The following is a 272,683-nucleotide window of genomic DNA, read 5'->3' as shown; positions in this document are numbered from 1 at the left end:
CTCTCAACCAGTGCCCTGAACAGACCAAAGCCTGCCCTCTGGAAGTCCATGGTAGTGGTTTTGCCGGCCCCTCTCCTCACTTCGCCAAGAATTGAGAACTCTTATCATATCACGGTCGCTAAGCACAAGACGGCCTCCAACCGCCACATCTCCCACCAGTCCTTCTCTGTTTGGAAACAGCAGGCCAAGCGAGGCACCTCCCCTGGTTGGCTCGCTTACCAGCTGTGTCCGGAAGTTATCTTCCACACACTCCAGGAGCCTCCTAGGCCGTTTCCTCTCTGCTGTGTTGTATTTCCAGCAGACATTCCTCAAAACACTCTCTAACATACAAAGCCATCCCACCACCTCTCTTTCCTTGCCTATCCCATGTGAAGAGCTTATAGCCATCCATTGCAGTACTACAGTCATAAGAGTCATCCCACCATGTCTCTGTGATGGCAACTAAGTCATAGCTATCCTGTTGCACAATGTCTTCCAGCTCCTCCCATTTGTTGCCCATGCTGCGTGCATTGGTGTAGATGTACTTGATATGGGCTATTGATTTCACCCCCAACCTCACATGCCACCCCTAGGCTCCTCTCTAGTGAGCCTGGCTATAACCCCTTCCCCCTTTGAATCTAGTTTAAAGCCCTCTCAATGAGCCCCACCAGCTCATGTGCAAGAATCCTTTTCCCCCTTTGAGACAGCTGAACTCCTTCTGCCGCCAGCTGGCCCGGTGTCATATAAACCTCTCCCTGATCAAAAAAACCCCAAAATTCCACCAATGGCACCAGCCTCTGAGCCATGTGTTGATCAGGTGAGTTTTCCTGTTCCTTTCAGTATTCTTCCTTGCCACTAACAGGATTGAGGAAAATACTACCTGTGCTCCTGATCCTTCAACCATTGCCCCAGTGCCCTGAAGTCCCTTTTGACCGCTCTTGGACTTCTTTCCTCAACTTCATCACTGCCAACCTGCATAACCAACAGCAGGTATTAATCAGAGGGCCAGACCAGACCAGGGAGTTTCCTAATAACATCTCTAACTTGGGGCCCAGGAAGGCAGCAGACTTCCCTGTGGGATGGGTCTGGTCAGCATATTGGGCTGTCTGTCCCCCTCAGAAGGGAATCACCTATGACAATTACCCTCCTTTTCTTCTTAACAGAAGCAGTCATAATGCCTGGGGCTGACTGACTCTTCCTAGGAAAACCCCCAGATGGACCTTCACCTACATCCTCATTTGCCTGGCCCTCAGGTTCCAGAGCCCTGTATCTGTTGTGTAAGGGCAGCTGGGAAGGTGAGGGAGGCCAGGAGGGGATTCACCTGCCGCCCACGAGCAGGGACCTATTTCTCTCCCCCCCCCCCATCTCTTAGGTCCCCTCTGTCCTGGTTTCAGCTGGGATAGAGTCAATTTTCTTCATAGTAGCAAGTATGGGGCTATGGATTGAATTTGTGCTAAAACCAATGCTGATAATGAGGAGATGTTTTAGTTGTTGCTAAGCAGTGCTTACACTACTCAAGGACTTTTTCAGCTTCCCACACTCTGCTGGGTGCACAAGGAGCAGGGAGGGGAGGGGGCACAGCTGGGACAGCTGATCCTAACTGACCAATGGGATATTCTATACTATATGACCTCATGCTCAACATATAAAGTTGGGGAAAGAAGAAGGAAGGGGGAGACATTTGGAGCGATGGTGTTTGTCTTCCCAAAAAACCATTACACGTGATGGAGCCCTGCTTTACTCAGGATGGCTGAACACCTGCCTGCCCATGGGAAGCAGTGAATGAATTCCTTGTTTTGCTTTGCTTGCCTGCGCGGCTTTTGCTTCACCTATTAAACTTTTATCTCAACCCACAAGTTTTCTCACTTTTACTCTTCTGATTCTCTCCCTGATCCCACCGGGGTGGAGTGAGTGAGCAGCTGTGTGGGGCTTAGTTGCTGACTGAGGCTAAACCACGACATCTTCCTTCTGCATGTTGGCAAGAGCACTGGGGATCCTCAGCTTCTTGTGGAGCCTCCATCCGCTGCCTTGGCCCCAGGGATGGCAGGGTGCGGCTCCGCCCATCTATCTCCCTCTCACACTCCCTGATACTCCTTAACCTTTCCACTTCCTCCCTCAGCTCCGCCACCAGGCTGAGCAGATCATTCACCTGGTCACACCTAAAGCAGCTGCTGTCTCTGCTGCCCTCCGGTGTGAGTGACAGGCTCAGGCTCTCCCTGCAGCTGGAGATCTGGGCTGCTGTGTGTTTGTGCGGGGTCTCTGCCTGGGTCGCCACATTCCTTCTGGTGATGGCTTACTGGCAAATGGAGACCATATCTAGGGCCTCTCTGGGGGTGTTACCTCAAACATATACATATATATTCTTCTTGGATGAAATGGAATAGCGCAGGAGTTATTAGTAGTTAAGAAAGAATCATAGTTAGGAGTAGAAAATAACACCTGAGAATTTAAACAAGATAATAAATAATGCTTAGGCCAGACAAGAGGGTATTAGCAACAAATGCCTCATTAACAAGAATCTCCTAAGAGAATGCAACTCAGTAGAACTTCAAGGACCAACAGTGGAAACATCCTGCTACAAATAAAGTTGTGAAGATAAGCGAAGGCCACAAATCAATTAGCAGTGATAAAAGGGAACATCTTGGCTCAGAAGGCACTGAGGCATGGAAACTGGGGGAAACGTAATGCTGGCAGGGGTAGATTGCGACCACTGACTCAATTGAGAGATGAAAGGACTACCCCACCCCCCCCCACCCCCCCACCTCGTCTTGAGCATGCACAGTGAATTAAAATCACACTGTAGCTTTAAACTTAAGTGGAGAAGATACAGATCAATGGAAGAAGGGGATGCCCAGTCAGGTCAATGATTATGTATTAGATAGGCATGGTGTGTTAACTTTCCTGTATAAATGTCAAAAAGTAATTATGGTAGGTGTGCATGTTAGGAGGAAAGATCCCCCATGCACCCAGCGCTGAATAAAGTAATGCCTGCTCTTTAACATGCCCAGTGTTAAGGAGTTTTATTCCCGTCTTTCAGTGGCGGGGGGTGATGACCACTAGTTGAGTTACCCTTTAGAGCCAGGAATGGGACTGCGCCCTGCCCGCACAAACTACCGACATGAGCTGCCATGCAAACTGCCACACAAACTGCTGTGCTGTACCCTGGTTGCCACACTTCTGGCCGGGGGCTGCTCTTGTACGTGAGGGGTTTTGGCCACCATCACTTGTGTCCCGGCCCACGCTGAGTCAGAGCTGCCACCCGTCAGAAGCTCACTCATTCCCACTCTGAGGGGGGCTGGGGTACCCTCTCTCTCCCTGCGCTTTTGCCTTCATGGTTTTGCTGAGGTTTGGCTGCTTTAGGAAGGGTGCAATTTTCTGCTCCGGAGCCCTTCAAGAGCAGCTCCCACGACGCTAGAGGGCAGGGCTGGCCCAACACTCAGCACGCCTGCTTCTTGGGACAGAAGCAGAGCCCATGCCTGGGGAAGGTGATGGCGGGCTGGAGGGGGCACATGGAGTGGGGAACTAGGGCGCTAGGCATGGCAAGCAGTGTATCCTTGTCCTAGATGGATCCCAGTAATCTCACGGTTCCCAGGGTTGCCCATGGCTCCTGGTGTCCTCCCAGCACCCCAAGGAAAAGGAGTGTTGGTTTATACTGGATCTCCAAGACCTTTGAACTCCCACCCTTCGCCCCTCTGGCAGTGGGCTCCTGCAAAGCCAGAGTGTCACCGGCACCCCAAATGGGTGCCGGTGACACTGCACCCTGCCATGGGAACAGGATGCTCAGTTGTCATGGGAATGGGATACAGGGCGGGGAGGGGGACTGCTGCAGTTGCCATGGGAATGGGATGCGGGCGTGGAGGGGGATGCTGTGGTTGCCATGGGAATGGAATGAGGGGATTTGTTTTTCTGTGGGACGGGATGCCATCCATTCTGCGTGGCCAGGGCCCTGCAGCCTGGCCCACCATGGAGCTTCTCATCCCCCTCCATTTCAGCATCCTCATCTAGCTGAGCTCACTGGTCTCCTTCCTGTAAGTCACCCCATAGCTGCAGACCAAGCCCCGAACCTGAGGACATGGAGCAGCAGAGCTGCTGTCTCACACCAGTGTCCTTGAGCTGTTAGAGCCAGGCATCAGCTCAAATGGCCTGGATCTATGTCCTCTTCCCCACCACCACCCAGCTCCAGCAGCCCATGGGGCTAAGCACCCCAAGGCTCTGCCTGTTCTCTACTTCTCCCACAGCAGCCCCAGGGCCTGACCCTGGCCCCATCCTCCCCGTACCCCTGCTTGCAGGTGCAGCTGGCTGGCTCTGCACATCGTGCTGCTGGTCCCCAGCTCCACCACCACCCTCTTCCTCCTGGCTCTCACCAGCTTGGTCCTGCTCAGCGTAGTCAACCCAGGGCTCCTCCAGCTAGGTGGGGTGACAGGGGAGCAGGGTCTGCTCCATGGTGGGATGGCCAGAGACTGACCTTGGGGCTGGGGGGACACAGTCTCCCCATGGGTCTCCTGCAGCAGTGGCCTGGGAGGACAGGCTGAAGCAGGGGCTGCAGCACAGCGAGACAGCACTGCCCATGTGGGTGCCACCATCACAGCTGGCCACACATCCTCCACTGCCCCCACTGCAACTGCTCCGTGGAGGTGAGGGATGCAGGGCGCCCTGGGAATCTGGAGGATCTGCACGTGTCCAAGGTGCCACTTACACCCAGCCCTACGCACCACACCCCTCAGCCTCATTAACCAAGCCCTGTACCCCTGTCCCTACACATTTATACCTCCATGGCCAAGATATCCTGTTTTTAAGCTTAGGTTAAATATTAAAACATCAAACGCTAGATAAGCAATGCTTGATCAAAAAGAAGTTTAGATTCACGCTAATTAAACATAGACTATACCCCTGCAGCCCATGACCCTGATCCCTCCTTGTGCTGACAGGATGGGACATGCCTGCAACTTGCTTGCTCCAACCTGCCCCGGGAGCTGGCAGAGATGGGTGTGGGGAGGGGAAATGCAGCAGAATGGGGTACCCCAGGATCCCCCCACGACTTCTCTTATTCAGCCCCTGTCCACATTTGGGATGGGCAGTCCTGAGGCCACCAGGGTCTGGGGCCACCAGGGTCCATGGCCACCCTTCTCCCCCAGTCCCTTCTCCACACAGGCTGCTACCACGGCCAAAAGCTGGCAGGATGGCCAAGACCCAACAGCAGGTGAACATCCCCTGGCATGGGCAGAATGGAGGGGCCATGCAAGGCTCCAGGCAAGCCCACCAGCTCAAAGTCAGCCCCAGACTCCTGGGATGCTCCAGGAGAGAGCAGCACTGGGCACAGGGAGCCCCTTTCCTGCCAAAAAACACTTCAGTAGAGAAGGAAAATGGAGCACTGAGACAGGACCCATGCACCCACCAGCCCAGGGCAGTGGTGGTTTGAAGGCTCATGGTCCCCTCAGCATCAGGGTGGCTGTTTTCCCCCAAGGAGGTAGTGGAGGGGCCAGTGGCAGCACTGGCGAATCTCCCCATTTGCTCAGTTAGCTTTTTTATTTTAAACAAAACTGTTTGACCACTGAAATCCTGCCCCCAAAAAAACCCCAAGCAGACCCTCTCAGCATACCTGCATCGCCCACGCTGCTGCTTTGTCAGCATTCCCCAATACTTGGAAAAGTGCTCGAAATGCAAATATTTCCACAGGTTTTTGAGACAGTTTTCCACCCATCTCTAATTCCCTGTGGTTATGGCCAGAGGGGCCAACCCTGGTGGGCATGGCGGGCTCCCAGCCAACCATCACCAACTTCTCCATGGCCAGGACATGGGGGGGGAAGGAAAATCCTTGTTCAAAGTCCTGGTAGGACCTGGTAGGAGGCCAAAATGCATTCCTCCCCACTCTCTCGTCTCCCACCCAGAGCCTGGGACTGCGGTGGACGGCAGGGACAGCGAGGAGTGAGAACCTCACAGCCAGCTCAGGCTGTGGTCCAGCTGGACAAGCAGACAGTAAAGACCTTCACCCTGAGCTTTTGGCGATTCATGGCCACTGCTGTCCCAGGAACAGAGGGACAGACCTTGCTCAGCAGGACGGAGGGGCCAGGATGCTCCCTCTCCCAAGGGACATTCCTCACTCTGCCCAGTCCCTGTGACAGGCAGGACAAGCACCTGAAAAGCAATGGGACCCCGTGGCACAGGGTGGGTGCCTGGCACCCATGTCTTAGGGAAACCGCATTCCATGGGAACCTCATCGTAGGGATGCCCATGCTCTGCATGGCCTCTGACAACCCTGGTATCCCCCACCCCAGAGGTTTTGGGTAGAGGCAGCATCCCCACCCCACCACTGTCCCAGCAGCACCCTGCCAGCTGCTGGAAGCAGGAGAGTGGGTGAGACTCAAGAGAAACAAATAAAATATGGAGGTCACACAGACTTGGGAAAGGGACAAGAAAGGTTTTCCCAGGGTACTGGCCTCATCTTCTCCCCTCCCCCCCACCCCGGCACCCGCAAGCATTGCCCCATCGAGGAAACCGCTGGGGGTCACGCAAGGCTGCTGCCACCATCTGCCTTCACACACCCCATCACAACCCACAACCACCCAGCTGTGGGCCTGTTTGCCCAGGTGTGTGAGCCAGGCCTCGGCTGGACCCCTGCAAATCCAGCAGCATCACGCTCACCACCGGGCCCCTCAAGCATCCCCCTGCAACAGTCAGTGCGGGGCCGTGGCAATACCCCCAGCCCTGGCCCCAGCACGGCAGGGATGGGGCTGACTCCCTTTGGCCCTAGGACTGGAGCCACTCTGCTGATAAGGATGGCAGGGAGCCCTGCCCGCATCTGGCCCACAGATAAGGCCCATGTGCTCCCCACTGATTGCCCCAGGAGGCAGCCAGTGGGGTGGGAACCACCATCCCTGGGAGATACAACCAGAGGGAGCAGCGAGCAAGGAGGGCAGGGGGGCTGATGCAGGGGTGTGAGACACCGGGCCCCTGCAGGTCCCCTTCTCTGGGCAGGGGAAGGCTCCCTGGCTCCGCCAAGAGCACTGCTGGGGTGGCACAAGGTGTGGACCCCCTGGCAGAGCAACAGCCCCCATCAAATCCTTCCCTTCCCAGTGGGGAACAGTCCCTCTGCCACTGGAAAACACCTCCCAGTGCCCTGCAAACCCACAGGGCTGCATCATGGGCTCACTGCAAGGCAGGGTCAAGGACCACCTGTGCCTCAGTTCCCCATTTGTAAAATGGAGCAAGAGCCCTGCAGCACAAGGGCAGAGAGGGCTTAGTCACTCGTCACTCCAATGCCCAGAGAGAGACCCATGCCAGGTGTTATTTATAGACAGAGTTGACATTTCAGATGGGAGATGCTGCCCTCGGAGCCAGCTGGCTGCCTCCAGCCTCTGCCTCAGTGTCAGTGGGAGAAACACTGGCCTCAGAGGGGCTTAGTGGTGCAGGAGTCCTGATGGCCTCAGCCCCCCCTCCTGGGCAGGGAAGATTCCCCTTCTCCCAGCATGAGGGAGTAAGGGTCATTCCCACTGGACATACCGGGCAAGCCCCCTCTGCAGCCCTGAGCCCCCTTCCCGGCAATGGGGCAGCGATGGTGGGGCAAGACCACAGGCAAGCAGCATGCTGAGGGTGTCACCCCCAGCAAGAGCTGTGTCACCCATCACCGTCCCCAGGCACAAGTTCAAGGGAGAGGTGGGGATTTTTGCTAACCAGAGCAGCACGCCACTTCACGGAATAGCCAGCCCCCGGATGTCTCATCACCCCCTCCCTCGCTCTCTTGGGAGGCAGAAGTGGTGCAGAAGGTGCGTGGGCAAAATCGTCCTGTGCCCCACTCCCCACCAGCCCCAGCTCTCAGAAACACTGCCCAGCTGTGGCCATAGGGCTGGCTTCTACACACAGCCCTGGTGAAACCCCCAGGGACCCTCCTACCCCCTCCCTAGGCAGGTCTGGGTGCCACTGAAGATGCTGCCACCTGACCAGGCTCCCATGCCACAGGACCAGGCTGGGGAAAGAAGTGGGGCATTGGCATAATCAGGGGCATCACCGCATCCATCCCAGAGCACCTAGAGGGGTCACACCCCCAGGGAACCTGCTTGTGGTAGGCTCTGTGGTCTAACTCTGCAATTCACATCTGCCTCTTCCCAAAACTGCTGACACTGTTTAACCATATATAGGTGTGTATATATATATACACACACATTTTTTCATGGAAAAGCCATACATAATGCATACAATCACATCTATAAATATGTATACAACTTTACATACTATATAGGATCTTATATAGTGTTTATAAATTGCAGGGAGCTGGGGTAGGAGTGCCCCTAAGAGTGGAACAGCTCGTCCTTACAGGCTTGCTTATCACCCAAACCATAGCCTCAATCACACTTCCAAACCAGTGATCCCAGGGGACTGGCACTGCTGCTCCTGCCCAAGGGCTCCCCTGGCCCCAAAGGTGACCGAAGGGGATGCCCAGGGCAGGATGCTGCCCTTCACAATGCCCAGCATCCCATTACTGTCACTCCAAGGGACTGTCTCATATCCAGAGGAGAAGAGGAGGATGGTGGGGCTTGTCCCTAGTGTCGGAGGAAGTGGAGCCCATCATGAGTGGGAAGAATCCCAGCAGAAGCTGGATTCTCCCATCTGGACTGAGGCCATCGGAGCAGCTTTGATGGCTCAAGCCTTCTCCTCCCTTTTGAACAGAGCCTTACAGATGGGGCACCTGATAACACCCCTGTCTTCTACCCAGCCCTTCTGGCCTCCTTTCTGTTTGCTTTTCCTTCCAGCAGCCCCACGTCTGATGGTGCCATGCTCGGCCAGAGCGGAAGCGACCAAGCCACGGGGCTCAGCATGGCGGGGGCTTTGTCTCCTTCAAAGGGGACAAACAAACAGCTAGCAGTCCCCAACCCAGCTGGGGGGATCTTGTGGAAATACCGCAGTCAACGCCCTTGGGCGCCACTTCCTCCCCACTCTGAGGCTTCAGCTGCAAAGAGGCGTTTTGCTGCCGTAAGATGTCTGCATTTCCAGCAGGCGCCCTGGTAAAACACTGCCTGTTTCTTAGAGCCACTGCCAACCTCTGAATGAAAAGACACCTTGTTTGAAAGACAGAGGTGCTTTTTTCTGCCACAGCCACCTAAAATATTGCACATCACTGCTGATGTTTGCTTTTTGAAGATGACAAGTTAAAAAAGCACTCAGCGTGGGCTGCGGGCATTTGCTTTCACTGGGAGTTTTGTTTTCGTACTCGTCTGTCTCCTGCAAGAAACTCGCAGGTGAAAATGCTGAGGCTTTTAAAAAGCCCTGCCTCAGACTGACAAATATTTTCCCAGAGAGCCAGCAGAGACGCGGGTGTTTGTGGAAGGGGGGATGCTGCTCCCCTGATGGCCCCAAGCCCTCCCAGCTCCGCAACACCCACCTACCAGCCTTAGCCACCCCATGGGCACACCTGCAATGGCCATGGGTTGGGCACAAGGAGCACTCCAGCTCACCAGGGGAAAGCCTTCAGCCATTGGTGGGTCTTCTTCAGCAGGTTAAGGCTGTCCCCAAGTGATGCTGCCTCCTGTTGCATGTGGGAGGTGGAAAGCATCCTGAGTGCAGCTCAATGGGAACCAAGAAAAACAGCTCCCTTCCCCTCCTGTTCCCTCCACCAGTGCCAGATCCATGCCAGGATGCTGGACAAGTGCTCCCGCCCCACTGCCTGCTCCCTCTTGTTTTTGCAGGCAAGCAGGCAAGAGGGGCAGGAAGGGGTGGACATGCCTGGAGAGCATGTCGGGTCGCATGTAGACAGGGGCGTACATATGGAGGTACGTGTGTGTGTGCCCATACTTGAGGCACAGACATGTGGGTGCATGTGGTTTTGTCCACCTGGCTGGCATCCATGCCTGCAACCACAGCACCCAACAGCAGCCTACAGGGTGCAGGGAGCCAAGGCAGAGGGTGGCAGGGCTCAGAATCGCCTGCTCTCGCTCACTGAAAGCAAAGCAACACTCAGCCCTGGCCAAGCCTCTCTCCTGGGGCTCACTTTTTCCCCCCAAGTCCCTGCTGAGGGATACAGTGAAGGGGCAAGGTATTTCAGCCCCAGTTTCCAATGGCAAGGAGGAGGCTGGGGCAGCACCATTTCCTCCAGAGAGGCGAGCATCGCCATGTGCCCTTTGCCCCTTTTGCATCACGAGGTAATAAATAAAACCTGTGAATTCACATCTGGAGGAAGCCATAAAAGCCACTGGGACATGCACAGGCAAAGAAAGGCATTTTCTCCAGAGAGGAGTAATTGCACCCAACAAAACCCACAGCTGCACCCAGCTGAGGAGGGAGCTGGGGTGGGTGCCTGCACTGGCACAGCGGGCTCAGCAGCCCCTGGGGCAGTTCTTCTGGACAGGAGCGAGCAGAAAGGGACTCTTGCAGGACTGATACTGCTAGAGAAGTACAGTAGGTACTGCAGGACCCTGTAGGGCAGGTGCATGTCCAGTGTACAAAGCAGACCCCTCTTATCATACCTTCATGTCCTTTCATATCTCCATCCAGACATCACTCAGAGCTCAATTTTCCAACGTTGTTGGGTAGAAGTCACTTTCCTTCTGGCTACATGGGCTTCTTGATTGAAACACCACAAATTGCAGATGGCATCCCTGACTTTCTGGGATTCATATCACCAAGTCTGGAAGGGAAAAACCCCAACAGTCCCTAGCTGTGGCAATTGCTGATTCAAGAAAAGTGCTTGAGAAATTGGACACAACACACTTTGCAAAAATGACCTGAAATGCCTGCCTGGAGGAGGAAAGAAAGGGGCTGTGTGCTGCATTCCAGATACAAATCAGCAAGGGCCAGAACAAAGTGGGACCAAGGAACTCGTGAGAAAACCATGATCTGCAGGCAGAGACCCTCAGGGCTGTGTCCCAGCTCCTGCGTGGGTCCTCTCCCTGATGCCTTCTTTTCCCTTTCCACTTCCCACTGCTCAAACCCTCTGCGCCTTTTGCCGACATGATGCTGGGGCCATCAAACACATGGGCTTTTTCAGCGATGCAGAGCGAGACAGACCTTTGATGTCACCCACGGCAGCTGCACTGTGTACCCCTGTTTTTCAAAGGCCCATCCTTGGCTATTGTGCTCACATCCTGAGCTTGTTTATACACTTGTCTGAGGCCCCCAGCCCTGCAGCCCCCCTGCTGCAGCGACAGGCTCCCTGACCACTAGATAAAAGCAGCCAGGCTCACCAGGCAGAGTTGTTATCAGAGCAATGACAAGCGGCACAGTCCCACGGTGCTGCTGCCAAGATAGCGGGAACTTTGCCGGGCTGACCCCACGCCACTAAAGGCTCCAGGTCAACAACAGCCCCTGCTGGATCTCCACCAGCCCTGGCTGCCTGGGCACTTTTTCTGTTGGGAGGAGCGGTATCAGCCCTGTGCACACCAAGGATTTGTCCTCGTGCTCCTACTCTCCCCCTTGGTTGTACCTGGGGAGGGTCAGCATCTTGCCAAAATATGTAACTGTCAGGCAGGAAGCAACACTAAAGCCTTGCTCTTTGCTAAGTGCCTCATATCCCTGCAGCCTCTGAGCAGGGATAAAGCAGGGATAACCACCCACCCTTCTCCCCATACACAGGCTCAGGTCATGCAAGGAGCACAATGGGGTTCCCAGGACTTTGGGGATTAAAATCCCAGTGAAACACAATCTTTGCAAGCAAGGAAGCCCTGTTAAAAGAGCCACGCTGTTTGAACCCCACTGGCACAGTGTCCAAGCATGAGCCTCTCTGTTGGGCCTCCATGCCAGCATATGGCAAGTAGAGCTGTGGAAATGAGCACCACAACATCCACTTCCCTCCTTGAGCGGTGGGAGAGATGGGGAGATGAGCTTTCTCACTGCAGGGAGGCAAAAAGACCCCCAGAGGTCTCTGAGGAGGGAGTCCATGAGATACCCCAGGTCTGCATGTTCATAGGAACAAGGGACCATACCACCCTTGGCTCCACGCCTCTCCCCCAGCTGTTCTGTCCTTTCAGGTGGGAAAACCAGATCAGCTGTGGACAATGCAGAGGGCTGGGACAGACCCAGGTGCTTTCCTGGGAGGGATGCAAAGATGGGTCTTATTTTGAAGGGATGACGGTGCTGCAGCCAGCTCTCAGTATTACCTGCCGCATTTCCACACTCTCAAGTGCCTTTTCCTGGCTGCATGTGGTCCACCCCTTGCCTCCTCTGCCCCTGTGCTACAGAAGAGTCAGATCCCCCTCCAGATGCTGGTACCTGCTGTGTTCCCCCTCCTTCCTCAAGCTGCACTGCAGCTCCTGCCAGGACTGTGGCCAAAGAGCCAGTGCTCCCAAGCATGGTAATGTGTGCTTGGATTGCTGAGAAGCAGGGCAACAAGTAGGATTACAACCCTGGATTTCAGGAGAGCTAACACTGACCTCTTCAAAGACCTGCTTGGAGAATTCCCACGGGTTGGGGCCTAGAAGCTAGGGGTGTCCAAGAGAGCTGGTCAGTATTTAAGTACCACTTCCCCCAAGCTCAAGATCGGTGCATCCTTATGAGGAAGAATACAAGCAAAGGAGTCAGGAGACCCACATGGATGAGCAAAGAGCGTCTAGAAAAACTCAAATGGAAAAAAAGAGGTTTACAGTATGTGGAAAAAGGGACTGGCCACTTCGGAGAAATATAGGAACGTTGTCAGGGCATGCAGAGATGCAATGAGGAAGGCCAAGGCCCACTTGGAACTAAATCTGGCAATCTGGCAAGTGATGTCAAGGATAACCAGAAGGGCTTGTTCAAATACATCAGCAGTAAAAGGAAGACTGGGGAAACTGTGGGCCTGTTGCTGAAGAAGGTGGGTGCCCTGGTGACCATGCAGAGAAGGCAGAGTTACTGAACGCCTTCTTTGCTTCAGCCTTTACTGCTAAGGCTGGCCTTCAGGCATCCCAGCCCCCAGAGGTGAGACAGACAATCTGGCGAAAGGAAGATTTCCCCTTGGTTGAGGAGGATTGGGTCAGAGATCACCTAGGCAAACTGGTTCCTCACAAATCCATGAGCCCTGATGAGAGTCACCCACAAGAGCTGAGGGAGCTGGCGGGTGCTGTCGCTAAGCTGCTCTCCATCATCTTTGAAAGGTCATGGAGGACAAGGGAGGTGCACAGTGTCACTCCAGTCTTCAAAAAGGACAAGAAGGAGGACAAGGAAAACTATAGACCAGTCAGGGTCACCTCCATCCCGGGGAAGATGATTGAACCGTTCATTCTGGAGGTCATCCCCAGGCATATAGAGGAAAAGAAGGCTATTGGAAGTAGTCAACGTGGATTCACCAAGGGGAGATCATGCTTGACCAACCTGATAGCCCAGACCTGTTTATCTCTGTGCTCTCGTTCTCCCTCTGCTTTTTAACTGCCTTCCCAAAATGGGGTTAGGACACATGGTCACATGAGGGTCAGCCATGCCGCAAAACTGAAGCGAAACTATTCCAACATTTTCACATGTTTTAGCACTAATCTCGTGGGAGGGACACTGTCACATCATGAGGTACTGCACAAAGAAATGCAGAGTCATTTGAGTCCAGGTCAGGGGACTCACAAGCCCCTCAGGAGTCCAGAGGAAACAGACAAACATCTGAAATACAGGGCCAAGCTGCAAGAGGAACTTAATCTTATGTTCCCATCCCCATCTTTGGCCATTTCATAGCTTTGGCTATCTCTGCTCCTTGCAAAAATTTTTGGCTAAGCTGGCCACCCTGAGCGCCTGGGCTCAGCATCACCTGCATTACCAGGCACCACATTGCAAACAGCACAGGTGCCAGGCCCAAGGAGGTGGCACCAACTGCCGATGGCCAGTATCCATCTCCCACTCTCTGCCTGCAGCCAACGCAGGGTAAAGGGCACTCAGCTGCTCTCGGATACCGCATTGCATTTAAAGAACCCTCATTTTAGCGTATTTCACTGCCAATGCTGGCTGCAGTGCAAAAATATCTGAGTTTCTAGAACGTCAGCTTTCTTTTTTTTATAATCCTCTTTGCAGTCATGTGTTCTGCCAAACTGCAAACTTTCTGCTCCTGTCCTTCTTTCCCCGGAGAGGATTTGAGGCAATAATCCAGGCCTACCAATTTATTTCTTTAATGAACAAGGGACAAACGAGCACAACATTGCAGAACACGTGCACACCTAAACCTTGAAGCATTCCCCAGTTCTGGCATGCCTTTGAGGGATGCCCTGGGCTGAAGGACTGAGGCTGGAAGCGGGGACCTCCACTTGTGCTGGAGCTTAGACAGGGCAGAGGAGGCTGTGGCCGCAGCCAAGGCCCACTCGTGACCATGGGCAATTCTGGAGACAGCAATGGAGTGATCCTGTGGTGACCATCAAATGCGCTTTTGCTAGCGCAGCCTGGGTGGCCACAGAAACTGCTCTGCGGACCACAAGCAGCCTGTAGCCTGATATGGGCTGTCCATCCTTCTTGTGTTTATGCACTACTGGGGCTGGCTCTCATAAAGGCCTGCCACACTTCTCATCGTAAAAATAAAACAGCAATTTCTGGTAGCACAACGTGAAGGACAGGCACCCTGGGTGCCTCTGCTCATTCAAATCTAAAAAGGCAGCCCTGAGCATGCATGACTTGCTGGGACCTGAAGATGCTAAGTGCTTCCCATGCCAGAGTGAGTCCTATGTCTGGTTTGCACCACCCAGGGAGGAAAATATTTTTCCTGCCCACTTCCCTCAAAATGCTGAGAGGGTGGGAACGATGAATCTGTGACCTACCCCTTCTTTTGGTGTTAAACTCACCTCCCTGTGTGACAGGCAACTACCCCCTTCCCACGGGGCAAGCTGGAAGAACATCTGTTTTCTCAAAAAGCGGGTTCATTCACCCGGCGTGCAAAATGCCAAACTATGCACAGAGTGGAGGTATTTTATTAATTTCATTTTTGCAGAAAGATGGGTGCTACACAGTAACCCCACAAAGCTAGCACACCGCACCAAGAAACCACAAAGTGTTTATTAAATTAAAGTTACTATAAAATGTGCCGGTCACAGCTAATGTTCAGCTAATCATTTAGTTTCTTTCTCACTTCATTCTAAAGGTACGGTTCCCTTTAAACTTGCCGCGCATGCAACAGAGAGCGAGGGGCTTACTTAAGGTCCGCCACTGCGGCGGCCCGAGGGCGCTAAAGCCGCCTCTCCCCGTCCCGTCCCGTCCCGGCCCGGCCCGTCCCGTCCCGTCCCGTCCCGGCCCGTCCCGGCCCGTCCCGGCCCGCCTGGCCCTGCGGCCGGGCTCCGCCGACACCGCCCACAAGGCCCCCGCGGGTGCGCGGGCAGGCGCAGGAGCGCGCGCCCAGCGCCGGGAGGCGGGAGGCAAGCGCTGAGGCCCCGCCCCGCGGGCGGGGCGGCGCGGCGCGGCAGGACCGGCGCGGCGCGGCGCGGCGCACGCTCCGGGTGCGGCGGCTGCGGGGCTGAGGTGAGCTGCTGGGCGTTGGGTCCGCCGGCCGTTGGGCGGGCGGGAAGCGGGGTCGGGGGGAAGTCGCCGCCGGGGCGGGCGGGAGGCGCAGGGGCCGCGGCGCGGCAGGGACCGCAGCCGCAGTAGTAGCGGCTGCAGCAGCAGCCGTCGCAGCCATGGCTGCCTGACCTTGAGTAGGGCCACGCTGCGCGGGCAGACGTGACCGAGGCGGGCGCCGTATCGCCCGGCTTGCTTATCTGGGGGCCTGCAGCCGGGCCCAGCCCGCGATACCGGCGCCTCGTAGCCCCTTTTTCCTTTTTTTTTTTTTTTTTTTTTTCTCCCCTCTTTACCTTATTTTTGAGGGATCGGGGTTGTCGGCCGCCTCCCGGGCCGCTCGGCGGGAGGAAGGGAAGTCCCTTCCCCATGAGGCGCCCGGAGCGCGGGCTTCCCCCCCCGGGCTGGCGGGGGCGGTTTGGGCCGTGAGGGGCTCGGGGTGGCTTCTGCGGGGTGGTGGGCTGCGGGGCCCGGCGCGCCGGGGAGCATCCTGGGGAGCATCCCTGCCAGGTGCCGTGCCCGCGGGCCCTCTGCGCTTCCCTGGCTCTTCCCCTGGCCTAGCTGGTCTGGCTTTTAGGAGACCCTCCATGCGCGGCTTCAGTTGCATGCTCCCAATCGAAACCCCGGTCCCAAGCCAAGCTGCCTAGTCACTTAACTTACCAAGCTTTCTCAGGAAGAAGTGCTGAAGTGAATCAGTTACGGTTTACCTTTCAGACAAGTTTGCTGTCTAGAGAAATCCAAACTATAAAAATTACTGAAATTCTTTGGGAGAGTTGCTCTTGGCTATTCTGAGAGACTGTTTAAAACTGAAATTGCCTTCATAATGTGGTAAAGAGTATAGCCATCTAGAAGAGACCTTGGAATTGGAAGTGATTTGGCAGGGTAGGAGTTTGTGCTGCTTTTGTCTTACAACATTGTGCCACTTCTGGCTACCAATTCAACACTTGTCTCCATCCTGTCCTTGAGACATTCCCCAGCAAGCTCAGATGTGTGGCGTCTGTTGTCAGAGCTGTGCAAGTGTGTCTTGACAGCACTGAGTGGAGGTGGCCTTACTGTTAGTAAGACACTTGGCTGAAATTAGCCATTTGAGACTGTATTCCTCATTTATACACACCCCACACGCACACCATCCCTGGAGTTCAATAGAAAGTGATGATTTGTCCATCAGAACTTGTATATGTAGTGGGAGTATGTGAACTTCTAGATTGCATTCAGGGTTGATGTAGGTTCACCAACATTGCAACTTACATAGAAGCATGGACATAAAATCCATAGGTAAGCGTTGTACTAGTGGCAGTGACTGACTTTGGACATCTTATGTAGTGGCAGGGGAACAGCCTGACTTGACTTGTTGTGTTTGGAATTTCTAGAGCTTTGGTCAAGTGGTGGGCACTCCTCCAGAAGGCAATGGACCATGCCAGAGCGGCAATCTCGAACTTGGTAAGACACAGTCCCCCTGTGCCATTTGTCTCTTGGTGGGCTGATGATACTGTAGAAGAAAGGTTCAACAACATCCATGTCAGTATCAGAGAAGATGACAAGTCCAAAGCAATGTTAGGTGCTACTGTGTGGGTTGTGAGCCAAAAGTTACTGTAGCTAGCTGGCCACGATAAGGAAGTGGCTGGTGGGATTATCGTTAACTGCTACAATGTCTTGGGTCTCTCAGGAAGCCGATAAGGAGGAGGGGTGAGACTTGAACAATGTTCCAGAAAGTCCTGCTGAGGAAGCTGATTAAACGCCTATCAGGACGATCAGAGTGTGTTCTGTTATGTTACTTTGGGGGTGGGAATTCAACCACAAGTCCAGCCTTTGAATGTGACCTTGCTTTGAAACAAATATGCAGAAGGAGGTAGCTCTGAGCTTGCTCAGCCAAGCCCACTGGTTCTAGAGAGCTTGGACTGTGAAATGACCCTAGGCTAGGACTGTGAATGGTATGGTTTGGTCTCTGAACAAGCATGGAGGATATGTGGGGTTGAGGCATGCCCTCTGCAAAGTGTGAGGGCAGCCAAGCTATCAAGCAGCTGAACAGGGGGACTGCTAGGACAGACTGCAGTGTTGCCCTTTCTGAAATGTCAGCAGCCAGCCATTTCATTGCAGGTAGCATGGGCCAGAATGGAGCCGCAGGTCTGAAATGACATTAGTTTCGTTTTGACCAACCGAGCTGATGTCTGGTATCTTCACCGTCAGCCGCTGACTTGCAGTTTGAGAGTGAGACAAGGACTGTTGGATGAGCTGCTGAAATTGTACCAGGGCTTGGGCTCTTGCCACCAGCTGCTTCTCCAGTACAGTGGAGAGGGCTGCAGGGCTGTTGCTCCCAAAACTATTCCTCTGGCCTTTTAGCCAGTCTTCTGCCTGTCCCCAGCACAACCATGGCTGCAGGCAAGTTCAGCGGCTCTAATTGAAGCTGAGTGGTTCTGCTCAATGCCTGGCTATGCCTGGAATTGAGTTAAACTCTCTGTTAATCTGAGGGAGTGCCTTGCACACAGGCTGCGGTTCTGTGGGGAGTTGGACTGTGCATTGTGGCTCTTTAGAACATTGGGCACCAGACTGGAAGCTGCTCTGCTTGGGCACTGATAAACACCTGTCAAATGGTTCCAGTTGCTAGTGGATACAGGAGGTGTATTCTCAGCTTTCATGTTAGCTGAGGTAGCAGGATTCCCATGGGTCATCTCTCTTCAGCCTAGCTGCTTTATAATACCCATCAATAGGGTAATTTAAGAGTAGCCTGGGGCAGTTTAATACCAGATTATCTAGATACTGGATGAGAGTATTTACGTCAAAGTGGACGTGGCTCAAAGGCACAACCATGGAAGGGTTGCCTTCTCTTCCGCTGTTCTGATCAAAGTTCCCTTCTGTGTGAGTTGCACGTGCTCAGATCAGATCAATGCACTCCTGATTAAGACCAGGAGTTGCAGCTTCAATCAGACATGGGGTCCTTTGGGAAATACCAATGCCATTGGCTGTGTCATATCTGTCACAGACTCCAAGCTAGACTTGACCAGTGTGGCTCTGAACTTGTGCAGGGCAAACAGATGCTAAATAGACTTTGGAGACCCTGAGTGGGTCTGAGTCTAATTGACTGTTCAAAGCAGCTGGCCTGATTTACTGACAGCCAAATGCTTGGGCTGCGCTGGAGCAGTTTCAGATGAACAAGTTTCATTTGATTTGGAGCGTAGGTGCAGCTTGCTGGAAGGACAGTAGGCTGGTGTAGCAAACTTTTCCAACATGACTGTCTTTCAACGCAGTTCAGTGGCGAGCCGATGTTGTACACACGCTTCAGCATTGCCCGGCAAACGGATGGAGACAACAGTCATGTGGAGATGAAGCTGTCATCTGATGATGAGGAAGGAGGGGAACCTGGGAGACCAGAGCAACTGCATGGCAGTATGCCTTCTCCATGGAGGAAAGGCAAGAACCTCTGCCTCCTAGTCGTCACAGCTGTCCTCCTCCTTTTGATTGGTAAGGAAGAGTGGGCAGCAATTGCATGAAGTGGTCCCTCAGCATATCTGAGGCTATTAACATTTGAATCTGTATTGTATCAGGAGCTAACTGAACAGCCTGGATCCAGGCTGCAGGCTGTTGTCTCTAGCTCTAAGTATGTCTAGCTCAGACTTATGGTTCAGAATTGGCACGAAATGTGAAGTTTGACAGTGGAACTGCGACTTAGCTAAAGGGCAGACCGGTCCGTGTGGCAAGTGTAAAGATTTTCCCTTGAATAACTCCTAACGCTTCTCTAGAGATGTGGGTCAACATATTGGTAAAGCCTCCGGTGCTTGTCTCTCAACAGTTTTATCACTGCCACTGACCTAAAGTAAGCATTCTACTTCCCAAGGGGTGCTGGAGGGACACTGCCAAGCACAATATCAGATTTACAGTGTATCTTAAAACATGCCAGCTCAGGCAAAATGCCAGGCCGCATATGCTTGTCTGTCCTGAGGTATGCCACCTTGTCAAAAATAGTGTGACAGCAGAGATGCATCTTAATCCTGAAGATGCTTTGGTAAGCTTAGGAAGTGTGGGTTAGGTGAGAGGACAGTGAGGTGGATAGAGAACTGGCTGAATGGCAGAGCTCAGAGGGTTGTGATCAATGGGGCAGAGTCTGGTTGGAGGCCTGTAACTAGCAGTGTTCCCCAGGGGTCTGTGCTGGGTCCAGTCCTGTTCAATATATTCATCAATGACCTGGACAAAGGGACAGAGTGTACCTTCAGCAAGTTTACTAATGATACCAAACTGGGAGGAGTGGCTGATGCTGATATGCTGCAAGGCTGTGCTGCCATCCAACGAGACCTGGACAGGCTGGAGAGCTGGGCCAATGGGAACCAAATGAAATTCAACAAGAACAAGTGCTCCTGCACCTGGGGAGGAACAACCCCATGCACCAGTACAGGCTGGGGGTTGACCTGCTGGAAAGTAGCACTGCTGAGAAGGACCTAGGAGTGCTGGTGGACAGCAGGTTGATCACAAGCCAGCAACGTGTCCTCGTGGCCAAGAAGGCCAACGACATCCTGAGGGGCAAACAAAGGAGTGTGGCAAGCAGGTTGAGGAAGGTTATCCTCCCCCTCTACTCCGCCCTAGTGAGGCCACATCTGGAGTACTGTGTCCGGTTCTGGGCTCTCCAGTTCAAGGACAGGGAACTGCTGGAGCAAGTCCAGCAGAGAGCTGCCAAGATGATCAGGGGACTGGAACATCTCTCTTATGAGGAAAGGCTGAAAGACCTGGGTTTGTTCAGCCTGGGGAAGAGAAGACTGAGGAGGGATCTTGTCAATACTTATAAGTATCTGAAGGGTGGGTGTCAAGAGGACGGGGCCAGACTCTTTTCGGTGGTGCCCAATGACAGGACAAGGGGCAATGGGCACAAGTTGGAGCACAGGAAGTTCCACCTGAACTTCTTTACTGTGAGGGTGATGGAGCAGTGGAACAGGCTGCCCAGAGAGGTTGTGGATTCTCCTTCCCTGGAGACATTCAAAATGCACCTGGACGCAGTCCTGTGCCCCCTGCTCTGGGTGTGCCTGCTCAAGTAGGGGGGTTGGACGAAATGATCTCAAGAGGTCCCTTCCAACCCCTACCATTCTGTGATTCTGTGAATGCACTTGTATACTGTGGAGCTGGTTTAATCATCTTTCTGCAGCACAAAGAAATACCTCTCCTGTCTGTAGGGTTTCTCATTGGTTACTTAAGTTATCGTGGACGAATGCAGAAGGCTAGCAGGTGTCTGGATGGAAGTGGCAAGTGTGAGACGACTCCTACCACATCTTACTTAGTGGATGATGATGAAACGGAGGAAGAAGTAGTTCCTGGACCACCTGTCTTCTTCTGGCCTGAGCTCAGAGCCCTGTTATCAGCTAAGCTGTCGGCCAGACGTCTTGAGGAAAACTTGAGGTAACAGAAAGCTTAGCTATAGCTATGAGAGAGGCACAGCCTGTTAGCAGAATTCAAGCTCTTTTGGAGTACCAGGGCCTTAAAGATGTTTTGGGGTGGCACGTGGTTAAACATGGGCTTAAATGGCCCATGCAACTTAGGTTTGCAGGGTGGAGCACTGCAGTGCCACCTTGTGCTGTAGCCTAAGCTATACATCTGTTATCTACAGGCATAGAGCAAATAAGTACTCTTTTGAAGCTGGCCAGAGTGAAGATGAGAGCATTGCCAGCTACATTCATGAGCAGTTCACCAGCTTCCTCTTGGATGAAGTATGGAATGATGAGCACTACATTAAGCTGCAGGTCAAAGGCAGGTATGTTAATGAAGAGATGCAGATCTCTTCCTTATGGCATAGATATCTGTAGTCTTGAGCGAACACATGATTTCTGCTGAAAGTGGTGCTAAAACTGTGAGGCAGTTACCCTCTCCAAAGAAAGCCTCAGTGTAGCCAAGCAATAGCTGCTCCTGCCTCTTCTCAGTCTTTCTAAATCTAGAGGGTCTGGTAGCAGCCCTCTGAGTTTTCTCCTGGCACATCTGTTTCCTCAAAACATACTTAGGAAGTGGACAGAAAACAAGCTTGAGTAAAAACTCAGCTGAAGGACAGATTCCCTGTGTCTAAAACTGCTAGAATGGACGACTCTGTGTTGTCACCCAAACAGGTGTTGCAGACCTGGCAGTGGTTCCTAGAGCAGCTCCAGAGGGTATCAACAGGCATTGTGTTGGTTGATGGCTCATACACTCATGCCTTACTTGCCCCTTTACATCAGGGAGAAATTAATTTGGTTAGCTCCTCTTAGGCAGGGACGAAGACTTGGAAGCACAGCTTCTTTCTGTTACTTGTCTTAGAAATTAGCCTTTGTTAATGTCTCTGAACAACCCCAGAGATTCTTGCATGGAAGTACTGGGATGAGTGCCTGTTTTGGGATCTGCATTGACTTGATCAGAATTGCTAGGGCACAAACTAAAATATGGGAGCTAGTTAATTATGGAGTTTATGTATGAAAGAACGTAACACTGTCTCTTTACATTTAACAGTACTGCGAACAAGGTGACTATTCTGGAGGATGATAAAGAAGAACAACTGGAGAGTCCTGATGCATATGTGGCATACAGCAAGAGTGGCTCGGTTGTTGTAAGTAACTAGAAATGTGCTTGCACACTTAGCAGGTGGCAATGGCCAAAATATGTCGCTTCGAGATCTGGAGTGTATAAAGGCCTCCCCCATTAGAGACCTGTGGTGGGGTGGTGAGGACTGGGCCCACATAATAAGATGCAGAAGTAACTGTTTAAACTTCACTGCTGGGATCCAGACAGGAACTTTGACAGAAGTACTACTTCAACAGGCATGTTACATGTGAGCAGTTTACATTAATGAACGTGAACACCCTACTGTTGCTGTGACTGTTTAGGCTGTTTCAAGTATCTTACTGACTGTCGTGGTTTAGCTCCAATCAGCAACTAAGTCCCACACGGCCGCTTGCTCACTCCCCCCACCCCTGTGGGATGGGGGAGAGAATCAGAAGAGCAAAAATAAGAAAACTTGTGGGTTGAGGTAAGAACAATTTAATAATTAAAATAAAGTAGTAGTAGTAGTAGTAATAATAATATCATTAAAATGAAAATAACAAAAGAGAGAGGTGAAACCCAGGGTGAAAAAAACCAAGTGATGCAACCACTCACCACCTACAGACTGACACTGCCAGTCCCTGAGCTGCAATTGTTGCTTCCCCCGGCCAACTCCCCCCGGTTAATATACTGGGCATGACGTCATATGATATGGAATATTCCTTTGGCTAGTTTGGGTCGGCTGTGTTGGCTGTGCCCCCCTCCCCGGCTTCTTCTGCACCTGGCAAAGCATGGGAAGCTGGAAAAGTCCTTGACTAGTGTAAGCACTATTTAGCAACAACTAAAACATCAGTGCGTTACCAACATTATTCTCATACTAAATCCAAAATACGGCAGTATACCAGCTGCAGTGAAGAAAATTGACTCTATCCCACCCAAAACCATGACGATTCTGTAGCATTTATGTCACACTCAGGTTCCACACTATCCAATACAACCTCATTAACCACAACCCCGCTTCCCATCCTTTGATAAAATACACAGATATAATTTCCTTAGTCTATGGGCTGTCCCTGTAAAATGTACTCAAAAAGTCTATTGAACTCATTCAGTCCCTGACTTTGGGCTCCATCTATCGTAACAGTCTTTCAGGGCAGGACAGATGGTCTTTGTGGTGTTGGATTGTTGCATGCTGAAGTCAGTCCTTGTTCCACCACTGTTTTACTTTGCTCCATTTAATGACAGTTCATTCTCCGTTGATTTGGGAGATTCCTACTGTGATACCATTGATACAGCATATAGCAACCACAGAAGTGATGACATACAATATTATATAGCAATGAACAGCATACCATTCAGTTCATTGGCTCTTTTCACCCAAAATGAAATCCCTTTGAGGTACACATCGCAATTCTCCATCTTTCCGCATCACCCACCAAGGTGGTCGACCACCCTGGAGCAAAAGCAATTCCACAAGTGGGTTTCCCTTTGCCCGAGGCAGGAATAACCCAGACAGTTTTCCCCAGCATATTTTTTACGTGCACTACAGGGACTTTATCCCCTTCCGCATTATGTAAGAGCTCTGATTGGGCAGGGCCTGCTGGGTGATCAGTGCAACCCGTTTACTCCATCTCGCATCAGTTGCATGGTGTGTAGAGGGGACATCCCTTTGAACATCCAGCCCAGCACCGGCAGTCGGGGTGCCAGGAGGAGCTGTGCTTCAGTACCAACCTCTTCCAAAGCAGCTCAAACCCCTTCATATGCTGCCAATATCTCTTTTTTTCAGTTGGAGTATAGCAGGCTTTGAACCCTCTGTATTCCTGACTCCAAAACCCTAGGGGTCGACCTTGGGTCTCCCCTGGCGCTTTCTGCCAGAGACTCCAGGTAGAGCCATTCTCCTCAGCTGTGGTGTAGAGCACAGTTTTCACCTCTTGTCCTGCCCGGACTGGCCCAAGGACTGCTGCATGAACTCTCTCCTGTTTAATTTGTTCAAAGGCCTGCTGTTGCTCAGGGCTCTGTTTGAAATCATTCTTCCTCCGGGTCACTTGATAGAGAGGGCTTACCATCAGACTGTAATCTGGAATATGCATTCTCTAAAAATCCACAAAGCCTGAAAAAGCTTGTTTCCTTTTTGCCTGTTGTTGGAGACATGGCTGTTATTTTGTTGATCACCTCCATTGGGATCTGACAGGATCCAAAATCTTGCCATTTTATTCCTAAAAACTGGACCTCCTGTGCGGGTCCCTTGACCTTACTTTGTTTTATGGCAAAACCAGCTTTCAGAAGGATCTGGAGTAATTTCTTCCCTTTCTCAAAAACATCTTCTGCTGTGTTGCCCACACGATGATGTCAACAATGTGTTGCAGAGCCTCCCCCTGTTCCAGGGCGGTCTGGATCAGCGATATCGATTGTGGCGTACCACTTGGCTGCCTTGGACTCCAGTTCACATACAGAAGTTCTAGCACGTCCGGCACGGCAGCGCTCAACGGTGGAGTGACTTCATTCAGGCCACGATAGCCTACTGTTGGTCTCCACTCTCCATTAGACTTCTGCGCTGGCCATATGGGACTGTTAAAGGGTGAGCGGGTCTTGCCGATGACTCCTTGGCTCTCCAGTCGGTGAATGAGCCCATGGATCAGAATCAGGGAGTCTCGGTTGCTGCAATATTGCTGCCGGTGCACTCTTGTGGTGGCGATCGGCACCTGTTCTTCTTTGACCTTCAGCAACCCCATAACAAAAGGGTCCTTTAAGAGACCGGGCAAGGCAGACAGCTGTTTAATTTCCTCCATCTCCAAGGCAGCTACACCAAAAGCCCACCTGTACCCTTCTGGGTCCTTGAAATACCCTCTCCTGAGGTAGTCTAAGCCAATGATGCACGGAGCCTCGGGGCCAGTTGCAATGGGTGCTTTTGCCACTCATTCCCAGTCAGGCTCACTTCAGCCTCCAATACAGTGAGCTCTTGGGATCCCCCTGTCACTCCAGCAATACACGTGGGTTCTGCCCCTGTATAGCTTGACAGCATTAGGGTGCACCGTGCACCGGTGCCCACTAAAGCCTTATGCTCCTGTGGGTCTGATGTGCCAGGCCATCGGGTCCACACAGTCCAGTAAAGCCAGTTGTCCCTTTCTTCCACCTGGCTGGAGCCAGGGCCCCTCTAGTCCTGATCGTAGTATTCGCTCACTTCCTGTAAACGTGAATCAAACGTCCCTCTATGAAGATCAGAAATAAAATCAGTGCTTCTACTCCTCTGCCTGGGGACCTGCTCACTGGGAACTGCAGCAGCAGCTTTTCTGGAAGAACCCCCCTGCGTGATTGTTTTTCCTTGCAACTCACATACCTGTGCCTCTAGGGTCGGGGTCGATTTTCCATCCCATTTCCTCATGTCCTCTCCATGGTCACACAAGTAAAACCAGAGGGTGGCCCTTGGTGTGTATCCCCTCTCTTGAGCAAATGGACGCTTACTCCTAATGGCTGAGATACTGGTCCGTACAGGTGGGGACTAGGACGTATCTTCTTTGAGTTGCTGGAACTCTTGGGACAGTTTCTCAAAAGCAGAGACGAGAAAGGAAGAGACATGTGCTTTGTAATCCTGGAGTCTGACAATCACGTCGCTCACCGTTGGTGCCTCATCATCTTTCCAGGCCGCTACTGCCAGTGAGTTTACATGCAACGATGGTGTGCCCTGAACAAACTTCCACCACATGGGTTGCATGCAGTGGGCTTCCTCTGGATCTTTGGGTGGCTGTTCGTTGTCCAGGTCACCATAAATCACCTCAAGGATGGCTAAGTCCCTCAGGTACTGGATACCTTTCTCTGTGGTGGCCCGTTTTCATGGGCAATATACAACATCTTACTTGAAAGGATGCCTTTCTTTCACACCAGACAGGCGTCGCCTCCAGAGGCCGAGGGCTTGTGCCCCTTCTCCAATCGCTTTGTCAATGCCCCCTTCCCCAGAAGGGGACCCCAGTTGTTTGGCTTCCTTCCCCTCTAAATCCAGGCTACCCGCCCTGTTATCCCAGCATCAGAGCAGCCAGGTGACAACGTGTTCACCTAGACAACGGCCAAAATCTTTTCACGTACCTCGCAGCTCCCTCAAGGGGAGGGATCAGGTGGTTTCTGTCCGGTTTATGAGTTCTTCCTCCTCTCCTCGTGATGACCCTGCTCTGCCATCATCTCTTTCTAAAGGAGTTGACTTTTGCTTCCGAGATTTCTTCTTGTGTATAGGGGTGACTGATACTGGCACGGGTTTGTTCTCTGGTTCAGCTGCAGTGCCTGTTGTGGGGGTTTGAGTGGCTGCAGTGCCTGTCGCTTTCTTCTCCTTTGTCTTTTTAGATCCAGAGGCCTTCTCTTCCCCTTAGGGGTACTGAATAGCGTTGAACAGGGCTCGGTAGGCATGGGCCAGGCTCCCGCACGTTGCAGTGACTTGTATCTCTCTGGAGTTGCCGGGGTGACAACGTAATTCCTCCAAATATTCTACTAGTTTTTCGGGATACTGCACTTGTGCAGGGGTGAGGTCCCAAATCACTGGAGGTGCCCACCGACCTAGGCATTTGCCCATACTACCCCACGTACCCTGCCTCTCATAACTATCAAGCCTTGGGGCGGGTCTCTGGATGATATTCTTAAATTGCTATTAACCTTAGACAAAACAAAAACAATATTCCCAAGAAATACCAACAGATGTATCTTAACTACCCAAGGATCTTCAAGGTGCTGAAAAGTTGTTGTAACAAAGGAGGAGACATCACAGATGAAGGTAGCAAAGGCGCCATTCTGTATTTCCTCCACAAAAAGCCTCTCAGAGAAGGAGGTATAATTTGCTAACTGTCTCCATGAGGTGGCACCCGAAATACAGTAGCAGCTTCAACGCAAAACCCAAATACCAGATAAAGGTCAAGGCCATTGTTTTAATAACAAATCTCCCAAGCAAACATTGCTGCTCACTGCAGAGCACAGGAAACTACAATAGCCAACACCAATCTTCAACATGTGCTGCCAAAACAAGGTCATAGTGCAGATCAGATAAACCAATATTGAGAAGAGATCAGTCAATGCTGTGACCAGCAACTGCTATTACCTCAAACCCTTCAGGCCCCACGTTGGGCACCAAAAAGGACTGTCGTGGTTTAGCCCCACTCAGCAACTAAGCCCCACACAGCCGTTCGCTCGCTCCCCCCACCCCAGTGGGATGGGGGAGAGAATCAGAAGAGCAAAAGTAAGAAAACTCGTGGGCTGAGATAAGCACAAGTTAATAATTAAAATAAAACAGTAATAGTAATAATAATTTAATGAAAAGGAGAATAACGAGAGAGAGAGGTGAAACCCGGGGGGGGAAAAAAACCACCACAAGTGATGCAGCTGCTCACCACCTGCCGACCAACACTGCCAGTCCCTGGGCTGCAATCTCTGCTTCCCCCAGTCCGTATACCGGGCATGACGTCACATGATACAGAATATCCCTTTGGCCAGTTCGGATCAGCTGTCTTGGCTGTGCCCCCTCCCCTCCCGGCTTCTTGTGCACCTGGCAGACCATGGGAAGCTATGACAGTCGTTGCCCAGTGTAAGCACTGCTTAGCAATGACTAAAACAGCAGTGTGTTATCAACATTATTCTCATACTAAGTCCAAAACACAGCACTATACCAGCTGCAGTGAAGAAAATTAACCCTGTCCCAGCCGAAACCCTGATAATGACATAGGACTGCTGCATTTGTAACCGGTGTTTCTGCTCCAGGGCACACCAGTCTATGTGAACTATGGGCTGAAAGCTGATTTTCAGAAGATACAGGCGTATGGTGTTTCATTGAATGAAACTATAATCATCTTCAGAGCTGGAAAAATAACCCTTGCTGAGAAGGTAAGCAGCCTTTACCCCAAAGTCTGGCCAAACTTGGCAGCAGGAAGTTATGCTGCTTCTTGGAGATCCATCTCTGTGCCTCCTTTCTAGAACTCACGTATGCAGGCTTGTCCCTGCAGGTCGGGTCTTGCTTGTTTGCACTAAGCCTTTGCATGCAGGTCTGGACACCAAGTCTGAACAAAGCTGGTTACTGTTCATGGTGGTATTCTTTTCGGCCTCTGGCAGTCTGGCTGGGACAGCCAAGCATCTGGAGTGATGGAGCTGGGAGGCAGAGGGAGGCAGCCTGGGGGCTGCAGGGTGCAGAGCTGGCTGGTGTTGCTAGATGCAGCAATGGGGCTGCTAGAAGCAGAACAGCCTTGCCTCCAGACCACCTCTTGCTGCTGTAGCCAGATATTTTCAAAGCTTGGCTGCAGAGTTTCACTTGGGCCCTTGCGGACTGTTCACATGGATCAAGTGAAGGTGCTGGCACTGCATGCACGCTCAGCTGCCTTGCATGTTGCTGTAACGTTCCCTCTGTAGCAAGTAGAACCAGCCAAGCAGCCTAAAGGATCCAAGTGCTGCTGTACTAGGTCTGACCCAGAGCTGTCCTCAGATGGGTGCTCCTGGGGAAGCTGGGTATAGGACTGTTTCCAATCAGACTCTGCCTGTCTGTATGCATGAGATACAGGCAGAGCTATAAAGTGCTTCAGCAATGGGTGCTCACTGGTTCTCCAGTCCCCTTTCCACTTTTCAAACTGGTGTCTAGCCTTACAGGAGTGTACTGGTGGCATATCAGAGGCAGCTGGGTTGTAGGTGTGTTAAACACAGACCTGACTAGGCCACTCTGCCTCCATTTTCCATGTGAAGATGAGCATCCCATGGCTGCTTATCTTGTCTTGAGACTAATCTAATCTTGGGAAAAACAGATGGAGCATAATCAAAATTAACATCTTTTTTCTAAGCTGCTCTGAGGAGCAAGTTTGAGCTGAAGGAATCATAGGGTGAGATACTAACCATGGAGTGTCCTGACTGTTCAAAAGGGTGTTAGACACACTCTGCCTCGAGTAGGACTGAGCTGCTTCCTTGTGTATCTGCCACTGTCAGGTGGCTGTTAAAATCTGTTGTGGAGTTGGGCATTGAGGAGCACAACCCTTCACACCATTACTCCATGTATTTGCCTTAACTCCCCTTGCTTGCAGTGCAAATGTGCAGTTAATGTTCCTCTTTGCTTTAGGTTGCAAATGCCAGAGAGGCCGGAGCAGTTGGTGCCCTGATGTACCTGGACCCATACGATTACAAGAACACAGACACACTTGTCCCCTTTGGACATGTGAGTATGCAACTGGCTCTCCCGTTTGTTGTTCAGGTGAACCTTTCTCACTGTGGACTGCAGACTGCAGCAGTCCTTCTGCAGGCCTCTGGCTCAGCAGTGCTTTATGCCCTTGTCTAGATGAAAACTGCTGGGCTCCTCTGAGACTTGAGGACTCCTCTTGCTTTTCACAGGCCCATCTTGGAACCGGAGACCCTTTCACCCCAGGCTTCCCGTCGTTCAACCACACCCAGTTCCCACCAGTGGAATCTTCTGGACTACCTCGCATTGCTGTTCAGACTATCTCTAGCCAAGCAGTAGGCAAGCTGTTCAGGTACCTGTTTCTCCTGGCTTGCGGGCTAGGCTGCTGTAGCCTTCTTGCAGGGGTGAGGATGGTGTTGAGGTGCTGTGAGCCCAGGGAGCTCTCTGCTGTGTGTCACAAGGAGCACTTCCTGGAACTGGCTGGAGAAATATCACTTGTGTCCATGCCTGATGTCCTAAAGACTGAACTTAATCTAGTGTTGTATTCCTCTTGGCCTTGTCCTACCTCTCCCTGCATAATTAGTGGCACAGGACTGTAAGTTATTTCCTGAGCAGGCCCTGAATAAGGCTGCACCTGCAGTAGCAGGCTAGCTTTTTTCACAGGATTGCTAAATGAGGTCAGAGCTGGATAATGAGTTCAAAGGATCTCTCTTTTTCCTTTAGAAAAATGGGTGGAATGGAATGCATTTCAGAGTGGAAAGGTGGGGTCATCGGATGTACCGTGATGCCAAGCAGCACGAACAAGATGGCAGTGAAACTGAACGTGAGCAACGTTATGGTAGACAGGAGGGTTCTGAACATATTCGGAGCTATCAAGGGATTTGAAGAACCAGGTAACAGCAACTGCCTTGTGGCTCAGTCTTGAGGGGAACTCTTCCTCTTCCATGATGATCAGAACATGACAGCTGCTCGCAGACAGAGACAGCCACTTCCTCAGCAGAACCAAGACCCTTCCCTAAGGGTCAAGGAAAAAGCTGGGCCATACTGCCAGGGAAAGGCTAAATAAAAGCAAGCAGTGTGCCAGATTCAGGGGTCAGACTCCATATTCTGTTCCTAGTACGGAAGCTTAAAGCTGCTTTTCTGGTAAATGGTGTTTGCAACCTGAAGCTTGCAGCTCAGATCTTGATGTCTCCTTTATAGATAGATATGTTGTGATTGGAGCCCAGAGAGACTCCTGGGGTCCAGGAGCGGCCAAGGCTGGAGTTGGAACTTCCATATTGCTGGAACTTGCCCGTGTGATCGCGGAGATGGTGAAAAAAGGTAAATATTTGTGTACAAAAGCATGGGAGTGGGAGGTGATGCAGGTTTAGCTTCGCAGGTGTTAACATTGGAGAGCCCAGTTGCAGAATAATCCTGTGAGAAGGCATAGGGAATCTGACAGAGCTTCCTGAGAAGCTATTACTTGTCCAACATAGACAACTTGTCTGCAGTGAGCACTTGCTTTCAAGGGACTACCTGCTTGTTTTTGGTATGGCTGGAATGCAAGAATGTCCTTGGATGACACACAATGCAGACCTCAAACTTGAGCTGTCTGTTGGACAGCCAGGCCTGACGGTGGGAAAACACTGAAGTGGCCAACCAGCTGAAGCAGTGGGGGCTGCATGGTGACACTTAGCATGAGTGCTTTTGTCTCCAGGGTTCATTTTGGGCTGAGGCATCTGAACAAAAAAAGGGGAAAATGAGGACAGCATGGTTTTCCTACACAGCTCTGTGGCATGGAGGGGCAGGATACAGCATCCATGCAGCCACTGGTGTGTGGGTTTGTCTGCAGCAGCCAGAATGCTTCAGCTCTGTCTGAGGACCAAGTGATTTATCAGCCCAGGCCCTCAGTGCTAATCTGCATCTCCAGGGCGGAAGGGCAGGCGTCTCAGTCTCTCTCTTTCTGCAGATGGCTACAAACCAAGGCGCAGCATCATCTTTGCTAGCTGGAGTGCAGGAGAGTATGGAGCTGTGGGTGCTACTGAATGGCTGGAGGTACTGTTCCTTTGATAGACTTCTGCGTGATGACTGCGCAGTTGAGATTTCCTGTTCCTGTGGATTAAACATCCTGGTGTTGTACTGCTCATCTTTAAATATTTGTTTTCTTCTAGGGATACTCTGCCACACTGCATGCCAAAGCCTTCACTTACATTAACTTGGATGCTGCAGTCCTAGGTAACCTGCTACTCTTAATTTCTTAAAACTGAGCTGGACCAGAATAGGTTGACAGACATCCCTTAACCTCCAGGAATGGGGGCCATACCAGAGGTTGATGCTGGGTGTTTGGCTGAAGACTGGCATGACTCAATTTATTCTCCTGTTGTCAGGGCAACGAAGCTGGTGAAGGGTCTGGAGAGCAGGTCTTACAAGGAGAGGTTGAGGGAACTGGGGTTGTTTAATCTGGAGAAGAGGAGGCTGAAGGGAGACCTTATTGCTCTCTACAACTGCCTGAAAGGAGGTTGTAGTGAGGTGGGTGTTGGTCTCTTCTCCCAAGTCACAAGTGATAGGATGAGAGGAAATGGCCTCAAGCAGTGTCAGGGGAGGTTCAGGTTGGATATTAGGAAAAATTTCTTGACTGCAAGAGTGGTCAGGCACTGGAACAGGCTGCCCAGAGAGGTGGTGGAGTCACCATCCCTGTAAGTGTTCAAAAAACATGTAGGCGTGGCACTTCAGGGCATGGTTTAAGAGGCATGGGGGTGTTGGGTTGCCAGTTGGACTTGATGATCCTAGAGGTCTTTTCCAGCCTTAATTCTGTGATTCTATGATTGAAGCTGGGAGGTTCCTGCAGCCTGAGCCAGAAGGCGGCAGTTCTGATGGGTCCCAGTAGACTGTCCTGTATCTGTTGAAGATCCTTTGGCACCAAGATGTACATAGATGTTCAGTTCCAGGGCTGAGCAGCTGCAGCAGCAGTGGTTAATTGTGCCAGCATGTCAGTCACCCTTTCTTTTTTACAGGCGTCAACCACATGAAGATTTCTGCTAGCCCATTGCTGTACACGTTGCTGGAGACAACTATGAAGGCGGTGAGTTGAAGAGTCTCGGGCTAATCAAGGTGACTTGTTTTAAGGAGGAGCTGAAAGCAGCCAGAGCTGTGCTGGGTCACTTTTCCCATCTGGCACCTTCTGAGGAGAAAGCCCCATTTAGGAGAAAGTGCTGAGATACTCTGGAGGGCCTTGTCTGAAGTCAGCTGGGCTCTAGGAATTGCAGTTCACGCATGTAGAATCTAAAAGCAGCAGACCTGGTTAACAGAGGAGGTCCTAGATGACTGGAGGCTTGCCAATGTGACGCCCATCTACAAGAAGGGCCGAAAGGAGAATCTGGGGAACTACAGGCCCATCAGCCTGACCTCAGAACTGGGGAATATTATGGAGCGGTTCATCTTGAGTGCGCTCACCAGGCATGTGCAGGACAACCAAGGGATCAGGCCCCACCAGCATGGCTTCATGAAAGTCAGGTCCTGCCTGACCAAATTTTTTGATTCTGTGAAATGCTGTAGTTCATACTGCCCAAGCAGAGGTCAGAACAAGTGCACTGACTGTCATCTCTGTGCAGGTGAAGGACCCAATAAAGGATTCAGGAAGCCTGTATGACAGAGTTGGCCCTGACTGGGTAAAAACAGTGTAAGTATTGTCATCCTGCTGTTTAGGAAAGCAGATGTCCTTAAAGAACAAATTAAATGGCTTCTGCTCTTTGTGCTGGAGTGTCATATGGCTATCAGGGATGGGCTGTGCTGCAATGGGATCAGGGAAGCATGAACAGTACAACACTAGCTGTCCTTAGTGCTGCCCCAAGCTGCCTGTAGGCAGCCCAGACACCTTTTTGTAAGGCAAGAACAGCCTTGTACAAAGACCAGTGTCCAGAAATGGACGGGCAGCCCTTGGCACTTGGCTGGGACTCCTTGCAAAAACCAGTCTTGTCTAGACAGCATAATTCAGTTGGCTCAGATCTTCAACTCTAGGGCTTTTGAGCAGGGCTTTTCTCCTGGGATGTCCAAACCACTTGCTAACTACTCAATACTTGTCTTCTGCAGTGTTCCCCTTGGTCTGGATAATGCAGCATTTCCTTTCCTGGCCTACTCAGGAATCCCAGTGGTTTCCTTTGGTTTCTGCAGTGTAAGTGTTGTCTGCCTGCCTGATGTACTCATTCCATGGAAAGTTGCTGTAAGCATATCTGCTCTCCAGGATGGTGAGCACAAGGTGCTGTCCCAAGCTCATTGTCCATGCAGGAGCCTCTCTGGGCAAGGAAATGCAGCCTCTGGACCCAGTGGCTGTGGCAGTACTTGCTGTGAAGGCTGCTCCTGAGGCATGGTTGGCTTACGGTCTATGTCTACGGGCACTTGCTCTTCTGGAGGCTCAGATGTCAACGATTCAGAAGCTAAAAGCACTAAAAAAATGTCAAGCTGTTGTTGGCTTTAGTGAAAGATGGTACTATATAGCCTGCTGGTCAGCAAGCAGAGCACATTGAGGAAGCAGTAGCGTTGGCCAGAGCAAGTACTTACTTGGACTGTTCACGTCTGCTGCTGCAGCTTGGGGCTGGCAAAAATGGCATCAGCCAAGCAGCCTGCTCTGTTGCTACAGGCATGTGTGGGAAGCCTTTCTGATAACAGCTTCCTCTGCTCATGAATGCTTGGGCTTTGTTAGTGTCAGACTTCTTCCACAAAAAAACTTGAGTTGCCCTGCCAAGAAGGGTTGGAGGGTGCTGCCAGCACTCCCCAAACTGGGTGCTGGGGTTTGCCCACCTGCACTTCTGCAGTGAACTCTGAGGGGGAAAAGGTTCATATGTCTTTGGGTCTAACAAACTAGCAGAGCATCCTGCTGACCACTGGAAACTGAGGGATGAGGTGCATGAGCTCCATTTGCTTCCCTTGAGCTTTGAAGTTTTGCCACTCAAGTGTTGCTACTTAGCAGCACAAGGAGATGGGATGTGGTGGAAGTAGCAAGCAAACTGTAGTGGGAGGTGAAAAATCCTAGCTGGAGAAGCACACTTGCTTCAATGCCTTCTTTCTTGCAGAAAGACGAGGAATATCCCTTCTTGGGCACTACTTGGGATACTGTGGAGAACCTGAGGGCAACTGACAAGTTGTATGCTCTTATGCGCGCTGCTGCGGAAGTTGCTGGACAAATAGCTCTCAGGCTGACCCATGATCATGAGCTCTTCCTGGACTTTGAGAGATACGGTGAAGAACTGCTAGCATTCCAAGAGAAGATTTTGCCCTACTATCATGATGTGAAGGTAAGAAACGCTCAGAGTGCACTGAATCCCTGTAGACTGTTATGGGGCCATGTGCTAATAAGGCTCTGTTGCCATTGGATACAACAGGGTGGACATCTTCCTCCTTTGGGCATGAGACCGTAGCAAGATGTGACCTGAATCAATGTTCATTACAGAGCAGTGCAGACACAGTAGCTGTGGCAGACAGATTTAGCTAATCTGGCTGTGGTGAGCTCTTGAGGAAATAAACGTGGAAGGTTTCTCCTCTGGTTATCATGCACAGTACAGTGCAGCTTTGCATCTCATTTGCACATCTGCTGAAAGCCTATGAGAAACCGTGGGTGGGGAGAGACATCACTGAGCTCAGTGACCTCAGAAGAGCCTGCCAGGAACTTGTTCTGCTACTTGGTTAAACTGGGGGGGGTGGGGGGGTGGTGGTGGAACAAAAACACTTAAGAGAGCAGCAAAAGAAGAAAATCAGGTTTGCTAACAGCTCCTCCCTCACAGATGCTGGGGCTGACCTTGAACTGGCTTTTCTTTGCCCGTGGTGACTTTCAGCGAGCTACAGATGCACTGAGAAGAGACATTGCAAACAGTGACAGGGAGAACAGGGTTGTCCGCAGAGCCCTGAATGACAGGATCATGAAGGTGGGTATCTGCAGCTATTTTTCCTTTCTTCTTGAAGGAAGAGAGTGCTGGCTGAGATGGGCCTCTTTCCTTAGGAGGCATGGGCAACGTGCAGGCCAGTGTCTCATTTGCTTGCTTAGTGTCAGTGTGACTGACTTCTGTGCTTGCCATCAGGAGAGGGTCTGGCCCTTGCAGAGCTGCTGTGGGAAATGGGTGGGTGGGGATCCCAGGTTTGGAGCTCGTGATGGGGCAGGAAAGAAAAACTTAGGAGGTGAGAGCATAACCCTAAATTTACACCTCTACTCCAGGTAGAGTATGACTTCCTCTCCCCGTACCTGTCGCCAAAAGATGCTCCCTTTCGCCATGTCTTCTTTGGCAAAGGCCCCCACACCCTGCAGAGTCTGCTGGAGAACCTGCAGCTGCTGAGAAACAGCAAGGACAGAGTGGACGTGAACATGCTGAAAGAGCAGCTCGCCCTGATTACCTGGACCATTAAAGGGGCTGCCAATGCCTTAGTGGGTGATATCTGGAATACAGACAACGAATTCTAGGCATGGCAAACACCCAGTTAAGGTATGGGATTAGGGAAACCCACTCCCTAACATGACATTATTTTTCTGTAGCTTTTCTGGCAACAAATCTTTTTTTGACCAAAGTTGAGCATCAAATTTAAATCTTACCTTGGCAAATTCACAGGAGACAGTTTTAAAGCAGATACTAAGATTACCATGAAATCTCCTCTGACCAGGCTCCCATCTGACCACGGTCCAAATTGGTGATGTACAGCTCTCCAGTGTACTTGAGAACTAATAGCTCAGGTGACTCCTGAAATGGTACCTTGAGTGGGGAGGTACCTCATCTATTTAGGGTTTTAATTGTTGGCCCCCTAAACCTACTGACAAAATAGGGAATGGATTCCTCTTAATGCTTGTAAATAGGATCCGTTCTCTGGCAGGGAGCTGCAGAGACCAACCTGTAGTTTGGAAATAAAACAACGTAGTAATAGCCCGCAAGTGCTGGATTATCAGCAAGATCTGAAGTGCCCGGCCTGCCTTACTCAACAGCAGACTCCCAACGATGTCTTGGAGGCTTGCTTCTGCCGAGGCAGGTTTCAATTCCCAGGGAAAATGACCCAAAGATATTCTAATGCCCCCTTTATATCCATAGCTGGCACCTCAGCGAGTCCTGTGGTGTTGAGAAATGGCTCTAGACTGGCACTTCAGACCTTGCTGCTCTGGGCCTTCTGTGAAATTGAGTCTCTTGCTGGCCAAACCCTGTTTGACTGATGCCATTTTGCAGGATGGCTCTTGTTTGGCACCGAGATATTTATTTGTTTATTTATCAGTGACAGTGTTCACTATAAATGGTGTGTTTTTTTATAGAAGATAATTATCGGAAGCAGTGCCTTCCATAATTATGACAGTTATACTGTCGTTTTTGAATAAAGCAGCATCTGCTATTACAATCAAACATGATACTGGAACTTTGCATTTAAAATAATCTAAACAGGCCCCTCCAAAAAAAAAGTTTTTGAAAACTAGCAGTTAAGCTTTCTGTGGCAAAAAAAGCCCTTTGGAAGAAACTTGAAGGTGTAAACCTGGTAGCAGTTCTCCAGGTTGCACTCCAAAATGATCCTTGAAATGCTGAAAACCTGGGTGGAAACTCAAATACTAGAGATTTGGCTTCCCTGCGGTGTCCGTGCCCCTCTGTGGGCTTTGGACTGCCTCTTTGACCCCCTTCCTGGATCCCGTGTGCTCACATGGGGAGCACAGCTTCCTTCCTGGCCCCGGTGGAGGGGCCCGCTGTGTAGCCCTAGCTGCACCCATGGCAGCACACCTCAGATTAGACATTGGCCTGATTTTTTTTTTTAAATGGTGGCTTCCTGCAAACTTCCAGTACTTTCTGTGTCATGAAACCTAACTGACATTATCGGAGGCAGTGTCTTCCATAATGTGTAAAGAACAAGGTAGTTTTTGCCTACCACAGTGTTATATCGGAGGCAGTGACCTCCATATGTTGCACTATGGGTGTACGTAATTATCGGGGACAGTGTTTCCCATAATTGTTCTATACTTATCATGCAATGTCATCTGTGAAGCTTGATGGTTAGTATCTAACAGAGATCAGTTTCCTGCAGTCCTATTTTTCCACTCTCCTGTAGTGATGCAAATATAAACTTTGATCTGTTACGTACTTCCCTAGACTCTACCTTCTCTGTAGGCTGAACTGTTTCAAATAGCTGTGCTGTCTTGAAGTGGCTTCCTGCCTCCAGTCGCAGGACTGGTGCTTGAATGTTTAGCGGAAACTAGGCTAGTTAGACTGTGTGCTCTGTGATTTAGTAAACTTCCTTCAAATCAGTTACAAAGACTTAGGGAATTAAAAGTGAATGTAGGGCTTGGGGCTGACTGCTGTCTGGAGGGCTCTGGTCACCGCTCTAGATGGTGCATGTACTAGTCAAGAGGCTGGCCTGCTTTGGCACTGGGGTGTGCTGGCGTGCATGCACAGGAAGCTGCTTGCTCCCCAGGTCTCTCTGGAAACTCCAGGCTCGCCTCCAGGGTGTTGTGTGGAGGGGGGTAAATCAGTAGCACCTTTCTCACGGTGCCCCTCTGCTCTGTGACCTGACGGCTGCTGTGTAACACCTGCTAAACTGTGCTGCCTGTTCCCATAAAGCAGCTGGCTGGCTGTCGCCAGCCTTGTACTCTGCAGTTTGATCTGCCGTTTAAACCTAAACCAAGCGAGTGACCTAAGCCCCAGCAGTAGCCCTTGAGGGAAAGAACATTGTTCAGCTGGAGCAGACACCTGGGCCTCCACAGGGAATGCACCCCCAGCCTAGTTACTGAGCTCAGTGCTCACCAGCTCAGAGGGCTGGATTTTCATCTGTCTCCCTAGAAGCCTGATGCCCAGGCTTGTGCAACTCCTTGGTCTTCCTTAACTGCCCTGCTGTCTCTGAGGCATGTGTACAGCCCTGTGTTGGTGTTTCCTAGTGACACTTCTCTGGATGGCATTTAAGAGTTGCTGTCTGGGACTCCTCACTTAGTGTTTGCATGCATCTTGATGTCAGACTTAATCACGCGCTTTATAGCCAGCAGAGAAAGCCAAAGCCTGTCTCCTGGCTAGACAGCGCAACCGTGACTACTGGGATGTCGGGATGCCTTGCTCAGTGCTGGCATTGGACTGGTGTGGGGTGCTAAACTCTTGTTTCTGGTCTATCTGCTGTTTACCTGCTTGAATAAAGTTTTAAAGCTTGAACACTCAACTCCTCTCGTGGGTTCTTGCAAAGCCACAATGCTGTTGTGGTCATGGGTGAGCTTAGGCAGCTGGAGGGAAGCCGCTCATCAGCCAGTCAGGGCTGGTAACTGGCAGCTCCAGTACCACCTTGTTGATGTGCAATAGCAAGTCCAAACTTCATTGTGCTGCTTGCCTCTGAGTCCTGCCTCGCCACACGTGACTGGGAAGGGGATTCTGGCAATGAGGTGGAGGAGCGATGTATGCGAGCCCCCCGGCTGCCCCTCTCCTTTCGCAGCCATGTCCTGCCTGTTGCGTCCCGTTCACCACGTTGACCCTAAAGAGCCTGCAGTGTTGGGGTGGATGTCATGAGGAGGATGAAATGTCAGACTTCCCACCAGTCATGGCTTTGCAGGTCTCTGCTGGGGAGAAGGTGACTGGGCAGGGCTGTGGGTGGCCATGTCTGTGGCCCAGGCAGCCAGGGCTGTCCCCTGCCTCATCCCTGCCCCTCATCACCACCCTGGAGCTCCCTGGGGACACGGTGCAGGTGGATATTTGGTTAGTGCTTAGAGGCCCAGAGAGCTCTGGCAGAGCAGGAGCTGCATCCCCAGCCCCAGAGGCCTGCTCAGGTGAGACCGCACTGGTCTAGGGCTTTGCATTTTAAACACGCTCAGCTTTTTTTCCACTGTCTTCCGCCATCCCTGGTGCCAGTCTCGCATACTACGTCACAAATGCCGTATCCCGTGAAGATGCACCACTTGGGGTGGGAAGCAGCTTCTCCAGGGCCTTGCTCGCTCCTTTTGGGTTGTCCTGACACTGCTCTGGTCCCTCCTCTTCCAGCAGGGATGATTTACTTGTTGGAAACGCATTGTTTCCCGCACCTCCCTGCCCAAACCTGGCAGGGCTCCTCTCCCTGCAGTGGCTGTGCAAAGCACCCAAGCGGCAGGGCCGGGGCTGCGTGCAGCTCTGCTACAGCCAGGCAGAGCCGGCCCCGCCGGGGCAGCGGGGAAGGGGGTGCAGACCCTCCGCACGCACCTGGGAGCAGGAATTTGGGCTGCCCCCTTAGCAGTGCGGGGCAGCGGGTGCCCTGGGTCCCGCCTCCCCCCCGTTCCTGCAGAGGAGCGGTCCGGGGCCCTGGCGCTGTTCCGCAGTTAGTCTGACCATCCCCGCACCCCACTCCTCACCCATCGCGCCTAGCCCGCTCGTCCGTCCCCACCCCCCTCCTGTTCCCCCCCCCACCCCGCCGTTACGTAAAGCGGCGAGGCGGCGCCTTTAAGAGCGGGGCCGGGGGCCGAGCAGGCGCGCGCCGCCCCGGGAGCTCGCGCCGGCGGCGGGAGGCGGCGGCCGTGAAGGGTAGGGGGTGGGCGGCGGGGCCGGGGATCCGGCAGCGCGGGTCGGGGGGGGGCGGCCCCGGGGGGCTCCCCCAGCGAGCGGGGCCGGGACCGCGTGCACCATCCGGGGGCAGGGGGCGAACGGGGCCCCGGGGGTGCCAGAGGGTGGCGGGCTGAGCCCGGGGGTGCCGGAGGGCGGCGGGGTGGCCCCGGGGGTGCAGGAGGAGGGGGGCTTCTCCCGGGGGGTGCAGGAGGCGGGGCTGGGGGCGCTGCCCCGCGGCCAGGAACTGGTGGCCGGCGGCGGGGAGCCGGGGGGCGGCGGCGGTGGGGGGCCGGGCCGGTGGCACTGGGTGCCGCTGGGCGAGCGGACGGGCCTGCAGGAGTGGGGCGAGCGGCCCGGGCCGGTCACTGCCATCGGCAGCCTCAAACCGGGCGCGGAGCCGCGGCGGCCCCGGGAGCGGGGGGCGGCCCGCGCACGGCGACGGGCGCGGGGCGCGGAGGAAGCGGCGGCGGGGGGAGCGGGGGGCAGCCCCGGGGCGCAGCCCCCGCGGCGTGCGCGGGGTGCCGTGCGGGGGGTGCAGGAGCACGGCCCTAAAGCCGGGCAGGAGCAGGGCCTGAGCCGGCGGGCGCAGCAGGAGCGGGGTGGGGGACGGCGGGAGGCGAGTCCCCCGGCCCGCGCCCGCTGGTGGGTGCGGCGGGGCCGGCAGGAGGAGGGGGAGGCGCGGGGCGGGGTGCAGGAGGAGGGCGAGCTCTACCGGGGGGAGCAGGAGCACCCCGGCAGCACCCCCGGCACGCGGACCCCCGCGCACCGCCAGAGCCGCAGGAGGGCCGCCCGGGTGTGAGGCCGGATCCGGCACCCTGTGCCCGCCGCCCCGCGCGGGGTCCCACCGGGGACCCGGCCGCCGCCGGCGTCGATCGGCGCGCCCCGCCCTGGCAGGCGTGCGGGCGCATCCTGCCCGGCATGCCGGCTGGCCGAAGCGCCGCCATGCCCGTCCTCTCCTCGCGGTGACGCTGCGGACCCAGCTCGGGATGCGGTGGCAGCGGCAGTGAGCAGAGAGGTAAGGGGGGGAGGCACGACCCCTTGCTGGGGGGTGATGCAAGGGAGGGGGGCGGGGTTGGCACTGCAACACTGCCCGGGTCAGCGTCTGCATGTGCCCGCTGCGCTTCGCTGGGCGCTGCTGGCACCGTGCCCTGCGGCACTGCGGGCTGCCGCCGCTGTGCCCGGGCGCTGTAGGGCTGCTGAGCCCCAGCTAGCAGCGTGCCTGGCCCCCCTGCTCCTGCCTGCCAGGGCAGAGCAGGCAGCGGGGCCTGCTGCGAGTGGGTGCCCACTGCCATTGACCCCTCCCGAACTGCAACGGAAGCCGGGGGTAGGCTTTTTCCATGGAGAAAAGGCAGCTTTGCTCTACTCTTCCCCGGGCTCGTGGGAGCTCTGGTGCTGAAACAGAGGGTCCTTGTCCTCCAGGGCCGGCCCCATGCCTCGGGGTGTGGTGCTGCTGCCGAAACCCAGAGGAGCAGCAAGGTGCAGGGAGCCACTGCCCACAGAGTCGGCGGGCAGTGCTGTGGCTGTGTCCAGTCACAGCAGGTTTTCATCTGAACTCTCGGGACTCTAGGTACTTCTGGTCTTTGTTGGGTGGGTTGTGTGGTTGGGGTTTTTCTGTGGTTTGTTTTTTTACTTTTTAATAAAACCTTTAAGTTAAACATGGTAAGGTGGTGCCGACAGCCCAGGTGAGGATCCCACCTCGCTGGGAGTTCCCTGCTTGGCTTCTCCTGGTATGGTCAGAACCCCTGCCCACTCCACAAGCAGCAGCTGTGGAGGGGGTTTGCAGGCGTCTGGAGGAGCCCAGGCAGGGGCTGTGTCTGCCCATGGAGCTGCTGCCAGCCACGGGCTGGAGGCTGTGCCAGGGCTGGGCCGTCTGGGCAGGGCAGGCTGGGGCAGAGCCCTGTGCTGGTGCTTCCACACATGCTCGCCTCTCTGGGGCCACTTTGGTGCCATGTTCCCTGGGGTGTCCTGGTGCCGCTGGGTTCTGGTGTCGGCTTGCCACCCCATGAGGTGGGTGTCCCCCCCTTGGTGGGTGCTGTGGGCTATGGGGGTTGTGCATCCCCCCCTTACTCAGCCCTTTGCTGAGCTTGCTCAGGGCAAAGCCCTTGAACAAAGTTTTTCAGTGCCAGGCTTTGCAAAACTCTCATAAAACCAGGACCTGCCTGAAGGGGTGTCTCTGAGCAGGTCTGCACTGCCAGGCCCCTCTTCAGGGAGAGGGTCCAGGACAGACCCTGGGTGCTGCAGGCCCACCCTCAGCTGCAGCCCTTGTCCTGCTGCCGACCCCGGCCCTGCTGCTGCCTGCAGGGAACGGGACCTAAAGCAGCCTCTGCACCCCATCCCACCACACCGGGGCCCTGGGGGTGGGGGGGGGGCGTGCAGGCTGTGCAACCTGTTACCAACCCCTGGAGCTACCTGGGCCCTGTTAGCCTGGTATTTGTATTCGTTAATGTAGGGCGTGGGCCAGCCCTGCCGGGGTGCTGTGGGTATGGCTGGGGGGGGAGCTGGTGATGCTCCCCTCCTCCTCCTCTGGCAGCTGCCAGCCTGCTGTGCCCACAGTGACTCAGCTTCCCCCCGGGGGGTGGGGGGCCCCCGTGGGACTGGGAACCACTGTGGGCTTGTAGCCAAGCCCTGTTGCAGCCACCCTGTGGACCAGACCTTGCTCTGTGCTTCAGTCTCCCTGGAAAGGAAGCTTGAGGTCCCATTCCGCCCCTGGAGCACCAGGGGTTTGACTCCAGTCATGCCTACAAAGGATGGTAGCCAGCTGGGACAAAGCACCCCAGGGAGTGTCACCCATTCATATGGGTTTGGGGGGCAGGGGGCTCTGCCTCACACACAGTCGTCCCCACTGGGACAGGAAGGCTTTAAGGATAATCTCACTCCAGTGCTCTGCTGGGGTGGGGGGGGGGAGATGTGTGTTGGCTGGGGGGTGGGCACTGTAGCCTGGCTAATTAGGCTCCTGTTAATTAGCACTAATGATCAGGAGGTGCTGAACGGTCTGGCCAGAGTGCTGCTCTGGTGCTGGGGAAGGGTGGTGGTTTAGCCTTCCCCCCCCACCCTTAGCTCTGGGGGTCACAGAATCACAGAATGGTAGGGGTTGGAAGGGACCTCTCGAGATCATCTTGTCCAGCCTCCCTGCTTGAGCAGGCACACCCAGAGCAGGGGGCACAGGAATGTGTCCAGGTGGGTCTTGAATATTTCCAGGGAAGGCAACTCCAGCCTCCCTGGGCAGCCCCTTCCACTGCTCCGTCACCCTCACAGGAAAGAAGTTTTTTCTCATGGTTAGGGGGAACTTCCTGTGCTCCAACTTGTGCTCATTGCCCCTTGTCTTGTCATTGGGCACCACTGAAAAGAGTCAAGACTCATCATTCTGACACCCTCCTTTTAGATATTTATAGGTATTGATGAAATCTCCCCTTCAGTCGTCTCTTCCCCAGGCTGAACAAACCCAGGTCTCTCAGCCTTTCCACATAAGGAAGATGTTCCAGTCCCCTGATCATCTTGGTAGTTCTCTGCTGGACTTGCTCAAGCAGGGTCCCACCTGCCCTTCTCCCAGCACAGAGGAGAGATGCTGTAGCGTGGATGTGGCTTTGCGGCCGTCTGGCTTGAGACCTGGTAACCTCATTTCATGCCAGCTGCAGCCCTCCCTGAGGCCACACCCTGTAGCAGCTTGGGAATGGGGGTACTGGCAGCAGCACCCCTGGGGGAGAAGGGCTGGTTGAACCTGGGACTCTTTCAGCTGCTTGGGCAGGGTGGGGGTCCTTCTGGAGGGCCTGGGGTGGGCAGACAGGGGGTGCCAGGCTGGGGCACCCACCCTGACCTCTCCCTCCCGCTTTGCCCCAGGGGGACCCCGCAGCCCTGCTAGCTCCATGGCTGAGCTGTGATGCCATGCCCCCTGCAACACTGCCCAGCCTCCTGTGACACTGGGGCTGGCACTGCTGAGGGACCCCCACAGTGCTGCCACCATGGCCCAGGTGAGACGAGCGTGCACAAACCAGCCTTGCGCCTGGGTTAGCAGGGTCCCTGCTGTGGCAGCCCACTGCCCTCTTCCCGTGTCTGGCACTGGCTGCAGGCATGGAGCTGAGGGCAAGCAGCATGAGCAGGGCGCTGTGGGCTCTGGCGGGAGGTTGCTTTGCGTGCTTGTCCCCCAAAACACAGCACCGTGTCCCTGCGTTGGTGGGAGAACTCTGGCCGAGGTGGGGATCAGCTATGGGGTATTATTCAGTTTCTGTCTGTCCCTGGCCTGCACCAGGAAGGCAGGAGGTGCAAGTCAGGCTCAGCCCACCCCAGCTTGACCTGCGTAGGGGATTTAGCGGAGTAAAGAGGCTTAGGGAGGGGATTGGGGTTGTGTCGGGCTCTGTTGGGGTGGGGGAGCCCCCACCCAGCTGCATCTCTCCTCCCTGGGTGCTGGCTGCTGCAGGCAAGGGCTCAGAGTTGGGGGTGCTCTGTGCCAGTGGGCAGGATCAGGCTGCGGTGCCAGGCTCTGGGAATCCAGAGATGGCAGCAAGTGGGAACCTGGCACCCCGGCCTCCTCGGCCACCCCCTCCGCAACGGTCACCAGCCCTCTGTGCCGGCCCCACAAGACTTCCTGCTTGCCCAAGCAAGCAACACCAGGTACCAGCACCGAGGGAGGTAAAACACCCCCTGGTACGGGGTCCCGTGGCAGGGGATGTGGGGTGGTGCAGTCCAGCGAAGGGCTGGGGATGCTCCCTGGGGAGCCAGGTGGCAGCAGAATCCTGGGGGCAGGCAGGACGCAGCCGGCAGCCCCGTCTCTGGTGGGAGCAGGGTGCGTTTGTACGTGTGGGTGTGTGCGTGCCCGCACACCTGCACCACGGGCCGCAGAGTGTGTCACCACAATTTGGGGCCGCCCCCAGGGCCCCGCCAGGGCTGAGCGAGCCAGCCAGCCAGCCCAGGGTGCCACCGCGGCCGCCCTGCTGCCGCCGCAGCTGGTGAGATCACTTCCAGGTGACAGGGCCACCAGGAAGGTGGCAGGCGTGCCGTGACAGCGAGCGGGGTGATGTGCTGGAGGTGAGTGTGGGACCCTATCCCCCCCAGGAGCTTGTTTTGGGGACCCGCCGCTTCCTGGGTTCCACTGTGTGGAGTGTTGGGTGCGGGGCATGGGGGATGCTGTGGCTCTGGTCCCCAGGGATGCTGGAAGTGATGCAGGGCCAAGTGTGGTGTCCCAGAGGGCTGGGGAGGTCTGGTCTCCCCCCGAAGGGGAGGGACGCCCTGTAGTCAGTGTGACTGTCACCACCCTGGGGGGCAGGGGACAGCATGGCCCATCCAGTGGCAGCAGTTGTGATGGGAGATCTCCAGGGTGGGAATTGCAGGCAGGTGGGTCAGGGGTGGCATGACGGGATGCCATCCATCCTCTTGCAGGGGACTTTGTCGTTTGGGTTTTAGCTGAGCCTGGGCAGGCCAGGAGGACCCGGCGCATGGGGGGTGACTCAAATCCATGCCGGGGGCTGTGGGGACAAGGGTTGTTCCTTCTCGGCATGGGGACCCCACAGCATCGCTCTGGCTGGGCAGGCTGGTGATGGTTTCAGAGCAGCGTGGGGTGGCCAGGGCTGGAGGGAAGGTGGCATAGCACGTGCATCAGTCACCGGCCTGCGGCGTGCCAGCGCGGTGACGCCGGCGGGCCGTGCGCGGGGGTGGCTCGCTGCTCCCACGCCGCGGGCTCGGCTGCCTCGGCTCCATGGCTGAGCTCACCTCCATGGTATGGCAGGAGGAGCTGCCGAGGGGCTGCCTCTGCCTGGCCCCTCTCAGCCCCCCCGAGCCATGGTGGGTGCCCCTGGGATTGGGGTGTTTCTCCGGGAGGGGGCAGGATGGGCCAGTGTATGCTGCCCTGGCATGGTGACAGTCTGGTGTCGCTCCTCCGGCTATACCAGAGTCTCGGGGGGAGGTATGGGGGGAGCAGCAGGGGGGTCATGGGGGTGCTTCTGGGGGTCAGGATGGGGCATCGTGCCCCATGGCATTGGCATGAGAGGCAAATTGGTCCCTGGGTCTGCGCCATGCCAAAAAGGACAGGCAGATCCCAGGGGAGCTGGGGGTGGGGAGGGGTGGGGAAATGTGCTGCAGCGCACCACCCCACCCCCTGTTTTCAGCCTCTTTGCAGGCTTGCAGCTCTGGCCCAGGGGGCTTGGGGGGGGCTGGAGCTGGGCAGTATTGGGGTACGGGCTGGTCACAATGTGCAGATGGGGTTTCCCAATTCAGGGGGTGGCTTCCCAGTGCCACCTGCCCCTGCTGGTTGCCATGGCTGGTGCAGCACCTGGCAGAGATCTAGGAGACCCCCAGCTACCTGCGATGGGGTGGGGGGAGAGGATTGATCCTGGGAGGAGTCCTCCTGGTGTGCCCCCCTGGCCCCATCCCGGCAGTGCCCGCTGGGGCCTGGCTGCTCTCCCAGCCCTGCTGTGCTTGCGCCAATGCTGCCGGGTCGCTGCAGAGCAGCCATCTTCCCAGCACATCCCATCCCCCTCTGCTGGTGCAGGGGAACGGGAGGGATGCAGGGGATGCTGCCAGCCCCAGAACCTCCCCCACCCCTCCGCAGGTGCCCAGGAGCGGCGTACAGTGCCCTTTCACCCACCCTGCTTGCCACAGAGCCCTGGCTGCAGGACAATGCTTCCCCCTCATCCTCCTCCTCCACCCGGCTGCCTGCACAGCATCCCTGCTGGCTGGCTGCACTGTGCCAGGGTGGGGGGAGAAGGGGGCTGCAAGAGTGGTGCTGGGGCTGGCAGCGATGCCACTGCCTCTCCACTCGGGTGCTGGGGTGGAGGCAGCAGGCAAGCAGTTGGGCTGCTGAGCCAGGAGGAAGACAGCAGTGCCAGGCTGGGATCAGGGTGAGGATGGGTGCCTGAGGGGCTGCTCCCCCTTCTCTTTCCCTGTCTCGTCTGCATCCCTCCATCCATCCCCCCCTCCCCTCCATCACCATCACGGTCACCTTCACCCTCTCGCTGTTTTCCGGAACTGCAGCAACTTTCTGCCATGTGATCCCGAGCCCAGCTCCAGCCCTCGCCACCCCCAGGCAGGCGCGGGCGTCTCCGCAGAGCCCCCCGCTCGCCGCTGCGCCACCACTGCCACAACGGCCATGGGTGAGAGATGCGACTACCAGCGCCTGAGCAGCGCCGAGGAGGAGGAGGAGATGCTCGGCCCCCTGCCCCACAGCTTCTCGGACAGCACAGGGCAGCGGGCCCTGCGGCTGGGCAGTGGGTGCCCTGTGCCATCCCCCCGGCAGGACGTCACCCCGGGCATGCTGTGCCGGCGGGTCAGTGCAGGGGGCACCCATCTGGGCTGGGTGTCCCCAAGAGGGGCAGGGTCCTACTGTGGGGTGCGGGTTGGTGGCTGGCATGGGACTAGGGGGTCCCTGCATGGCATTTCCCTGCTCCAGCATTTACAGTACCCCATGGCATCTGGGTTGGCATGGGGACCACACCCTCCCTGCATGGTTGTGCTCCTGTCCCAGTCCACAAGAGTGGGGCTGCCTGCTGCTCCTTGCTGGGGAAGCTGAGGCACAGGGGAATGGTGTGCGGCAGCGCGGCTCAGCCGGGCCCGGCACAGCTTGGGAATGGGGGACACGGTGCCTGGCACAGGATGGTGTCACCCGGTGGCAGCACCACATCCAGCCGGTTGCCCTGCAGGCTGCCCTCCTCCTGTAGGGGTGTTGCTGTGGGTGGTCGGGCAGTGTGTGAGGGTACTGTGGGGGGTGTAGGGAGCGCATAGGTGCATGTAGAGGATGTAGGGGAGGTGTTGGGGTGTCATCATGGGTAGGAGTAATTTGAGGGGGTTTGACCATGCATGTGCCAGCTCAGGCAGGTGTGCATGATGCTGGGTGAGCACGGATGTCACCTGTGCCCTGCTGGTGGGCAGAGGCAAGGAGTATGCCACGCTGGGGGTGGGCACCCATGGGTGCGCAGGGGTGCAGGCAGCTCCAGGTGTGCGTCAGGCAGAGGCGGGGAGTGGGCCGGTGTGCTGCCGCCGGCTGTGCAGCGCGGGTGTGTTTGTGCACGTGCGGCCGGGCAGGGCGGTAGCTGGGGGGTTGCGCGGAGGTGACGTGTGCGTGGGGGGGCAGCTGTGGTTGTGCAGGTGGGGAGAGGCGTGCAGAGTGCCGGGTGTTGCGCCTGTGTGGTCCCTGGGTGCACGTGAGAGTCATCACCACCCGTGCATGAGCCTGGGTGCACGTAGGGTGCATCCCTGGGGCTGCAAGGGTGGGTGTGCACGGCATGGCGTGTGTGCAGGGCATGGGGGGGCCGAGTGGCACCTGCGCCGGTGGTCCTTGCCTCCTGCCAGGTTGTGGGCGCTGGACAAGCATCTGTGCCCCCCCCAAGGATGGTGGTTTGCTGGCAAGGCTGCTTGCCTGCCTCAGAGCCAAGGTTGCAGTGTTACCCCCCCGTGTCTGTGGGTCTATTGCGGAGAGGGAAACTGAGGCACAGAGCCTCCCCTGGCACAGTGGGCAAGGCTGCGTGCCCTGACTCCCTTTTGGAGACCAGTACTCCGAAGGTGGGCACTAAACTAGGCAGCCTTACCTGGGGTTTGGGGCACAGGAGGTGGTGGGCTGGGGTACAGGAGGCAGCGCACCAGCCCTGGTGGGTGCCTGTCCCAGCTGATAAGGGTGGTGCACTTGTTGCAGGGCAAGGAACCCCCTGCATCCCTGGTGTCCCCTGAGCCAGGGAGGGGGGAGCTGGCATGTGGCAGAGGTTGGTGCCGAGGGCACTGTGCCCGGATGTCCCCAGTCAATGGACTTCTTGTGCCGGGCGCCTGTGCCACCGGGTGCCAGCTGGGATCCCGGCAGTGGAAGCCACAGCAGAGGCTCCTCTGTGCCTGGGGATGCACTTAACCCCCTCCCAGCTGCCCCTGGCACAGTGATGGCTGCAATTTGAGGGGGGCCGGGCAGGTGGGGGCTGCAGCAAGATGTTGCCACAGGTCTTTCCTCTCTCATGCTGTGGCTGCTGGTACAGCCAGCTGTTCTCCCCTGGGAGCCAGTGGGTGGACAACAGCGCTAGGCTTGGGTGCCAGCCCCACCAGGGAAGGGAAGCAAGCCCCAGGGTGCTGGTGGCACCCCACAGCAGAGCCCTGCAGGGGCTGGCAGCTGGTACATTTGCTGAGCCAGAAGCTCCCCCCGCTGTGCCCATGGCCCTGGCATCATGCCTGTGGCCTCGGTTGGGGAGCGGAGAGCCGGATGTCTCCTCTCCCTCCCTCCCTCCCTGCTTCCTGGGGGAAAACTGAGGCCCAGGAGCATTTCCCAAGGCCAGGGCGAGTTTCCATGGAAATGGGAGCGGGGGTCCAGGCTCCCAGCTGCTGGCACGGGCACCCGCCTAACAAGGGAGAAAGGGGCACATTGATGGGAGCCCGGCCCCCTGGGCACGCGTCCCAGCCCCAGCCGAAAATAACCCCTCCTGGGGAGCGCTGCACGGGCAGCCGGCTGGGACTGAACCCCGCTGCCAGCCAGGGGTCCTCAGGAAGAGGTTCCAGCCAGTGGGGTGACCCCCAGCCCTGCCTGCCGCCACCCCCCCGCCCCGGCCCCGTTGCGTTGGGGAAGGGGAGGGCCGGCCGGGAGGATCGAGAGCCGGACGGAAGGAGGGGGAGAGCCACAGCCTGCGTCCGGCCGACAGACGCCCTGAGCCCCCTTGTCCGCTCCGGGGGTATATATGGGGCGGCCGAGGCCGGGGGTCATCTCTGTAGCCCAGATGATGGGGCTGCGGGTGCCCTGGCTGCACTGAACGGGCTCTGCCGTGGGACGTCGGCCCAGGGAAGGGACATCGGCGGTGCCAGGGGCCGGCGGCGGGCAGCCAGGCAGGATGCGACGCTTCCAGGCTTTGCGCCGATCCTTCCCCTTCCTCACCCGCTTCCGCCTCTACCGAGTAAGTGCTGACCCCCCCCACCCCGGGCAGACCCTATGCTGGCCATCACCTCGGCCCTGTCCCCATTGCCTGCGGGCAGGGGACCGGCTGTCCCCAGCCAGCTGCAGACACGCGCCGAAGGCCCGCGGCTGCTTTTGCCCCGCGTGCCCCCGCGTGCCCCCATGCGCCCCCGTGCCCAGCTGCCTGTCCCACCCGCTGTATTTTTAGCCCAGTGCCGAGGGCTGTAATTGCGGTGACATGGTCGAGGGACCTGAGCGTGGTGGGCGAAGATACTGGAGGCCACGTCGTCTCTTGCAGGGGAGGAGAAGATGGAGGGGGCTGCCCCACTGTGGGGCTGGGATTGGGGTCCCACCTCCCCTCCAGCTCTTGGGAGCAGGAGGCAGAGGTGTGTCCCTTCCTGGAAAGGTGGCAATGAAAGAGAGGGGAGAGCCGGGTCAGTGGGGAGGGATGGGGAGTGGCAGGGGATGTGTTTAGGGGGGCCATGAAGAACCATGGGTGAGACCTGGTCCTATTTCCTCCCTCCCTGTGCCCTGGCACCGCTAGGGGGGTGGTGCCAGAAGCACTGGGGTATCCTGTGCCTCAGCCCCAGAGCACCAGGACACCCCCCCAGAACCCCTGCTGTCCATGTCTGCCCCCTTCCTGCGGCTGCCTGGCAAGGTGCCACCACCCATGGCAGAGGAGAGACCTGCTGTGGGTCTGTGCACCAACCCAGCTGACTGTGTGGGGATGCTGGGGGCAGAGGTGGCTGTCACTGCTGGGGACAGCTGTCCCCTCCCAGGTCAGCCCCTCCAGCCAGGCAGAGGGAACCTGGCAGGCACTGTACCAGGTGTGGGGTACCCCCTGTGGAGGCACGGTGCCAGGCTGTGGGGTGCCCCTCGGCTGAGGAGCACTGGGCACATCCATCCCATGCCCTGAGGCTCTGCCCCCTCCTGTGTCGCTGACACCACTGCCTGGAGACAGCCTATGCTGGAGCGGAGGGGACAGGCTGGTGTTTCTATGGGCACGATGGGACAGAACAAGGATCCCTGCCTGTCCCTGGGGATCCTGCTGATGGGGTGCTTCTCCTAACCCCCCTATAGAGCTGGAGATGGGCTCAGGAGATGAACCCTGCTAGCATCCCTCGCACCCTACCCAGGCAGCACCCCAGCCTCAGCTCTCAGCCCCTCCAGGTGACTCTCCCAGGGGGACGGGGCAGGGGGGAGTGGGACAGGGTACCCCCTAACCTGGTGTGGTGTCCTGGCAGAGGCTGAGCTGTAGCATGCAGGCAGAGGAGGGCACAGACTGGCTGCTGGAGCTGCTCACCGAGCTGCAGCTGCAGCAGTACTTCCTGCGCATCCGGGACGAGCTCAATGTCACCCGCCTCTCCCACTTCGAGTACGTCAAAAATGAGGATCTGGAGAAGATCGGCATGGGACGCCCTGGTGCGTACATCCCTCCCAAACTGCCCTATGTACCCCCAGCTGGCTGTGCGTCATCTTCTGGGGACCCCAGAGGAGCATGTGCTCCATGGGGCTGGAGGGGACCCCCACCCTATGCTGGGTTGGTGACGGTCACTGTCCTGCAGGCCAGCGGCGGCTGTGGGAGGCGGTGAAGCGGAGGAAAGCTATGTGCAAGCGGAAATCCTGGATGAGCAAGGTAGGGATGAGAGAGGGGCAGGTGTGGCTGGGAAACTGAGGCAGGCAGGAGGAGCTGGACCTCTCCTCATGCTCTTTACCGGTACCTGGCTCTCCACACAGCTGGTCCCTGGTCCTGGCGGGGAGATGGGCAGAAGCCCCCACCATGCATGCCCTGCCTGCAGCATGACCCTGCCAGCACGTACCCTGGTCCCACGCAGGCTCCTGGGTCACTTCCCAGCAAAGGACAGTCCTGCCGCCCCAGCATTTGGGAAATTCAATCCTCTCACATTATTTGCCTCTTTGCCAGGAAACTCGTTTGCAGCTAACAAGCCACAGAGACTGTGCATCTTGCTTCAGCCAGCACTGTGGGCAGCAGTGCTGCCTGACCCCCTGCCTACCCTCCTGCCTTGCAGTGAGGGGGCGCAGCCTTGTGCCTGCAGGCTGGGGGTGCACCAGGGCAGGGGACCTTGGAATGCTCACGTATGCCCCTGATGCCATCCCATCCAAAGCTGGTGCTGCTGCCACCTTGGCACCCCCCAGCACCTTGCACCCCCTAAAAGAGCAGGACATTTGCCAGCTGGGCGCTAGGTCATGGCCTCTCCCTTGCGTGACTCATCTGGGCCGGGATGAGGATGGGATGGGCTTTTAATAGAAGGCTATCTCAGACTCGCACTGGGCACAGAAATGCCACCTCCCACCCTGGCCACATGCTGGGCCCGGCCCTTGCGCACCCTGCACAGGTCCCATCTGCCAAGGCTGGGGTGGACCCTGGCCTGTGGGGGACATCATTGGTCCTGGTACATTCTAAGTCCCAGCTGGGGGAGAGGCAGGGAGACCCCATCCACATCCCCTCTGGACTGGCAGTGGTGGCAGCGCATATTGCAAGCCCCATGTTGCTTCTGGGATGTGTCACCGCACTCGGCCCAAGCTGGAGGTTTCTCTTGGCTTGGTGCCCAGGCACGTTGTGCAGCCATAGCCTGGCCAAGAAGTGCCCAGAGCTCTCCGGCTACCAGCCTGGTTTGCTAGGGCTGCTGGGGAGCCACTGCGGGGCTGCTGTGAGAGGCACAACCCCTTCCTTCCACAGAAATCTCAGCTCAGTGTTCAGGCAGCTGTAGGAGCAGAGCCTACTTTCGCAGCCAGCCTGCCCTGGGTAATGACCAGTTAGGGGTCATCATTAGGTTCCAGAGTGTACAGCCCAGACAGGGTCCTCCCAGCACTGCTCACTCACAGACCCAAGGACCCAGAGCATTTCCTTGCCTGTGTCTCATCTCCCTCAATGTCCCACAGGTGTTCAGTGGGAAGCGCCCTGAGTCAGAGCTGCCACCCCAGCCCCAGAGCACCTTCCGCAAGCCCCCCACACCACCGCCCCCCGAAGCTGGTGGCCAGCACTCCCTCACCTGCCTCGTGCGGGAGCGGGACCTCTCACTCTTTGAGAAGCTGGGCGACGGCTCCTTTGGCGTCGTGCGTCGTGGCGAGTGGTGCACGCCTGCCGGCAAGACGGTGAGGGGGTCATGGGGGGGAGCTGGGTGCGGGACCACCCCGAGGGGGAAGACACTTCAGGGCTCACCCCTGCTTTGGCTGTAGCTGAACGTGGCAGTGAAGTGCCTCAAGACAGATGTGCTGAGCCAGCCGGAGGCGCTGGACGACTTCATCCGGGAGGTGAATGCCATGCACTCCCTGGACCACAGGAACCTCATCCGCCTCTATGGTGTGGTGCTCTCCCACCCCATGAAGATGGTGAGTGCAGGGGGACGAGGCCATCCCTGATGCTGCCCCATGGGTGTCCCACATGATGGGGTAAGCAGAGCCAGGCTGGGTCCGTACCCCAAGTCTTCTGCTAGCATCCCCGGGGGGGGCACAAGAAGGCTGGAAGCCAGCCCAACTGGGGTGCCCCTGGCCTGACCAACCTGCTGTCCCCTCCCCATGGCCCAGGTGACAGAGCTGGCCCCACTGGGCTCCCTGTTGGACCGCCTGCGGAAGAACCAGGGCCATTTCCTCATCTCCACCCTCTGCCAGTACGCCATCCAGGTGGCAAAGGGCATGGCCTACCTTGAGTCCAAGCGCTTCATCCACCGTGACCTGGCTGCCCGCAACATCCTGCTGGCCTCCAATGAGCTGGTCAAGATCGGGGACTTTGGGCTGATGCGGGCCCTGCCCAAAAATGATGACCACTACGTAATGCAGGAGCATCGCAAAGTCCCCTTTGCCTGGTGAGCCCTGGGGAGGGGGGACCTGGGGTTGCAGCACCCATGACCTCCTGATGCTCATGCCGTTCCATGCGCAGGTGTGCTCCTGAGAGCCTGAAGACACGCACCTTCTCCCATGCCAGTGACACCTGGATGTTCGGGGTGACCCTCTGGGAAATGTTCACATATGGGCAGGAGCCCTGGATCGGCCTCAATGGCAGCCAGGTGGGTGCACAGCAGGGACCTGCCCCCCACTCGCCCCAGCAGCACTGGGGGAGACCTGGAACCCCCTGACGGCACTGCCTGCCCCACAGATCCTGCACAAAATAGACAAGGAGGGCGAGCGGCTGCCGCGGCCTGAGGACTGTCCCCAGGATGTCTACAATGTCATGCTGCAGTGCTGGGCGCACAAGCCTGAGGACCGACCAACCTTTGTGGCCCTGCGGGACTTCTTGGTGGAGGTGGGCAAGTGGGTGGGGAGGGGGAAATAATGGGTCCCTGGTGCCCCCATCCTATCAGCTCTGCTTGAGTGTGGGCAGAGTTAAGGGTATTGCCAAGATGGGAGGTGATGTTGGGGGACTTGGGCCAGGCAGCACTGCAGGCTCGGAGGTGGCAGGCAGTGCCTGCAAGAGGACCCCTGGGTGTCACCTTGCCCTTGTGGAGCATCCAGGTGCTGGTGGTCTCCTTTCCCACCCCAGGGACATGGCTGGGGAGGGGCTGGGTGTGGCGGTGCTGTCTCCTGCCACCCTTTTTTGGGGGCTTCTCTGCCTTGTGTGGGGCTGGGCCTGGCCCTGAAGCTGGGGGAGATGGACATGCTGTGTCCCCTGTCTTTACCCGTCCTCTCCCCCCCAGGCCCAGCCTACTGACATGAGGGCACTGCAGGACTTTGAGGAGCCTGACAAGCTGCACATCCAGATGAACGACATCATCACAGTCATCGAGGGCAGGTATTGCATGGCTGGGGGGGGGCAGGTATTGCACAGGGGATGCAAAGGCCAGCTGCCAGCTTCAGGGCTGCCAGCCTGTGTGGGGATGCAGGACCCCAAGAATGGAGCCATGGGCACTGGCAGAGCTGTGGGGAGCAGGGATGGGGATGAGGGCTCTGTCCTCCCAGCACACCTGGCCGCATACCCTAGAGGCGGGCAGAGCTGCCCCTGCTCCGGAGTGGTGTGCAATTCCCTGGGTGGCTGCGTGGCCACCCCAGCGTGGGGGTACAGCTGTGCCTGTGGGCAGTGCAGCCCTGCCCGCACCATCCGCTCCCGCTGACTCACCCCACTGCACCTGTGGGTTTGCCCAGCTGTGCCCCGAGAAACCGCATGCCCTGGGGCCGCTCCCTGCTGATAGCGGCAGGGAGGGGGGGGTGGTATATGCCACCAGCACCCCGGGGATGTGCCACTGTCACCGGGCTGGGAGAGGCACTGCGGGGCTCTGTACCATGCTAGCATGACCTGTCACCCCCTGTGCTGTGGGCTTTGCTTCTCCTCAGTCCCCACTGGCCACACTGGGGCACGGTCACCCCCTTCCACCACCCCAGGGACCTGTAGGCTTGAAGGGACCTTTGGTCCCCTCATCCCCATCCCAGGACACGCCTGTCCCCCTCCAGCTCGGGGACAGCGGGGACCCCCAAAGGAGCTCAGTGTCTCTTTGCCCCACTGGCACACGGGGGGCTGCCCCCACCCTCATCCCCGGGGGGATGAGGAGGAAGGCTCTGTCCCTCTCCCCCTCCCGGGGCCGGCTCCCCGCGGTTAGTCACGGCCCGGAGGTGAATCAGGCTGGCTTTGTGTGTCTGCAGGGACCGGCTTTCTCCCCGGTCGCCGCCGCCAGGAATGACTCTTGCCCGGGGTCTGGCGGTTTAATTGCAGGGAGGGGAGGGGAGGGGAGGGGAAGGGAAGCGGCGTCGGCGGAGGGAGGGAGGGAAGAAGGGAGGGAAGGAGCGGCGGAGGGCGGCGCGGCCGCGCCAGTGCGCCTGCATCGTCCCCGCCGCCGCATCCCGGCCGGGCTGGGGGACCCGCTCCCGTGCCCGCCGCCCCGCCGCCGGCCCCAGGTGAACGGGGGGGACATACGGAGTGGGCCGGAGGGATGTGACCGCGCTGGGGGTTGCCGATGGGTCGGGGAGGGCCGGGAGTGTGGGGGGGGGGGCGCGCAGCTTCCCCTGCCTCAGTTTCCCCGGGAGGCGCCGGTCCTCGGTGGCCCCCGGTGGGCGCGTTTTGGGGGCGCTGGGTCTGGGCGGGAGGGCTGGGCTCTGCAGCCGGGGGGTGGCAGGAGCCCCAGCAGCTCCGGTGCTCCCGGAGGGGAGCCTCCTCCCTGTGCCTCAGTTTCCCCCCGGGGGGCTGCCGGCGGGGGGTGGGGGGGCTGGCGTGGGGGGGCTCCTCCCGGGGGCCGCATTCGCCGAGGCCGCCTGGGGCACGGTAAACACCCCCCACCCCTTTTCAAGCCCCTGCCTGTCGTTCGGCAGGCGCCGGGCATGCGTACGTGTGTGTGGGCAGGGGCAGGGACCTACCTGAAAGCCCCCCGGGGACCCAGCCGTCCGCGGGAGGGGACTTTGGGGGAAGGCAGGGCAGAGCAAGAGTGGGTTCGTGCTGGGGGTCTGAGCCTGGGCCTAGTGGGACAAGGCTGGCAGAGGGGGAGAGCAGAGGGGCTGGCCTGGCCACAGCATCCCTCTGGCGGGATGCGGTTTTGGGGCGCAGGGAGGGTGAGCAGTGAGGATGTCCCGGGAAGGAGAACCATCTCCCCGGCCCCCTCCCCGGCCCACCGCAGGTGAGGAAGGGTGCCCGGTACCGGGCGCCCGGTACCAGCTGGGCTCTGCCAAGGGGTCCTGGTGCTGAGTAAGGCGGCTGGCTGGCGGCAAGCAGGGAAGGTAAACAGGAAAAGGGTAGAGCTGGTGGCCGGGGGTGACTCACAGGTGACTCCAGGAAACCGTGGGGCCGTGCCAGTCTCGCCGAGCTGGCACTGCACACCACCCACCGGCCCCTGCCTGGTGTGTACCCGGCCCGCAGGGGGAACATGGTGGGAGCAGGGGCGGCAGGGTTAGGGTCAGAGCTCCCCAGTTGATTTGGCACAAGCTGGGTGTGGAGTACACTGCTTGGGGTGCCCTTCCCTGCATCCTACCCGTCCCTGCACCTGGTCCCCCTGGGTTGGGTGACCACCTTGTCCCACCCTGGAGGTGGCCACATCTGGGGGCACACAGGCAGCTCCTGGCCAGCTCCTGGGCACCCTGGCCACCCTACTCACGTGGCCACGGCAGGTTTTGCAGCTTGAGTCCCCCCGCCTGCCTGCCCAACTCCCCCGCCCACACCAGCCTGCATGGGGCTCACCAATAGGAAGGGAGCGTGCAAAACCCCCCAGCTCCCTGTCCCCCACCATGGCCCCCACCGTTTCCCCTGTGGGACTGGGATATTTGAGGGTTCATCAGCAGACATCGTGCACGTCCCTTGTGCTGTCCCTGACTGCATGGGGCGCAGCGGGACCAGCAGTGAGCAGCTCAGTGCAGGCATCGCCCCAAGGGTCCTGCATAATTTGGGGCAGCTGGGAGGAGGAAGGGGCACATCTTTTCAAGTGCAAATGGGGAGCTTTGTTCCCCACCACCCACATCCCCAGCACCTCCAGGTGCAGAGGCCACGCAGGGTGGGAGGCAGAGCTCACTGCTGGTGTAGGGTTGGGATCCTAGGTGCCTGGGTTTCCCTCCTGGTTGTGCCACCGCCTGCCTGTGTGGCCTTGGGCGAGTCACCTCACCTCCTCCACATCACTGGGGCAGGCACATGTCCCTCTCCCATCCCCTCATCAGTAACGAGGTCCTTTTTATTCCTTAGGGCTGAGAATTACTGGTGGCGGGGTCAGAATAAGCGGACCCTAAAAGTGGGCCAGTTCCCCCGAAACACGGTGACTTCAGTGGCGGGGCTGTCGGCCCACGACATCAGCCAGCCGCTTAAAAACAGCTTCATCCACACAGGCCATGGAGACACCAACCCACAGCACTGCTGGGGGTTTCCTGATAAAATTGATGAGTAAGAAACTTTCTGTCTTCTCTGCATCCCCTGCCTGCTCTCTGCCTTCCTCGCTACCTGCCGGGCAGAGGAGTGAGCTGCAGCTTGGCTGCCACCCTGTTCAGTCTCTTTGCACCCCTGGTGTACTGGGGACAGTGGCTCTGGGTAGGGTCCCCACAGCTGAATTAACTCTCTTGCTGCTTCTTACTAACAGGGTCAGGGATGTGGGGGGCTGCTGTGCTTGTGGGGGGCTGTCCCGGGAGGGAGCACCTCCTAGCCCCGCAGCCCCTTGTGGTTGTCTTGGGGCTAGGGAACATCAGTAAGCACCACCCTGGTGGTGGCCGCGTTACCCCAATGCTTCTGGGTTGTCTGTTGGCTGCTAAACCTGTGCCTTTCAGCGTCTGCATGGAGGGAAGCTGTGGTGGGGGTGCAGCCCAGCCCCACACTTCTAACAGCATGAATCTTCTTAAAAAGCAATATATGAAAAAACGCCACCAAAATGCTTTTCCCTCTTCGCTCCATCAAGAGAGACCCTGGCCGGTCTGCACTGAGGGCTTGGGGGGGTGGGTACCTATGCCCCAGGGTACCCTATGCCCCCCTCCCAGGTGGGATTGGCTGTGCCCATCATGGGTGCTGGGGGCGGTGGGGAGGAGTGCCTTGGCTCAGGGCAGTGAGCTTGGGGGTCTCTGCCAGTGCTGGGCTGGGGGTATGTGGGAGGGCTGTGTGTGGGGGCCAGGATGCAGTTTCAAAGTCTGGAAAGCTCCCGGTAGGCAGAGCCAGCTCCTGTGCTGGGCTTGGCGCAGTCCATCCCCTGGAATCATGATTCCCACCACTGTTCGGCATCCCAGCCCCAGGACAGCTCTGCCAGTGCCCTCCGTCCCAGCCTGACCCTCCCATGGTGCCACATGCCATGGGCTGTGCCGGCAGCCCTTGGAGGGCTGAACCAAGGTGCTGCGCATGCGGATCCGGCTCGTGCCCCAGCAGGCCTCCCTGCACCCCACTGCGTGGGCACGGGCACTGGGTACGTGCTGCCCCGGCCGCCGAGAACGCACCGAGCTCGGCACACACCCAGGCCTTCAGGCTGCGCCGGCTCCTGCCGGCTCCCTGCCTTACCGCGCCTGGCTTGCGATGGCTCGCCCGGGCCTCCCGGCACCCCACTGGCATGCTGTACCGGGGCGCCCTGCCCTGGGCACAGCATCACGCCACGGCACCCCGGTGCTGGGTGGTGTCCCAGGCACCGCACCCCGCATGAGCACCCTGGGCACGGCACCCTGTTTGCAGGGTACAGCATATCATGCACATGGAGTTGGAGAGGGGTGGGTGACACCGGGACAGCACCAGGCTCTGTGCCATAGTACTGAAAGCCTCTGGTGTGGGGTGCCCCTGTGGTTGTGAGGATGGTACTTGCTGGGCCATGGTGCGTGGCTGTGGGGTGTTCTGTTCTCCCATCATGTGGGAGCGAGGTGTACCACATTGTCCCCACTGACCCCTCAACACTCTCCTCTCTCCCCACAGGCTGTACCTGGGAAATCCCATGGACCCTCCTGATATTTTAGGCGTGGACCCGAGTGCTGCCAGACCCACTCAGCTTCCAGGCAGGGCTAAAAGTGAGTGGCTTTTTCCCCTTCCCCCTGCCTGTTGGCTGCACAAAGCCCCCATTCCCCTTCCCTGCTGCCAGGGTGATGGGCTGGACTGTCTCCTTTCTGTTTCTCTGCTGCCACTTGCTTTTGCAGACCCAGGGGGGACGTGGGGTGACGGGGCCCATTGTCACCTGGCTATGTGCCACTACCAGCAGCGTGGGTGGCTGGTGGCTCTGCCCAGCTGGACTCTGCCCTGCTGCCCTTCGTCCAGGTCCCTCGTCCCCTCCCAGCCTCCCACAGCTGGGCTCCCTGGTACAGGGGATCTCGGCGAAGCCACCATGAGGAGGGAACTCAGATGCAGTGTGTGTGCTGCAGCCCCCGCCTAGACCTGCACTTTTCCTTTGGGAGTGCTTCCCACCGACATCCTCTCCATGCCCCACCTGTGATGGGGGAGACAACGAAGCATGCACCCCACTAACAGGCATCCCGGCTGCCACTTGCTCCGCGTGCTCACCCCGTGCCTCCCCTCCTCTTGGGCTCTCTCTTCTGCAGGGCAGCCGCCTCCGCGCCCGCCTCAGCCTACCATCCTGCTCACCAGTAAGTCAGGCTTTTTTGGGTGCTGCTCTTCCTCCTTCTTGCCCCCCTTCTTTTCTCTCAGCTCCTTTCTCCCCCTCTGCTCCCCAGGTACTGCCATGCACCTGTGGGTGATGGCATCTGTGGTGGGGACACAGCTGCAGAGCATGGTGTCCAGCCTGGGGCAGGGTGCTGGGGAGCCATGGGGCACCCTGCTCCCACCCAGCACACTGCCCCTTTCCCTGGTGTGCATTGCTGCCCCCAAGGGGGGGAGCAAAGGTGGCTGAAGCTATGGGGAAATTTGTGGGCTTGGGGTTGCAGGTGCCCTACCTTGCACCTCAGGGATGGGTGCCAGGACCCTCACGATCCCTCTCCATCCCCTCCTAGAGCCCTGCTACGACCCAGTCAGTGAGGAGGAGGAGGGTCTGCCGGGGGGTCTCCGGAAGCTCTGCCTAAAGAAGCCAGGCACAGGGAAGGGTCTGCGACCAGTCAAGCCGTCGGCACGGGTACCGGGCACCAAGGTGGGCGAGCGGCAACCCAGCCAGCCAGCAAGTGAGGGGCTGGCAGGCAGCGAGGTGACACTCATTGATTTCGGGGAGGAGGTGCCGCAAGGTAGCCCTTCGCCAGTAGGGGAGGTGACAGCCCCGTCGTTGGCCAAGCTGGCCATGGAGGCCTTCTCCTTGCTGGACAAGACCCCACCGCAGAGCCCCACGCGGGCTCTACCCCGGCCCCTCCACCCCACACCAGTGGTAGACTGGGACACCCGCCCCTTACCCCCACCGCCTGCCTATGATGATGTGGCACAAGATGAGGATGACTTTGAGGTCTGCTCTATCACCAGCCCCCCAAGCCGGCGGGGCAAGACCAACTATGGCTTTGTGGATGAGGGCGAGCGGGGTCTGGTGCTGGAGGACAACCTCTTCCTGCCCCCCAAGGAGACCAAGCAGCCCAGCCTGACGCAGACCACCGAGCTCTTTGAGGAGCTGCAGCAGGAGTGCATGAAGAGGCTCAACGTCCCCCTGGGACCAGCCACCCCCACTGATGACAAGCCCCAAATACCCCCCCGTGTCCCTATCCCGCCACGGCCCCTACGCCGCAATGAGCCCGGGCGCTGGTCAGGGGAGCTTTCCCCAGCTTCAGGGGGTGAGGAAGACCGGCCGCCCCAGATTCCCCCCCGGGACCCACTGTCACAGCCCACCTCCCGGACACCCAGCCCCATGGCCCTGCAGGTGGGCTCCCCCCAGCAACGCGCCGCCCTCTGCTCCTGCCTCTCCACATCACCAGGAAAGCCCATGCCCACCACACAGAGCTTTGCCCTCGACCCCAAGTACGCCACCCCCAAGGTCATCCAAGCACAGGGCAAGGACTGCTCCAAAGGACCCTGCATCCTACCCATCGTGAAAGATGGGCAGAAGGTCAGCAGCACCCACTACTACCTGCTGCCCGAGCGTCCTGCCTACCTGGACAAGTATGAGAAGTTTTTCAAGGAGGCTAAAAGCCCCGAGGAGGTGCCAGCATCCCGCCTGGTCACCACAGCCACCGTCCGTCCCATGGTGCAGCAGCTGCCACCAGATTGCAAAGCCAACTTCTCCTCCAACAACAGCAACCCTGGGCCCAAGTGCCTGGTGAAAGCCTCCTGCAGCCTCCAGAAGATCATCTACGATGGCCCAGATAGCTACCGCCCTGCCGACAAGATCAGATTGGTAAGCAGCATCCCTGGCATCCATGGGCAAGAAGGGATGCGGTGGTCATGGGCTCACTTGAGCATGAGCCGTCCCCACCCTGTGCCTTGGTTTGTTTCCCCATGTTCAGCCCTCAAGGGGTGGCTACTAGGGGTTCCCAGACATGCTGTGGGGCAGAAGTGTCATTGCAATTCTGAAATGGGGACCACAATCCCTTTTAACGCAAATTAGCCCTACCCACAGCCCTAGGGAGGGGGAGGAAGGTGGCTTTCACTGTGGTCCCCTTGGGCTCTCCAGACTGGTGTCTGCACCCAAGCCCAGGAGGGACTGGAGATCCTGAGGATGGTCTCAGCTCTGGACTGACAGTGCTTCTGGGGGTAGAGCTGGGGCTGGGGGCAACCCAAGTCCCCCTTGCTCCAGACATGGACTCCGTGCTGCCCGGGAGTGGCAGCAAATGCTGACCACAAGCCCCCCCCAGGTACAGGACACGGTGCATGGTGTGACCACTGAGGAGTGCCAGGCAGCCCTGCAGAACCATGGCTGGAGCGTCCAGCGGGCTATCCAGTACCTGAAGGTACCACACACCCCCATCCCCCCACCCCTGCTCCCACAAGAGTGGTGGCACCCCATCACTCCCCTCACCATGCCCTGTCCCCTTGCAGGTGGAGCAGCTCTTCTGCCTGGGGCTGAAATCCCGTGTCGAGTGCCACCGGGTGCTGGAGATGTTCGACTGGAATCTAGCCCAGGCCAGCTCCCACCTCCTCGATCCCTACAGCACTGCCCGCCAGAAGTAGGGGCAGAGATGTTTTTGGGGGGGGGGAGGGGAGGTTCTCCATGCAATGCTGCTTTTGGCCAGCTGGCACCATCACCCCTCTCTGTTCATGTCCTCTCCTCCTCTTGCAGGCGGTGACAGTGGGGATGGGGTGAGCTGCATCGGATCCGGCGCAGGCATCTCATCACAGGGCTACCCCCTCAATGCCCACCCCCACCTACACAACCTGCTGCTGGACTCTGGACTGAGCCTCCACTTGGGGGACTGGGACACCCCGAAAAGGAGCCTACCCAGTGCCCCAGACTTGCCAGGGGGCCTGTGCTGTGGCTTCGGCAATGGACTCCGTCCTCTGGCCCCTTGTTGAATTGTTTTTGTAAAGAGAAATGTAATTTTAATATATATTATATATATACACACATTTATATATATATATATATAAAAATAATTCTAGGGAGAGGAGGGGGGTGCCTGTGGCCATCTCCCAGGGACAGGCTCTGTCTCCATGGGTGCCAGTTCCTCCCTGCAGGCAGTCAGGACTGTGACCCGTGGGACCTGCTGCAGGAATGGAGCCTGGGTGCAGGGCGCCTGGGAGGGGATCCGCGGGTGCTGTGGTGCCCAGCAGGTGTTGGCGATCCCCAAGGAGCTTTATCCCCAAGTTTTGTGGGCGATATGGGCACCTGTAAAACCCTGCAGTGGTGGCTCCCAGACTGCTGTGGAGTGCAAAGGTTTCCCCAGCTGGGGCTGCTGGAGTTTGTTGCATGCTGTCCTACCCCCAGGACCAAAGCTTGAAGGCTGGGCACAGTTTTGCCCCCTTCAAGCAGGCAATGCTTGCCCACGGCAATGCCCTTGTGCAGGGGAGCCCCCCATGCCAGGGCCCCCTCTTGCCCCAGCACCCCGCGGCAGTTCGGCTCCCAGCCACAGCCTGACTCATGCCTGGGCAGGGAGTGGCGGGACCTGCGTCGCGCCCCCACCCACGCAAGGGGCGTTGTGCAACCAGATGCCACTGCGCAGCCAGGGCCAGGTGCCGGTGGGGAGGTGGGGGGCTGGCACCCCATGGGGTCCCAGGCCAGGTGGCAGTGTTAAACGCCCCACCAAGTGGGTGTCAGAGCCCCTTACCTGGCTTCCCCGAGGTGCCACCTTGCAGCAGCACGAGGAAGGGGTCTCCATGCAGGCGGAGAGGGACCTTGGTGTCCAGACCCACTGGGTCCATGGGCACTGGTGGTACCTAGTTTCCAGACACCTCTCTGCTCCAGAGCTGGTGGCTTCAGAGGAGAGACCCTGCCATGCACAGTGAGTCACTTGGCAGAAAGGCCTGCCCTGGCATGGCCACAGGTCCATCCCCATGGCAGATAGTACCCAGCTACCTTCTGTGCTATGTGCACCCACAGGTCCTCTCATCTGCAGTCCACCAACCCTTCCTGAGCATGGGGACAGGGACGTTTGCCAGTGCTGCTGTGGGCACAGCCATGCATAGGTTCTTGGGGCTCTCTGTGCCTCAGTTTCCCCACCGAAGGTGCAGCTACCATGGCATGGCAGCCAGGTGGGACAGTTGTCAATGAAGCAAGGAAGGCACAACACATTCACTGACTTATTTCCCTCGCTTAAACGATCACAGAGTGGGACTGGGCCCTGTGAAGAAGCAAATGTGTGTTTGTTGCAGTAGCACTACTGAGTCCCTTTGCACAGCCAGGTGTGCCGGGCCAGTGTCCCTGGTGGAAGGTGACCTGCAACCCAGGGCAAGGCCAGGCCCTGCTGCCCATGTGGGAACAAAACCCTCGGCCAGGCTTGTGTGGGCGTTTGCTGCGATGGCACAGATAACCCCAGCACACAGATCCCTAGCAGTGATGCCAGGAGGGGGCACGGGCCAGGGTTAGCACGTGGGACCCCAAGGCAGCAGCGGGTGGCTGCTCCTTCCTTCTTCCTCCTTGGCGGTGAGCCCGCCCCTGCCAAGGGTTATCAGCTGCTTGACCGAGCATAGCAGGGACCCAGCAGCAAATGGGTGAATGTGGGGGTGCAGGGCCTGGGGCTGACCCACCCCTCCCAGAGCTGCTGGGGACCCCTGTCCCCACTTGCTACCCCAGGACCTTTGGGCCAGGTGACTGCAGCCCATCGTGTGCTCCCCAGGGATTGGGGACCCCAACCTTGGGGTGTCAACCATGGGGTAACCCTGGGAAGGTCCTTAAAACTGCCCATGGCAAAGATGGGTGTCCCCCAGCATCAGCAGGTCCCCAGAACTGCGACACAGCCACCTCCATGGTGGGCTGCGAGGACGTGGAGCCGTCAGTACCCCAGACAGGGCACGTGGTGCCCTTGTTCCCCCACCCAGGGGAGTGCTCACCAACGGAGCCACCCTGTTGCGTTGCTCACCTGGGACAGGGAGAGCCACAGCCCCGTCCCTGCTGCTGAGGAAGTGCTATGGGCTGCTGGGGCCAGTGGCTGCTCTGGAACTGGGGGCTCTGGGGGCTCTCGGTGTTGCCAGGTAAGTGCTGGTGTTGTCCGTACTGCTGCTGGTCTGACTGGGTGGCCAATACCATCTGGGCGATAGGTGATGGGTGATGGGCTGTGAACAACTCTAGCTGCTGAAGCACTGTAAGTTTTGAACCCAAGTGCCTGGCAGGGGTTTGCCCCCATCTCTGCGTGCTGGTGCCACAGCCTCAGCATGGTCCCCTAACCGTGGCAGGGGAAGGTGGAGGGGGACTGTGAGTCAAATGGGGACCCTCGCCCATGGAGAAGGTACTTGTCTTGCTCTCACTATTGGTTCAGCTGCGTGTGCTGGGGTGGGGACTAGCCCTAAGGGGGCACCTTTCCTCCCACAGCAGGGAGAAAGGATGGGAGTGATGGGGACCACGGGCTGTTTATTTTTTCCCCTGCCCGGCCCTCACCAATATGCTCTGCTGCCAGTACAAGCCAGGGAGACAGGGGAGCAGCCCCTTGCCCCTGCACTGGCCCTGGCAGAGGCGGGAAGCATGTCCTCTGGGGCCAACAGCACAAGTGCCGAGCTGCGTCAGGACCTGGGCACGTGCCAGGTGCTCCCCACCACTGTGGCCACTCAGCTGGAGCACCCCTCTCTCACCAGCAGGACCACCTCCATGGGCAGCCGTGGCTCAGGTAAGGCTGGCAGGCAGCTGGCTGTGGGCAGGTTCTTGCCTGCTGGGGCTGCAGCAGGGTTGATCCAGCTGGGGCTGCCTCATCTCTCCCCACAGGCAGCCTGGTGCCGCAGGTGACGGCAAGAGCGCAGGTCCCAGCCAGGGCCAGGGGTGAGCAGGGGGGGCCTCCCAGCGTGGCAGCTGTCCCCGGGGGTCCAGCAACGTAAGGCAGCCTCCAGGCAGGAGCAGGGCCTGGCATGTTCTCTCCAGGCACTGCTAGCCACCCAGCCGGCGTCTTGCCAGTTCCCACCACTGGTCAGCGCAGGCAGCTTCCCTCCCTCGTGCCAATGGGGGATGCGGTGGGTCTTGTCATGGGGGGTGGTGGTGCTGGGCCAGACTCAGGCGCATCGTCCCCAGCTCCAGGTGTCCCTGCTGTAATGGGGACAAGCAAACCATCATCAAACAGCAGCACCACTTCCAAACAGGCTGCGGAAGTGTCTCTGAAGAGCATCCCTGCAGACCCAGTCCTGGAAACAACTGTCCGTGTGCAAGGGGGGACCACGCCAAGCCACCCATGAGTGCTGCTGGTGCACTGAGAGGTGTCCCCCCAGCACCAGGCAGAGGTCTGTCCCTGCCGGTGGCACACATCCCAGCTGCTCAGCCAGTGCCAGGGACAAAAGTATCTTCCTCAGTGACTGGCAAATTGACTGATGCCAATGAGTTGGTGTGGCTGGGTGATGCTGTCACTGCAGAGGGGACACCAGGGACAATGTGGCCCACAGTGCCATCATTACCCCAGAATGAGCACAGTACAGGGATGTCACCCCCCAGCACCAGCAAGACCTCTGCTGAGCCACAGGCAACTGCCATGCTCCCATCCCAGGAGATCATGCCAGGGCTGGACAAGGCCACCTCACCTCCAGACACAGCAGCCACTATCTCTCAGGACATGGGTAGCCCCATGAAGCTGGCCACTGGCCTCCCTGTGAGTCTCCCCCATGCAGCCACAGAGGGAGCCAGGATGGTAGCGCCAGCATCTGCAGACCCCCCAAGTGCAGCCTCTGCAAAGATCACCTTTTCTTCTGCCACCCTTGGCATCAGCGAGGCTACAGAACCAGGGCCACATGCCTTATCCAACGCCACCCACAGCACCTTGTAGGACCACCCTGTGGCCTCTGCTCAGCCACCTCTAGCCTTTTCGCCCCAGCTCCCTGGTGGTGCTGTGCCAGGTGTAGGAGAGTCACCTCCCCACAGCCACAGCGCAGCCCCCAGCATTGCTGGAGATAGGCTGCCTGGAGCCAACACTGTTTCTTACCTCCAGGCCACCACACCAGCTCTGGGTACACCAGCTGTGGCAATGGATGTCACCACTGAAAAGCATGTCCTCACTGCATCGTTCCCAGCTCTGGGAAGCACCATCACTGAGCTGGTGTCCATCAGGAGCGAGTCCAGTGCCAGAGCCATAGCAGGCGCTGCTCCCCCAGAGACCAAGGCCACCCCAGTGGGGCTCAGCATGAGGCTGTCCCTCCAAGCAGCTCCTGATGGTCCTAGTGGTCTCTCTGGGGCCCACTGCAGACTCCATGGGGTCTCTGCTCCCCCGGACCCCCTTAGTAGGTCCTGGGGCCACCACAGCAGATGTGGCTGCAGGTGGATCCTCTTCAGCCAGACTGAGTGTGGCCACATCCTTGTCCTTCATGGGCACTGGTGGTGCAAAGCCAGATGGGGCTCCTCAAGCCACTGCTGCACCAGCATCTTCTCTCGGTGCATATGGCACCAGGACTGGGCCAACTGCCCATCCATCCTCCTTGCTAATGAGCAACGCTCCAGTTAGTGAAGCAGGGATAGGAACAGCATCACTGGCCAGTGGCAATGCCACCACGATGCTGTGGGACACTGCAGCCACCCTGGCTGTGCCTGATGCATCTCCCAGCCTCAGCCAGCCTGGCCCCACTGCAGGCTCAGCACCCCCAGGAGTTGGTGTCACCCCTGGACCTGCACCAGCCTCACCACTCCAGGCTTGATCCCAACACAAGGCAGCCCTGGGGGCAGAGGTGGGGTCACCCAGTGCTGCACCAGGCACAGGCATGGCTCTGCCAGGCACCCCAGGGGTACCCAGAACAGCCAGCGTCCCTGTGGCATCGCAAGCAGGCATCCCCCCTCTCCCGGAAGGCAGTGTTTCTGCAGAGATGGCTCTGGGGGTGTCCCCATCCAGCATCCCCCAAGAGATGGCAGCAGGCATGTCCCAACTCTCCCCAGGCACCCCACTGCCAGCAATGGGTGCTTCTGGTGAACCCCTCCCTGATGGCAGCACCATGGAGCAAGCAGTGGGGATGGCATCCCTGGAGGTGGGCACAGTGGAGAACCCAGGTGCCAGTGCAGTGGGGCCGGCTCCCAGCCACATGCTCACCACCACCAGGCCATCACCAGAGCCAGCTGCCCAAGGGACTGATGTGCCCAAAACCAGGCCCCCAGCAGATCTGCCTACCCTGGCTCCCAGGGGCGGGCAGGCAGCCCTGCCAGCCATGGCTAACCCCAGCCCAGCACTAGCCACTGCCAGCCCCTTCCCCCACACTCCCACTGGCAAGACACCCCAGCCCATGACACCACCACCCCACAAAAACACAGCCATGGAGGGTGACAGGGGCAGGTTCCAGATGGCAGCACCACACAGCCAGCTCTGGGCTCAAACCCAGTTGAAAACACAAGGGTGGGTGCCATGAGAGGTACCCCCCACAATGGTGACACTGGCCTGGGGACAACCCCACTGGCGTCACCCCCTGCACAGCTGCATCAGACCACAGCTATCACTCTGCTGAGCCCACCACAGACATGGACACTGACATGGACTTGGGCATGGACTTGGGCATGGACACAGCTTCTCCCACCATGGGGAGCAGGACTGCAGGACTGCTCCTGGGGTTGCCCATTCCTATAACTGGGCTGGCTGAGCTAGGCACCAGTGATGACACCCTGTCGGCACACTCTTCCCCGGACAGCAAAAGCCCTATAGCAGTGGCCATCATGGCTATGGTGTCACCCACAGCTCTGGAGCCAGTTAGAATACCTTCCACTGGCCTCATTCACAGCACTGCTGAGCCAGATGTCAGGGTGTCTCTTCTTGTCCCCGGGAACATCTATCTGGTGGTGGCCGCAACCTGTCATCCCCAGCATCGCTGTCACTGGTACAGCAGCAGGAACAGGTGATGTCAGTCTCAACAGGGTCACAACATCCCCCTCTGCTGTCCTCAGCAGTGCATCCACTCCACACAGCCCCCATGTCACCCCAAGGCTATCCCCTGAGGCCACCGATAGCACCCACGACCCAGCCTTGAGGGCTTTCAGCCCAGTCACTGACGACAAGCCCATGGCTGTTGCCCACACAAACACATGGGAGACTACAGCCATGTCCTGGTCAGATGCCAGGAGTACCATCCCCCAGGTGGACACCACCCCCTCTGAGAGCAGTGTTGAGTGGGCAGCACCCCCAGCCAGCACCAACAGCACCCATATGCCTATCTCCACCACCACCAGCACCAGCCCAGCAACCACACCAGCTGCCAGTGTGTTCCTCAGCAACACCATCCTGCCAGCCACCTCAGCCAGCAAGGAGACCTTCATGGTGGCTGGGGCCACCACAGCCATGCCACCTGCCACAGTGAAGGCCGCCAGCGCCAGCACCAGCAGTGTCCTGTCCTTTACTGTAACGCACAATGAGGCAGGCAAAGGCGGGCGACCTGTCCTATCCCCATCAGCACATACCCCCTTGATGAAGACAACTGCTGGGTTCTAGGGTATCCTCAGTCCCAGCCCTGCCATTGAGGTCCCTGGTTCACCCCTCCCCAGCCTACACAGCCCAGTGGAGGAGCCAGCAACATCCCCCCTGTCCCTGCTTGGTGCTGGTGCAACTGGGGAGCTGGCACCCAGACAGAACCGCCCCGAGCCAGCAACAGGCACTTCTGTGGCCATCAGCAACTGTGCTGTGGGACAGGCAGCAAGCACAACACCTCCCGCCTTCTGGACACCTGACTGGGGGGAGAAAACAGCCATTGCTGCAGGCAGCACCATGGCTATCACTGCAGGCAGTATCACAGCCATCACTGCAGGCAGCACCACAGCCATCACTGCAGGCAGCACCACAGCCATCACCGCAGGCAGTATCACAGCCATCGTGGCCGGCAGCACCACAGCCATCACTGCAGGCAGTACCATGGCTGATGCACCCACAGCCCCAGTAAGCCCAGCCAAGGAGGCAGGAGATCTCCCAGACCCAGGTATTGTGGCACCAGAGAGACCACCAGCCACCACCAGCCCTGCCACCTCCCCGGCTTCTGCGTTTGGGACACAGAGGGGACCAACCACAGCAGCAAGCACATCTGCCCACACCACCACTGGACACAGAAATCCTGCCCCTGAGCCCCGACCCACCCACGGACTTATCAGTAAGTAGATTTTCTTCTTTCCAAAGCAAAGAGCAGGAAGGGGTTGTCAGCCAACCAAGCACTGTGATGACTGAGGGTATGGCCTGGCCCAGGGTGACTCATCTGTATTGCACATTGGGCTGCCAGATTCATGGGGAACAGTGAAATAGGACATCTGAGAGCATCCTATTCCAAATTAAAAGCTGGGTTAAAAATTGGGTTACAAGTCATCAGAGCGCTGGTCTGGCGGGGGGCGGGGGGGGGAGTGCAGGCACAGCATCTCAGCAGCAAGCAGGTGAGTTTGTCCTGGCTACAGGAAGAATGTAGCAGACTTTAATGATTTTTCACCTTTTTAATTGATCTCCCGCTCATGTCAGTGCTGGCGGCCTTGCTCTCCCCCTTCGGCACAGAGGGAGGGGACCTATAGTGTGTCCAGAGGACAGTGGATTTTAACTCCCCCCTGTTCAAGCCAGAGATTGGATTCCCCTTTGGGAAGTCACTGCAGGATGTTCTCTATGTGAGTTCCTTCCTTGCCAACCACATAAGGGATGTGCAGCTTTTTTGGTAGAAAAAAAATCAACATGAAATGGAGCAGAAACTGAATTTCATCTGAATGTTAAATTTTTGCAATTTAAAATGGCTGGTTTCTTCTCACCCATGGAGGCTAAAAGCCATCCTAGGAGCTGCCTAGGATGTCAGCAAATAATGAGTTATTTTGGTTAGTTTACAGATAACGGACAGATAATTTTTCCACCCACGGACAACTATGTCCCCTCCAACCCCAACCCACCTCCCTGGGGCTTCAGCCCCAGGTTTTGCCAATGGTGGCTGCCTTTTGGGACGACGCAGATTTCTCCCAGGGTGTCGGCACCACCTGGTACCAGGTCAGGGTCACCAAAGATGATGTCCTGCAAGACCCCAGCTCCCAGCTCACACATTTAACCCTCTCTCTTGCCAACCAGCAGGAGTACTCCACCCTCAGCTCTACCCGAGATGCCCTTGTCCATGACGTGGAAGCAAAGATTGAGAAATACCTGGAAAACCCCCTATATAGCAAAATAGACCTTAAAGGTGATGTGGGAGAAGGCTCCGGCGTACCTGTCCCAGCAGGATGACACTCGGGTGAGCAGTGGGGGACCCAGGTGGTAGAGGTGGCTGTCACCAATGATGGCTGGAGCAGGGCTGGACTGCTGGTTTCCTGCAGCTTGATGCAGGCATTTCGGGTCTCACTGCCTCAGTCTGCACTGTGGGAAGAGCAGGGGAGGCTTAGGGCATGCTAAGGGTGTGCCCTGGGTTTTTTCCAGACAAGTACCTACCAGGCAGTCCTCACCACTGATGGGAATCAATCCTTTGACCTGCTGCTCTACCAGGATGGCAGGATGTGGTGGGACCACACCAAGCTGGCTATGAGCAACGTGTTGATTGACTTCTGCAGGTTCTGTGTGCATGTGTGGCTGCGTTTTCGGTCAGCAGGGATTTCTCCCAGGCTATGTTGGTCCCACGGGGGATGTTATCCCCAGGAGAGCTCAGCTCCCACCCTGGGAGCAGCCCTGTCCCATTTAACCCTCTCACCCACTAACTGCAGCAGTTCCCACCCCAGCTGCTCTATGGGGAGCAGAGGAGGGTTGTGCTGGGGGGGTGACACCAAACCTCCTCTCCCCACACAGCGGTGATGGCTATGCCCAAAATAATGAGCTGACTCAAAAGCCACCAGCTGTCAAGTACAGACCCAACCAGACAGCAGCACTGGCACCGGTACAGCACTGGGGAGCCCTCAGGGTGGATGGGGATGGAGGGAGCCGTGTGCTCCACACTAGGAGCATGTCCCCAGTGTGCATCCCTGTGAGGCGATGGGTCAGTGAAGCCACTGGTCAAGGGCTGGCCACCGAGAGCAGAGCATGGGTGTCCTGTGTCCTGCTGTGGCTTGCCACAGCCACGTCAGCTCTAGAGGGAGCCTGGAGACCTTGTGTGAGGTCAATGGCCAGGGACAGTTGTCCCACAGGACCCCCCTCAGCACAAGGTGAGACCCTGGCTGAGCTGTGCTGTTCTCCGGTTGCTCCCCCAGATGTGCGCGGACCGTGGACATACAGGCTGGACAGTATCTCCCGGGTGAACTATAGGCTGCGGTGCCTGGCGTGGTTGGACACTGAACCAGCTCTGGCCACCTGGAACAGCCAGCTGCCACCATGCCCCTGCTCCCAGCCCCAGGCAGAGCTGGACCCCTGCTACCGCCAGAGCAGAGGTGCCAAGCTTGGCCCTTCAAGACCAGCTGTGGGGTTGGGGGACAGCAGGGGGTCCCCTCCTGCTCTGGGGATGGCCATGATTCCTCCACACCATTTCAGGCCCAGCGGACACCTCTGTGAGGATGCTGTATACCGGGTCCCCCAGCCTGGCCAGAGCCAGGGTGTGGTGTCTGTTCCAAGATGGAAGCTTGCTCGAAGGCTGGCAGGAGAGAGCATGTAGCCTCCCCATCCACCCAGCCACTGGTAAGTGGCCACCAGCACTCCCTCGCCTTGAAACACCCTGACCACAGAGCACTCTGGAGGCGCAATGGGGACCCCTACTGCCTTCCTCCACAGACAAGGAGCTGGAGGCTTTCAACTGGTGCCGCCAGTGTGTGGACAAGCCCCTGTTCTGTGCCAGGTTTGCTGAGAAGAGACCAAGGGTCAGCTGCGAGAGGTACATGCCGCCCACGCTTGGTGAGTCCCCAGGGCTCTACCTCCTCCATGCCTAGGTACTGAGTGGGTGGCACGGCTGTATGCAGGCCCCATGCATTAACCACACTTTGCAGCATCCTGGTGGGGATTGCTAAGCACAGCACAGCACCAGGGACTGCTCTCCTCTGTGCAAGAACACCAGCATTTGCTTTTCTTCCTCCCCCCAAAACGGCTCTGTCTCCTTTGGACCCTAGCTGGTACCTTTGGGGTCCCCCACATCACCACCCTGGATGGACTCACCTACACCTTCAATGGGCTCAGAGACTTTGTCCTGCTGCTGGCCAGCAATACCCAGACCAACTTTGTGCTGCATGGGTGCACAGCCCAAACCAGAATGGCCCGGGCCACCAACTTCATGGCCTCTGCTGCTCAGTACATCTCTGCCACCACCATAACAGTGAGTAGGACTGACCTGGGTATCACTTTGAGTTTCTAATGGAAGAGACCCCTCTGGCAGGTTGGTCATTGCCTCTGCATCACCTATAAGTGGCTGGGACCAGAGGAGCATCCTCTCTCCTCTTCCTGCCTTCTCCCATGAACCCAGCAAAGTCCTAATAGTGGTGGATTGGACTAAGACTAGTGAGACACACCTCTAACAGCTCTTACAAGCTGGCCAGCATGGCCTGGAGCTCTGCAGGAACATGGTCTGCTCCATCCTCTTCATTGCACACCCTTCACCCCAACAACCATTCTCCTCCAGACACCTTAGCACAAGCACATATTCTTCCTTGCTTTGCAGAATTGCTCCCCACACCCGTTTCAGTAAGCAAAACCTCTTGGTGTCATGAGAAGTAGCTGCTGAGCAGCATGAGGAGGGGACTCAGAGCCTGGAGCCCACCAGCACAGCTGTCCATGCTGCCATGGTCAGCCAAGTAGTGGTAGTGGCCTGTGTGTGCCCCATGCCAGCAGTGGCAGGGGGTATCTTGCTGTCCTCTTCTGTACAACCATCAAAGCTGCTTTATCGTGTGTTTGCTGGGGTAAAGAACACGCCAGCATGGCCCCTGGGGCTGAACCTCTCTGCCAGGGTTGGAGGAGGACATGGTTTAGCTCGAGTGTCCCCAGCATGGCGGGATGGCAGGAACAGATGAGCAGAGGGACTGACTGGTACATCTGTGATTTGCAGGTTGAGTGAAACTTGGGGAGCCAGGGTGACATCCAAGTCCTCCTGAACAATGAAACCATCCAGTTTTCCTATTCCCAAGGTGAACAGGATGTGCTGTTAAATGCTAAATATATGTGGGGGGGATGAGGGCTGTCCCCGTCCCACAAGGACCAGACCTGCCCAGCACAAGGGCAGCCATCCTAAGCACCATCAAACATCTCCAACCTGCACCCTGTCTCTGACTCGGCCAGGGTGGACGGGGAGTGCTCCCCTCCCCATATTCAAGGGCATTGTTTCAGACCCCAGCCTTGCATGGACTCTCCCTCTGTGCTCTCCTCTTGCAGACACAGGCACCAAGGTGTACTACAACCCTGGTGTCTTGCTGGTCAACACCTCCTCTGTTACGGCTGTCTTTGATGGGCCCATCGCCATCTCCATCTCGGCTGCCTCCAGGATCCTCAGCGTGGTCTGCAACCTGCCCAACTGGTACCACAACAGAACCAAGGGCCTCCTGGGTGAGGATTTCTGGCACTGCTGCACAGCCAGGGTGCAAAGTCCACTTCCCACCCTGAAGCAGGCTGGAAAATGCTGGGGGACCATGCTTGTGAGGGCAGGGACGCCTTATGTCTAAACTAAACACCAGCCAGTGCCAGAGAAGAGGTCAGCCCTGGCATGGGTGACTGTAGTCCTCTGGTGTTGCTCACCAGGTGTGTGGGACCATGACCCTGCAGATGACTTCCACATGCCTAATGGTACCAGCATCCCTGTGAACAGCAGCAAGGAGGAGATATACAGCTACGGGATGACCTGTAAGTTCGGGCTCGGGATCCACCTTGATGATCCCCGTACTCCTGCACCTTCTGACCATACTTTGGCTGTAGACATTTACACTTGCCAGAGCAAAAGTGATGCCAGGGAAGGCCTTTGATCTCCTCATTGCTCCATGAAAATGAGCCCTAAAATATAACAAAACTTAAAAACCCAAGCCCATACTCATGGTGTGCTCTCTTGCAGGGGCTGTTGGAGAGCACAGCCTGTTTGCTCAGCCTCTGGACTCAGTGGTAATGAACTTCACACTCATCTTCTTGGCTCATCTGTGGCAGGAGAGTGAAAGCCAGTACCAGGTGGCAGCCTCGCAGTGCCACGGCAGCAAGGAGTGCATCTACGACTCACTGAGCACAGAGGATGTGGCCCTGAGCCTGGCCACGCAGGGCCTCGCAGCTGACTTCCAGCAGAAGCAGGCAGTACTCAGTAAGTGGAGCAGATCCTCACCTCCAAGAGGGCATGGCTTGGGTAACCAGGCAGTGCTCTGATCCCTCTCTGGGCTCTCCTGCTCCATGTGAGGCAGAAGAGAAGTCACCAGGTTCTCAGAGTTGCATTGCCCAGCTGGCTGATCTCCAAGTCTGGGAGGTGCCACCATGCTGTGCAACGCAAGGGCCTTTTTGGTGGACAGTCATGGCAGCATGTGCCTGGGGTCCCATTTTCACCAGGAGGGACTCAGAGCCAAGGGGTGCCAAGGCCATGTAGCAAACAACCACCTATGTGCTGGGCTGCTCTTTCCTCAGACACCTTCTCTCCCATCATCACTGGTGATGCGTCACTCACTGCCTTCAGGACAGAAAGGGTCAGGAGGCAGTACCATGCCACGGGGGTGGGTGCATGCTTTGTCCCACACTTCTCGCCGGAGCTCAACATATCGGGTAAGGAAGGAGAGATGGGGCAACTGGGATGGGGAACACTGGCCACCCAGCCCCTCTCCTCTGCTACCTCGTCTAACTCCCACCTCTCTCCCTGGCAGAGCGCGGCATGTTGACGTGGGAGCCCCATGGGACAGCCCCGCTCACCATCAGCCTGGAGGCTGTTGGGTCCAACAACCTTTCCACCCTCCTCCAGCTCCACTTCACCCTTTGCAGCTGCAGCAGGAGGGAGGAGTGTGACTAAAGTGACACCATCACTCTTGGGGGGTCGTCCGTGCAGGTAGTATGCCGGAAAGCTCCTCTGGTGCCACATCATGCCTGTCCCCACGCCAGCTGTGCTGGCTGTCTTTTCTGTCCACCCATCCTCATGTCCCTTAAGCCAGTGTCACTGTCCCCTTCCCAGCTGGTAGCCTGCATGTGTGAGGACGGCTACTTGGGTGCCTTCTGCCAGGACCCTCCGGACCCCTGTGCCCAGGGGTGCTTCCCTGGCGTGGGCTGTGACTCACATACCGGCTGTGGCCCCTGCCCAGCCGGCCTGACCAGCAATGGGCGGCACTGCTCAGGTGACAAGGGCTTGTCATGGCCACTGGGAACTCAGGGCACCTGCGGAACCCCAGCTGAGATATTTCTCCCGGCACCATGCTGCATTTCCTCAGCAGATATCAATGAGTGCACGCAGGGGATGGTGTGTCCAGGGAATGACACCTGCACCAACACGGTGGGCAGCTACACCTGCTCCTGCCCAGCCGGTGAAGAGGGTGAGCACAGGCACCCTGGCAGGCAAGGTCCTCATCCCCACCATCCCCAGCCCTTGGTGGAGGAGGGCTCCCATGGCACCCAAACTGGCTGGAGAGGAGAGGAGGGGGGAGCTGGCTGAGGTCTGCACCCAGGCCCTTGCTGTCCTTAACAGAAGGGACCAGAGTCCAGTTGCCCCTTGTGCTCCCATTAATCCGCCAGGAAAGGAAACTTTTCCCATGCAATTTTTCTCTTTGAGAAAGAAAAAAAAATCTCATCCCATCAAAGTTCAAATGCACATGCAGAAGCTGGGGGTCTAAAATCAAATCCTGTTTTCAAATGGCTGTGGTGGGGTTGGGGTGATGGTTTTTGCTCCTGTTCTAATGCAGCAGGCTGGGATTTCACAAGGGCAGAAGGCTTCATCTGGGAGGGCAGGGTGCATGGCCTTTTCTTGAGAATCTGAACTTATACTAAAAGTCCTAACACATAAAAAAACACCCCAAAACTTGGAAGAAAGGCATTACAGAGCTAGTGAGAATAGATCAGTGCACTAGGGGTCTGCTTCTGCACCCAGGCTCATCCCTCCACCTGACCTGGCCTCCCTGTCCTGCAGGTGAGGGGCCAGGCTGTGGCTCAGCCTGTGGCTCCTGCTCCTGCCCCAAGAGCTTCTGCAGCAACAGGGGACGCTGCCACCTGCACCCCATCACCTGCACCCCTGCCTGCACCTGCCCCCCAGCTTTCACTGACCAGCACTGCCTGGTGGCAGAGGGCGATTTTCAGCTGCTGCCTAGTGCAGGTGGGTGCCTGTGCCCTGTGGGGGTGAACACCAATGCTTCTTGCCCTGGTTCTGGGATGTCAGAGCCACTGCTGTGACTTCCCCCAGCAGGTCTCCCCCAGAGAAGGATCCAGCTGCGGGTCAGGACATTGCAAAACGCCACTGCCGGCGAAGTCAACAGCACTGTACGTCACCAGAGGGGATGGGCTTGGGGCAGGGGAAGCACTGGCACACCAGGAAGCAATGGCAGCTTGGGGTGCCCATGCCTCTGCCCACCTCCCTCCCACAGGATCCCCACGGATCCCCAGGGATCCAGAGGATCTGCAGAGCTGGAGAGAGGCAGCGACAACCGCCTGATGCTGGCTGCAGCCATTGCCATGTGCCAGGTCCCCAGCATGTCAACGAAAGGCCAAAGCAGCCCTTGGGGCTCAGCCATGGTGCCCACGTCGCACTTCAGTTTCTCCCTGCGCTGGTGCCGTCCTGTTCTCCCCTAACGCCCTCCCACTCTCCCTGCCACAGGTCTCGGCCATCCTGGGCACCCTGGAGGTAAAGGCTTTCCAGAGCAACAACAACATCACCCAGACGTGAGTCAGCTGCGGTGGGAGCTGGTGGGGCAGGGCTGGGCATAGGGCCACAAGGTTTGGGTCACAAAGGGCATTTTCCCCAACGCCAGAGTCTGTTTTTCCAGGCCTGATGCTGATAAACCCTTGGAGACACAAGCCTCACAGCACCTTCCATATCCTGCCTTATTCCTCCTTTACCACCCCCCAAATGGGGAAACTAAGGCATGGTGAGTCCTGATCACTCTGAGATGCAGCAGTGGCTCTGCCAGCAGTCCCATTGTTTCCCTGCAGGACAGATGGGGGGATGGCTTCACCTTCGTGGTGGTGTCTGTGTTCAGCTATGACAGCCATGGCACTGTCATCCAGTTCCTGAATGAGAAGTTGCTGGGAGCAATCACCAGTGCCTTCAACAGGTGGCAGGGGTGGCAGGAGGCAGATGCATGCCTCCTCTTCCAGCACCTGCACTGGGGCAACATCACTGACCTGGTGAAGTGTGAGTTGCTCCCAGGGCCAAGCCAGGGAGCCCAAGAGGAGGACCCCTCTGTCCCCATTGTCTCCATCACCCTGTGTGCCCTGGGGTTCAGGTAACACCTGTTGGGGAGGCGGTGGGCAGCGTCCCCATCCCAGGTACTGATCCCGCTCAGGGAGACATGGGGAAGTATCAAGGGGTGATGCTGCCACGTGGCCAAACCCGTGCTGTCCATCCCCAGTGACAGTGGCTGAGCAGAGGCTCTATTTCCCCTGCGATCTCTATGGCTACAAAGGCTACCAGCTCCACTACGCAGGGACCATCGGCTTTGCATCTCCCCTTGCAAGATGGGCTACTGCCAGCATGGTGGCCAGTGCCAGCACCTGCCTGAGGGGCCCACGTGCAGGTAGCAGTGGTGCTGGGGATGGATAAGGCCACCAGGCACAGCTGCGTCTCTCCACAGCATCACTGCTCCTCCCTCCCCATCTACAGCTGTCTCCCCTTCTCCATCTTCTCCCCTGCGGGCTCCCAATGCGAACAACTGGCTGTCAGCCTTGCTGCCTTGCTTGGCATTTTGGTGGGAGCCCTGGCTCTGCTCTGCCTCCTGCTCATCACTGCCTGCCTGGCCTCGCACGTCTGCCACCAGTACCAGCACCAGGGGTAAGCCATGGGCTGAACCCACACAGGGATGGATGCTGCGGGTGCAGCAGGGGATGGAGGTTGGACGTCAGAAAGTGCTTTGCTCATGGAAAAATCTATCTCTGGTAAGTCCACCATTAGTGGGACCCATCTGGCCCAGGCAGGGGGAGCTGCCCTGCAGAAAGGGCTAAGCCAGGTGGTCTTTTAGCATCTTCCAGCCCCTTTTCCAACCATCTGCTGCTCATGAGTGCGATAACGTCAGCAGGTTGAACATTACCTTCCCTTTTCCTCCATGTCAAGGAATATTTGCATTTCTTCCTCATCTCACCTAGCGCTTGGTTACAGATGGGCTTTCTATTTAATTTTAATTTGAATACCGTCCAAACGATTTCCACTGCAATTCACATTTCTCTGGAAGGAGCAAGAAAAAGGCAGTTGCAAGATTGGACCTTGCTCTCCTGCAGAGCAGGGGTTAGCAGATGGCTGAAAAGGTGCAAGGCTGGGGTGGAAGCACTGGCATCTCCTTACCTCCCCCCTAGCCCTTGGTCCTGGTGTGGCATCTGTGCTCAGGGAAAGTTCAGCACCCCAAGTCCCCCATGCTTGTCGGAGCTGTGTCCTGCCCTTGCTTCCAGCTCCCTGCTGGCCCTGGAGCCAGGGTTGGCCAGGAAGTGCCTCTGTTCAATCGCACTTGTGGTAAGGCAAGAAATTATGTGTGCACAGCAACTGGGGCTTTTCTTCCTCTCATAGCCTCATCTTGCCCCCACACTCAATCACTGCTCCCCAGTCCCAACCAACCCAGGTGCCATGACCAGGCAGGGGTTTTCCCAGCCCCCTCGACATGTTATCCCCTTTCTGTTCCCCATCTCCTAGGGCCAAGGAGACCTTCTGGAGCCCACAGCCTTTCTCCTGTAAGTACATCCCTGTGAAACTCCCCCATCCCAGCTCTGTTTCACCCTAGACTTCTTCAAGCTCTGCTCATCTTCCCTGCTCCAGTACTGACCGTGGCAGGAGAGTGGGCTGAGTCCACCCCCTCCCAGTCCCCAGAAAGGCATTGGGAACCACAGCTCCAGGCCATCGACCCCTCAGTCCAGGTCTGCCCAGGCGCTATTGTTCCTGTGGGGTATCATGGTAGGGGATCGTGGGCTGGGGACTGATGTTCTAGCCCCGAGCTTCAGAGATGCTCAGGAGCCATGCCTTGTCTGTGCCGCTGTCTGAGCTTGTTGCAAAGAGCAGAGCCCATGCAGTGCCAACAGCATAGCATGGGCTGTCGCTCCTTTACAGATAAGGATCCAAAGACCTCATGTCAGGCCTCCGCGCCTGGACCCCAGCAGCCTTATCCCGCCACCGGTCCTGCCCCAGCGCCTCTTGGCTTGCAGAGGAGCCAGCCGCTGCTGCAGGCCCCACTACACACTCTCAGGGACCCCAGCAATGGGCACCTGTGTGGAGGCAGAGGACAGGCAGCTGCCCTTTGGGTCTGGTCTTTGTGGGAAGATTCACTCTGGAGGAGGTGGGTTTTTTAAATGAAAAATGTGTTTCTATGTTGGGTGGCCAAAGCAAGAGGATTTCACCTTCCCCTGAGGACCTGCAGAGGTAACCAAGATAGTCCCTGAGTGTGTCTGCGCCGGGGTATGCCTTAGTACAATGTAAATGGACCCGGCAGAGCTGCTGATAGCACATTCAGGTGACGCAATGCCATGACTGTAACCCGTTAGGAACAAAATAGAATAAACCAAAAATTATGGCATGCTGCTGAGTAGTAAGTTGCCCGCACCTCATGATGCCTGTGTGCCAGCCTTGCTTCCCTGTTGCTTAGTTCTCGAGTCCCTGCTTTCTGCTGATCCCATTCTCGGGGACAAAAAGAAGATGGATGTAGCTTTTTTGTTGCTCCATCCTCTCATTCCCCCTGCAAAGCGTCGAATCCCCCTCACTGCTCCCCCCAGTGGCTCAGATCGCACAGGCCGGGCTGTGGTCCCTGCAAGCACCCGACAGCCCTTTGTCCCTGCTGAGGGAAGATGCTGCACCCAAGGAGGTGGTTCAGACCCTGGCAGACCCCAGCTCCAGCCCTGCTGTCCCAGAGCCCAGCTCAGCCACAGCCCAGCTGCTCACATTCCCGGCACCAGCTCAGAGGGCAGCAGCATCCTGCAATGCCGCTGTCTCCAGCTGCCCCCATCACTGCCTCCTAACCCAGTTCGGGCGAGGACATGGCTGCCACAGGATCGGTGATGCTCAGACCCCTCAGAGGCTTTATTGAACAAACAAGATTTATGAAGGTTTTTGGTTTTTTTTTAAGAAAGGCAGATGCTTTATTATGCGTGAAAAGAATTTATTTTTCTCCCAACATTTCTGATCACAGGGTTGAATTTTGCTCTTGCACACCCAGCAAAGGCATCAAGCAAACTCTGGCTCGATCAGGAGAATTGCCCATTCTCCTGGGCACAGGGCCTGGGGACCACCTGAGGAGGGATGGTTGGGGGACAGAAGTCGGGACAAGACAGGGCCGGCTCACAGGGCAAGCCTCGTGCACTGCAGCACTTGGGGGCTTGGCCACAGTCGATGCACACAAGGTGAAAAAACCCATTCCCTGGGTGTCAGGGGGCCAACCTCACCCCATAGCGTGGGAGGAAGAGCAGAATGCATGTAGGACAGGGGGTGGTGGACATGGTGGGGTGTACCTGCCTGCCTTCCCACCAGCAAGGAAGTGCCCAAGGACACCCGCTCAGCTGCAGCTGGGGAAGGGCGACTAAAGCAACTGAATTCTTGGGATGTGTCTGGGTTAGAAAAATGAACTTGTGTCAATGAAGGCAACTGCAGGCACCAGCTGAGTGAGCTGGCCTGCGTGGTGGGCAGGGGTGATGTGATGGGTGCTGGGGGGAGTGAGGGGACACAGGAGATGAGCCAGACCAAAGGACTCGGAGGATCAGCTGTGGCCTGGTTTGCAAACGTGCAACCCCCAGTTACTTGTCCTCTCCATCTGCAAAGAAAAGAAACAAGATTTGCCTTTCCACCTTCTCCCTGGGGGCCTGGGGCGAGCTAGGAGCCCCGAGGGAATTTCCACACAGCGGCGGGGATGGGGCAGCAGGAACTAGCCAGTGGAGAGAAGACCCCTAAACCCACTCACCATTCTGCTCCTCCGAGTTGCTCTCTGCCTCCTCTGAGGAACCTGCTGGGGGTTGCAAGAAAACCCATATCAGCTCACACTGACAACTACGTTAGCTGCCATGTTCCTCTTCTGCCGGTGTTATCCCCAGACTATGCTGGTGGTTATGTGCTACGGGAGATGCCTATCCCCAACCCTGTGTAGCCCAGGGCATGGCACAACCTACACAGGAGCATCCCGTCTGCCCTGAGCTCTTGCTGTCTTAACCATGGCGTGGTTGGGATGTTCCCCCGAGCCCTGGGCACCAAGATGGCATCACCCAGTACACACAGGCTGCAAACCCACCTGTGCCAGGCAACCGGTATCCTTCACAGCCGATCTTTGGTCTCTTCTCACTGTAGTGGGCGCAGAGGCGGGCACTGCCCGCCTGGTTACAGCACCAGTCGTACAACTTCAGCTCCTGGTCTGGAGACAAAAATTAAAGTAAGGGGCTGAAGGGGAGAGGAGAGGGAGACGGGCTGCCTCTGGGCGGGAAGGGCGCTTGCCTTGGCTTTTGGCAGGTCCACGCTCCCACTGAGGGTAACAGCGTGTCAGGAAATAGGTTGGCATGGAGATTAAAACTATTTATAGGCTACAGTGATGACAGCCTCAGCCAGGAGATGCCAGGGCTGGCTCTGCTTACCACGGTAGGGGGATGCCTGCCTGGAGGGCCTCCAGTATCTCTCCTGCCGCCCCTCGATGAGCTGGCTGTGGCTGTCGTACAGGCAGCGGACACCGGCACCGTGCTGATTGGGGGAGGTGGAGTGCAGCATGGAGACACGGGCAGCCCACCAGCCTGCAACAGGGTGGCAGTGAGCCTTGGCACAGCTCCCCCCAGCCACCATCCCTGCCCCAGGGCGATGAGTGGGCCCAGGGTTAGCTCCTAGTTATCCATCACTCCCAGCACATCACCCATGGTGCTACAGGCAGTAAAGACTGATGGAGACCATCCATGTGGTCCCCCAAGGTGAGACCCCAGTGCTGGGGAGGGTCCATCCCTGCTGTCCCCATGCAGCTTAGACAGCTCTGTCCAGTCTAACAAGACAGAGACTGGTCAGCCCTCATTCCTCCCCATTTTCCCTGTCTCTGCAGAGAAGGGCAGCCCCCCACTCATTTTCCTTGACATCCCTTGCCCACCCAGCCAGGAGGGACCTCATCCACCCTTGCAGGGGAGATGTGGAGGGACAGCTTGGGGATGAGGAGGGTAGCGAAGCAGTATGTCCACTTGCCTCCCCGGCTGCTCCTGAAGCGCAGGTCCTGCTGCCCTTGCTGCAGGGAGCAGGGGCAGGCAGGCAGGCCCTGGCTCCACACACGCGGCTCCTGCTGCCGCCCTGTCCATGCCAGGCACTTCAGCCGGTAGTTGACCCTCACACGGCTCTCCAGCTTGTAAATCCACAGCCCACGGAGGTCTGAGCGGGGAGAGAAACCATGAGTTGTCACCTCCAGCCAAGGGAACCGCAGGGGCAGTTTTGGCTCAAGGAGAGAGGTGAGTGATGCTAATGTTGGAAGCTAAGCCCACACTGACCCCCAGCCATGGGACCCCACGCTTAACAGCCACCCAATGGCAGGGTAACAGAGGGAGAGGCTCTTGTCAAAGAAGAAAGCCTTGGGACAGAGCCATTGCAACAAAAAGGGTCCGTGGACACATCAAGGATGTTTCAGCTTCAGGGCATAGTTAGTACTCAGGGAAAGCATTTTATTTGTTTGGGGGGAAAACCTGGCCCTGGCTGAACTCAGTGAGAGCCTTGCCACACTGGCAGGAGGATTTTAACCCCTGGGAATGTCCCCCTCCCCTTGCAGCCCTTCCCCAACCCCAAGAGGCTGTGCAAACCCACTCCAGCTGTGCATCACTACCTGTGTTGTAGCCCCTGAACTGGTCAGGGCGATACTTAGCGGCTGGAGGTCTCTGAGTCAGGTCATCATTGTGATAAAAGCCATCCCCACTGCATGCAGAGGAAAGGGGAAAAATCAGAGGTTGCTCTTCCTGTCTGGGGTTATCCCAGCCCCAGCCCCAGCCTGCCCTTCAGCCACCCTGATCCTGAGCTGGCAGGACCCCACAGCACTGAAATCACAGCTCTGGGGACAGGAGGGCAAAGGCACCAGCTCCCCCAGTCCACTGCATCCTCTCTACAGGGTTGGTTAGTATTGGGTGCAAACACGCCTGCTGCATCATGGGCTGAACCTGCGAACAGATCAAGACCACCATGAGCAGCTTCCATGGTTTCCAGCATCTTGCAGGGCAATACAGAGCGGAAACCCATGAGCAGTCATGCACAGGCAAGCACACACACATACTTGTGCTGCCCACGCTTCCCATCCCAGCCAGATTTTCCTTACCCAGATTCAGCAAACGGGACAAGGCGTAATGTGAGGAGGCAGGAAGCAACTGCTCTAGCCCAGCGGCAGAAATCCCTTTGCTTGACTGGTGCAAAGTTCAGCAAACACCCCCTATTCCACAGCCCTTTCACCCAAACCGCCAGGATGCTGCGGCCCCGGGACCCCAGTGGGAGATGTTACAACAAGCACAGCCCAGCAAGTCAGCATGCTGCAGCATGATCCAGCCACTAACAGGGCAAATTCTGTTGTAAGACCCCCATGTTATGCTATATGGGTGTGCAGACCCCATCTGGGCTGCCCTCATCCTTGCAGGGCACTTCATGGGGCATGGGAGGGAAGGGTTAAATTAGCTGGAGAAAAGGGTGGGAAGCAGCCCAGTGCTTGAAGAAGGCAGGGGTAGTGTGCTGAGCCTGCTGTACCTGGTGTAGCCGATGAGCACGTTTGTGGCAGTGAGCCTGGTATAATCCCATTGCATGCCTCCCTCCTGGTACAGCATCAGGACATAGGACCTGAAGCCATCAGTGGTCAGGATGGCCTGGTATGTGATCGTCTGGAGAGAAGCATCGCAGACAGGTAAGAAAGTGAGCAAAGCTGTTGGCTTTAAAATTAGGGGTGTGGGTCAGTGCTTGCTGAGGAATGTCAGGGATGAGGTCCTGATGTGCAAGGCAAACACAGCCTAGGCTGGTTTGCATTTGCATGGAAAATATGATGCTTTTACTTTGATGCTGCTCCATGAGAAACCAAATTCACCCAATTTTATGCTCCTGAAGAACAGTGTTTCTGGTGCACAATAAACTTGCACCACATTAAAGAGAAAGATTTTATGGAGCAGAGGGAGTTCCACTAAAGATGTCCACAAAAAAAAACAAAACTGAAAACCACCAAAACATGGGCACAGACCAGTTCTTTTTGGCAAAAGACTTCAAGACTGACCTTTTTCACAAAAGTGGTTCTTATTTTCAGGCGCAGATAAGGCGGTTGCCCATTGGTCTTGGGTTTGGGTTTTTTTGACAACTCAACAAGCCCTTGAGTTCCATCAGCCCCTTACCCTCTGGGTGTCAGTCCATGCTGAGTAGGCAGGTGCCTTCTCCCAGGTGATCTTCAGGGTCCAGGCTGCAGAGTAGGAGGACCTCAGGTACCGCTGAATCTTTGCTTCCACGTCACGGACGAACGGAGGCTTGGCCGTGTTGAGGGTGGGGAACTCCTGTATGTTGGGTACACCCACGTCTGCATTAGTTCCCAGTAGGGCAAAGACAGGTCTAGATTGGGGTCGTGCATGGAGCACTGCAACTAAGGGTCTGGATGAGATTTGGATGGTTCAAGGGGTGCCTTCACCATAGGACCAACAGCTCTTAGATTTGGCCCAGAAAAGGGAAACACTGCTCATGGGCTCCATCAATTACACATCTCAAGGGGCACCTGCAGAATAGGTGACGAGTTTATCATAAAAAGCTGTTTCATGCAACCATGCACCCAGGTGGCTTCACTCACCTGGTAAAAGGTGGTGCCAACACCTCTGGAGAAGTCGGCGTTGTCCCAGAACACAGCAATCATGGGAACCTTCTCATGACCGTTAAAACCCCTGGGAGGAGGGTTGGGGTACGTGAAGATGCTGTTGTCCGAGGCTGGGAAAATTATTTGTCCATTGTCTGTAAACTGAGCAGAGGGATCCGTCCATCAGGTGAGGTCAGGACCAACTGGACCTCACATGGGTGTGGCAGCCCTCCCATCTCCAAGCCCACTTTAAGCAACACCCAAGGAAGTTCACCATCTGCCACTGCCAAAATGGCTACAAAGTCACCTCCTGCTGCAAACAGTCCCGGCAGCATCCCAACTGATTTACCCCCACAAGGGTCCCATCCTAGGCATCTGGCCTCTGGCACCTCCCCCACGTTTTTGGGGGACGGCCGCTTGCCCAACAACAAGTCAAGCCAAGGCAGACTCACATAGAGAGAGTCGCGCAGGGTTTTCCCAAACGGAAATCCAGTCTCAGGTTTGAAAAGTGGAGAATTAAAGTCCACCCTTCTTTCCACATACTCTTGATCATTTTCCTTTGCTCCGTACCTGTAGAGGGGCACAGCTGCAACTGGAAAAGAAAACAAAAATAAACCACCCCGAAAACACACTTACAGCAAAGCCTTGGTCTGTGCCAAAAATTCAAAGGGCTGAAATGATTTCGCTTCCAAAGGAACACAGCCTGGGCAGCAGTAGGATGGGGGACACTGCCAATAGCTGCCTGGGACACCCTGCATGTCACCTTCCCGTGCAGGAGCTTGCTCCCACCCCTTTCACATACACCGCTGCCTCAAACCCGCTGTGATGGCTTTTGCAGTCACTGTCCCCTCCTGCTCCAGCCCTGTTGGGGCACCACACTGAAGGACTGCCGTTGGGAGTGGAAAAACATTGTACAGGACTGTGGTAGGGGGACAGCAGGGAATAAAACACCCACAGCTCTTTGTAGAAATGTTTACAGCCTCCAGCTCCCTATTTATGTCTGTTAAATAAAACAAAGCATTTGGAGGGGATGGGTTTTCCAGCTGACAGGGCCATACTTGAAGGCAGGCTCAGGCTGCCAAAAATGCAAGCTCATGTGCAGGAGCGCCTCATGGTGCGTCTCCCCCAGGGGTCCTGGCCCCAAATAGCCCCTTCTGTCTCTGGGCACAGTCCGTCGGGAGGCCAGATGTGCTCCTCCTGCCTGGGCTGCTGCACGAGCATCACATACCTGCAGGGCCAGGCAGCAGGGTCCGGGTGGCCACTGGCCCTCCTGGCAGAGCTGGAAACACGGGGGACGATGCATGGGAGGTGACAGTGGCTGCTCCTGGTCTGGGGAGCGACTTCTGGCTCCCAGGGAGGGGGGCTGGTGGAGCCGGGCTGGCAACAGCTGGGCTGCAGGACACGGCTGGGCTCACAGTGGCTGGGGACAGCCTCTGGGCTCCCCCCTGGCCTGGGAAGGCTGTGGAGAGGCCCACCCCAACAGCAGCAGGGGCTCTGTTTGCCAGGCCAGTGGTCAGCTCACCACCCAAGAACGGCTGCAGGGTGGCAGGTGATGAGCCAGCAGTATGTTCTGGCCCCAGGATCTTTAGTCTGGGGCTGCCAGCAGCAATCTCAGTGGGAGGAAGGCCAGGGAGCCCTGGCCTTCCCCCAGGGAGGGAGCGAGCAGGAGTCTCCATGGCTGCCTCGGCTCCAGTCACACCAGGAAGGAGCCGAGTCATGTCCCCTCTCCCTGCCATCACACTGGGGAGCATGGCACTTGGTTCCACTGGAATGGGGCTGTCAGCATCCCTGGAGGGGACCCCGGGGCTTCCCGGCTGGTGAGGTGCCAGGAGTAGGGCAGGCCCCCTCAGCACAGCAGCCCCCAGCGCTCCCCTTTCCCCTGCAGAGGACCCCGCTGCCAACTCACGTGCTGAAAGCAGAGTGGAAAGCCCAGGAGCGACGGACCCCCTCTCTGCAGTGTTTTCTCTCTGTGGAGCAGAAGGCAGCGCCGGGGCAGTGTTGGGGTACACAGGGGCACGGGGGGATGCTTCTCCCAAAGGCACTGGCATTCCTGAGGCCACCTCATCTTCAAGAGACCATGTCTGAGTGGCTCCAGCATCTCCTGTCAGCCCACCCAGTGCCCCTGGTACCAGGGGTCTGCTCCCACTCTGGGTGCCAGGGGCAGAGTGGGGGTCCCCATTGGGTGCCAGCCCCGAGTTCAGTCCATGCCCAGGAAGAGCCAGTGAGGCAGCTGTGCTATCGGAGACACTGCTGCCATCTGGAGCCACAGGGACCAGGGGCTGCGTCTCCTGGGGGGAGGGGAGGGCAGACGGTGCCAGTGCTCCCGATGCAATCTGTACAATGGCTCCTGCGCCCTCTCCCAGGCTGGCACCAGGGGAAGGTCCCCTGTTCGATGAGGCTCCTTCAGGCAGCTCCACCACATTGACTTGGCTCAGTTTTGCATTAGAAAGTCCAAGATCAGCACCACTCTGGACACCAGGGACAGACATGGGGTGTTCCTCCAGGCCAGCAGCCTCCAAGCCTGTGCTCAAGCCACCACCAGCTCCACCAGCTCCAGGAATGCCTGCTCCATTGGTGGCCTCACCAACCATCCCAGGTGATGAAGACTCCTCTGTAGATGCAGAGGAAGATGCAGAGTGCAGGATGGTTCCCATTTCTCCATCAGGGGCTCCTGAACCAGCTGGTCCCCCTCTGGCAGGGGCCTGGGACTGCCCCGGGGAACCCCTGTCACCAGCCATTTCACCTGCCCCTTCTGCTGCAGCAGGAGGGACGCCTGGCCCAGCACCCAGGGAGGGCTGCAGAGCTCCAGGAGCACTACCCGTTCCTCCAAGGGCAATCTGGCTGGCTGGGTCCAAAACAGAGGATGCAGCAACCACACCACTGGGAGAGGCAGTACTAGATGGGAACCCTGCTCTGGGTAGCTGATCCATCCCAGCTGCCATCCCGCTGCCTGCAGCAGAGCTCAAGGATGGTTCTAACCCAGTCTCACTGACTGCTTCTCCCAGCGCCCGCTGTGCCGCACCAGCTCCAAGTCCCTCTTCTCCTGGCAGCTTCAAGTTTGTGTCGAGCTGGTCCCCAAGGACAGATGATGGGAGTCCTGCTGGTCCGTAAGGTGCTGAGCTGGGGGCATCCCATACTGAGTTCAAGCCAGTGCCTGCTCCTTTGTCTCCAGGGAGATCTGCTCCTTGGGGACCACCAGCTGCTGTCCCCCATGGCTGCAACCCACCAAGGGATGGAGGCACTGGTGCTCCCTGGGCAGCACTGAGGTCAGGGCTCGCTGGTGTCTCTGCCACAGACATGGGGAAGGCTGCATCCCCCGGGGACAGGTAAGCAGCAGCCCCAGGAGTGCTGGGGGATTCACTGGGCAAGTCCCTTGGTGCTTCAGCCCCTGAGAGGTCAGGCTCCAGCCCAGCACTTCCAGGATGTGCAGGGCCAGGCAGGGACACTTGTTCCAGTGATGGGGCTGCTCCTACTCCTGCCCCATCCCCAAAAGCTGATGGAGGGGACAGTTCAGCATTCACCAAAGCCCCAGTTCCTTCTGCTGGCAGCTCTCCAGTGTTAGCAGGCTCCTGCTGAGTGCTGATGCTTGAAGGACTCATGTCACTCTTAGTATCTGCATAAGGACTGCCATCCCCTGGACCTCCTGCCTGTGCCCTCTCCCCTGCACCCTCAGCCCCCTGAGCCAGGACCCCAGCATGAGGCCATATCAGTCCATCAGGTACAAAAGATGCTGGGCTGGGGGCATCTGAAGCTGAATGCAATCCAGTGCTGGGTCCATCAGCTCCCTGGGGAGCACCATCTGCTGTCCCCCATGGCTGCAACCCTCTGAGGGATGGAAACACGGGTGGTCCTGTGGCAGCACCAAGGTCAGGGCTCGCTGGTGTCTCTGCCCCATCATCAGCTGCAGGCAGGGTGCCAGCCCCCAGGGGTGGGTAACCAGCCCCTGGAGTGCTGGGGGTGCCTGTGGGGGACAGCAGGGCAGTAGAAAGCAGCTGTGGCTGTTCTCCAGTGGGGCTCTGCCATGGGGCAGACTGCAGGGATGGCTCCGCCAGACCCACAGCCCCCACATTCCCTGCAAGCATTGTGGTGGCTGGGGCTGGGGGATTCATGTCATTCTGTGCACCAGTGGGAACCTTTGGGGCCAGCAGCGAGGTGGCTGTGCCCACTGTCACTGTGGGTGTCTCACTGGCTGTATGCAATGCAGCTGAACCAGGACTGTCCGATGTCACGTCAGGAGCTCCCTGCCCATTCCCACCACCGGCCAGCACCAGTGAAGCAGCTGGGCTCAGTGCAGCCTGGCCAGGGAGAATGGGGTTCTTCCCTGGATTTCCCACTGCTCCTGACACCATTGTGCTCTCCAGAGGCAGGCGGAACGAGGCAGCTGTACTGAATGCACCGTTTACTGCATCTCCTGCATCCCTGGGCACTGAAGGTGAGGGACTTTCCTCAGCAGCTGGGGCCATTTCTCCCACTGGCTCTGGGGTGATGCCTACAGCCCAGCTCATGGCCCCATCCTGCTGGGTTGTGAGCAGTGCCGCGGCACCAGGGCTGGGGCTTGAGGAGTTGGCACTGGCTTTGCTTTGGATATCCGCAGCCAGGGTTACGCCTGCCTCGACTGCTCCCATGGCTGTGGTCAGCCCTTGGTTTGGCAGCACGGTGACACCAGCGCCCATGGGGCTGCCAGTAGTTGGCTGTGCCCCCCAGACGGCTGCTGGTGCAGGAGTGGTGGGGAGGGGCATAGCACCCATGGTGGAGTCTAGATCTTCTGCTCCTCTGGTCACAGCCATGAGAACATCCTCCTTCATGTCTGCCAAGAGAGGGGTGGTCCCCAGGGGCACATCGAGAGCAGCCCCTGTTACATCATGCTCAACTTCTGGGGTGACAGTGGGGTGCTGTGCAGAGATGGCGGCAGTGGTCATGGCTGCAGTGGGAGCAGCTGAACCCCTCTCGTTACCCTGAGTTGCATTAAGAGGCTGGGTCACATTCATCAAAGTTGGTACTGTAGAGCCATATTCGCTCGTCACTGTCACAAAAGTGTCTGGCTCAGCCCCAGGAGGGAAGAATGGGCTTGCCTGGCTCCCTGCAAGGATGCTCTCAGCTATCTCAGCATCGGCCGCCGGAGTGCTTGTCTCTGCAGTGCCCATCACCAGGGCATGGGGCCCCTCACTCTCTGCCATGATGGGAGAAGCTGTCCCCACAGCAAATGGCCCCTCAGTAGTGACAGGGACGGCGGCAGCAGCCCTGAGCCCTGCAGAGAAGCACAAAGTGGAGTGTTACGCTGGGTGCTGGAGCCAGCAGCCTGACAGGCTCAGCCATGCTTCCCCATCAGCTTAGAATCAGGATGCTCCCACCCCTTCTTAAACCCTACAGCCTCCTCCTGCAGCTTTACAAGGTTCTAGCTGAAGTGCCAAGGCTAAGCTGCCTTGGGCACAGCACTGAACAGCAGCTTTTGCATCCCCAGCATCAGCAGCTGCCAGCTGAGACAAGACACAGCTCATCACAGGTCAGGGAGAGATGCTGGTGCAAGCACAGAGGCAAAGGCAGCTGCTGTAACCCAGCCCAGTTACACTGGGGATGGTACTGCCTGGCCACTAGGAAGACCTGGGGCCCAGTAAGTCTAGTTCATAGCCCCATGGGTGTCTGTGGAGCTCTGCTGCCCGAGGACAGCTCTCAGCCCTCTTTGCCTCACTGCAGGAACAGCCCTGAGTGCAATCCCTTCTGCAGAGCCTGGGGGGGTTCTTGCATTTTTTCACCTTCTGGGTGTCTGAGGGACATTTACATACACTTTACACAAAGCCCTTAGGCAGATAGGATAGCCAGGCCTCTAACCTGCTGCAGTTAAAGCAGGTTCATTAAACCTCTCCCAGGGTGGGAATCTGCCTGCTCCTGCCCCCATCCTGCTTGCCCCTAGCTGGGTGCAGGCACCAGGGGGTCCCTGCCCATGTAGGGAATATTCACAGGCTCCCAGGACCAAGGCTTACAGCTCCCTCCTCTGCTGCCAAAATCCTGCCCCACATCCAGGAGCTCACTAAAAGGAGAAGCAGCCACCACCCCACATCCCAGGCATTTCTCCCAGCACCCACTGGCACCCATGGGTGATGTTTCTCCCAGTCTTATATTTAGGACAGGGATGCGGGCTCTGGGGAGACCAAGCTGCCACTGCCATTGGCTCCAGGAGGAGCTGGGTGGATCTGCTGACGCTTGGCTTTAGGCAGCTGCAATTAGGGGAGACAAAGGGCACCCCAAGGGCAAGACCCATCAGGGTTTCACTGCAGCCCAACAGCCCGAGCCTGTTCCCCACCCTGGTGCTCCAGTTCATCAGGTTCCCCCTGCCAGACAGCCAGATCCCCCTGCAGCGGAGGTGCCTGCAACCACACCGCAGTCTCAGCTTGCGGACAGCTTGTGCCAGAGTCATTAATGAACATTATCTCCTATGCCAGACCAGTCCTCAAGGGGTCCATCCTCCTACAGCCCCCTGTTCCCCCTCACAGCAGGCTGCTTCCTTGTCATCTTCTGCCGCCAAAATCAGCTCTTTGCACCATGACCCCCTCAGCCAGAGGACCTCAACTGCTTCCCTCCCCATATCAGGGAAAACAAAGCGCTTCAGTCAAGTCCCCCCAGGTTAGTTTGGCACACTCCACCCCAGTAAATCCATGTTTTATCTTAATTCTTCCACGCGGAACAGGAAACACCATCTACCCCACACCACCCATTCATGGGAAGCTTGTTGAAGAGGGGCCCCAACATGGAACACGAGCATTTGCTCTTCTCCAGGATGTGGGAGGGATGGGAGCATCCCTAGAGTCCTGTGCTGCTGGCTGGCTTCCCTTGGCTCCCTTGCTGGAGGGGTACGCAGCTGCACACAGGCTTCTGGGCTGGGCTTTTGCCTTTCCCATGGGTCCACGCCTGCAACGAGCCCCTCAGGGTGATGCCTGACCCCTAAAACAATTTTCTAGCTCTTTGGCTGCAATGTGTTGCAAGGACTGGCTGTAAGAGGAGTTTCCAGTGCAGCCAGGAGGGAAAAGCATCCCACGAGCATACCTGCTCTGCCCTGCAAGGGCTCGGGTAGCACATGTGCTAGCAGAAAAATATGGAACGTACCGTACAGAATCCATACGCAGCACCCCACGAAGGTGGAAAGTGTCCATCCCCTTGTCCCCATGCCTCAGGCCTCCACACAGGCAGAGCACTGGGAAGCCCAAAGGGAGACAAAAGCAGAGAGGAGCAGCTCCGTCTGTCCGTCTGTCTGTCCCTGCCTGCCTGCCTTCCTGCCTCTCCTATACAGCTGGAGTCCTGCAGGTGCAATCCTGCTCCTGCTCCCTCCTATTTATAGGGACGGCAGAAGGAGGCAGGTTGCAGCCACCGCCCCTCCCGCCACTGGTGCTTTCCCTCCAACATCCCTGTCACCATTCCCTTCCTGCCAAGCCCTCCTCTTTCCAAGGCTGGACGCCCTGTTCAGGTGGGTCATGGTTTGGGGTGTTACCCAAAGGCCACCCTGCAGGGACCTTGTCCCCCCAGGGACCTGGGCACAGCCCAGTGCAGCTCCCTGGGCCACCAGCACCAGCTGGCAAAGCTGAGCCTGGAGCCGTGTGTGGCACTGCCACCAGTGGCATGGTGGCCGCCCCACAGACCCCACAGCACCTGCTGCCCACAGCAGCCTCCTGTGGTCCCCATGGGACTTCCCCACGGCAGCCTCCCCAGAGACCCCACAGGACCTGATCCCCATGCAGGGGAGGGGGCGACAGAGAGGCAGGTGGTGGTGATAGGGCAATGCCAGCTGGTGCCATGTCCATGAGGGCACCATGGGTACTAAAATCACCAGCTAAGCCGTGCCTCATCCTGGGGCAAGGCAGGACGCAAGTCCCCACTTGGCTCAAGGCTTCCCCAGGAGCTGAGGCAGGTTATAAAGCATGGAGGGGTATGGCTGGGGGCAGGCCCTGGGGTGTCAGCCAAGCCCCGCAGCACTCAGCTGCAACTGGGAGTACTGGGGATCCCTGTCCAGAGCCCCAGCATGCCCCAGCAGGGTTTTAAACCTGCACCTCAGGACGGGCACGGCAGTGCCATGGTGCTGGGAGGGGGTGAATGGGCCAGAGAAGCTCCTCTGCAAGGTTGGACCAGCGTCCCCAGAGGCTGGAGCAGGAAAAAGTGCAGCCCCAGACCCCCTCCCCTGCTACGGGATCCTGATCCTGTGGCTCACTTCACCCCTATGTCTCCCCTTCCCCCCTTTCCCCTGGAGCACCAATTCCCATTCCCCCCGCCCTTGAAAACTGCTGCCAGCTCCCCCATGAACAGCATTATGCAAACCCCCACCACCACATGGTTTTGTAATCAATTAAATGCTTCTTAACCAGAAATGTCCCCAGGCAACTCCTGCAAAGTGTTATTAGGGGTGTTCGCAGTACACAGTGTCCTGTCCGAGCCGGCCTCCATCAGGCAGGCGGCAGCAGCAGGGCATGCCAAGCAACACCCCGATCCACCAATTGGGCAGTGTCGATGGGGGAAATGCCAGGGGAGGCCAAGTCATGGCCAATGAAACCCCATCCTGTAAACCCACGCATTACCCCCGGCAGCAGGAACAGGACACGGATGGTAAATCAGGGGAGAGGGCCACTCACCCAGAACGAACATCTGCCTACCGAAAATGCCAGTGCAGGGGCAAAACCGGAGGGGTGAACTGCGTCAGGGGCCCATGCAACCAGCACTGCAGATCATGGGATGATCACCCAGGCAGTGACCACCCGAGCTGCCACCACACCTGGGCCAATGGAGGATTAGAGGGATGCAAACCTGCCAGGGGAGTCGTTCCTGCCTGTGCTGACGATGCTGTATTGCTTTGGAAAGCCACCCCAAAGAGGAATATGTGCTGACGCTGGAGACAGTTGCTCCAGATGGTGTTTGAGGTGCAAAACATCATGGGAACCACAGGGTTTGTTGCAAACGTGCTGCTCAGCATAGGGGAAATAACTCAGTTGAAGCAAGGCGCTTCCAGCCCACCTCACCCTCAGCCCACCTGCAAGCTCATGCCTGTTGTGCACTGGGACTGGCACTGTCCAGAGACCTTTATGCCTGCCCCTCCTGCCCATGCTGTCCCCAAAAAGCCCTGTTTCCCTGATGCTCCTCCAGCAGAGTCACGGGGGTGACAAACTGAGCTCTCCTTCTGCTCTGGCATCGGCACACCCTCCCAGGAAAGGCTCCAGCCACCGTGGGTCATCCCTCATCTTGAAGATGATGCCCTGTTTCCACCCTGGGAAGGGGCTTTTCATAGAACCTTCTGCCATGCCTGAAATCAAGGTCCCGGCAAGCCACCAGTTCCTGCAAGGATAACAGTCATCTGCAGTTTTATCAAGGACCAAAGCATCATATGGGCACCAGAGCCCCTCAGGAGCCTACAGCCAGGGGTCAATGCCATGAATCCCAGTGTCCAGGGACTCTGCATCATCCGGCATGGCACAGCATGGCACAGCATGGCCCAGCACAGTGCCTTATCAGCCTTCCTGGAATTAATGGACTGGTTGTTCCAGACTTGCAGAAATCCCAGCATCTCCTACCAGCACTGCTCCAGCCTCCTGGCAAGGGCATTTGGAGAGGGCTATGGGGTGTTGGGGGGGGAACCAGGTTATCCATCAACCCTGCAGGTTCTGGATGACTTGGCAAACTGGGCATGTTGCAACACACTCCTGCCGGACAGCAGGAGCCGGACTATAGCCACTGGTGGGGGTGAAGAGGAGAGGGATACTGAAAGGGACACCTGAGTCGCAAGGTACTTGAGAGGCCCTCTGTGATGCTGCTGGGCCCTCGAAGGTGACAGTCCTGCTGGGCACAGGATCTGCTCGTCTGGACAATGCTGATAGATAGGAGTGGGTTACAGCGAAGAGGCTGAGAGATGATACATGGGCTGGGAAAGCAGAGGGACCTGGATCCAACCTCCCAAGGCCCCTCTGATCGGGGGTCTGTGGCAGGCAAACAGCTGTGGAATAAAGGCGGTGGCCAGCATCCTCAAGGATGGCAGGAATGGAGGGCATGGGCAGTGTCAGGAACTTATCAGAGTTCTGCATCCCCAGTGCCTGGGCAGTGCCCACCATCCATCGGCCACGTCCCCACCCCGTGCCCCTCTTCTCCCTCCTAGGCTGGGGGCAGAGCGGCTCAGTGGGACCGGAACATCTCCTCCCCCTGCTGCACCCTGACCATGATAACGGTGGAAGGCAGTAAAGCCAGCAGGGCACAGTGAGTGCCCCAGTCACTTTTTCATCCCAGCACTTCAGAACCTTTTCCTCCCTTTGTGACGCAGTTTGGCTCCATTACCCAGCCTTGGCCCCCAGCCATGTCCTGGGGTCTGAAGTTATGGATTCAACAGCCAGAGAAAGCAGCCTGGTGGGACATGGCGTGGGAGGACTCTTGGCCCAGCTCCATGCCGTGGGCAGAGCATAAGGATTTCTTTCCCAGCACCCCACCAGGCGTCCGGCGCAGGGACCCCTTCCGGCAGGCTTTGCCCTGTTCCCTGGCTCTCTGCCTGGGTACACTAAGGGATCTCTTTTGGTGCTGACAGTGTCAACAAGTTCCCAAAAGCCAGGCAGCTTCCTAGAGAGCAAAGGGGCAAGCCTGGGATGCAAAGGGCGTCCCAAATGGGAGCATCCTGACAAGCTGCCTGGGCTCAGCCCCCAGCCCAGCCACGCCAGCCTGTGCGAGCCTGCAGGCAGCCAGGTGATCTCAGGGTGCCTGCCCCATCCTGGCTGGCTGCTGGCTTCTTCCCAGCTGGGTGACAACCCAGGGAGCCCAGGAGCCGTCCCTGGTTTTGGCATCCCACAGCCCCAGGTGCCCCCCTCCAACCCTCCCTATGCTGGAACAGCGCGGGCTGCCAGCGGGAAGCAGAGATCAGCTGAAAATAACCCCTGACAAACAACACAGCTATTTTGCTAAGTATTTCAGTTTTCAATCTCCCAGCGAGGTGACTTGCTTAGGCTAATAATTGCTTCGTCTGGATTTTATCTGGCTAATTAATCAGTTAATAAATGACTTTGCTGCAGGGGGACAGACGCTGTGGCTGTCTCCTTAGCTTGGGTCTGGAAAAAAACAGGGAAGGAGCACAACCCATGGGATTTCCACAGCCCCACAATGCACACAGCTACCCCAGCAGGGTGTCATGGGGCAGAGAGAATCAAAGCAGGGGCCCCCAGCCTGTCGGGGTGCAGAGCCATCCTCAGAAATGTCTGCAGCAGACCCTGCCAAGAGGGGCAGCCCTGAGCCTGTCTGTCCTCTACAAAGCTTTTGGGGTTCAGCTGGGTTTCCTTGCCAGTACCTCTGCTAGATGGTGAAGCTGAAAACTGGGGAAGGCAACCTGGGAAAAAAGAAGTCATTTTTGCCACAGAAAATGTGGGATTTCCTTTTACTGCCTGGCCTTTGTTGGCATGGGTGTGCTCCTCTGTCAGTGCTATTGCAGGCGAGCCGGTGTGCCACTGGCCCCATGACAGGGCTTGAGTGGGAGAGGGGGTTGGTTTCCTCTCCTTCCTCCTTCCCAGAGCCACTCCAAGCTCCACTGTGGGCCACTCTGGATGTGAAGAATCCATGGAGCATCTCTTGAAGGCCTCAGGCACCACAGCCTTCCCAGGTTGCAAACCTCAGAGGTCACCAGCACTGAGCCCCTGAGTGCCCTGGGCACAGCGGTACCAGGGGCTCCAGGTCTCATCTGCTGGTCCTCCGGGTGGCTTTTGTGGCTGAGCCAGCTCAGTCCCTGCTGTAAAAGCCCAGCCTCTGCAGGGTTCCTTCCTCCCAGCTCTCCAACAGCACTGGGGGGGTCCCACTGTGGGAGCCAGGTCTGGTGCAGGGTGGTGGGAGGGCTCAGGCTCTACAGATAGGCTGCAGGAAGGGGCAGGGTCACCCCAGCCCATGTGGGGCACTGGGGGTCCTCTGGAGTTGTGCAGTGAAGGACGGGGGGTCCCAAGTTCATGGGGAGCTGTACAGGATATCCCAAAGGGCTGCACTGCTTGCAGAGTAAGGAGCTGGGAGCAGAAAGCGTTGCCAGTCATACAGGTGACAGCCAGGCAAGAAGCAGCAGTCAGGTCCTCCTCTTCCCTCGCCACTCCACCGCCAGGCCGGCACACGGGAACACTGTCTGCAGGTCCCTGCGGAGCTGGGGGGAGAGGACAGCTGTCAAACTGTGCAGGAGGGAATCTCCTACCCCCACTCCCCACCTAGGAGGGGCCTGATCCCAGACCATGGCAGCCAAAGGAGTGTCTCCCCTGCATCTGAAAGGGCTCCAGGTGACAATCAATGTGAGACCCAGCTGTTCCCCTCCCGCTGGCTGCCTGATCCCCTCCCCAGCTGGCTGTGACCCCCTCCCCGGCTGGCTGTGACCCCCTTCCCACCTGGCTGGACCATGGCTGGCAGATGCAAAGTGGCACCCCCTCCTGTCACACCTCACCTTGGACAACACCAGCTCCTGCACCGTGGTGTTCCCCAGGTCCAGGGGGACGGTTAGCCGTAGTGACAGAAACAGGTGAGATGCACCTAGGGATGAAAAACGTGGCTCTGCTTATTTCCCTTGGACTGCACCAAAGGATCTGGGGGTCTCTCCCCAGGATCACTGGCACAGACACAGGACTCCTCCTATGTTAATCATGTCATAGACACCCTACACTGTCAGAACAACCCTCCACCCGTACATCAAACCCCACATCCCACAGAGCATCAAATCCCCCATGTTGAGAGAACAGAAAAAGCAGTGGGGCTCCAGGACCCCCCCGCACTGGCCCCTAGAAGCCCAAAGCCACCAGTACTGGGATGCGGGTGGCAATGCCCACGGAGCACTGCACTTACTAGTGTTGGACTTGGCAGTGGGGCAGACAGGCAGTGTCGTTGGCAGATCTGCAGGGATGCTGAGGGTAACCTCTGGGGTCAGGGTTGAGTCAGTGGCAGGGGAAGAGGGCTCCATACCTGGGCAAAGCAACATTATGTTAGTGCTGTCTGCAGAGAGTTGCAGGATGCTGATACAGCTGCGGACAGACCAAGCCTAAATGAAGCCACCCACATGAAGCCGCCCAAGTACATCCCCAGCATCCCCATGGGGATTTGTCACCCTGACCATGCCCCTGCCTTCCAGGTGCCCCATGGCTGCACCCACCCATGGCTGCACTGGGGGTCCCAGATACTGTCGGGGTGCCTGAGGTCAGCCACATGGTCGGAGTGGAGATGCCAGGGGTGGTCATGGATGTGGACCCAGCCAGCTGGCTGGGAGCAGGGGTGCTCCCAGGGACCCCTGTGTTGATAACAGTGGTGGCTGTTGTGTCTGCCAGGGTAGTCAAGGGCTCAGTAGAAGCGACTGTCAGTGCTGGTGGGGTGGGAGGAAGTGCAGTGGGAGGTGAGGTGCTGCTGGTCCCTGGGGATGTGCTGGACCTCTCTGTGGTGAAGGCTCCCATTTCAGGGCTGGAGGGAGGGAGGGTGGCTATGGTGGTGGAGTCAGTGGTGAGCAGCAGCGCTGAGGTCCCCATAGGTGTCGAGGAGGTAGGGAGAGTTGGGGACATGGTTGCTGTCACTTCCGTGGTGGTGCTCCCTGCAAAGAGGTTGGAGAATGAGGTGCGCAAGGGCTCAGCAAAGGCTGAGACCATGGCTCTGCTGGAGATGGTGCAGCTTCACCACCAACATAAGATCCCCGATGGACCCAGACATACGCATCAGTTGTTGAGCATTGGGAATGCAGACTCACCGTCCAGCATGGATCAAGCATGTGGATGCCAAAATAGGCATCTGCAAGGCAGGCCATGTAAATCCCCCAGCCTGACAAGGCAGGAACAAGCCATGGACGTTGCTGGTCTCAGGGCAGAAACTCCTGTAGGCACCAGTGTTAAGACCCGTTCCACCACCTTCACCCATCCCCAGGGGAAGTCAGACAAACCCGTCTGACGGGAAGAGCCGTGCAGGAACTGGTGACCATGAGACAGGCTGGAACCACAGCAGCAACAGTTTACACAAACCTCTCTGCTGCAGATAGTCAGGAACTGATAGTGCCGGTTGTAAATAATGGCAACAGGGAACCAGCCCCACAGAGGGGGGCCATAGAGGAACAAATCCAGCTTGCAGCTCTGGGGCGAGTCATTAGAGACGTGCAGCAACCCACGAAAGCTCTGCAGGGGTGTTGAGGGACATGGGAGGGCCATCCGCTCTGCCTGCATGGACCCCGTGCTGAAGCAGCCTGCTGTCCCTGGTCAACCCTGGGCATCTGTAACCTTCTCCAAAAGGATGCACAAAACTGCCTGTCTGCCCTGTCCTCTGTCAAGGGGTGCCTGCAAGGTAGTGGCTTAGAGATGCCAGGCTGGATTTCCCAGTGATGCCAACAGAAACCTGGTGAGTCTCATGTTCTGCTCACATATGAATGGGGAACCAATCCACGAGCCACCAGCTGCTTTCAGCCAACCCCACCAGAAACTCCCAAAGCTCCCAGAAGCTGCTCCCTCCCTGGGCTGCTGCAGGCAGCAGCTGGTTAAATAATAATGTGGAGAAGGGCAAAGGGCTGATCCCAGCCCATGCCTGGGTGGGTGCCTGCACTGAAGGGCCTCATCCTCACACAAAGGAGGACCTGTAAATCCACCTCTGCTTCCCATTTAGCAATCAGCAAACAGCAAACAGCACCCATGGTGTTTTGCCCCCCTCATCCCACAGACGCCTGCTGTGGGCAAAGCACCCCACCACCCCAGGGAACGACGCTCCCCACTCGCCACCCGCCCCATGGAGAGCACTGCATCCCTTTCAGCCCTTACCCAGCACGAGGCACAGCACGGCGAGGCTCAGCAGCAGCAGGGGCAGGGGCAGCACCCCTCTCTGCCCAGCCATGTCTGGGTGGGTGGGGGCTGATGCCTCCCTGAAGGCACTGCTCCGAGCACCCCCCACGGCCCCAGCACTGGGGTTTCCGGGTCTCCTTTGCCCAGCAGAGAAGGAGCATCCAAGTGGGTCCTTTCACTCCCCAGGTGTTGGCAGCGAAGAGGGTCTCTACCCGACACGGACACTCCCAGGGACAGTGCGATGCTGAGCAGATGTCAGCTGCACGGCTGGACCCAGAGCAGCCACAAGCAACAGTCAGGGCAGGCCGGCAGGGCCGTCACTGCAGCAGACCAGGTCCCTGCAGTCGGGGACCGTGCTGACCTCTGCCTGCTGAGGGGACAGAGACAATGGAAAAAAGCCCAGGAAAGCAGCTGGGCTGTCTGGGACCGTCCCTGCGCTCCGCCACAGGGGTGATGTTTGGTTGTGGCTTCCGGCACCAACGCCCTCAGGAGACAACAGCCTGCTCTGTCTGAGTGCAAGGAACTGGCTGAGAGAACAGGCAGTGCTCAGGAAGGGCGTGCTCCAGGCTAAGAGTTTGTCCCCCGGGCTGTCTGTACAGGCATCACTTCCCCATGTCACAGGACATCATGGCTGAAGTGCACCGCTGGCAGCCGGAGCTGCTTCCTTTCTCAGGGTCAGGGACAAGATCAGTCGGAGGTGCCTGCAGGCACTGGGCCAGGGTACTGGCTTTCCGCAGGTGGACAGCCACGTTGGAGAACTGCCAGGGCACAGCCACTCTGCTGCTGTACGGAGACACTGGGGCACTGCCAAGGCACAGGCATTCTGAGGGCATCGCCCGGGGTGCAGGCACTCTGCTGGGGTGGTCTCACAGTGTAGGCATTAGGCCAGAGTATAGGTACTCTGTCAGGATACAGTCACTCTACTAGGGTATAGGGACACCGGGTGCACTTGCACAGCCGGTGCACTAGTGCAGGGTACAGTCTCCCTGACAGGTTCAGGTGCATGGAGCAGGGTCCTTACCAGGGTACAGCTGCAGCCCTAGGGTAAAGGCTCCTTGGGAAAGCCACCAGGATACAGTCACACTGCTGGGACACGGGTGCCCAGGAAGGAGCACTGCCAGGGGACGGCTGCCTAGGGGGGACTGCCGGGGTACAGCCACACCGCTCGGGTAAGTGCGGGTAGCATCACCGCCAGCGCGGGGCTGGAGAAGCCCCGCCCCCTCCCAGAGCCCCGCCCTCTCCCAGCGACTCACGGTAGGCCCCTCCCTCCCACAGGCCCCGCCCCACGCCCCGCCGCGGGCCGAGGCATATCCTTGCCGCCGCCCTCCGCGATCGCGGCGTGCGGTTTGTGGGAGCGCCCGGTCCCAGCTGCGTGACGGGGCGACAGCCTGGCTGGGGCGCGGGGAGCAGCGTGGGACCCGCCCGCCGACTGCAGAGCCTGGAGACGGGGCGGCCGCCCCGTGGCTGGGGGCCAGGTTGCGGTCCTGCCCGGGGCGGGACGGGAGATCCCGCGGGGATTTGTTACCCCGCTTCTCCCCCCACCCGGGGTGACCCGTGGCCTTACTCACCCGCGGCGTCACTGGGGGTCTCGGGTGCTGTCGGGGTGGAGGTACCAGGGGTGGTCCCAGCCGTGGTCCTGGCTGGCTCGCTGGAGGTGGCTGTGCTCCCAGGGACCCCTGTGCTGGTAACAGGGGTGGTTGTGGTGTCCAACAGGGCCGTCGAGGGCTCATCTGAAGTGGCTGTCAGTGCTGGTACGGTGGGAGAAGAGGCGCTGCCGGTCCCCGGGGATGTGCTGCCAGGCGGCACGGTCATGGCCGGCCCTTGGTGGGTGCTGGTGCCCAGTGCAGTGCCCACCCAGGCGGAGGAGAGAAGGGTAGAGGCAGAGGGAGGCTGCGTGCTCATTTCGACTCCAAACGAGCTGACAGCCAGGGCCGGGCTGGTCCCCACAGACGTGACGATGGTCGTCTCAGCACAGTTGGGTGTCATGGCCATGGGGGTTGTAGTTGGGGTGCCAGTGGTGAGCCCCAGCTCTGTTGGGGTGCCAGTGGTGAGCCCCAGCCCTGTTGGGGTGCCAGTGGTGAGCCCCAGCCCTGTTGGGGTGAGGTCAGGCTGCACCATGGTGCCAACAGGTGACCCAGGAATGATGTGGGCTGTGCTGCCCCTCGCCTGCAGTGTGGAGATGCTGGAGGGTGCCGGGCTGCTCCCATGAGGTGTTGTAGCACTGGTTGTGAAGGCATCCGTCAGCATCTCTGGGGTGGAGGTTTCAGGGCTGGAAGGAGGGAGGGTGGCTGCCGTGGTGGAGCTGGTGGTTGGCAGCAGCGCCGTGGTCTCTGTGGGTGTTGAGGAGGTAGGTAGAGTTGGCGACACGGTGGCTGTTCTATCTGTGGTGGTGGCCCCTGCGAAGAGGTGGGAGAGTGAGGCACACAAGAGCTGGTGGTGAAAGGCTGAGGCTATAGCTGTGCTGGGGATGGCGCAGCATCACCACCGACATGAGCTCCCCAAGGTGTGCATCAGCCATGGATCACTAAGAGCAGGGATTCACCGTCCTGCATGAATAAAGCACATGGATGCCCTGGACAGCAATGTGATCATCAGCAAGGCAGGCCATGTAAATCCCCCAGCCTGACAAGGCAGGAATCATGGGCATCGATGGACTTGGCAGAAACTTTTGTAGGCAGCGGCACAATGACCCGTTCCACCACCTTCACCCATCCCCAGGGGAAGTCAGACAAACCTGTCTGACAGGAAGAGCTGTGCAGGAACTGGTCCCATGAGACAGGCTGGAACCACAGCAGCAACAGTTTACACAAACCTCTCTGCTGCAGATAGTCAGGAACTGATAGTGCCGGTTGTAAATAATGGCAACAGGGAACCAGCCCCACAGAGGGGGGCCATAGAGGAACAAATCCAGCTTGCAGCTCTGGGGCGAGTCATTAGAGACGTGCAGTGACCCACAAAAGCTCTTTAGGTGGGGGAGGGGTGTTGAGGGGTGCAGGATGAGGGCAATGATGGGTGTAGCTTGGGGTACACAGGAGGTACAAGCCTCAGTTTTATTCCCTGTGCTCGACTCAACACCGCTCTTGCTTTGTGTCAAGTGCAAACATCAGGATGGCATCTGCAGTTTTCCGGGCCCATGACATCCCAGTGATGCTGCTATCCGGGCAGGGCTGGTTAGCACTGCTGGGCGGGTCGTAGCAAAGGCAATGAGCCCATCGGGGACTAAGGTCTAGTACAGGGGTCCAGCTGGGACCAAGATCTTCTCTGCCCAGATGAAACACACGTGAGGGGCAGAAGAAATAAAGCTAAGCTTGTCACTCCTGTGTTGCAAAGCGCAGCCCTGTTTGCATGCTGGGACAGGGCTGAGATGTCAGAGAGCAAACAGCACCCGTGGTGTTTCACCTCTACGGGTGAAGCCACCCCGGGGCCACCCACCACCCTGGGGAATGATGCTCCCTGCTCACCATCCACCCCACAGATAGGACCGCATCCCTTACCCAGCGTGAGGTCCGGCACAACAAAGCACAGCAGCAGTAGGGGCAGCCCTCCTCTCTGCCCAGCCATGTCCAGAGGTAGCACCCCCACTCCCCGCGTGGGGACAGGTACCTGCACCTGGGGACTCAGTGCAAGGGGATGGTGCCGGTGGTGAACTACGCTGCTGAGAGACGGCTGAAGGTGGCCGGAGCTGCTTCCTCATTCCCGGGGGCAGGGAGGGGAGGCACCGGCGGGCACTGCCACCCCTCCCGGGGCCCAGCACCGGCCCCAGTGTGCGGGCGGGGGCGGTACAAGGTGCTGGAGCCTCGCCCCTTTGCCAAAGGCCACGCCCATCGCCACACCCATTAACCGCGCCTTCAGCTTGTATAACACACGGAGGAACGCGTGGCTACCCGGTAGGGACCGGGGACGGGGACGGGGACGGGGACGGGGACGGGGACGGGGACGGGGACGGGGACGGGGACGGGGACGGGGACCGGGACCGGGACCGGGACCGGGACCAGGAAAGGCAGGAGACCGGGAGCTCAATACGGTCCCGTTTCCCATCGCAGAGGCCTCACGCAACCACGCGGCTCCGGGCACCGGCCCGGGCAATCCTAAGGATGCGGCGGACACAAGGGAAGCGAAAGGCCGAGGCCACGGAGCTGCCACGCATGTCTCGGAGGAGGAAGGAGGAAGAGGAGGCGCTGCAGGAGGCCCGGCGGAGGGCGGCTCCATCCGTGCGGGAGTTCAAATACAACAAAAAGCGGGTTCGCCTCATCTCGCAGGGCTCGGACCTGAAGGATGATGCTCGTTGCATCCTTTACTGGATGTCCCGGGACCAACGGGTGCAAGGTGCGAACCAGCTGGCGGAGGGGGCTGGGAAATGAAGTTCCCATGGGTGGCAAAAGCTTTGGTCACTTCCTACAGCAGCCTTTGGAGCTGATCCCCCCTCTGCAGGGAGGATTCCTCTTACAAAACACCACCTCCATCCTCTCAGCAGAGCACCCCCGACACTGCCCCGTGTGCTTTCTCCTCAGATAACTGGGCTTTCCTCTATGCCCAGCGCCTGGCCCTCAAACAGGAGCTGCCTCTGCACGTCTGCTTCTGTCTGGTGCCCAAATACCTGGATGCCACCATCCGCCATTATGGCTTCATGCTGAGGGGGCTGCAGGAGGTGGCCGAGGTACAGCTGCTGCAGGGATGTCCATGCTGGGTGGGACAAGGCAGGGACAGGGCTCCTGGGGAAAGGGGGAGGCAGATCCATCCCTTCAGCAGGTGGTGGTGGGATGGGGTCTGCAGAGGCATGAACCATCACATAGCCAGCCCTCTCCTCCTTGCTGCAGGAGTGCGCAGAGCTCAACGTCCCCTTCCACTTGCTGCTAGGCTATGCCAAAGACGTGCTGCCCACGTTTGTGGTGGAACACGGTGTGGGTGGGCTGGTGACAGACTTCTGCCCCCTCCGCCTCCGCCGGCAGTGGGTGGAGGACGTCAGTGAACGGTTGCCGGAGGATGTGCCATTTGCACAGGTGGGTTCCCGCACGCTGAGAAGGGAAAAACTCTGGCTGGTGAGATGTGGGAGGAATTTGTCTCCTGCGTTTCATGCCTGCAGAGGTGTGCTGGAGTGACATGTAAGGGGAGTGTGTGTGTCATGTCGTTGGGACTGTTTGCTTCTCCTGCTCATACCCTCCTCCATGGTTTTGCTTCCCAGGTTGATGCCCACAATATCGTGCCTTGCTGGGTCGCCTCCCCCAAGCAGGAATACAGTGCCAGGACCATCCGGGGCAAGATCCATACCCAGCTCCCCGAGTTCCTCACCGAGTTCCCCCCTGTTGTTCGTCACCCATATCCCCCTTCCTGCTCAGTAGAGGTACCAGCAGGAGACACCTCCACACCTGCTCACAGCCAGTCCCAGAGAGTTTCACAGCTGCTTTGTGATCTTGGGAGGGGATGGCAGGGGATGGGGACAGTGACCTGCATGAGGTCACACACAGGTGCTATGGAGATGGGGATGCCCTGGGGAAGGGATGTTCCCACCTCATTCATTCAATTCCCACATCTCTGCCTTGCAGGGCTGGTTAAGAGAAGGCCGGCATGAGCTAGGGACTTGCTGGTTGGGGACATCTAGGGGACATAACACTCAGGGCAGCCCTGGCTGAAGAGCATCTGCAAATGAACTCACACTGCTTGGTCGCTGCCCAGCCCATTGCTTGGGAGGCCTGTTATTCCAGCTTGCAGGTGGACCGCACTGTGAAGGAGGTGGAGTGGGCGACCCCTGGCACAGCTGCAGGGCTGGCTGTGCTGCAGTCCTTCATCACAGAGCGGCTGAAATCCTTTGGCTCCCTCCGGAACGACCCCAACAAGGCGGCGCTCAGCAACCTGTCCCCATGGTTCCACTTTGGTGAGTGTCCCAGGCTTCCCACTCTGCAGCAGGGCTGAGCATGGTGGCTTGGACCAGCAGCCTGACTTGCTCCCTCCCCATGTTCCCAGGCCAGGTTTCCACCCAACGAGCCATCCTGGAGGTGCAGAAGCACCGGGGCAAGTACAAGGAGTCGGTGGATGCATTCGTGGAGGAGGCTGTGGTGAGGCGGGAGCTGGCTGAAAACTTTTGCTACTATAATGAGAACTACGACAGCATACAAGGTAGCATCCCAGGTTGGATGGGCAGCTTGGTGGGCCAGGCTAGTACCCAGCTGATCACCCCGACTTGGCAATCCTATTTCTGCTAGGAGACGTGCTGTAGGGACACTAATATGCCATCATTCGGTACCTTCTGGAGGTAGAACAGGAGCTGGCGGTTGCTCTCTTCAAGGCTGGTGCCTCCAGGGCACGGTGCCCTCAGTAGCTCAATTCCCCATACCTTCCCTGGGGCCCTGCAGGAGCAGGTTGCTCAGCATTGCTTCTCATCTCTCTTGCTCACAGGTGCTTATGACTGGGCACAAACCACCCTGAAGCTCCATGCCAAAGACAAGAGGCCTTTCCTCTACAAGCTGCAGGAGCTGGAACAGGGGACCACGCATGACCCGCTCTGGAATGCTGCCCAGGTAGCGCCCTGTGTCTTCCCCTCTCGAACCGCTGAGCCTTTGCCCAAGGGGCAGAGACAAGCTGGCATGGACTGACATCTGTGGCTGTCCCTTCCCCCCAGCTCCAAATGGTCCGAGAGGGCAAGATGCACGGCTTCCTGCGGATGTACTGGGCAAAGAAGATCTTGGAGTGGACCCGCACACCCGAGGAGGCCCTACAGTTTGCCATTTACCTCAACGACCGCTACGAGCTGGATGGGATGGACCCCAACGGATACGTAGGCAAGCTGCAGGATGAGGGCATGAGGCGGGGGGGGGGGGGTGTCTTATTTCTGATGGCCCAGGCTGTGGTGGAGATGGGGAAGGGCTCTCTGCATAAAACTTAGCCCATGCTCCAGCCCATCCTGCTTTGGAACTGACGCTCCATCCCCATGCCTGGCAGGCTGCCTCTGGTCCATCTGCGGCATACATGACCAGGGCTGGGCAGAGCGGGCCATCTTCGGGAAGATCCGCTACATGAACTATGCCGGCTGCAAGCGGAAGTTTGACGTGGGCCAGTTCGAGCGTCGCTACACCCCACACACGCTCTCCCAGTGATGCGCACAGCATGCCTGGAGATTGCTCATGTCCCTCTATGCTGGGGGCAGATGTGCCTTTGCCAAGGTGCCAGCTCAGACATTACACCTCAGCTGGGGATCGCCCTGGTTGCCCTTGGAGGGCTCACTGTAACAGCAGCAAGCCCCAGGCTTTTGCAGGTGTCTTTTCTCTGCCATCAGCCCCTGCTAGAGCTGCCATGCTAGGGCAGCTGCTGGAGCTCTGCAGGGCCATGCAGGGCCCTCCTGCTGCCACAGGTTTGCTAGCAGCTGTGAAAGCCCATCCTCAGCATGCCCATGCCTGCCAGAAACATTTCCTATAACCACTGTGCTCAGGAGTAAGCCCAAGTCGCTGTTGCTGCTGCTAACCACTGCTTAGATTAGGCTGAGCAGGGCTTTTCTGGGGAAAAGCCCCCAGAAACTGGCTCTTCATGCTGCGCTGCCTGCAGGGAAGCCCTGCTTCACTCCATGCGGAGCCAGCACTGTGCAGGGCTTGCACCTGCATCCTTCAACAGTTACTTTAAACTTTGCAGTTTCTATCTCCTGTGTCTACGGTGTTTATGTGGCAATGCATGACACTGCTGCGAGGGGAGAGCTGGGCTGCATGGGACAGAGATGCAAGCAGGAACAGGGCACCCAAGGCCATGCCCCTGGGCCGCTCTGCCCGCAGCAAAGGCAGGCTCAGGAAAGGGACAGGCGTTACAGAGAGTCCCTTACTCAGTGGCTTGCACCTCCTGCCCCAAGTCCAGTGCGCAGTTTGGGGAGGGTGTGTGTGGCACAAACCAGTTGGATTAATGAAGGGGTGGTGACAATAACCCCTTCCCAGTGCCATCTGGTGATGAATCACCAGTTGCACAAGTTGTCCCCCCACTGGCCGCCCCTCCCCAAGCCCTGCCATCAGCTAGTGCATCCTGCTCCCTCCCTGCCCCAGGGGCCAACAGGAACTGCAGCACTGACCCCAAGGAGGGGATACACACTGTCACCCCACCTGAAATGATGCCATAACACAACCAAGCCCCTTATTAACTTAGTTTATTAGGGACGGCATTTTTGTTGCTACACTGTGCCATAGTCCCATGGGGGCTCCAGTTGATGGCTGGGGCAGCCCCTTGCTCTCTCTTACAAAGAGCTCACTGCCTTGGCCACTTCCAGTGTTGCTCGTAGCAGTCAGTGCTGGGCAGCGGTGTCAGTGCTGGGCACAACCCTGCCCTGGAGACCTCCACCAGGTGTGCAAGTCCTGCTGCTTCCAGGCAAAGTTCATGGCAGAGAGTGGAAATCACAGATAAGCCAAAATCCCTTCCCCCTTCTCTAAATGTACTCAGTGCTTCTAGAAAGGGACACAGCCAGCCTCTCAGCTGCTATCCCATGACATTAAAGTGCTTCAAACAAAACGGGGTGGACGGAGGTGTGCTGCTGAGGCAGTGGCAGGGAAGGGGGTCCCAGCTCCAGGCAGCAGTGGGAGGGTTCGGCTTGGGGTTGGGGACATGCAAGATCAAGGCAGCCAGAGTCTGGCAGCCCCAGGACTTGTGGAGATGGAGAGTGAGCGGAAGAGCAGCTGCTCCCCTGGGGAAAACAGGCAGAAGCAAGACTGGAGGAGGCAAAAACCGTAGGGGAGCGAGTGGGGAGCTGAACACCCTTTCCTGGGCAAGACCTGACTTTGTCAGGATGCTGCAGAGCAGGGGAGATGCTGCTGTGCAGTAGCCTGGCCCCCAGCAGTGAGGCTTGCAGCCACCCTCCCTGACCAAGCCCTGCGGTGACTTCTGGTCCCAGCCTCCACAGCCCCTGTCCCTCGACCCTGCTGCCTCCACTGGGACAGCCCACAAGGGGTCACATCCCAGCCAGGGCACACCTGCAAGAGCTGCTGTCCATAGATGCCTTCTGCCAGTGTATTGCTCCCTGGTCCCTCAACACCCTTATTGCACATACACAGGCCCCACTGTCCTTCCAAACACCCTGCTGCCACCCCACATCCCACCCATGCTAAGGTGGTGCTGGACACTCACCCATGCCATGGGCTAAAGCATCCCTCTGCAATGCAGAGGGACCTCCTCGATTGACCACTAGCCCCACAGTGCAGAGCTCACCTTGTATCACTGGGTCCCACCCCACAGAGCTGTTGGTCATGGCAGAGAGCTCTGCATCGGCAAGGGACCAACCCTTTGCAGCACTCCCCCAGTGCCAAACCTCTCTCCCCTGTGCACCCCCCATTGCAAGCAGGCTGCCTGGCTACCCCACTGCACCGCAGCTAGGAAGCCTTGAGGCTTTGCGTGGCTCAGTGACCCCTCTCCAAGGGGGAGCAGGAGATCTGCTGAGAGAGCGGACACCTGGCAAACACCAGCCCCATCCAGGGGTGAAGACCCAGGAGCAGGACAGCCTTGGAGGTTTTATACCGGTGAGTCCCAAGCAGATTGCATGCCCCCTAAAGAGGCATGTCAAGCAGCACCTCCTTGCGGGGGGAACACACAATTAAAAATACAAACAACTACATTAAAAAAATAAAACCAAATCTAGCAGATTAAAAAACAAAAACCCAACATAAAAAAAACAGAGACAGAGGCTCAGGGGATGCGGCTGGAGGGCTGAGCCTTCACCCACATCCCAACAGGCCTCAGGCTGAAGGCAGCTGCACACAAGGCAGGTCCTGATGCCACCAGAGTGAGGTCCCATGTCATCCTTAGAGGAGGACACAACCCCCTGGGAGGACAGACCGGCAGCACAGTGAGGAAGCCTCGCTTACTGCATCCTCTGGCCACGGCTATCTGCCTCTGCCGAAAGCCCAGCAGCACCAGCCCCCTTGTGTGGCTGCTCCCAGGGGCAGTGCCCCTCTGCAGCACAGGCTGCGGTTGGAGGGCAGGGAAAGCAGCTCAGCACAAACAGCATGGAGAGGTGAGGCAGAAATCTGGCATTTTCACTACCGCCACGTCCTCTGCTCTGATCCTGGAGTGAGAACAACTGCTCTCCAGCAGTGTCCCAAGCCAGATTTGAGAAAGGGAGCTGTTAAGTGTACAACCAACCCCAAACCCCCACCCTCCTTTCATGCACACAACCCCCAGCAGCAGGACAGGATCAGAGGACTTGGAGAGCTGATTCCCCGCTCCAACGATCAGATGTGGCCAGAGCTTCCCAGTATACAGCTGATGAGCAGAAAGTGCTGATCCCCCAGGTGATCCTGCCAGGGAGCAGGGCACAGGGAGTGGCAACACAGCCCTGCCTATTCCAGCACGAACAACTGCTCACAAAAGGCCCCTGTTCTGCCTGCAGGACAGGCAGCAGCAGCTGCCTTTCCTCAAGCAAAGGCATCAGGGAGCATGAGCGGTACCTGGAGACCCAGACAATGGAAGATACCCATTCCCAGCCCAGCACTACTGCATGGGGGAAAACAGATCCCTTCAAGACAGTGCTCCAGGCCCCCTGACAGTCCTCCTCATCTCCAGTCAGTGTGGCTCAGTCTCTGGTGACAAAGGCCACGCACATAAATAAACCCACAACCTGCTCCTCTGCTGCAACATGCTCAGGTGGCTGCCACTGCCTCTGGCTCCTCCAGCTCGTCTTCGTAGTCTGAGACGTAGGACTCCATGCTCTGCTTGGCCAGCAGCTCTCTCCGGGCTTGAAGCCGCTCACAGCGGGGACAGCGGGTGGATTTGAAGCAGGATTTGTGGTAGCAGGCTTTGCACTCTGTGGGGGAGAGCATGGCTGAGAGCTGGCAGGGGCTGACACAGACTGCCTGACACTGCACCCTGGGATGGATGCTCCAGGGTTGTCCAGGAGGACATTTCAAACCAAAGCAGTGGCAGAACAAGCACCAAAAGCAGGAGTCCAGCACTGTTCTGGACACAGCAAGAAGTCATGCTGCCGGGAACCTGCAGTGGCTTGCAAAGCCTTTGGGAGCACAGGCGGCAGGGTTTCCTGCTCCGCACAGGTCTGTCCCCAAACTTTCCTGATTCTCCAAGGAAAAAGTGACTCTGCCCCAAGTTTTCTCTGTCACTGCACCTGCCAAACCACAGCTTGCATGTTGCCAGGAACCATTTCAATCTAGTTCAGAGGCTGGTCCCAAGCTGCAAGGACAAGCTCTGCTTGGCCATTAGTACTGGACATTGTAGAGGATGACTTCTGAAGGGGCCCAGGGACTTCCTGGCAGGCAGGAAGGGAACAGAGGCAAAGCCTTCAGGCTCTCTCTGCTCTACAAGGTCAGCTCCAGCCATCCAAGCAGGGGCAGGGGCAGGGGAGCCAGGTGCAGGCTGTAGCCAGGGCTCCCAGACATCCGCTCGCTGCAGTCACAACCCAACAGCCCACTGCCATTCAGGAAGGCAGCACAAGGCATGGTCAGGAAGGAGCCTACATGCTCCACCCCACCAGCAGCTCTGGCCAAACACTGTTATAATGCTGATCTGCTGTGTGTCAATGTGGTGCAGAGACACAGGCCACATACAGAAGCACTCTGGTCTGGCTGGCTCTAGCTCTGTACCTCTCACTATCACAAATGCCACTCAAACTGGAGGCAGACCTTGGTGGCCTCAGGCTTCGTCCCTCCCCTGTTTCTCCCCAGCATCTCACCTTCACATGTCCTGCACTTGTTGAGCTCAAAGGGGAAAATGATGTCACCCTCATTCTGGCAGAACTCACAGATGAAGCCTTTGGCTTGGCACAGCTGGAAGGAGAAAAGGTGAGGAAAAGGCAGCTAAATGCTCCTTATCTCCCTGGCTAGCAGGGTAGGAGGTAGAGCAGAGCAGGACAGCATGACGGACACAGTGCCCTCCTTTAACCATGGGGTACAGCCGCTCCCCAGCATGGAGTACAGCAAGGCAGAATCAACATGTGTCAGGGGTGGGGGAGAGCCAAAAAACAAATGGGGTAACAAACATCCCACACATGCTGGGTAGCAGCTCTGTGGAGCAGGCAGGAGCAGTTAGCATTCAATCAGTTAATTTGGCAGCTGTCCTGCACATCAAAGCCCGCCATCAGTTATTTTGGCAGCAAAGCCTGCTCCCGAGGGTGCGAAGCCGTGCAGGAGGCAGGTAAGGAGGCCTTACCATGCACTTCTCAACATGAAGGCTGCCTGCTTTCAGGAGCTCTGTCAGTCGAGGCACCAGGTCCCCTTTCTTCGTGGCACTGAGGTCGCTCAGCGAGTAGAGGTGCAAATCCTCCGTCAAGTGGCCAGGCACTGCATCGAAGGAGTCTAGGAGGCTGCAAGGACAGAGAAACCAGAGCTCATAGCAAAGTGACTCTACTAAGCCCCCTCTCTCCACTGTTTCTGCTTTCTCTCCCCCTCCACTCCCCTCTCCCCCCATTGCTCATTGCACAGGCTGCACAGATCCCCAGTGCAAATTGCTATGGGTCAGATCAAGGACAGCACAATAGCTTCACCTCACAGCCCAGGACTCACTCTTTAGCTAGCCGGCACGTCTTAAACATGTTCTTCATGTGGAAAAGCTGGATTCGCAGCAGCTGGAGGGAAAGGGCAGACACAAGAAACAGTAAACACAGCACAGTCCTTAGCCAAGCAGGTCAGTCTTGCTTTCTACACTGGTGAAACAACCGCTACTCCTCAGCTGCAGCTCCCTGCTACCGAAGTGCTTACACCACACAGGACAAAGCAAGCACAACCATCATTCATGCACTCCAGGACATAAACTGAAGCCCAGCTGGACACCAGGCACAAATTCCTTTTGGAATTCCTACACTACTATACAAAGAACAAGAGGTGAATGGAAACCCACAGTGCTGAGGTTTTAAGCCCCAAAACCAGAAATATGTGCTTCTCCCCAGCTTCCCTGGAATACAGTTTACAAATGGCAGCCACCCACCTCACCCAAACCCTGCTCAGGCAGGCGTGGAAAGGGTCTTACCCACACTTGGTTGAGAGACTTCACTTTCCGGTACAGGGCAGGATTGATATCCTGCACATTGAAGAGCGGGTCACTCCAGATCTTGCTCAGCAGGTCTTTGGAGAAGTTGCTCACACAGTACTTGCTGAAGTCCCACTTGCGCAGGATGCGGCTGGGGATGACCATCTGGGCATTCTCGTGGCAGCACTGGCAGAAATACTTCCCCAGGTACTCACAGTACCGCAGCCGCTTCATGTAATCTGGCCAAACCCAGGGAGGTCAGCCAAGGCACAGGCTCTGCCCAACCACATACTGGACTCCCAATGTTGTTCAGCATTTCCAACAAGCAAGGCAGTTCGCCTTGCCGGTACCTCCTCCAGCCCCAGAGTGCTCAAGACCCCTGCCAACTGCAAAAGCATTTGGGACCACAGTCTGGTCTTATGCAGCCACAGCTACCTACATATTCAGGAAACACAGCTGGTCAAAGAGCTCTGGAGCCACAGCAGAACCTGCCGGGAGCTTTAGGACCCCAACAGATGACTTTTCTTTAGAAAAGCCAACATCTGAAATGCTCTTCAAAGGACAAGCTAGCTGCTCTTTGCCTCCAACAGCCCCATGACCTTCTGGAGAAGGAGGCTCCCCTGTGTGTGGTGCACACCAATTTGCAGGCAGAGCTGGCAATGTACCACTTCCCTGCTGACCTTGTGCTGAGCTCCGCCACCACCCACCCGCTTTGCATCTTCCCACTTGTTTGCAGGTTCTTCCCCACTCTCCAGCTACAGGTCAGCATCCCAGCACTCACCAGGATCAGTCCGGATGCCACAGCCTGCACAACGGTAATTCTGCTTGGCCACGGCCACCTTCCTCCTGCCCAGAGACAGAAGACAACATGCATGAATCCAGCCCTGATGGTGCCTGGCATCAGAAGACAGGCACTAGCACAGGTCTGGATGGCAGAGATGGCCACATGCTTTGCCACTTAAGGGCAGACAACAAATCCAAGGGGAAAAGCCCTGTTGTGCCCTGGTGCACACCAAAGGCACCAACCGCAGGCACTGGCTCCATCGCATAGCACCAGCTGGCAGTGGTGACCACCATGGATTTACCAAGCTCAGAGCAGGGAAGCCCCAGCAGTCAAGTGGGAAGGACACGATAATCAACCCTGGAGTTGATGGGAAAGAGTTGGAAAGGACAGGTCCCCGAAGAGCCCTCAGCCACATGGGCCCTTACGTTGGGGTTGGGTGAACATTGAAGATGATCTGTGGTCGTGGTGGGGCCCACTCCAAGTTTCCGCGCACCCGAATCCTCAGCTTGTAGATGTCGGCATGTTCTCCATCGTCAGGAGAGATGGGCAGAGAGTCGGGGATGGGCAGGAGCTGGGAGAGGCAGGCAAGAGGGTCAGATCCCTGCCTGGTACCACAAAGGCAATGTACCTGGCTGGCTTGCCAAAAGCCTGCAACTGCAGCCCTCTGGAAAACTGCCAGGCACCAAGCTGCTGCTCCAGCTGAGTGGCAGCTGGAGAATGGATGTCCTCAGGGATCCAGGCACTCTGCTGTAGGAGGCTGTAGTGGCAGAATCCTGCTCAGCTGCACCCATCTCCAGAACCTGGACAAAACTGCTCCTCCAGCTCCACAACGGGATCACTGGGACTAGCAAAGCCCCTTGCAGTGAGCTGAAGCATTGGGTTTGGGGAAGAGCAAATGCCATTTGTGGCCAGGGACTCATACCCCTACCTTCTGTGGGGCGTCGTGCTCAGGGACCAGCCACTCCAATTCAGAGGCAGCCGGAAGCTGCATGCCCTCAAACTGCTTCAACAAGCCCATGGCCACGGCCTCGGCCGAGTTGGAATTGAGGAAGGAGTGGGACCTAGACAGTGAAGGGAGTGGTTAGTGCCAGGTCTCACAGCTGTGCCCTCCTCACAACCCCTGATGCCAGTTCCAGCTTAAGCCGAAGATGCTCCCTTCAACTCTGGTAACTTATTTCTGCACTGCTACACAGGCTTAACATTGATTTACGCGATTGATTTCTGTCTTTGCAGCTACCCCCAAGCAAAGCTAGCTAATAGCACAATAGCTGTTTAGAAAGGCAAGCAAAGCGTATCTTAAAACCTGTGCCTGTTTGCAGGCGAAGCTGCAAAGTGAGAGCCAGTGTCTGTACAAGCCAGAAGTAACTGCTCTCCCAGTACGAACCTACCAAAGCTGCCAAGCACGGACACAGCTCTTTATCTCACCCAACGAGCAGAGGGATCCCTGCAGCCCAAAGGGGTTTTACTTTCAGAACATTAACACAGCAGCTGTGCTTAAAACAGGTTGCAATTCACCTCCCCACAACCCCCACCTCTCCACCCCAGGGTAGTGTCGGGAAAGGACCGAGAACTTCATGTTTAAGCTGCTGCTGCACTGCACAGAGAATTTATAAGCATCACTGTGTGCCAGTGCTTCCACCTCTGGGTCACAGCACAGCAGCAAGGGTTGGAGAGAAGATGGGGAGGCAGGGGAGGCTCAGAGCCAGCAGCCAGCCAGCAGCCAGTCCAGATGCTCCAGGCAGTGCCAGGTCCTCTCCCCAGCCTCTCACCCTGACACCAGTCCATATCATACCTACCTCATGTGAATACCCTGATCATCCCAGGTGCTGCTTCCCAAATTTAAGCCTAGGACCCAGTGCCCCTCTACTAAGTAAAGTTATGGAGGGAGGAAGGGAGGGAGGGATGTCCACTCCAGTGCAAAACAGCAGCTGATCAACAGGGAAGATCAGAGTTGGGCAGGAAGGGGAACCTGGTATCAAGATGCCTCGCCACAAGTTGAAGACATACATGGAGTCCGAGGAGAGAAAGGACTTCCTGCTGGAGTCTGGGTTCCTCTTGATGTCTGCATCTGAATCACAAACAGACAAGGTGGAGCAGATGGGGCAGGGCAGGGCAATACACTAATTTCAAACCAAAGCTTCACTGTAAAACTCATCAAGCTGTTCAAAAGCAAGTGAACTACAGCACCAACTTCTACCAGTGGCACTGAGCAGCAAGGAAAGGCGCGGTCTAATCAGTCACCTGTTGGGAGTTACAAGGGAAGGACATGGTGGGGTGCTGTGAAAACAGTGAGCCTGGGGTTTGGGGGAGACAAACGGCTGCTGCTACAGGTCACACACCAAGTCCTAGCAGTGACATGGCCTGAAACAGTATGCACACAGGAGCTAGGAGGGCAGAAGACAGCAAGGTAGCAAGAAGGTTTAGTAGCTCTCTACATGCAGTTTAGATGCTGTAGGGGGTTAACAATGGGATGCAGAGCCCTTCCCTCTACTTGACCACAACCTGTAAGATCAGATGGTGGCCATGCCACAGCTTGTCAGCAACTGCACAGCCAGGGCTGGCAGCCAAAACCCAGTACTCCAGAGACAGGTCAGCATCCGTGCAGAGAGTGGGCCAGCAGCTACGGGGGCCAGCCCTCTGCAGAGGCCACAGACCCATCTCCCAAGGAGGGACACATCCAAGATAAGGTGCAGGACACTGGGGTGTCCTCCATCAGCTCCCCAACAGCCCTGAGCTGCCCCACATCCCTCCTCGGTGCAAGTCCCAGGTACCAGGCAGTACCCAGCGGTACCTTCATCACTCATCTTCCTCTCACTCCAGCAGGTTAAACCCTGACAGGGAATTCAGCTCAATGGTGGAGGGACCCTGGGACAGGAGACTCTTCCAGCAGTACAAGGCAAGCAGAAATCCTGCTTCATTGCAGACAGACTTCCAGAAAAAGGAAGGAGTGCAGGTAAGGGGAAAGTACTAAAGGTCAGGACAGAAGAAAGGCCAATGCCACAACCTTCAGCCCAGCAGGTCTCCTATTTTGTACCTCTGGCAAGCTCTAGGAACAGGGTCTGCACTGACCACACCACCCCCAAACACAGGCTTACAGCTCCCCCTGACTCAGTGGCCCAGTACCTGGCTTGGGGAGGCGCAGCTCGGGGTCCCTGCTCCTCCACCCCAAGCAGGTCAGCTACCAGACCTGCGCAGAGCTGAACCAATCCCAGCCAGGCACCAACTGCACACTGAGGACGAGGGAATCACCACCCCCCGAGCCATTGACTCCCCTAGGAACAGCAGGGCTGCCCTGGCAGCGAGGGGAACAAGTCCCTGTCCTGCCTGTAAACCAACAGGCTCACACTAGCGAAGTTCAGCATGGCTGCTTCACCCTCCTTGTTTGACATCCATTGCTGGAAACAGGCTCAGGAAAGCATCCTAATTGCTAAGGAATCCACATATCTACATCATGTGAACAGACTTCTAGCTGCAGAAAATAGGGAACTCAGGCAAACGTAGCCCCCTGACCATGGAGGGCACTGGCTAGACATACCCGCCATTCTCTGGTGCCTTTGGCTCTGCACAGGAAGACACCACATGGTCCTATACTATGATAAACGTGAGCAAACAGCAGGGCACATGCAGCACAGTCTGGGCCAAGTGTTATGGGGAGGCAGAGCTAGCACACTCAGGCACTGGCATCATCTCAGGGATGGCAGAGGGAGCCAAACCTGACCCTAGGCTTCCATAGGGGCTACCACTGGGATCCTGCCACTGCTCACTTCCCAACCTTAACTGCAGACATTCCCCAAAAGGCTCCAGTTAACTGCCCAAAACACCTCTGCTGCCAATGCTATCATCAGGAGTTCCTATAAGGCTCATGAACAGCCCCTCAACCCAAGGCCATCACCCCAGGCTCTGTATGCCAGCTTCAGGCCAGGATGAGCACCCCTGGATTAACCCCTGGGCTGTAAATACAGGACACAGCAAGGCTGACAGGGAAGCTCTGAGCACCAGCACCTCTGGCAGGAGCAACCTGCTGGTGCCGAACACCTGACAGGAGAGATCAGCAGCAGCCCACATAGGCTGTTCCCTTGCTAAAGCAAACAGAGAGCACGTGAAGGTTATTTAAATACAGCCAGCTTTACCTAACCAGGGTTATCTAGTTGTACTATAAACAACAAAAACACTAAGCAAGACCTGGCTGCATGTGATCCTGATGCCCAGGGTCTCCAGCGTGAATAAACTGCCTGTGCCCCACCTGCTCTCTCTACTTGTCCCTCCAGGACTTCTTTCTGGAAGGATTCTTCTCCAAGTCAAGTCTAAGCAGGATAGGAAGGGCTGGCTGTGGTTCGGATCACAGTTACGGCACACCAGCTCTGCCAAGTCAAGCAGGATAACGTTCCCCAAGGCACCTGGGATGGAGACCTGGCCCCACACTGTAGAGTATGCTGCTCTCATCCAGCCCAGGCTCAGCCATCAGCAGCTACAGAGCCACAAAGCCATTGCCCTGCCAAGCCCTACCCCAGGCAAGACAGGTCTTCATGACAGCAGGCGTCTTTGGTATATCCAAAATATTGCAGGGCAAAATATCCTGGGAGATGGAGCCCACGGCAGACCTCCTCTGCATCCTCTTTGCTCCATCCTGCCATATCATCCTGCCATGGCTTTTCTGGCTGACGTATGGATGACACTGTTCACAGTTCCCAAATCAGAGAGATTTCTGAGAAGTGTGCACATGCACGCACACACACACCTTGCAACACACACACGCACACGTGCACAGGGGAGCACTGCAGAGTACTACCTGAGAACAAGGAAGCCATTGACACTGAGAGGCCGTTCTTGGACATTTGAATCAGGTTAGATCCATCGTTACCATCTGTATAACATGGTGATGACAAAACAGTTGACTTCAGTGCTTCAGCCAGGCCAAAGAGAAAGGGCACAATACAAGAGCAGCACTCACGCAAGAGAAGCCAAGAACTGAATTCACACACCCCTCCATGGGCTTCAAAACTGAGGCCAAAATCTAGCCCTCAGGGACTGAAAGGACTTTGCTGTCAGCAGTCAAGAGACAAGAGGTTTATAGCTGGAGACAGGACTGCTCCATCTTCTTTTAAAGTCAGTGAGATGGAAGTACTGCTGAGAAGGAAGTCATCCGCCTCGGAGGATGATCAAGGCTCTGAAGGAAAGGGACACCCAGGGACCCAGACAGGTCTCCTGTGGGTGATAAGCTGCCAAGAGCAGAGACTACAGGTATTATAGGTCAGGATGTGACCAGTGCCCACCATTGCCAGTCAAGAGATAAGTGGTCAGAGCTATGGCTCCTTCTGCCCGGGGAGGAGGAGAGCAGGATGACAGCTCTCCCACCTCTCTCTAGCTGTGACAGCCACTATGTGGACCAGGCAATGAAATGGAAACCACCTACCAGCCAGAGGCACTGAATGCTAGAGGATTACAGAGGATTTCGAAGGAAAGTCATGCCACCACATGAGGGAAACTTGTTGCTCTGCTCATGCTCAGAATTCAGCCATTTTTTTGGGAACAGCCATCCTGAAGGCCAGAGGGACATGCTCTTCTTCAGCATGACTGACCTCAACACAACCACACCAAGGAGAAGTCTGCCTCTACGCAAGAAGCCAACACAGCCATTCCCTCCTACCTCGGATCTCGTACTCTTCCACATCCTCCATGGAGCCAGAGTCAGAGAGCCGCACGGAGCCATGAGAGCTGAACTGGGACCCGCTGTCTGTAGCCACAAGACCTGGGAGAAATGCAACACAGCCAGGCCATCAATGGAAGTGGTCTGAAGGGTCACTGACAGCTAAGGGAGAAGTTGATAGCCAGGTATGGCCAGGGCAGGGAGGGATGGAGGTCGAGGATGGAAAACACTATGCGTTGAAAATGAAATTATATTCCATAACTCAGCACCAGCAGGGCACAGGTGTTATCAATGTATAGTGTCAGTCCCATTACGGTCTTCGACAGCAGCAGAGTTTCACAAATCTCTGCAGCACCTTGGTAACAATATGATTGTTTCCCACAAACAGGCAGGAAGGCAGGATGCTATAAGGGCAGGCAATGGACAGAAAACCCACATCCCACCAGTTGATGAGCCCAAAAGACACCACCCACTGTCTGAGCCTAACTCCTGGCAGGCAGGGAACAGGTGCCTGGTGCGGATCTGCTGGCGCCGAATGCGAATCTTTTGTTTAAGCTCCTGAATCTCCTTGTCACTGTCTTCTTCCTCCTCCTCCAGCTGCCGGCTCATCATGTTGCATTTCATCAGCTCAATGGCAGCGATCAGAGACTCTGAGATGCTGAAGTGGGCATTCTCCTGCAAGGCAAGAGCAAAAGCATTCAAGGCTATACCGTGGAGAAATTAGGAAGACTTGGTAAAGTCTTGTCCCCCACCTGTGACAGGAAAGAGCCGATTACTCAGGGAGGGTAGTAGTAGAAACACCTTAATCCCTGTTGACCCCACAAAACCTGACTCTTCTATGAGGACTAGAAAGCCTTCTAAACAGACACTAAAGCCTTCTCGGGCACCAGCATACTCAGGGGGCATCCTACAAAGAGGATGTGCAACACAACCACTCTGGGGAGTCAGCACGTGTCCCCAAGGAGCCCTAACATGTTGCAAAGCTGCTGTGTCTATGCTGGATGGGCAGATCCTGGCTGCCAGACACCACTGAGGAACTCAGCCTTGACGTTCCATGCACAACTCTATAGCAGGAAATACTATGGAATTATCTTCCCCTCAGAGGGAAGTATCACTGAACCTGCAGTAAGATACCTTCTCCAATGCACACAGGATGCTGCTGCCTCCCTCACCTTCTCCAGGTCTGCACAGCTGCCAAAGTCCTGCTCAGAGAGGTAGCTGATGAGAGACTGCCCTTCTGAGGGTCTTCTGAACATCCCTTCTCCTGAGCTCAGGTACTGCCCAGAGTCTAGAAAAGCAAGAGACAAATGCATGAGGGAGGGACCTGCTGCTGTCCCCATGCTAACGAGCCCTGCCAGTGCCCAGCCAGCATCCCACAAGCAGGTGCCAGAAGCTGAGGCCGCCATAGCCAACAGAGGACCCTAACCAGGATCCAGCCTCTCCACTGAGGCTGGCTGTACTCACCATACTCCATGTAGAGGGAGCTGGGTGTGCTCAGTTCACTGCTCTGGGTGGAAGCAGAGATTGGCCCTCTCCCTCCACCTGGATCGCCATGGGACTCTGGAAGGGAAGACGACACGAGGCACACATCAGTATCCCAGAGGTGCCCAGCCATTGCACATGGTGAAATGAAAGGGGCTCATCATCCCACAGGCAGGCCCAAATGGATGGGAAGCAAGGAGGAACATCTTCCTGCTCTGTGCCACAGCTGAGGGCAAGCCCAGAGGGGGACAAAACTTGAGCATTTCAGGTAGGAGAGGAGAAGGGAAAAGGAGAGAAGCTCATGAGAGCCATAGAGCCATTGAGTCCTGAGCCTTCCTCTCTTTACCACTTAGCAGAGCTGGGGGACGCAACAGGCTCCAGCAAGCACCTCTGCCAGCCCCTTCTTCCTACTAGAGTATCTCTGAGGGAGGTGTTATCCCCCAGGGCAGAGAGTCAGAAGATGAGAGGAAACCTGAGCAGCCGAGGGATCTGTGGGGCTTCCAGCCCTGCAAAGCAGCCTGGACAACAGCAGAAGGAGGCATCTGAAGGACATGCTCTTGCTCAACTACAAGTCAGGGTTCCCCACACACAACCCTGGAGCCTGGACTGCAGTGCTCAAGGTGACCTACACAGGCTGTGGCAGAGCTCCCTCCCACGCATGCACCATGGTGCAACTCCCTGCCAGGCTGAGCCGACGGTGACTGCCAGGAGCTGGCCTGACCGGAGACCATCAATGTATGGTGCTCTACAGAGAGCCGTGGCCCCGGGGAGAGCAGCTGGGTGACATAGGACTGCTGAAGAAGCCTGAAAATACCCTGACTGGAGCAGGACAGGAGCATATGGGTGGGGACATGGGGCAGGCACCGGCTGACATCTCAACATCCCGAGCACAACTGAAGGGCAACCCCAACCTCTCAACCTCCTACTCCTCTTTGCTCCTAGCTTTGTGCCATAACCCTGGTGTGGCTGGAGGCTCCTGAGCCCACCAGCACCAGCATCTCCCTGCCAACACCATGAAGCAGCAGCCACCAGGATGGGGCTTGAGACCAGGCCATCCCATAGGTACTCCTCTGGGTGACAAAGGAGACCCTCACAGCTAATCACTGTGGCCTGTCAGGGTATCCCGCAGCCACCTCAACACTAGTGTAAACCTGCCAAGAAACCACCTCGTGATCACCAGCCTGGGGGATGCCATGTACAACAGAGCCTATTGCTGAAGGGTAAAGCGAGGCAGAGCTCGGCATCCTCTGCTGGAGCAGGACATGGGGCTGGACATGCCTGTATGAATAGCCACCACCCCCAGGAGCCTTCCCAGCTGCAAAGCCTTCAGCAAGCAGATATGAGCTTGGCAAACCTGGTGCTGCTGTTCAACGGATGCAAAAGAAACAGGCAATTTTTTTGAGTTGCTGACTCTTTCTGCACGTGGGGCAAAAGGATGGCAGCACCCCAGCACCTCTGCTGAGGGGAAAACCTGCCCTGAGCCCAGAATAACACCCAAGAGTCCCGACTGTAGGAGCAAGCACAGCTGGCTGGGACGTGGCTGAATTCAGCCAACATCAAACCTCCCCATGCCACAGATGCACTAAACCAAAGGAAAAATAAGATGTTCAAGCCTACACCTGCCTAGCTGCCAGTCCTTATTTGCTAGGTGAGAGATGAAACCTCTCCTGGCTCCTGAGGCAGCAGGGTGGAGGGAAGGACGAGGGATGCAGCCCAAGGACTCGGTGGCCAGTGCTCCCTAATGCCATGCAGGGGAGCTGTGTGCCCTTCTTGGTCTGGTCCACTGCTCCCAACAACCAAGCTGCGATCTTCAGTCAGGTTGCATGCATAAACCTGACCACCCTTCAAAGCACCAGCTAGGACACAGGGAAGAAAGAAATTTTTTTTGTTTTCTATATGGACACTAATGGGTTGATGGAAATCCTGAACTTGATGCAATGATCACTAGTGAAGGGCTGTTATACTGGCTCCCAAACCTGCTACTGGATCTTCTATTATAATGGTGATATCCCTGAGGCCTCCTGGGCAGACAGAGGAGGAGGAGGGCAGCATTAAGGGAGAGAAAACAGAGACAGACTGGTTACTACTCAGTAAGGACCTCCACTTCTCCCATGAAGGCAGCACTAGTGGGGCAGACTCCCACAAACTGGTTGTCCCCTCACATCCCACTCCCCCACCCCCCCCATGCATTCACCCAGTCAAGAGTACAGGAGGACTCAGCAGGTTGCCAGTAGGATGAGATCCCGCCAGTAGGATGAGATCCCGCCAGTAGGATGAGATCCCGCCAGTAGGATGAGCCCGAGCCCCAGCCCAGTGCTCTGTCGTGGCCCCATACCCCAGCCAGGCAAGGCCAGTGGGGAAGCAGGATGGCTAATGCCACAGCATCACTGCCATTTTCTAAGTTTTTGGTAAAAGCTGCCAATACCAACAACAGACCGGCCCAGGGCATTCTGGGAAGCAATGTGTCAGCCCATCACTCCAGTGCAGAGCAGGAAAGCTAAGGGCAAAGACCACATTTCCCAACTGCTCACCCACTGCTCCCCTCGCTGACCTGATCCATGGAGTCGAAGGGTTAGCCAGCATAACCTCCCAGTACCAGGGACTCTCACACCCCACAGCTATCCCAGAAAAGCTGCCCCATTACCGTGCAACTTCCCCGAAGCCACGTTGGTGTCGGAGTGCGAGCGCACATGGCTCTTCTTGAGGATTCCCTGCGGAGCTGATGACTGTCCCTCTGAGAAGCTGGACCGGCGCAACAGGCTCAGGCCCCTGCTTCCACCTCCACTTGCCCCCTGCTCTCCCAGTGATGAGACAGAGTCCAGCTTCTGGGAGCTGCTGGAGGAGAAGAGTTTGGAGCTACTGCTCTTGGTGCTGTTGGTGCTGGTGCTGCTGCACACCCGGCCCCGGCGCCCCAAGTTCCCAATGGCCAGGTACTCCGGTCCATCATTAGCATCACTCTGCGGATCATCCTGACTCCCCATCCAAGTGTCCTCGCTCTGGCTGGCGGTGCTGGAGCTCATCTCACTGGCCGGACAGAAGGGGTCTTTGGGTGAGGGGACGTGGAAGCAGGTGGCAGAGCCGGGCTGCTCCAGCAGGGACCTGCCCTCGCTGAAGGAGGAGGACCGGGTGGATGGGCAGTGCTCCTGGGGCTGGCTAGAGGTGGAGCTGATGGAGGAGCTCCCTGATCTCCTGTCTGGGCAGAGGTAGGAGCAGGATGTCACACACCCTGGCACAAGCAAGCCACCCTATAGCAATAAGCTTGTGACTTCACACCGGGATGCCCACCCACCACGGACAAACGCCAGGGATCTCCCTCCCAGCACAGGCAGAGATTTCCTCACACCCATCCAGCACGATGACTCCAAGACCAGATGAAAAGGTAGAGTCTTTTTTGAGTCAATCCTGAGCTTCCCAGCCCACTCTCATTACCTGAGAGGCTAGAGGAGGCTGGATGGTGGAGGCTGGAGAAGGACCCAAAGCAGCGCTGCTGTGTGCAGCCTGCAGCAGGGACGTACGGGGATGCGGGGAGTGCAGTCAGGCTCTGGCTCTTGGTCACCAGGGGCAGACCGTCACTCTTCCTGGTAAGCTGAAGAGAGGTGGCATCATTAATAAATCAGCATTTATGGGGCTACATGTCAAACGAACAGCAATGGAAAGTAATAGACCGGTGAGCATCTGGTCACCAGCCAGCAAAGGATGTGGCAGCCCTGAGGGCAGGAGGATGGGGAGGGAAAAACACTGCAGTGCAGAAGGGACAGGGGTTTTTGGAACATGGCAGGCTCCTGTCAGGAAATTACCAGGCTCTCAGCACAATGATCCAGGCAGCCCAGTGCCCCAGGCAGATGGCTCTCCTGTCCTTCTGCGTCATGGTCACACATCTCTCTTGTCAAAGGACCTGATGTGCACAGGGACGGCAGTGACGTGCCGGCCAGCTGAAAGAACATAGCCTCCATTTAACGAAGCCTCATTGATTGCATTCCTCTGGGGAGCGATGTGCAAAGAAAGCAGCTGCTGTTCTCTCCTCTGGGGAGAGGGCAGCTGGCACCAGGCTGCACAGGGGTTCACTGGTGTCACCATCAGGAGTGGGCACCCAGGTGACCTGGGGCGCTGCTCGTCCCCTCTGAGGGTGGTTGTCCCTCATGATCAGGCAGCTCTGCTTGCTGAAACCTGGGGCTCTTGGAGGGGGCTTTAGAGCTGCCTCATACAAGGAACTGGTCCTCAGGTCCTCATACCCAAGTCCCTGATGCCAGCCAGAGGCGAGGTACTTCACTACAGACTCCATACAGCCATCGCCCCCACCCCAACCCCTGCCAGGCTCATGCAGGCAGCACAGGTACCACTTCACCCCTCTCCTCCCCTCCTGGAACTTCTTTTGCTACTTCCAAGTCCACCCTTTGTTCAAGGGCTCCATGTGCCCTGAATGAGACCTCACATGAGCAGCCGCAGCCAGCTGGCCTCTGGTGAAAGCCAGGTGGAAAAGCTGGGACCTCAACTCACCATGGAGGTGTCGATCTGAGCCAGAAGCCTGGGGTTGTTCTGCTCAACAGCCTCCAGGCACTGCAGCATGGCCGTGACGTGGGCGTCACTGAGCAGGAAGGCAGTGTCTGGGGAGAGAAAACTGCTGCTCAGGGGCGGGTGACTCTTACCCGCGTGGTTTGACAGTGCCAGCTGCTCACATGCAAACCACCTTTTCTGCCATCCTCCCTCACTCCCACGTGACTTGGAAAAGTCACCAGCTAGGTATTTTCCTAATAAGAAGGAAAAGGCCTGTTTCTCTTTACCTGCATAGAATTTCCTGATGTACTGCCGGTTCCCCAGGAGTGGTCTCAGCTGCGCCGACAGGCAGTGACACTGCAGGCTGTGCTGCAGCCACAGCTGTGCGATGGCCTGGTCCCCTGAGCCCTCTGAGTCAGGCTGGTTGCTCTCCTGCAGGCTGATGAACTGGAAAGGGACGCCAGGCACAAGTTAAGGCATGCAGAGGCAAGCAGGGGAGCAGGGGTGGTTCTACTGAATGGCTTTGGTTCCCCACTGATAACAGCAGCTTTCCAGCACCAGTCACTGTCAGCGGGAAGGAGGACAAGTCCCAGCAGCTCTCCCACCACCAGAGAGGCAAATGCACTGGGGAGTAACAATGCTTCAAAGGTCAGCCAGTGACCAAAGTCCTCTGACAGCCACCAGCACTATGAATTTCTCCTGCACGCTCTCCCACCCGTGTGCCTCGTCCCTGACCTGGAAAGACCCCATATTCCCAAATCCAACCCAACCCCAGTGGTGATGGTCATGTTCTTGCTAACACATGGACTGGGGAAGATAAACACCTGAGCTGCTGCAGCTTGAAGGGCTGGAGCACACCCCCCACATCCCCCCAGCAGCAGGTTGGACACAGGGACCACCAGTGGTCAGCCCCTTGCGCGGTGGGGGCCACAGACTTCGGCATGGGGCAGCCGAGTGCTAAGAGCATCCCTGCATGCCAGCAGTTGTCACAAGCCAGGAACAGGAGAACCAATGCATGGTCAATGCACAACCCAGAAAGAGGACAGCCCAGACATACAGATTTGCACAGAGGCATGAATCACCCCTGCACACACACAATCACCGCTTGTACTGGTTCCCCTGGTGATGCCCGCTGCAGCCAGCTGAGCCAAGCTGGAGGCTGGCCTGGGAGAAATAAGCAGCCGATTGTCTCAGCCCAAGCCATGCCGAGTTCCTGGGACATGGCTTGTACACAAACAGGCGGCTGCTTCAGTCCACAAGCCGTGGAGCCGCTTTACCCATGGCAGGCCAATAGCCAAGGCATCACTATCCCACCAGTGAGGCTCGCAGCCCAGCTGCCCTCTCCCCTCTCCACTGGGCACACAAGGCCACCCCACAAGAACGCACCTTCTCCAGGTGATGAGCAGAGCCAGGACTCAACCAGCGAATGTCCTTCACAAACTGCCAGTAATCCTTCTGTCTGCAGCACACCTGCCCAGGACAGACGTGGTTAGATACCACCACCCAAATCCCAGCTAAAGAACAACATCCCCCGTTAGCCCCATGCTACCATGGGTGGAGAGCCCCTAACCCTGGCAAGATGGGCCAGAAAATAGAAGAGCAGCACTGCTTTACAAAGGAGAAGCAACACAAGCGTATAACACAGCTTTGTAGATCAAGGCGGCAAAACACTGGCGGTGATGTAGATAAGTTGTCTCCCGCCCCTCCCACAGTTACCAGACAATATATCCCCTGAGCTTCTCTTCTTCCACCAGGTAAGATCCCAGTCCCTCATACCACAGAAACAGGAGAGGTCTCGGGACAGGGATGGGATGTGGCACCAAGGGGCTCACATCCCCGCTGCAGTGCAATAAGGATCCTAAAGGCCAGCTGCAGGTCTGCCAAGTTCAAGGTTGACCAAGTTCCCACGTCACCATTCCCATTCCTGGAAGAGAGTCCTGATGCCTCAGCACTGCAGAGTCAGACTTCAGTGAGGGGACACGAAGGGCTACATGGAAACACATCCCAGCAAAACAGCAACCATTGCTGTCTTCTGATGCAAGCCACCACCGAGGACACCCACGGCTGAGTACCCCAGGTAAGAAATTTGGTGTTGTGTCTCTGCTTTTTGCTGCTGTTTGCCTAAGCTTTATTCAGACAACAAGTTATTTAGTTCTTAGTTATTCTTCCCATTAAAGAGGAACTGCAGCAGAGTTGCTGTTTTCCTCACCACCCTATTGGGTGTAAACACAGCCCCAAGACGTCTCTCTTTACCAAAAGGCTGATTATTTTTTCTTCCATCTCTATTTCCTCTTTCACAAGTGTCAGAGGAATGGGTTCTGTTTTGTGGTTTATTTGTTTGGCGGGGGTTGGTTTGGTTTTTTAAGACTAGAGAACTAACATGGCAATTTTAGTCCTCTAGACTGAATTGGGGTTTTCTGGACAAATAAACGAAATTCACTGAAAAGTTTAAAAACCTCTTATGCTAGTTCTCTTAACATGAACATTTGGATTTTTTCACCCTTTTATTTATTCCCAGTTGTAGGAAAAAAGTTGATAAGAAAACACTAAGTAAAAGGAAGCGTTTCGCTGGAGCAACTATGAGAAAACTACTGTTGGGAAGCTGGATTTTTACAGGTCTCCCTTTGCAGCTCTTATAGCTTGATTGGTATCACACATGCCCAAGCAGGGGCAACATTTCTAAGTAAAAGAGTTGCCTTTGCCTATAGTAAAAGCATCAAGGAAGGCAACACATGGTCCTTCTTTGCAGGTCTGCATGAACTGTAACCAAGAGACAGACAAACATAAATAATTTAAATCTCACTTCCTAAAGCCTATTAGCAGCACGTCTATCAGAAGGGAGTACTGCACTCCTCACACATATAAGGTAGCTTCTCTCTCTGCAGATTGCCCAAAGGTCCCTGGCCTGCACCACTGGGGACTAATGGGAACAGAGCAGCACTGTAAGGAGTGCTGGCTGCAGCTAACATCCAGGGATCAAGGCACACTGCTGGGATGACCTGCCAGCCTGGCTCTTCCAGGAGGCTTATTAGCTCAGGTGCAGTTTTCCTGCTCCTGGACCCAGCTGGCCTGTGCAAGCTGCCTGGGGCTCCTCTGCATTGCTTGCTTCCCTGCATCGCTCTTTGGGTGGCAGAGTTGAAGATGGGAAGCCTGCCCCCAGGCATGCCCTGCAGACTTGCTTCAACTTTCCCTTGCAAATTAATTGTGGTGGTAATTGCAAGCCAAAGGGGAGATCCTTGGGCCTCTGCACACAAGTAGGAAGGAGAAATTCTTCCAGGCAGCCGTGGAAGGAAGAATGTCTGGGTGAGCAACTGCAAGGCATGACAAGAGCCCGGAAAGAGAGATCCCATTCATGCAAGCACGGATTTGGCTGCCAGCTCCTGTTATTAACACGGCTAACCAGAAACAGTAAAAGATGCAATTTTTCTCTTGCCAGACCTCGCTGGGGAGTTGTCAAAGTGCAGACGACACGGGACTGACTCATTGCAAATGCAGTTTTATCACTTGGCTGCAGCAGAAAGGAGACAGGGGCTGGCCTCAGCACAGGGGCACAGGTACTTAGAAAAACAACATCGAAGGTAGATGAGATAGAAAGAACGTACCCAGGTCCCTCTGACAACCACAGCACTTGCCAGGCAAGCTCAGTCCCTGCTTCAATCATTTCCCATGCTGCTACAAGCATTGTATCCGTTCCATACTACAAGCACTGAAGCAAGCTGCAGGCAGACAGGACTATCCCACCTGCTCATGACAGGCACTGAAGCTGCTACAGACAGACAGCAGAACTGGCAGGACAGAGGCCTACCTTGTCGTGGATGAGCCCATGGTAGAGGATGCTGTGCATGTCTCTGCAGAGCCGTTCCAAGCCGCCATACTTGGACCAGACATTTGGGTTACTGGTGGACACCAAGCCTTCCACTGTGGTCTTCAGGTTGCCTAGCAGCTTCCAATGCTCCTTCCTGCAAAAGAACACAGCAAGTTGCATCAGATATACAGCAAGAGGAGCTTCACAACTGGACCACAGTATTACACTCTCTCCAAGGTGACTCTGGTCAGGCTGAAACCTTTGGTGGCCCAGAAGCTACCAAAGGTGAGCTGAAGGACTTGACACCTCCCTGCGGTCTCCCATGCATGGTGTGTGGACAAGAGACCCTATCGTAATGATGGTTGTGATGGCTCATAGCCACGACCAATGTGGTCTCAGGAGACAGCCAGAACAAAGACTGATGGCTCCTGCAACATACCGCTTGCTTAGTACAGGCCGACAAAGGTGAAGGACATCTTTCCAGCCAGCCTCTTGCTTGCTTCACTCACATGCTCTATCAGAGACTGTTCAGAGCAGCAGCACATCAAGATTACAGCACCTATAAAGCAACAGCACGACATCCACCACATCTAGCAGACACTGGCCGTGCTGCACCTGCAATTACAGTGAGTGGCATTCCCCAAGCAATGTGCACCACATCAAGCACTCCAGCACCATCAGGATGCAGAAGTGCTCCACTCTGAGTTCCGTAACTCTTCATCTGCATCTCCACCTGCACAGCTGCTCCCTGGCCCCAGAGCGGCTGTAAGCACAAGGTGACTTTCTTACAAAAGCATTCATCATGTTCTGGACAGAGATTAGCAAACTGCAAATTGCAGTTGCACTCTAGGGCTTGCACAGCACTTGTCGTTGATACCAACCTCCTCAGCTGCCCTGGGTGCAGCAAGGAATCACCATTCTCTGCCATAAAGCCAGCATGATGGTGCAGACAGGTAACGTCATTTGCCTATGCAAAAGCAACTTTGGGGAAGGAAGCTTCGGATGAGTGAAATCCCCCCTCAAGCTGTCTGACAGTGTTGCCAGAGGAACAGCAGCTGTCAGAAACATGTATTCAGATAGAAGCCACTCTCTCAGAAGCAACAGGAATGTTGCAAGGCATATTTGGGTGTATAAATGGAAAAAAAAGTGTCTCTGCAGGGTTCGTAAAAAACCAACAAAACAAGTTTTTCTTGTCAATATTCTCTTTTTGAAACCTGTTATTGCAAAACTGATTAAGTGAACAAGCAGATCATCAAATACTGGCTCTACTTCAAGCTCCCTATCCACTCTCTTCGTGAGGGGTCTCCCCAGTGAAACCTCACCACTTTCAGTGCTCACCTAAGCTTAAACCATGCAGAAGCCAACCCATTCCACTGGCAAAGCCTGTCACCCTGACAGCACAGGAGATCTACAACACAGCTGCAATGCACAAAGAAGTATGTATATGTTTATAATGTACTTAGACTAACAAGCACGGTCAGGGCTTGTCTCAGGAGAGACTGGAGAAGAACAAACGGACACAAGTCAAAAGCAGCTTCCTGAAGGAGATCTGACTCAGGAAGATGAACGATCCAGACATTATCCTGAATTTATGGGCTTTTCTCAACCCTGCCCTGAGGGGTGCAGATGGTCTTTGACCAGGGACCATCCATGGATGCCCAGAGCAGCTCTTTGACTGGGGACCAGCCATGTATCTGCAGTCACTGAGCTCAAAAATTCACCAGCTCCCCGCCAAAATATTTCTAACGCTCAGAGTTAGGAAATGCAAGTGAAAGCTCAGCAATGCTGCTGATCTTCCAAGGCAGTGAGTCAGGGAAACTCCCTGTTATTTCATGCTATAAAAAGCAGACAATGTGCACAAGGATGCAGGGGTAGGACACGCAGAGCCGTACCTTACCAAATGACCTGTCTCATTAAAGGAGGAATTGTGCATATCCCCAGAGGTAGGAAACCAGGATCCAACAGGCAGGAGTCAGAGCTCCCTCCTAGCACAGGGAGACTAAGGTTAAGCAATCCTCAAACAAAATAACCTCAAAATGTTAAAGCATTGAACTCAGAAGCACATAGGGAACAAGCAGCACAGTGAAAGCACCTTTGCAGAGGTGATTCAGAAGCTATCAAAAGTGAATTAAATCCCTGTAAGACAGTAAGGATCCCATGGGACTTGTTGGCCCAAAGCAGTTCACAAGTTGGATGCACAAGACTCTACTGATACCCCAAACCCAGCTGTTTCTGGGCTGGCTGAAACATGGTGCATGCTGAAAAGCATAGAGTGACAACAAAGACCCATACAGTTGGCCGCAGGTGGCAGGAACATCAAGACACAGCTAACCACATTTCAACTTGAACTGGGACTCGTGGGTTAACCCTGAATTAGTGGCAGGGTTTGCTCCCCTCCCATTGACAGAGCCTGAGCCTGCACTTCCAGGAGGGATGGCAAAAGCCTGGGTCCCAGCTACCCTCAAGTTCCCCATTTCAGCAGGTGTCCAGAGCAATACTGAGAAATCTGCTTGGCTTTTCCTGAATAAAGAGAATTTTCCTTTTCTAGTGCTAAAGAAAGCCTGACATGGGGTAAGGCCAACTCATATCACATAATGAAAACACCCTAATTTACAGGAAGGGCACAGTGAGCAACACAACCCAGAGAGGTCACAGTACATGAGCAGAGCTTCCCCTGCAAGAACCACAGGTTCTTCTGCTCTCCTGCTTTAGCAGAGCCTGGGCCCTCTAGCTCTTCCCAGCCAGAAGGGGCCATCGCTGGTAGAGCACCAGTGAGACCTCAGCCGCATCCCCTTCCCTCCTTAAAGACGACCTTTGATTCAGCCTCCAATTTTAGCCACCAGGTTTGTAAACTTGATGCTGGGTTTCCTTGCTTTACCACCACAAACTCTGTCTTCAGGTACAGCAACATCATCCCGCTATCAGGAATTGTTTCAAATCTAACTGAACCTTTTGCGGTGAAGTGATAAAAGACAGAATCCAGCCTTGGAGCAAGAAATGACTTAATGTTGCTGTTGATGATGACAACAGGGAAATGCTGCTTGCTCGCCCAAGGCTTTTTCAGCCCCTCCATGCCAGCAAGGGTAGGAACTTCTCTCGGTCTGAGTCAGCAAATGTGACTCATAGCAGAGGCAGTGAGCCATTGCTGCTGACTCAGGTGAACTTCATTTAAAATAAAACCAATCCCTAATTACTTTCCAAAACAAAATCACACAGGTAGCTAGTATTAAAAAAGAAAAATAAGCTTGTCTTTGTCACAAATAACATCTACTGTGTGTCTGCCAGTCCTCTACAGGAGGCATCTAGCAATGGCTACTTGAACTGTCCCCTATCTGCAGGAATCTCTCAATCCTTCTTAGCACACTAAAGAGGTCGACCTGAGGATGCTGAGGTTGTGGAGGAACTTCCTCCAGATCTCCAAGGACATTCCTGTGCCAGCTGCTGTTTCCTTCTGCAGATCCCGAAGGTGTGGCATAACCTGCCGCTGTGCACAGCCTGCTCCCGCCTTGCCATCCCTGGGTCTCCCAGACAACCAGCAGCCCCTTCCCTTGGGCTCCCCCACCTGCTCCTCCGGCAGGCTCCGCACTGCTGCGAAATGGGATTAGAAGAAAGGCAGGCTTCATGCAATTCATCTGCAGCCACGGGAAGCGGCTGATGAGGCGGAGGAAGCCAGAAGAGCTCTGCCAGCCCAGCGGGTCAGCCCTGCAGTGTCCAGGCAGGGAGAGCCAAGCAGGCAGGCTGGGAAACTGAAAAACGCAGGGCTGCTTGCACCCCTGTTAAAAGCTTGCACCAGTACAAAACTGATGGTACAACCATGAAAGGCTCCCACAGCAAATGCAGCCCAGTCCTGCTACTCGCCAGAGCGCTCCTGCTCTGCACTGGCAAAGGATGAGGGAAGAAAATAGGAATTAAAGGTGGCATTAAATTAAAGCATGGCAAATAGTTTTGCCTGCTCATCCCGGCAAAGCCACCCATCAAGTAGTCAACCACAACCTGTGGACCAGGGTCAGCGTCCATCGGGCTTCAATCTGCACAGGACATGCTGCAACAAGCAAGTAGGCAGCCAGAGGCAGCGACATGCAGAGCAGACCCCCACCACAACCCACTTCGCCAGGACAAGCCACTCACCTTCCTCCATTGCTCCCAGCACTGGTTCCCCTTAGGACCCTCTCCTCTGGCCCTGCTGCCCCTGGGCCTCGCTGGCACCGGAGCTGAAGGCGGCAGCTCTTTGCTAACCCACCCGGCTGACCAACTCTGCTTCCCCCGGGGCTGCTGCGCCCCTCACATCACCTGCCCACCACTCCAAGGCCCCAAGAGCCCTGCTCTCTGTCCAGCAGAATGAGGGCATTGTCCATCAAGGCATGGCAGAAGGGTTATCAGCGTTACAGCCCCTGCTCCCCACTGCATTTCAGACCTGCTGCTCAGGAGGAGAGGCAGCAAAACCAGGCATGAGATCCTAATTTTCCTCTCCTGCCCCAGCAGAAGAATGGACTTCAGCAAAAACTCTTTTTGTTTCTGTGTTTCCAGCTACCCACGGGAAGATGGATCCAGTGACCTTTATCCTATCACTCTCAGTCACGGCCACAATCTATAGAGAAATAGCACCTTCCCGGGAATTAAAATGCTAAACCATTTGCACAAAGGACTACCAGGCTCTGCAAGGCCCATGCCAGGATCCTCCCCAGAGCACTACTGACAGTGAGAACACACAGGCCCCGTCGCGTGCCTGCACCGGCGGGGAGGATGCCCTCCCCATCACCGGGGGAGAGCTGGCGGTGGCACCACATCAGCCCTATTAGTCACACGATGGTAGGGTCTGGTAGTGCAGGACTTGCACTTACAAAGGCAAGAAAATCCACAAAGATGATTCTGGAAAGAAAAAGAAGTGAATGCAGTCGATTCCTTTTATCTTTCTGAACCTCCTGGGTCTGAAGCAGTAGCTACAGCGGGAGAATAGCTCGAACCATGCAAATCAAAAGGCACCCCAAACCTGCACTGCAGCTTTAAAAGCACCGGTAGCATTTTCCCAGCCGATATTGCTAGCAGGAATAGAGCAGCTAGCTGAGCCCCTCAGATAAGGAATGCTTCTCTCCCGTATCACGTTTCAGCTGCTCCGTCCTCCCCAGCCAACACTCCCATTTCCATCCGACATCCACCCTGCCTCTGCGAGCACCAGGGCAAAACCAAAGTACAAAGCAAAGGCCAAAGACATGCAAAACTTGACGTAAATAGGACTCGTCATCAAAACGCCTCCAGGGAACAACCTCTGCTGCTTTTATAAATGCTAACGAGAAAAACCATGCCTAAAGCACAAACGAAGACCGCGCAGGCGAAGCCACCATTCTCACCGCCGGCCACGTGCAGGCACAGAGCCTCGCCTTCAGAAATGACGAGAAGCTGCAGATTCCTTTTCAGCACCTGGAAGGGGCGACGCAGCCGACTGCCAGGTTAAGGAGACACGATCTGACAGCAGCGAGCTGCAGAGCCACCAGAACGGCAGCGCGGCGTCAGGGCGGGAGGGTTTTGCCCTTCAGCACGAGGCCGCGAAGCAGAGGCTCTGCAGCCACTGTCTCGGCCACGGCTGGTGGGGAGTTGCTGCCACCCCCACAGTGGGGACGGAGCATCAGGTACCGAGGGCACACGCCTGCAGCCGCCGCTGCCCCTCCAGCGGCCGAGAGGCTTGCCCGGGGCAGGGAGCAGAGTGGCGTGCTGGCCCCGGGGCAGGCGGCCACGCGCTTCCCTAACGGCCCAGCTCACCGTGTTCTTCCTCCCCACGAGAGCCCGAACCGGGGGCAGCCCGTGGCACACTCTGCAAGCGCCCACCCCCACCCGGCACGGGGGAGTTTGCTTCCTCTCAGATCGCCCCCAGGTACCCCTGCATCTGTGCCCTGATGCTGGGCGCGCACACGGGCTCCCACACACGCCCACGAGCTCCCCACGGTCGTCCCGGACACCCCTGTGCATCCCTACCGCTTCCCAGGCACCGAGCGCACACTAGTACTGCTGTCACCCGTGTTCTTGCACGCGCATCCTGTGCTCCCTGCCGTGTCCTAGATAACTTGCGCACGCACCGCGTTACCCCACGCGTGCACCGCCCCGCCGCGCACACACAAGACCCTGCCCTCACGCGTGTCTCGCGCGCGCGCGCGCGCACACACACACACACACAGACACAGACAGACAGACAGAACGGGCCCCTCGGCGCGCACACGCGCTCCCCACGCCCCCAGCACAGACACACGCAGAGCGGCGAGCCACGCCACGCCTCTCCCGCGTCCCCACGCAGGCTCCGGAACACTCACACCTCCTCGGCGCGTCCTGGCCCTGCACACGCACCCACCGCCGTGTCACGCACACGTGCCGCACCCACCCGGCGCGCCGGGCCTCCCACACACGCGTGTAGCTCCTCCCCCCCACGCGCGTCGTGCCGCGGCCGCACGCGCGACCCCACCTGCTCTCCGCGCGCCCCTCGCGTGGCCCGACCTCCATCCCGGGCGCGCGCGCGCGGCCCCGCCGGCCCCGCCCGCTGCCGCCGCGCCACCGTCACGTGGGAACGAGCTCCGCCCCGCCCCCGAACTACAGCTCCCGGCGTGCACCGCGGCTGCCCGGCACCCTCCGCGCGGCTCCCCTCAGCTTCCCGCTGCTGCGCGTCCACCGTCGCGGCGGTTACCCGGCCGCCGCCCTGACAGGGCCGGCAACCCGTGGGTCGGCGGGGTAGGGGAGGCTGCGGCGTCCTCCAGCCCGCCGCCAGCCCCGGAGGTAGGGGTACGTACACCCAGGTGTGTGTCCTCGGCCGCTGTGGCACCCCAAAGCGGTACGCTGCTGTCAGCCTGCAGCAGCTGATTTGCCGAGCGGGTTACCGCCAGCTGCCTGAGTAAGGTGTTTGCACTGGGGTTTCGCTGCACCACAGCGTAAAACCACAATAATCGCTGAGATAACCACTTACCAAATCCTACTTAAGGGGTGGTGAGAACATTGCGATGGCAAGAATAAAACCAAACAACATGCACTAAGAGACAGCTCAAACATTGAATGTACCAGCGGAGACAGAAAGAGGGTTTCTATTGCCTGCAGTAAAGAGGATGTGAAAAATATTGCAGAATTATCCATACTTTCCACTAAAAGGTACTGAAATGAAACTTGAAGAAGGAAAAAGTGATGCTGCTACCATCAGACTGAGAACAGTCAATGACAAATTATCACGGGAGACAAAACCCAGATATGTCTCTGGAATCGTTTGATGCCTCATAAAACAAAGGTAGTCGTTTGCACAGTGGAAACATCCTGTAACTGTTACTCTTAGTGGTAAGTATATGCCGCTCACTGATGTGGCATACATGAAGACGCTCCTTGACCTGAGACCTTATGTATGCCTTATTTTACCAGTACAGTATCTGGCAGCATTTGGGGAACAGGGTTCTATACTGCTATTCTTAACAACAACAAAACATTTTTTCAGAAGCCACTTAATTAGGCAACTAGGACTCCCCAGACATAGTAATTATATACAAGTGCAAATTAGAAATCGCCTGGACATTGCTTAACAGTGATTTTTCAAATTTTTTTTCTTCAGAAAAATCTCTCCTTTTTCCCTGGTGTGTTATGTTGATTTGCATATGTTACTTACAGACACTGTTTACTTAACTATTGCCAATGGCCATGGCAATTTAGAGAGCATATAAAAACTCATTCCGTCAAAAATAGGCCAGATCACAGAGAGCCTATAGTCACACACAGATGCATTAGCTTCTGGGACTGCGCTGAGCTAAACTGGAGATTAATCCTCCAGCGTAAGATTTGAGGAGTGCCAAGAGAGGTCAACAGATGTACAAAAGCATATATGTATCCTTTTTTTCACCTTTTGCTGAACAGTAGCAGAATTTGGAAACTTACAGACCTGATTGCTGTTTGGGGAAGGTGTGGGTGACAAAGTCAGTTATCAGCTCAATGTCACTTCTTTACTCATTAAACCTCACAGAGAAGGCAGAATTGGAAGTTGTTGGTAGGTGCCAGATAATTTCATGTTAGAATAAGAAGTTAGTTTTAGTAGGGGTAGTGCCTGTGCCCCTGGGGAAGCAGAGACCTCCTTTGGAAGGTACACTTGAACAGCTCACCTGTTTCTGGGACCAGTGCAGGTGTGATATTCCACAGCTCACAACATACATGAGACTAGATGGTCCCCTCTGGCTTTAAATCTATGAGTGCATTTAGTACCCGATTCTTTGGGTGTGGTTTCTGCTTGCTAATTGTAACACCTGAATTTCAGCCAGGATGTTCAGCAGGTGACATCTAGTCTGCAATTCCTCTGCAACGTACCATAACAACAGGGGCTACTGGGCAGGCAAGCTGTGAATCCTCAGATTCGTGAGGAGACAGCTGGTGCTCAGGAAAAGCAGAGGAAGGGCCCAGGAAAGAACCAGCCCCAGAACTTACTACAGCCTGTGGATGCTTTAGATGCACTATTTTCTGACAGTGGATGCAAGCTCAGCAGGGCTTTATACAGTTGAAGTACTAGTTCTTTTAACTCGCAATGCTACATGGAACCTTTTTCATGGGGCTCAATGCTGACACAGTCCTGAGAGCTAGACAGAAAACCAAGAGCTGATGTTTGCATGGTTGCCTCCACAATCCCTATGGCATTTCAGCCATTTTGAACGCAGAAGAAAAATACTCTTCAGGATCAGAACCTTTGCCTGGTTTTCTACTGTGCTGAGCAGCAGACAGCTGGTGTCCTGTGTGGATAATAAACGCAACCCATGGATGCGGTACAATCTGGATTATGTCCGATTTCCACCTGTCACGAGGGCAGGCAGTATCTGCCGCCCACCTTTGCGGTTGACGTGTTTGTTTTGGGTAAACAGAGCATTTGTTTATCAGTGTGACACAGTCACCAGATGCAGTTGCACCCTATGGCATCACAGGAATTCGGTTTAAAGTGTTTTTTTTTTTAATACATTTTTTATTTGACACTTATATTGTTAGTATTTATTGGTCATCTGGCAATAGTACCTTCCCTGTAGAAACACAGCTGGACTTTAAGAACCTCAAGTCTCACTTGTTGTAGTTACCTGTCATCAAGTCCCACTTGTCATCTAGAGGAAAATGCATATATTATCAAATACATGGCTCCAGTACTCCATGTCTGAATTTACACTGCACATGGAGAACACAAAGAACACAGGGTGGAACTCACAGCCTCTAGCACTGTGGTCACGAGCTCCTCCTGCATGAAGGGAAAATCCTTCACAAGCTGCAGATGCCCTATAGCAAAAACTGAGCCATTTTCTTCTAGCCAGTAGAAGGCAGCAAGAGGAACATCCAGGAGCATGTTATCGGCCTTATTTTAAACAGGAAGAGAGGCACAAAGCGTGTAAATGGAGAGAATATGGAGGCCTTGTCAAGAGTCTGTAGCACAGGACAGAGCAGAGGCCAGAAAGCCTCAGCTCACTCTCTCTCGTTCCTGCTTTTCAAGATAATGCTCCCAGAAAGGTCTCCCGTTCTGCAGGCCGGTGTACTGTTTCGGTGCAGGCACCCCCTGGCGCAGGAGGACAGAGCTGTGCCAGGGACCGCACACGCAAGGAGTTAGTTTTGTATTGAGTACTGAGGGTACCGCATTTGCCACAGAATATTTATTTTAGCAAACGAGCACATGGCGTATGTGGGCAGTTAATGAAATGCAGGAGTGTTCCTGCTGAAAGAAGAAGGGTGTGTGTAAGGTTGTGCCTATGGAAATATTTATTCCTGCCCAAGGGCATTCGCAGCATAGTCCCCGGGGTCTTGCTATGGAGCTCCCACTCTCTGCAGGCACTCAATCAAACCCTAACACAGGCAGGCTCTCCTTTGGTCACGCTGCAAAGCCCACTGAAGGCCAAGGGCGAGGGAGGTCAGTTTTTGAACAGCAGCCTCAGCCCAGCTCCCGGAGAATGCATGGGGAGATGAGGACAGTAACGCCAGCTGGCTGCTGCGAATGGGGGAAATCGATACGGATTTTCTTTCCGGCATTTACTGCCTGTTTCTGAAGGAAGCCCAGCCTCTGTGGTCACGTTGTCTGCCCGTCTGCACCTTCCTTTGCTATCTCTGGAACTCACTGAACAATTTCAACCAACTATGAGCAAGGCGCAGAGATTTCAAAGATAAGGACCATCCCTTAATTTTAATAAGGAGAGTGCCACAGAGCGAAAAGAGGTAGATCCCACACCCCGTTACAACTCGTTTAGCAGCAGCCAGCTGGCTGCGAGGTAGGTGCGTGCTGTTGACCCACCAGTAATACACACAGCTCCGAAGAATGCAAACATACAGGGGGAAAAAAAGGCTTTACTAGATTCCTCGTTCAAAAAACAAGTTGTTAATTTATCTTGTGAATTTCTGAATCATGTGATTCTGACCATAAGGTGGAGAAGATTACAGCTCTGAAAAGAATCCAAAGAAAACAAAACGACAATAGTCATACTGTTCTGTTTTTAAGTAGTAATTTTAAGCCTAACATGATATTTTGAAATAGGAACCTGGTTTGAACCCTGGTGTTTGACATTTGGAGACATAATTCTGTTAGAAACTCGCCTGCCTTGGTCTGGCAGTTTACTGAACAGGTTATTTCTCTCCATTGCACTGGGATCGCAGGCAAAGTCATCTTGCATCCAGCTTCCCCGCTGAATGCCCTCGCTCCTCCCCTGCAACGCCTCAGAGCTCAGTCAGCTCTCCAGCCAGCCTGTGACTTCATGCCCTGTGGCACAACTGCCCTGTCCCCCAGGTCCCAGCCTGCACGGCGCCCCACCGCTTCCACCACTGCCACCACCACCACCTCCACCAGCACCACCAGCCCTGCTTCCCAGCACCACCCACCACTCCCTGGCCTCTGTGGCCCCAGCCTGACATGGTAGGAAGGGCCTCACTCTTCCCAAGGACACCTGCTGTTGGCTGTCCCTGGACAATCACAGAAGTCATAGAATCATTAAGGTTGGAAAAGACCTCTAGGATCATCAAGGCCAACTGGCAACCCAACACCCCCATGCCTCCTAAACCATGTCCTGAAGTGCCACGTCTACATGTTTTTTGAACACCTCCAGGGATAGTGACTCCACCACCTCTCTGGGCAGCCTGTGCCAGTGCCTGACCACTCTTGCAGTCAAGAAATTTCTCCTAACAGCCAATCTAAACCTCCCCTGGCGCAGCTTGAGGCCATTTCCCCTCATCCTATCGCTTGTTACTTGGGAGAAGAGACCAACACCTTCCTCACTACAACCTCCTTTCAGGTAGTTGTACAGAGCGATAAGGTCTCCCCTCAGCCTCCTCTTCTCCAGACTAAACAACCCCAGTTGCCTCAGCCGCTCCTCATCAGACTTGTTCTCCAGACTCTTCACCAGCTTCGTTGCCCTTCTCTGGACATGCTCCAGCACCTCAGTGTCCTTCTCGTAGTGAGGGGCCCAAAACTGAACACAGTACTCAAGGTGCGGCCTCACCAGAGCTGAGTACAGGGGCACAATCCCTGCCCTGCTCCTGCTGGCCACACTATTCCTGATACAAGCCAGGATGCTATTGGCCCTCTTGGCCACCCAGGCACACTGCTGGTTCATGCTCAGCCAGCTGTCAGCCAGCAACCCCAGGTTTCTCTCCCCCAGGCACTTTCCAGCCATTTTTCCCCAAGTCTGGTGGAAGCCCCTCCTGCAAGCGGCCCCCAGACGACCCTGCCATCGCCACCCGCCCTGGGCCCAGGCTCCGAGGGGAGCGGAGGGACAGTGCCGGGGGACAGGGCTGGACCCACTCCGCCACCCCCGCTGTACCTGATCCTCCCGGCCGGCAGGGGGCGGTACGCCAGGTCCCGAGCGGGAGGGGGCGGAAGAGGGAAAGCAGCTCCTCGGCGCAGGCGTCCGCTCCCAGGGCTATGGGGAGGTTACTGCGCATGCGCCAATTGCCGGCGGCCGCGGAAGGGAGGGCCGCGGTGCATGCGCGGCCGCTCCCTGCGCATGCGCGCTGACCGTTGGCTGAGGCGGTGAGGGGAGGCGGCGGTGGTCCTGCGGGCAGCCATGAGCGGGTTCGGGGCTGCGGCGCCGCTTTCTGGTTCCTCGGCTCCGGCGGGGGTCCGGAGCGGCAGCAGTGACAGCCTGGAGAAGATCGACATGTCCCTCGGTGAGGAGAGCTCCTGGGGCCCGGCGCCGCGGGGGAGAGGGCGGAGGGGCGCGGGCCGAACCAAGCGGCGGGGCCGGGTGTGGGGGGAGACGCGGAAGGAACCAACGGGCTGTTGCGGGGCGGCCGGACGGAACCAACGGGGGGCGTAGGGGGGCGGCCTGCGCCAAGGCGACCCGAGCCGGGGGACAGGACCCTGCACGGCGGGTGGGTCCCCTTTGTTCCATCCGGGGTCCTGAACAGGCCCTGCCTACTTCTGGCACCGGCCGGGCCCGCCGTGCTGCGCCCTGTGCTGGGTGGGCCCTGGCGGAGTGGCCCAGGGCTCCTCATGGCCGGGGCGGGGGCGGTCAGGTTGCTGCTCAGCCGGCCTTGCCTTTTTTTTTTTTTTTTTCCCCCGGGTTTGGAAGTTGGTAATGGCAAGTCTCCTTTGTAACTCCTCTGCAGTACTTTACCAGTCAGACTAAGCGTCATGTTGTCTGTATCACGTAGTTTCCTGTGACAGTCTGCCCCTTTCTCCCCCGCCCTACCATTGGTTGTGTGTTAGGAAGTTGCACAGCCTCCCTGCAGATCTGCAGAGCTGTGTCTCTCCGGTGTATTTGAGAATGAGATGTCCACACTATATATATTTCAAAGAGGTGTCTCAGAGTAGTGCTGTTCGGGTCCTGTGAGCTGAGTCCCCTTAACGGGGGCACATTTGGTTCATTCATGGAGTGCATCTTCTGGCTTAGATTTATCCAGCAAAAATGGTTTTGTGTGCTCCAAGACTGCTCCATGACACTACCAGAGTATGGTAGATGGCTACTCTCATGAGTCTTGCTTCAAAACGTGAAATCACGATGCAAATTAGATTGTTAATGGTAGACACAGCCTTTGTGGACCACCTTGAAATAAGAGAATTTTACAGTTTTTCCTTCTGTAAATGATCCAGTGGAGTTCTGTGTCTTGCCAATGGAGATAACTTGAGAAATGACATTTAGAGTTTGTCTGAATGTGGAGTAGCATTACAGTGTTCATACAAATCTATAAATCTATTTTTGCTTATAGTATTGCACACTGAAACTTTGTTTCCAAGGTTACCAAGATTAATAGAGTTATTGCTTCTGAGTGGCTAGTTCTATTTTCATATATTCCAATGTTTCTTCCTTGACCTAATTAACCTTTCAGTTAGCCACTACTTCATGTCCTGGACATTGACTGATAGCAAGTTGCAAAGGGCTGTCGTGGTGTCATGGTAACGTTTTGTTTAAGAGGCTGTTGTGAGTGGGTGTGTCCCTTCACTTGTTTGCTTGCTAGGGTAACTTGCATGAGAACAGTGTCATCCATGCCTACTGCCCCCGAGTCAACGTTGCGTGTTCTGGTGTAAACAAAGATCAGATGCAATCCCACATTTGTTGTGGTGTCCAAAAAATTGACGCAACTTTAATCTAGGAAATCTTAAGATCTAGGTCTTAACACTGAGTATTTTCTCATATAGTAATAAAGATTAAACCTGTTTTTGTTCCCAGTGTGTTACATGCAACTCACCTGAAGCTAAACTTCCAGTTTGATAATGTTCCCAGATTATTCTGCTGTTCTAGCTATAGGTTTGATCTCTGATCTCAGGTAAGAGAGGAGGGTGTTTCAGTGTGTATCAGCTAACAACTGCGTAAAGTCCCAGGTATCCTTCATTTTTCCCCAAGTAAGATAATAGCTGACACTTAGGATCTTTAGAAACTTGTAACCCTGTGTGCAGCAACAACTTAACAGTTTGGGAATCTTTGCTCTAGGGATGATCCCTCTGGTAAAGAAGATGCTATAGAAATCAAACCCTGAGTGACCTGTATCGGTATTCCTTATCCTGATAGATCTTTTTTTTTTCTGAATATTCAATCATTTTTGCAGCCAAGTAAGCTGATTTTCTCTTAGCTTTACTTCAGCAGGATACAAAACATTGGATAGTGATGTTGTGATTTTTTTTGTTAAATGCAGTTTTCTCTGCTCTACCCCATCCGAGCCCATTTGAACTCTTAAGCACAGTAACCCAGTTCCCGTCTCTCCCCGACTCAAAGAAGGATGCCCACGTGTTTGTGGTAGCTCCCTGTTGGATGTTGGAACATAACTTTTTTTATCAGTTGTGGTCTCCTGATCTAGATGCAGTAAACATAATTTGACATTTTCCTTTATGGCGTTTTCGTAAACAAGCTAACAGTCAAATAAAAGCACACCACATCTGTTGCTTTACTCTTACCTCCTGAGCCAGCTACCAGATCAGCGAAGGCTATCAAAGTAGTGTGGCATGATTTGCACTTGAGAGACCTGTTCACTTTTCATCAGTTTATTGTCTTGGATGTATTCTTGAACCGATGAATAATTCAACATTGTTTCCCTGGACAATAGATAAGGTGATTGCTTTGGACTGCAGATACCTGGGGAGAGAAGCCTTGCTTGCTTGCTCTTTTCCCATCATCTCAGCCTCAGTGAACACATGAAGATGACCAATAGGCTGAGTTCCTTCTGTGTGATTTTTTTTTTTAAAGTAACTTAAGATGAAAAGGCTTGAATTGGCATTTTGTCTAGAATCTGCAAAGTCTTTTGGTGGTGGGATTACCTTCTCTTTAACGGTACACAAAAATGAACATAAATGAACATTAAAATTTCATGCAGGGCAGAATGCCACCATCTTTCAAGTCTCTTGGATGTTCTGGATGTATGCAGCTGCTTCTCTTTTGCTAGGGCATTATATTATAAAGGAAGTACTGTAAGACTAACAGGGACTGGATATTTTATAGAGATTTCTGGAACCTTAGCTTGTGTGTGCTGGCTTTGCAAGATTAACTGGTCTGTTTCCTCTGACTCCAACCTGCTAGGGTTTTTTCTTCAGAACTAGAATGTCTGCAGTGTTAAATATATATTTATTTTATTTTATTTTCTGCTTACAGATGATATAATTAAACTGAATAAGAAAGAAGAGAGAAAACAGTATTCCCCCAAAATGAAAAGAGGGCTTCAGCAGAATCGAACTCGACAGTTCAGAACACCAGGCTCCAAGTGGGGAATCCAGCAGCAGAAAGGTGTGTATGTCAAGTGTCATGTGGATTGTGCAATTATTTTTTTTTTTTGAGCTGAACTGTAACTTAATGCAAAAGTATGGATTGGCATGGTCAATTCATGTGTCTTTCAAACAGTGTCATATGTAGTTTCAATTATAATTCAGTTCTTTGTGATCCATTTATGTTTGGTTTTGTTTCTGACTCAGTGTGAGAAAGTCATTGACACGTTTGGCCAACAGGGAGCTGATGTGCTTGATGGACTGTACTTGACTCAAGGAAGGACTGGCTTTCTTTCCGATTTTTAAAAATTTATTTTAATATTGGAAATTATGTTGATACTTTGTCCCTCTCAGAGATGGATAGAAAGAGTGCTTATGCCAAAGCCTGTATAGTAGGAAATGAGTAAGCCTTGCCAGAGCTCAGCTTTGTGCAAAAAAGCCAGCATATTTATATTCTTTAGGTAGAATTCTCCTAGTAGGCCTCACCAAAATAGCCGTTACTGCAGACTGTAATGCTGCCTCTGGGATATGTAAATGGATAGTGTGGAGAGTCTGAGCTGACTTTTCTTAAGACCTTGGGATGCAAAGGAGGCACCATGTCAGCCTTGTTAAGCCAATGTTTTTATGGCGGGGGAAAAAAAACATAGGCAGGGAGAGAAGAGGGGAAAAACACACGGTAACAGCTTTACTGTAGATTCCCTGAGTAACTGTCAGGGTCTTTTTTTTTTTTTTTTTAAATAAATAGGAGTCATATTCTAAAATGATTCCCAGATTTTAGTCCAGTATGTGGCCAGCACCTGCTTGAAGTATAGACTGGATTTGCTTATGTTTAATTTTGAAAAGTACCTTTTTAGGAGTGGATTATTGAAATACGGAAAAATACTGTTTAATCAGAAAGCTTTCCACCTCAATGCAAGCTAATGTTGTGTTTAAGTTAATACATGCAATTTCTTGTTTAATAGCATTCATTTAAAACAAATACACATCTGTCTGGTGTATTCACAGTGATCCCCATTTTATCTTTGTCGTTGCTTAGTATTTGTTGCAGCAGCAGCTCTTAGTAAGCATCTTAGACACAAAAGTCTTTGGGGATCAGTGAAATGTCGTGTTGCTCAGGGCTCAGAAGAGTTTTGCTTTTTGTACAGGCCAACATAGTAGTGTTACTTAATTTGTGCATCTTTCGTAAATTGTTGGCAGTACAGGAAAATATTTTACATCAGTCAGCTCAAGTGTAAGAATATTTATGTAGGTGAAAAAGTGAACTTAAGTTGCAGATTATCAAACACGTAGGCTTCTATTTATGAGTGCAGTTGTCAAATGCAATTGTTTGTGATCCAAAGGGCACAAAAAAAGCAAGTATTAGAATTTAGAATTTTAGGAGGAGCTTGAGCTGCAGGTATAAAACTATAAATACAACTGTCTTGGCAATTACTTTTCTCTCTTAGAACCTTCCCTCCTTGCCTGCCCTTGTTCTAGGAAAAAACAAACTTTTTTTTTTTTTCAAAATTGCCAGATTCATGACATGTTGAAATGTTGCGAATAGCTTTAACTGCTCCCTCCTGTACAGCTCTATAGGTTTTCTCCCATTGAAAGCCAACCTCTTTTATATTGTTTTTTGGGCAGAAGGCATCATTAAATAATTATTCTGAGCATTCTAGTTATTAGTAATTTATGACCGATAGATTATTGCTGCTCCATTGCCATTGAAGTTACTCTGATAAGTAGCAAATCCTCTGTTGTTTGTGGACAACTATAGAAACCACAAATGATCAACAGCATTCAGTTCCTTGCGGTTTTAGAAGCAGCTGCCAAACTCTAGGGAAAGAAGCAAGGAACTTGAGCTGGGACTCTTTTCAGCTTTTTGGGGGAGAAACAGAGAGAAGAGCATTGTTCATTTAAATAAAAGTTGTCCGTGGTGACACACAGAATGCAACTGCACAAAACCCTGAGCTAATGTTGAGGTTGTCATTTATTTGTGCTGAGGTTGGTCCAGAGAGCTCGTGAGGTCCCTTTCAGCCTAAGTAACCCTGTTTTTCAGCTCTTCTATTTTAAAAGAAGAGCCTTTGCTAACCGTTCACAAAATGTGGGTGCATAGCAGTTTCTCTGTGGCAAATTTATCGAAGCTGGGTCTTGATCAATGGCTTACCTTGTGTGTTCTGATCGATGGCTTACCTCATGTGATGGCTCCTGTCTCATGAAGAAGCACAGGTGTATTATCAATGCTATGAAGTCAGATGTGTCAAAGCTAGATGTGTCTGTTGCTATAGAGCTGACTTTAGTCTTAAATTTAACTTGCAGTCTGAGGTTCTAAAGAGGATGATGCTTGGGGATAAAACTGAAACATGGTCTGTATTCACAGTGTGAAGAAATGGTTCCAGACAGGGTTAACCAAACCCTTGTAACTGGAAATTTCAGATGTTTATACCACAGACCTCAGACTTACAAGCCTTTTATATTCAAAGGCTGCTTTCAATTCCTAGTTTTGTCCCGACTGCCATGCAGATTTCTGATTGAAAACACTTCAAATGTGATGTAATTCATATGGCATTTAATATGGTTTTGTGGGCCAATTGGTATATTCTTGGGTTTTTTTAAGTCGTGTCTTGGGAACCACTGATCTAAATAAATAAGCTTTGAAGTTGCTTTTTTTTCCTTTTCTTTAAATTAAACTGGTAATTTAAAGTTTGCTGAATGGGTGGGGAGCTGGGTTTTATTGTTTTGGTTTGGTTTGGTTTTGTACTATTTAGGACTTGATGAAGTTCCACTTCAGAGTATTTTGGTAGTTTTTTATGCCAGAATGACTCTTAAGTTGTCTCTGTAGACATGTCAAATAACAAATTTTCAACAGAAATTAATGCAATGAACTAGAGCAAAACTGTGATCTATATGAGAAGCTGATTATTCTTGTGCTAGGACCTGGGCCAGACCTGCTAAATTAACTGAATGACCAAATTGTCTTCAAGTGTAGTGATAGCTTGTGCTCTAAGGCTTGAAGGGTGCAGCCAAATGACTTGGGTTGCCTGCGTAGCATCTTAAAGCAATAAGCTTTTTCTTTCAATAGGAATTGTTGAACTCTTCATGCTTTTGTTGCAGGTTATGGTAAAAATCGTTTGGGACGCAGAAAGAAGATAGCAGGGAAGAAGCGTTCTTACGGAGTTATAACTGGCTTGGCAGCCAAGAAGGCAATGGGATCACGCAAAGGAATTAGTCCTCTGAACAGACAGCCACTTAGTGAGAAGGTAATTAATGCAACTCTAGTGGTTCATGTAAAAACAGATTAAAAAAATGAAACACAGTGGTTTCAGAATAGTGCTACTCAAATATAAAATGGAGACATCTGGTACAACCTTTCATTAAACTGGGGATGTGTTAGCTGAGTTCTTGTTCGTTTTAAGAGGGGTGGTTAATGACTATGTTTGAAAGATCTTTTTAACACCTAATTGGGTCGCAAGTCATGCAAATTGAAGTACAGAAGTATATTCTGTGCAAGAATGGAGGTAGTTACTGTATTTTTACAAGAAAAGCTCAGTTATTAGGATTTCTTGTCTTTGTTACAAACCAGTGATTCAGCCGACATGAAGGTCTTAAGCATACACCTGTTACAAAAATGGAAGTTTTTGCAAAGTACTTAACTCCATCAGTAGGCTCCCTCTTCTGTGCTCCAGTGCATTGTTGCCTGCTCCATCTCATTCAATATTGCAGAATGGGGATTGCTTTTGGATTTTTGAAGAAGAGTAATTTTAAAGTCGTGTGGAGCATGTGTTTTGTTGGTTTAGGGTATTACAGTAATCAAAAAGTAACTGGTAAGCTCTGCTTTTTTTTTTTTTTTTTTGCCTGGTAATGAGGGGAAAGTAGAATTCATGGAAGTGTAGAAGGTATTTTCAAATTATGCTAGACTGTGAAAGGCAGGCAAAGCAAAATGTATTCTATATGCAGTTTGTAAATGGAAATTGAAGAAAAAGTGTTAGTATGTATAGCATATATGTATACTATATACACATATTTATTGTTTTCTGAGAATGCACAGCGGAATTACCCAGTTTTGAAAAAGAAAACAAACCTGCAGAGACAATCTGAAATGCAGAGAAAACAAGCTCCAGCCCTCAGGAGGCCTGCCCCGCTAAACAGAAGGTAAAATACCAGGTCTGCTTTCTGATTCTTCTTGACAGCTTTCCATAGTGAGTCTTGTTTGACAGGCCTGAGTCCAAGAGAAGAAGGTAGGTACGGGCAGTAGTAATACAGTCAAGACTATCATGTATGAAGTTCTACAAATGTAGAAGCAGCTGAGCATGGGGCAAATGTGGTCTCAAAACAAAGCCAGATATTTATTACCATGTAGAGCACTCAGGAAGTACCTCTATTCATTTAAATTTCAGGCAGCCTATATGGAAATGACCAACATGTGGACTTCTGGAAGTCACAGCCATGGTTTAGTGAACTTTCTAAAACAAATGCCTTTGTGGAAGCTGGTGCCATCTTCAGTTTCCTGGCAGCTAGTGCATGTTTTATTTGTGCTGGAATTAACATGTCTGTCATGAACGGCATCTTAACTGGTCTCCATGATGAAAATTTTCACTGCATGACTCTATTGTGGAAACTGTAAACAAACTTTATATATATATATCAAAACTGCTCGTTTTTCTTATCTAATCAGCAATGCTTAAAGTGCTGGAGGATACTGAGGGAAGGAAAAACCAGAATTAATAACCGTACCATCCTGTGATGTAGGAGTTCTAGGCTTCTATGTAACAGAAGTGATTTCTCCATTTATGAGTAATGTGGTTTGTTCCACACGTGTAGATGAGAAGCTTATTGCAACTGAAATGTTCAGCCTCAAAGAGGCAGCATTGCAGATGTCCTTTGGGATGTATTGGCTGTTTCCTGACTTTCATAGTGGTCTTTCTAAGACGTTATCTGTGGAGCGTTTGATGACTATATTTTAATAAATATTACAGGAATAACATGCCATCCACTTTTGCCAGAATTGGAAACAAACTAAATCAGCAGAAAGACACTCGTCAAGCAACCTTCCTGTTTAGAAGGGGCCTGAAGGTAATCAAAATTACTGGAAACAACAACAGAATTGTGCCACAGGTTCTAACCTAACCTGTAACACTGATATTAATGAATTGACTTTGAATATCAGATCTGAGTAGAAACTTGAGGTGGACTGGGAAATAGGCACGGGTTCTTCTAGGGAAATGTACTTGTCCTCTTCAGTTACTGTACCCCATTGAGTCTTCCTTCCTGTTCTAGTGCAGCTGGACTGTTCAGAGGGGCATGGAACTTGTCAGAGTGCTTGAGGGTAGTTGCAAGGTATTAATTTCTCCTTTTAAAAGTAAATGTTAGAAAGCACTGTGCAGCTTTCCAGAGTTGCCTTTGGGTGAAGGATATACCAGAAACATGTTCTAGAATCTGATTATGGTTTTTGGTTTGGGTTTGGTGGTTTGTTTTGGGGGTTTGGTGTTGGTTGGTTTTTTTTTTTAGTTATTTTGGGGTTATTTATTTTAGTTATCCAACTTATTAATTAAGGATTTTTTTAGTTATTTTGAGTAAGATCAAGAGAATAGAGAGTGTGCAGTGAATGATAGTGGTGTTCTCAGTTTTCTTATGTGCCCTCATTCTACATCTGCCATCGCTGTGACTGTAGGTGGCTGCTGTCTTCCATCCACATGGATTGCAGAATTACAGGCAGGATCAGGAGGAAGAAAAGCAAGCTTTGTGGCGTATTGGATATTATGTATGTTAACATTGATCAGATTAGGGATAGCCAGGTTTTCTTTCTGGCCTGGTAACATCTTGGTGTATCTTGGTAAAGTGTATGTTTGCTAACATAGTCCTCAAAAATGTTTCCATCTCTTTATTCCTTAAATTACTGTCGTTAACAATTCTATTTAAATCATTTTTGTATTCTTAAAGTAATTTCTTTCCAGTGTCTTACAATGGTAATAGGGTAGTTATCTTTGAAGTCCCTCTGAAAGTACAACCCCATTTGTGCAGAGTGTACAAACAGCTTTCAATTTCTGTTCTAGAAGTGCTGTATTTCCAGCTGCTACAATGGGAATTGAAACAGTATTCAAATCCAACGTCTATATTGATGTGTTTTCAGGTGCAGGCCCAAGTGCAGTCAACAGATGATCTTGATAATCAGACAGTAAAGAGAACTCGTCAGTAAGTATTTAATTTGGAAAACTTCAGTTTGGTTACTTGTATAATTCTCATTTTAGTTCTGGCTTCTTGGCTATGATAATTGAATGGGTTGGGGTTTTTTCCCCCCCTGTAGGCTTATCAGCTGAGTGACAGTGATCCTCCCCCTATTCTCAGTTATTTCCTAAATTATCTTCTAATTTAACCAGGAGGAGTTTGTTTGCATAAGACACTTGCAGGAATGAGGGGGAAGGTGTTAGCTTCAGAGGATTAGACTAATCTCTCCCACTCGTGAATACTGCATAGACTGGAAGAAAAATTCAAATGTCAATGTTCTCCTGAGCTCTTGATGTAACTTCCATTTTTATTTAATATACATATAAGCCTATGAAGCAGTTTGGAGATAAACGAGGCAGGTCACAAGGTGGACGCTCAGCTCTTCCCATGTCATTCTGTGCCTGCTAGGCACTGTGCAACTTGTTTGTTGGTAACACAACAGGCTGAGTAAGTGGCGTATGCCACAGACCTGCAGTCTGGCACCGCTTTGATTTGCTGTGAGGACCATTGTGGCCCCACCTGTGGCGAGGAAACTGAATGTTTTAAAGAAGTGAACATCTCAGTCTGTGCTGTAGTTCTGATACACTTTGTCAGCATGTGATCTAGCACTCACCTGAGTAGGTTTCAGTAATGTAAAAGATATAAGAATCAATGGCCAAGCTTCTTGTAGATAGTTTGACTGCATGCAGTCTTCTTACTGACCTGTATTCTGAAAGCTTGTACATTCTTTACTAGGCAGTGTTTTGGACACAGATTTAAAGATACTCCGACTGAAATTTCTGCAATGATTTTGTAAGCAATTTCTGTGTTTTCAAACTAGATGGCGAACTTCTACCACAAGTGGAGGGATTCTGACTGTATCCATTGACAACCCAGGAGCAATCATATCCCCAATGTGAGTTTTCAAAAAAGTTCTGAAATTCTTAACATAGCTGAAACCGCTGTTCTAAGCTATTTCACAAGTTCTTTGCAGATAGTATTTCAGATGACCCCAACCTTCTTGTGAAGACTTAAATCTGGTCCTTTTCTGAGTGTTTCTGAGCAGTGTTTGAATACTGTCACAGCTGGATTTCTCAAGATATCTCCCAGTTAGGAGCTTGATGTGGTGTATGGAGTTGAAGAGTTGTAGGCTGGTAGATTTTCACCTTGCCTGCCTCTTCCAAATCAGACTGTATTGCAGCTGTTTTCCTTCCCTATCTGAATGAAAATGAATAAGCATCTAGTTGATGCGTGATGGTAATAGCTCCCTGATTCATGAAGATATTGCTAGAGTTGTGCTTAAAGTATTTCTGTATTTGTCTTTGGGAAGTTGATGGTACAGTTGTTTCATGAGGTGTTCTACTTTAAAAGTCTCTTGAATAGCTTGTTTCATTAGTATCACTTTACCTGTAAGGAAGACTGTACCAATTATTTTTTTTTTGCATTTATGGGAATAACTAACTGCAGATTATGCATTTGTCAGTAGGACTGAGAGATAAAAGATAAGGTTGCTTCCTATTGGGACCGTTGCTGCCTGACTTCTACCTTCTTGAATTTGTGCCCTCCAGCTATTCAGCCAGCCTGATCAAATGGCTTGATGAAAAATTTATACCTCTATCAGCATTAAGGCTTTACTGCATAAAACACGTATTCAGTGTGTCCTTTGTAACATTCTTCTTTCACAGTTCCCAGAAATTACGATTAACTTGTACTCCTGTGCCACCATTTCTGATGAAGAGGGACCAATCTGAAGAGAAGAAGATTCCCAAAGGGGTTCCATTGCAGTTTGATATTAACAGTGTTGGAAAACAGGTAAATGCAGTTTCTTTCTTTAACTGTAGAAGTAGTTTCAAGACACATAAAAACCAGTGATCCAGGCACTTTGTTCCTAGACTCACTAGTGAAGGAAGGAGGGAACTAGTGACTGCTAGTTGTTTCCACTTCAGTTCTTCATCTAAATTGCTACATAACTTCAAGCAAGTAACTAAACTGACTGTTCCCGTTCCTCTAGTTCATGTCTTGTATGCCCACATGCTTTAAATGGGATTTAAATTGTTGAGTATTTGTGAAAGCCGTCTGGTGTTCCTGCTGTGCTTGAATCAGCAAGTGTGCTTAATTCAGGGATGAGCTTCTTTCAGTTGAGTAACTTGCATGGAACCCTGACAGCTGAATTTATAAGACAACTTTTGCTATGCATCTAGGAAAAAAAAATCCAAAACCCAAAAGTTGTGAAAAATTGCTCATCTTTCAAGGCTTTACCTCATAAGTTTCATGAAGATGGACAACATGGTGCAGGAATCTTAGTGCTGTCATTGAAGGAATTCTTACAGGGTGGCGGAGTTGGATGTTGTTCTTGTAATCAGCTTCTTACTACCAGCAGTAGAAAAAACTACCTGGAAACAGTGTGTCAGTCTGGATTTGTTCCTTCCATGAATAAGCAGTATGTCAAAGACAGGGTACTGCTATATTGTAAAATTAATTGAACTTTTGGACTCCAGTCTACTGCCTCAAATGGATGGACTGGAAAGCAACCTGCATTAACACAGTTAAAATGCTGCAGTTGTTGAAGTTGCATAGAATCTGTGTGGGGAAATGAGTGTAGTGAAAGTTCCCATTTTCAGTCTGTCTGTCCTCGGTTTAACTTGGGGTATTTTGAGTAGACTTTGTCCTGTCATTGTGTACCATGTGTTCTTAATGAATTAGAAGAAATGCTAGCTCTTGGATAGTCCAATCTGATTTTTAAATGGTGTGGGAAATTATGAAATCAAATTACACCTATTCTTTTTTTAATCATCTAAGTGAGGCAATTAAATGGTGATATGGAATGAGGAAAAAATTATTCTTGTCTCCATTACTTTGATTAAATTAACCTAACATCTTTTAAATTTGTGATGGAATTACTTTGTTTTTCAGACAGGAATGACATTGAATGAACGTTTTGGGATCTTGAAGGAGCAAAGAACAGCACTCTCTCAGAACAAAGGAAGCCGTTTTGTAACAGTGGGCTAGCCTGACAGATGGACTTGAGCACTGATCCCACCTGCCTAAGAAACTGATATAAAAGTGGGCAGAACAATACAGCATACGTCACTGAAATTCTCCAGACTTCTTGTTAAGATGGTGGCAGAGCTATTTATCTTTATTACTTTTACTTTGAATGGTAAAAGACATGACACCTTGGGGGGGGGGGGGGAATGGGGAGACTGCTGGAGTGGCACCATCACCTAGTTGGAAAAGATTCTGTTGCCCAGCTGATGACTAACACTGATTTTGGTTCATCTTGCAACCAAAACAAAACACAAATTTTAAAAGTTGCTCTTTTTTTGTCTAGGAGTGCTCAGTATCTGTTCTTCGACCCCTTTGTTATGGTAAAGATTGTGTGTTTCATTACAAACCCTCTTTTAGGGTTTTTTTAGGGACTGCATATGAACTTTCCTTTGGACTGCAGTTTGGCACAGAGCCTCAGTCCATGAATACATTGGTAGTGATGTAGCGGCGTTTTTCATGGGAGCATTGGTTGTACTTCTTTGTGCTTTTGAACTTCAATTTTTTTCCTTTCTTGAAAACTAAGTGTTTTACATCCTCACTTTCAGAAATAAAGCTGTTAGCTGAGACCCAAAATATGTAACCAGAAAGGAGACTATTCTACTCTTATCCTTAAAAGTGGTCCAGATCATACTGGAAAAATACTTACTCTCATAATACCCAGGCATTTATATTAGAAATAGCTCAAGTTCCTCATCGTCCCCTGTAAATGGAGTATGTCTGTCTCCTGTTTTTTCCTAAACTTCTGCTTTCTATTTCTTTGTAAGTTTTTCACAAACTTAATGCAATAACTTCACATTTTTTAATAATTTCATAGGAATAAATACAACAGTTCACAAGAAAGTCAGTGGTATGGTAGAGTTCCTTACCCTCCCAGACATAAGATTCTCATCTTGCATACCTTGCCCCAGAGGGTTTTCTCTGGCTTTTAGAAATAGCTAGAGGCAAGCGATCTAATGGCACTTGTTTGTATATACCAAAGAGAGGTAAGAGTGAAGCTCATCAGAAGCGGTCAGACATCTTGAAATTGGCTGAAACTGGGGAACTTTGCTGGAAAAAAGCCCCGTTTGCCTGCATGTGCGAGGCATTAAGCAGGAGCATGTAGTCACTTGCTTTAAGCTTAGCTTTGTGCATTAGAAGCTGCAGGATGGTAACAACTGGGGCATCCTCAATGTGAATTTATATGATCCCTAAAACTGAGGCACCTATTCAGACTTGCTTCCAGACCAGGAACTGATGAATTTAACACTGTTCTATAGCAATGAGATTTAGGTACAGTCAGGTAAAAGAATGATTGATTTGCTTGCTGCATCCAGAAATGTTTATGGTGTTTGAAGTGGGTTTCATTCCTTTTATTGTTTTTGAAGAATTTATATTTGACTTCTTACAGAGTTGGTTTCCTTGCATTTTTATCTCAAATTCCAAGTTAGCTAGCGTTTACCAGGATCTTCAATGTTGAAGAGCGTTTGACAGTAGAAGGGCTTTTGTTTGTATAGCAGTTTTAAAGTCAGAGTGCATCCTGATGCTATATAGTACTTAAACCCTTATTTTTAATGTTGAAAAATATACCTTAGCAGAAGCAAACTAAATGTAATGGTGTTAAGGTTTTCTTAATTATTAGTAGGAAATATTTTTTTGGAAAAAACGTCCCACTTGTTAGAATTTGAGTAGATAAATTGTTGTCAGTCATCCTGTTTCAGTGTATACATTTTCCATGTGCCAGGATGCAACAAAAAAATTCTTTTGCATCAACATAGATGCAAAACATTGATGCAATGCATCAAAAAATGCTAGTTTGTATTTAATGAGAAGATGCTTTACACTGTACCTTTTGGTATTTTTTGGAGAAGTTATTACATTTGATCTATTCTGAAGCTGTTATGTTTTTTTTTTTAATAAAAAGTTACAGGTTTTATACTGTCTTGTTCCTGTTATAACTACCTGGGCAATATATTGGTCATATGAATTTTCTGATATCCTTCAAGGGGTTCTTAATGATTAAATCCTTATTAAACAGTCTGAAGAATATACCAAAAAGCAGCCTGCTTTAAAGAGGACTTCATTCATTGCCCGGCTTAATATCCTGAAAATTAAGCACTACTTGGAGTGGCACTGTATAAGCTCACTTGCATTTAAATATGTCAGCTCTTAATGTATTTTTCAATAGCACCGTCTAATTTAGTGGTTTGATGTGATTATAGTAACAGATCTGTGTATCTGTCGGCCCAAGCACTGGTTTTTGTGTTGCTGTGACATGTCTTCCTAGCGAAAAGTCACTGTAATCTAAACCTTGTATTACAGGATCAGCGTGAACACCCCGATAAACGACTGCGGTCATGTCTTCCAGTGCGATGCTGGCAGGAGGCTTGCCTAAGCGGTGGCAGTGCTGCTGTTGGCAGTGCAGGAAAGAAATACCGCCTGTGAACGTATTTGATAAGGTGTTGAGTATGGCGAGTGCCTCAGCACCTGACTATCTGCAGTCCTTGTTGTTCGTTATCAGCCCGAGTCTCTGCGGCTGCCAGCTTCGGGCAGTGTTCAGACACGCAACAGTCCCAGCGTAGGCAGCTGACCTGTGCTTCCCTGGAGCATGACTGGTTGCAAAGAGTGTCACCTTTTAAAGATTGATGACATCAAAGAAAAAAAACATGAAGCAGGTGGTACTTTTCCAGTTTAGTTCAGATACGTGTGTTTTCTCCTTTGTTTGCTGCCGGAATGGGCCTTAGGACGCACCCAGCGGGGATGAGCTGGTTCTCACCCAAAAGCCAAGCCCTGCTGAGCTGTTGGTGCGGCGTCTCAGCCAGGTGGGTGAACCAGGATTTTTCTGGATTTCAGAAGGCGTACGGGCACTAATACCCTTGTCAAGCGGAGGCGGGCACCCTCGCACGCCAGATTACCTCAGGCGAGTGGAAAAATCAGCCCCGAAAGGGGGGTGGTTCGGGGTTATTTTTTTAATGAAGCCCTTTGAGCCGTCTCCGTGCCCGCGGGCGGGCGGCTGCGCATGCGCACTCCTCCTCCTGTCAAGGCTGGCGCGTGCGCTCTCCCGGCCGGGCCCCCGGTCTTCCGCGCGCATGCGCAGTGGCGCGCGAAGCCGGAGCGGCAGCGGCGGGCCCTGGCGGGGGGGAAATGGCGGCCGCGGTGCTGGCGGCGCCGGAGGGCGGCTCTGCCGTGATGCCGGCGGGGAACGCGGCGGCTTGTTCTCCGCCACCTGGTCCTTCAGGCCCGGGTTCGTGGAGCCGCTCCTTAGACCGAGCCTTAGAAGAAGCGGCGGCCAGCGGTACCCTCAGTTTGAGCGGCAGGAAGCTTCGTGACTATCCGCGGGCCAGCGCCGCCAACCACGACCTCAGCGACACCACCCAGGCCGGTGAGGGACGCGGCGTTGAGACGGGGGGGAAGAACGCCTTGCCTGCCCTCAGAAGCCCCTCAGGACTTGGGGGGCCTGGCTGTCCTGGGGCAGCTGGCTGGGGCGGGGGGAGGACAGCCATCCCTCGGTAAGAGTGAGGCTGAGGTGATCAGTTTGTTGCCTCTTCAGTAAATTGAAGCTGGATGCATGAGGAGAAATTTCCTCAGTGGATGCTTGGTGCGTGTGTCGTGTGTCCCCGTCCACCCGTCCCCATTTCTCTTGAAGAGTGTATGTGTGGGTGTAGAGGGGGGTTTCTCCTCACCGGGGGCGATGCTTGGCATGTTTCTCTTCTTGGGCCGTTTCTCCTTCACGCTTTTGCCTCCGCCCTTCCTCTCCGCGGCTGAGAGGCAGGATGGAGGAGCTGTTGCAGGGTACTCCTCCTTCCTCTGCCCGTCCTGGGTCCGGCCGAAGAGGTCCCTCGATTTGTTGGGCTTTTTTTTCTTTGTCGTCTCCACTCTAGAAGTGTTTCCCTTATTGGAGGCTGTTCCAAAAAGAGTTATGAGGCATTTCTCAGTGCTGCTGCCCACTGATGTGGTTTTAGCCAGACATGTTCTTGTTCTGATTTATGTATATGTGAGTGTGGGTGTGTATATACAGACACGAACCCTCACCATCTCTCATCTTGTGCTGTTGACAGGGGAAACCAACTTTCCAAGAAGGGCTGTCAGGTGTGCATGCACTAAAGACAACTGTTTCTCTTAGTCTTCTATTACTGTCATTTCTGACAGCCATAAGCAAGATACGAAAGGTACTATGGACAGAATCATGCCCCTTTTCTTTTTTTCTCCTGTATCATATGGATAAAAGTATTAGAATTTTTAAGAAATACTTCACAAGGTACAGTAAACAATCGGGCTGTTTTTTTCTCTCTGCTCCTCAAGTATATTCATAGGAGTAGACTAAAAATGTGTACTTTCCCTGTAAGCTCCTTGACCATAAGCAAAACCACATTTGTGGAGTATGTTTATGTATTATTGTATTGAATAGAGAGATGAGACTTGGGAAATGATGAGAGTTTGTGCAGGATGTAGAAGCTTTTTTACTGCATTATATAGAGTCAATATAGCTTATGTTTTGACCCTCTAGTTGTATAAATGAAGTAAAAGTAGTTTTAAAAGGTGTCAGCATGCCATTTGTTTGTGGCTTTGATTACTTCCTATGCAGTCATTTAGATTTTCTCATGTTTTGTGTTGATTTGTAGCTTAGAAATAAACTATCTTAAAAATAAACTCCAAACATTGCTTTTTGAAAGTTACCGTATTTGTTAGTGTGTTGATACACTGTCAGTTAAGTAATTCAAAATGGAGCCTCCTTTAAAATTGTCTGACTTCATACTTTGTCCTGTAACATTCTATTTATGCAAAAATCTGTTACTAATAAAAAAAAAAAAACACAAAACCCACTCACCACCCAACCAAACGTTGAGACAGATGTGGTTTGTTTCACTTAAACACATTTATAAATAGAAAACACTTCTTGTTAGCGTATAAAATCTTCTGTTCAAAGGGTTTTCTACAAGTGCAGTTGCACAATGAATGTGCAGTGAGCTAGTCTGTAAGCAAATGTCACATACGTGTTTGTGAGGGATTTGAGCTTTTTGTTTATAATACTATTCATTTACTGTACTCTTAAACAATTTGTGGGAATTCTTGTTTCCACCAAGGTTCCCATCTATTGTGATGAATATTTGCATTGTAGTTGTTCAAGAAGCATTAAATGCTAATAAGCGGCAGTGCATACCATACACTTTTAGGCATTTATCATCACAATGAACCTTAGAAAAAAGCTAGAACTGTTCTTAGGTTGTAAGAATCAAAGCTTATTGGGGGGACACGTTCTGTTTAAATTCTCTGTTTTGAAGGCTGCTGTGATAACTTCATGTTCTGCCTTTTTTAGCATGGTCTGTTCTATGACTTTTTTGTTTTGAATAAGGCTGGGCAGTGGAGAAAAATCCATGCAAGTGTTTCTGACCCTCAGTTTTCAGTTGAGCGCTCAGCTAAGAATTTAATCCAATTCTTTCCCCGTGTGAATTTCTTTCTTGGGTAGCTTCCAATTCTTTTGTATGGGAATAGCCACAAATAATATGGTATAATGTGTATGCGTGTTAGGTGTTGTAAACACTTTAAATAACCCTCTGAAATGTAGGCTCCAAGGGCCTTCCTGCATGCTGTGCCACAGAGACTCAGAGCATATCAGGTAGGGTATGTGATGTTTGTGGAGTTTCATAAAAATCATTGGAATTACTCCCAAACTATGAAACTGAAGACAAAATGATGTATATATGCAAATCTTATGCCTTTTTATGTGCATGAATAGACACCTCTCTAGTGTGGCTCATGTTATACTGGAATAGCTCATTCCAATTCTTGTAGTAACAACAGTAATTGCATGTCCCTGTCACTACATCGATGCTAAAGAGGTGGAAATTAATCACATCTCTCATTAATGTAACTACACGGCTAGAAAACCAGCATCTAGCATTGCCTTAAGCCTTAACAGAATCACTGGCCTTGCCTGGGAGCTGCTGCTAACACAGATGAATCAGCCCAGCGGGATGGTAGGAACAGGGTGTTAGACATCAGGTGCCTGATGAAGTTTAGTTAGGTGTTCTGTGCAGATCTTGACATTGATGATGGGTTAGGGGAGAATCCTTTTAGGTAGATGTCAGCCATAAGGTATCTTTTCAAACATTACATCAGTGAGAAAATCACATTTCTTTGGATTTTTTGTGAGTTCAGAGTTGACAGTAAAACTAACCCTGGTGCTCAAACTGTAATAGCTTCTAGGGACCATTCTTAACCGCTCACTAAACAATTGTCAGAGCTGAGCCTCTGGCAGGTGTAACTTACCTTTGGAAAATATTTGATAAACAGATCACAGAATCATAGAATATCTCAAGTTGGAAGGGACCCATAAGGATCGTGAAGTCCAACTCCCTATTTCTTGCAGGTCTACCTAAAAATAAACCATATGACCAGATCAGGTTGGCTGCATTTTTATTCTGGAAGTTAATATAATATTGCTGTTAAGCATCAGTGGAAAAATTAAGTTCGTCATTAATCACTTGCCTCAGTCACTAAACTTTTCACTGGAAAGTAGATTCTCTAGTAATGTCAGAGCCTCAGCTGCTCTGGGCCCTGCTGTCTTCCAGTTGGTGGAGACCCACAGAAGGCTTTTTAAACCAAGGTTGGTGCTCAAAGCTTTTCTCAGAACTGAGCAGGTAACTTCTGGTTGTTTTGCATGTTGTCTGGAATAAGATCACATAATGTAAAATGAAATTGAAGATGGGCAGTCTATGCTTGAGAGCTTTGGGATGGATTAGTGGGAAGGTAGCTCCCCACAGTGCATGATGCAGTAGTCCATCTAACGTTCTTGTACATGTGGGATGGCTCATATACAAGAAATGTAGTGTAATAATAACTTAGATACTGAAAGAGGGGGAAACAGCTGTTCTTTATGTTCATCCCTTACAACTTAATTGGAATTTTAGGAAGTGACTCAAGCTTACAAAGCTTACTGATGATAAAGAATGAGCAAGCTTCGTTATTAACAAAGCAAGGATGTGCTTCTCTTTTTCTTTAATACTCTTTCATTGAACCTGCATTATCTATCCCCATTTTATCTGGGCTGATTTACAACCCATTTGCTCATTCCACTCTTATTCTCAACCGGGGAATAGGAAAAGGAAGAACTATAAACCATCCGAGTTAAATATGAAAGGAAGCACAGTTGCATTTTGCCAGTGTTAATGTAGACTCTGATGTCATGATTTGACAGCCTTCCCATTGCCCTAAAGCATACATTGAGCAGAAAAGTTATTTGTCAAACCCTCCATGACAGCTGTAATTACCTAAACCACTCACTGTCTCCATTTTTAAAGGAGAAGATGGGAATTTGTGGGTTTATGCAATAAAATAAATGGCTGTTGTATGGAAATCAGCTAGTAAGATAATTACATGCAGAGTACTATGTCTTGTTTCTGGAATACATTAATAGTGAAAAAGGGTAGCAAGACTCTGAAAAGGAAGAAAAATATTGTCTGCCACTACCTTTTGAATGACTTTGCCAATAAGATATCTCTATACTTTGTTCATAGCAGCTCCCCATAGAAGCAGTAAAATCTGACTATAGTGTCAATAAAACTTCTATATGCTAAGTGCTTGTATGCATTTAGAAGGATTACAGTGACTATGAGTGTTCTGCAATAGAGGTCTCACTGGTATTTTTCTTTCCTGCCAGAAATTTAGTTGATATTACCTGCTGAAATGCAAAACAGCTTGCGAAGTACAGTATGGCTCATACAGCAGTGGCCGTATTTTCCAAACATTTGTTCTTAAAGCCACAACAGCGGGATCCAAATGATCCTAAAATTAAATAATTATTTGAAAAAAACCCTCTTTGGGTTACTGTATCTTGAATGTAATTTTATTATTATCTTTAAGATAACTTGGAAGGAAATGGGATTGTCCTTTGTTCAAGTCGCAGGCTATTTGTTACAAGAGTTTACAATGTTGGTACTTAGATTATCTGAAGTTTCAGTATTAAAAATCAAAAGCTAACATTTCAGTAGGGTAGTTCAGAGTCTTGTGCTTACATTTATATACTTGCCTCTACCCTTATCAAAACTAAAGGAGAAATACACTCTCCAGAGGTTCTAGTAGCTGTAGGGCGAGGAGGGAGGATGACAATCCTTCCCCAGACTTTAGATGTTAATCTAGCTTGTTCTATTCAGTTCCATTTTTTGGTCTTACCTCCTACTTGTGTCAGTCCCTTCATAATTTGACTATTGCTCCCTTTTCTTTTCTTGCTTGTTATGTTTCTGTTATTAGAAAGTCTGGATCTCGTGTGTGTTGTGCATAAGTACTGGCAGTTCTTAGTCTAGGCTAATGGAATTCTCTGAGAGTGGTGCTTTGGTAAATTGATAAATTGAGGTCAGTTCTCTTGCTTTTTTTTGTTACTTTCAAAATGTGGAGAGCAGTTGACTGTTGTAGTTTATAGTTTGCTTTTGTTGAATGGGTTGTGTTGGGTTTTAATGGAGAGCTGAAGCCTGCGATAGCACTCAAAGGTTCTTGGCACACAGGCAGGCTTTTTGCCTAATGTGTTATAGCAACTGGGAAAGTGGAGTCTAAGCTTGTAGTTTCTAACCTTTGTTGCCATAAAAGTAATATGTGACATTCGGAATGCCTTTGTTTAGCGAGTTCATCTTTTAAAGCAAAAAAAAAAAGTCCCACAGTCAAACTTTTACTACTAATAAAGTCTCCTCAGTGGTATTCAGGATTGCATGTGTTTCTAGTTACCTCACTAGCGGCCTTCCACTTCTTGCCTCCATCATGATCAGACTTTTTTTTTAAATACCATCTTGTCTGCATACACAGTCTTATATTTTTGGAGGTAACTGTAACTACACAAAAAGTAAAGAGGAGAGGGCTTGTTAGGTGAATATATTACATCCTGCAGTCAAACGAAAGACAGTTTAGGGAGAAAGGAAATGTCTTTGTTTCTCTTGTTTGCAGCCCTCTTCTCCTGTGGCTGTACCTGTGCTTGGAGTTAGCAAATTTATATCGGTTAACTACTTCCTGAATTCAGCTGTGAATTCACAGCCTAGTGCGATCCAAGTTCTATGCTGATGCCGAAAGGGGAATTTCGGTCTTCATCTCCTGCTGCACAGTCAACAGCAGCAATCGTATTGCCTTCCAGCAAGCTGTTTTGTACTTATCTGGCTGAAAACTCAGCCACTAACTAGTTGGATCAAATCCTTGGACAGCTCGCTACGTTTTCACATATGCATGAGTGCCAGCAAGCACAAAGGGTGCAAAGACTGTATGGGGTGATGAGAATGAGAGGGCCTGTTTTGGCAGGTACGTAAGCTTAAATTGACTTGCATCAATTGTGAAATCACACCATAACTATTTTGTAACCTTTTACCACTGACTTGTTGTAAATTTGCTAAATATTTTTTGTAAAACAGTCTGATATCCTTTGAGTCAGTTAGCCTGGGAATTTTTTCTTTTAGAGCATGGCTCATAGAGCTGAATTGCATTCAGTGAAACTTTACTGCTGACAGATTTGGATCTCATGCTTTCATTTGGCAAAATACATTATTTTATGCAAGTAATTTTAAACTGATGGTTTAAGTTTAGCTTTAGACTGCAGTAGACATATAATTAGTTTCTTCAGTAGAAGAACCAGCAGTAAAGAATTAGTTACAGCAAACAGTGCAAATGATATAGCATGTGTTAAAAATAAAATTACATGGTAGCTAACGAAAAGGCTATAACTCAGTTCAAGGGTTCTTCCCTCTTTAATAACTAATCAGGCTTGGATCTCATGGTTTCCAATGTTAGCTAAACAGCTTGAATGAATTGCAGTTGTGTGTTTAGCTGAAGTTATGGGCAATGCAGTCTGCTTTCTTCTTCATCTGCTGTGTCCTCCTCTCCAAAGTGGATGGGTGAAAACCCATTCACGTTAAAAGTGTCTTGGCAGTTAGACTTTATCAGTGCATTGGAGTTAAAATATTGCGTTAGTTCGCTGCATTATACATCTTTAGAGAAGATGCAAAGGGTAATACATTGTGGTCTTTATATTGTTTTGCATAATTTAGTACTTTTATATATATACAGGAAGAGGGCTGTATTTTTCACTTTGAAGTCGCCAAAACTGTCCCTATAGTCCTTTACTTCAGTCTCGCTTATGATTCCATACTACAAACTGCTGCTTTCACTGACAGAGCCCAGAAGTCTCCTTAGAGTGAGGAAAGTGTTTGTTCTTTTCTAGCTGGTAATGTTACCGATCTGAAACCTAAAGTATTTACAGTCTAAATGTAGTTCAAGCACTCCAAAATGAGGATATGCCTAAAAAAATCCCACTTGCTACGCAGCCCGGGTGTTGGCTGCTGGAACATACGGTTTTTGACCATAGTCTGTTTCTGTGCAGAGGGCAGCAGGATTAGCGACCATCCATTCAATTCCCCCCCACCCCCCACCCATTGCTCAATTACCCATGGAAATTTTAGTCTCTCTATTCTGCTTATTGTTGAAAGTTAGCTCTGAATAAACAAATATGTTATTGTTGCCTTGGGCTTTTGGGTAGTGCTCCCTCCTGTTGAAAAGTTTTCAAACACTATTTTTCATGTAATCTCTGAAGTGAGGCAGGGTGATGTTTCTGCATTTTACATATATGAAGCTTGGGTTTGTAAAAAGTTTGAAAGCATTTGGTGATTTGACGTACCAAATTCAAGGCACTTAGGGCCTGAACTTTTTGGCAACCCAGCTATCACAGGTTAAATTATTATTGTTTTAAATGCAGTTCTTATTAACTTCAGATGCCTTGTTGACTCCTCAGGAGTACTGGAAATCAAGCCCAACATCTAGAGAAATGGAAATATGTGATTAATCACTACTTTTGGAAAAATTAGTTTTGAAGACTTGCTTAGTATTATGAAGGAAATATATGGCACTGACAGAATTAATCCATTTTTCCAAAAGAGCATTCACCAGCTTTCAGGTTAGCCATCCCTTTTTCTTTCTCCAGTTCCCTGCTTTGTTCCCTAATGGTTTTTCAATATCAATCTCTTGCATAAGACAGTTACTGTGATCAGTCCTGATTCCACAGTAATTTCATCTTGTTTGAAGAAATCTACTTGAACAGAAAAACCTTGAAGAGGAACAAAAAGTAGTATGTGGTTGTTTAATTAAAGACCTGTGGACAGTAGATATGCACAGGAAATGTGCAATTAAAAGTTACATGGACATCTTTGATTATAGACTCTACTGTCTGTGTGCTTGATTTTTCAGTCTTAAGGTTTTTAACTGAGTTTTCTGTGTTGGACTCAGAAAATATCACAGCCCTTTTCAGGTGACTTTTTTAATGCTGAGTTCTAAATTCAGGCTGAATTTCTAGATTCAATCATGTGGAATCACGCTGCTATCCGTGTGACTCATCAGCACAGTTCAAACTTTGATGCCCATCAGGTTTCTCTTATCTGAGTCGATAAAGTAGCAGCAGGTTGTCATTCCCTGGGACCTGTTTGTAGAGTGGGCAGCTCTGCCTCTGAGTTGTGTAGGTGTTTGAGAGCAGAGGTTCCTCTGTGTGTTCCATGTCATGTGTCTTCCCTGCAATATGTTGTTATCTCAGTTCTGTCTCTTCTGTCCCCATTTTATTTTTTTCCCACGTCCTTCAGCCCAGCTTCTGTGCCTTAGCCTTTTATTCTTTCCTTGTTAATCTTGCCCTCTGTCTCAAATGCCTCTCTCATTGCTGACTCCAGTCTTCTCATCCAATTTTTTAGCATGATAAAAAGAGGAATAATTGGTATCTGAATGGTTGGTAGAAAATTGCTTTTAAATCCAAAGAGGACATTAATTTGAAGGTGCTGATGAGACAAGTAGTAATTTAAACCTGCTTAACTCATTATTACTATTATTTATGGCTATATGTATATTGCCTCTTAGTTCAGTCATAGCCTAAGGCTTGTACTGGTCTTTGAGTTGGTGTCATACATACTGTTCTCTAGGAGTAAGAGAGTCATTGAGCGCAATAATAGCAGGACAATTAGGTGCTTGTCATTACATTGACTCCAAGCTCAGCTATGGAATAAATGTTTTTGTAGAGAGCCATGACTGAATGTGGTTATAAGCCATAAAATATCTGCTACTTCCTTTTATTCTGCTAGCTTGCCGAGGGGCGGGTAGATTTTTGCTTAGCAGGGTAAAAAAAATTATCTTTGGAACCCATCTATGCCAAAACAGCAGATTGATCATTTGAGCTGTAAATGTGTTGCAAAATATTCAAGTATTATATATTGCATGGCTCTGTCCTGATGCCATGCAAGTCATACCCCATCGTTCAGGGATGCCTGTGTGTCAGAAGATTGTTAAAATTACCGTTAAAAGTTAGTGTTAGAAGGAAAGCCTAGAAGCTTCATTGTTGATACCCTTCACTGGTGATTAAATGCTAGCTTTTCATTCTGAACATGGTGAAGGAAATTTCCTTGGAGAATACTACGCCCACCACCACCACTGGTACTATTCAATCTGTCTTGTAGTTCATGTTTTCCTTTGAAAACACCTTTTTTTAAAATCATCTTTTGGAATTGAATTTTCTATTTAAAGGTGTTGTCACATCATTTATCCTGAGACACTATTTAACTGCAAATTTCTTACTATGACCAACTTAACCTCTTCCTGAGGTATCACATCCTTCTTTCTCTTGGCTAATTGATATGGTGAATGTTAGCAAATTATGTTGAGCAAGAGATTTATACTCTCTTCATGTAGAGTAAGGAGGACAGTTTTCTATTCAAAAACACTCTTTTTACAGTCTGTTACTGTTTACCTGAAGGCTTATTTGTACTACCAGATATATACTTTTAAGAATATTAATGTGCTTATTAAAAAACAAAACAAACAAAAAAAACCCAAACCCAACCAAACCTTAATATGAAGCTAAAGCCATACTTTCTCTCCAACTTGGCTTGTTGTAATCTGAAGGATTAACTTTTTCCCAGGGCTATACTTTAAGACACCAAGAATGTGAGGGGTTACAAAAACACACCTGTATTGTAATTATGTTGAGAACTTTATTGATTGTGATATGCCATATTTTTTACAGATTTAACTTTCTGTGCTTTTTCCATATCATTACATTCATCACAAGTTCAAGCATGCAGATGGCTATGATCACGTTGAATAAATATGAAAAATTTTAAGTACGAATAAAGTGTGGTACAAAGTACTTGTATCCTAGATCTGAAACTTATATTTTGTTTTTGAGGATACTTTTATGTCTCTAAACACCTCTACATACCATGTTTTCTAAAACTGTGTCTTTCAAATATTGAAAATACCTTGGCAATACTATATTACACATGTCAAAGCTTGATTGCTCTCTTTGCTTTTTTTTCAAAAGAGCATTTTTGTTACTTAATGCAAGGATCCCTTCCAGTTCGTAGAATTTAATCTAGAGCAGGGTATTAAAGTACTAATAATCAATCTTTAAACATGGCTTTCCATGGCAGAAATCTCTATTCCTTATGAAATTAACATGCTTCATGTTTTTCTTGAGTGTAATTTTTTCTGCACTATAACATTCTATTCAAATTGCTGTTGGGGAACATGTAAGAGAGTTGCGGTTACTACTGTTAGTTAAGGAGTACACAGCACTTCAACAAGGCAAGGCACAACAGAAGTGGCACTTTTTTCCCCCTTCATATTTCTAGTGCATTTGATTTGGGTGTGAATTATGTAACTGCGTATGACAGAAGTAACCGTTTAATCATCTGTCATCTCTGCTTTCACAAATAGATGCTAAAATGAGGAGTGCATCTGTTAATCCGTTCTTTGTGTCAGCATTACTGCAGTGTAATTTCTATTCACAGTGGCTGTAGTGCTGCTTCAGAATGTGGTTAAGAAATAATTCTGTGGAAGTTCCATTTTGATAACATCAGTTTAAGACTAGACTACTTAAATAGATTTTTTCACATTTAAATAAAATTGAAATATTATTCAGTTCATATTCCTTTTTCTTAAAACACATTTTTCCTCTTTGAGTATGTAAAACAGGAGGTAAAAATATGTATTTTCCTCAATAATGCAGTTGTTGGCACAATGCTGCCAGATTTGCAGTATTTAAATGGAAAAATAATTTTACTGTTTTGATAACCACTGTTATTATTTCTATGTAATTAGATTTTCAGAGAGTAATGTGATTTTTTAAAAATTATTTTTTATTTTGAATATGTAATAAATGGAAATAAAAGTGGTTTTTTGGAAGCGTGCATTGCAAGCTGTATGAGCAGATTCTGGGATAACTTGAATGAGGTGTGGTCTCTTCTGTTTGGGGGAAGGGATTTCCTCTTCTAATGAATGACTACAACACTTGTCTCCAGGGCTTTCTCAGTATAGTAATGAGAAATGTATCTGATACCTGACAATTGTTGGGGATTACAAAAGCAAACAAACAAACAGACTGGAGTAGAATTGTGAGAATTTCTGTTTGCTTCTGCATGGCACCAATACCATGCAGCACAAGAGGCAGAGAGGATCTGTCTAGAGGCTGCCATGGCCACTGCTCCACTCTTGGAGAAGCAGTTCATACTTCTGTTTTTCTCAGCTGGGGATATTTCAGTCTGCTGAACACTATTTTTTAATCATATTGGAAGAAAATATGTTCATACTTAAAATAAATGATGCTTCTTAGATTCACCTATTTTATTTGCATTCTCTGTTTTTGACCTTAAAGAAGTCCTTCTACCACTGCTTTTCCTATCTCTTTGCATCTTGCTTTCCCTAATTTGTGTGGTACATCCTGCTTCCTTGCTGTTTGCATGGTGATATATGCTTATGTCAGGGACATTTATAGAACAACTTATTTGTTATATCATTCCACTTCTCAGGCAAAGTCATGTAATTTTAAAGATAGAAAACACAGTTTGTGCTCCATGAAGAGAGGGAGAAAAGAGAAATCATAAGCCATCCATCTTATTTCAGGAAATTGAGTTTAATTTCAAGTTTCATATTGCACATAGACTAAATTCGTTGAGGCTTTTTATATGCCTTTGTATCTTGTTTCCATGCCAGTTGATTTGAAACTGTGTTAGTACATTATGTAATCTCATAAAGTTGCGTGTTGTGCAGGAATGACAGTACTTGGGAGGAACTGGGGATATTAACAGTTGTGAAGCTGGAGACATCCTTGTTGATAAGCAAAAATAGTTTGTGGTGTTCTAGAGATCTTGATTCATAAAACAGTCAGCCTACCTCTGATAGGTAGCATCTTCCATGATGAGAAAGAAGATTAATGAACAAGAGTGTAATACATGTGTGCGTGCATATTAAATTGTAAATGTAACTTTAATTTTGCTTCACACTTGTAGCATCAGTATAACTTCACTGTAATAAACTTTATTTCACTCCAGCTGTTAAAGAGCTTTCTTCATGTTACTTTCCATGTGACAACTTTTCCATGTAGTTCTTGTGGCGGAAGAGTAATTCCTGCTGTGTTGTTGGCTTTAACTTTTTCAGGGGATGTCAAACTCGAGTGGCAAATTTTCATTTACCAAATTTTTAGTTAGTTTATGGCATCTTGCTTACGATCACTGCCACTCTTGCGATCTTACTCTGCATCAGTGAAATGCAGTGCTCTATTTCTTTTATGTAGTATTTCCTGTCACAATTGTAACAGCTGTTTCTTCTTTGGCTGTAGTTACAGTTTGAGAGATGGGGAAATTCTTGTTTGTAAAGGATGTTAAATATTAGGTGAAATGCAAACTCAAATGGTTTTATTTTCAAATATATTTTACGGTGAGACTTTTCACAAGTTTCTCATTCTTGCTTTATAGTAGCCTGAAGAGTGTTATTTTACTTCTGTTAGAAGTATAGATGCATTTCTATCCTTCTAGTGATCTCCGGGTAGATTTTCTTCCTCATCTTGTACTTGTAGTAACGAGATCAATATTGTTTTCAGGGCAGGAGAAATATTCGGTGCTGTCACTATTGTTAGTGCTTGATCATCATTTTTCTTTTTGTATAAACTTCAAATGTCCTGCTTGACTCACATTTTCCTACCCTTACTGCTTCCCTTTGGCTGATCACTTCCATATTTATACTGAAGCTAAATTAATCTTTTAATGCTGTGCATTTTTTTTAATGTCTGTAAAAAATTGCATATTGGGGCAATTATTTGCAATGTATAACCCTTCCATTTTGCTGTGTGTGATTCATTGGCTTATCCTTTGCTATTAAGTGGAAATCAAATTTGCATTTTCAGGACTCTCAAGCTATCCAGTACCCTTGCTGCATCAAAGCCTTTCTATCTCCCCGCTCCTCTGTGCAGACTTCTGAAAGCTGTTGAAGTTTCATTATTTCCATTAAGTCCCTTGATTAAAATCCAGGGAGTGATTGTTTCAGTGGGACTATATTCTGTGGTTTGGGGTTGGATTTGTTCGGGATTTTTTTGCGGTGCTGGAACTACTAGTTTACCTGCTTTTTCACCTAAGTTGAAGACCATTGTCCCTCTTTTTACCCAAGCCTGTTATCCTAGTGAGGTTTTGGGACAGATAAATGACTGAATAAATAATAAATGTATGTTTTTAACAATGCTCGTAATTTTTCATAGGAAAAAATACTAGATGGATCCAAATGTTTGCACATGGACTTAAAATCTGGCAGTAGTTCTAGCTCCATTTTCAAGGCTTTTTAAATATCTTTTGCTTTAAACTGAATTTTTTTTAAGTCAATTTGTTTAGTTGGGTAATTCCTTTTGTACCTGAGGAAACTTTATCTGGGGGAGTTGGGGATGAGTTCATTTACTGCACACTTCCCCTGGCTGCTAACTTCGTGAAGCACTCTTGTAAAACGAAACTCTGCTCTGCTGGAACACGGTCAGGTATTTCATAAGCAGTCGGCAGAAGGCAGGGTGTCGTGTTGCTGAAGAGCACTAGCATGCTTTCATACATTTCGAGTGTCTTGCTTGTACCCATGTGTTACCGTGTACAAAGCAGTTTCTCTGTAATTTTGAGATTCTTCCATTTGGATTTTTTGCCCATTTGAAAATGAACACTTTTTTAATAAGTTTTTTTTTTTATTTGTAGAGCTCTAAAAATACTAGCAGTTAAAACAGTCATTATGAAATGGAATAATGGAGATTTCTGGAAGTGGAATTATCATCTTTGTTGTTGTGCAGTGTGGGCAGCCACCATGCAGCTTTTCTTCTGTGACTCAATGTTTGTCAAGAATTCATCTAGCAAGGCAAAAAGCTTTCATTCTCCTTTTTCTCCGGCTCAATGTGATTTGTACTGAGCTGGTATAGAGTTGCATATGCACAAAACTGATGTTTCTCAGAAGGAGCTGGAGGGGTGGAGCCAACCAGCCAAAAACTTTCAGTGTCTACTGTGGTTTGAGATTAATTTCCATCATGGCCTCCTAATAAGAGCAATGTTTACTGTTAAACCTCAACTTAAGCATTTTCCTGAACAGGGATGGATTTGGTTTGGTTTTGGGGAAAGAAAAAAAACCCCTATTTTCAGTTCTAGTTGGATCAGTTGGATTTTATTTTGTCTGTTTGCTGCCAGGGATACATAATGTGTATCTTTTTGTGAAAAGATGTATACAATTCACCTCAGATATTAATCTGAGAATGTAACAATCATTTTGACAGCCTTGTTACTAGATTTCAGCAAGCTTAGCTTTAAAAAAGTGACGATGTCTGAAATTGTGACTGCCAGTTCTGTAGTCCTTGATCCCTGCTAATGTCTGTATGGTGTGTTTTTGACTCAAGGTGACTTTTATGGTTTCCAGATTCAAAATTTATTTCATATTATGAGCATATGTTTTGGCAATTGCTGTCATTTATCTCCTCATTTGGCTGCGCTCTCTGTTTGATATGGGATATTTTCCATACATATCCTATACTGTTGTTTTATTTCTTGACGCTAAAATGGCCTGTACTGCACAGATGACTTGGTAAGACTCCAGCTCTTTTTCTAGAATTCTGGCAATAATTGTCCTATTGAAAATTGCAATGCTGCTTGTGTAAAGTGTAACAGACTTTTTTTGTTAGGGATGATGTCAGCGTCAGAGATGGCCTCAAGGAGTCATTAAAAGAACATAGGACTTTTGACTGTTAGACTTTATTGACTTTTCTCCTCAATAAAATACCGTTCTGCTGAAGACAGATTAGTGTCTGCAATGGTATGAGACATATTTGGTGACCTTACTGTGTAGTCTGATGAAGCTGTATCTAAGTGCCGTAAATACAGAGGCACTTTATTAAGAGCTTCAGAGAAATGTAGTAATAAGAGGGATAAAATTTTATCGAAATGCTTGCCTTTCTGTGAAAGTAATTGGCCTTTTTATGTGAAATTACTCACTTTGCTTTTTAGGATCTTTGAATTTTCTGTTCTGGTTTGAGCTGGTTTGTTTCTAACTCTCCACTTAAGACATTCTGAAATGTATTCACATCTAAAATATTTTTCTTTATGGTCTGTCTATCTATTGCTGACTTTATTATATCATTCTGCTTAAACTGTCTGTGGAAAAAAAAGGAGTAAGGCGATATATTTTGAACTGATTGGTGAAATATATATGGGGAATACGCAAAACTAGCGTGATACTGCAGCTGTTATATTAGCTGACATATTTATATGTGAAAATACTTGGAGAATTTTATGTATAGCATTAAGATAAAATGAAGTCATTGCTAGCTTTTAGTAAAATAAATAGATGAATGGTGGAAATATGGAGCCTTTGTTGGTTGCATTTTACATTTCCAGCCCTCCTGACTGACCTGTTCCTGCCTTTATTCTGTGCCAGGTCTCCTTCCCCAAGTTACAGTTTAGTTGCAGAGCCGTTGGAATTGCTTAATGTATGAGACAATATATGATACAAATGAAAGCAAAGTGCAGTAACATACAATCTTCCTCACTGGTAGTCTCTTCAGGTAGAACTCCCCATAGCTATGAATAGATTGTTGAGGGTGATTTAACAACGTAGTAGGTGTACTTGGAGTGCCTAAGCTGGTTGTGGGAGTGCCAGCTTGGAGAGTGTAAATTTATTCAAAAGGTGTTGTGCTGCCATACAGGGGTTTTCTAGCCTGGCTCAGTGCTACCTAGGAGGTCTTGATACTCTTCTGTCAGCAGTGTCGTTACTTATCATTGTACACTATCTGCATTATGTTTTATATTAACCTGTGGTATTGCTTTATCCATGTTACCTGACTCTTCCTTTCCCCTTCTTTTCTGAATAACTGAACGGTGACTATGGATTTTGAAATATAGGCTCTGGTGTCTAGCATAGTCTCTTAGAGCCTAATCATGAAATGGAGGAACTAATATCATTTTTTTTCCTGTCTTTTTTGTGAAGAGAAGTTGTATGTGCAGTATAGTTTCTTGGCAAGAGTCTTCTCTCTTTTATGTAGCTTGTTTTGTGTGTGGTGCCTTATGTACATACTGCATGCTACAGGTTTTCCATGTAAAAATGGAAAGGTGAGACAAATGGAATTGAAGGAGGTGAAAATGTGTATGAAGACCTTCAAGCTCTCTGAGTTCTTACTGGCCAGTCTCTGGACCATAAGAAAAATGTGTTTCTTTAAATTCATAGAAGTAAGGAAATGAAAAGTTGCCAACTAGAACACACAGCCTCCTCTCCTCTCTTAACGAGCAAATGTCATCCCATTACAACACTAGCTCAGCCCTCTGGTCTGGAGGTGGCAGCTTGCATTGTGTCCTGTACTGAAGTATATTTTTCAATACAGCTTACCGTGATGTGAGAACAAGTTTTATAACGACAATAGCACACTTCTTAATTAAAAACAAGATTAAAAAATTTAAGTGATTTGACTTTTAGATTCAGCATGCCAACTCCGGTCTGCAAAAGAATGTCTTCAACTGAACTTTAATGAAGCGTGAGGATGGTTTGAGGAGACATTGTCACCGCAGGCTGAAGAAGTTGCATCTCTTTGCCACATTAACTCCTGTGCCTGTGCAGCAGCTATCTCTCCTCCGCGCTGTAAACCAGACCACTAAGAACAAGTTACTGTAAGTTATGAAGTGACAACCAGGTTACGTCCGTCCCTGTGAAAGTGAGAAGTTATACTCAAGACTTGAGTCATCAGTTGTCTTGACGTATTCATGAGAAAGTGAAGAGATGTAAAAGAAAATCAGAAATTGTTTCCTGACTGGGGAAGGGTCCGTAGAAGGGAGCTATGTCTTTCCGAAATAGTATGAGACAAGACCAGCACAAGCCTGTGGGAAGCAAAAATAGTGGAAAGCACTGATGCTTTCAGTGGGAGTATGTCCATTTACTGGTATTCATTCTCCATGATCCTGAGTGTGAGAACTGAGAAAAGCAGATGTCTTAAAAATAAAAACAGATGAGGAAGAAATAACAGGAGGAGAGATAAATTTCATGTTGTATATGCTGGGACTGAAGGCCTTAATCAAAGCAGCAAATCTGAACTGTGTAATGATTCTAAGTAGTGGTATTGCAGCAAAACATTTACAAAATGAGCTTAGTCTCCTTTGTTTTAGCTGGATGGTTGCTAAATGCTAGAAGAAAATAGAATGCTTAAGTAATGAGGACTTTGATTCAATTCCAAGTACTGTCTGCTTAGAAAATGCTGATTAAATAATTTCTTTCAAAAATTGCTTTCTTTCTCTCCCTCCCGCCTCTTTCTAAACCTTCTCGTAAAGGCAATGCTTCAACTTGTTTGTCAATGTGCAGATAACACCTACTTTAAGGAGACTGTGCTGCCCAAGGAAGGTCACTGCCCTTATATATCCGCTAGAGATACAGTTCCTGTAAGTCCTCTCCCAGTTAACTTCAGGCAAAATTTGCAAGAGTAGTTTAAACAACTTAAAAAATCATGTGAGCTAACTTGACTTTTTTTCTGCCTGATGTGGATTGGGGAAATACTCACACAAGTGTTGCGGAATTGGTAGCTTACAGCAGAGGGCTGATAGGGAGTATCCAATTGAGGTGTCAGTTTTACACCAGTATCATTGGATCCCGGAGGATGTATCTCCAAGGCTTTCAGGTACCATTTTAAAATGTCTTAGTTAAACTAGTATAAAAGGCTAGATATACAGAGACATACAGGTTTCATGCTTTGATTTGACCTTTTTTTTCCCCTTTTTTTCCCCCTTTTTTTTTAGTTTAAAGTCAACAAGGAGTGGGTTTGGGTCAAACCAAAATAGCCTCCTTTAAACCAGGTTTATCAATGAAGGGGTATTGCCTTACCAACTTTGTACATGTCGTCCAAAGGCTGCTTTACCTGGAGATAAATACTGTATGTATGTTTTGCACAACAAAAAAAAGAGGGACCTGCAGTGCAGCCCACCAGTGAGGAACTGAACTTCCCCAATTTAACCAGACTTGGGAGCTGGAGACTCTGGTTTATTTCCTCAGTGTTAGATCTCTTGCAACATTGCTTCTCCAACTTTCACTTACTTTAGTTTGTTTGGCTTTAAGTTTTAAGGTTGTTTGAAAGAGAAGCATGATTATGATCTTGGCTGGATGCCCAAGTTTAGTGAGGAAACAGAATGAAATTGCTGGAAGAGAGAAGATTGGGGTGTGTGGGGGTGTGTGTGTGTGTGCGCGTGGTGGTATGTACCAGAAGTTGGAAGTAGAGCATATGTAAAAGCTTCTTAAACTCCAAACCCCATAGGAAAGGGTTAGAATTAATCCTTATTTTCCAACATGGATAAACAGTTCCATTTTGCATAATCTCTGCTGTAGCAGTGCATGCAGTTGCAGTTTGTGTTCTGTCTGTAGCCCGTCCCATTGTTTACTGACCAGTCATAAGGCTCAGCTGCTAGGTCATTTGACTTCCTTCATCATGCCTCCCTTTTGAAGCCACTGAATTCTGCTCCCTGCTCACGTGAAAAGTGGTTACATCTCATTCCTGAAGTGTTTGCTTTACTCTACCATGTGCTATCCTTAAAATATCACACTGTGTATGCAGGTACATATCTGTAATGAGTAAAACCTGGGACTAAATCCCTGATCATAACCCTTTGTTTGCTACTCTGTGTTTTATTAGAAGAGTGTGTGTGTATTAAGGAACCAGAAAAAGTGCAGTTTAATGGTTGTTATCAACCAGCTAGTCCAAATCCCAGCTACTGTCAAAAGTCACGGTCCCTCTCTTCCCTACACATGCAGCCACACATTCTCATCCTCTCTCTTATATTGATGTTAGAGATTACACAACTGCGGTATGAATCAGATCATGCCTCAGAAGGGCTGAAAACTATTTGTGGCTTTGGTTTTTTGCAAGATTTGTTCTCAGTAATGAGACCCAACTGGCTGTGTGGCTGCACAATCAGGAGCGCTGGCACAAGGGAGGGGATGATGATAAATGGCCAGTAAGTAATTGTTCCCTGGCTTAGAGTGACTGACTGTGAAGCTAGGTTCTCCATTGAAAAATTAATAAATAATGCTTGACATAAGTTTGAATAATTGGGCTACTGATTTTTCTGCTCTAGGGCCAACTAGAGGAAAAGCAACTGGAGTTGATGGAATATTAAGAGTTCTCAGTTCCTTGCTGGGACTGGAGCTTGTCACTCTTGCCTGTTCTCCAGTAACCACACACAGTAACTGTATAATGGTGTTCTATAGTTTCCTCTAGTTTTTGGTTGGGGTTTTTGTTTGGTTTTTTGTGTTGGGTTTTTTTTTTTACATTTTTAATAAACAAGCAATAACACTCCTTGCAAAGGAAAATTAAATTATTTCTGAGAGGAAATGGCATTGTATTCTAAGTTGTAACTCTGATTAGAATATTTATCCTCTTGCAGTGTTTATGCGGTCTGCTCCTGTGAGAAAATCATGCTTTCATTGGGAATGTGCTTTCTTGTCAGAGAGCATACAGCAGCTGACAGTAAGTGCAGGACTGTAAAATAAGTGTTTGTGTTTAGTCAGTGTTTTTCATGGTGACAGCTGTGAGGTTTTCATTCATGTGTAAAAGAGAAAGCTAAACTACAGCAAATATGCATTAAAATCATGTGGGGAGAAAAATGGAGGGAGAATGGGAGTTGGTGCTTAGAACCTTCTGTTTTCCTCTTTGATCCCAGGTATGACTGGGTTTTCTTATTTAGTATAATTAAAGTTCTTACAGATCTTTGTGCATGGATTTTTCTAGTTTTAACAGAGAATGGTGAATGTTGCAGAGACTAATCTTAGTAAGGGAGTTGTACTTGATTAATTTCTTCATTTTATGTGATGTGTTTTAATGGAGAAGAGTTGAAGGGGCAACTTAATGCTAAAAAAGCCTAGTGTAGTTCAAGTAATTTGGAAGCCAGATTCTGCAAAACTCCCTTGTGTGACTGTTCTTAAAATGCTCCTGAGATAAACAACAAAAAAGCTAGCCAGGTTTCATTCGGTGATCTAGGTATTGAAGGAAAAGGTAAATGCTTTGGCCATAGTTCTTGCTCACTATAATTGCTTCAAGCAAGGATTTGTGAGACTTCTTCAGAGAAGTGAGGGGTTCTCTTGTTTTTTAAATCCTTTGTCAAGAAGCTTTGTTATTTGTATTGAATGTTCCAAAATAAAAGTGTAGCCAGAGGAAGTAGCGTATGTGAAACTTTGATCCACACATCTGAAACTTGACAATGATTTGGCAATGATTTGAAACAGGTTTTACAAAGGACAGTGTTAGACAGCTTTGTTTAAAAGCATGCTACAAACCTTGTCTTTAAAGGCAGGAAATCTAGAGGGCCAATTTCAGCGTGAAGTGTAATCTTTCAATTTGTTTTGCATGTTAGGCAGTGTATTCTCAGGTTGGTGAAGTAGGCTTTGGTGGTAAGCACCTCTGCATTCCAGGCATAGCACGGCCAGGCTGACATTCAGAAGAAACCACTAACCTTTGCGTTGTTTTCTGTGACTGCAGAAGTCGGAGCCTGTTCATGTTGGAGATTAAAACATGTTTCAGTGCTGCTAGTACTGCTACTGAGTAGGAATGTGACAGTACATATCAAGAATGGATCTGCTGATAATTGAAATGTGAGAAGTGTATCAAGGACGGATCGCATGTCTGAATCTAATTTTCCTTCATGAGATACTGGAAATTGAGGGTAGAAATTTGGGGTTGTATTTCATTACAGGGCTACAGAAATAATGTAGGCGAAAACAGTCTTCATTATGCCTGTTAACTCAGGTATTCCAGCTTGGGCGGTGGTGCTATCGTGTCAGCAGTGTGCATTAACCTAGGTAAAACAAAGGAGGAACAGCATCATTTTGATTCAGTAAATACTACTTTCCTTCACCTTAACTTAATAGGTTTACAAGAGGTGTATCTCAGATACATGGGAGAATAGTTGGGAAAAGTTCAGGTTTGACAGGACTGGTAAGTAGAAGGTGAGTCACGAGATGACATTTCTGAGGTTTGTTTTAAATTAGTGTATGACAAAAGCGGTAGTGTTATATCATAGCAGGCAGGAAGAGGTAAAATCACCCCTCCTGTGTCAATAAATCCTCCAGGTGTGAACTGAAGCTCTAAGGATGCCAGCACTTTCAGTGCTTAGAAAGGAAAACATTCCCAGGTGCTGAGTACAGCAACCAACAGCATCAAAATTATATCACAGAGGTATTATTTTATGATGGTTTTTAGTTTTCTTGTGCAAGAAGAGTCAGTACTATAATACCAGTAGCTCCTCTGCTTCAGCTGTGCGTTCATTTTATTAGTTTTCTTTTAGTAGCTTTATGAGAATGTTTCCTAAAATTCAGCAGCATCATAAGCACTGCTCTTTTCAGATTTTCATTTCAAGTTCTGAAATGCTTTGGGGGTGAAACAAATCAATTCATAAAACCAGGATCAATATACATTTATTTGTTTGGCTAATAGAACGAATGACACACAAAAAAGTGGAGTTAATGTTTATATGACAATGTGCTTCAATTGCATTTGGAAATGTGAATAATTGTTCTAATAGAGTTGATTCTAAATGTCATAATTGAGCAATCAAATGGCATCACGTTCCTCAAAAGATCTGTTTAGTGATGTTATATGAAAGATGCCTGTAACCTAAGCAGTTAATTTCCAGGGAGCAGCCTGAATCTTCCAGAGCAGTAGTTGTAAATTAGTTGTTTAGGTAGCTGCTTTCCATATCTGCAAGATTGCATCAGCTACTTCAAGGATATTCTTCAGTGCTCTGAGAAGCTGGTGATTGCGGTTTTGTTGTTATCATTGTGAAACTGTGGAGTTCGCTTCTGGTCTTGAAGTTGTGTATGTGGGAAGAAAAGAAGTCCGTTTACACAGTTCCAGATTTTGAACGTATTTAGTCTTGAACAGCTGTACTTTGTCCTCTTACAGCAAGCAGTTCATGCAGCCTCTTTCCTTTTGTCGCTGTACTGCCTGTCGGCCTCCTGGTCGTTGATTGGCCTATCTAATTAGTCATATGAAAATACATTTTTGTCTGTGAACTGCGAGCTAATATATTTTAGATTTGTCTCATATAAAAAGGAAAACTGAGTTTGCTTTTAAGTTACAATGGATGCTTCATGGTTTTAGGGAAAACAGAACATTTTCTTGCCCTTCAAATGAAGTCATCTTAGTTGAGGGCAGCATGTAGCAGCCAGTGTCACCATCAGGATTCAGATGAATTCACAGATACCAGTATTGTTGCATCACTGCAGCACATTCATGGCTGATGTCACACAGCTGCAACTGGGTTGTTACAGAAGGCATGATACATCATGGGTGGGAGCCCACAGTTTACAGATGCTGACATAGTGTCACAATCTATCTTACATTAGTGTTGTGCCAGCGGGTATGATGGTGGTCGCTGACTTTCGGTTTTGAACAGATGGCCAAAAATCGAGGCTTTGCTGGCTTACATTTAAAAAAAAAAAGTAAATGTGTGTGGGAGACACATGCGGATCTTGGTGACAAAAAGCAGGTTTTTATCAACTAAATTTTGTAGCACAGTCTGGGTCTAGAACTGGCTCTCACTGGCTCGTAGTTAATTGGAATGAGAGCTGAAGCTGTATTCCCATAGCAACAGGATTAGTGGACTGATCACATTAGCATCTCATGATGAGTTGGAATTCACCACCGCCCAGCTAGTTTGAGTGCCAGCAACAAGTTGAGCTGCAGCTCCCTCTCTTTATAGTGTCTGTAGTGGGTTAAAGTACCCAGTACCTTAAACAGTGCATCTTTATGCATCAGTCATTTTCCTTTGGAGACAAAATTTGTGTTACAGCTTAAGTTAAAGATGTGTGAACACAGCCCTGCTAATGTTTGACTTTAGAAGAACATTCTTGTTTGAGCAGGAAAAGTTTACATTTAATGCCAAATGATGCAATTTTAAACGTAGTGTATTCTCTAGTTGTATTTAATATTGGATTTGCTGGCTTTCTGAACAGAATCCCAATTAAGATGGAGAAGGTCAGCGATCTGACTCCGCTCTGAGATTTCATTTTGTATGTGTACTGTTGGCTTTTTTTTTATCTTTCACAAAGAGCTTAGTTCCAAAGAACACTTTCCCTTTGCCAAAATTCCACATGATCTTGCCTTCAAGGAAACGCATCCATTTTTAGCAGGCTAGAAAAACTTTTTTTAAAGCAGATTTCTGTTAACAGTAGTTTTAACCCATGAAATGTGAACACAAACAAGTCAATCTTAGCTCAAGTTATAATAGCCATATTTCACTCATATGCTTATTCATGGTGAAATTCAGCATTTGTGCTTCTACGGGGGAATAAGTCATTTGCTCTTTGCGTTTTATGGTATGTCAGGCAGCAAGGGAGTGCATATACATAGTAAAGCAAATAATCTGCATCATGATCATTAGTCATTGGTCAATTTGACATTTATCAATGGCCTCTTAATTCATAATACAATATTTGTAAAAAAAACAAACCCAAAACAAACAAACAAAAAACCCCCAAAACCAAACCTCACAGCAACATTCTGTCATTTTTTCTGAGAAATGGAGAGAAAACTGCACAAATTTTAGTTTGCACAGTAATTTGTGCTATAACACTTTTTTATTTTCTGGTTGTTAAACAGTTATTTTATGGATATAGTAGAATAAAACAAGTCTTAATTGACAGATATTTTTGATAAAATACTTTCCGTTTTGTTCCTTTACCTCACTCATACTTTTTCCTATGGAAAAGCACCAGCTACTGCTGTACTGCAGAGTAGCATATATATAAACATATAAACAAACACTGGAGTGCTTTTTCTTCTCTTCTAGTTTTGCTAGAGCTGTTCCTTTCGTTCAAATATTTTCAGGAGGAAGGTGGGGAAGAGGATGGAGTTGTTGATCTGTTTACAATGACTATCACTCTAAATCTATTGCAGCTGTACAACTTGGAGGAGGAGAAGGTTGGAGTTTACTGTCATTTTCTCTAAAACATTGATGAGAATTAAATTATGGAAGTAATGCAGAAGAATCCCTAGGACAGACTGATTTATTATGGGAAATGGCTTGTGCAAAGCAAGTGTCATACATTCCCTTGAAAGTGTATGTTGTCCCTCTGCAGGGTATACACAGATACTTTGACTCCTTTACTATCTACAGAATCTTAAGCAGCTTCTGATCAGTCCGATTCATTTGCTCTCCCTACTTAGGTTGGTGTTCAGCAAGTGCTTTAAATCAGCAAAAGTGATCCCTGCCACCGGAACAAGGGACTGCTGCCTGCACCATTATTTTTCCATGGTGCTGACATAGGGTTTATGGGGCTGTGTGGTGAAGTGATTAAAAGACTGATGTGTTTAATTCTGATTGGAGATTCACACAAACTTTGACAATACAAAGGGCCTGGGATGAACAACAGAGGTAAAAAAAATTTTGGCAGTAGCAGGAAGCAGGATCCATCACTGTGGTCTTTCTTTGCATTTGATGCATTTGTCTGATGTTTATCTGGATTAGCATACGGCAAGATTAGATGTTTATGGAAGCTGTCTTTAGCAATCTCTAAGTGCAGGTTTTTCTTCACTCCTAGAAGAAAAGAAAAAAGGGGGGGAAGGTTGTCTCTTCCACAGAAAATAGAAAAGGGGGGCAAAGATCTCAAACGGTTTCCTTTGTAAGGCAGTTACCCAATCCTAGATTTGCAATGCAGATTTAATGCTAATGACTTCTATTACTTTGTAGTTTTAGCTCCCACTATTAGAGCTGGTCAGAAACATTAATTTAAAAGTGCTGGTTTTTCAAAATCAAATTTGGACAAGTTTAAGCTGAGATGATATCTGAGGATGGCACAAGCTGGAAAGAAGCACTTAGTGTAATTTTTAAAAAATTATGATTATTATTATTATTAAATACTCGTAGCTGAACAGACAAGGAGTTTTTGTTCCCTGTTACCTTTTTGTATTGTTGGATTAGAAGTTTCCATGATTTTCATGTTTTCTTATCTGTGTGCACCCTGCAACATCTGAACTTTATATCCATCATAGCCTCTGCTATAGTTGGCTTCAGTCATACCTGTAGGTTCGATAATGCAGTTCCTTCCCACTTGTACATTAAAGTACATCTGTAGGTTTTTCTCTACAAAGTTTTTTATGGTGATTCTTTCTAGTGAGATTTTTAATTACTGGTTATCTATCAGTAGTAGCTCATGGCTTGTTCTAAGCATTGAGGTAGACCTAGAGTCAGTTCCAGCTGCACTTGGAGTGACTTCTTTTCCTTGGGCACCTGAGAAGGACTTTTTTACTCTGGAAAAGCTTCCTTTTAAAAAAAAAATCATGTCAAGAACCACAAGACCTATCTGCATTGACAGTCTTTAAAAAGTAATCTCAATTGGACAGTTCCTTCATGGAATAATGATACAGAAATTGTGTCAGTTTATGGAATACGTTGTGGGGTGGGAGCTTTTATCGTCTTATGCCGATGAGGAGAAATTGAAATTCAAAACAAATAAAATAGCAATTAAATTTTTATTTCTTTTTTTTATTATTATTTCAATCATTCGTGACACCGATTCAGGTTAGATGGGTTTTTACAATGAATGTCTGCCCTCCCTTAAAAATGTAAAGGAGAAGTGTCAGTTTATTAAACAGGCAGTATCTAAGTAGGAACTCCCTGCCGACGCAAGGTGCTCTTGATGTGAGCATAACTCCTGTCAGAATTAAGAGCTGGGTGTGTTAGGAAGCAGGAGCTATTAGTGTGCATTTGTGAGAACTGTCCTTTGGCATTTATAAGCAAGAGCTTTCCTTGACCTTTAAAGAAAAAAGAACCCTTTGCAACTACATTATTTATCACAATGCAGCTGTTTACTCTTGAAGGAGAATAATACTGATGGCTATTTTATACGTATAGACTTGTAATTGGAACTGGCTAAGGAAAAATGTTCAGATACAAACATTTGGTAGCAGTTTTGGTTAGATTTTTCTCTCTTGCCAAGCGAGGCATGTATGATCACAAAGAAACAGAAAACCTTACTGCTCACAGCAAGCAGAGCATTTCTCTGCATTTGGGAAGGCCCTTTCTTGAAAATCCTTCCATTGCCTGGTTGAGAGTACAGGCTTGAACCGGCATCTCCCTGAAGGAGGGAATGCTTTGGCTAGTCTATAAAAGGTTTGTCTGAGGTGTGTGCCTCATGTTTCCCCTGTTGGAACTGGTAACTACAAATATGAGTGTATCTATATAAAGTATATATCTTAGACCAGAGTTTGAAGCTGAGATTTCCATGTAACAGAGTGCCCCAGGAGGGGGCAGGGAGAAAACTACTTCATGATTCTGGTCATTACAGCACTGCCTACCCAATACCAACTCCATAATCTAAATATGGTCCTGAAACAGAGATTTGAAGCTGGGCTTTCAGCACTTTAAACTAGCTTCCTCTAAGCATAAGGCAGTTTGGGGTGTGCAAGCATGGCTATGAAAGGAATGTTGCATCTGGCTTTCTCTCATTGTGGCTGTAAGATTTTAAAAGATGTTGGTTTATTTTGTATGTGAAGTGAGAGGCACTTCATAATCTTGGAAGTTTTGCAGGCAGGACAGTGAAAACTGATTCCTGTCCAACTTCTCCCACTGTGTGATGCTGAATATACCGTCAATACTTGTTCTCGTGATATTTTAAGATAGCTTTACTGAATGTTTCTTTTTTCCCTCCCTTCAGATTTGTCACGGAACAGACTGTCAGAACTTCCAGCAGAAGCATGTCACTTTGTCTCCCTTGAGAGTCTTAATTTGTACCAGAACTGCATTCGATATATCCCAGAGGCTGTTTTGAATTTACAGTCTTTAACATTTCTAAATATCAGGTAACGATTGTCTTAGAAATTTTGCTTCAGCATCAGTAGTCTTGGTTTATAAATTTTGATGTATCCATAAGTAACGCTAACATGGTGTGTAATCATTGTGTTGTTATATTGTATGTCATTGAATCAAAGCAACCTGAACCAGTCTTTCCTACTTGGGTGGATCTGGGAACGTGAGGATTAAGCAGCAGCTTGTAGAAGTAGAGTATGAAGAAGAAAGCTAATTCCAACTTAAAGGACTCACAAAATAAATTCCAGTAGTTTTCATGTGAAATACAGGCATGCAGACTGAAAAAAGAAGATGGAGCTTTTGGATAGTCTTTACAATTCAGCTCTTGGCTGCTGTATAAGGCTTATGCAATTTCCCTTTACCTTCACTCTACTTTTAAAGATCTTCCTCAAGCATTAATGCTTCTCTGCCAGCATTAAAAGCTAATTACTGCAGCTTAGCCTGTTGATGAAATTCAAGTGTGTACAGCATTCTCCATTTGTAGAAGGCCTTTTAAGAGGTGTGGAAAGTTCCTTGTCATAAATTGGCAAGGACACTGATCAAGAAAAACTTCAGGCTATTTCCTTCTGCCGTTATACTTCTGCCAGTTTAGTATGCTTATGTTTCTTTATTTTCTTTTTTTTTATTGATGGTAAGAATTGTTGGAATAGGATATGAATCAGGTATGGGTTTCCTATTGCTATGATCTCTAGTAGGTGCAGTCCAATTATTATCCTTTTAAAAGCTGCTGTTGGTTCACTGACTGCTCAGAAGTTTTTGTTTGGGGTTTTTTTTTTTTTTTTGCTTTAATAATAAGGAAGTCTGAGTTTCAAGCATGAAATAATACAGCAGCATATCTTGGTAAATATCAACACCTGATCAAAGCCTTAGTTAAGACCCTAGTAACTTTCTAATCATCTAGTCACTGTTCCTTGCTATGTTTTATTTTTAAAGGGAATCATTCTCTTTTTACAATCCATTCTCATTCTGTCTGAGGTTATGGTCCAGTCGTATGACCTCATATTTGCCTTAATAATAGTTTATTATGAAATGTCCAGGACTGTATTTTGGAATAATGAAATCTATCATACCAAAAGTCTTGATCCACATGATTTTCTGAATATTTAAAGTATATTTCTACTTGAGTAAATAATTACTTTCTCTGTGGCGTTTTGTATGTGCTGACCTGCAATACTACATATCAGAAAGGCTTTTGCACTCTGTTCAAACATATTCATTTGTGACAGGATGGCCAGTTGTCAGAAGCACCTGAAAGGGCACAAAAATATCATATTCCCCAGCACTGAGTTAGAAAGCATCTGATCAGGCTTGGTACTTGATATTCAGAGTTTGTTCACACATAACTAGTTAAACCAAGTAATGAAGAAAGACTGAGTTTATAATCTAAATGGAGTGTGGGTTTTGTATGTCTTTCATTGCATTAAGAGGTGAGGTGATTTCTCACTAGAGTTCTGATGATTTTGTTTTCTTTCTGTCCAAAAAGTCGAAACCAGCTCTCAACATTGCCCGTACACCTCTGTAGTCTACCGCTAAAGGTTTTGATAGCAAGTAATAATAAGTTGGTTTCAATACCTGAAGAAATTGGACAGCTCAGGCAGCTGACAGAGCTTGTGAGTATACAGTTGTTGTTTTTTTTAACTATTACTGTTCAGTCTTTAATTTTTAATTGATGTGTCTAATAGGTTCGGAGGTGCTTCAGAAGAAATAACAATTTCTTTAAACTGATCAGAATAATGCAGTAATTAGGATGCTATCTGAGCATGTGCAAGTTCGAAATCCCATTTCTCAGACTTCCCTGTTTTTGAAAGGAAGGCTGGATGGAGTTAGAGCTGTTATGCATTTGTTTCTGGCAAAAAGCTTTTATATAGCAAGCTGCACTGTCTCAAATAATATGGAATAACTTGAACAAGATAACGTGAAATAAACTTCTACATCTGAATTCTTAATCTTTTAAAGCTTTTATTTCCCCATATATTTAAAATGAGAATAATGCTTCACATCAGCATCAAGATCTAATGAATATAAGCATCTAAGGTGTTATGTAAATAGTTGTCTTTTTCTTTCAGTCCCTAAATAAAACACTACCTATGGTTACTAACAGAGGCTTACCAGTCAGTGGTGGCAATGTCAAAACTGCTAACTCATTCTTTACTCTTGCTTTGTAGGATGTGAGCTGTAATGAAATACAGGCAATACCTCCACAGATTGGCAATCTGGAATCCTTGCGGGACCTAAACGTCAGAAGAAATAATTTGGTGCATTTACCTGAAGGTGAGATAAAGGCTGTCAGTTGTAACAGCAGAAGCTTCAAGCACTTCTTTATTTTCAATGCCTTTTTCTTCCCCTGAGAGCTAGAAGCAGTGTACTTAATTATTTTGTAAAACATATTTTTATAATCTTGCTTTTAAATCTGCTGAATTATGTTTATTTTCTATCTTCAGAGCTTGCTGAGTTGCCTTTGATTCGATTAGATTTCTCCTGCAATAAAATAACAACAATACCAGTTTGTTATAGGAACCTCAGACATCTGCAGACCATCATGTTAGAGAACAACCCTCTCCAGTCACCCCCTGCACAGGTAATCTGCAGCTAGGAATTCAGATGAGTAGTTCAACTAAAAAGGACAGAATGAAGTAAAAAGCTGAAGGGTTCTATTACAAGCTTTATTTAAGGAAGAAGAGGACTTTAAATAAATTGTATTGTCTAAAAGTGCTGAATACGCAGCACAGCTAGAAAAATCCCTTTTTCTTTTCTTACTTTACTTACTAGTAGTCACGCTTATGGGATATTACTAAGAATTCCACTATTAGCATTGTACTAATGCTCACTGAACATTTCTGCTTTCAGTGTAGGAGAGAGCAAGCTCTCTTAGGCAAGACTGATTTTGTAACTCTCAAAAGTCAAAATTTTGACTGAGGCCTCATTGCCCCTGTGTGCAGGTTCACTTTGCAGCAGAGTGCTCAAACTGGCCTGTGAGCTAGAAACTGCAATATGGTTAGTGACTAATTTAATTTTTAATGTGGGGCCATAAGCCCTTGAGTATTACAGGTTTTACTGTGAGCTGCTGCTTCTGAGGCAAGAGTGGCACTTGCTGAACCTGTAGTTTCAATAGGGTTTTGCTTCCCTTTGAAAGCAAAGACAGCTGTTACTGGCTCCATTCACTTTAAATTTGAGCTTGCTTTGGCAGCCTGCCGCTGCCATTCAAAGTTGGGCATGGGTGGGATGCATCTGTTCTCATGCCAAGGGTATAAATTCTACTACTTGTAAATGCTTATGTCTTGTTTGCATGATGAAAACTCAGCATCCAGCTGACAAAGTTGCATGCAGACCAGATGTACTTGGATGACAGCTTCCATTCGTCTATCATGGGCATCCTGTCATGCTCCACTACAGCTGTTTTTCTAAAATGCAGTGAGATTAGAAGAAAAGATGCATTAGTTGACATAAATGTGCTCATTTATTACTCTCAACGACAGGTTAAATGTCTGTAGAGTACTTTGAAAATGTATTCTCAAATTATACTTATGTAATCTTTAATTTTTTTTTAAGATATGTATAAAAGGAAAAATTCACATATTTAAATACCTGAACATAGAAGCATGCAAGATAGCTCCAGAGTTGCCTGATTATGATAGGAGACCCATGGGATTTGGATCTTGGTAAGTTTGGCACAATCCAAATTCCTAGTTCTGATGACATTCAGGAAAATTTTGTCAGTCATCTGAGGTTTTTTTTAAAAAATTAGATCCAAGGATTATTCTTTGGTAAGTGCATTGATGGAGGCGGTTTTGAAGAATGTCATTTGTGTTATCTCATGGTGCATTCTAACAGGGTACCACTATACCACTATATAAGTAGTGAGGAGCAGCTCAGAAGAACACCTGGGCAATATCGTATGAAAGGCAGTGTTAGAGTTGATGTACAGTAAGAAGTCTTGGTATCTTCATAGTACAGGGGGTATGCTCTCATGTTGTTAACATGTGTGTTCAGCTTATAAGATCTTAATATTTTCCATACTTACTTAAGTACATACCTGCTGTGATTTTTAACCTTTTGTGCAGAATTTTATAACTGCTGCGCTCAAACCGCAGGTGTAAATGCTGATCTCCACCCCATTAGTAAACTGTTATCCTTGGCAAGCTTTCACTTGGCACTATTGCTTAGCAGTGTAACACAAATATTGGAACAGTCAGCCATATCAGCTGCTAAATTAAGATGCCTAGAGAAAAGCAGGAGTTAAGATCTATTTCTGTTACCTGATACAGAGGGAAGGGCGTCAGTGAAGTATGACACTAAATATAAATAAAAATTACCTCAGTCATCTTGGAAGGTGTCAATAAGGTGTGGAGGAATAAGTTGCGACAGGATGTACCGCTGTCTTTGCAGCAATAAAACGCAAATCAGAGGGCCTCACAATAAATCATCATGAGTCAGATTTGTGAAGAAGAATTTGCATGAGGGACTGACAGAGTGATTCCTCATTGGCACCGAATGTCTTAAATTGTATTTCTAGATGATGTCAGCTTACGAGTATTTTACGAGTGTTACTCAGTTTCCTAGAGTATAAGCTCTTGCGGAAGGTTTCTGCGTAATACTGGGGATACTGTCCTGTTACCAAAAAGGATCTAAATGATAAACTGTCATGATCTGTTTAGCATAGTTTGTTTATTTTTTTAAGAGAAATTCCAATAAAATAAGTGGGCTGTGTGTTTAGTGATTTATTGTTGGCTGTAGTTATATATTACTATGGAAGTTTTCATTAATTGCCTTTGTGAGATAAGAACAATGTATTTTAAACATAGGTTGGAATTACAAATGTAAAAACAAGTGCAGAACTGATTGAGGATGCTTTCTCTAGAGTTGCTTCCAGATTCAGTCATATGAAATGAGCTTCAGCTGGCTTTCCTTCAGCTGTATTTCCATCCCAAAGAGGAGATAAGTGTTGGTGGTAGAATGAGTTGTTGTTACCATGCTGTTTGGGGTATTTAGTATTGCAGGTGTACCTATCTGTCTTCATGTACCTATGGAAGAACTGTCCATGGACTGGAGTACACGTTAGGAGGAAATGGTAGAATGATCCCGTGGAAGAGAGGATCCCAAATTATTATATTCTTCTGGAACTTTGGATGAGAGAAATAAAAGCATTCAACTACAATATAGTTAGTATTTCCAGGGAAGTCACAAGAGCTTTATGTCTGTTATTTTCAAAGGTGACTGACAGAAATAAGATATCAGTCAGTACCCCTAGACTTTGTTGCTGTTTTATCTGATAAGCTAAGTGAGATACCATGGAGGTTAAGAATCCGAAACAGAGTGGTAGAGATTCTTAAAGTTTAAAGAAGCTTGAGTCGTGCTGTCAGTTCACTCTTGATTAAAATTTTTTTTTAATAACGAAGTGGTTAATATTGCTAATAAAACAAGATACTCTGAAATGTTATGGCAGAAAGTGTGGTTTGGAGGTTCTAGTGCAACTAATTATTTGTTTTAGCCTTGTCTCATTATATCACAATGGCTTACCAAAGTGAGATCTTGTATGCTACAGTCCTTTTCTAAGCAGAAGCTCTGTGAAATTTATCTTGCAGCAAGGTTTGATCTCCTGCCGCCCATCTTTGGTTCACCACACTGAAGTTCAGAGCACCTCAGGTTGGTGCTGGAGGGAATGTGATTGAGAGGAGGCAGAACTGTTGTAACTGTGTAACAGTTCCTTTGGCACTGAGGCAGACTGTTATGGTCTGGAGTTAGAAGGTTTAACTCATACATAAACCAGTGTAGTGGATATTCTGGGACTTGGACAACTGCTCTTTCTTACAGGACTTTAAAATATGTGTTTCATTGTGGCTTTGGAGCTGTGTTTTAGTCTTTGAAACGCTGTCAAGTCTTTCCTTTGGCTGTTGATCTTACCAGGCATTTAGCTTTGATTTCAAGCTTCCTGGGTAAGTTGTAGTTGCCCCAAGATGCTTTGATCTGTTTAAATGCTCAATAGTTGTTCTGTGTAGCTTGTTGGTCAGGGAGGAATTAAAATCTTACTTCTCAACTGATTTCAGGATGGCTGCTGTATGATTGTAATTGTGTAAACCATGCAGCATTGAATAGTTGGTTTAGATGCGAGAGTCAGAGAGGAGGTGTAGAAAGCAGCTTTCATGTTAAAAAGGAGAAGAGTCTCCTGGGAATGGTGATTATGAATTTTTGAGTTACCAGATAACCTTAGTGGTTTCAAAAGCTATAATTGAAAAGGAAGGCTAAAAGAGGAAAATTTGTATCTTAATACTTCTCTATTTTAGCCAAATACTGATTTTTATATTCTTCAATTCGGAATAATTGTTCAACTTAGAACAGGGTTCTGAGGAGATTCTGAAAATACTGGTGCATTTAAAATGGAATTATGCTGCAGATGGATTTTTCTTTTCTTTGACCGGTGTTTTAAATCCAGTATTTAAGTACTGTGAACTGTTAGCATAAGTATGGTTCCGTTGTCAGTGATTCAAGTTAATAGTTCTTTAACAGCACTGGGCAATTTCATGGTCTTTCTTTTTTATTCCCCACCCAAAAGAAGGGAGCTTGTTTTTTCCTTTCCCCTTATTTCTTGCTAGGGGTTTATTATGCAGATGATCTTTCTGTTTAAATATGGGGGCCATAAAGGTGGAACTCTTGAGTTAATCAAAGTTCCACACAGGCAGAAGAGCTTGTCTTTTAGCGTACATTTGCAGAATCTAGATCTGCATAGAAGCAGATGTATAGCCTAGCGTTTCTCATCTGTAGCCCTCCATCCCTCCTCCTAGTTTTTTGCTATTCTGTGTCTCTCAGAAAATTAAAATACCTCAGTGTAGTAGTCTGTCATTGTTCTACAAAGTCCCATGCGCGCACAGTGTGCTGCATAAATAATAATAGTAATTTGAAAATAAGTATTTCCTGAAAGAGGGATTTTAGGGGGAGCAACAACTTGAGAGCAATACCAGTGAGAAAATGACCTGCAATTTAGTTATGATGGGGTGAAGCCATTAGCCTCCTGAAATTCGTTCGTTCTTGTGTATTATGTAGTAATTACTGCTTCACTTCTCCCTGGGGCATCAAGTGCCAGTAGGACAGTTGAGCCATTGTGAAATGCCATCTGCAGTGGATCAGACAAGTCCCATTGTCTCTTTTACTGTAGCTATCTGCAGCAGTTGCCAGACTTGACATCTGTGATGGCTGTACTGCTGAATTACGTAGTTTCTGAGCCCAGAAATTTAGAGAACTGTATGGCTGTTTGGTTATATGTATTGTAACACTAGGCACATGTCTAATGCTTTTGTCTAGACATGTCACTGACAAAGTTAGGCTTTGTAGATGTAGATTTCTATATTTATTATATTATGAAGTATTTGAAATGTTGTCCAGCTTACTGCACAGTTTCTTAGGTAATTATGATACAGGAGATAGTTATGTAATATATTCTGCTTACTTTTGTGTAGAAATATATTTTGATACACCTGTAGTTTTAGTAATTTTGCATGGGTTTAGGCTTACGTATGAAAAAGTTTGTGAGATAGTGTTTTTCAACCAAAACATATGAGCAGCAGAAAATGAAAGTTTGATTTGTTAAACAGTGAAATAAGAGATCACTTTGCAGTTTTCTTAATTTCTCTGTGGGAAATGTTTGAAGTATGGATATATACTTCGGATCAGATTAGCTCCTAACATGCTAAGCAGTGGCAGGTGGACAGCTGACTGACAAGTATGTTTGTAGCTGTAAGCATGTGCTTCATGTCTTATGTGGCAAATGCAGTATGATGCTTTCTGATGTGCTGAGCTTGTGACCACACTGTGCTTGGTAGCTTATTCTGCTTTTGTTCTGTAATAGCTGAGCAGCTTTTGGTGGTGTTTGTGTTATAGTAACTAAAACTGTGTGTTTGACAGCCATGAGGAACTCTATTCCGGCCGGCCATATGGAGCGCTTGATTCTGGCTTCAATAGTGTGGACAGCGGAGACAAAAGATGGTCAGGGAATGAAGTAAGTGTTGCAGCTTTATTTTTGTTGAGTGCAGTGTTGTACAGGAAAGCAAAGTAATAAGTATACATCTGGAAGCATATTCAGTAGGTAACACGTATATGCTAGTGTGCAGGTTGCCTTGAGCTAAAATTATTTGTTGTTTTGTTGGAGAAAAAGCATAATTTTGTATGGGATGGGGATGAAGTTGGAAATAATAAGAGAAATGTATAAAACAGTTCATGACAGATGAATTTACTGTAGCATAAAATATGAGAAAAGGGGGGTCTCCATTGTAAAAAAAAAAAGCTTATAACTGTACCATATTACAATGTTGAGTTGACTACAATTAACTCATGAGTAATTGTTTCAATAAAATAAATCTGAACATGAAAACTAAGCTTCAAAAATGAAATGGAAATTTCAGCTTCTTTCTTTGCAGCTTGTTTCAAATGTTAAAAATAAAATTTGTTTGCCATTTAGAAGCAAGAAAATGGGATCTCTTAGCAAGGAGACTGTCAGTTATTCTTCCCAGGAGGAAGCTGCCTTTTCTTCTTGGGTCAACTAAAAGAGGCAGTAGCTAAGACCTAAAGTGTTTCAGTGAGCTATACTCTGTACACTTGCTTGCACTCCTAACGTGGTTTTTGAGAGGGTTCTAGGAGTTTCCATCCTGGAACGTTTTCAAGCACTTGCAGATATTGCAAACAAAACTGTAGGCAAGCTGTTTTTTTAAGGAAGCTTAAATATATGTTTTTTAAAAACAATACCCTATAGCCATATTTTGCTTTAACTTAATGATTTGTAAGTGCAAAAACAGGACAGTTGAAGTAAAATAACAAATCAAGATGTAGTAGCTTACAAGATGATGTTTCCGAAGAAAAGTGTTTCTTGACTATTTGTTTTCTAAAGCCAACAGATGAGTTCTCAGATCTCCCTTTACGTGTGGCAGAGATCACTAAAGAACAGAGACTGCGAAGAGAAAGTCAGTATCAAGAAAACCGAGGAAGCACAGTTGTAACTAATGGTGGAGGTAAATAGTGATCTTTGGCTAACAATATTTATTGTCATCGTTATTAAAGTTCCAGGATATTTGCTATAAATAGTAGGTTGTCTAAAGAGGAAAAAGAGAAAGTTCTAGGTGGAATTACACACACACAGAGTTGTAAAATCACCATTGTATTAAGGATGTTACAAGGCAAAATCAAATAGCATCAGAATTAGGATAATCTGGGAAGCATTGTCAGCTTCTGCATATGTGCTATGTAAAGCCCCCACATGCGTCAAACAGTATTTTGGAATCTTGAATTTTGGTGCATGGAGTTTTGCTGTTTGAGCTGCTGGGGAAAATTTGTGGCAGTAGTAAATTGTCAGTGCTCTTGCCAACTGCTGTCGGAACAGGATGAGCAATTTTGTCAGGGAATTTCATATTTCCAAGTAGCAAAAATGCCTTGTTCAGTAGTCTTGGGTTTTAATCCAAACATGCAAGCCACCTAGGAGGGATGGGTGTTTGTGAGTGACGTTGCTTTTTTGCACCTTCTCAATTTGTTGTCCTGCAGTCTTACAGTAGCACCCTCATATTTGTTCAAGAGATGATGGTGCTTCCCATGTTTCTTGATCTCTGCAGTCCTTCTCTATTTTAACTTCAAATAATCTGTTGCTGCCACTGCCTCACAGTTCAGTCCTCCTGTTTATATGTCCCAATTTTAGCATTCTTCCAGGTTTGGTTTTTTCAGTCATTCCCTCTTCTCCATTTTTTTGCACTGCCGATTGTTAGATCTCATCCCCATATACTTTGATTTTTTTTCCTTCTTTCTCAGATGCTCCTTGTTTTCCATTTCCCCTGATGGCTCCAGTTCATATTTCCTATCCGAGTCTCACTCTTATCAGCTAATCTTCTGTGCCCAACTCCCACTTTTTCTTCCTTATTCTCTCCTCATCCCTGCTTTATCTTTTGCTATCTTAGTCTTATTCTTCTCTGCCACAATATTTTGTTTTCTTTGCAACCTTCTAGAAATATCTGAGGCTTTTTGGTTGACTCACACTCGTTTACACATTAACGGACAAAAAATTCAGTTCGAACAGTTAAATTCTGGCAAAGTTAGAAGAATTGAAGACATGGTGTTATGGGAAGCTGTGGGCAGCGTTAATAACAGGTAGTGCTGCCAGCTCTGCCTCTAAGACTAACTGTATTTTGTTCTTTGGGTTTTGTACACCAGGGATTTGTACATCAAAGTGCCTCGCTATATTTCTAAGATGGAGCATGGTCAGTTCATGAATAAGAGTATCTGAGAGGGGCCCAAGCCATAGCACGTGGCTGTCAGTGATCCAGGAGATCCTTTCCAATTTTGTTCCTAACACACATACTGATGTCTTTCACCCTCTACTGTAATATTATTATTGTTGTTATTGTTAATATTATTATTATGTCTAATAAGCAAGGCTGGAAAGAAGGGAGGCTTTTGGTTTGGTTTGTTGGGGTTTTTTAAGATTTGAAACTGAGATGGAGATTTAATGAAGCCAAAGTATATAGGAATGCTGTTTTGGATGGTTGTAGTAGCAGAGGAGTTGGCTTTGGCAGTAACAGTTGCTAGATTGTGTGGTGAGGCAAAGAGAAGTCTGTTTTAGGCAAGCAGGAAAGGGGTGGGGGAGTAGAAAAAGAATGTCTGCAAGAGAGTCTGGAGCAAGTTTGGGGAGAGTTTTAAGAAAAAGAAAGCTCTAGTGCTCAGAAAGGGAGCTTATGCTTTCCCCAGCATCCCCAGCACAGTATATTTCACCACGGTAGTTTGGTCAATGTCATCACTCTCGGTATCCTGGGCAGAATGTGTAAAAGCAGTGACAAGTAAAAAAATTGCCCTACATAGTATCGCCCACACAAGGAAAAAAAATCAATACTAGCCAAACCGTGCTGTTTCTTGCTCTCATTTCAGTGGTTCCTAATTTTGTTTTTCACTCCTCTTTATAAAAGCATCTGCAGTTTTATTTTAAATTGGTTTAGAGGGGAGTTGTTTCTTTCCATACTGTCCTTCGTTATTTCCATATACACTTCTTATATTCATTTGCATCCAGATAACTTGGTCATGCTGCCCTCTGTTTTGTTGTTGTAGCAGTAAAAACAGTAGACGTACCTGTCATATCCATTCCAATTTTTCTGACAGAGATGAATTAGAACCAAGAGAAATTATTCAGAATGTACACAAATTAATGATTTACAGTCTTGGTGTTAGTTGATAAATTTTGATAGATTGTTTCCAGTACTGAGAAAAAATCACAGTGTTTACCTTTTCAGTCGCTGCAAAAGTATCTGCAGCCAGCAATTTAAAACTGTGCTTGATTCATGATTCTAATTGCCTTTTAAAAACCACTACTTTTATCGTTATTTCAAAATCTGATGTTTAACAAATGTTAGAGGGCCAGGCGAAATTCAAGAGCTTTCAGGCTGAGCTTTCCCAGACAGAAGAAAAACAGTAAGGCCTTAGTTCCTGACGTTGCTTTTGGGTTGGTTTTTTCCTCTCCTGTTGGTTATCTAATTATGGGTGTTCTCTTTGTGTGTGTATGTCAAGTGGAACATGATCTCGATCAGATCGACTATATTGACAGCTGTGCCACAGAAGAGGAAGAGGAAGAGGTGAGGCAACCCAAGTGCATGGACTCAGACAGCCTCAGCTCACAGTTCATGGCGTATATTGACCAGCGGCGAATCTCTAATGAGGTGGTGCTTTTACTTAAATTAGATAAATTCATATGCTCCTGGAAAGCATTTGTGATGGTATTAATGGTTCTTGTCCTCAGAGGTTTTCTTTTCTTGTTAAAAAAAATTAAAAATAAATTTTAAAAAAATTGTCTGATCCGGGGGAAGAGCAGTGTTGTGCATTGTGGAGGGTCAGAGCTGGACTGTTAAGCTGCTCCCAAGTGCCCGTTGGGATATGTGGAATAAGGCTAAGGCAGCCACACTGTTTTCCTGTCATGTGGGTTCTTGCAAGCTTGTGCTTTAGGCATATGGGAAGTAAATGGTTTTTGCAAAGGAGTGCTGTCTTCAGAAAATGCTGAAATTGATGCTTCCAACTGGTAATTTGTGATATCTAGAAAATTGTTAACCTTCATTTGTTAGTACTGAATACGTACCAGCTTGCTTAAGGGAAAAATACTGATTGTTATTAGTGTAAAGGTTTAGTACAGGAATTTTGCAACTCCCTTAATTTGCCTGTTCATGTTGATTACAAGTTATTTGCCAGGAAACTCAGTCTTGAGTATCCATTTTAAGTTTAGACTAACGTAAATATTCAGAGTTTTCAGAAAGCCTACTATCTGCAGCAAACAATTTCTTTCTCTCTTGAGCAAGGCTTGAACCCACAGGTACAGACTTAGATATGTATATAGTCACCTCTCTGAACAGAAAACATCATCTGTAGTTTCAGAAAAACCTGATATGAAACTGTTCTCAGTCAGTAAAGGACACAGTTAAATGAACAACAAGTAAAATTCTTGCTAGACAGGTTAGAAAATTATCCAGCCAGCGTTTTACAAATGTCCAGAAACTGACATGAGTAGCTCTGCACATTGCCCTGTTTTCTCCTTTCACAGAAAAAAGAGGGTGGGAGGCGGGAAGGCAAACTAGCCTCTCTGTTCTTTTTTTCCCAACAAGTCTAAACAGTATGTTTTCATTTTTGTTCTCAAGTATTTTTGTTTGAGCTGGTATGTAATACATGTGCTGGAATGCTACATTTTAGAAATCTCAGTAATGGTAACTGCAACTTAAGTACTGAGAGTCAGGATGTGTGCACCCGTTGCCCCGCAACATAAGGATGATGTTTGTTTTAATATATTTTTTTGCCAGCATTCACAATACGCTATGCTAATACTACCTGCTTTAAGTGATTGCTTACTGTGTTCAAATGATGTCCTGGTGCAGAGGAGGGTAATGATTCCAGTAAAGTTACTGTCACTTTTCTTTAGCTCATGTCGTTTCATTGCTTTCCAGCTGCACAAAGATTCGTGTGCAACTGGAGTTCCTTGGAAATTGTGTGAATTGCCAAAACTGGAAGCTGCCTTTGTTTCAGATGTAGCAGCCACTCCTGTGAACACATGGAGAAAACTGTTCCCTCTGAAGTCATTTGGACGTACACTTTTGGAAAATTTCATCAGAAATCAAACATATAGAAACAGATTTTCAGCCACAACTGTTTTCTTTTGTGTTCTATGAGTCTTAATACCAATGTACACAGCTATACAGTTCAGTGGCTCGCTGTACATACTACATGAATAACCTATCTGAGAAAATCATTGTGGCTGATATGCTTAAACAGTACATATTGTGCTGCAATTCAAATTGTGTCCTTTCAAAGTTTTGTGTGTTTTGAAGCAGAAAGATATTTGCTCTTTGAAGAAAGAAAAAAAAATGTGGATCTTTAGTATTCATGTAGCAGTCTGGTCCCTATTTTGTCCCATTTATATTACTGTTTAGGGTGTTTAAAATTGGTGACTCAGATATCTAAGAGGGGCGTTAGTTTTCCGATTCTCAAATTCAATATCAAATCACAAAACCTGACACCATTTGAAGCAGAGCAAGAACAAAACTCAGAAAAGGCAAATATTGGCAATACAACCCAAGGACTCTTTGCTGTAAGTCATAGTGAAAAGGCATTGATCAACATCAAAAAAGCTATTCATAGGGATCTATCTAACCATAAAAATTAAACTGTTTTCTTTTAAACTGAAGCAGTAGTTTCTCTAAAGAGACAATCCAAAATCTACTACTTAGGAAGGCTAACTGTATGCAATATAGCAATACACATACCAGCGTGAGTGGAAATTGGCAAGTTAATCTTGAAAAGTTGCTGTCCTCCTACATTAAAACTTTTACTGATGCCCATTAAAATGACACCAAGGGTAATATATCTCTGTTCCCAATGGGATAAATTATTTCACAGCTCAAATTAAGCCTAAGGTGTTCTCATTCATCCCATGTTTTGCTTTCTTAGTCCCTCTGTGGCCTGTCTTTAGCGCATCATAAGAGAGCATCGGCTGTAGTATCCTGTATTTCTGAGAGTCCGAACTGCATTGCTGTACAATTGTGTATGCATTCTTCAGAGCTACATTTCTTCTCTGCATGGTTCTTAATAGTGGAGGGTTTTAAGCTCTTAAATTTATCACTAGGCATATTTAGTCTTGAAACTAAAGTTTCTTTCAGTCACAGGAGAAAAGTAAGCTTGCCTAGTTGGAAATTAACATCCCTGAGTTGGGGTTCTTTGTTGGGTATTTTGAATACCAGTAGTCACAAATGTTGCTCTACAAAGAGATTATTTGACATAAATGCACAGTATTCTGAACAAGTTGCTGAGAGTCTTCTCTGTTGTTTTCTTAGGGCTCACCCGTAAAGCCTGTATCCATCAGAGAATTTCAGAGAACAGAGGATACAAGACGATATTTACATCAAAACAGGTAAGAATATGCAGCAACAGTAATTTTATCCAAAGTTTCATGGTGAATGCAGAGCACATATTTCCTGAATGTGTTTAGGAAATGACATTGTTTTCTAGTGCTTCGCCGGAAACTGCATGGCACTTCATGCCTTTGGAAGAAGGCACAGGTGACTCAGGAGGACTACAAAGATGTTGTGAGGTTATGCAGGGAAATCATTAGGAAGGCAAAGGCCCAGCTGGAACTTAAACTGGCCACCACTGTTAAAGATAACAAAAAATGTTTTTATAAATACATCAGTGACAAAAGGAGGGCCAGGGAGAATCTCCCTCCTTTATTGGATGCGGAAGGTAACCTTGCCAGGAAAGATGAGGAGAAGGCTGAGGTACTTAATGCTTTCTTTGCCTCAGTCTTTAATAGTCAGACTGGTCATCCTCAGGGTTGTCAGGCCCCTGTGCTGGGAGATGGAGCTAGTATGCAGAATGAAGTCCCAGTTGTTGAAGAGGTGGCAGTCACCGACCTGCTCCTTCACCTTGGACGTTCACAAGTCCATGGGGCCGGATGGGATCCACTCGAGGATACTGAGGGAGCTGGCAGAGGAGCTCGCCAAGCCACTCTCCATCATTTATCAGCAGTCCTGGTCAACGGGGGAGGTCCCAGATGGCTGGACGAATGTGACGCCCTCTACAAGAAGGGTCAGAAGGAGGATCCGGGGAACTACAGGCCCGTCAGCCTGACCTTGGTGCTGGGAAAGGTCATGGAGCAGGTCATCTTGAATACCATTATGCAGCACACGCAGGACACCCAGGGGATCGGGCTCAGCCAGCATGGGTTTATGAAAGGGAGGTCCTGCCACACTAACCTGGTCTCCTTCTGTGATAAGGTGACCCGCTTAGTGGATGAGGGGAGGGCTGTAGATGTTGTCTACTTGGACTTTAGTAAGGCCTTTGACACTGTCCCCCCGTAGTTTTCTCCTGGAGAAACTGGCTGCTCACAGCTTGGACAAGTGCACTCTGTGTGGGGTTAAAAACTGGCTGGATGGCCAAGCCCAGAGAGTGGTGGTGAATGGAGTCAAATCCGGTTGGTGGCCGGTCACGAGTGGTGTTCCCCAGGGCTCAGTGTTGGGGCCGGGCCTGTTGAATATCTTCATTGATGATCTGGATGAGGGGATTGAGTGCACCCTCAGTAAGTTTGCAGATGACACCAAGCTGGGTGGAAGTGTTGATGTGCTGGAGGACAGGAAGACCCTACAGAAGGACCTGGACAGGCTGGATCATTGGGCTGGAGCCAATGGTATGACATTCAACAAGGCCAAGTGCCGGGTCCTGCACTTGGATCACAACAACCCCATGCAACGCTACAGGCCTGGGGAGGAGTGGCTGGAGAGCTGCCTGGAGGAAAAGGACCTGGGAGTGTTGGTTGACAGCTGGCTGAACATGAGCCAGCAGTGTGCTCAGGCGGCCAAGAAGGCCCATGGCATCCTGGCTTGTATCAGGAATAGTGTGGCCAGCAGGAGCAGGGCGGTGATAGTGCTCGGCCCTGGTGAGGCCACACCTTGAGTACTGTGTTCAGTTTTGGGCCCCTCACTACAAGAAGGACATTGAGGTGCTGGAGCGTGTCCAGAGAAGGGCAATGAAGGTGGTGAAGGGTCTAGAGAACAAGTCTTATGAGGAGCGGCTGAGGGAACTGGGGTTGTTTAGTCTGGAGAAGAGGAGGCTGAGGGGAGACCTTATCGCTCTGTACAACTACCTGAAAGGAGGTTGTAGCGAGGCGGGGGTCGGTCTCTTCTCCCTAGTAACAAGTGATAGGACGAGAGAAAATGGCCTCAAGCTGCGCCAGGGGAAGTTTAGGTTGGATATTAGGAAAAACTTCTTCACCGAAAGGGTTGTCAGGCATTGGAACAGGCTGCCCAGGGAGGTGGTGGAGTCTCCATCCCTGGAAGTATTTAAAAGAAGGGTAGATGTGGTGCTTGAGGATATGGTTTAGTGGCGGACTTGGCAGTGATAGGTTAGCAGTTGGACTCGATGATCTTAAGGGTCTTTTCCAACCTTAACGATTCTATGATTCTTTTATGAGTTACCACTCCAGATTAGGAATTTGCATTCTAATAATGGCAGTGACCAAAAGGCTTGGCTTTAAATTAGTTGGTTAAAGAAATCTGCTGAATTAAAGTGTATACTTTTAAACTGATTTAGTATCTGCTTTTCATTATTTCATTTGTCCTTTAAGTAGCTGACTTAAGCTATATTATGTAAATTACAGAAGGGGTAAACGTTCTGCAGGTTTAGGGGAAGGATAAAGAGATTTACTTTTGATTATCTGGTGTGCTGTGAAGTTGCATTCTTGGTGGACTCTTGGTACCCCTAGTACTGTGCAAGTTTAGTTTAATTTAAGATGTGCTTTGCTGTGCCATAATCATGCACTTATACAGGGGAAGAAGGGATAGGATGGGAGTCAACGCTGAAAGCAGGTCACTTAGTTGAATGAGGTAGACTTCTTGAATTACGTCCCTACTCCTTAATGATTGCTTGTCTTACTGGAGGGAACGCTTATCCATAAAATATGGGTCAGAGTTAGAATATAAATGAGGTGGTTAGGTTTGAAAAGAGACTTCTGGGTGTCTAGCTGAAAGAACAGAAGATAAGCAAATGTATAGCTTCTTGCTAATGGAACGAAAATCAAAATTGATAGAACCTTTAATATGCCATTGAAGCATTTCAGTATCCTGTGAAATGAAAGTGAATGTGCAACTACTGAGCAGAAAACAGCTCGATTGTACTAGGAATGTTAAACACACACAAAAAAATAGACAACTGCTAGCCCTAAGTGTGTCATTACTTACATTGTCAGTAGAAATTAGTTTTTAATGGCATTCTAAAATGGTATTGAAAGAGGAAATCAAGAATAGTGTGTAAATATTTCCAGAGGTATGGCAACATTTTAATAGGTATTTTGAAATGTGCAGGCACAGTAGCTGTGCTGATCTGAAGGACGGTAATACATATATCAGCATTCTTTATCCTGTAGGGTCTAGAGGTAAGGCATAAAATAATACAGCAGTCTGATGTATTCTCCCCAAATAAAGTGAGGGCTCTTGGTTTGAAAGACTGATTTTGTTTGTTTGTTTTTCTATTTTAATATTTGTGGTCAACCTGGCAAGAGTTAGACTTTATAAACGCTGGATTCCATGACATATCTGAAGAAAATAAGATGAGAGAAGGCTATTTAGCCTTCTGTTACTGCTAAAATTGCTGTTTACACAGACAGAGCTGCTGTTCACATAGAGAGATTTTAATGATAAAGGAAATTGTAGTCCACCAGGGTATCCAATGTTTTCAAAATTTATCTTAAGGATGGCAGTGGATCTTCATGTGAATTGTAGCTTGTTATGCTGCATCAGAGTGAAATTTTTAGAGGCACTAAGAACAGGTCATAATGTCATTGCCTTCAAAATTGTGGAAAAACAGCCATATGACAATGAGTAATTTTTTATATTTTAAGCTTGTATTAGCCAAATATTTCATTTGTGGCAACCACAAGCTGTAAACTGCTTCCACAATAATTTTGTGCAAATGCCTTGGCAGGCAGACCTTTTTTCTTTTTCAGCATGTGGAGCTATTAAAACTCATGGAGTTGGATGTAACACAGACTTCATCTCGAGTACTTATATTAGTTGATTCAATTCAGTAAATAGTTTGTGCCTCTGGACAGACTGTGGTGCGTTCCTGATGGAACAAAGCTGTGTATACTCTGGTCTGAATATGCTTCTTGGCTTCAGTTGAACTGAGTTCTGTCTATTCAAAACAGCACAGTTGTGGATTTGTCATGTGTATCAGTGTGAATATAAGCAACAGAGGAGACCTGTAGCATATGGGTCTTCCACATCTCTTAAGCTTCTCTGTGCAGAACAAGTATACACACAGGCAGCATGACTGAAATTTGTTGGAAATACATTGGACAGTGTCTCTATTTCTTAGTTGCCCCAAGAGTGAAGGTTGCAGAGTCTAGGCTATCAAGAGTAGGCTACTCGGTTTCCATCAACTTTCTTTCTAGGAAGCAACATGGCAGGGAACATGCTGTAGATTGCGGACCTTGGGAATTGTTTCAGTGCTAGCAGCTGCCTTCTAGCAAAGAACTGACTGAAAAATTTCTCTTTTATTGTTGGTATGATGGATAAGAGACAGATCAGTTATTTGTGACTTTGATGGCTTGTATCACTGGCAGTTAAAAAGTCGTCATTTGAACGGGGAAGATGATTTGTTCTGAAAATACCAGAGGATGCTAATGTTTAAAAATAATTCTGCTCTTTCCAGAGCAGAACAAGGGCCACAATAACCAGAACGTAGTCTTGAGAGAGATTCCATCTTTGTGTATTTTGAAATCATTGTTAAGCATTTTATGTTTATTTGATTATAAACTGCAGTAGTTCTGATCTGACTTGGTATCACGATATGATTTCTTTAGTCATCCTAAATTTCACCTTTTTGGTTATCTGAAGCTAATTGTCTAGGCAATTACTCTTACAAACCCAGCTGTAATATAGAGAAGAATTAATCTGACAGTAGTGTATATGCATCAGTGGCCAATCCCCCTTCCACCTGGTGTTCACCTGCAGGGATACTGATGAATTACGAAGACCTGAAACTCTAAATTTGATGCAGGACAGAGAGCTTCACCAAGTGCTAAGGAGTTATGTGGACAAGACAGAGAGGTAGGGAAAAACCCATATAGTTTATACTGATTATTTTTTTTTTCACTCCCTAAATAACCACAGGACCCAGTTGCTCCTCTAAATGAGGATCATCTGAAAAGTTCTTGGACTGGTTACTTAACCAGCTCTTAGATAAAGGGTATAAAGTACTGGGTATCTCATTGTAATAGGCCAAATGTACACTCCCACTAGTACGTCTTGAGCTGTAGAAAAATTTTATCACAATTCAGGAGAAGAGATAGAAATGACTGCACAAAATCTGCTATGCACAATGAGTTAAATCATTATCGCAGCAGTTGGTTTAACAGCTTTGCTTACTAAGCAGTTACTCCTCTGATTTGACAAGATACTTTTGTGTCACTGACAGCTCATGTATGAAAACTTGCTTATATTTAAGATAAAAGGTGTACTTACTCTCTGTTTTTCCATTTGTCAGACCCCCAGCTGATTCACCATACTTTCTATCAAGTCACCACAGTCAGGTAACACATTGAACTCTACTATTTTTTTTTTTCTAATAAGTTTGATGCAAGAGTGAACTTATGTTAGCCATAAGACATGGACTGTTTCTCCATAACCCATCGGTTTTACCCTGTGTAGCTCTGTCTTTACAGCCTGGTGCACTGTTTTGTTCCAGGTGTCCAATACAGATCCTGAGCTGCACCGCAGGCATATTGAGCGTACCCGTCGGGAGGCCCAGCTAGCAGCACTTCAGTATGAGGAGGAGAGGATGAGAACAAAACAGATCCAGAGGGAAGCTGTCCTTGACTTTGTTAAGGTACCTCCTCTAGCAGCTACTTGATACTTTACATTTACTAAATCCCATAATGAAAATTCATTGCCAAGATCATTAATACTTATATGTTACCCTCGTGGACATGCCTGGCACTTTTATAAAGAAAATGGAGAATCAGCATTTAATTCCATTCAATGTTATTGCTGTAGCTTAACATACAGAAAACTAGAAATGGGGAGGAAGAAGGAAGAGATTTCTTTACAACAATCATATTTTGGGTAATTGTGTATTTATACAGTCTGCCTCATTCTCTCAATTTTTCATTTGCATAGATGTGACAGGATTGGTATAAGAAATAAGGGGTCTTTATTTGAGAAGGCATAGAGGCAATTTAATTTTGAAGACAAATTTGGCAGAGAAAAAATCAGTCGTGCACACAAGAAGATAATGTTGCCTGATCAATCTTGGTATTTTATGATGCATAAATAAGTGACGTCCAGGTAAAGCACAGGTGCAAATTTATGGAACATTGGATACTCCATAGACACCTTCACTTTCTCTTTCAGTGCAGTCAATATGAAGTAGTCTGCTGCTTAACACACAAACTTGTTTATATGCTAGTTGTCTTAAATGTATTTTACTGTTTACTCTCTGGTGACCTACCCAAATCCTGCCGTCACAAATTTAGTAAATGCTACAGTTAATATTTTGGGCTTAGGGCGGTCTGCAGAGAGGAAAAGAATGTTATATTGCATTTATGTGGTGTATAAAGTTGGTTTAGAAAAAGGTTTTTAGCTGCCTGAAACTAGGCTTTGCATTAGCACCAACTAATCTCAGGCCCCTGACAATGTTTTGTAGAAAAGCTGCTTTTATTACAGATTCAGCTCAGTCTTTCAGTTAAAGACTTTAGATATTTAGGATGTGTTTTATTCGTTGATGAGCCTTTTGGGGTTTTTGTTTTTCTTCTGTGGCCTTTGTTATTCATGAGCACTTTATTCTCAGCAATTAAATTCCTCCTTTGGGTTATATTTTGGGTTTTATTATGCCTCTTTAATATGCAAAAGCAATTTGGGTTTTTTGTTTTCATATGGAATAAAGGCTGCTTTTTTACTGGCAATATCAGTGAAGTTCCAACTCGGTGGAAACTTGATATTTCCCCCTTGCATGTTTTATTTAAAAACTAAGACTTGTGTTTTAAACCACTTCTAAATTATGCTGTTTTGTTCTGAGCTTTTGTTTCTCTGTCACATTCTTTTAAATTGGTCTTTCATTTTTCATTTTTCTCTATAGCAAAAAGCATCCTTAAGTCCTCAGAAGCAAAGTCCTCTGGATAGCGAGGTAAGAGTCTGATATGAGTATTACTAGGCATGTCAGCACCTGAATTCTTAGCTGTCTCCATCAGAGAGATTTTTCTGATAATGGAGAACTCTTCAGGACTGGGTTATAGCATAGTTTTTTCGCACTTACTAAGCTTTGCATTGGGGTTTGGTTTTTTGGGGTTTTTGTTGGGGTTGGTTTTTTTTTTTGCTTATGGAACCAGTCTAATATTTCCTCCTGTTCATGTAGAGTGCCTGTCCGAGTGTGGTGTTTTATTGTTTCTTGTATGTTTTCTATGTTCTATACAGAAAATACATTTCATATTCCATTTTAAGATACTCCTTGCAAGCAGTACAGTTTACTTTCGAATGGGAGTTTTCAGACAAGTTATTGTGTTGCAGTCATCCTTCATTGATCAGTTTTCTCCCAGTTTCCCATCATCAGATCACCAGTTATCCCAGAAATACTAAGCATTAGAATTTCAAGGGTTATCAGAAAAACAAATATATCAATTTTTTTTAGAGTTTTTATTCTAGTGTAGTTTTATAATAAAAAACAGTAAGCCAGTAGGGAACACAAATCATGCAAGGCTCACTCTTCCAGAATATACAGAGCTGAGCCAATGACATCTGTTCGCTCTCTGCATCAGATTTCTGCATAGTAATAGCTCTTCCACTGCTTGCCATCCCCACTTTCCTCTAGGGGAAGATAAATCACTTGGCAGTGTTAATCAGATCAAAACTTTTAATGATCTAATGAATATAAATAGTTCTTTATCAGCATTTTCCAACTAATTCTTTTTTGTTAGAAAATTACCAAAACATGGGGTAATTGAAATAGTTTTTGTTCCTTTTCCTCCTTAATGTTGTTCTGTTCTTAATTTATTCTTTTTAAAGGTTCTTTGTTCTGCAGCAGTAAGAACTGTGAATATGTAGTTGTCTGTATTTGGTTGAGACAACACAGGAAGCAGAATAATTGATTCCTTCAGTAATACAAATACAGTGTAATTCATGGGTCTTGTGGCTGTATATTCCTACAGAGTTACATACACTTTATGGATTTTTTAAAAAAGCCTTGCAATGCTATAAAGCAGCAGTACCTGTTCCAAAATTTCTGTCTGTTCACATAACGTGTGTTTCTGACATTACTCCATCTCTCCCACCTCCCAGTGTCACTTTCCATCCAGAAGGTCTCAGCATACTGATGATAGTGCCTTGTTAGTGGTAAGATCCTGCACGTAATGGCCTTTTTATGTGGCAGATTCTAGAGCAAAGAAATAACAACATGTTATGATTGTCTCAGATTAGAGCAACTATTTTAGAGCTAATCTAAATAGCATAAAACATGAACGTCTTTGAAAAGTGGCTTAGCTGTGAACTTTAATAGCATGAATATGTTGGTACTTGTACAAAAACAGCTTCTAAAATTAAAAATCCACCTCTACTTGTCCTGGTTTGATTCCTTCTCTGTTTAGCTTGCTTCCTAACTGATGTGCTCTTAAGTGTCAAGTAAGCAATTTTAATACTTTGAGTACAGCTTTCACTTGTTTGCATCCTGCACATGGTGGTTAGAAATACTTAGTATCTTGGTAACCATCCTAGCACAGGGAGAAACTGCTCTACTTTTGAATGCCACAAATCATGAAATATTCCTCATACCTTTTTATTTTTTATCGGTGAAGATGTCTTAAAAATAATTTGTTGTGAACACTTAACAAAAACATGTATGTACTTACTTCATGTTTTATGCTATTTCTTCCTTTATGGCATCTTAGCAATGTAGCCTAATTAAAGAATATAATCCATGTCTATAAAAGAAAAATACACCTGATTTGCCTGCTGTTTGCATGACTGCATGCTGGGATTTATTTTCTTAATTCACGTGCTTCCATTATCTGCCTAAATTTTTTTAGGCGGTGCTCTCGGACTCTCTCTCTCCAGAACATGTTGGTCAAGATATTTATGGTCTCTTTATTCAGACTTTTTGGTTTTCCTGCTTTCACATGACTAGCACGGTGTGGGAGAAAAAGAAAGGTCCTAATATGAAACAGAGATTTAGCTGTGATCATGCATGTGCCTGTTTAGAGAAATCACAATCAAGCATTAAAAATGTGCTTTCATACTTAGATAATAAAAAACAGGAGAATAGCAGTGCTTTGAGTTAAGTGTTGATATTCCATTGTCAGTGAATTCATCCTTGGAATGTATTTTAAAGATAACTTTAAGGAGCCCATTTCTATTTGATTGTGTGATCCCGTGACTTTTGTTGTAAATGAATTTATAGAATTTTGTTACATAACTTGGAATTCTCAGAAATTATTTTGAAACTGGCTTCCATCGTTGCTGGTTTCCTTTGTGTCTTTAACCAAGTTACATCCTTGCACTTCACAAAAGAGTGGGCAGGCTGGTAGGGAAAGATTGAACTAAATTTGAAAGCAGTCATTTATCCATTTTTCTTTTGATTCCTTGCTCTTTTCAGCATCACTAAACTATAATAGTATATGAAATACTGAATTTTCTGAACTGGTGAAGTATGATCTGCAGCTCTGTTTTGCAGTGGAAATACATGCTGTGTCTAATGATGACAAATGCCAGGGTAGCTGTTTCTGGCAATTATTGTAACTGGAACATTAAGCCTAGGCTAGCTCATTAATTTGTAGCATTTTTGTTTCTATAAATGTATTTTGTATGGTAAAAACTTGTTCAACAACAAGGAAATGTTCGTTAGTTTGCTTTTAAAAAAAAAAGGTCTGTCATAAGAGTTGAAATTACCTTTACCTTTTTATATTCTGTTGCATTTCATTTGACCTTTTCCCTGTCCTTGTGGTTTTGAAATTTAGCTAGGTCTGATTTCAGAGAATGGTTTTTTCCCTCCACCAAAGTATAGAGGCATTTCATACCAAAATAATACTCACTAATGGTAGTTTTCAGTACACATTTTCCATTTATGTAGTTTCCTCTCTGTGTTTTTCTCTCTTCATAAAGACTGCATGCAATAGTGTAAACTTTACCTTACAAAACTTTTGGACATTGAAACTTGCAGATAAGTTAGCTTTAAAAAATATTTTTAAAAAATTAAACAAAAAATTTGCTAGATTTTTCCACTGATTGTTTTAACTCTATGGTGTGGGAATAACACTTTCTGTCAAAAGAGGAGAATATTACATACAGGTGTAATAAAAAATCCCTAGTTCAGAATTTACCTTGTTTCATCACAGCTCTCTAAAGTGAGCAGTTGCTTCTCTTTTACTCCTAACAACGTTTTTGGCTCAGATGTAAGAAAAAGATTAAAAAGTAATAGATCTAATATGTGGTTAGAAAGCAAGTTAGTTTTATTTTACTACTTCCTGCTTCTGGTATTGTTGCTGCTTTAACAAATTTTCTTAAAACAAAATTTAAGTTGTGAATCTGCATTTTTAGATCTTACATCATGTTTCTTTTGGTCTTATCCTTCTTGTCTCTTATCACTAATTAAAATTAAAATGTATTCATATTGCACAGGCTACTCTGGCAGTTTCTTCCTGTTTGTAAACAATTTCAGGACAGTCTGAACTCACAAAATGACTACCCGTTCTTTCTTTGAATGGTAATAGTTTGCTTTAGTTGTGTTTCTTCTACATACCTGTGATTTGGAATGGAGTTTGGCTGTATTACTTCATTGCACACTGTGGTGGATTTCTTTTTGTTGGCTTGTAATAGCCAGACTAACTAAAATGTTGCTGAGGAAATGTAGTCACTGGCCTCTCTGAAAAAATGTGCTGTATACCTCAAAGTTTGATACTAGTCATATCCTGCTTGCTATTCTCACAAGGGTAGTCCTATTACAGTTAAGGTTACTTGTTGAGATAGTATCAAGGCTTCAGACTTGGCTGATGATTTCAGCCTCGATTGTTTAGGAATCTCATTATTCCCCAAATACATTCTTGTTTTCTCCCATACTGTGCCCTAAAAGGTGAGTACTATGCAAGAAAAAAAAAAAAAAAAAACACCACACAAAACAAAACCCAAAACATCCTCTCAAACTGCTGCTCAGTTTCTCTGTTGCCATGAAATACTTGATAAGGATCAGGCAGCTGGTGTGACCTCTTCCTTTCATAACCTTTGTGTCATTGCTGTCTTGTGCTCCTTTCTTTGCATTGTGTTTTCTTGTGGTCTCAGACATGGCCTGAGGCCATCATGTTACTGTTAGCATGTGGGATCTCTGAAACGTTTCGAAGTTAAGGCTTTTAGGCACCAGTGTGTTACAAATAGTAATGGTATGGGTAAAGTAAGCTGGACTTGAATTATGTGAACTTGTGCCCTGGAGTTTTCTCTCAGAGCATTGGCATCCATTTGTGTATTCAAATGTTTAATAATCAAATTCCCTTATAATATCCTTATTTGGTTCGTGCAGAGTTCTGGTTGGGCTCTGCTTTGGCAGTCCCTATATCTACAGTTGTTTCTGGTGCAGGGAGATTTCTCTGACTTCAGTGCTAGACCTAGAGGCCAACTGCAGCATGTGCAGTAGGGTGTTTTAAGTCTGAATTGCAGCATCCTGGTTCCTTTGTATTGTGGCTACCTTTTGTTACAGTTGTTCTTTGCCTCACTACTTCCTTTCTTCCCTCTCTTTCTTTCCTTGCTGTCCCTGACAGAACGGCTTTGAGCCTCTCTTTGTGTTTGAGATTGACAATAACACCAATACCATTAAAAGAAGGCCAGGGACTCGCAAACAGGTGAAGAGCATGCAGTGTGCTGCTGTTGTGATTGTCCTACCTTGTGGTGTGCCGTGTTCCCCTTCCCTTCGCCCACTGCTGGGTACGTGGATTGTGATGACTTCTTGTTAGTCTGTGTCAAGGTTGTCTTGCTCTATTCATAAAGGAATAAACAGTTACGTTAATGTTACAGACCACCTACTTCTGTTTTATTTTACTGTTCTTATATACTAGCTAATGTTTTGCTTAAGTCAAGTGATATTTTGAAACTCCGTAAAACAAACACAAAAAAAGAAACCCATGATTTTTGCTCTGCACTGCTGTGTAGAAAGAGGCTGTCTTGAGGATCAGCTGTTAAGTCTGCGTGAGGCCTAAATATGTTTGTACTTAAGGCTTGCCCCGAGTGTAACTACTCCTCTAGTCCTTCCTGGCTGTACTGTTCTGAAGTGGTAGAATAGTTGCAAACCATTTTAGATACTAACACTCCTAAGTGTGTTGTTCACATCTTAGAGTTTCTGGGTGTCATCTGGTGTTCTTTTCCTGTGCCAAACTGCCACTTTGCAATTGAAATGCTGTTTCAGAAAGTATAGTTTCACTCTTAAGCCATTCAGTCCTCAAATGTTAGCGTTTTGATTGTGCCTTCAGTAAGACACAGAATTTGGCCTTCTAGATCCACCTGTCAGTGACAGATAGGCATACTGGAGCTCCTGTTCTGTAAACATGAGTTGTTGTTTATTTGGTTGGATTTGATATTGGTTATAACTTAAAGTTGGCTGCAGTTTGTTTGTGACAACACTGTAAATCTTCGCACTAACATCTTCCCCAAGAGCTAGATTCCACCGATGGAATCTTATTTCCTTTGTGTGTAATTCACAAGGATGAGCATTAGGTGCTTGTGGCAGACACAAAGTGTGTCTTGAGCCAGTTAGATGTGCGTTTCTCTGATTTTACAAAGTTGATAGGAAAATAACTTACTAAGAATGCATAATGTACTTGAAACATTAAAAAGAAAGCTATTTATTTTAGTGGCTCAGAATGAACTGTTGTAGGGTAAAATTTCCTTTTGCCTGATGGCATAGGTGTTTCATTAGGTGTTAAAGAAGCTTTCACTTCACTTACTGCTCTTGGTTCCGTTTACTGTATTGTATGTAAAAGAAACATCGCACCTCCCGAGCTTATTAGCCAGAAAGTTCAGGAGGGTAGGTAGGCTTTAACTGTAGTTCAGCAATTATTTGTGTGTTGCCTGCTGAGTGTTTCTGAGAATGTGATCATGATCGCCTCTTCGTTTTTAACTTGCCTACTGCATTCCACCTTTGTGCGTGACCAGCAGCCATTTGCTAACACTGCTGCTGCCTTCTCTTTCTTTCTGCATTCAGTCGCTCTCAGGGTTGAATCAAGAAAGCTGTGCTACTACCCTGCCTAATGCCTCTACCTTCAGTCCTGTCAAGGTATCTCTTGCTGTTATCATTTGCCAGTAAAGTCAACAAAAAACTCCTGGATCCACACATCTGTTTTAACAGGTGTTAGTCTGTCAGCTTCTAATCAAAGTTCAAATAGAGTATGAATCCAATTTACCTGATTAAACTGTAGCAGATATTACCTCATCTTAGCTTTAGGCTGTGTCTGCAGGAGGCCTAAGCCGTAAAAACGTGGTAACCAGTCTCTGCTCCAAGGGGTTCTTCGTTGTCTTTGATGTTGCTTTTTCTGTACAAGATTATTTACTCTTGATCAAGTTGAGTTCATCAAAAGTACTCTTGTTGTATTATTTACCGGCTTACTTATGAATACAGATATCCTATGTTTGTTTCTCTTCTGTGGAAACTGCTGTACTGAATGCATTCATCACAAGAAATCATTAGTCTGTGTAAGCACTGTAATAAGACCACAGTGTGTTTCACTGGGGAGAGTAATGCTCAGGAAATAGCGGTTTTGCACTAGCGAAGGGGTAGAAGAGGTGTATCCTTATTGGTGCTGTTGTAATGCAAGTTCTGCATGTTATTTAATTATCTGCTTTTCTGTGTCCCCTTTGCAAAGAATACTTTCAAGGTTTTGGCTGGAAGAAAGAGTAAACAAAGATCTGTCATTGCACAGTCAGTGCTGTTTCATCATTCTTTTTCCTCAGAAAAAAAGCAACTGGCATTTCTGCAAAAGAAAAAACTTTCACTTTCTGCAGAGATGAGACTTGGGGAGCAACATACTGTGTATTTTCACATTTCTGTTTTTTTCCTGAAACACACTTAGATGGATGGAGTGTTTTTTAAAACATAAAAAATTGAAATGTAGTCACAGCTTTTCCAGATTAGGAGCATTTATACTCTTCTGCTTCTTTTGTCCACAGAGTGATGACAGATCTACCATCTCCCCTGGCTCACCTACCACTCAGACAGGTAACAGGGAAAGGAAGAAAAGGTTCTGAAAAATAAGATCAAAATGCCTGCTTGGTTATTTGTACTATGAAGAGAAGGGATCATATGTTCCCATCTCTGTATGTGGCACTTCTGTGCTAGAGAATTTACCCAGTTATTTGGGTCCCCTTATAAACACAGGAAGGAAGAGAAAACAGGTGAAACATGTCCTCAGGCAGAGCGTAGGGTTTGGCTGTTTTAGGCCTTCATACAGGCTTTGGCACACAGATACATTCAGCAACAGTCAGAACAGTTGTTGGAATTGGTATGTGGAATGTGCTTTGCATGCAAGTGCCCTTGGAAGTGCCTTTTCCTGCTCTGCACTTTTATCATGCATGGCTGTAATTTATTTTGTCATTATTATATTAAAATTTTTGTTTTGTTCGTTTTAATTACCACATTGCTGACCCCTTTTCCTATTTAACCATTTCCTTCTTCCTCCTTTCCTTTCCTGTGCCTTTCCACATTTGTTTAGTCCACCTTTCCCCTCCATATCCTGGCCATGCAGCCCCGCCTTCCTATAGAAACCCTTCCCAGCGACCTGAGAGTTTCCTTTTCCGAGCAGCTGTCAGGGATGAAGCAAACAAAGGTAGGTTATATAGCTTAGAAATTAGCTAGTTTTGCTACTTTATATTAACATCTGCATTACCTAGGTTTTGCACTGTTCTATTACTTCAGGTCATTATCATCAAACCACTTCTAGAGTTCCATTTCTAGATATAAGGAATTAAATACTTTGTGAATAAGCAGGTTTTTATTTAGAGCTGTCAAATATTCTTTTGTTGTAGTTCTGGAAATACAGGATTTTGTTCTTCCTGGTCTGTGCTTACATGTAGATACCAAGGAAATTCCACAAAAGTCTTCAGCCACTGATGAAGACAGCTTTATAAATTTTGCATTGCACAGTAGCACATAACAAAATTACAATTTCTGTAGAAAGGCCAAACTGTTTCAATATACTTCATCTGGCAAAACTTTTTTCTCCTTTTGTGAACGGTTATTAGCCAACAGAAAGAACAGAATCTAATCGGAAATGAAAATGTGTTATAGAACACCTCATTTATGTTAGTAGATCATTAGCTTGATTAATAATCAATGAACAAAACAGTTATGAAAAGGAATGTCCTGTAACCGTTCTGGAACCTTGTGTGTGCATGTGTAGTACAGCAATGTGAAGGACAATCAGCCAACCCGTGCTTAGTGATTTTCTTTCCTTTGTGCTATGTTTTCAGTTGTTACTTCACCTTCTACCCGTGCCTTGTCTCCTGCTAATGATTCTGCAGACCCTAGAGTAAGACAAAATTCCAAACAGCGAGAGGAGGAGCTGGAGCTAATAGAGCAGCTACGTAAGGTAAGTTCTGCCAGGAGCCAGTATGTGGGTATCTTAGTAAATGCATTGCGTGCGTCCTGCTAAACCTGTCCTTTTGTTTTAGACTGATTTCACCAAACCAATATGGTGAACAGTTGACCGAAGTTAAATGGAGTTGTACAGTTTTTCAGATGGATGCAGTGGTGTTTGCTTTGGTTTTTGTGGTAGATAAAATCAGCTTCAAATTCTGTAAAATATAATGTGCTGACTCCTGCTTCTGAGTGTCCAGTGATGTCTGCTTTTAAAATAAACACGTGCTGGCTTTCTTCCTTATCAGCCTTCACACTTGTAAGAAACTCCCTGCAAAGTTGCCTTAATGTCGCCTTTTTAATCTTTTTTTTTTTTTTTTAATTCCTCTTTGCTGTAAAGCCCACAGAGAAGCAGGAGGAATGCAGAGACTACCACCAGTCAAGGTGACAGCATAGTTTCCTTGTGTGCTCTGGATCCATCTATTGTTTCTTGCCTTATCCTTAGGTGCAAAATACCTGAGGTACAAATATTCCTTGTGGTGGTGTCATTTCCCTGTTCAGGGCCACCACGCTCCTGGTTTATGCCCAGGTACAATGACAATACATGTGAATATTGAAAATGTCACATGGCATTAAGGTACTGCCCTGCCTTGCCCCAGACTTGTTTCTGGAGGGCATGAAGGGATTCCCTGAGGTGCTCTAATTAATTGTTTGAGCTTTCTCAAGAAATAAGAATTCCTGCTTGTTAAAGCTGACTTTTAAAAGTCATAAACATCCCAGATGGACAGAGAGAGATCCTTCTCTTTGTAAATTTTAAAGCAAGGACAATATCCTTTCCCCAAAAGGAGAAAGTTATCCTAAATAAAACAAAACAAAACTTGGTTCTGTTTGCAGAGCCTCTCTTTGTTATCTCAGAATGCTTTGTATGTAGTCTCTCTTGTTCTGCTTCCCGAGTAATCTTAAATATCTTTTTTTTTTACTTAAAAAAATTTAGGTACAGCGTAACAACTCAGTGAAATTCACACAGCATTTGAAATAATATTAAAAGCCTGAACTGAAATTTTATTCATTCCATTACTCAAATCTATCTACCTTGTTTCTTTAAAACGATTTATGCAAAGTAGTTTGGGTTTTACTTTACAGGGAAAAGTGTTGTTATGACTTTTGGTAACTATGTTGTCTCCCAATCCACAAAGACAATTATTTTCACTTCCATTCTCTGAAAATATGTAGGATTAGGAATACGATTCTTAGACTCTGACTTCCATTATTTTTTAGTGACAGTTGTAGTAGTCCCCTGTGCTGTACAATGAAAGCTGTTCGTCATTGAACTTAACTGCTCCCAGACTGTGGTCAGCTCTGGGCCACAATAGTGCGCAGAGCCTTCCTTGGTGCTACTTAGAAAGCTGTTTAGAAGCGTCACGAGGATGGACAGAGAGTTGTAATGGAAGCAGTTCTGCCTTTTATAAAATGTTCTGCGAATGAAACAGTTGGAGAAAACCAGCTCTTACTTTTTGTGTGTCTGTGTTCATTTTTGTACAGAATATAGAATCACGGTTGAAAGTGTCATTGCCCAGTGATCTTGGAGCAGCTCTCACCGATGGTGTTGTTCTGTGTCATTTAGCTAATCATGTGCGTCCTCGATCTGTTCCCAGCATTCATGTCCCCTCACCTGCTGTTGTAAGTATGTAATAATGATAGTATTTTATAGGTGTCCAAAATAACATCCAACAAAGTTCTGTAATCCAGACAGATGCTAAATTCAGCATTCCCCTTTGTGAATGCACGTGACAAAAAATAACCATCTGTTCTGTCTAAAAAGATCTATAGCTTCATTAAAATAAACTATTTTGGGGGGTGTTTCATTTAAATGAAGTTACTTCTAATACAGACTGTAAGAAAATGTTAACGTTTTCAAGTTTTCTCTATGTTAACCTGAAAACTAGCAGCATAAGAGACAGTTCAGCCTGAAAGCTGAAATAGGATATTTCAAATGGTCTGAGAAGCTCAGGCAAACAGATAAGTAGGAAAATACAACATTCTCTACAAAGTGTAGGATCCCACTACACAAGACAGTGAAAACGGGCAGAGAAGCCAGGCTGATTCCTGTGTCCACTTAACAGCACTACAAATTCCTCTGCTTAGGAATTCTACCAGAGCACACTTGAGCTACTTGGAGAACAGCATCTCCTGGAACAAAACAAATCCAGTCATACCTTTGCGGTAACAGGAGAAAAGGTGTTGTATCTGGGGACTGGTGAGAGCAAGGAAGGAAGAGCACAGAGAAGTCTGAAAATTTCTGAAGCTGTTTTTCTTACCCTGCCCAACTGCAGTGTTTCTGGAAAGCAATGAAGATGATACATTTCTGGGTGCGTTACTGTGTATCACGTAGGGAAAGCACAGAACTGAAATAATGACAGATTATTCACCTAATCTGTATTTGTGGAAGTTAAAAAGTTCAGTGAAAATATTTAGGGTCAGCTACTTAGAAATAGTATGGAGAGGCATATTGCTTGTTATGCACCTTTAAATTGTATGAATAAGGAAAAAAACCTGAAGATTATTCCTGGGGTGAAGTTGTCCAAACATGCATGTTGTGTTTGCTTTTACTTATTTTGGAGTCAGTCTTTCTGTTGGTTGGAATTTGAACTGGCACTTACAGGGCTGCCCACTCTATCATTGTGGTTCCTCTCCCTTGGACTTCATGTGAACAAGTAGATGCCTTCGTTATTTTGAGAACGATTGAGCCGGACACACCAACATTTTAGGCAGATTGTGGAATCATTAAGAGAAAAGGCATACAGCTGCTATTCAGAAGACTTGCGTCATTGAGAATTATCTTTTCAATGGCTTTATGTGCTGTTGAATATTCTGCGTTAGGAGTTAAATCATGGCTTTGTCATATAAATCCCAAGGAAGATGCAGCCTTTAGCTGCAAGGCTCCAGGAGCAGGACAGGCATCATGTCATTCCTCAGTCACAATGTGATCTTTGTATTCCCTTTGCGCTTTGGGAGAAAGAAGTCAGCACCAGCCTTTAACCTGCTTTCTTAGTGGGGAAATACAGCACATTGAGGGGACAGAGCAGAAACCCCGCTGTTTATGGAAAAGTGTTGAACCCAGAGAGGCTGCTGCCTGCTGCGACGTAGACTGTGGGTAACTTATTCAAAGGAGCAGGAAGCCTGTGTCTCTTTAACCAGAAAGGAATAAGCTTTAAGAAAGGAACGAGACAGAACCTGTGCCGTGGTATGTCTGTGTAGAGGTGTGAAAGTTAACTGCAGAAAGAAGCTTGCTTGAAAAAATGCCAGTGAGTGCAATTCAAACAGCTGCATCACACACACACATCTACAAGAGGTTTACAAGCAGCGAGCTTCAATTCCAGTTTTCTTCCATTATTTTCTGGTTTCATTTAGCCTTCATTTCTTTTATCTCTTTGTTAATTGAAATATAGTTCGATATTTATATATTTTTATATTGTAGCAATCCAGAACAGACTCCAGATTGCTTCATATCATTAAATTGCTCTGAAATCACAGCATGGAAGCCATGCATGTGTGTTCTGTTCAAAATATATTTTAAAAATTATCATACAGCAGTCACTAAAGTGTTAGCCAGTTTTTTATAACACCTTGTATATCAATATTGCACAGCTTAGAATTGTCTTTTTTTAAAAACATCCAGCATTCATAAATTAGCTTTTCATAAAATAGCTTTGAAATCTGGACGTGCTTTTCTAAAGAACAACAGAGCCTGCTTTGAATTAGACAAGCTTATGTCAGTGTGATACGTTTTTGGCAAAGGGATTTACTAAGAGTTTTACTTAAATAAAAAACAAAGGTCTTTCAAAATCATGCCAATTAAGAAAACTATGCCTGCCTCCTTTACTTCTTTGCAGCCTAAACTTACAATGGCAAAATGCAGACGAAATGTGGAGAATTTCTTGGAAGCTTGCAGGAGGATTGGAGTGCCTCAGGTACGTATTTCTACTATCCTGACACAATGTTTCAGGTGCAGTTTTATATGATGCTTCAGAAAATAAAATCTTCTTTGAAAAAATCGAGGAAAACAAAATATTAAAAGTTTAGAAGGTTCAGGTATAAGCTGTGTCTGGCAGTATAGATCAGACTTACCTTGCATTGTCTCCAGAGCAAAAAGAAGTCAGATATAGTTTATCAGAGGTCTGATTCACTTACTGCTGTGCCTCAAATTTGTAACAGCTGATGCAATTCGAGGCTGCCTTTAGAATTGCAAGATATTTCTATAAAAACAATTACATTTTCTCAATATTAGATATTTGACATCTTAGAAGTGGGATAAAATTTGGATGATGTTTTGCATGTTTTTATCCCAAAGCTTTTCATGTTCCTTCAGAATAATTCTCTTACGTGAATGTCTTCACTGTCTTACCAATAAGTCACGATATGATTGGCCTTTCTCTGATGGTAGCTATCTTTGCATAGATCCTAATTCTTTTGTTATATATCGGTGGTAGAAGCCTATCTTCTGGTATTCCTTGTCCTCTTCTGAAACTTGGAAGAGCCAGGACGTGGGAACATATAAAATAGTCCATCTGAGTCCAGTTATCCTGTTTTATGCTCTCCTGTCCTTTCCACTTCGTCTCATTCACCCGCTGTCTCAGTACAAATAGTTTTGATATGTGATTGTTCTTTATTTTTCTTCTAGTGCATTAATTTATTTGTTTTCTTATACTGCTAAGCATTCGTGTTTCTGTCGTAGGTGCTGTTTTCTTTCTTTTGTATTGTGAAAGGGGAAAAGTAGACCCAGTGACTCATTTCCCAGCTGTTTCTAAAAGCAATGTTCTCGAGTCAGTCATGCAGTATTTTCTGGTGTTTTCAGATAGCTTCACTTGCAGGCATTTGAGCCATTAGGATTTTAGGATAGCATATTTATTCAGCCACCTGGCAATTTCACATGACGCAGTGGTAAATTGCATTGGAACATGGTAGGGAGTTGTAAGTAACCATTAGTAATTTGGGATCCTGCACTGTTTTAGTCCCCTAAGAAACTTCAGACTTTTACTACCAGCAGAACTAGACAATATAAATTTGTCTGGGGCAAAATTGTTCAATTCCATCTCAGCTTCCCTCAAATATGAAGATGTAATTTTTATAGGATTGCAGTACAGAGCAGATCACTGAATGACCCACGTTTAAAACAAACAAAAAAGCCACTCAAGAAAACATCCCCTATAGACCCAGTCTGTGACATCTGCTACACCTACTGTCTACGACCCTCCTATTTTTCTCCTACTTGTTGCTTAAATGTGAAAGAGTTAAAGGAGAGTGCCTCTGGGGAAACTTACTGAAATACCCCCCACCTAAACTCTAAAGTTACTCTCACATCTACATTACATATCTACTGAGATGTGAACATAAGATATCTGTATGCAAGAACGGCATGGCTGCCTAGTATATTTTTCTGGAAAAGACACCTGCAGGTATTTCCATTCATTTAAATGGTAATTATGAAACTTTCTGAAAGTATGGATCTATGTAGAAATGCTTACCTTCTAAGAGGAAGGCTGCTTTTAGAAAATGCTAATTACAGGCACCACAGTGGAGCAGCTATTTCTGTAGAATTTTGCTAGTTAAACCCCTTGCATCAAAAGAAACCGGCAGTTGAACAGATTGATGTGTGCATCTAGATTTCACTGATTTACAGTGGTTACCTGTGTGAAAGGCAGGGAAAAGATACACAGTGGGAATAGTTACAGAACACTTAAGCTCTAGTTAGTAATAGATATTTCTGCAGGATAGGATAGTGCATTCAAGCATCAGTTACACATAAATAGTCCCTTGTCCTACTGTTTTCACTAACTAAGATACATGTGGAGTCTTAGCTTTGGTGAGTACTCAGTGCTAACAGCATCTCAGAAACCTGTAGCCTCTTCATTTCCCCTGGAGAAAAACGGTTTTCACTAAGGCATGTGTAAACTGCTATGCTTTTAACAACAAAGAATAGTTACATGTTTAAGCTGTACAGGTGGCAGGCACCTCACAGAACACTAAATATTTGCATTGAGTTCTTTGCAACAGGAGTCTTGTGGATTCCTTTGTGAGAATTAACCAGCTGTGACAATGCTTCTCAAACATGTAGCTTATATCTGAGATGTCTGATGACTGACTGCTTCGTGGATGTTGCTATGGCTAACTGACTGACCTTTTTTTTCTGTCTGTTTTCCCTTCCTGCTCACACACTCTGGACAGGACAATCTTTGTTCCCCTTCTGACATTCTTCAGCTAAACCTCAGCGTTAAAAGAACAGTTGAGACTCTTCTTTCCCTGGGGACAGATTCAGAAGAATCCAGTCTTGTCTCCCTTTCCGTTCAGCTCTGGGGCTTTGTGGTGTTTTACTGTACTCTAATGCTAACGCTCTGTATGTTCTATCGCTGGGTCTTTTTTCTCTAGCTGAAGGATAGTGTTGCCGCTTCCTCCCTCCATCACTACGGTGCTTGGGAAAGGATTTTGCTTTTTGTCAAGACTCTGTGTATGAAGTGCTTTCTTTCCCACTGACGGGACTGAGGTGACAAGTACGATGTGTAAACACATTGATGCACTCACACAACCATCTGTGACATAATTCACATCCGTATTTGCTGTGTCACATTTAGCAGATATAATGCTTTTACAAGGGAGGAAGCGCTGTCTGTGGGCTAGAGCAAGGGGCTGAGGTTAGGGTGCATGCCATAGTCTGATGATGAGTGATGTAGTGCTGGGAAAACCATGTTGTCAGTTCATACCTCAGTTTCCCGATCTGTATAATGGGAATTGCACCCACTTTGGTAAACTGCTTCAGGGTTACCTGATGAAAAATGTTAAAGAACACAAAGTATTTTTTTCAACATCAGTGTTCTCAGTCAAATCTCAGTCTTAGGAGACATGGTCTGGTAAGTTTTGTCCACAGGACTTTGTTGTTTTGTTTATTTTTCTTACCCCCCGTCCCTTATCCTGATTCTGAAAGCATTTGATTTCTCGTATTTGTAGACTCTGGTGTATTACTTTGAGTCAGGATTTTTAAAATAACTGTCAGTGAATCCTAAGCTACTTGAGCTTCATAACAGATGAAGCAGGAAATTTTCAGAAAATTGATCCCTTCAGCAGCTTTGAGAGAAACGTTTTCTGGCACAGAAGGAAAAATCTTTACTATTCTATGAGATGCCACAGAATGTCATAGCATTTTACTGTGCTCTGGGTAAGACTTAACAAAAACTTCTTGAGTTGCCACTTGATTGTGGGTGCCCCAACCCATGCTTGTTTCATGCTTATTCTCTTCTTCCTCTTGTCCTGTCATTTTCAGAAACCTTTGTATCATACAGTTGCAGAAATATAAGTCCCGACTGCACGATTCCTCCTCACTGTTTTACAAAACTCAGGTAGTCTTCCGTAAAGCTTCAAAGCTTTTCCCTCCCCAGGACAAGCCTCCTGGTGCTTTAATGCTTTAATGTCTCAGGGACACCCCAGACCTTCAGGGCACCCCCCCCCCCATGTGATGTGTAAAAGACCATGTCTCCTCAGAGTGTAGATTGATTCAGGGAACTCTGCTCAGAGACCAGTGACAGGTAAGTGTTACATAAAATGGCTGTTCCAAATGTGTTTTCAATAAATTTCTGTTATATCCGAAAATACAGTAAATGGCTCGTAAGCCCAGTTTAAGTGGTGCTAGCATTCCGACGTTAACCTGGCAACAACCCTGAAGCACAGTTTAAGATACACAGGAGTTTAGTTGCAAATATGGTTGCTACCAGTAAAAATGTGTTATGTGTACATGGCTCTCACAAGCTCTTGTTACATGGAGTATTTAACAAAGGAGCAAGTAGAGAAGTCCATGCCCTCTTTCCAAATCACACAGTGTTCTGTCCAAGCAAAACATTTTTGAGGAAAGAGGGGACCTTTGACAGGGGGAAATTGTTTTATTTTTAAATAAGCTATTTTTGCACTGCTTACTGGTATGAACTAAAATGAACTCAGTTCCTATGTTTCTTAACTTCTAATGAACACTGTGATAAAAGCTGCAAAGGGTTTTACACTAACAGTGCCTTCCAGTTTTTAAATTTTGTTTGTCATGACTGTCTGTGGTATGGAGTCATTCCAAAGCTTTTCCCCTTATCTATTTGCATACATAAGAAAAATGATAAGGCATATTTGCTCAAGTTTACAAGTATTTTCTCAAAAAGCACACTTTTTTCAAAATAACATAAATTTGCTGGAAGAAAAATGTATTTCAGCCCAATCATATGGCTTACTGTGAGAATTTGTCTGGGTTAAATTGTTTTCTCTCCGCTCTGAGCTTTGCGGGAGGATTGTTGGCTGCCACTGTTTATGCTCAAGGATTTCTTTAACATCAAAAATCAGTAAAGACTCAAAGAGTGGAGAAATGCAGGTTGCAGTGGAAATAACATGTGAAAAATAATCTCTGTAGCTCTACAGGAAGGACACACTTTGGTTATTTTCTACAGAAACAGAACTGTTGGACATGTATCCTTACTGTTGTGGAGTGAGGGTGGCCAGGATGTGCCAAGGACTTATGTAGGATGAGGCTTTAAATCTATCTTAGACTGAGAATAGCACAATTATTAATAAACACTTTGAAACCTCTTTGCATTTTGCGTGTTAGTCTTATTCTTAGAATGATTTTGGAGGTAACCTGCTAAGCGGGTGTACTTCTAGAAGATAAATAAGCGGTAGTGACTTACACATCACATAGGATGGATATTTGCCTTTAAATATACTGTTGATCTCTTATTGCCTTGAACAGGAGAAATGGCATTTTCCACATTTATGATCAAGGTGATTTCAGTCATACATAGAAACAAGTCTTTAAAAAAAAAAAAAAAACCAACTTGTGCTTTCTGCGTTTTCATGCCTTCCAAGGAATTTTTTGTAATGATAGAGATCAGCACATACATGCAGACAGATGGACTTCAGATGGGCAGTGTGTCTCATGAGATGAGAATTGCTTTTAAGTATGACATTTCCCATTAGACTTGTTGCACAGTGATTCCATCGCACACACTAGTACTTCATTCTGTGCTTTAAAGCAGGTCTTTCTTCACATTTGGTAGCTACCCAGGCTTGCTACATGAGGACTCCCTCAAAAAGACAGTTGTGTTTCGGAAACGAAGCCGAGTTCCTTTCCTGCTCTGCCTCGTAGCAAGGTCATCATACTGAAGCAAAGCTTTCCCCCTCCTTAATTTCATTTACTTTTGGTTTCACAAACTGCTGCCGTTTCAGTGTGGGCAGAGGTAGAGGACAATTTGCTATTCCCCACTTTTCCCAATTTTCAAAGTCCTTTTTCAAATTCCTGTTTGTACAAGTTTCTAACAAATAAACGCAAGGATTACCCCAAGGCCTCCTCCTGTGAGTAGTCATGTTCATGGTTCTTTAGTCACAAGCAGAAATTTCATTTCATACCTCTGTGTGTGCTAGCTGTCCATAACATTTCATGTTTCAGTCACCTTTTGCTTAATTTTTTTTCTTTTCAGTTGAGTGTTTTTCATCCATTTTGTTTTTGTCTTTGTTTTGTTCCCCATTCAGGAGCAATTATGTTTGCCTCTACATATTTTAGAAGAGAAGGGTTTGACACAGGTAGCTGTGACTGTCCAGGCGCTCCTGGAGCTGGCACCCCCAAAGCAGCAGCAGCTTCACCACTTGTCTGCTGTGTAAAGACCTCCGGGACCTTTTGGGTTACCTTGGCTAAGCAGAAGGACATGAAGACTTTACTGCCCATGCAGTGCATCCAAACACACAGAGATCTGTTCTAAGGAAATGAGTTTCCATGATTCCTGACAGGAATGTTTTACTTCATTTCTCCATTTTTTTTGGAGATCGCAACAGTTTCCAATAGCATTTTTATTATCAATATTTTTGCCCCTTTTTTAAGAAAAAAAAAAAAAAAGTTCATTGGGAGGAGGGTGGGGATGCGAGTGGCTGGCTGTTGGAGCCAGCTGTAGAAACTGACCGTGTAGACTGAAGACATGGGTGTAGAGTTTGGGAAGCGATTCCTAGAGGAATTCATTTAACAAAAAAAAAAAATAATGTTGCTGCAGTGGGTGCATAGGGAATGAAATTTCTTTCCTTCCCTGCAGGTTTCAAAGAAAGGGAATTTCTTTGCTTCTAAAGAACAACAGCTATTTCTATTATATATAAGAAAAATTGCAACACACAATCTTAACCTGCAGTGTTTGATAACAGGGTTGAACTTCATATGGCTGTAACTTGTTTTGGCATGTCCTCATTACTTAAAATTTGAAGGAAAAATAAGATTACCCACCCACCCCACCCCCCCGGGTAAAAAATACTGCATGTTCTTTCTGCAAGAAACATCTTAGTAAAAGATACTAAATCACAACTGTTCAAATGCTATCAATCACACTAGCATTCTTGCTGGGTTCACTTTCTGTTTGGGTTTTAACAGGTTTTTATCTGAAAATTTTTCCAACATCAGTGGATGGAGATCCACCTCCTCTCCCCTCCCCTCCTGGTCACGCAGGGACGCCTTTGGTTACTCGCTGTTTTCCCAAACGATGACTAGGTGTCATGGAGAGCTGCGTATGTATTTTCACTGCAATGTGGAGAACTGCAGCCTGCCATGCTAAGTGTTAGAAACCTATTATCAAATCGTATATTAGATAGGGGCCAAAGCGTCCTGTGCGGATATGCCAACACTGGTGAGTGTCCCAGCCACTGAGAAATTTATCGTTTTAAGAGCACAGTTACCGAAATTTCACAGGTGGGCTGCATATTGCCAAAGCAGCAATCTGATACAAAAAGGTAGCTTCTATTTGTGGGTATAACAAGGCTTTAATAAATAAAGCCTTTTGTCATTGAAATTTCTGTAGAGATGCACTGGTTTTACAGAACTACCATTACTTCCTTGCTCTTCCTTTAACATAAAAATGGAAATTCAATATACAGGACTAGGAGCGGCAGCTGACAAGTTTTGCATTTTCCTGGAAATTTGACCTGCAAAACAAAGACTAGCTCTGTGTGCCCCGGTCGTGGTGATGAGGCCAAGCTCACTACCAGATCAGTTACAATAATTTTTTTTTTTTGCCCCAAAAAAGACCTTGCAAAATGCAGTTCTCCACCCCTGCAGTTCCTTTGTTAGGTTTTGGCCAATTTTAATCATCCCAGAATGTTATGCTACTAATACATGGTGCACGGGGTCTGAGATCAACTTCTGGCACTGGAGGTATTGCATGTGGGGATATATTTGAAGCAGAATACACTGCGAGAATTTCATAGGAATAAAGGGATGGAGAAGAACAGGCTAGCTCAAAGTTATTTTTGCTGAACTAAACCTGCCGTGGGAGCACTGGCCAGGACTGCTCTTAGCTGGATTTTTCGCCTTCTGATTTGCAGTTTTGTTTCGGCTCTTGTTTTGCTCCACGCATTTCTTTCAAGGTCCGTTGCAGTGACTGTCAAATCCTGTATTTCATGTAGTTATTCCAGTTGCTTCTTACTGGCATTGGCTGATCACGTTGCATGTGGAGAACAACACCTGAAGGGTATTTAAAACTGCGCAGATGAAAAAAGAAACCTTTTCATACTGGGTACGCATGTTGCCCTGAGCCCCGCAAGAAACAAAAATGCCAATAACTTGCAATACACATAAGAAGAGAGCAGCTCCATGCGGATGTACTTTTCTCCTTAAGTATGTTGTCTTTTTCACTTAATTTTACTTGCAAGGAGTGTTGGTAATTCTTAAAGGGTCATATAGAAGTGTCTGTAGTTTCTGCTGTCGTTTGCTGAGCGGAAGATTCTGCCACTCGCAGCCAGCACTACAGACCACGAGTGTTTCTTGTATGTTTGTCTCTGCACATAATTTGAAAGAGGGGGGCACTGACTTCAACTTAGTTTTCAACATTAGGTCATTTGTACTGTTACAGGGACATGTTAACTTTTTAATAGCGCGTCCTTTGTGGACTATTCAAATATTTACGTTTTAAGAAAACCATTCCCTTCATGGAATTGTGAGGGCGTGTTATGAGCTCCTGCCTGGCTTCCAGCACGTAGGGAAAATGACACTTAACAGTATTGAGGTTGGTGGAAGTTTGAAGTTTCATTAATAGTAGTATTTAGGAATTAATGGGGTGGGGAGTTGAGCCTGAGCTGCAAGAAATGGCCGTTTCCTATCGTGTCTGGTTAACAGCTACTCTTGTGTACGGGCGGTGCGTTGGCAGAGCAGCCGAGTTCACGGAGGAGCTGTGGTTGCACGGCCGGGCAGCCGTTGTGCCCCCAGTATCGCTTGCTTTGTTCTAAGCAACGGTTCGCTGTGGCAGTTTCAATGTATGCGGTCGTGTTAGTTTGATGTTTGCAATCCTGTGTGTTCATGCTGGCAAACACTAAGTCTTGAGCAGATGTTGAGGACAAAAGTCCGAACCTGACGTTTCTTCATGCAGTTTATTTAATGTATTATACCAAAACCAACTTAAGTTCCGTTTTGCAAAATGGGTTGGGATTTTTTGGTGTATTTATGTGCAATTTTTGTTGTATCACATGAAAAGAGTATTTTAAAGAAAACATGTATAAAATTCTATTTTGTGCATTAAAGCAAAGAGGCGATTGTCTTTCCTCTGGGGCATTTGTGTTGGAGGACGTGGGAGGAATCCATCTGAGTGTTTCGTGCTTGCTGGTGTTCATATACTGCCTCCATTGTCTCAACATCCTTCCTCAAACTGTGTTGGGCGCTGAGCAGCGTTTGAGGCTCAGCAAGGTTACACACTCGAGGTTGAGCGTCACGGGCACACGGGAGCCCAATGGCGTTGTGGTGGTTGGGGCAAAACAGCCAGGATTTGGATCTTCCCCCTTGTCGAGGGGGAGGCTTTTGTAAAGGCTCCAGCCTCGGTAGCCTGCATAAAATAAATCAGAGATGACTTTTCAGAGCGCCGAAAGCACCTCTGTTCTTGGTAGCGACACGATGGCAAATGTTATTTTTACCCTTTTATGATTATAAATGGTTCTCTGAAAAAACAGAGGACTCTTTTAGAAACAGAGGACTTTTAAGGTGAATTTGGACATCTAAAAAATTCTTTTGTATAGATATTGTGATGTTTTACAAAGCAATCTAATTTTGTTACTTCTGAAAACTGTGTAAACGTGTAATTAATAGAGAAAAGGATTTTAAAGCTTCATCCCATGCTGTATGTCTGTAAATACATTCCATAATTTCTAAGTCTGTTACATATAAATGTGTCTGTATATTGTATACTTTATTTTAAATTGCCTGTATTTTGCCAGTAGTGTGAACTTCTAGCACATTGATAACATAAAAGGAAACCATGGGTAATTTGAAATAAAGTTTTAAAACTTACATGAATTACAGTGTTCTTCCTGCTGGTTTTCTGTTGCATTAGTGACTGTCACATCCTCCGTGTCAGGTGTTTATTCCCCTTCCCCATCTCACAGCTGGCACTTAACAATCCTGATTTGTTTCTCTAGTTCTCATAGTTAACCAGGATAGAAAAATTTCAGCATTTTTACACACATTCTGCAGCCACATCAGAAGCTTGGGGAGGGGGAGGTGGTGTATATTTTTACGCTTCCCCAGACACTGAGAAGCAGTGATTTTGTATAGAATCCTTTTCTCCCTCCCTCCCTCCCTCCCTCCCTCCCTACCTCCCTTTGGTTTTCTTTTTCCTTCTCAAAGTAAAAGGTATGTTCTAGGTTTGGGGAATTTGCTGCTGCCAGGACCAGTGCTCCTTGCTGTTCTCATCTTTTGCTTGGTTTTATCCTATCCAGGGTTTGAGCTGTAAAACTTGCACCCCTGCTTCGTCAGGGCTTGCAGCTCTTGCTGGGTGTTTGTTTCTGCCCCTCTGTCTAAAGCCTCCACCTAACCAACTTCTCAGTCTCCAGCCTTTCTTCTCCATTTACCTCCCTGGAAGCCAGTTTCCCCAAAGGGCTTGTGATTTCTGGTTTTCCCTGCAGAAAACACCATGGATGTGCACTTTGATCCCACCTCTCCATAGCTGGCAAAAATGAGCAGTGCCAATCCTGGCAAGGTTCCTCAAAACTGCTGGGTTTGGGTACACTGCTCTCCGCTCCCATCACTGATGCGCCCAGCCTGTTTACTTGGCAGCTGTACAGCCAAGAAACAGAAACCCGCTGCAGTTTCTGACCGAGCAAGGTATGGCTCGTAAGGAGAGCAGCGCCTCTGGGACAGGCTGGTGCAGCAGAGGAGGCCGGGAGGAGCTGGACAGATGGATGGCAGCATGGCAAGAGCCTGGTTTTCTTACCGGGGAGTTGTAAACTCGCGGGGCTTCGTCAGGTTAAAAACCTTTGCCCCTGCCACGCTGTCACCTAGTGGCCAGGATGGTCATGTTGGGACTCAAGATTTCAGCACACACACACCCCATCTTAATGGACTAGCAAACCCAATTCTACTGTTCCTTTATTGTTATTTCATTTTTTTAAATAAAAAGTGCTCCTTCCCCTGTACATGCAGACACAGAGCCTTCTGATTTTGGAAGCAGACTTTGCTGCGCCCGTGTAATGTTTGGGTTTGGGGCTTTTTTTTTCTCTTTGAGATACCAGTCACTGAAATGGAAGTTTTGAATTATATCGCGATCCAGTGCAGCGTGTTAACTTCCTGCTGGCCTGTTCGCTGCGGCACCACAGACTTGATGTACCATAAAAGCAAGTGCTGTTACACTGGCATCAGGAACTGGGGCTTGAAGGGGAGCCCAGTCTTTGCAGAATCCCTGGATGTGGAGGGTTTTTCAGAATTATGTACATATTGTTCCCTGCTGAAAAGCAGGCAAAGCTCAGCCGATGCCATGCTTCAGATTTTAGTTGTTTGGCTGCATTACTACTGTGTGCCTAGGGTTTGATATAAACAGTGGAGATCTGCCCCTCCATTCTATCCCACTTCTTCCTTAGCTCAAAACCTCTGAAGACTTTATGATCAAACTTCATTCCTTCCACCCAAACATGTCACCTGTTAACACTCACCATCTATGGGAAATACTAGTCCTAAATGAAACGTACCAAGTCAGCAGTGCATGAAAAAGAAAAGTTAAAATTAGGAGCAGAACTCCTGTGGTTGCTCTGCGGTGCCTCCTGCAACAAGGACCTGCCGTGCAGACGTGAGACGTAAGCGCAGTTGTGACTCAGCTCATGCCAGCATCCGCTGGAGTGATCCCAGTCCTTACCACCGCGCTGCCTGGGGACCGTGGAAAGTGAGGGAGTGTGTTCGTGGCTTCGGTACTGGTGCTGGAACAGGAACATGTTCTGGTTTGGAGTAAGCGCCAGTGCTCCAGCCGTTATAGCGATACTTCTAACACGAGTTTGTCTAGAGCATCTGAAATTTAAGTGCTCCCTTGACACTCAACTCTGCCTGATAGTCGGGCACCAGCCCCTTCTCTCCAGTTCAGAGAGAGTTCTGAGCCAAAGGCTCTCTGCTCATGATTTCAGTCATCTCACTTGAACTTTAGAGCTTTTGGCACAGTTCAGCTTGGACACAAGGACGTGTGGATGCGGCCAGCACAGGCTGGTCACGAAGAGCACAGCAAGCAGAGTTTGTGTGGTTTGAGGTCGCTGTCCTGCGTGGGAGCGTCAGAAACCAGCCAGCTCAACCACAGGGCTAATTTTGCTTTGTGCACAGACCTGGACATGGTTGACAGTCGTGTCAGGAGAGAGGGCTCCCCTTTTGGTTAAAAAGCAGCCCGCTGCTCCCCAGCAGCTTCGCTGCCTGCCTACTGCCTCATCTCGCTGTGCAGAGGCCGTGGCCAGGGTGGTGGATACAGCTGGGACGGATCAGCTCCTGTAGGCAGCGCGGCCGGCTGTCTTTTTCCGTTGTTCCTTCCCTTGATCGGAAGGCATTTGGAGCTATTCTGTCTACGTGCTGACATTTTGCAGGACTGTGGGACTGGAAACCTGTGTGCTCTGACTGCCCTTGTGTTTACACTGCAAACTGTCAGCAGATTTCCCGCTGCCGACCTTCTGCGGGCACTGACAGAGGGAGAGTGCTGCCTGAGCCCAGGCGTGGGTGACTTGGCCTCCCAGCCTCGCTCAGCACCACAGCAAACACCAGCGCTTCAGCCACGGCCAGTGCTTTGGGGTCTGCAGAGGAGGTTCTCGGCACGGAGCGTCCCAGGCAGGTGAGTTACCGGGCTGTTAACAGCATTACCTCCCACTAGCTGTCATGTTTCCATAAAGCACTTTGGGGGATATAGCATTTCTCATTGCTTTGATGCAATTCCCCTTTCTACTGGAGAAACGGTCCCTGCTGTACAAGGGCAGCTTCAAGATCTTAAGAGTTCCTGCAGCCTCACCTTAACTGTTTCTGTCATGAACTGTGTTCTCCAAAATAGTCTGAGCTCTGTTACATGGTTTATTTTGTCCTGTCAGACAGACAGACCGCAGTGCCCTGGCCAGCAACAGCCCTGGAGCATGTCTGTTGCCAGGTTTCTTCACTTATTGTGTCTTTTTCTTTGTTCCAGATTTTTCCTTTTTCCCTTTTTCTTTTTGCTTTGATAACTTTTTCTCCCAAATCTTCCTGAGGGCCTGGTAGGGGCCAAGGTTTCTGCGGACCATTGTACCTCTCCACCAGGCCTGCAGCTGGAAGCAAGAGAGGGGGAGAGAGAGGTCTTAGGGGAAATCACTTGCAGGGGTACCTGGTATAGCTCAGTGGCCAAAGCGTCTCCCCTGTGCTCCCCACCCACAGGAGGGAACCCCTGGCCCATGTAGCAGCAGTTAGGCTTATGCTGGTTATGCTGAAGGTACTCACAGCTGGCCTGGGGTCATTTGTTGCTGGTGGCAAGGGGATGAGCAGGGGACCTGCTCATGATCCTCCCTGTAACACCCATGCAGTGGGGCTAGTGTGATGAACACAGCCCCGTATCACTCAAGGAGACTGGCTTCTCCCCTTTCACTCCCTTCTCAAACCTGCCGCTAGCTGCTGGCTTTGTGTCTGCCCCAGAAGAAAGGGACAGGCGTTATCTGTCCTTTGTGTGTGCCACACCACATCACCAACTTTCCCAGGCCATTTTCTGCCTGAACAAAGCCTGTGGTGCAAGGGCTTAACTTCAGCTGCTGACGGAACAGCACTGCCTCAGCTTTGCTTCCCTTTACCTTCAGGATGCTCTTCAGCTCCAGGGCATCCTGCTCTAGTTGTCGTCTTCTAGCCTCCTTTTCTGCCCGGTCACTGATGATGGTTTCTTCAAACATCTGGCACTGCAAGACAGCACAGGGGTGCAACAGCCACATGAAATACACACCCCCTAAATGGTAGGGCCAACCTTCCTGGGTCACTCTGCCCAGCAGCTTGGCAGGCCAGGGCAGGGCTCACCCAGAGCCTGGTGCAAGGAGCCTTCTCCTCTGGCTGCCCACTGGTCTCATCCTTGCTACACGCCCAGCCCAGCCAGGGCTGCTCCAGCCTGTGGGCCATGGTGCAGGTCCCCACCCTGCGCACCAAGGAGCTCCCCGGCAGCCCAAGGGTAATGTGTGAGCACGGACCTTCCTCCCCACCTCCTTTATTTGACCTTTCCTGAATCCAGATGGCAAATGTTGCTCATTACCACCATCAGTCTGAAGGCACCAAGAGCTGCTGCCAAAGTGAGACCTCTCACGGCCTGGGTGTAATTAACCCTCTGATCCTGTGCTGTAAAATGGCTGTCTGATGGCGTCTCAGGCAACAGATGGTGGTGGAAAGGACTCATGCTCCCCTGGGTGAGGCAGCAGATGATGTACAAACACACTTGGGACACTGAAGTGACAGTTTGTGGAGTGAAAAATTAGCCCACGAGCAGGGAAACGTCTAACTCAGTCCCATCATCTCAGACCCAGTGACAGTAAGGAATGATTACAAGTTAATTCCTTCTATCTTTAAAACACACCTTTTTCTAGACACGTCTCTCTGCCCTGTGTTGCCTGCTCTGCTGTGCCTGCATAGTTGTGATCAGAGCCCAGCAGTTAACCAAGAAACCAATATGGAGCAGGAATGGAATCAGTTCCCTTATAACAGCACTGTGCAGCTGTGAATGTGCGTCCGCAGGAAGGGATGGAGCTGCCTTTTCCAGCCTCAGCCTGGCTGTTGCTAGAGGGAGCAGATTTGTTCAGACTGAGGCAACTACCTAAGGTGAGGCATATTGATGGAATGGAACAGTGTCTTTGCCCATCAAAAAGGCTGTCAATAACTCTCCGATTACTTGCTGGTATTTGAAAATACCTGTAGGGGAAACATCATCATCCCTCCTCTATGTCGCAGATGGCCAATAGAAGATGACTGCTTGGTCCTTGTCTTTCCAGGACCAGGACTTACAGTCACACCCTACACCTCGAGATTATTGATTTTTTTTTTTCCATGGTCCTGGTTCCTTTTCTGAATGAGCTTAGGAAAAAGCCAGGATGCAGTTTTGCATGGCTGAGCACTGAGATGCTGCTGATGTCTTACCTCCTTGGCGAGCCTCTGCAGCATTTCCAAGTTGTTTGCCTTTGATGCTTTTAGGGCATCCAGTTCTTCATCTTTAGCATCTGTATCATTTTCATACTTGTCCACCCAGTATTCCAGCTTCTCTTCCACCATCTGCACAGGAATAGAGGGGTGCTTAGCATGATACAAAGAGTGCAGAGGGGAAAGGTTTGCTACTGCTATCTGGCCAGCTTTTGGGGTGGTGGTAGGAGTCCCATAAATTTTGCATGGTCAGTGTTTCCTTCTCATCTAAGATCTGAAAGGATCAAACACTTAGGGTAAGTGGTAAGTAACTGGCGGCTCGCAGGCCCCTTGCTGGGGGTTCACCATAGCAGTGACAGCACTGGAGTAGGGATTAAGAGAGACTGGGTTGCGCTTTCAGAGGTCCATGAAGAATGGAGAAGCACTGGGGGTTAGTTTTATGGACAGTCATCCTGGTGAAGTAAACGACAACCAGAAGCTCTTCTTTGTGTGTATACAGAGGGAGGAGGCGTTAAGAAACAGAATTTGACAGTGAGAAAGATGCCTGACCCCCTGCCCACTTTCTGGATTAAACTCAGTGCACCAGGAATAAGGTCCCAGGGGACAGCACTTGACGCTATTTCAGGTTGTGAACTTGGCTTTGTCTCACTCATGAATAGGAGGGCAGGTGTTGCTGAAATAGTCACCCAGATGACTTCCTCCCATTCACGAATAACTTCTCCATAGCAACAACCATGATTGCTTGCATGGAAAATAATCTGAGGAAAAGCATCAATCTCATTACAGTATCACAGCTGGACACACAAGGGAAATGGGGGCATGGTCACCCTCTTTTCTGTGGGGCCCTGTAAAGCCACCAGCTGCTGCCTGAGCCCAGAGAGGCTCACACTTTGCCTTCTGGGAGAGGTCACATTGGCCGCAGCTTGTACATGGGAAGTCCCCTCACTATGAAGCCTTGATCAGACTAAGGTTCTGGGGTATGGAGGACACTGTTTAATTGCTCTCAAGATACAGCACTTCTTTGCACTCAAATTTCATTTTAAAAATTTTATTATTTTCTATTAGATTTCATACTGGCAGTGATATTAGGCACCCTGCAGTGGTACGGGTTTTATTCCAGCCGTCTGGTTTATGAGCTGCTTTCTAGCGTTATTCACTGCAATGGGCACTGCTGTTGGTGATAGGAAGGCTCTGAACCTCTGCATGAACAGCACAAGGACATTCATGATTGTTTGCTTCTGAAAATGGGTATAATAATTGTGAGTTAGCAGGTTTCCAACCCTGATTCTTCTTCAGATCAAAACAAGGCAAAACTGGGCTTCCAGGTTGCGTCATTTCCTTCTTAGTGCCCCGTCTGTGCAACGCTTGGATCTGTGAAACTGTTGCCCTCAGTTTGTGCAGTAGCACTCTTCACTGAGTCACTGGGAGCCCCAGCTACTGCCAAGGTAGTCTAAATAAAATTCCAACTAGGTGAATACAACTATCTGAGGGAGGAAAAAATCTGTAACACCTGAATAAACAGTGCCAATCATTACATGAGCTCTAGTTTTAAGGAAATGTATCCAAGTGTAGCAAATCCTAAATCTGGGAGAGCTGGGTTAATTACGATTTGAGGATACGTAGTCATTCAAACAGCAGCAATCATGAACCTGGTAAATTTGATGGAGCAATAACTGGTTTTCTTTAGGCACTAATTGATGCTACAGTCTCTGCCAGTTGCTATTTTAAAGCATTAGCAGACAGTCACACATACCTTATGGTGTTGCCTGAGGAAATTTTCAATCTCCATGTGGACTCGAATCTCTTCATCAGTTTTGCTCCTCAGCTTCTGTGATCAGTGCAGACAGAAAACACAAGAGACAACGTTAGTGCACACATGTGTGCAACACGTGCTGCTGAAAGCCAAGCTGGTGAGCAAGAGTGCAGGAGCTTTCTGGGTAGTCCACAGACATTTTTCCCGATGACAAAATTAACCGAGGCAGTCCTTGCCCCTGGGCCATCCATGTAAAAAGGACAACTATATCAGACCTTGATCAGTCAAAAAAAAAAAAAGCAAGTTTGCAAAACCAGCAGTTTTCTAGTCCTGCTCACCTTAAGGCCACACAAACAGCTCTGTCAGCATAATGTGCTGTGGGCAATGCTGGGAGCTCAGGCTGCTTATCTGGCTAAACAGCCTTGTAACTACACCCTTTGGACATGGTATTACTTTAAGCAGTCCCTGCCTCCAGCCACTGTCTCCTGCAGCCATGCTATCCATGCTGTTTGCAGGAACACACAGAGAAGGAATGGAAGAGATAAAGATTTCTGACCTGGATGAGTTTCCCAATCCAGTTCAAACGATTGTGTTGGTGGCTGTGATGGAGAACAGAGAGGGCATCTGGGGAAGGAGGGAGGACTCTTTCCTTACTAGCTGGAGATGCCTTCCAGTATGGGCCATGGCGAAGGGCTTACCTGAATTTCCTTGTCCAGGACATTCTCTGCATTGCTGCACTTCTTCTGGGTCTGGTGGACCTGGAGGTCGGTGCTTTTCTTCATGTAGCAGCTCTCCATGTTCATTTTGGCCTTCATCTCTTGGAGCTCATCTTTGAGGTAGACAATCATATTATCACGTTTCTAGTGGAGAAGACAGAAGCAGCACAAAAGCAAGCCTGGAGGCTGAGCTCAGTTCTCTGTTTCTTAATCTCTCCATCCTCTGATAAACTCAGGAGAGACAAGGCTATAGGCTTCACACTTTCCCTGAATGTTGCCTCATTTCAGCCTCCACTTCAAAGGGACATTTGATTTGTTACCCATACAGAAGGCAATAAACCCATCAGGGAGGAGTAATCACCTCTGGAGAGGGTGGAGTGATGAACAGAGTGGAACAAGAAACCAGGCCTTCTGGTCTCTGGTCCAGGAACAGATTCAGGGATGCTTACTCTAAGTGTGAAAGAAGCCCAATAATTTCAGCTGCTTAAAGTTAGGCTTTACTAACCTCTTGGATTAGTCCATCTCAGTGAGTGAGCATCTGTAAGACGAGGATAATGCCTCAGCCCCGTGTACACCAAAGTTTGATTTCCTAAAGTGTACTCTATTCCTTGGATTCAATTTTTTCTAGTTATGCACAATTGTATAAACTCAAACATTAGAACAGGTGAAAATCTGATCTTGACTCACTCATATGTTTAAAGAATTCTTTCTTGAAATCTTACCAGGTAGATGGTGCCCGCTTTGTTATAACAGCATACACCCAGGGCAAAGAAGAAGTGCCAAGGCAAAGCTGGCCTTGAGCTCCCAGCCTCTCCCCATGCCTTGTTGTGCAATGGAGCTGAGCTTTCCTGGGGGAATTCTGTTCCCAGGAGCTCCCCCATGGGCAAGAATCCTGAGCCAACGTGCCCTGTTTGTCCGGCTTTTTGAGTGCACTCAGGAGGCAAATTACATTTGCTTGATTTGGGATTGTTGTTTGGTTTACTCCTTTTTAATTAATTTATTTGAGTAACAGATGAAAGTTCATTAATCTGGGGCTAGAACTTGGAAGAACTGCCTGTAAAATGAAAAACTCTAGACTTTTGTATTATGAGTTAAAAAGGTCATCAAAGTCTCCTGTGCAATTATGCACAATCAATCTTAATGCCTCTGTTTGGTGCCTGATTGCTCCATAACAGCCTTTCTCTTTGCTTTCCTGCCATGCTATGGTGGGTCTGACATTCATCAGCCAAACCTTGCAGCTGAAGATGAAATACCAAAGTGCCGGCATTTAAATGTTTTGAAGCCCACATATCTTGTCTCTGAAGAACCCTTGCATTCCTTAGCTGTGTAAACATGGAAAAATGCCACAGGAAGAAGCCAGCTCAATAGCTCTGTGTTTAAAAGCCTCTGCAGCGTGACTCATTTGGAAAAGGTTTCTTATAAGAGTTTGGAACAGTTAAAAGGAAAATCCTTCCCTCTGCACCCGTTGTTGGATATAGTTAGGAAGAGTAAAATGTATTTATAAGGCTCCGGACAATTAGGGGCCTCAGCTGATGCTGTTTTGTGGGTTTAAAATTCATGCGTTCACATTTTTTTGAAGGTTTCCAACACCAGATACTGTTTTACGGCCATACCACCATATGACTGTGGACAGCTATGGACATGACCTATTTGTGCCCTATTAAGGTTTCTGGTAATGGCCTTTATTTTCCCTGGTATGAAACTTTGATGGGCATCGGGAGGGGTTTTGCTCCTGGTCATTAGACACAGGAGGTAACTGTACCGCTTTATTCTGAGGTTGTCTTCCTGGGTTATAGTGGAATCATGTCTATATTGAGGGATCTGACAGAGAGACTGGGGAGATGCTAATGAAAATCACCGATGTTTTGTGGCGTTGAGGCTCAGCAAAGCCAAGCACGGCTGATGTCAGTGTGGTAGTGCTGCCTGCTAAGGATCTGCAAACAGGTTAGAAAAGAAGGGTTCAGTGTAGGTTACAAAGTACTCAGATATTAGAGAGGTGGGGCAGAGCATGCACACTTCACCAGGTTATTTTCTTTTTCATTTCATATTTTAGTAAAGCAGAGGAAAAAGTGCTTTTGATTCCAGTGCCGGAACTGGGATGGGGCCCATCTGCTCTGTTTGTTTTCTTTGTTGTATGGCATGTTTGTGGTTTGGATTTGGTCTGTGGTGTTGTAAAACATCTTCGTTAGAGGTGGGGAGTCTGGGGGCTTGGTTACACAATCCAAAGCAGACAGGGAGTGAATGCAAAACCCCACGGGTGGTTTACAGCAACACATTCACTTGGTGAGGGAAAGTCGGCTGCAGGCGTGTGGGCAGCTCCTGCAGCCCAGCTGATGGACCTGGTGCTGCAGAACTGGGGCACATTCAGTATTAGGCTGCACGGAGAAAATGCAGCAGTAAACACCTACAATGTGTGGGCACCATTTGTAGAGTACACTGTTCCCTGGACTTAGGGGCAGGCACTGGGAAAATGAGTTAATATTTATTCATTCTGGTTTATCGTCGCGAAGGTCCCAGCCAGGACACAGCGCACTTTCATAGTTAATGCAGTAAATCTCTGGGATGCTTATTTGGGATTACTTCAGCGTTGAATCTGCCAAACCAAAGATGCAAAATCATACCTTATGTGTCCAAAACTATCACAAAACCAGCAGAGACTGGGATCAAAACCCAGGAAGTAGTAGTCAAGAGCCAGCCTGCTTTGCAAGCAGGTAAACAAGCTGATTTTCTCTGATCTCTCGCCTCGCAGACATCAGCTCAGAGACCTGTCTGCTGCTGTTATCCAGTGCCATAGGAGCCTGCCCCAGAGATGCCGTTTGGCTGCAAAAGCAACTGCACTTAGCTGGAGAGGGTATGCACACTCCTGTATTCTCATTTACTTCAATTTATCTCTCTTGCAAGTGCCACCAAGATCTCTCGGCTCTTCCACAGCAGTTAGTATTTACAGTCACTTAAAATACAGCTGGGTACAAAAATAGCAAGCAGGAGTAAACAGTCTGAGGAATTCTCCAGCAGTCAGATAAACCCCCTGCCGCCAGGAGCATACCCAGCACCCGCCATTTGGCAGGCACTCGGAGGGGGCAGGGGAACGGGTGCTGTGCTATGTGCAGGCAGTGAGCGTGCTGGCAGAGAGCCCTGCTGCCTGCTCCCTTGCTTCCACACCGAGTGCATATGAGCTCAAGTCTCTCCACTGGCAGCTGCAATATCTCAGCTTGCAAAGCCTGAAGATATGCTTAGATCTGCACACCTGCTGCAGCCTGGACTTGCTCCCCCTGAAATCACAACGTGCAGCCCTACAGACACTTCAATAAGGCCGTACATCTCTGCCCCAGCTGCCAGAACATCCCCATGCTCCACACCCCCGAGAAATGCCTCAGCCAAAAGGACAGCAGGCCCGGAAGGTCACCCAGCTTCGACACAACAGCTTCTACAGCCCTCTGCTAGCTCACCCCCAATCCCAACTACCGCAGGAGCGAGCTGCGTGAGGGGCAGTTTGCTGGCAGAAGGAGCAGACCTGTTGGCAGCAGCACTCTTTTGAAAAGTCCTGTCCCTCTGCAGCCAGGTTTAAATCTAGTGCACCCGCTCCGTGTCCTGCTGAGCTGCCTTGGGGCTCTGCCAGAAGTGGAATAGAGTCACTCAGGAGCTCAGGACCATCACAAACTTTATGCCTTCTACTATAATTTCCTGGTGCATTTCTCCAGTAGAAGCATGCACCAGTGGACATGTATATATGTTTAAACCACACTCCCAGAGTGCTTCATTGATGCATTTGTCTTCCTGGGAGAGGATAAGGGAAGAAAGATGACAGGTTTTAGTCGCACTACTAAAAGCACTACCGAGTGGCGCACACATACAGTGGAGCTGGGTGTGTTAGGAGAGAGCCCACATAGAATAAAATTTATGGACCTGTTTTCACTGGTACCGTGGTGCAATATCTTGGTTTTCTGTCTGGTAGGGAGCCTGCAATGTTACTGCTTGTTATAAAATTAAGCCATGACTTGCACACATGTATGGCATGAGTATACCACAAAACATACAGGACATAAAATGTCTTTGGGTGAATAACAATGCAGGAATTCTAAAGCTTATGTTTCCTGAATTTTTATGTTAAACTGTATAATTCTATGCGATATTAACTTGTTTCAAAATCTGTACAGACTGCCATCACTTTTCCAGGAAACCGTCGAAAGTGAATATTTTTGTACAAACTAGAAAATGAACACTGCAGCAGCAAACGGAACTCCTGCAGCCAAGCTAGAGCTGTCAGTGATGCTCCTGTATGGAGGGGTAGGAGCAAAAAGAGACCGATCATTTCAGCTCCTTTAGAGACATCAGTGCTTTCCAAGAGGAAAGAAAACAAAATAAATAAGAACATTTAGCATTTGGTTTGTGTTCCATTAGAAAGAAAAAATGAGCTGAGCAGGCTAATACAGTGTTAATTAGCTTCTCATTAAGAGGTAGCAAGGATGAAAATACAAACATACAGGCAACACGCATGAAGCAAGGACCGTGTTTTTCTGGTTCCATGGTTAGATTTTCTCGCTTTTGTTTTCTCACCCACTAGACTGGAGACAACCATGTAGGCTTTTGTCTACAGGCCTGTATTATTATTGTTCAAAGTACTCCCAAATCAGCAAGCTGTATTTCTGTTTTTAATTAATTGGCAAGGTGACAAATCATGCAAGTGTCTGTAAAACTGCCTATGGGAAAATCCCATATGAAGCGAATAGAAATTATTCTCCCTTGGGAGAGAGTGAGACACCATTATTTTTGGCACAGGAGGAAAGCAGTACTTGAAAGTAGTCTTGTCTTTGATTTGTTATCAAAGCTGAAACTATAAGGAAGCCCAGAAAGGGACTTTTAAGCTGTAAATATGAAAAAAAAAAATCCCAGATGAGTGCAGATCCCACTTGATGAGGCAAAAAGCAAGAACCTAATTAGCGAAGGTACTGAAAAAACATGGAGAAGAGCAACCTCTCAGCACAGGAGCTACACACCTTCTTATGACTGCAGGAGGTAGGAAAGGTACAGGGCAGGACACAGCGAAGTGCCCAGCCTGACTGCACAGTGCCAGGCCATTGCTGCTAGTGTGAGACAGGATGATTACAGCCCCCTAAACACCAGTCCCTGGGAAGGCACTAAACCAGAACTGGATATGTATATTGTGTGTACAGATACTGTGAGGTTTGAGGAGCACTACACAGAAGGAGAACTACCTCATCATATTCACTAGCTTGGGGAGTGGGAGAACAGGAGCTTCCCAGGAGCTGTCAGAATCTGACTGAGAAGGAACAACATGCAGAAGCAAACGAACAACATACCATCTCTGAGCCTGACAAACTATCCAGCTTATTTCATTTAACTGCCACACAGATGTCAAGGGACCTTTGGGTTGTCCCACAAGGCCTGGAAATAGGCTACCATGCCATTTCCAGTGGCAGTATGTATATATTGAGGTATACAGTTCCCCTTTTCAGTCCTGGCTCTGTCCTCTACATCCTTTAGATGTTCTGTTCAAATCTGTAGGGGGGAAATGTTCATCTGTCATTTATCTTTTAGCTTCCACAACCGTTCTTTATTGGTTTTTCTCCTAACTTGCTACCTTTCCATTTTCTTCAGTGAATCCTCTTCTTTCTTCTCTCTGTTATGTCTACAGTTTTTTCCAGTGTTCTTTTCATCTTGCTATACTTCCCAGTGTACGTTACACATTTCCAGGATCCCTGCTAGTAGCTGAGTACTGACCTAAATTATTTTTCACGTCTTGTACATTCCTGCTTTCTTCTTTGTTGTTCTAATATCTCCTCTGGACTTTGGTGTTTCATAAGTTATAGATAGCTGCACACACTACCTGTGCCAATAGATCCTTCTTGTTCTTATAACCATCCTGTGTTTACAATTAAACTTTCCACTCCACATGCATCCAGGCTGCCAACACAAAACCTTCACGTTCTATAAACTGTACTTCACCGCCATGTCAGTGCCTTAAAATTCCTCCCTGCAGCCAACTATATCCTGGCTTGATTACTGTCCACACTTTTGTCAAAAGACAAACTTCAGTGATAGTGATTGTTTCCTCAGATGCCCTTGCTGTCCTCTTGCTCAGTAGTGAACCAACCATCAGATTCTTGTTCCTTCTTCCAGTCCTTGTATAGCTCTGAACCTGCCAGCCCTTTGCTTGTTTTCTGTCACACGCTCTTTCCTGCCTCAGCACGTCTAGGCTTTGTTTCCATGTTTCTGCACAGAACTGCATGTGCTTTTGCGCTAAAGCATCATGAGCACCAAGTCCGAGCCATTTGGTGAGCATCAACGTGACCAGTGATATGCCAGTCAATTGATCTGCACTTGTGTAGCAAGTCTGACATGTCCAGAATGCCCCAGATATACTGTGCATGCACACACCATTTGCATGCTGCAGACAGAGGGCTGAAGCTTTCCAGAAAAATCAAGTTGACAGAGCATATGCAATAACATTGATCTACCCTTCTGTAAGACTCCCAAGTTTGGGATTCTCTAATTTCAGGAAGCCTAGAAAAATAGATTAAAATAATGAAATTTTCCCCAGACAAAATTGTAGGAAGAAAAATGACATGCCCCTATGCCAGATGTCTGTCTTTCTCACTCCCTCATCAACACACTTTCTTCTGTGCCACGTGTCACGTCTGCATGAGTAAGTATGACAGAACGTTAGATACTGCTGTCTGCAGGTAGCCTCTTTCCTACTGGCTGCAGATGTCTGTGCTTTTCCACTCCCAGCAGTGGTTTTGGGGTATTCTAATTTGATGATGGGCTCTCATGATTATGAGCATTCTGAACTCCCATTCGAAAACCACTGGACACTGCTCTTAAAGTCATTAGCAGGTCTATTCAGAATACAAATCTTTATTGCAATTATTCTGCTTCTATATTCCTAAATGATGGATCATCATATATACCACACATCCTCTCATCTGAGTGCTAGTTCCTGGGCAGCAGAGGTGAGCTTGCTAACAGGCTTCCCCCCGGCGTGATGCCCAGTGCTAAGTGATCTCACCTGAAGTTCTATTTCAGTTTGTTTCTTGACATCTTGCAGCTGTTTCTCGAGTGACTTTATCTCCTTCTTTCCTTCCTCCTCCCTGAAGAAAAATGGGAAAATACAATCCCTTGAATATATCAAAAAAGACAAGAGCTGTTTACCTAGAAGGGGAACTTCCTGTCTCCTGATACATTGTGGCACCTACCTGAACACTGCCCCACTTATCCTGCTCATTCAATGAGTTTCTAACAGCTGAATTAAAAGTGCACACAAAAGCTTGGCCTGCTTCCTCAGACCAGCAGAAGGCAAGCTGCTTCCCATGGCTGAGTAGCAAAAAAGGCATTCATCTCTTAACTCTGAGCCTTGGGGAGCAGCACATCTGCAAGTCAGAAACAGAGTTTTCTCACCAGAGCTAGTGACTTGCTAAGTAAATCCTAAAAGAAAAGGTGCACAGACTGAGCAAGGAAGATGGAAATTAAAGGGAGAATAAGCCAAAAACCATGGGATGCTCTTGTTGAAAGCCTGGAGTGGACTCAAAGATGATGTGATTCCTATAGCAGAGAGGGATGATGCCTATCATTGAGTCACAGTTTCTGCATTTCAGGCAAAACTCTCCCTGATTCTCTGCAGAAGCATGCCTCATCAGCAGGCAGTGCCAAATTGTGTAAGTTTCATTATATGCATGGAGAGTGTTTTTTTCATATCACACTTAAAATCCTTCAAAAAGCACTGCCTCAGGTTCTGAGATCCATGAAGGGATATGAGTGAAGGCCAAAAGCTAGAGAGGTGTTTACCTGTATAAAACAAAACACATGCAGTAACGTTCTAGGTCTTACTATCTTTTTTCACTTGAAGTGCTTTTCTAAGTTTTTATGCTTATGATTTGATTTAAAGCCAGTAATTATGTCAGTTGGTACCTGAGACTTTGTACCCTGTCCCAGCTTTACAGTCAAACATGCATTTCATTTTCAGAGTCCTTAGCTGGGTGACTGTGATGAACAAAAGCCCTGATATGGAGTTCCAGTCTTACTGCAGACTGCTTTCAGACTAGTCTATAGACACAAAACCAGACAAGTATATATCATATTGAAAGACAGATCAAGTTCATTCCATGAAAAGAACATATAGTAGAACAGACAACATAGTGCCTAGATATGATTGACAGAATGGAATAAAAAGGATTACGTCCTTTCCAATTATAATTTGTCTGCACCTTTCCACCTTCCAGTATTGGATAGTTATTCCACAAGCAATTGCTGCTTTCATTTTAGCTTTCTGCCCTTTCCATGGATAAACAATAAATTCCTTGGTTTTAGACAGTGAAAGAGTTGGGTTTCATGCTTGAAATTTCCCTGGAAGCTGGGGACTTGCCCTAGAGGCAGACCCCTGAGCCACCACCAGAGCTTTTCCAGTAAGTTCGACTCATGACAAACCTTGACTTACAGCAGCTTTGCTGCCTACCCTAAATGATGGGCCTGAGCTGCTGCACAGAACAAAGTACCTTTAAAATGGTCAAATGCTTCTCTGATGACTGCTATTCTCTCTGACAGGCTTGGGATTGAAGCAGAGCTTGCCATGCTATAAAAACCTCCAAACCTCTAGCGCGCAGAAGTTTGAGCTGAGGAATCACCAGTTTCAGCTGAGATGATAACAAACCGTACCCTGTAAGATTTGGGACAGAAGAGGATCTATAGTGCAGTGGCTGGTGGATTAGCCTTAAATAAGACAACTGCCTCTGTCACCATCTGTGCTAACCCCTCACTGCTACTGGGAAAAGGGAGCATATTAGCATATGGGCCAGAGCAGATTCTCCTGGGCATCACATAACCTGAAGACCATATGTTGCTGGCCCTGGTTTGAACAGATTCCCTGTTGCTCTAGCTTTCACTGGGGACAAGACTTAAAGATCAGGGAGCTCCTACATCACATTATGTTTTAATTGATATGGGGCAGCATTTGCATTAATGCAGACACTGGTGTCCACTGTGGTCAAAGCTCAGGCAATTCCTCGTTCAGATCAGTATCAGAACCATCAGTTATTTCTTTCTGAAGGGGAAAGAAGTGCAGTTTGTAAAGCAGACAGAATAATTCAAGTTGAAAAAGTGAAATCCTTCCTGTATTTTGGTGGGGTTTTTTTGTTTGTTTGTTTTTTTCCCTTTTAGCGTGTACTGAGCAGGAATGGGCTTTGGCTTTTAGCCATTAAGCAGGGAAGTACTGAATACAACACTGACCTGATGAGGATGTCATGAAACTTGCTCTTTTTTGCTTTCTCTCTCTCATTAGCTTCTGTTAGGCTATTAAATGTTCCTGATTTCTGCATGTTTGTCATAGTGACTGCAATTACATCATTTGCATACTGCCTGCCAGGAAGAAAAAGAACACAACAGTAATTTATAAGTGTGATACTACAGTGTCTGGCACCTTTACAGCTAAAAAGGTAAGGAAATAAAGGATCCCATTTCTGTTCTTACGTCCTATGAAACCCAGCAGTGCTTCTCCCATGGTATCTGCTTCTCGTACATCTGGAGAACTCTGTGTTAGGAGTCGGTTGAAGTTTATAATTTTAAAATGCTGCCCTGAGTGTTACTCTAGGAAATAGCAAAGAGGCACAAACCTATCCATGCTGTGCCAGACTGTGCTGCCATTAGGAAGAAGGGTGCCAGCCTGCAGTAGTGATGACAAATAGGAGGATCTAGGAAAATGAGACCTGGGGCTGCAGACACGTGTGCCTATGAAGGGATATCCCGGTGCCAAAATATCCCAGTACGGCCCTAAGCCAATCTTAACAAATACATGGGCTTGCCCAGTTTATTGAATTTCATGGTGCATGCGGTATTTATATTTTAGCTGCCTTTTTCTCATTTGTGTTAGGATCTTCTTTAAGCCCTTTGTTGAAGCAACATTAAAGGACAGAAGCCAGGATTCAGAAAAAATATATACTGAATACTCAGCTCCCCAGTCTCTTTTAAACCAAAGGCTTCTGATACTTCTGCAAATCAAGACACTGGATTAGGTGCAGGAATAAAAATTATTAAGAAAAAAAAAGAAAGAAACTCTTTGTTCTTTATTATCTGTTCTATAAAGGAAAATGGCTGTAGCTGCCATAGAGGCTGTGTGCCCTGCAGAATAGCTGAGTTCACATGACAATGGCATGAATTCCATCCAAACAACCATTATCAACTGGGTACAGCAGTACACAACAACTGGGTACACCAGCAGTGGGAGAGCGGGAAGCTTGTAGTTTTGCTTTCAAGAGATAGACTGAGAACTTTACAGCTCTGAGCATCCCCCACAGTCATCGTATTAGTGCTTTACTCACCTGTCAGCCTGAATTTTTCTGAGATTCTCTACAGACAGAGCCAGGTGTTTAATGGCCCGGTTGGAAAGACAATGGGTGCTTTTTAGACCTTCAGTTTTCCCCAGCTGCTGCTTGTGTTCGATGCTTTTCAGAGACGTGGAGGTAACTGTTTCCCCACTCCCTTGCTTTGCTGACATAAGCTCTTGGTAGTTAATGTCCAGCTCCTTCTGGGTCTCTGTGATTTCTTTCATTTCCTGGATGCCAGTCTAAAAGGGAATAAGGGAGAACTGTTTGCACATTGGGCTGTAGAAATAAACCCTCTGCAACATTATGTGAGAGGAAGAAAAATTAATAATGAACTAGAATGAAGCTATACTAAGAGCAGTTGATAGTATATGTTACATTCTGGAAAGAGTAGAAGAGCAGAAACATTTATCTTGGTTAGCTTTGAGCATGCCATGTAGGCGTATTAAAGTTTATGGGATCAAAAGTCCTGAAGTGCCAGGACTCGAAAAGTCCTCAAAAGGAGAATCCGTCTGCCCCAAGAGATGACAGTTCAGACTGTGTCATTCCTGACATGTTCTTAATGACTTCCATCAATGGAGACTACACACTCTCCTGCCAGTCCAGCATGTCACAACAATCTTTATCATAAGAAAGTTTTTTTCTCCACAGCTGCATCTGAGCCCCTGGGTTCTTGTCCTAGTCTCTGTAGGCACAGAGAACAAATCCTTCTGTCCTTCTTCGCAGCAGCTTTTATGTGCTGTAATACAGTTAGCGTGTTTCCCCTCTGCCTTCTCTCCATCTTAGCCATTTCCCACTGCTCGTCACCATGACCTTTCCCTACAGTATTATTGTTAAAACAAGAGCTGAGAAGTGTAGAAATAAAAGTGATAGACATCAGCTATCTGCTTAGCTGCCGTTTTGAGAAAGTGAGTGCAGAGGAAGTATAACATGAATTCAAAGAAGGAATTCAAAATATTGGCTGCTCTTTTCTACATGGAAAGGTATATTGTGGCCATGTATAATTTTATTTTAAAAGCCCCAGAAAAACAAAAGCACATTATAAAATCAGCTGAAGCCTTGCTTCTAGGAATTTCTCTGCTTTATGTGCTGTGGGTAAGAATACAGGTGTATACACCGGTACATGGAAAGAGAAAATTTTCTTGCCTGCATACCAGCATTTCTGTGGCTGAACACAGTAACTGTACCACTGAAGCCAGTAAACACAGTCACTGCCAGCCCCATCCTAGTCCATAGCTGCCTACTCCCCACCCTGGCTGCCTGGGGGAAATGGATTAGAGAATGCACTGGGCTGAAACATTTTCCAGCAAAAAAAGAAAAAAAATACTTTATTTTTAGCAGCACTAGTTCTCAGTCCTGATCCCTCCACAACCACACATATGTTGGTGCCAACACAGCACAAAGGGCAGAGCAAAAACAAGAGGTCAGGGCAGCAACTGTCTTTGCCAGTAGTACTTCCCAGAAGTTACTCATCAAGCGAGGCGCTGTTAGTAGTCTGCAATGCTGTAGTCCATGAGGGCAGTGTGCAGGGCACTGCAAGGGGTTGCTTCCTTCTGAGTATCTTGGACATCTCTGGATGGGATGGATCAGCCTCTGGCAGTGCCTGACTAACCACTGACTACAGAAGGAGTCTAGGTGACTGCATGCTTAATTTTTGGACAGTAAAATTTACATTAAATGAAATGCATGCAAAGTATACACAGACAAATGAAAATTACATAGTTAATTAGAAAAAAGGGTTTAAATAGTTTGCTGGTGATGGCTGTACTTCAGAAAGAACTAATTTTGGCAAACAAGCTCCTTTAATATCATGTAGATTTTATGAATGTTCTGATAGATGTTTTTTAATGCCTGGGAAAGTTCAAGACTGGCTATAACTGGCTTGTCTGTAAACAGTAGGGACTTGCACACTAATAATTACCAAATAGCTATGTAAGAGCAAAGAGTTTGTAAACTGCATGTGTTACCATCTGTGTAGTCTTCTAGCTGTTTATCTTTGCTAGTCTGTTAGCCCAAAATTCAGCAAACAGAAAGACTTTCTTCCTCTGGGGGATGCACTGCATGAAGCAATGTACAAGAGACCCTGATTTAGAAAATCAACTCGAAAATGTCATCAACTGAAATGTAGATGTCAATCTTTGAAAATGTCATTGATTTCTTTGACTGACAGAGCTCCAGGGTGCTTTTCAAATACAGGTCTTCTACAAATACAATGGTAATAGCCAAATGTAAACTAAGAAACGGGGAGGAGTAGCAGATTACAGAGCACCAAAGTTAGCCAGTAGCATCCCTAAGCCATTTTCTTCTTTCTAAATTGTTTCCTTCTCGATTTATTTTGGCACCTTTAAGAACACAAGTAGGGTTTATAGTCCGAGAAAAAATTGTGTTTTAAGAAGTGACTTGGTAAAAATGAGCATCTGGGATTGAAGAGGAGAGCCATGGTGTTTTCTCTATAATTTAAGTGTACCTTTAGTAGCTCTGTCAACCTGAGCCTGTGCGTCTGAAGAAAAACAACTCCTACTGGCCTAGAGATATGGTATTTCTCTGTGGTTTTGCTGCTGACACTTAAGAGGTTTCCCACCCAGGTCTGTGAGGGAGAAGCCTCCCCTGGAAACAGGTGAGGCTGGCTCACAGGACTCTCTGAAGGGGAGGAGTGCCCTCTATTGCACAGTCTGAGCATCGTTCACGCCCTGAAATTCACTGTAACACCAGCTTTGGCTGTTTGCAATGGATTTTTTTTAAAAGAAGGCAGTATGGAAAGAAAACACGTAGAAAACAACACATTGATTTACCTTCCTCTTGCATTCTTAAGTGGTACAATAGACAGAGTGAATGGCATTAGATCTGAAAACTCAGATCCCAGTTTTTATTTCCATGCTGGTCACACTTTTTTGAGTTCCTCTTAAAAATGGTTTTCAAACCTGCTTAAACTGGAAAAAGCCTGCTATGTCACTTAAAATATATGACAACGGAACGTAGAACCATTTACCCCTCAGGATGGTCCCATCCCGTTTTCTATGTGTCTCAGCTACAAGAAATACCACACCTTCCTCCACAGCAACAAACCTCTGCCTGAGCATTAGGGCTTCTTCTCTGTTCTTTATATTTCTGCCCAAACCTTCTTAGTTATGATGCCTATTAGAAATCAACTAATTAATAATGGTCATTGAGAATGGGTAGTTACTAATATATTTTGAAGTGGAATCTTCCTTAATTCATTGTCTGTGAGGACTAAAGGAACTTTAGCATGGACTTAGAGACGAACAGAATTACCCTGGTTTTGAGCATTTTCAGATATCCTATTTGCCTGTATTTTTAAAATAGCTGTGTATCTACATAAGAACCTAGATGTGTTTTGCTTCCTTTTCCCTAATCCTTTGGTTGTCATCTAACCACCAAGATTTTAAAATTATAAGCCCAGGAACCTCATCTTGGGTCAGTAGGGTCCTTTGCACAAAGTCTTGACAAAGGCTTCTCAGTGGTGCTGTGGTATAAATACTAAACTTGGTCACGCATGCACCTTTAGTGTGTTTCTTCACCCAAGGGTCATGGACAGCTTAGCATAAAAAATACCTCAGTTGATTTTTTTAAAATGCTGGTAGAAGACATAAAACCAAGACAAGAAAAAAGATGATATATTTCTTTTAAGCAGGGAGGATAGAGGCACATACATGGCTGAGGTCTGTCTTGCCCTCATATGAAACCGGCATAATATACCCAAGAATTGAGAGTTGATCAACACAATTCTCCAGCACAGCAGTAAACAGCAGAGCTTCCAGATGAGTTAATTTTTCCATTTCTTTAGTCTCTGTGTTCTTGCTAAGAGGAACAAAGACAAAAGATACCAATGAGAAGGACTGATGTTAGTAACATCAGTTAACAGTAGTTTAAACTAAAGGTAGACCTGAAATAGCCTTATTCGCAGCCTTTCATATACTTCCCTAGCTTTGTTTATAGCCTTTCATACACCGTTTATAAGAGGAACCATGCTCTGCTAATGGCTGCATGCAGGGACGGTGGGAATGTTCAGCTTTCATAAAACAAAGGAGGTCCCAGTCCCTCCTACTGTCAATCTGGGTAGATGGGCTGAGAAGGGAAGGGATATGGTAAGTACAAACTGGGTGAGGTGGGCTCACCATTCAGTTCAAGGGGGAGCAGTGTTTCATTGACAGACTCGGTTCTTTGGGAAACAGTGGAATGAAGGTGCCTTTTTAAAAGGAAAAAAAAATCCACGTGCCTTATAAAATCTCAGATGGTAAACCTTCGTGCTCTAATATTTCCTCATTATTACTGTGTAGCCTTAACATTTTTATGATCCCAATCCCCTCAGCAGGAACAGTTACCACCTTAGATGTTAAAAGTCAAACAAGAACCAATATCTGGACTAAGTAAACTATCTTTAACATTCTGTGCTGTTTTCTCTTAAATGCATTTCAAATGTGAAACAGCTCTGATGTACACTTAAGCATCCCTTTGACTTGCTTACAGACGGAATATTGTGAAAGTGCATCTAGGGAACAGTGGAAATTCACTCTTAATCCAAATGAAATTGGTCCATTTAGAAGAAAGCATAAGAAAACACCTACAAAACAACGGAGAAAATCTCTCCGATATTTAATGTTTTGGTAAGCCATTAGACATTCCCTCCAAACCCTATACTCACAAAACAGATATTTTCTATATAACACCTAGCACAACTGGAGTTTGAGATGACCGAGATCCCTAACCTCATTGCAATGGCAGCATCAACGCCCACTAACAAAAATCTTCATTTGGCTGCTATACCTGCAACTGGATTTGTGCCACCTGTAAAACCCCTGAATAAACATATTCTATGTCTGCAGAATATTACAGTCCAATCTGTAAGGCATGCCAAGGAAATACATTAGACAATACCTGTTAGCATGATTAACAGGGTAAGACATGGCCACATTCTATGAAAATTAAAGAGGTTTACAGGCAGTTATGCTCTAGATCACTGGAAATCAGTGATTTTTCATAAGCAATGTTACAAGTATTTTTAAAATGCATACTTACTATAACCTCTCTGAAACAGTTACCATTTGCCTTCATCCTTTTTTGTTGTTTTTGTTGAAGAAAATACAGTGATTTATAGTTGGAACATTAAATTAATTTCACTTGGGCAGAAAACATGGGTCACTTTTCAGTGCAGGTTTAGTAGGTGTCTATTAGTGTCATAATAGGTAAAAAAAACAGAAATAACTTAGATTTTATCTGTCTGTTTCTTGATGTCCCTGCCTCTTGCAGTAAGTTGTTTAATACAACATGTATTGAAATGTACTGTCCTTTGTAACAGGACATGGCTCTCCTTGCACGTAAGACTACGATTGAAAGCTCAGTGTGCGAGTGGCACTCTTTTTCATGACAACTATGTGTATAGTCAATGAGCCTGGAATATTGCTCCTTTCAGCCTAGACCCTTCTCTTTGATTAACTGAAGAATATCTCAGAATGCAAGACTACCAGGTGCAGAGTCTTGCATTAAGGATTTTCACAAGAATTTCTGCTATGAGGTCAGGAGCACAGGGTGGAAGAGAGGGTTCAGGGGTGGAGTGACTCCCATGTTATGAACCACTAATAATGCAAAGTGCTATGATGTAGCAGGACTGGTATTTTCAGCAGATATATGGAAGTATTAGTGCCGCCACATAAGGCATCAGTAAAGCTCAGATAAGGCATGGTGCATGTTTCTAGTTGTTTGTGTTAAAAAACGTGCACAGGTACAGAAGAAAACTAGTGGGGTGTTCATTGGAATAGAAATTCTGTTTTACAAGAGGTTAAAAGAATTGAGGACTGAGATTACTCTCTGTAAATACACAGGAAGAGTAGATACCAGGGAGAGACAGAGCTATTTAAGCTAAAGGATAATACTGGGCCAGGGTCAAAGGAGTACAACTTCCCCTAAACCAGCAATTATGATAAGGTTTCTAACTTCTGGATGGATGAAGATATGGCCCAGCCTTTCAGACAAGATAATGGCAGAGGCACCCTAAATTATGTCAAGAAGCAGCATGCTTAAATCATGGCAGGAAAAGATAACAGCAAAGGAGTGATTCTGAATATTATCAACATGTTCACTATCCTCCTTCTACTATTTAGGCTGACTTACCTAATTAATCCCACTGTTCAGGGCTGTTGGTGATGACCCATGACTAAGAAGGAACATATTTCCTCCCTTCTGAGACCTTTTTCTGTCCTTTCTGTTAATTATATATAAAACATTGCTAGAGCTTGACATAGGGATCTGGTAATATCATTACAAATGAAGACATAATAATCTGTATAATAAACTAAAAGCATCGCTTTTCCTTTTTTTTCAAACTTGGAATCAGTGATGGAAGTGGAGACGCACAAATTAAGTATTTTTACATAAAGTCAGCCAATGTCTCTTTATAGTTAACAGGCACTAGTAAAATAATTTTAAAATGTTTTACTCATTTTTACATCTATTAGACATGGAGTCCTAATGCTAAAAATATGTTGAAGAAAGATTTGTTGTGGGAGAGCTGTGGCAGATGATTACAACAGCATTCTGGAAACAAGAAATATCACTTGCAGCTCTCAGGAAAAAGTGACTTATTTGGAAACAAAGGACAATGCAATAGCTTTTCCTCTATCCCATCATCAGCAGAGAGGATTAACTCAAGATATTAATGCATGTTAAGAAAGCTCACCTCTGGAATGTCTCTCTAAAGCCTGCTGGTTTGCTCCTCCTATATATCACGTCTTATAACCATATACTCACTCAGCAGATGCACGTGCCGAGCCAGTACACTCTGGGCTTATGTTGACTTGGAAGCAAGAAGGCAACTGCTCTCTGGGGCATTAAGAAATGCTACAAATAGTGAGCTGCTTTCCCTGGATTTTAGCGTTAACACAGTGCCCACAGACCGTCCTGATTCAGCCATTGGCATCGACCTTAACCACTGCACTTTGCTCAACTCCTTCATTAAACTTTATAATTAAAAAAAAAAAAGGATGTATGTGAAAGATTCAGCTTCCCCCAAGAGTTTAGGTTGACGTTCTTTCCCTGCTGATCTAAAAGGAAAGAAAAACATACTGAGAAACAATTTTTAAAACAACTGTATAAAAGGTCTGGCCTCCTGTTCCTTTGGGGATTGTAACTCCCTCTGCTGTGTGAGAGTCCTGGATGCACGTTTCTCCCATCCTGCTGCCTCATAAACTAAAATGACTCCGTAGGCAGCATTTTTGCAGCATTCCTTTTAGTCAGTTAGGGACATACTGATGAATTCCAGTGAGAAAATTTGAAGCTGAGAATGTCACATCTCCTTTAGCTCTGTTTTACAAATGACTGGCAAAGAGAGATTCTGAATGGCCACAGTAGCAGCGGCTGGGCCATAAATCAGAAATACCTTTGTTTTTACCAAAAAAAAAGTCTCTTAAGGAAGCAAAGTGGTTGTGGCCTTACAAAACTCTGCCTACCACTACAAATGTCAAAATATAAGTTGCTCATTTAAAAAAAAAAAAAAAGTACGTTTGTAAGAGTAAAGAAACCTTGAAAAGCTGACGTAATCTTGGTTTTGGCTTAGAGACGCAATTTAGCTTTCATCCTGACTGTAGAGAAAGACTTGGCTCCTGCCCTCTGAGGCTGTATTGATGAGAACCCAGGAGAATCGAGTGCAGGAATGAAAGACGTGGTGCTACATTTAGCTCTGTGTCCCATATGGGACTAGATCTGTATGGGACAGGAAAAGATAAGATTTAGGGAGCGCTTATTGGCTGTGGCATCTCTACTGCTGGAAAACAGAGTGTTCTGGCAGGTAGTTCATTCTCCTCAAAGCAGGGATTTTGTCCTTTCTCTGAGCAGCGGTTCCCTGCTCACATTTGATACTGTTAACCAGGTAGATTGCTCGGCATTGCTTTACTTTCTACCTCTTCCTTGAAGTAGTAGCTAACAGAATAATTTGGAGAATTCATAATATCCTATCCCTTCTCTGCTCCTATTTCCTAACAATTTCATCTAAGAAAAAAAACTCTGCTTATACACGCTCACAAGGCATTGAGTGCTTCTATCCTGGCCCAGCAAAGTACAGATACACTTAATTCTCCTCCTGGATCGGGAATCTAATTCCTCAGTCCAGATTCAAGCTCTCTGAGCCCAGCTGATGACAAGATGAGTTGATTTTGCTCCTGAAATCCAGTTTTTCATAAAAGCACTCTGGGCATAGGTTCAAATGCAGCTTAAGACACTTAGGAACAAAGTTACAGTGAAAGTCCGGACAGCCAGGGCACATTTTGTGTTGGACTAGTTCCTAAATCACTTAAGGCACTCTGAAAATGCACCTGTATTTCTGGCTACATGAGGGCAGTGACAGAAATTGGGAATGAATGACCCCGACTTGGGAAAACGGGTAAGTACCTGCTTTCACCTATTCTTATTTTGGAAAACACAGGGATGGGAGACTTCATTACAGGGATTTGAGCGTAGAAATACACGTTTTGTATCAGCAAAGCAGTATCGGGAGTACAGTAAATGTTGAGATGATTCACTAATTCAGGGTGAGGAGGGAGGCAGCCGGACAGGGCTCGGAGAGAAGCCGCCAGCAGAGGAACCCACCGCCCTGGTCACCCCAGAAGCACCAAGCGCTGCCCCCCCGCTCCCCGCCGCCCCCTCGCAGCACTCCTCGGCTCCTTCCACCGCCGCGGCCGGTTCTCGCCACCGGGCTGCGGCCGCGCCCGCCCCGCCGGGCCTCCCCTCAACCTCCGCGCGGGGATCTACCCGCTCCCACAGGGTCCCTGCTCACAGCGACTGTGCCGGCAGTACCGCACCGGGCCGGGCCCCTCTGCCTGTCCGACCCCCGCCCGCTGCCTGTGCTGGGCCCGGCCCGGCCCTCACCGGGAGGCGGCGGCAGCGGCAGTGCCTGCCTCCATGGCGACCACCACGCTCCGGGGGCCTCGCGGGGCTGCCCGGCTGGATGCCTGCACGGCGGGGCTGGGGCCGCCCCTCCCTGATCGCCACCCGGAGGAGGACGGAGACGCGGGGGACGGGGCGAGGAAGGCGCGGGGGACGGCTTACCCACCCCGCTGCGGCCGTCTCGGGTTTACCCGTTAAGGCGGTGCTGACGGCCGCCCGCAGGGGTCCTTCCCGCCCCATATCCCGGAAGGCAGCGCGCTGACTCCCTCTTTTGCCGCCATCTTGGTTCGCAGCCGTGGGGTGAGGAGTGGGGGCGCGGGGCGCGGGGCGGGAGGGAGTTTCCCCTGCCATGGGGCCGTCGGCGGGCGCGGGACTCCCGGGGCGTTGCGGCTGGCGCCGCGTTGAGCGGGTAGAGGGCGGGATGGCGCCGATGTGCGACGGATGATCCCGGCCGCAGGTTGAGGCTCTCAGCTGAAGGGGGGCCGAGGCGCCCGGAGCGCCCAGTTCTGTGGGGAAGCGGAGGGTTCCCTTCTCTCCGCGTCTGAGGGAGGCTGGAGGCCCTCGTCGCCGTGCTGTGGGTGCCCCCGGCCGGCAGGATATCCTGGCCCCCGGACCGGGTATGCAGCGCCTCCCTGGCTTGGCTGGACGGAGCTGCCGGTCTGTGAGGCTCATGGCTTCTCTGTCCCTTCTAGGCCTGCTGGGACCAGGGCTTCGGGAGGACACCATGACTGGGAGGTGAGTGACCGCCCCGCTGAGGTGGCTCTCGGGTCGCTGTTACAGCGTACTTTTGACAGATCTTGCAAACCGAGCATTTCTGAGTGTTTCGTTAAAGGTGCGGGCAGTTACCCGTTTCCTTGTGGCTGCTCTCATTTTCCAGGACAGCTCCTCTGCCCGGTGTTCTGCTGGGCCCTCTGTGAAACGCCCGCAGTTGCGCCTCTCTTTTCTGAAGTCTCTGCCTTCAACTGATTGTAGTTGTTGATGCTGTGTGCCACACTTTCCCAGGCCTGTCAGTAGTTGTGGGATATTAACGATGGTTTTGTTGGGACAGCGTTTGTCAACCTTCAGTGCCCCATAGAGGCTTTGATGTATTGTCCCCTTGAGGGAGGAAGCCACTACACCATCGAGTTTTCCTATGGATAGAGGGACTGAGGTTGTAAATCGTGGAGGGATTGAATCTGAATCACAACTTTTTGTCTTAATATGTATCTGTGTTTATATTCTGTTGCACATGTGTGGAAGGAAGATCTGGATAGCTTAGTTTAACACTGTTGTATTATGGGACACTTGCTGTCTCATAGCAGATGGGTTGAGATGCAGATGAGACAGTCGTATCGTGTACACAGTGCATGGAACGAGCCTTATAATTGCTTTACCTGCGTAGTACAAACAGGTCTTTGTCCTGAAGAATTGTTGAGTTTGTGTAATGTCACTTGTCCAGTCGGGGGGGGACAGCTGTCTTTCTGACTGTCCCTAGACCACAGTTCATTCCTTTAAGACAACAGCAGGTAACACGTTCTCCTGCAGTGCCGTACTGCAACACAGGAGACTCAGTTTATGTGGTGTATAGAAAAAAGTGATATATATTCATCATACAGCATAGATATTTGAAAACATAACACCTGCTGATGTTGAAGCACTTGGGTTTTCTTATGAAGCCTGTAGTGTCGGAAGTTTAGAACAAGGCGACAGAAGCAAAGTTCTCCTAAATACTTTGTGTCCCATTTATGTAGCTTTCATCTGTTGACTGAACGTAAGGCTTTGTGGTGATTAAGTGAAAGCAAAAGCAGTGGGGTTTTTCCTCAGCTAAATTTCTACTGGTGTGGAAATAGTTTCTACTGAAACAGCACGTTAACTCTAATCAACTCTATCCCAGCTAAAACCATGACATTTGTTTCTACATATAATACTTTGGAGTGAATTATAATTTGTAAATGTTTTCAACACTTTTAGGCTGTGGTGCAAGGCCATTTTTGCTGGCTACAAACGTGGCCTCCGAAACCAGCGTGAGCACACTGCCCTTCTGAAAATTGAAGGTGTTTACGCCCGTCAGGAGACAGACTTCTACTTGGGCAAGAGGTGTGCCTACGTATACAAAGCTAAAAAGTAAGTCACTTTTCATTGTTACACTAAATTAGCCAACTCCTGTATCGGTGTTTGCAAATGCCAGGATGTGAGCAGTCTGGCTACAGAGTTTCTGTTAGCACAGAGATAAATTGGGCTCAATTTATCAATAGAATGTCTATGGAGAACTGTAGACCAGTTTCCTGGGTTGGTTTTGGTTTTAGAGTCCTTGCTTATTTTTGCTTTAATTGGCCTATGTGTTCTTAATTCAGATAATGAAATTAGCTGAAATAATCATTCACTGTTATAAATGGTATGTTAGAGAACAGATGGGATGACAAACAAATCTTGCCTGAGACTGGCAAAAACTGAAGGCAGCTTGACAGAGAAAATTGAGGTGAATTTGTGTCAAGTACTATGAGCTATCGGGTTCCTTTAACAGCAGAATTATTTTGTGAAGCCTGGAGGAGTTTGTGCCCTGGCTTTTGCATGCCCATGTCAGAGCACTGTCTTATCTGCTGTGCTGGTGTTGGGGGAGGCCTTAGGAACAGTATTACCTTGCACTTATTTTTTTTCCAGTGTAGTTGTTAAGCATTCAGAATTTCCTTGAATAAAATTGATCAGACTGCTAACTTGACTGCCATCATTTCCAAGATGACATATGGCTTTTCTTCTAAAGCAGATTTTTGCAGTCTTACACCAGTGGTTGAAATTGATGAATTTTTGGTTTGATCATCTCAGCAGTAGCATTTTCCAGATCTTTTAAGTTTTGTGACTTGTTAGTAGTTCTCCAGTGGAGCTTCTGATAAATTAGAAGCTGCAATACTTCCCTCATTTGGAAGGTATAGTGAAAACCCCAGGACTAGCAAATTTCACAGGTAAGTGGAATGTGGTCCAACTAAAGATAGCTGTGGAATAAAGTCATGGAAGTGCCTTCAAGGGGCGGCATTGTCTGCCCCGTCACCAGTCGGTCCCATACGGAGCTGTGACTGCCGTGCTCAGTAGCTCTTTCTATCCACAGCAACACCGTAACCCCCGGCGGCAAGCCCAACAGGACACGAGTGATCTGGGGGAAGGTAACCCGTGCCCATGGGAACAGCGGCATGGTTCGTGCCAAGTTCCGCTCCAACCTTCCTGCCAAGGCCATTGGACACAGAATCCGGGTGGTAGGTGGATCTATTTTAGCAACAAGATATTTACTAGCAGTTTTTGGGGTGCCTTTCAGTCCTACATAGTATGAGGGAAAACTTGAACTATGTTTTTGTTCTGTTGCTGTTGTCTATTCAGCAGCGCTCTTTGAGTACTCCTTTTGGAGCTAGGAGAGGTTGATTGATGGCTTCTTGTGCTGAGGGGGGTTGTCTCTTCATCAGGGGTTTTGTGTGTTTGCTCAGCTTGTCTGGAAAGGCACTTCAAGTTCTGGGACTCTTCCTTGGCTCCCTTCTAAAGCTATCTTGATTTCTTTTCCCTGGATCTTGCACATGTATTTTTGCACACTTCTACTCCGGTTCCTACCTGTTGACAGATTTTCTCCTACCTCCCAAATGTTCTCAGTGCTGTGTTGTCCTGCCCTGCCTGCTAGGACCTGTTTCAGCCACAAGGCTTCAGTGAGCCTGTCCCTTGAGGTCTGTTGCCCCGAGTTGAGATGCGGTATCTTCCTAGTGATGTTGCTACACTTCTTCATTCTTGCACCTCTTCTGTGTGAATGGGGTGTGTGTGTGTCGCTTCTATAGTAGTTGAAGAGATGGACAATCTAGATCATAACTGAAAAACTTGTGTTTAGAATAGTACAGTCCAGTAGCAGAATTTCTAACTTGATTCTGTTCTTGTCTTTTACAGATGCTGTATCCATCTAGGATCTAAATTTTTATTGGAAATAAAATGGAGAATCTGTTTAATATTTGTACATTTCTATTTTTATCTCCTCCACCTGTTTTGAGGGACTTTGTTCATTTTCAGTAGCATATCAGAATTCACAGCACAGGGGTGGAGTGGCGACTCTCGCTAGACCATGAAATGGAGACTTGACCCATCTTTGGCAGGGCACTTGTAGAGCAGGCTGCGTTCCAAAGACACATAACTGGCAGCCTTCACTGCGACTCATCTGTGCCCCCTGTCATGGAATCTGAATGGTTTGCAGAGCTAAACAATAAATGTTTACAACCTCCGAAACTGCGCGCCCAAGCTTTATATAGAACACGAGAAATAATTCCTTGCCTGCCTGCTAGAGGGAAGCTTCTTACTCCTGTTTCTCTTGCACTTGGCGATGACTGCTGCTGAGACAAAACTCTGTAATGGGACACTAAGTCCTAGCTCACATCTGAAAATAGGGTTATAGTAGAATCACAGAATGGGACCATACGTACTGGGTAGCACGTGTGCCTGTAGTGTCTTCTCTGGGATATTTATTTAGACATGTTTTCATCCCACAACTCTAGTGCCCGGGTGTCAGTTCTTGGTGGCTTCCTGGCCAGCCTCATTGCAGTACCTAATGTGGGGTGGGGAGGGTCCATACCTCAGACCAGTGTATCACTGTCGTGAGTTCCTTAAGGTTTGAAGAAGGCATTGAAAAATGAATTCAAAGATTCTTAATGTGCATGTGTCAGTTTCTTAGTACATACCTGAAGAATATGGGGTAGTTTTAAGAGTGGTTTCAGGCAGCTGCAGGTTGTCATGGGTACTGCTGATGTCACAGTCCCAAAATGGCCTGCCCCCATACCCTGGGTGGGTGATGCCACTGATTCTACATAGCTGTTTCAGGCTTTCAGTTATCGGACAAATTAAGACTGACTTTAAAATTGTAATTCAAGCAAAACCTGGGCCTGGCTACACAGTTCTGGTATAGAAATTACTTCACTGGACTTACTTGAAGAACTAAACCTGTAGCTACTACTGTCTCCAGCAGCAGGAGAGCACTTGAGTGGAAACCTGCGTGTTTTAATGCATGGAGAGAAACTGCAGCTTATGGGATGCTGGGTCAGGTCAGGCAGGGGTTTAGTCTTCTGCAAATACTGACAGGTGGTACAAGTAGGATTCAGAGAAGGATGGGGTGGAATACAAATTGAATCTCCAGTTTTAGGCACTACCAGAGGAAGGAGGAGGAAACATGGGCAAATTGGACTGTGACAGCAGGTTGGCGGGACTATGGTTGGGATTCTGCTGATGTGAAGGTAGTAAGCGCACCCAAGTTTGAGGTGCAATGCCCAAAAATACATAATGATCCCATTTTTCTCTCCCCTTTTATCTTTTTCTGCTGTACCAGATGCTGAGGTACAAAGCCTGTTCCTGGGAGGCCTGACATCAAATATCATATGGCTGCAATTTTTGAATCTTTGTGTCAAAACTCTATTTCCTTTCGCGTTCGTTCAGTCCCACCAAAACCAGTGTGTTCACTTGTATGTGGTGGCCGCAGAAAGCAGCAGGCATAGCCGGTTCCAAGGCCTGTGCGATGCAAGTGCCTTTGCTGCAGCAAACCCCTTCCGCTCCTTTCCCCAGCAGCGCAGTAAAATGCCTTGTGTGGGAGGGTGCCATGGCCAGCGGGGAGCCTGCTGTCTGCTCCTTCGTGGACCAAACCATCTGGGAGCTCCTTAGCCTGCTTGACATAATGGGGAGGTAGAAGGGAAAGATGCTGGTGAGGGGGTTGGATGATGACAATGTGAGAGCTCCCTCGGTGCTGGTGGATTTTACCCAGGACCTGCGTGGCACAGCTGACATCAGGGATAGACTGCAGCAGGTGGAGAGAGAGGAAGGGGAGGAGGTTTGGCCATATCTGGTTTTTATGCTGTGGCAAGCTGCTGTATTGAAGTAGCTAATGCGCTGGGATCACGTGGATGAGGCTCTCTGGGATGTGAGGAGCCTCCTTCCCTGCCTGCCGGACGTGCTGGTGCTTGTGCTGATGCATGCAGAGCCCCGGGAGCAGCTGGACCAGGCAGTGGGAGCCCTTCAGAGAATGCAGTGTCTGCTGGATGAGGCCTGGCAACCGGTGGTGGAGACAGCTGCCTACAGGCCAGGCCAGCCTGGTGGCAACCTGGAGGCAGAGCAAGCTGTGTGCGGAGTGCTGAGAGGTCTGAAACTGCCATGAAGGTATCCTGGGCCATAGCTAAACACAGGGGCAAGGGACAAACAGACAGGCTTTTTGGGAACAAAAACATGCTCAGGGTGGGGCATGGAATGGTCTGGGGGACAGTGTAGACCAAAGTGGTGCTGGGTGGCCAGGTTCAGGTACGGGAGGGAAGACAAGCTGGACCTTGCAGGCAATGTGAGCTGGAAATGAGAATGGGGGCTTAAGTGCTAGGATGGACAACTGCATGTCCTCTTCTAAGCTGGTGGTGGCTCTTGCTCCTTGCCAAAAAACACGTGACCATGGAGATGCTGCTCAGTGTAACTGCAGTCCTGACCCCACCGCTGGGGCTTTCTGTGGCTATGCCGACAGCTCCACGGTCTCACTGACCCTGCATTCTTCATTGGAGGGGTGTGCCACCTTCTCTGTGTGAGCCGTAGGCCAAAGCTTTGACCAGGATGATGCCTGCTGTTCTTCTCTCATGTGCATTTCCTCCCTTAGAAGTCAACTCCCAGGGTCCATTTATTGTTTCGCTCCCAGAGTTCAGTCACTGCTGTGCTCTGCCTGAACACATGCGACACAAGGTATTGAAGACAGCTGGAGAATGAATTCCCTTGGGCAGCAGAATCTGGCAGGCTGGATTTAGCGCTGTTCAGATGGATGTCCCTTTGTAGAAATACTTCCCTCCTGGCGCCTTGCTCATCTGCCCGCCTTCTGCATGGACGATTCAGTATGTGGCTGCTGCCAGAAGGGGACACTGCTCCTTCACCATCACGCTGTCCTTGCTACAAAGCTCAGATTTCTTTGCTGCGTTGGCTGCATGATCTACCCCAGGAAACTGCTATCAAAAATCACTGGGTTTCTGCTTTGCATGAAGTACCTTGCTCGAATGTCAAAATGTGCCTGAGAAACTTGCTGGGCTGTCCCCAAGAAACCAGCTGTCAACAGAGAGGGAGTGAGAGCAGGCCAGCTGCCTCTGGATTTTAGACTGTCCCGAAACTGAGATAGTGAAAGAAACCCAGAGGTAAGAGCTAAGAGCACTTTTTCCCAGGAGAGCCTGAATGCAGGTGTCTTCAGTAGTTCTCATCAGCACAAAGCTCCTGAAATTCCCTGGGGTTCTTTGTAGTCACAGGATGGTGGGAGAGCAAAGTTTGCTGTCCCCTCTTGCTTATTGGACAAGATGCCACAAGCAAGATGTAGGTCTGTCTCCGGTTACAGTGCTGTTTGCCATTAGTGCATTGGCCTTCCCCAAGACATTGTCCTCACACCAGAATAGTTGAAGGGTCCGGGATGAGCTGTCTAAGCTTGTTACTCTCGTCCATGGGATACTTCCTACCTACCCTGATGGAAGGACCTGGGGATGGTTACGCACATGGCATGCTCTGCAACTCGCTATTTCACAGGCAGTTGCTCCAGGCATGCCTGGTAGCTCCGCGTGGTGTGTTCGGGCATGTGACGCTATGCTGTCCTTCATGCTGTTTTCATGCTTGCTGCTTGAGCAGCCCTTGAATGTCCTGTCCCTTCAATATGATGGGTGAAAGAAGCTTGCTGTATCTTGACCCAAACTCCACTGACATCTGTAGGTCAGGCCGAGTGCTGGCTTACAGAGGTGTCAGCACAGCTCTTGTGGGAGGACTGAGAGTGGTGTGGGCTGAACCTGAGCGTGTATAGGGCTGAGAATCAGCTGCAACGAGGACAGTCCTGATCTGTGCCCATCCACTTTAAACTAGAGGCACTGCAAGTAAAACAGTATATTTGTGTTCACTCCTCCTCATTCCTGGCCAAAGGAGAAAAAAATTCTATGCCAATGGAAACCCAGCATTTAGCCCACTGCCCATTAAAGGGCCTCTTGCAGGGATGTAACCTGACATACAGGTGGCTACCAGCAGACATCCAGCGGGTTGAATTACTGGGATGGGTTATTTTGGGTGGGAAGAACTGTGGGAGCAGTGGATTATTTTTGTTTCTGAGGCCAATGGCCCATAAAATAGCTGAAGTTTTTTCGCATCCTCTCTGGGCATGGCAAGGCACTATGGTGAGCTGCATGTTTTTGCATTGGGAGCTTATATATATTTCTTCTGGGTTTTTTTACAGATGTTGTATCCACCTAAGATCTTAACTATCACCAAAAGAAGTATTAAAAACCTGGTATTTGTTTCATTTCCATGTGTGTGTATGTATAAGCTTTAAATCTGTACATTAAAGACTATGAAACTCCTGCTGAAGCTGTAGGTTTGTGTGATATAGTACAGACGGGGTGGGATCTGAAGGTGGTTCAGAGCCCCTGAACCAATATTTCTCAGGGAAAGGACCCTCCAGGTTCTCTCAAGCTGCATCCATGCTTTGTTCTCCAGCTAATCTTGGGTGGCTATACAGGAGTCCTGGAGCAACCTGCTCTGCTGCTGTGACTGCTGCCCCAACATGCTGCAGTCCAACAGAGGCAAGTCATCAGAGACCTGTTCTTTAAATGTTGAACCCCCTTTTCATTTCAACTAATGCAGGGTTGGTGAGTTTACACGCAATAGCTCTGCTGCCAGGCTAGCAGGAGCATTGCAATTCAGCAAAGCAGGAACAAGCAGCTGTGGCCTGAAACCTCTCCAGCCAGCTTAGCTACAGCCCAAAGAGGACATGCACCAGCAAGCATTAGGAGCACTGCTGCAAAGCCCAGAAGTCTGCCAAGGACAACAGGTCTCTTCCTAGGACAGAGGAGAAAAACCTGCTCTGTTCAGCTGGCACCACATGCTGTGAGAGCAGCAGGGAGCGGTGTCCTGTGGGCTCCTGGCATATAAGCATCTGAGTACCACCTCTGGAAGAAGAGCTTGATCAAGACAGCACCTGAGCCAAGATTTGCCATCCAGACCATGCTTTGTCCATTTACAAAAAACCCTTACCTAGCCCTGCTCCTCACTGGTCTGGCACATCGTGCCTACGCACCAGGGCAAAATCCAACTGCCCTGAGGTACCCTGTATTGTACGAGAAGGGCACCGTGCCAGCTGGCTATCTGTGGCCTCTTTCAGGCCTCAACAGTGTCAGAACAGGCAGATCCAAACCCACCTGCTCTGCCTACCGGAGCAACTCCAGCCTGGGAAGCTGATGGATCTGCCTGTTGTCAGAGAGCAGTTCTGAGAACCTGGGGGCTTCGCCCGTGCCAAGAAGGGGTTTTGTGGGAAGGATGCAGGAGGGAGCATGAGGGAAGCAGGAGGGGCTGCATTTGTGCGCAGTGGTCCCCAATCACAGGTTACCAGCTCAGTGTGGTTTGGGGTAACTTCTAAGAGGTTCTGCAAAGGCTAAGCACACAAAAAGCTGGACTGCTGGTGTTGGAGGCACGTGTGTACTGGGGGTAAAAATGGAGGCTGGTGGCTGTGAACAGCTAGTCCCAGGTCCTTTTGTCAAAGTGAAGGCAAAGGTCCAGCTGAGGCTCTGGCAGCACAGCCTGAAAAAAGCCAGAAGAGGCAGCTTGGTCCTTGGGTCTGATTTCATGTGTACTGCCAGCCAGTTTTTTAACATCTTCCCCGTGGAGGAGCAATGAATGGAGCAGGCTGAGGGGGCAGCCTCCATCGCTCTCCAAGGGGACAAGCAGAGACATCCCTCCTACCGTGAGATCAGGCTCTGCTGGCTGTGCCAGGTCCCCATCTTCCTCTTCAGAAATACCTTCCTATGCCCCTCTGCCATCCAGAAAGGGATGGTGACTCCAGGAAACCTAAGGAAACTTAGGACAACTGCAGAGATGGGCAGGATGAGGCACAGATTTCAAAGGGAATGGGATTTTGGAGAAGAGAGGTGGGGAAGGTTTTGGGGCTCCCCATCAGGAAGCCAGGCTGTGTCTGAGCCATGGTACAGCCAGGGACTTCACAGCTTTATTTGCTTACGGAGTGTAACCTCTGCTGAGTGGGGTGTGATGGCCTGGATGGATCCAGGCCAGGCCTGAGTCGGCACGGGCTGCCGGGGGACAAAAACTGGGGCTGCCTCAGCGGTCCCTGGAGATGGCTGGGTCTGGGGCATGGGGAGCTGGGACAGAACAAAGTGACCATCCAGCTTGGATTCAGTTGTGACTGAACTTGTCACAGGAAAGATCCATGTCTTGTTTGACACAGTTCAAGCTTCAGTGGGTGAAAATTGGAGAGGGGTCTGGGTTTAGGGGCTAGAAATGTTATGGGGAGTTTGGGGGGAAAGTCAATGGAGGAGATGGGGAGAGTCAATGGAGGAGTGAACAGGAGACAAGCTAGAAGGGGCTCAGCAGGCCTGGGATGTTCAGGGCAAGGGGATAGGTGGATTTGAGGTATTTTCTTCACTTGCAATTACGTCCTCTGCTACTTCTCTGGGGCACCCAAGAGGATCTCCATGGATGAGGAGCTCAGTGAGTGCTGGTGCCTCACAGCAATGCTCCTGGTGGCAGCTGGTAGTGCTGTACAAGTAAAGCAGATGCTCTCCAGCATCTTGTAATGGTGACGTGTTTTTCCAAAGCGGTAGGTGGAAGCAGGCTTGGGGAACAGGTCTGTGAAGGAGCACTTGTGCAAAAGTTTGCTAAGGCTTAGCTTGTCAGCAGCCTGTTCCTGCTCCTAGCTGGCTCAGAGGCTTTCCCAAGTGCCACTGTGAGCACCTAGGCTGCTGAAAGAGTTTAAGGAGCTGGGCTGGGTCATTGAACACAGGGGCTCAGAGCTGCTCTAACAGATTCCCTCTTGCTCGTTCAGGCTGCCTGCACTCCTATCATCAACCTTGGCGTAAGAATCCGTTTCCCTCCATCCTCTTCCTACTTTCTTCAAAAGAGAGGTTTAATCTTCATAAATGCCCCTCTTAAAGGGCCTAATCCAATGGACCTTTGATTTTGTTTAGACTTCAATGCACTACTAATACACATGAGAAATTTATTTCTCTGAACAAAGCATCTTCTCTTCCTCCTTTGAAGTCCAAAATGAGCAGATGTTGTGTTTGCTCTGAACAGCCATGAACATGTGTAAGAGATGTGATTACCTTCATGTAGGGCTATCTGCAGAGATTTTCTTCAGATGTGACTGTCAGGTGGACATGTGAAGGGGTGTCAGGCCTTGTAAATACATCTGTGGTTTTGCTCTGATGCCTGCCAGAGCTTTGAAGTCACTTTGTCGGGGACTACAAATACTGCTGAGCTCATGACTGCCTCTGACCTGTTTGAGCTGTACCTCTTTAAGTAATGCAAAGGGAGACAAAGTTGTATTTGCTATTAGATCTTACCTCTGTTAATAAGTAAAGAAACGTAAACAAGGTTGTTTGGTACCGTGGGTGACATTTGCCTTTCTGACTAGCCTCTGCTGGCAATGGTACATGTGTAACTAAAATGAACAAAAGAATCGTAGTGGCCATGCAGAACAGCTCTATCTGGTCTCAATTATTAGATTTTAGAGGCTGCGCTGGCAGTTTAGATGCTGGGGCCACTGCAGAGAAATAGCCAGTGGTGCTCCTTATGAGCTGAGTTAGGAAGATAATTTCATTTTTTTCTATACCTTCCCTGCAGGAATCATCTTGGTAAGTTTGAAGAATCACCTGCTTGAAAGCCCACTTTCTGAGGTACTTTGGGGTCTCTATGTGAGTCACTGGTGCAGCACTGCTTGAAAAGAGCCCTGTGAGACCCATGCTGTAACGGTCTTCACACATCAGACAGGGTATAGCTGACACCACCACACCACAGGCTGTGCTGGCAGCTCGTGTGGAGTTTAACATGCTGTGGGTCTGTTGTGGCAGTTTGCAGGGGGCATCCTATCTCCTTACAGCTGCCTTCAAAAGACCTGAGCTTCCCCGATCAAACTGGCCAAAGCAAGTGTCCATCTTTGCCTTGTTCCCTGCAGGCACCAGCCAAAGCTGCTGGTCCTTCTTCACAGAGACCTTCTTGTGTCTGGCTTATGAACAGATTTGTGTGAGGGCTGTATCTAAAATTCTATAGTGGGGGAAATTATGAGGCACGAAACCCCAAGGTGAGGGCTCCTGGGGACGAGCACCCGCTCCTGTCCCCTCCTGCTGCTGCTGCCGCAATTCATGGTGCTGACTATACCCAGGGTGTTTCTCCACAGGACTGTGAGCAGGTTTCTGACCAGATGAGAAAAAAAAATCCTTGTACATACAAAAACAGGGCAACATTAAGGCCAGACCTGGCTTTTGAATTATGCCTGACTTTGTAGCCCTGGTATGTTGACAGCTGCTCTCTGGGCTACCACGCTGGCATGGAAGCATGGGCTCTTGCAACAATAGACCCTGATCTTTGGAAGAGTAGCCTAATACTTCTGTTTTATTTTCCCCCAATTTGCTTATCAACACTTGTCAATGAATAAGTTACTTTTGCTAGGACCCAGGGCAGAAAGTCTCTCTGAAACCCTCGGCCAGGCTCTGCAGTGCTGGCATAGGGCAGTGTTTGCTAAGCCTGTCATAGCTGGGGCAAACATTTTCCTGACTTAACCTTCCTAAGCTGCCACACCCTGCCATGCCTGGGAATGAGCCCATGGCACATCCCTTCCTTGTGATGGCTGCTGACCTGCCAGGCTCTGGGGACGGGTGGCAGGGAGCAGGCATGCTGGCTCAGCTGCCTTCATGGCACATGAGCGTGTCCCAACACACATGTTGGGAACCACTGATAGGGCAGGCACATGGATTTCTGCCATGCTTTCACTTCCAGTGCTCTTGGAGCCTCCACCGGTCCCACAGAGGTGGTTTGGCTCCAAACGACCTGAGAGAGTGACTGGCCAAGGTGACTCTTGCCGTTTGCACCTTTGAGCTGTTTATCCCCTCTTGGGTTCTTGTGATAAGACATTACCTGTTTGGAGGAGCCTGTTCTGATGTGGAACAGGGGAAGTGTTTACCACATGCCATGAATCGGAGCTCCCTGGTTCATCTGCCAGGCACACTGACACCAAGCAACTGCCAGGGCCAGGCACCGTGGCTGCCATCACATGGCTTTTGTTCACTGTTGGCTGGCAGGGCTGGCTCATGGGATACAGGCCTTTCCCTGCGCCAGGGCTGCGTAACATGTGCCAGCACTGCAGCTCTGATTATAGCCCTGTACTTACCCCTGCAAACATTCTGTGCTGTGACGGGAGCCGCATGTCACTGTGGAGCGCTGCCAATGCTGGTGGGGCTCTGACTACGGGCTGTGTTTTGTGTGGAAGGGGATGGATGTGGTGTTTGCAGAGGGGAAGCCAAAGGGGACTGGCTTGGGTAGGGTCTTGGAGCCACAGTGTGTGGGGTGGGGGCTGTAGCTCGGCTTTGTGCTTGTGCACAAATTGGGGAACTTGTGACCAGTGGGGTGGGTATGGCCTTTGAGGGGGTAATTGTTTCCCAGATGCAGCCATAGCCTGGAGAGGCTGTGCAGCAGCGTAGGGCCTCCTACAGCACATTGTGCCCGCAGAGGCCACTCCATCACTGCCCTGGGGTGCAGTGTGTTATGCCCTGGGGGGCACGTTATATCCTTGGGGGTGTGTGATCCTCTGCTCCTCAAGCTCTTGCATCCACAACCCCTTTGCAGTCACCACAGCCTTCACTCACCCCTCTTGCACCTTCCTAGTCCCCCCACAGCCTGTGTTTTCTGCCTGAATTTTATCACCTTCCTGCTTTAAGAGGTCCAGTCCCGCAGGAGGCTTGTGCAAGGACCCCGGGTCAGGTTGCGTGGCAGATCGGGGGCCCGGGACCTCTCTAGTCCGCTCCCTGCTGTGCCCACCCGGCAGGGGCTGGGCACCAGGAGGAGCTGGGGGGGTGCCGGCCCCGGGGGTGCTGCAGGCCGCCCTGCACGGGGGCTGGGGGTATCCTTGACGCCCTACCCGTTGCATCGGGGCGGGCGCACGGGGCGGCGCTTGGGGCGGGGGGCCGGTGCGGGTGCTGATGCCCGGCTACGGGCCCGGTGGGCGGGGCGGTGCCGTCGGGGGCGGTGCGCGGTGCCGGGCTGGGTGCGCGGCGGCGGCCGGGGATGGCGGCGGCGGAGCTGCAGGAGCTGCGGGAGCTGGTGGAGCGGGTGGGCGGGCGGCGGGCCGTGCTGCTGGTGGCCGAGGTGGTGGCGGAGGGGGCCCCGGCGGCGGCCACGATGGCCGCCTTCGCCCGCGACCTGCTGGGCGAGGAGGCGCCGCCGGGCCCGGGGCCGGGCCCGGGGTCGGGGTGCCGGTCCCGGCGGCGGGCCGGCGGCGGGCGGCGGGCGCTGGGAGCGCGGCTGCTGCTGGTGCTGTGCCGTGCCGGGGCGGCGCGGAGCCGCGGGGCCCGGGCCCGCCTGCGGGAGGTGGTGCGGGACGTGCGCGGCCGCCTGCCCCCCGCACCGCCGCCCGCCGTCGTGGGCGTCCTCCTGCCCGGCGGGGACGGGGAGGACGCGGCGGTGCTGGACGCGGCGCTGCGGCAGCACTTCCCGGCGCCCGGGACGGTGCAGGCGGCCCGGTACAGCCCCGGCAGCCCCGCCGCCCTGCGCCGCTGCCGCGCCGCCGCCTGCCGCGCCCTGCGGGCCGCCCTGCAGCAGCAGCACCCGGCAGGTACCGGGGGCGGCGGGGGCCGGGCCGCCACCTCCCTCCCTCCATCCCTCGCCCCGGGCCCTGGGCTTTCACAGCGGGCGTTGCCCTGGGATCTTCTCCTCGGTGGGATCTACCCCGTCCCAACGGGTTCTGACCGTTCCTGATGGGATCTTCCCCCCCTAATGGGATCTGGCTTTCCCCAGTGCGAGCTCACCGTTCCTGATGGGATTCCCTCCCCACCCCACCCCGGTGGGATCTGGCTTTTCCCATTGGGATCTGACCACTCCTTATGGGATCTCCCCCCCACCCCAGTGGGATCTGGCATTCTCCAATGAGATCTCTTTCCTACTGGTGGGATCAAAGCCTTCCCAATGAGATCTGCCTTTCTACCCCTCTTTCTGGTAGGGTTTCCAGTCCTGGCAGCTGAGGAGGAGAAACTTCCCAGCAGGTTGGGAAGCACTAGAGCAGCTCTTGGATAGCAGGGATGTGGTAGCTGAGGGCTGTGAGGCGGTGGCCATCCAGGCTTATGGACGTGTGTCTTTGGGGATGCAGGATTGGGGTACAGCCCTTGCCGCAGAGCACAGGCAGCACCTGACCTTCCTGTGGGAGGAAGGTGCTTGAGGTGGCTTCGAATAATGAATAAGAACAACAGCAAGTGGGTGTTTGGGTTTAAAACCACATGTCTGTTGTTGGTGGCCAGTTTAAGCAACATGAGGATGGCAGGATGAAAGCTGGGTGTCAAACAGGCCTTGAGGAACAGCACTTGGCCTGGGGCAGAAGGCGAGTCATGTTTATATGCAAACGCAGGGCACTGGGTGGCTGGGCAGGGTCAGCCCTCACAGCAGCTACACAAAACAGCCCAGGCTCACTTCTGTCTTTGGCACCGCTTTTCGTGGGCTATTTCCCTTTCCTTCTGTCTTTGGCACCGCTTTTCGTGGGCTATTTCCCTTTCCTTCTCCCTTCTTTCATTTTTTCCACCTTTTCCTTGCTCCCCATCATTTCCAGGGGCTCTGGTGTTCTGCTCAGTCACTGCCTTTACCGCAAGGGATCCTGGCACTTGCCAGCAGCACCACATTGACAGGGTCCTCTGGGATCTCAGAGCTGCCACACTCAGGTGCTTCTTTCCATCACCTCAGTCCAGAATCCTGGATCCAAACATTGAGGATCTTTGAGATGGCCGGGACCCACTGTGAGGGTGCAGGACTGTCTTCTGCCAACCGTTTGTACTGAGGCACGCATGATCCCCTTTCCAGGTTCTCCCCTTTCATGTGCTTGTCTCCCTTACATTGTTCCTGCTGCAAGAATTTCTGGTGTGCTTGCAGACACCACTGAGCCCTCCAGTTCTGGTTGCAGCCGCCTGCTGGGACAGCAGCTGCAGAGGCAGAAAAACATCTCTGCGTATGTGACCTTTTCCTGGTGCCTAGAGCTGCTGGCGTTTGGCTCAGTACATGTATTTTTGTGGCTAGCTGTGGCTTTGTCCTTCGTGCAGGCGTGGAAGCAGCATAGCAGCCAGCAGAGGAGAAAGAGGAACAGAAGGAGCCAGAGCAGGTGTTGCAGCCTGTTTGCGTGTGCTTTATAAGCGCGGTGCGTGGGAGTACTCGGCATGTTGCTTTAATTTACCTCTGATGTGCTGCCTGGTGATCTTAGTCATGTGTCCCAGGACCTGCATGTGTAATGAGGATGCTCATCAGCTGCAGGGTTCAACCTTAGGCCGTGGCAGCTTCTTGCCATGCTCCTGTGAGCACTACCTTCTGAAATCCCCATGTGACCAGAGGGATCCCAGGTGTAGCTGTGCCTCTGGAGAGCTGGAGGCCCGGCGGTGCCAGGCACCAGCCCCGTTGCAGCCTGGTCTCCTTCACCTTGGGGCTTTCCCCACAAGCAAAGCAAAAGGGGAATAATATCTTTAATGTAATGTGAAGGAAGACTGTGGGGAAGATGGGTGTGGGGCTGCGGAGCACCCTGCAAAGCAGGTTCTGGGGATGTCAGTGTAAAGATGTCCTTGGCTGGGGCTGAGCTTGTCTTGTTTCCCCTCTTGACTTTGAAGGGGGCTTGTGCTAAGCTGACAAAAGATGCTCTTGTGCCTGGAGGTGTACAGAGTGTAAGGCTCTGTGTATGTGTGCTTGTGCCCTTATTTGAGCCCAGCCTCAAAGCCTCTTCCTCTCCCATACACATGGCTGCCCAGCTCTGCCCGTGACAGTTGCTCTGGAGCTGCAGCCCCCCCGTGCTGGGAAGGTCCTGGACACTGTTACTTGTGTGGTGGAGCTGGGACAGGAATTGCAGTGGGGTTCCTGCATCTCTTGGGTCTAAGCAGAAATGTGCTCAGCTGCTCTCCTGTCATGGTGCCTCAGTGGTGTCCAGAGTCCCCACACGCTGCAAGGAAGGGATGTATTTACAGCTGGAGGTTTTGGTTTGTTGACTGGCAGGAAACACTGCCACTGTGAACCCTTTAGTGTTGCAACAGCTTGATAAGTTGAAGGACACTGAAGTGGTTTATCAGTTATCCGATTACAAGGTGAAAGGCTGAATGATATTTCAATGGAGATGCTGAACTGCTGCTGTTGGAAACCATATAAAATGTGCTGCTGTCGTGTTTTATAAGCTGCTGTAGTGTTTTACTATAATGGCTTGAAAGCCTGCAGTAACTTGCTGTGACCTTTGATGTCCTCCAGAATATATACTATACATTGATGGAGGCCACATGCTCTCTGCATTTTGCAAGCAGTTACAGCTGTAGTTTCCAGTGTGCTGAAAGTCAGCATGTGCAGCAGGTCTCCCTGGGAGGGAGGAATTGCTTAATAAAGCAGGGAGCAGTAAATAGGGTGATATGGCAGAAGCTGTGTGACAATATAAAATAGAAACTTCCCTCTGCAGGAATGCCCTAACAGTGTCAGTCCCCAGCCTTGCCACATGTGCCAGCTGAGCTCCTGCCAGGTTTCTTGCTTGCTCTGGGCCACCACATGCAGGATGGTTTTGGCAGTGAGGTGACAAGGTAGAAACTGACACTCGGGACAAATTTCCAGAGAGGTTTCATCCTGAAATAAGGACTGCCAGGAGCTGCTCTGTGCTTTCCAGGGGTGGGCTCTCTGGAGTGGACCCGGTTGTGCTGTGAGGAGTTGGGCTCATGGAGGGGAGATGTCGTGAGTCAGTAGCAGAGAGGTGGGGTAGCAGCAGGCCTGACCTAATGCCTGTCTGAACTCATCTTCTCTGGTTTATCCAGAAGAGGGGAAAGACCAGGAGAGGTGGAGGCTCCCATCCTTTCTGCGGTGCATTTCTTTGAGCCGGAGGAGCTGGAGAAAAGGTCACGAAGCAAAAGCTGCCAACAATGTTCATGAAGGTATGCCCAGCTCTCTCCCCTGTACTCCTGCTGTGATTCTGAGAGGTTCCTCCCTGACTCCCTGGTGGTCCTCATGGCCAAACCACTTGCTGGTGTCCTCCTTAAGCTATTTCCAGCTCCACAGCTGATATCTCTTCCCTGGCTGTGGTTTGGCCAGAACCTGAAGACAACTAGTGCACATCTGGCTGCTGTGTTGCTGTCTCTCTGTTTTCTGACCTTTTGCTTCTTTAAATAAAAACCACGCCCGGTCCAGTGCCCAGCTACACCCCCGAGAGCACTGCTGAACTCAGCTGCGTTTTGCCGAAGTTTCTGGCAGCAGAACTGCTGTGTGTCTAAACAATAAATTGGAATCATCACCCTGATCTTACATGATGTTTTCTGCAAACATGGCTCAAAGGAGTGTTCCCAAACCACTTGCATTTGGGGCTGACGGGGAGGAGGAAGAGGGTAGTCAGCCTTGATCTCCCTGATTCTAAAGGAAATTGTTCAGGTGGTGAATAGCCTAGCATTCAGCCTTTGCTGTACTGTTGGCACCTCTGCTTGCCTTTCCCAGCGGTGATTGTCTTTTTGCAGAGAGCCCCCATGCAGGAGGCTACAAGGTGCATGGTGTGCACATCCAGACTGCTCTACAGAGCACGTAGAGGAGGGGAAGCTCCTTCACTGTAAATAGAATAGAACAGAATAGAATATTTTTAATTGGAAGGGACTTAAAATTATTGTCTAGTCCAACTGCCTGACCACTTCCCAGCTGACCAAAAGTTAAAACATGTTATTAAGGGCATTGTCCAAATGGCTCTTAAACACACAAAATGCTTAAAAAACATAAGGGTTAGAGAAAAAAATGCCCGCTTTGTGCAGCTTTGAGACATCCTCTAGAGTCAGAAAATTTTAAGTGCCTGATCTTGCTGTCAGTGCCAGGCAAGTGACACCTTGTGGCCACGCAGCTTGTTCTGAGATTACTGAGATCGCAGGGAGCTGGGCCCTGTGCTCCTTTGCTCATAGATCACCCCTGGTTCTTGAATTAATGCTGAATTTGTAAAACAAAATGAAAATCAGTTATGAAAAAAATCAGCTGTGCTTAGGTTGTGAGTATTCATCGATTGCTTTGTCTCATGCTTTCTTTTCATCTTAAGTTTCATTTTGCATGAAGAAGGGTTTCTTTTTCAGATCTCTCTCTGCTCTTTGCAGATGACCTGCAGGACCCCAAGGAAGAAGTGGCTCTCACCAGCCTCTCCCCGAATGGAAACTACGAAGAAGCTGCTGGAGGCCCGGGCACCTAGAGCTGCTGGGTGCCCAGCACAGTCCACGACCCGGATCTGCCTGGTGGATTTGGAGTAGTGGGAAGAGGAGGTGGTGCATGCTTACTCACCCTCTCCTCTGAGGACCCACCACTCCAGGAGAAGCTGCTCGGCTTAACTTACCAGGGTCTTCTGTAGCTGCCAACAGCCTCTGAGGTCCATGCCAGAGAGCCATCATCCCCTGCTGCGCCCTGCTGCCTGGGGGTGCCTGGAGCTGCCAGTGGTCACTGGGCTTCTGAGAAACTCTTTGAGGATGTACCTCACATCCTGGGTGTGATGATCTGGGGACTTTGTGTGTGAAATGCAGCCAGGTGCTTGAAGAAGGAAGGACGGTTTCTAATTCTGACCAAAGTTCCCTGCTGAGATTGCCAGGGCTGGCCTCCCTGGCAAACAGATTCTGCGGCCTTGTTTTCCTGCTTTATTGCTGCTTTGAAGTTCCCGCCCTCTCTCTGATCAGGGAAAAAAAAACAAACCACAACGTGGTGGCATGGAGACTGCAGTGGGATTACAT

General features: G+C 49.7%; 12 protein-coding genes and 3 long non-coding RNA genes across 50 annotated transcripts in view; 11 read left to right on the top strand and 4 right to left on the bottom strand.

Moving 5' to 3' along the window:
* The first annotated feature begins 15,221 nt into the window (after nucleotides 1-15,221).
* On the top strand, nucleotides 15,222-38,127 carry TFRC (transferrin receptor). Its single transcript, XM_064457566.1, has 19 exons — nucleotides 15,222-15,360; nucleotides 16,764-16,833; nucleotides 18,639-18,852; nucleotides 20,550-20,772; nucleotides 20,981-21,124; nucleotides 21,847-21,943; nucleotides 27,610-27,732; nucleotides 28,946-29,041; nucleotides 29,215-29,354; nucleotides 29,726-29,895; nucleotides 30,203-30,322; nucleotides 30,951-31,036; nucleotides 31,153-31,216; nucleotides 31,996-32,063; nucleotides 32,593-32,660; nucleotides 33,071-33,152; nucleotides 34,051-34,272; nucleotides 34,759-34,899; nucleotides 35,187-38,127. The coding sequence occupies exons 2-19, from the start codon at nucleotides 16,801-16,803 to the stop codon at nucleotides 35,427-35,429; spliced, it is 2,334 nt and encodes a 777-aa protein (XP_064313636.1). The 5' UTR covers nucleotides 15,222-15,360; nucleotides 16,764-16,800; the 3' UTR covers nucleotides 35,430-38,127.
* A 1,867-nt stretch (nucleotides 38,128-39,994) lies between these two features.
* TNK2 (tyrosine kinase non receptor 2) lies at nucleotides 39,995-62,135 on the top strand. 7 transcript variants are annotated; one of them, XM_064457561.1, is made up of 17 exons: nucleotides 39,995-40,492; nucleotides 50,405-50,494; nucleotides 50,569-50,746; nucleotides 50,890-50,960; nucleotides 52,229-52,441; nucleotides 52,526-52,678; nucleotides 52,874-53,151; nucleotides 53,226-53,352; nucleotides 53,442-53,588; nucleotides 53,980-54,074; nucleotides 56,937-57,131; nucleotides 58,626-58,717; nucleotides 59,243-59,287; nucleotides 59,651-60,966; nucleotides 61,424-61,519; nucleotides 61,608-61,735; nucleotides 61,849-62,135. In XM_064457561.1, the coding sequence occupies exons 2-17, from the start codon at nucleotides 50,426-50,428 to the stop codon at nucleotides 61,853-61,855; spliced, it is 3,210 nt and encodes a 1,069-aa protein (XP_064313631.1). In that variant the 5' UTR covers nucleotides 39,995-40,492; nucleotides 50,405-50,425; the 3' UTR covers nucleotides 61,856-62,135. The 7 variants fall into 7 exon arrangements, with proteins under 7 accessions (XP_064313631.1, XP_064313633.1, XP_064313629.1 ...); XM_064457559.1 differs by lacking the exon at nucleotides 39,995-40,492 and adding an exon at nucleotides 47,228-49,325; XM_064457563.1 differs by lacking the exon at nucleotides 50,405-50,494.
* A 6,071-nt stretch (nucleotides 62,136-68,206) lies between these two features.
* Nucleotides 68,207-79,442, top strand: LOC135314218 (mucin-4-like). Its single transcript, XM_064455877.1, is given in 32 exon segments — nucleotides 68,207-68,503; nucleotides 68,594-69,242; nucleotides 69,599-69,738; nucleotides 69,945-70,026; nucleotides 70,029-70,105; nucleotides 70,187-70,258; nucleotides 70,260-70,343; nucleotides 70,526-70,656; nucleotides 70,889-70,956; nucleotides 70,959-70,976; nucleotides 71,287-71,463; nucleotides 71,564-71,707; nucleotides 71,801-71,920; nucleotides 72,133-72,335; nucleotides 73,062-73,140; nucleotides 73,385-73,555; nucleotides 73,748-73,849; nucleotides 74,055-74,291; nucleotides 74,606-74,740; nucleotides 74,839-75,017; nucleotides 75,141-75,300; nucleotides 75,397-75,495; nucleotides 76,086-76,268; nucleotides 76,359-76,432; nucleotides 76,767-76,831; nucleotides 77,107-77,303; nucleotides 77,521-77,604; nucleotides 77,607-77,685; nucleotides 77,772-77,939; nucleotides 78,789-78,826; nucleotides 78,912-79,009; nucleotides 79,200-79,442. Coding segments are annotated over 32 exon segments (4,653 nt in total).
* Nucleotides 79,443-80,189: 747 nt separating this feature from the next.
* LOC135314373 (mucin-4-like) lies at nucleotides 80,190-92,198 on the bottom strand. Of its 4 annotated transcripts, none has more exons than XM_064457555.1 (13): nucleotides 91,987-92,197; nucleotides 86,792-90,133; nucleotides 86,114-86,164; nucleotides 85,338-85,477; nucleotides 84,883-85,047; nucleotides 84,440-84,595; nucleotides 83,811-83,941; nucleotides 82,909-82,997; nucleotides 82,284-82,463; nucleotides 81,698-81,850; nucleotides 81,361-81,480; nucleotides 81,037-81,081; nucleotides 80,190-80,889 (listed from the first exon to the last, which is right to left on the bottom strand). In XM_064457555.1, the coding sequence occupies exons 1-13, from the start codon at nucleotides 92,045-92,047 to the stop codon at nucleotides 80,873-80,875; spliced, it is 4,650 nt and encodes a 1,549-aa protein (XP_064313625.1). In that variant the 5' UTR covers nucleotides 92,048-92,197; the 3' UTR covers nucleotides 80,190-80,872. The 4 variants fall into 4 exon arrangements, with proteins under 4 accessions (XP_064313625.1, XP_064313626.1, XP_064313627.1 ...); XM_064457556.1 differs by having other exon boundaries at nucleotides 81,037-81,078; XM_064457557.1 differs by lacking the exon at nucleotides 81,037-81,081 and having other exon boundaries at nucleotides 91,987-92,198.
* A 3,653-nt stretch (nucleotides 92,199-95,851) lies between these two features.
* Nucleotides 95,852-103,449, bottom strand: LOC135314370 (mucin-2-like). Of its 2 annotated transcripts, XM_064457541.1 has the most exons (6): nucleotides 103,151-103,448; nucleotides 101,225-102,052; nucleotides 98,003-98,431; nucleotides 97,699-97,815; nucleotides 97,304-97,389; nucleotides 95,852-97,012 (listed from the first exon to the last, which is right to left on the bottom strand). In XM_064457541.1, the coding sequence occupies exons 1-6, from the start codon at nucleotides 103,215-103,217 to the stop codon at nucleotides 96,938-96,940; spliced, it is 1,602 nt and encodes a 533-aa protein (XP_064313611.1). In that variant the 5' UTR covers nucleotides 103,218-103,448; the 3' UTR covers nucleotides 95,852-96,937. The 2 variants fall into 2 exon arrangements, with proteins under 2 accessions (XP_064313611.1, XP_064313612.1); XM_064457542.1 differs by lacking the exon at nucleotides 98,003-98,431 and having other exon boundaries at nucleotides 103,151-103,449.
* An 8-nt stretch (nucleotides 103,450-103,457) lies between these two features.
* On the top strand, nucleotides 103,458-107,282 carry LOC104053553 (deoxyribodipyrimidine photo-lyase-like). The gene is made up of 10 exons (XM_064457543.1): nucleotides 103,458-103,543; nucleotides 103,700-103,982; nucleotides 104,168-104,313; nucleotides 104,474-104,656; nucleotides 104,839-104,997; nucleotides 105,330-105,528; nucleotides 105,618-105,770; nucleotides 106,050-106,171; nucleotides 106,273-106,432; nucleotides 106,593-107,282. The coding sequence occupies exons 2-10, from the start codon at nucleotides 103,751-103,753 to the stop codon at nucleotides 106,745-106,747; spliced, it is 1,509 nt and encodes a 502-aa protein (XP_064313613.1). The 5' UTR covers nucleotides 103,458-103,543; nucleotides 103,700-103,750; the 3' UTR covers nucleotides 106,748-107,282.
* Nucleotides 107,283-107,758: 476 nt separating this feature from the next.
* RUBCN (rubicon autophagy regulator) lies at nucleotides 107,759-140,686 on the bottom strand. Of its 7 annotated transcripts, none has more exons than XM_064457522.1 (22): nucleotides 140,582-140,686; nucleotides 128,802-128,955; nucleotides 126,383-126,466; nucleotides 125,284-125,443; nucleotides 125,000-125,106; nucleotides 124,300-124,434; nucleotides 123,932-124,088; nucleotides 123,147-123,695; nucleotides 120,485-120,580; nucleotides 120,193-120,308; nucleotides 119,494-119,695; nucleotides 119,021-119,122; nucleotides 118,163-118,237; nucleotides 115,381-115,441; nucleotides 114,302-114,434; nucleotides 113,799-113,944; nucleotides 113,371-113,435; nucleotides 112,590-112,828; nucleotides 112,127-112,188; nucleotides 111,774-111,927; nucleotides 111,298-111,391; nucleotides 107,759-110,418 (listed from the first exon to the last, which is right to left on the bottom strand). In XM_064457522.1, the coding sequence occupies exons 2-22, from the start codon at nucleotides 128,838-128,840 to the stop codon at nucleotides 110,255-110,257; spliced, it is 2,940 nt and encodes a 979-aa protein (XP_064313592.1). In that variant the 5' UTR covers nucleotides 128,841-128,955; nucleotides 140,582-140,686; the 3' UTR covers nucleotides 107,759-110,254. The 7 variants fall into 7 exon arrangements, with proteins under 7 accessions (XP_064313592.1, XP_064313588.1, XP_064313595.1 ...); XM_064457518.1 differs by lacking the exon at nucleotides 140,582-140,686 and adding an exon at nucleotides 135,253-135,332; XM_064457525.1 differs by lacking the exon at nucleotides 140,582-140,686 and adding an exon at nucleotides 135,172-135,193.
* On the top strand, nucleotides 134,910-137,774 carry LOC135314372 (uncharacterized). The gene is made up of 2 exons (XR_010373875.1): nucleotides 134,910-136,106; nucleotides 137,068-137,774. It is a non-coding gene; the product is annotated as an uncharacterized LOC135314372 (long non-coding RNA).
* A 45-nt stretch (nucleotides 140,687-140,731) lies between the features above and the next one.
* FYTTD1 (forty-two-three domain containing 1) lies at nucleotides 140,732-155,095 on the top strand. 3 transcript variants are annotated; one of them, XM_064457550.1, is made up of 11 exons: nucleotides 140,732-140,927; nucleotides 143,843-143,974; nucleotides 147,046-147,191; nucleotides 147,971-148,083; nucleotides 148,908-149,004; nucleotides 149,209-149,268; nucleotides 149,603-149,692; nucleotides 150,062-150,123; nucleotides 150,977-151,051; nucleotides 151,821-151,947; nucleotides 153,049-155,095. In XM_064457550.1, the coding sequence occupies exons 1-11, from the start codon at nucleotides 140,825-140,827 to the stop codon at nucleotides 153,142-153,144; spliced, it is 1,101 nt and encodes a 366-aa protein (XP_064313620.1). In that variant the 5' UTR covers nucleotides 140,732-140,824; the 3' UTR covers nucleotides 153,145-155,095. The 3 variants fall into 3 exon arrangements, with proteins under 3 accessions (XP_064313620.1, XP_064313621.1, XP_064313622.1); XM_064457551.1 differs by lacking the exon at nucleotides 149,209-149,268 and having other exon boundaries at nucleotides 140,734-140,927; XM_064457552.1 differs by lacking the exons at nucleotides 149,209-149,268; nucleotides 149,603-149,692 and having other exon boundaries at nucleotides 140,739-140,927.
* Nucleotides 155,096-156,222: 1,127 nt separating this feature from the next.
* Nucleotides 156,223-226,197, top strand: LRCH3 (leucine rich repeats and calponin homology domain containing 3). Of its 14 annotated transcripts, none has more exons than XM_064457528.1 (21): nucleotides 156,223-156,541; nucleotides 183,130-183,274; nucleotides 184,765-184,891; nucleotides 185,447-185,552; nucleotides 185,723-185,859; nucleotides 186,831-186,940; nucleotides 191,178-191,271; nucleotides 192,157-192,277; nucleotides 194,808-194,872; nucleotides 197,609-197,685; nucleotides 202,280-202,375; nucleotides 202,812-202,857; nucleotides 203,013-203,153; nucleotides 204,402-204,449; nucleotides 205,598-205,651; nucleotides 211,457-211,505; nucleotides 211,999-212,112; nucleotides 212,756-212,874; nucleotides 214,404-214,541; nucleotides 216,755-216,832; nucleotides 219,087-222,407. In XM_064457528.1, the coding sequence occupies exons 1-21, from the start codon at nucleotides 156,304-156,306 to the stop codon at nucleotides 219,285-219,287; spliced, it is 2,304 nt and encodes a 767-aa protein (XP_064313598.1). In that variant the 5' UTR covers nucleotides 156,223-156,303; the 3' UTR covers nucleotides 219,288-222,407. The 14 variants fall into 14 exon arrangements, with proteins under 14 accessions (XP_064313598.1, XP_064313607.1, XP_064313609.1 ...); XM_064457537.1 differs by lacking the exon at nucleotides 202,280-202,375 and adding an exon at nucleotides 210,495-210,566 and having other exon boundaries at nucleotides 156,231-156,541; nucleotides 194,808-194,956; XM_064457536.1 differs by having other exon boundaries at nucleotides 156,232-156,541; nucleotides 194,808-194,956.
* A 2,128-nt stretch (nucleotides 226,198-228,325) lies between these two features.
* LOC135314371 (uncharacterized) lies at nucleotides 228,326-243,848 on the top strand. The gene is made up of 4 exons (XR_010373874.1): nucleotides 228,326-228,976; nucleotides 230,724-230,955; nucleotides 243,083-243,188; nucleotides 243,623-243,848. It is a non-coding gene; the product is annotated as an uncharacterized LOC135314371 (long non-coding RNA).
* IQCG (IQ motif containing G) lies at nucleotides 229,197-253,006 on the bottom strand. 5 transcript variants are annotated; one of them, XM_064457545.1, is made up of 10 exons: nucleotides 252,951-253,006; nucleotides 247,745-247,892; nucleotides 244,071-244,315; nucleotides 242,983-243,111; nucleotides 240,770-240,851; nucleotides 233,722-233,883; nucleotides 233,024-233,098; nucleotides 231,271-231,402; nucleotides 229,950-230,051; nucleotides 229,197-229,436 (listed from the first exon to the last, which is right to left on the bottom strand). In XM_064457545.1, the coding sequence occupies exons 1-10, from the start codon at nucleotides 252,983-252,985 to the stop codon at nucleotides 229,293-229,295; spliced, it is 1,254 nt and encodes a 417-aa protein (XP_064313615.1). In that variant the 5' UTR covers nucleotides 252,986-253,006; the 3' UTR covers nucleotides 229,197-229,292. The 5 variants fall into 5 exon arrangements, with proteins under 5 accessions (XP_064313615.1, XP_064313616.1, XP_064313617.1 ...); XM_064457546.1 differs by having other exon boundaries at nucleotides 252,859-252,978; XM_064457547.1 differs by lacking the exon at nucleotides 252,951-253,006 and adding an exon at nucleotides 250,768-252,706.
* A 150-nt stretch (nucleotides 253,007-253,156) lies between these two features.
* Nucleotides 253,157-256,924, top strand: RPL35A (ribosomal protein L35a). The gene is made up of 5 exons (XM_064457554.1): nucleotides 253,157-253,268; nucleotides 253,661-253,703; nucleotides 254,919-255,071; nucleotides 256,051-256,195; nucleotides 256,866-256,924. The coding sequence occupies exons 2-5, from the start codon at nucleotides 253,693-253,695 to the stop codon at nucleotides 256,887-256,889; spliced, it is 333 nt and encodes a 110-aa protein (XP_064313624.1). The 5' UTR covers nucleotides 253,157-253,268; nucleotides 253,661-253,692; the 3' UTR covers nucleotides 256,890-256,924.
* Nucleotides 256,925-258,841: 1,917 nt separating this feature from the next.
* Nucleotides 258,842-261,246, top strand: LOC135314369 (uncharacterized). Its single transcript, XR_010373873.1, has 3 exons — nucleotides 258,842-259,109; nucleotides 259,588-260,110; nucleotides 261,181-261,246. It is a non-coding gene; the product is annotated as an uncharacterized LOC135314369 (long non-coding RNA).
* A 5,768-nt stretch (nucleotides 261,247-267,014) lies between these two features.
* The window catches only part of C7H2orf72 (chromosome 7 C2orf72 homolog), a 7,716-nt gene continuing 2,047 nt past the window's right edge, over nucleotides 267,015-272,683 (top strand). Inside the window, exons 1-3 of the mRNA XM_064457517.1 lie at nucleotides 267,015-267,561; nucleotides 270,758-270,874; nucleotides 272,063-272,683. The exon at nucleotides 272,063-272,683 is cut by the window's right edge and continues 2,047 nt beyond it. Coding sequence (XP_064313587.1) covers nucleotides 267,015-267,561; nucleotides 270,758-270,874; nucleotides 272,063-272,154 — 756 coding nt within the window. The 3' untranslated portion in view covers nucleotides 272,155-272,683. The remainder of the gene's footprint in view (nucleotides 267,562-270,757; nucleotides 270,875-272,062) is intronic.

The sequence above is a fragment of the Phalacrocorax carbo genome, chromosome 7 (genome assembly GCF_963921805.1).
Source record: "Phalacrocorax carbo chromosome 7, bPhaCar2.1, whole genome shotgun sequence".
Taxonomy (NCBI): Eukaryota; Metazoa; Chordata; class Aves; order Suliformes; family Phalacrocoracidae; genus Phalacrocorax; species Phalacrocorax carbo.
Note: the sequence above shows the minus strand (reverse complement) of the source record. Positions and strands in the feature narration are given on the sequence as shown.

What these genes read in the sequence shown, in the direction of transcription:
- TFRC (XM_064457566.1), top strand. Translation starts at nt 16,801, where the DNA reads ATGGACCATGCCAGAGCGGCAATCTCGAACTTG. An exon ending in GTGCTACTGAATGGCTGGAG is followed by an intron (nt 31,037 to 31,152) that starts GTACTGTTCCTT and finishes GTTTTCTTCTAG; the next exon opens with GGATACTCTGCCACACTGCA. An exon ending in CCTGACTGGGTAAAAACAGT is followed by an intron (nt 32,661 to 33,070) that starts GTAAGTATTGTC and finishes TGTCTTCTGCAG; the next exon opens with TGTTCCCCTTGGTCTGGATA.
- TNK2 (XM_064457559.1), top strand. Translation starts at nt 49,263, where the DNA reads ATGCGACGCTTCCAGGCTTTGCGCCGATCCTTCCCCTTCCTCACCCGC. An exon ending in CCCGCTTCCGCCTCTACCGA is followed by an intron (nt 49,326 to 50,404) that starts GTAAGTGCTGAC and finishes ACCCCCCTATAG; the next exon opens with AGCTGGAGATGGGCTCAGGA. An exon ending in TCGGCCTCAATGGCAGCCAG is followed by an intron (nt 53,353 to 53,441) that starts GTGGGTGCACAG and finishes CCTGCCCCACAG; the next exon opens with ATCCTGCACAAAATAGACAA.
- LOC135314373 (XM_064457555.1), bottom strand. Translation starts at nt 92,047, where the DNA reads ATGGGGACAAGGGGATGGACACTTTCCACCTTCGTGGGGTGCTGCGTA. An exon ending in TTCCACTCTGCTTTCAGCAC is followed by an intron (nt 86,165 to 86,791) that starts GTGAGTTGGCAG and finishes CCGTGTTTCCAG; the next exon opens with CTCTGCCAGGAGGGCCAGTG. An exon ending in GTTCAGGGGCTACAACACAG is followed by an intron (nt 82,464 to 82,908) that starts GTAGTGATGCAC and finishes CTCCCCGCTCAG; the next exon opens with ACCTCCGTGGGCTGTGGATT.
- LOC135314370 (XM_064457541.1), bottom strand. Translation starts at nt 103,217, where the DNA reads ATGGCTGGGCAGAGAGGAGGGCTGCCCCTACTGCTGCTGTGCTTTGTT. An exon ending in GACCCCCAGTGACGCCGCGG is followed by an intron (nt 98,432 to 101,224) that starts GTGAGTAAGGCC and finishes ACCTCTTTGCAG; the next exon opens with GGAGCACCACCACGGAAGTG. An exon ending in AGGAGCTGGTGTTGTCCAAG is followed by an intron (nt 97,013 to 97,303) that starts GTGAGGTGTGAC and finishes CTCTCCCCCCAG; the next exon opens with CTCCGCAGGGACCTGCAGAC.
- LOC104053553 (XM_064457543.1), top strand. Translation starts at nt 103,751, where the DNA reads ATGCGGCGGACACAAGGGAAGCGAAAGGCCGAGGCCACGGAGCTGCCA. An exon ending in GGCTGCAGGAGGTGGCCGAG is followed by an intron (nt 104,314 to 104,473) that starts GTACAGCTGCTG and finishes TCCTTGCTGCAG; the next exon opens with GAGTGCGCAGAGCTCAACGT. An exon ending in GAACTACGACAGCATACAAG is followed by an intron (nt 105,771 to 106,049) that starts GTAGCATCCCAG and finishes TCTTGCTCACAG; the next exon opens with GTGCTTATGACTGGGCACAA.
- RUBCN (XM_064457518.1), bottom strand. Translation starts at nt 135,290, where the DNA reads ATGGAGGTCGGGCCACGCGAGGGGCGCGCGGAGAGCAG. An exon ending in CTGCTCATCACCTGGAGAAG is followed by an intron (nt 125,444 to 126,382) that starts GTGCGTTCTTGT and finishes GTCCCTTTCCAG; the next exon opens with TTCATCAGCCTGCAGGAGAG. An exon ending in TTCATGTTGAGAAGTGCATG is followed by an intron (nt 111,392 to 111,773) that starts GTAAGGCCTCCT and finishes TTCTCCTTCCAG; the next exon opens with CTGTGCCAAGCCAAAGGCTT.
- FYTTD1 (XM_064457550.1), top strand. Translation starts at nt 140,825, where the DNA reads ATGAGCGGGTTCGGGGCTGCGGCGCCGCTTTCTGGTTCCTCGGCTCCG. An exon ending in ACAGTAAAGAGAACTCGTCA is followed by an intron (nt 150,124 to 150,976) that starts GTAAGTATTTAA and finishes TTTTCAAACTAG; the next exon opens with ATGGCGAACTTCTACCACAA. An exon ending in TTAACAGTGTTGGAAAACAG is followed by an intron (nt 151,948 to 153,048) that starts GTAAATGCAGTT and finishes TTTGTTTTTCAG; the next exon opens with ACAGGAATGACATTGAATGA.
- LRCH3 (XM_064457536.1), top strand. Translation starts at nt 156,304, where the DNA reads ATGGCGGCCGCGGTGCTGGCGGCGCCGGAGGGCGGCTCTGCCGTGATG. An exon ending in TCAGGCAGCTGACAGAGCTT is followed by an intron (nt 184,892 to 185,446) that starts GTGAGTATACAG and finishes CTTGCTTTGTAG; the next exon opens with GATGTGAGCTGTAATGAAAT. An exon ending in TATGTGGACAAGACAGAGAG is followed by an intron (nt 202,376 to 202,811) that starts GTAGGGAAAAAC and finishes TCCATTTGTCAG; the next exon opens with ACCCCCAGCTGATTCACCAT.
- IQCG (XM_064457545.1), bottom strand. Translation starts at nt 252,985, where the DNA reads ATGGAGGCAGGCACTGCCGCTGCCGCCGCCTCCCG. An exon ending in AGAAAAATTCAGGCTGACAG is followed by an intron (nt 243,112 to 244,070) that starts GTGAGTAAAGCA and finishes TCTTCCTGGCAG; the next exon opens with GCAGTATGCAAATGATGTAA. An exon ending in AGCTGAAGAGCATCCTGAAG is followed by an intron (nt 229,437 to 229,949) that starts GTAAAGGGAAGC and finishes TCTTGCTTCCAG; the next exon opens with CTGCAGGCCTGGTGGAGAGG.
- RPL35A (XM_064457554.1), top strand. An exon ending in TACGTATACAAAGCTAAAAA is followed by an intron (nt 255,072 to 256,050) that starts GTAAGTCACTTT and finishes TTCTATCCACAG; the next exon opens with CAACACCGTAACCCCCGGCG. An exon ending in TTGGACACAGAATCCGGGTG is followed by an intron (nt 256,196 to 256,865) that starts GTAGGTGGATCT and finishes TGTCTTTTACAG; the next exon opens with ATGCTGTATCCATCTAGGAT.